The 259,433-nt window shown below is 34.6% G+C and overlaps 2 protein-coding genes and 1 long non-coding RNA gene across 3 annotated transcripts; all 3 read left to right on the top strand.

Moving 5' to 3' along the window:
• The first annotated feature begins 42,870 nt into the window (after positions 1-42,870).
• LOC100931725 (collagen alpha-1(XXII) chain) lies at positions 42,871-189,855 on the top strand. The gene is given in 30 exon segments (XM_031947429.1): positions 42,871-42,893; positions 44,275-44,491; positions 44,493-44,510; positions 48,460-48,802; positions 48,805-49,019; positions 67,100-67,153; positions 67,920-67,973; positions 70,907-70,960; positions 77,466-77,519; positions 82,141-82,185; positions 83,445-83,507; positions 88,274-88,327; positions 90,425-90,475; positions 96,562-96,594; positions 104,132-104,185; positions 106,928-106,981; positions 111,764-111,817; positions 115,931-115,984; positions 120,576-120,629; positions 123,169-123,273; positions 125,098-125,142; positions 132,716-132,793; positions 147,881-147,916; positions 148,692-148,745; positions 154,008-154,052; positions 159,813-159,860; positions 166,037-166,150; positions 168,906-168,959; positions 189,674-189,727; positions 189,850-189,855. Coding segments are annotated over 30 exon segments (2,187 nt in total).
• Positions 189,856-213,092: 23,237 nt separating this feature from the next.
• Positions 213,093-233,775, top strand: LOC116420705. Its single transcript, XR_004231113.1, has 8 exons — positions 213,093-213,146; positions 215,637-215,690; positions 217,697-217,741; positions 220,133-220,186; positions 223,958-224,011; positions 225,957-226,010; positions 228,646-228,717; positions 233,739-233,775. It is a non-coding gene; the product is annotated as an uncharacterized LOC116420705 (long non-coding RNA).
• A 1,411-nt stretch (positions 233,776-235,186) lies between these two features.
• LOC116420704 (collagen alpha-1(XXII) chain-like) lies at positions 235,187-255,143 on the top strand. The gene is made up of 6 exons (XM_031947239.1): positions 235,187-235,227; positions 239,816-239,995; positions 243,587-243,653; positions 252,344-252,526; positions 253,568-253,645; positions 254,750-255,143. The coding sequence occupies exons 2-6, from the start codon at positions 239,912-239,914 to the stop codon at positions 254,935-254,937; spliced, it is 600 nt and encodes a 199-aa protein (XP_031803099.1). The 5' UTR covers positions 235,187-235,227; positions 239,816-239,911; the 3' UTR covers positions 254,938-255,143.
• The last annotated feature ends 4,290 nt before the right edge of the window (positions 255,144-259,433 follow it).

The raw sequence follows: 259,433 nt of genomic DNA, 5'->3' as shown, positions 1-259,433 counted from the left end.
AACAGTTAAGATGTGAACACAATGGCATAGCAGTTTCTGCCCTCAGAGTGTCTGTATTCTAATCTATCATGCCATTCCACTTATTAAAGACAGCATCTTGTAGTAAAAAAAAAAAACAAACAAACAACAAAAAAAAAAAAACATTGGATTTAAAATTAGAAAATTTGGGATTGAATTATTTCATCTCTGCTTGCTAGTTATATGATGTTATATAAGCCTCTTGTTTTTATTCTGTAAATTCCTTTAGATCTGGAATAGCTTGGTCCCCCAGAGGTGTCAAGAAGCTCTTTATCTATTTATCTTTGTAGAATCTCTTTACTTAGAGGACATCAAAGATGGAAAGGGTTTTTCATAGGGCATTCCTGTTTATCTGAATAGTACTTCACCACAGCACCACCATCACCACCAGGCTTTGATCCTAACAAAAACCATACATAGGAAGTAGGCAATGAGTTGCAATTCCCATTGTATAAATGAAGATGCTGAAAACTGAGGGCATAAGAGTATTGTCTAAGATTATCTACCAATCACAGTCATACCAACACTTGGATTGAATCAACATTTCTTCACTTATTCAAGGTTCTTTTCGTCATATCAAGATAGCTATAGGAAGAGAAAGATAAAAAAGAAGATAGGATTCTCCTTAACAGGTATCACTGAATAATGATACAAGGTTAGGTAGGGTATTTTTGATTTTTGTTTAAGCTATTTTCTTATTACTCCTACCCAGGATTAGTGTGACACCATTGGTAAATTACCTCCCAGACATTTGAGTCACTCAAGGACAAAACCATTTTCTCACTTATCCACAGATACTTTGGGAGGCACTTTTGGGTTGTTTTTATTTTACTGAGTGATCAGGTGACTCTACAGACATATTTTTAGATTTTTTCTTCAGGGAGGCTAAGTGCAGGTCAGTAAATCACTTCAGAGTTGTATAGCCTGGGATAAGAAATGGTGAATGAATTAAATGCTAAATAGTGTCCTGGGTGCTTTTGATCTAATCAGGCCTCTGGATGACTTTCCCTCCCTTATTCTCAGATAAGTTTATAAGACAAAAGGAATCCCCAATAAAGATCAACTAGATAAGGTCTTAAATAAGGAGGTAAAAAGAATTAATTAGTGATTTCTGGCTACATTTTTTAAAGAGTTACCAATCATTCATTTATAAAAGACTCTATTCATGGGTAAAAATGTCAGTGTGACTCAGGGAATCATAGACTTTAATAATAGCTAATAGTAATAGCTACCATTTACATAGTAGATGACATTATTATTTACATTATTTTATAAATGGTGAAACTGAGGCAAATGGAGGTTAAATGACTTAGAAGATATAACTATGAAATGTCTGTGAACATATTTGAAATCATTGATTTATATATTGAGTCACTTTGCTGACCTTAAAATATTTCAAACGCCTCATTTTTTATATAAGGAAATAAGAAACTGATGCCCAGGAATATAGAGTTGCCCAAGATAATAAATACACATAGTAAGTGACTTCAGATTTTCTGACTTTTTTCTACTATATTGTAGAACTTCTAGGTTCTTTTTTGCTTCTGTTTCCTAATGTTTATGTATAGTCTGAGCAAAGAGGGAGGGGCAGGAAGAGCTATCTGTACTTCCTCTTTGCCCTACTGATGCCTCCACCTAGAATAATCCCCCACCTCAACCTATTTCTTGGTTGCCTGGCCTTCAAAACTTATCTCAAGTGCTATTTCCATTAGGAAACCCAAGTGGTGCTTTCAATTAATGATGACCTTTGCTTCATCAAATTTTATTACATTCATATTTCCATCAAGCTCTTATAAGATCCTACCTTAAATCATATTTAATTTTTACAATGTCAAAATTGTAATTGAAGTTGTGTGAACTTTCTGATGACATTGGTTGTCACATATTTATGTTTTAATTTCCCAAAGATCCTGTCAAAGGAAGAACCACACTAAATGCTAATGAATTTTTTTTTTTTTTGAATAGATGAGTGAATGGAGCAAAGGGATCCTTTGATGTGACAATATGATCATAGGATTGACGCTGAAAAGACCCTCTAAGATCATATAGTCAAACCTAATCATTTTCTAGATGAGGAAACTGAAATTCAACAAAGTTAATTGACTTGCCTAAAGTCACATATAGATAGATATGTTTATTTTATCTTTATTTATAAACCCAAATTCCATTGACTGCAAATCAATCATGTTTACAATATTTAAAATAGGGAGTATTGTTTGTTAATTTGGAAATTTACATCCCTTCTTGTAACATTTGATAACTTTTTGTTGTTAGAATAGGTAATCTGACCAACTGATTCACTAGTATTATAAACACTCACTCTAAGAATAAATTAAAAACTAAAAAACCCAAAACAAAACAAAAACCAAAAACCACATTAAGCACTTACTATGTGCCAGATGCTCTATCCATCAGTGGGGATTCAAAAACAAACAATCAAAATAGCCTCAGGTCTCAAGGAGCTCACATTCTAATAGCAGAAGACTATGCATGAAAGGGAACTAGAAACGAAAAGTGGAATAGATTGCAGTGGGAGCATATGAGTATAATTTGGGAAATGAACCACAGGCTACAGATTTAACCAGTTAAAGGAAAAGGTGACCAATCAGAACTCAGGGTATCAGGGTTAGGAATCCTAGGTCCTATGGGAAGAAGGAAAGGCCAGAACAGATGGTTTGGGTTGGAGATGGCTGGGTAATGTATAGTGGGAAAGGGGCTAGGATAGCTAAGGTAAAAGCATACTGAACAGATAAGGTTCCAAAACTTATAATCTGAGAAACTCAGACCAATATTTTGACTTAAATATGGCTGAAATTGAAAATGTTCATTTATTTTTCTAGAATGTCTAATTGTTTAGTAGTTATAATAAAAGAAAGAAAAATAAATTCCATCTTTGGAATTGTGGGGGTGGAGGGCAGTGTTGCATTTCACTTCATGTCTTCTATCAGTTTCCTAAACTTTATCATCTATCTAGCTTCTCAGTTCTCCTATCCACATGCTAAATAAAAAGGGAAAAACAAGAATGATCACAGAAGGTATAAATGGGTGAAAGAAGAAGTGAACAAACATTAAACAGTTATTCTGTTCTGGATGCTGGGGATTCAAATACAAAAGGAGAGTGCATTTTATTAATGGTAGACAAATTATACATATATATGTATAATATATATTTGTGTGTGTGTATATATATATACATACATATATATTTGTATATATGTGTGTGTATATATATATATATGTATATATATAAAATATATTTGTATATATGTATATGTATATGAAGGTTTGTAAAGAACTGGTGACCAAGGAATGATATTTGGGGTGGGGAGTTGAAGAGAGGCTATTCCATCTTCATAAATGGACAAACAACAACAAAAACAGGTCAATAAAATATTATTTTCTTTTTTGGAAATTGTAATATTCTCTCTAAAATGTAGTGTTCTCTGTTGAGGTTTACTTGGGGTTTCTGGGAGCAGCCTTCATTTCAGTTCAGGAATCACCACATGAGTAGCCAGGGGTTAAAGTCCAAGTCCTTTATTGTCTCCTTCAAAGTCCCCTCTCCTTCACTTGAGACTTGGCTAGTTTTCTTAGATGCCTATCTCTCTCCTTGGTTCTGAGAGCTTGAGCTTCTGCCTCCTTCTCTGCCTCTGAATCCAAAGGTTTGTGCTTCAGCCTCCAGCCACCACAAAGGTGGACAATGGAATGAAGCTGTCTCAGCCTCTGAGAGCTGTTAGTGGAGAGCTTTTAGTGCACTTGTCCTTTCTGGCCCTGAGAGCTTCTTGCTTATATGCTGTACACTGAGTACACACCAATCATTATATCACTAGGAAACCATTATTTCTTGTAGGATTAAATCAATGCTAAACTAGATTGAACCATTTTCTCCTTAATTCCACTTAGTACCTTTTTTCAAGTTCTGGCCCATAACATCTCCTCGTAGGATTAAATCAATCATACTGAACCATGCTAAACTAGATAACTATTGTCTCTATCAATTCCACTGACTTAGTACCTTGTAAGAATCCTTTGTTTCAAGTTCAGAGTTCTGGCCCATAACAGAAAATAATAATAGTATTGATGGAATTTCTATTCTTAGAAGTGGAGATATATAGTACAGTATATAATGGGAACATGCATACATAACCAGATGTCTGAGAGAGTTAGGTGAATGGAATGTGAAATATGGTCTGTAACAGTTAGAGTTATTTAAGTGCTTGCATTTTCTCATTCAAGACTAGATTTAGAGTCTGTTACCATAGAATGGTCATTTTATGTTCTTAGTTTCTTTGTTTTTAGGATGAAGGCATTTAAGTAAATATCAATATAGATATAATAGATGCAATCATCTAAACCTATCTATAGTTGTGGTTTCTGCCATTGGATTAAAAACAAACAAACAAACACCCTTAAGAATGCTTGAAAATTCATACTTGAAAAACTAGGTACCTCTGCCACTCACAAAAGAGACAAAAATTAAATAGCCTCTATGATATCTGACTCTACCATCAAACCACTATTGTGATAATTACTGTTTTCATCTCTCTTTTCCCAAACACCATGGCTAAATGGACACATAGTTATGAAGATAAGTTTCAAATACAACAAATATTGATTGAAAGGAGCTCTAGTATAAGTGAAAATCACTGAGCTTCACAGTTAGAAATGACCTCAGAAGTAAATATCACATTGTAGAAAGAATACAGGACTTTGAATTAGGAAATATTTGATTCAATTTTGACACCATACATCTTACTCACTTGATGGGGAAAAAAAGTTTCAAACTCACTTGTTTGAAAACTATTGTGATTTAAAATGTTTTTTTTTTTTTTTTTTTCTGGGGATTTTTTTTGGGTGGGACACAAAGACTTCTCTAAACACAATGGGCAGAATCCTCCCCATCTGCTATCTGAAAATGTCCATTTTTCAGTACTGTCTGCTACATGACTATATAATGTGTGACTATGTGTGACTCAAGGAAAATTATGTAACCCTTCTGAAGCTCAATTTTCTGGCTTATAACGTAATAATAAAATATATAGCATCTATCTCATAGGGTAGTTGGGAGGCAAAAATGAAAAAATAAATGTAATGTGCCTTAACAACTTCAGAATGATATAAAAATATAAATTGTAATTATTTAGCTGGACACATACCTCTGTAGGAATTCCTTTTTATATTGTGACTCATAAGTGGTTATACAACATCTTCTTGAAGGCTTCCAGGAACAGCAAACTAACCAACTCAGGAAATCACTCATTCTACTACTCAAAAATCTGTGATTACAATAGTCTACTATTTGAAACCCGTTATGGGCTGGTTCCCACTTAATTCATCCATAATATTCATATTATTCCTTTTCATGCACCTAATGTTTCATCCAATCTGACCTTCTGGATGTTCTTTGAACTTAATATTCTATTATCTTTCATCTCTGTTCTGGAAGATACTCCCTATTCAAGGGAATACTTTCCCTTCTCTCTGAATACTTTCCTCCCTTTACCTTCAGGAAGTGACCTTCCTATATGAAGCTTTTCTTAATTTCTGAAGTTGTCTATGTTCTCTCCTTATCCGATTATTCTGTGTTCCTTCATAAATTTGTGCTACCCTTCCTCCAGCCATATGCTTAACAAAAACTCTTAGAGATACAGAAAGTTTTTGTTTTATCTTTATATCCTCAATGTCTACAGTTATTAAGTAGCCAAATTTAATAAATTTTTGTTGAATTAAACAACTCTACTTGTTAGAAAGATTGCCCCTCCCCCTTATATTGAGGAGACATTTTATCTCTGCAGTTGTTACTTTTTGTTTCCAGTCCTAGCCCTTAGCCCCAAGCAGATAAATTCCTTTTTTCATGTTCATGCTTCAAATCCTTGAAAGGCAGTCATGTTCCCCCTTCATCTTGACTTCTTTAGGTAGACAACCTCAATTTCTTTATCTAATCATTCTTTGTTCCTAGTCCTCTTTCCACTTATTATTCAGTGTTCTTCCTAAAATGAATCCATGATTGAACACAGTCCCCTAAAGATGGTCTAAAGTGCTTATAGTGACTCTACTTTTCCTTCATGGGATGGATATTCTGGCACTCTTCATACAACTTCATATTTATCTTTGATTCCATTAAGACATTTTGATCTTTTTTACATGAACAATTTTTACTCTGGGCATCTTGGATTCTGTAGTTGATTATTTGAACCCAAGAGCAGAACTTAACATTTATCCCTATTAAATTTCATTTTGTTAATGCTTGTTATTCAATTTTCTCTTTTACAATAGTACGGTATTTATTTCTCCACCCAGGACTGAAATATAGAAAATAATCATAAAAAGCATACATATTGACAATACATTTATCACTATATATCTCTATATAGATAAATAGAATGCATGCATATATATGTAAATACACACACACACACACACACACACACACACACACACATTTATTTATTTATTTTTCTATCATTATTTCTTATTATGTTTCCCAAAGGGTCTAATAGGTGTGAAGGCAAAGAGCATATATAGTGATAATATATATATATATGTGTGTGTATATATCTCTGTATAAATATAAATATATGTATTTTGTATATATAACTATTTATTTTTCTACTTTTTTCCTGTTTTGTTTCCTAAAGGGTCCAATGGGTCCTGAAGGCAAAGAGGGACTTCCTGGTTTGCAAGGACAGCGGGTAAGTTGAATATCTACTTTTAATTGGGCCTCCCTCCCTCTACTCCAACATGGTCCATATTATGGGTCTATTTTATGAAGATTCCTTTAAGAGAATGTGTTGATATTAATGCAGAATTGAAAATCATTGAATAAAAGCCCATGTGCTCTCTTGATTTCAAGAATCTTTATGGCTTTTTTTTTCTTTTCCTATTTTCATTAAGGAATTTAAAATATTGCCTAAGGAAAATATTATGAATCAGAAGTGTCATGATATAATGTGGTAACGTTATAGAATTCAGTCCCATCATTTTGTTGTTGCCAATTCACACACTAGGGATTTACTCTGCTATTTATAAACTGTGCAACCTTCAGCAAATTAAGTCTTACCAATCATTTAGCACTTAGCATACATTGCTTTCTATTCTATTTATCTTTTTTTATATATACAAACTTATATAATTATAGCATTTTCAAGATATAGGATACCTTAGAGACAATCATTTTATGGATGAGGGCATAAAAACTCAGAGTGAATAAGGGGTTTATCCGAAGACCCACAAGTTACTTGAGACCAAGGTCACTTAACTCCTAACCCAGAACTTGCCTTTCTACTTTGTTTATTTAAATAACTTCTGATACTTTGTACCTGACTCTGCTTGATGAAAAAAAAAAGTTCAAACTTAATAATTTCCATTTAATAAAAGTCTACCATAATTTGCTTATTTGTATCTGTAGTAGTAGTTAGAGTAGGACTTTACAAAAATATAAAAAATTATATATATTGGTAAATTCTTAATGTTGATGCTAATGGTGCCAGGTAAGGCAGAAATCTATATAAGCCATCCTAGTGTTTTTTTTATCTTAAGAGTGTTTAAGACTTCCTTTTCTTCATAAGTAGGAGTCAGTACTTTACTCACTCCTTTACTAAATCATGGAGAGTGACATACTTCCCAGAGAGAGTACAGAGCTGAGGCAAAGCCCCTGAGAAGGCCCTGACTGCCATCAATGTGTCACTTAATTCCCCTCTGCCTCAGTTTTTCTTTTGAGTCAATCAAATCAATGAAACCTCTTTTAAAACAGACAACAATAACTTCTGAAGAAAGGGAGGATATTTGCTAAAACATTTGTATCAAGAATTTTAAGTCTCTATTTTCCACCCAAACCAAAAGTCTCTTTAAAATTTTTTCTTCAGCTCCTAAGATGAAATATTTTATCTGGGTTAGACTGAATTGCATTTTACTTTGACCCATTAGTGAAATAGGTAAGTTGATATTGTCCTAGAGAAAAATGACATTGGTGACTATCATATCTGTTGAAACAAGCATTACGATTTCTTAAGGTTATGCAAAAAGGCAATTCAAGTAAAAATAAGTAAAACAAATAGTATGAATTGATAATGTACTGATAACGGAAATTTCCATTATTGGACCTGGGAGCTCTACATGAAGAAATTGTATGTGTTTCTATAAAACATTGACCAAATAATTACCATTTTCACCATCATTGTAATTAGCAGCAGGGCATTTGAAAAATTGTTAGTTACAAACCATTAAGTGTGTGTGTTATTAGGGGTGCTGGTCTACCCATGTTCAGAGAAGATATGTCATAGTTGACATAGTTTGATGAGGATTTTGGTTATAAGTACATCTGAAAAATGACAAATTCATGGATTCTAGGTTAAGATTCCCCAATCTACTCTAAATCTTATTTTAAATAGACTATTCCTCTGCAGCATCCTCAGCTGGTGGCTATCTAGCCTTAGCCAGACAATCACCAGTGGTAACTATTCATAGCCCATTCCACTGTTGACAGTTTTACTTGCTATTTCTGTTCCTTGTGCTAAAAATTCTTTCACATGTGGCAGAGACAGGTATCATATGCTAATAAGTTTAACTGAAAAAAGACCTGGAGACTCAAGTGGACTGCAAATTCCCTATCAGTCAGCAGTATGTTGTGGCAGTTAAGAAAGTAATATAATCCATAATAATGAGAAGTATAGGAAAAAGATAATAGTCTCACTATCCTAGTCAGACTACATCTGGACTATTGCATTTAGCTCTGTGTCTTGTAGTTTTGAAAGAAAATTGATTTATTTGGAGAGCATATGATCATAGATTCTTTGATATAGATTTGGGAGGGACTTTAGAGACCATCTTCCTCATGTTTGATGAAGAAATGACCTATTCACCACTATACAAGATGTTAAATGAAAAGTGCACAGGAGCATTCAAGTCCTCTGATATTGTCTCATTTTTTATTTTGTTTTGCTTTGTTTTGTTTTTGTACTGTGTACTTGTTCTCTGGAGTAAATTTTTTAAACTTCATTTTAAAAAACAATATTGCTGTAATTTCTTAGTAATGCCTAAATTTTAATAGAACCTACCCTTGCAATAGAAAAGCAGAGGTTGGCAAAACATACCAACCCATTAGTAGTTAGTATATCTTTATTTCATATCTCTCATTCTGTACCAATAATCTATTTCCAATCTGTCAAGGAATCTTTTGCTATCAGTCCACTTGTAATGCCTTGGACAGAATTCTGAGTTCTTTCCATGTTGCTTTCCTTTAAAATATTGTATAAATAGTTCTCTTTATTGTGTTTATTTAATTCAAAACACATCAGTTGGCTCAGATTTCATCTCCCTTTTCTTTTTGCTAGGAGATCATTGTAGAGACTTATTCAAACTAATTAGGGATGTTTTGAGGCATATCTCCTCCCTATACAAAAAAGAGAAGATGATTTGGATTTTTTTTCCTTTACCTCCCCATGGAGGTGAACAGACTGAAAATCATTTTACATGATCCATTCTTTTCTGACTGTGAGAAGAAGGAACTGAGCCTTAGTATTTTCCAGAGAATCTGAGGCTACTGTTTTATATTCTGTAGGAGTAGAGAATTGATATTTAAGAGGAAGAAACATAAGAGTTTTCACTGATGTCCTAAACTGCGAATACAAGTATGCATCTCCAAAGATATACTGAGGAGAGATCAAGGAAGATCTGTAATCATGACCTCATTTCTCTCTCTACATTATCTCCCCTGGTGATTCTAATCCATTCCTACAGTAAATACTAATCAATGCTCAGGATGAGCCAAGTGAACTGTTAAAAGAAAGAGATCATTTGTAGGATGTATGATTTGCAAATAGAAGAAGATCCTCAAAATTTTTCTCTTACCTTCTATCCTAGCAGAAGTTCCCTTTAGTTCTGAATCTGTAATCCTGTGATTACCAGGAAGGGGCCTGGACAAGTGATACCTTTGAAAGTCTAAATTGCATTTTTTGGCATGTGGAATAGGAAGTGTTTTGGTTTAGATATAGAAAGCCTGAGTTTGAGTCCCAGATTTAATATTTATTACTTTTTTTAACTTGGACAAATTACTTGTTGTCTTCATAATAGGTAGATAAATAAATTACATTTAAAATATAGGTAGCTTCTAAAGTCCTTTCCAGAATTAAATCTATAAACCCAAGATTAATAGCCTGAAATGGACATGACATTCTTATCATTAAGAATAATTTTAGTTACTTTTCTATTACTTTAAACTAGCAAAATGAGATGAGATGAAACCCTTTGCCTGAATATCCCACTTACTTTCCTCACCTCAAATTTTCCTAAATGGTTTGGCCTAATGGCCTTTTTGCCTTCATCAGTGGCTACTATTTATTTTATTTAAATGTATGTACCAGATTCTCCCCATTCCCAGCATAATTTGGACTCCTTGAGGAAAGGGACTATATATCTGTATGTGTGTGTATATGTGTGTGTGTATGTGTATATATATGTTTATGTATATATACATACTCACCTATATACAGTATGCATGTATTGGAGTATATGTATACATGCACACATTATACATACATGCATTGTATATACATATCAAGATATGTATAGTCATATATAAGTATATATAGATAAAATTTTCACAGATATATAATTGTGTATGCATATATGTGTGTGTGTGTTTATATGTACATATATATCCTCTTTATTAATGCTCTTTTTTAAATATACACACTTGTAATGCAGGCTCTTCCTTCAAGGAGCTTAGATTATATTGGTGTGTAGGAGAAAATGCACATAGAAAAAGGAAAGCAAAACTTAGTCCCTGATGAGGGCAAAGAAAGTATCAGATCAAGTTTTCTAGGGATACTTGAAAGGAGTAAACACTTTAAGCTGGGGATAAGGGAAGAACAAAAAGAGAATATAATAGGGGTGCTATTCTCCATTTAAGGCTGGAAATCATAGCTTTATAGATTTGAAATTTAAAAGTTCTTCAGAGAGCATTTAGATTCCAATCCAAGCTTTTGTCTATATATGAGGAAACAATTGAGACTCAGGAAGGAGAAAAAAGATTAATATACCCATGTTCACACAAGTAACAACTATTGAAGCTGGGACTCAAATCTGGTCCTCTCTAAACCCAAACCAAAACTTTTCATTACATATTACTTCTCCTTAAGCAAGAGATGCTTAATTAAATCATTCCCTCTCCATTATTCATTTAACTGCAATTATTTATTGCCCTTAATATTCATATGTATGCATGCATAGGTCTATAATGATGATGATGATAAATAGATAGATAACTTCCCCCCCCCCCAATAAAAATGTATGATGATAAAGAGTATACTCTGGCCACAATGATGAATAGTACATACTGAGTTCCACTTTTCTATCTGTATTCTTCCTCTGGTCTCTTTCTCATCTTTCAATGGAAGCATCCATGGTGTTGGGAGTCTGTTGTGATTATTTCAGTTTCTCCCTCCGTGATGATCAGTCCTCTAAGTAAGAGGACTTTCTTGGGATTATGAAATATAGTACCACCCTCACTTTCCTATCTTGGTTTTCTAAGAGCAGCGTCTTAGACTCTGAAACTACCTTACACTGGGAAGTTGCCTCAAAATAAGCCATAAATATCTTTCTAGAGAAAAGAGAGAGGCTCAATGGGGATACAATTTTTTTATGTTCCTTCTCACCACTATCCTACTCTTTGGAGAATGAGCTGCTTTTTTTTTTTCAATCTGCTTGTATTCTTTTTCCTTTGGTAAAGTTCTTTTCATATGAAAGGCAAATTCCCTAGTCCAATCAATCTGTCTTTATTTTCCCTTCTCCAAGACTCCTTGACTTTGTTCCATTGGGCCTCAAGAATCACATATAAAGTAGATACTGAAAAAATGTTGAAATGAATCACACATATAAATAGCACTTTGTAAATATAAAATGATTTAACCAATTCACATTATATGATACTTGAAGGTTTTAATATCTCATATTTCCTCATAATTTTAAGGTTTGCAAAGCACTTTTCTCACAACAAAAGTTTATTATTTTCATTTTTGGTACCTAGAAACAGTCTCAAATAGGTTAACTGATTTTCATGGTTATAAAACAATCAGGATTTAAGTCAAGTATTTAACTCTAAACCTAGTGTTCTTTCCATTTTAATGAACTTAATTATAAGGTAATAAAACCATAAAATCTCAGAATCTTATCCTACATTACACAAAGTGATTCCAGCATGTGATTATTTAGAAAAATCTTTCTAAAATCTCTGAGAGAAATGTATTCTATGTTCCTAAACTACTTTACATATAAGGAAACAGCCTTAATGGGAGGGAAAAAAATACTTATCCAAGATTGCAAAGTTGAGAATCCATAATCATGGCCCAAATATAGAATCTTGGACTCCTAAAATATTAAAATTAAAAGACAATTTTGAGGTCACGAAGGACAATCCATCCCTGAATAGGAATTACTTCTACGATATTATGTATAAGAGTTATAAAGCCCTATATGGGGGTACCTATTATGAAATTGTGTGTGAAAACCAAATAGCAGCATGTTATTAGTTAGTACTTTAAAAATGCCTATTTCTGTAATTCACATAATCTTCTTAGCTTATATTGCTACATTTAGAATTGGACCATTGCAAGCATTAATTTTCATAGTAGTTAATTGGGTGGAAAAAATACAGTTTATAGAAATTTGCCACACAGCTATTATCTGAAATTATAACAGAAAAAAACAGCATTAAACATTATTAATGCAAGAAGGCGTGAATATCAAAAACACTGCTTCCTTTTCATTTAGTTCAACTGTTTCATTTTCCAAAGGAGCCTAGAGTAGCTACATGGCTTAGCCAAGGTGAAAAAAGAGGATTATCAGAAATAAAACTGGAACCTTAGTGTCTTCTGCATCCAATTCCAGTGTCCTTTCTACAATATCATATTTATTTTCTAAATGAATACATCACCCTTATTAATCAATTTATAGCTCAAAAGATTGTATTCTGATAATTGGGGTTTGGGACTCATATGTTACTCCTGCAAGTAATTCCTTGCTATGGATAGTTCATGAACTTATCTATTGGCCTTGCTTTTAGAGCACATTACAGTAAATTGGGGCAATTGTTTATCCCTGAGATTTGCACAATTACACATCAATTCAAGGAAAAAATGGAACAGAAGGTGATAGTTGCTTCAACTCATAGTGGAAGGAGACATAGTTAAAGAACAATAAAAATCATGAGATCTGGTATTTTGAACAAGTTTGACATATTAGAAAGGACAGTAGATTTGGAGTTTGAATCCTAACTCTGACACTTTCTAGCTGTGCCTATAGATAAATAAAGAATTTCAGTTGGAAGGTATCACAAAAGACAAGTAATCCAATACACACCTATACAGAAGTGTCCTCTCTAGCACTGAGAATACATGTCATTCAGCAACTGCATAAGACTTTCAAAAATGGATTACTCAGTGCTTCCTGACTTAGCTTATGACATTTTTAGGTAGTTCTACTTGCCAAGAATTTTTTCTCTTGCCTATAACAAGTCCAAATCTTTCTTTCTTCAGTTTCTACTTATTGCTTCTAGTTCTAACTTCTTGGGCCATGAAAAACATATTTGTTACCTCCTCCACACAACAGGCCAAGATATTTGATCACAGTTCTGAAGTCTTCACTAACTCTTATCTCTGTGAGCTGTATATTCCCAATTTCTTCAACTAGTCATCTGATAGCGTGGTTATTGACATTCTCACTACTCTCATCATCTTCCTATAATGGATAAATCCTTGCTTGTCAATGTCCTTCCTAAAATATGATGTTTTGAATAAGACACGATAAAATATGTGTAGCCTGACCAAAGGCAAAAGATAGTGAAACTTTCTTTTCCTAATGCTGGAATCTTAATGCAAACATTCCATCAACTATTTTGGGTTTTTTGCCATTGACTCAAATTGAATGTGAAATTTATTAAAACTATGGAGTCTTTTTTAATAAAACATTGCATATTCACATTTCACTTAATTCCCTAATTGTGAAAAAATCTCAAGTAAAGGAATTTAACATTATTCCTACAGTCTTATATTCAACTTATCGTTCTAACCCTTCAAATAATTTTTGAATCCCCCTGACTCTGTCATCTAATGAATTTTATTACTCTCCCTGCCAGCTTCATGTCATCTGAAAATCTGACAAGTATTTCTGCTGTCTTTATTCAAGTCATTGAAAAAATGTAAAACAGCCCAGGCTAGGGATGAATTCCTAGAGAAACCTCTCTATGCTGACATTATTAATGCCTAAACTTTGAATTTGACCCTTCAATCAGCCAATTTCCCTCTAACTGTAATATCTCCTAGTTGATTACCATTCATTTTGTCCACAAGAAAATTATAAATAACCTTGTCCAAAGCTATGCTGAAATCCAGGAAGACTATGTCTAGACAATTTTTTGACTACTCTAGACATTCTTTCAAAAAGGAAATGGAATATATCTGTTAGGAACTTTTTTTGATGAAGCCATATTTGATCTTTGTGAGAAGATCAAAAAAAAAAAAAAAAACGGTTTGATAACTTGAGGAAACAGGAAAATATAATCCAAGATTTAGGGTTGTAAAGGAAGGTAGGGGCCATCTATTTCAAGTCCACCATTTTACAAGTACAGTGAAGGACAAAGAAGGTTAAGTAATTTTCCTAAGATCACACAGCTAGGAAATAATAGTGATGGGAATTAAAATAAAATCATCTGATTCCAAATCCAATGTTCTTTTCATGGTACCATTTTTTTTTTTTGATAATAAGTATCAGAGACAGAATCATGACATCAGGACTCACTCAATAAAACCTCAAGTACCATATTTTATACTATTTTTTCTAAACAAACCTCTGTTATCATACCATAGCTTGATTCTCATCTCCTCTACAGTTTTCAAATGTTATTTTGACATTTTTCTGCTTTACCAAAAAACCTATTTTCTAAATTTCCCATACTAGGAACTTTATTAACTCAATTTCATAATTTAATATATATTTTTGTGTAGTTTAGTTTTATATGCTAACTTTCCCTTGTTTCTTACCAAATATTGTGTTTTTTTTTTTTCTTGAAGAAAAGAACTTTGTCATATTTGTCTTTTAACTACTTAGTACCTAGCATTGTTGTGGGCATACAGGAGGAACTCAATAGATCTTTGCTAAATCAAAATTAACTAACAAAAAAAAAACACAAACAAACATAATTCCTAATATAGTACAGGAATAAGACTGATTCTACTGAATTATTTTAACTAACAAGGACAACAATAAGGGGTTTCTGTTTCCATTTTAAATATTCCAAATTTGGGAAGTGTTCTTAACTTCTCATCATTTAAAAGATATTTTCAGAGTTGTTGGTTGTTTCATTTAGTTTCCAAATATGAATAGCCTGTTTGAAATAAATGGAAAGTAGATTTCCTCTTCTCCAGTGTGATTTTGCAAAAAAAAAAAAAATTGGCTTAAAACTTGTGATTTCATAATTGGCTTTTCTACTGTTGCTGTTTATTTATAAAGCTCAAAATTGAGAAGGTTCTTTGGAAGAGAATTTTCTTATAGTGCAGCAGAAAGTAGTTTTAGGGTCATAGAAAGAGCATGGATTGTAAAGTAAGACTTGATTTGTTTGCTATGCTCATTTGGGTAAGTCACTTTCCCTAGCTAGATCTTAGTTCACTTATTTGTAACATATGAAACAGAGATTAAACATGATTATCTTGTGCTTCAACTTTAGAGCAGAAAGGTTCTTTCTAGGATTTTATGTTCTAATTATCTAGAAGTTTTTTTCTTCCAAAGATTCTTTCTAAGGTTCTGTGTTCCAAGGTTTTTTAATATTATTTCATCTCCCTTGTTGCATACAATCTGTAGGAAAAATCAAGAATAACTAAATTAATGGTTTATTCTCTGCCTTATCAAAGTTGCCCTAGTGGGGAAGATAACAATACATCACATAAATGTTGTTGTTTATTATGTATATATCTAGTTATGTCACAGGTATGCCCCCAAATATTTACTACTTCTAATTTGTCTCAGAATAAAATTCAATCTCTTGTGTGGCATTTAAAGCTTTCCATAATTTTTAACCATCTGCCTTCTGTTGTTCCTTTTTCTCTCCTCTGTGATATAGCTGAAATGTATAACTCTCTTCTGTGCAAAAGTGTCCTATTGTATAGCAAATATATTGTCTCCGTGTGTTTTTTTAGGTTTTTTTCCTATACGATCAGAGGCCTTATTCTTCCTCTTCCCATGTTGAATTCCCATTCATTCTTGAAGACTAATCAAATTGCTATTTGCTCTATGAAGTTTTTTTTTTTAAATGTATATCTACCAACAATAATGATTCCTCCTTTTCCAGATCTTTAGATAGCAGTTTGCTAATGTCTCTCAAATATTTCTACTATGCATATTATAATAATTTACTTATTAAACTTTAAGTTTCATGAGGGTAAAACTATTTAGTTTTCATTTAAATTTGTTATTTTATTTATATATCTGAACTTTAGCACAAAAAAAGAACATTTCCTTATACTCAGCAGGATTTCCATATCATTTAAAAAATATATTGAATAAATTCTACACATTACTTACAAGAATGTCCCACTTTTCTATGCTTCCTATTGAACTTTTTTTTCAGTTTTCTTGTATGTATTTCAAAGTATTTCAGTGTCCCCCTCTTTTTTGGGAGGATGACTATTGCCAACTCCTTCCTTGTCATCTCCTTAACTAATTAAAAAAAGAAAAATGTTTATAGCAATTAATAAAGCAAAATGAATCCTAAAGTCACCATTTCAAAAAAATGTATCTTTTTTTTTTTTTACCTTGAATCTGTCACCTCTCTGTTAGGAGATAGGTAGCATTAATTCAGTTCTGCATATATGTGCATATATACATGTATAAATACACATCTTTATATGCATAGTAAATATATGTTTGCAAATAATAAAATCACTGAATATTAGAGACCATCTAGCTCCAGATCTGAGCCAGAATGCCCTCTCTAATATGCATAACAAGTGGTTCTCTAATATTTGCTAGTTACCTCTAGTTACTTCAGTAAAATTATGACTTTCCTTTAATATCATTCTTAAATCTGCCTCTATGACATTTTTTCTTTTGTGCCTAATAGACTTAGAAAAATTGATCACGTGCATGTATATTGGTTTTTGTTTCCCCAAAAACTCAAAATTGCATGTTAGCAATCACTGTTCAAAAGGCTATTACTTGGTGGATGATGTAGTTTATTGCCTGTATTGCCCAAAGTTTGATACATTAGGAAGGCAGCCCCTTAGTCTCCTTTGCATTTCCTGGATATTGGATAGTCTTTCATTGTCTAAATGCCTCCTAGATCCTGATTTCTAGTAGTTGAGAGAAGTTGTATGGCAACCTAGTTTCTCTGCTTGTTTTATAAATCCATGTTTGGCTGATCAGTGTTTGGGGTCTTTCTATGTCTTCTTCTTCTCCTTCTCCAGATGGTAAAATGATCACTTGGATTGGTATCTAATGTTTGAATTATTCCACACAACAGCTTTGCAGTGTTACATGTCAGAACACCCCAGGTGTTTGGAAGGGATTGGGCTTAGCAATAACAGTTTGAATGATCTTGTCTGTCACTGAGAGGCTCTGAGAACAGGAAGTAGGGAGAGGGAACATATGGTGCATTTTAGAATCATTTATATAAGCCATCACTGAACATCAGAATCCATAGAGTTTGAAGAGAGACCTTTGAGGTCGTACTGCCCATCTTCACTTCAGCATGGATTTTTTCTACAACAAGTGGCCATCTGGATTTTGCCTTGCTACCCATAGGGATGGGGGAAACCACTGACCTCTGAGGTAATCCATTCCTTCATTGGCTGTCTCTTATTATTAGGAAGTTCATATATCTGGGGCATCATGGCTTCTGATCACCAGAGTTCCATAACATCCAGCGTAGGTACCCTGAAGAGAATAGTAAATTTAAAGGTTATTGTCAAGGTCTCATTTTCCCTTGATTTTGAAACATAGAATCATCACTTCATAAAACTTAAGTGTTCTTCAGTCACTTACATCATGACAAACTCCATGAGAATCTCCTCAGATATACTCTCTATATGAATATAGAGACACAAAGAAAACCACACAAGGTAACCAGTATCCCAAGAGTTATATTGCTGTCCAACCCAGAATTCTCAGATGATTCTCCTCCATTATTAAGTGACTCAGTGATCAGTATAAGTGCTACTTTAGGACTCACATACTAAAGCTACGTTCTGAAGCTACGACTAGATTTGTTTTTGACAGAGTAACTATCAAAGTAGATAGTAGAGTAACTATATTGCTGGTGGCAGAGAGACAGAGTCTCGCAAGTGAGTTTGATGTTACTATTGTCTTCCTGTCCTGAAGATTAACTGACCCATCTTCCTGCTTGTGGGAACATAGGATCATACATTTAGAACCAAAAGTTACATTGGAGACCATCTAATCCATCCCCTTCATTTTATAGATAATGGTATTGCTGTCTATGTAGTTTAATAGAATAAGTAGAGGAAGTGTAATTTGAACCCAGTTGAAGACATAAACTAATCTCATGGGATGAAAATGGAGTTAGCTCTGGAACAGATATTAGAGATCATTGAAGACAATCTTATCATTTAATAGATAGTGAAACAGGAACATAGAGGATTACTGATTTATTAGGAATCGCACAGTAGCAAGCACCTGTGGCAGATTTTGAACCTAGGACTTCTTGTTTTTAAGTATAGTGTGACATGCAGTATTCCATACTCCTTCTTTAAAAATTACATTATCTTACTAAGAAACATAGATACAAGAGCTTTGGAAATGACACTGAATTCATTATCTATTTAAAAAAAATTTTAAACAAGTTTTATGTAAAAACAAGATTCATATTTAGATGGACAATCTTTAAATATTTTACTTTTTATATGGCAATACACATTTTATTTGGTTTTTGTTAAGGTTAGCATAAAAATTTAAAAAGAAATAATGTATACCACTGTTTAATTTGTAGGAATCATCATAAAATATAAAGCATGAAATAACAAAAAAAAACAAAAAAAAATTACATTATCTCTTCTGGTTTTAAGCTGAAAGTTGATATTTGTTAACTTCAACTCTATTGGTGTTAGTTCTGCCATCTGGGGAGCTGAAGAGAATAAGGCTATTTCAGATAAAGCTCTACTTAAAGTGACTATGACCCCAGTAACATTTCTTTCTTGAAAGCAAATCACCCTCAGTTCCTTCAGTTATCATTTTAAACCCATATGCCATTTTCTTTTCTTCTTTTGTCAATACCCAACAGTTTACCCATGACCTTCTTTAGGTGTACCACCAAAACTTGGGCAAAGAACTCCAGATGTGATCCAACTAGGGCTAAGTTACAAAAGGAGCATTATATTCCACATTTTAGATACCATATAGCTTAAGATTTATATTTTTGGTTACTGAATTACATAGTTCAAATGATTTGATCATGTCTTTCACTAATCTCTAATGGCATTTTAACTCAAACTGCTTTCTGTCCTCATCTTTTTCATCCTGTACTAGTTCAATTAATTTTTTGAATCAAGGTATAAGACTTTACATTTAAAATTACTAACTTTATTCTCATTGTATTTGGGCTTATTGCTCTAATCTATAGTAATAAAATTTAATTTTGTTTTGTTTTGTTTTGTTTTATTGGATTCCACTTCTGTCATCTAATATATGATGAGTCTTTCTGCCAGCCTAGTATCATATGAAAATTTACTAAGCATATCTTCAGTGGATTCATTATTTTAACCTAATGTGATACTAAAACTGGCTATGTAAATTCAATAAAAATGAATTATTAAGTGTCTACTGTATGAAAGACACATGTCCTAGCTTTAAGAGTATATGAAAAATAGTTCTTGTGCTCAAGGCTTACAGAAAAAAGAATTTTATGCTTTACTCTGGTGAGAGAGATGATAAAGGAATGCTGCGCCTGGGAATCAGGAAATTTAAGAATCCAAGACTGTGTTCCAAGTCCTGCTTCAGATACTTTCTAATTATGTAACCCTGGGTAAATGACTAGATCTATCTGAGGCTCAGTTTCTTTATCTTTAAGCAGGGAAAATAATAGCATCTTTCTCACAGAATTATTAGCATCAAATGTGATAATAGATGTTTGGAGATTTTTGGAAACCTTAAGACATGCATAAATGCTAGTTATTAATAATAATTATGATGATTATTAAAATTGATTTGCAAATACATCTTGATTTCAGGAGTGAGAGAGTATAACTAGAATGATAAGGAAATGTCTCCTGTAAGAGAGAGTACAGAAGCTGATATGTTAAAAAAGCTAGGGATGGTAAAAGGTGAAGATGAGGGAAAGGTGTCTTTTAGCTATAAATCTAAAATGACAGAATACTGAATTTAGAAAATGACCAGTAGTTCCACATTCTTGAAATGTAGGCTGAAGCCATAACATAGTGAAGAATTTGTATTTTATACTGGGCAAAACAGGAAGCAATTGTAAGTCTGGTTGTACTGGGAGGTTCACTCACTCTATCACACTGTCTCCTTGATGAAGGGCTGCTGTGGGTGTCTCTTGTGTAGCAAAAACTGATATTTCCAAGGGTTTTTGAGTGACTTTTTCAACTGCTTTGGATAAAGCCAATTCAACTTCTCTCAAAGCCTCTTGACCTTCTTTTGTAAGCTGGCGTGGTGAGCTTAAAGCACTGTCTTACCTTAAAATGCCATATAGAGGTTGCAATTGATACGCTAACACTTGACACATCCATTGGATATATCTTATTATTTGTTAGAAATCATTTAAGGTGTTTAGCTTCTCTGTTCTTAAAGAAAGCTTTTGTACTATAAGCACCTTAGGATATACTTCATATCCTAAATATTGAAAAGGAGCATGTCTTTGAATTTTTTTCTGCAGCGATATGAAGTTTGTAGTTTCTTAGTGTTTCTATGGTCTTTTGTAAACATGCTTCTAACATTTCTTTCTCAGGTGCACACCCCAAAATATCATCCATATAATGTAACAATATTACTTTTGGAAATGCTTTTCTTACTGGAGTAAGAGCAGCAGCAACATACATTTGGCACATAGTAGTGTGGTATTCTTCTTTTTCTATAATATAGTCGTTCTCTGGGAGCAGGTTTCTTGGGGAGGTTTTCTGAAGGCAGCCTTAGTTTCAGTTCAGAGTAATAATCACTCCAAATACAGCCAGCTGATAAAATCCATAAGTTTATTTCTTATCTCTTTCCTTGGTTCCGAGAGCTCTCGTTGCTAATCTTTTGCCTCTGCCCTCTTCAGCCTCCAGCCAGCACAAAGGTGGAAGACTGAATGAATCTGATTCTGCCTCCAAGAGTGGGCTTGTAGACTTCTATATCTCCCAGAGTGCTCCTGTGTCTGTCCTAGAGTGCTCTCTGGCCCTGAGAGCTTCTTGCTTATATGCTGTTCACTGAGTATAGACCAATCATTATATCACTGGGAAACCATTATTTGTTGAAGGATTAAATCAATGCTAAACTAGATTTAAACATTGTCTCCTCAATTCCACTTAGTACCTTGTTTCAAGTTCTGGCCCATAACATCTCCTTGTAGGATTAAATCAATCATACTGAACCATGCTAAATTAGATAACTATTGTCTCTATCACTTCCACTGACTAATCAGTTACATAGGCCTGAGTTTCCTCATTAAAGACAAGTCTCTGACTTTTGTTTTTTTAATTGTGTTTCCTACTTTAAAATTTATTTCCTGTATATATTACTATGGCTCTTTTAATATCACTGTTGGTTATTACTGCCAACTTAAATTTCTGATGTATTTAGACACATGGCTATCATTCTCTTCAAATGGAATTATCCTCTAACTTGGAAAGTTTTGCAATTGCTTTAAAGCTATTATAGATCTTTCCTTCCATAATAATAGTAAAAATGTTATGTAAAATTGCCAGGACTTCTTAAAAGGTGGGATTCACTGAAATCCCACTGGATATTTCTAAGGCTTCTCATAAAATTAATTTTTTCATTCATTTCCCTTCTGACATTTTAATTTTAATCCTGCTCTAGCCAAATGCAGTATACCTCCTCCTTACCTTCTATTGTGGGTCATGTTAGTGTCTTGGGTGCTCACTGGAATATTCACTGCAGGCTGAGATGGTTTTAGTAATGCTAAGTTGTTGGCTAGTTTCCCAATTGGAATGTATTCTATCAACAGTTCCATTGACCTTGAGGCAAAATACTTCATCTCTTTTATTAATATCTCAGTAAGCTTCTTCAGGAGGGAGTTACTTTTCCAGAAGATAAGTGAATTCATCTGTTTAGAATTACCTAGCAGGGGAATAGATGGTGCATTCATTTTCTTTCTTGATCAATCTCAGCTATTTAATTAGTCAAAATCTAGAAGGGGGAATAAAATTTTGTCAAGTTTAGAGTGAAGGATATGACTGACTTTTATAAGTCTCCTTGACTCAATTTATCACACTGATTTTGCTTATAAAGCTACTTTGGACAAAACAGATATTTAATAAATTAAAATTTAGTTGAATTATATCATATTGTATTAAATTTAAGTGGGCATATATAAGTTAGGACCCAAAGAAATGTTGAAAAGCACTCAGACAAGTTTAGGGAAAGAAATCAAAATAATGCACTTTATAGATCAAATTAATGAACTAGTGATCTAGAAAAGAAAATGTGCATGGGGATAAGAGAGTAGTAGAGAAGAGGTGGACTTGATTTTTAGTTTAAATATAAAGGGTCTTCCCCATGAAAAAGTAGATTAATTCCATGTAACTTCAAAGGAAAGAACTGGAAGAAACCAAGGAGATCTGTTGGTTCAACATTTAGAAGAAAAAAAATCTTCTTAAAATTGAAAATTTTAGAAAGGAATAAATTGGTCATAGAGGTAATGATTTTGGTTTTGTGAGCCATGGTAAAGCAAAAATTAGAGGATCAACTGCTGGGGATGGTTTAGCAAGGATTTATTGTTAAGAATAAGAGTCATTTCTCAATTGAAAAATAGTCAAAGAATATGAACAGATATTCTTCATAGAAAAAAATGTAAATTATCAATAGCTATATGAAAAAATGTTTTAAATAATTAGGAAAATGCAAATTTAAAGAACTCTGAAGTACCACTTCATAGCCATTAAATTGGCTAAGGTGACAAGAATGGAAAATGACAAATGCTGGAGGTTATGTGAAAAAACAGGCACTTTAATATACTATTAGTGGAACTATGATCTAGTCCAACTATTCATGTTTGGAAATATGCCAAAAAGGCTATTAAACTGTGCACACCCTTTAACTCAGCAATATTGTTACCAGTGTTATGCCTCAAGATCAAATAATGAGGAAAAGGACTCATATGTACCCAAATAAACCAATTATTTTTGTAGTAGCAAAAACTGGATTCTGAGTGGAAATGTCCACTTGGACATTGGAGAGTAGATAAAAAAGCTATGGGATACTATTATGATCTAGTGCTGTCATGTTCTAAGCAAAAACTGTATGATCTGATATAATGTGAAGTAAACAGAACCAGGGAAAATGTATATAATAATGATATTGTAAGAATAATCAACTCTGAAAGACTTAGTAACTCTGATCAACAAAATGGCCATCATAATTCCAAAGAATCCATGATGAAACACACTATGTAATTCCAGATAGATAAGTAAGGTACTCATAGTCTAGTCAAAAGCATTTTCTCTCCTCATTTCCTTCCCTCTGTCCTTTTTTCTTTCCTCCTTCCTTCCCTTTCTTCATCCCAACTTTCCTTCTTTCCTTACTTTCTTATGTGAAACCTTGGGTTCACTCTACAATCCAGTCAAACTCACCTTTTTTGTACCTGGATACTCAGCACATACCCCAATGCCTTAACACTTGATTTCTCATATCTGATACTTTACTTCTAGCTTAATGCCTTTGTGCAGCCTATTATTCAATATTAATTAATGATTGTTTATTTTAAAATGATCAATTAGCCAAAATACCACCCTACAAGGTTATTTCCATTATGAGATCTTCCATGTATAGGTCAACGTTAAACAAGAGTCCTTAAAAGCTATAACAGAGATAATCTTGTTGGATGACTCTAACCTTTAATATTAAGTGAATATAATATTATAAATATATGATGTGTGGTACTCCAAATTGTTTCTCACTGACATAGAAGAGATTCCAGAAAAACTTCCCAAATTTAAAAGTATTCTCTTTACATGATGATATCCTTTCAATTCTCCTATTATTAAGTAAAATTATGCTAATTGCATCAATACCAATAACATTGTAGTGCCTCCTAATTACTATATTATCACAAAGAATTTGACCTAATTATTCATTGGGGGAGGAGAGGAGGAGAAAATGAAGAATGTTCGTTATCTCTTAGTTGGTTTATAAGGCAGTAGGCAGATACTAAAAGTGGATAATGAGATGACTCCAGAGACAAATGACATGGAAAGAATTATATTACCTTTGGGAAATTACATTTTTTGTTTCTTTTTTGTTGTTGTTTTTTACCCAGAGTTTCTCTGTGAAACACAGAAGCTCTTCTTTTCAATATAATCCAGGTATTCTTTTATGACTATGAGCAATGTAATACTATAATACATAAAAAATTGAACTGAGACTCACCGAAAAGGAAGTAGACAATTATGTGGTAGATACAAGTAGGCTGTGATACATTTTAAACAAAATATTAAAAGGAGAAGTGATATAAATAATGTTATCACCAATTGAGCCTAAATATAACACAGTCCAGTACTATGGTAAAAATAAAGTCCACAACTTTACTACTAGCCTCACAATATCCAGAAAATTGAGGAAGGCCCCAACTGTGTTTATTAGGCATCTTCAATTTTGGGAGGAAAATCTTCAATTTTTTGCAAGAGCAAGCATGGATAGCTAAGATCTGGTATAGGTACATCCAGATTCCTTCTAATAGAAGGAATAATCACATTGATAAGATATCCATTTTTATGTGAGACTACAAAAGTATTCCTAAAAATTAAATACATCTACAAGCAAAATATATTAACTCCCAAGGCAGTGTAATTTTTTTTAAAGATCCAACAGGCAGAGACAAGATATTGGAGTAAAGGGCAGAATTTGCCCCACCTCTCCCTCACATTGTTTCAAATTTCTTTAAATAATGACTGTAAACCAATTTTAGAGTGTCAGAACATCCAGGAAGATAGAGTAGAACATTTTCCAGTTGAAGGCAACTTAGAAGTTTAGCATAAAGGGTTTTTTGATACCAGGGAGGCAGTCTGGCATACAGTACTGGTGCAGGCCAAACCAGCACAGATCCAGCCCCAGCCTCAACCTGGGCCTGACCTCTGAATCAGCAGCAGTACTGGTGACTTGTAGATCTCTCAGCACAGACACACCAAAGTGTATTTAGAAAGTATAGAATTAATCTAGGTTGAGAATTCTCATTCAACAAGCATGGTCTTGAAGAGAGTGGGTACAAGGTCATTACTGCTCAGAACCTTGTTTTAAACAAGATATAAGAAAAGAGGAAGCATAGCATAAAAGTAATGCACAATTAATAAACACAGTGATCACCAAGACAATATAAGAAACAGACAACATACAACATGCATCATCACCACTACAAGGAAGCACCCACATCTTGAAGTCCTTAGCTGGGAAAACCTGGTTCATAGCAATTCAGAGTCTCAAATGGGAGGCCACTACTGAGTCTGTATCTCAAAGAAATTATAAAGAAGAGAAAAGGCCCCACGTGTGTAAAAATGTTTGTAGCAGTACTTTTTGTAGTTGCAAAGAATTGGAAAATGAGTACATGCTCATCAATTGGGAATAGCTGAATAAGCTCTGGTATATAAAGGTAATGGAATATTATGGTATGTAAAGGTAATGGAATATTATTGTTCTATAAAAATGATGAACAAGGTGATTTTTAAAAGGCATGTAAAAATTTACATGAACTGATGCTGAGGAATACATTATATATAACAACAGCAAGAATGTGCAGTGATCAACTATGAATAACTTGGTTCTTCTTAGTGATTCAGTGATTCAAGGTAATCCCAATTGACTTTCAATAGAAAATATCATCTACATACAGAAAAGAATTGTGGAGACTGAATGTAAATCAATACATGCTATTTTTACTTTTCAATTTTTTCTCTCATGTTTTTCTTCTTTGTTCTGATTTTTCTCTCCCAACATGATTTATAAAGCAATATATATTAAAAATGAATTAATAAAAAAGGAGAAAAAACAATTTGAGGGCACAAAAGAGTAGCTGTGCTCAGATTCTAAGGATCTCTGAAAACAATTGGACAAAACCTTTGAAGCTTGGGACAATGCATCCTCCACTCTGGAAAGAGAGTGATTGAAAAATCAAATGATTGAAAAAGTTAAAAGCTGAGTAATAGGCTAGGAAAATGAGCAGACAAGAAAAAAAGTTTCTGACCATAGAAATTTACTATAGTGATAAGGAAGAATAAAACATTCATTCAGAAGATGATAGCAAAATCAAAGCTTCTATATCCAAAGCCTCCAAGAAAAATAAGAATTGTGCTCAGACCATGGATTTTGAAAATCAAGTAAGAGAGATAGAGGAAAAATTAGGAAAAGACCTGGTGCAAAAGAAAATACAAATGAGTATTTGTATAATACTAATGAGTGGGTGAATGAGTAGAAGAATGCCTTAAAAGCAAAATTGGTCATTTGAGAAAAGAGGTACAAAACCTCACTGAGAAAAGTAAGTCTTTAAAAATTAGAATTGAGCAAAGGGAAACTAATGATTTTGTGAGAAATCAAGACACAATAAAACAAAACCAAAACAATGAAAAAATGTGAAATGTTTCAATTGGAAAAACTACTGACCTAAAAAATAGGTTCAGGAGAGATCATTTAAAAATTATTGCTCTACCTGTAAGTCATGATCAAAAAGAGCTGGACATACTCTTTCAAGAAATTATCAATGGAAACTACTGATATTCTACAATCAGAGAGTAAAATAAAATTGAAAGAACCCACCAATCACCTCCTGAAAGAGATCCAAAAAATAAAACTTCCAGCAATATTATATTCAAATTCTAGAACTTCCAGATCAAAGATAAAATATTGCAAGCATCCAGAAAAAAACAATTCAAATATAGTGGAGCGATAGTCAGTATAGCACAAGATTTAGCAGATACATTAAAGGACTGGAGGGCTTGGAATAGAATATTCTGGAGAGCAATGGGGATAGGATCACATATCCAGCCAAAACTGAGTATAATTCTTCAGAGGAAAAGATGGATATTCAATGAAATAGAATATTCAAATATTCATAATGAAAAGACCAGAACTGATCAGAAAATTTTGTTTTCAAATATAAAATTCATTATATTCATATGTTTATATTCCTACATGGGAGAATGATACTTGTAACTTATTAGAACTTTCTCATTATGTCATTTTCAATGAGTAAATGAATATATATGAAGGACACAGGTGTGAATTGAAAATGGAGGGATAATATATTTTTTAAAGGGAAGAGACAGGAATGTATTGGGAGAAAGGGAAAGGGACAAGTGGAATGGTTTTAATTATTTGCTGTAAAAAAGAGGGAAGAAAAAAGCTTTTACAGTAGAGGTGAAGAAGAAGAGGAGAGGCTGAGTGAGTAAACTTTATTCTCATCAGAACTGACTTAGAGGAAATAACATATACCGTCAAGATAAATATAGAAATCTAACTTACTCTGCAGGAAAATAGTAGAGTAATGAAACATGAGAAGGGGAGAGACTGATAAGAAAGAGGAATTATGGGGAAGGGTTTTATTTTATATTATTTTAAGGATGAGTAGGGTGAAAGAAGAGAGGGAATAGAATAAATTAGTGGGCAATAGTAAAAAGAATTTTGAAGCAAGTTTCCCTAAGACCTTATTTCTCAAACATAGAGGGAACTACATCAAATTTATTTTTTAAAAAATAAGATCTATGCCCTAATTAATAAATGATCAAAAGTTATTCATGCATATCTTTGACCTGGCAATTTCACTATTTAGGCATGAAAACCAAAAGAGATTTTGAAAGGGGGGGAGAGGAAAAGGATCTATATGTACAAAAATATTTGTAATTGATACCTTCTCAGGGAAAAGATTTAGAAAGTGAGAGCATGTCCATCAATTGGGAAATGATTGAATAAATTGTAGTGTATGACTGCCGAGGAATGTTGTTGTTCTATGGGAAATGAACAGAATGTTTTCTGGGGGAAAAAGTCTGGAAAGTACTTCATGAACTCGAGTAAAGTCAAGTGTACAATACACAAAGTAATAGCAATGTTCTAGAATGACAAGCTATAAATGATTTTGCTATTCTCAACAGTATTCACAACTACCCTGAAGGACTTATGATTAAAAAAAAATGCTATCCATACCCAGAATACAAATGGAATAATTAATTCTCTCCCCTTCCCCTTTCCACTCTCCCTCCCCCCTCTTCTCCTTTTCCCCTTTTCCCTTCTCTCCCTCTCTCTCCCCTTCTTTCTCTTAACTTTACTTTTTGAAGTTTTTTTTTAATTTGTGTAGGAAATCTATCGTTTTTTCCATGACTTTTATGAAGATGTATTGCATAACTTCATATAGGACTTCTTAATGGGAACTGGGAATGGCAATAAGGGAGAGAATCTGGAACTCAAAAGTTCTTAAAAATGGAAAAAAAATTCAGTGTAGCTGGGAAAATATTAAATAAAAAAGATTTAAAGAAATAAAAAAAAAGATGTAGAGATGCTCCAAAATCTAGTCTATGAGAATAATGTAACTCTATAAGAATGAAAGCAAATAATCAAAAGGAATAAAAAAAAGTTCTACAAAATTATATAAATACCTAGAAGAAAAGAAGCAAGAGGTTCCTAAAAATGAATAAAGTTGTTGAAGAAAATGATTATAAGGGGAATGAATAACTTATAATATAAAGCAGCAATCACAAAAATGGATTTCCTGAAAATACAATAGGTCAAACAGAAATGATTCTGTGAAACGGCAAAGAATATGAGAACAAAAAAATGTTGAAAAATAGTAGAAAAAATGATTTCTAATATCAAAAATAATGGTGTAAGGGGAGTGTATTGGAGAAGGAAAAATTAAAGAAACAATTAAAGAATCATTGGACTCCATGAAAACAATCAGGGGAAAAATAAGCCTAGGCAATACGTTTCACAAAATTATAAATGAAAACTTTCCAAATCTAGTAGAACTGGGGGCAAAATTTAAAAAAGTGAAAATCCATAAATTATGTCCAATAACTCCAAAATAAAAGTTAATTATCATTCTCAAAATCAAAAGCTTTCTTTTTACATTATTTTTTATTTTTAAAGCTTTTTATTTTCAAAACATATCCATGGATAATTTTTCAACATTAACCCTTGCAAAGCCTTGTGTTTCAGATTTTTCCTTCCTTCCCCCCATGCCCTCCCCTAGATGGCATGCAATCCGATATGTTATACATGTTAAAATATATTTTAAATTCAATATGTGTAAACACATTTGTACAATTTTCTTGCTGCACAAGAAAAATCAGATCAAAAAGGAAAGTGAATGAGTAAGAAAACAAAATGTAAGTGAACAATAATAAAAAGAGTGAGAATGTGATGTTGTGATTCACATTCAATTTCCACAGTCCTCTCTTTGAGTGTAGATAGCTCTTTTCGCCACAAGATCATTGGAACTAGAATCAGTCATCTCATTGTTGGAAAGAGTCCATTCATCAGAATTTATTTTATAATATTAATGTTGCCATGATCTCCTGGTCCTGCTCATTTCACTTAGCATCAGTTCATGTAAGTCTCTTCAGGCTTCTCTGAAATCATCCTGCCAATCGTTTCTTATAGAACAATAATATTCCATAACATAACCATACATCATAAGTTATTCATCCATTCTCCGATTAATAGGTATTCACTAAGTTTCCAGTTTCTTGCCACTACAAAAAGGGCTACCACAAACAGTTTTGCACAGGTAGGTTCCTTTCCTTCCTTTAAGATCTCTTTTGAATTTAAGTCCAAGAGAAACAGTGCTGGGTCAAAGGATATGCACAGTTGGTAACTTTTGGGGCATAGTTCCAAATTGCTCTCCAGAATGGCTGGATCTGTTTACAGTTCCACCAACAATATATTAGTGTCCCAGTTTTCCCACATCCCCTCCAACATTTGTCATTATCTTTTCCTGTCATTTTAGCCAGTCTGATAGGTGTGTAGTAAAATCAAAAGCTTTCATAAGAAATCAAAAATACAGCAATCATGCAAAAGGAATTCAAGTACTAAGGAGCCATATTCAGGATCCCATAAATCCTGTCACTTTGTAATATGAATAACAGTTGCTTGGAATATAATATTTTAAAAGTTAAAAGATAAAAATATAGAACAAAACTGAATTATATTATCCTGGGGAATAAATGGATCTTTAATTGAGATAGAAGATTTTCAAGCATTTCTTTTGAAAAGACCAGAGCTGAAGAAGAACTGATCTTTGAAATGCAATCACAAAGTTCAAAAGCAATATAGAAAGATACATTTAGGAAGAGTACCAGGAAGGGAATGCATTGTGCTAACATTCTAAAAAGGAAGAAAAAAATAAATACCAATACAGAACTTTAATTCTGAAAATAGTAATAAAAGCATCAAAGCACAAAAATAGAAGACCTACTGGTAGATAGGTTCTGTTTTAAGGGTTTTAGAGGGTTAAAGAAATAGGCTGGAAAGGAGGAATTTGGGGATTAATTCTTCAAATAGTTGGGGTTGTGAGAAGAAACGTATATAAACATAAAAAGGGAGATTGAAAATAGCCTGAAATAAAATTCATTTTTATTTGAAACAATTAAAAGGGGTTCGAATACCCATACACATACTATATATAAAACTTCTTTAGAAGTATATCAAATTAATCACCATCTAGGTCTCTAGAAGATTTTTTATTTATTTTGCTTCAGTAAGTCTATTTGTTACAAATATTCATTGGGAGGGTCTGTGATATAAAGGAGATTAGCAAAAATGATGCAAAAATGAGAGGTTTTAAATGTTTTAAAATACACAGAAGATAGAAAGTTATGACCAAGAACAAAAAAGCAGGATAAAATTTTAAGTGTCATTTGGAATTGATTATATATCAATTACTTTCATAATAAATTACTTCCAGAGTAAGTGATATCAAATAGAAATATTAAATCGATAGGTTCATACAGAATCCCATTAATGTATGTGGAAATATCCTTTGGGCAGGGGGCTTAAGTTCAGAATGAAAAAAAAAATCAACTTTTTATATAAAAAAAGCTACATCGTTCTTGTTATCAAAGATCTTGTTCTTTAATGTAGAAAGATAATTTGATTGAATGAAAATAACCTTCATTTTGGAGTGTAAAGACTAAGGTATGTAGACTAGAAATTTTACAGATTTCTGCAGATTTTACAAACCATACACACCTCTATTGTTTTATAGAAATAGTAAAGTTTGCATCACCTGTACAAACATATATGGTTTAAGGGCAATTTAATGATTCAATCCTGGTGTAGGAAAAGACCTCTTCCTTAACTTTTGGTGTCAAACTTGTAGAGACCATTAAACCATGCATAAGGACCCTTGAGTACTGCATATTCACTTACAAACACAAAACTGATTTTCATGTTTCCTATGTTCATTGCATTTTATAAATTTTGTTAAATATTTCCCAATTACATTTTTATCTGGTTCCAAAGTATTTCAATGTAACTCACCTTGTATCTCACACATCTGCCCTAAATCACTCACAGGGAAGAGGAAGACAAGTTCTGACCGCTTCTATAGGTGGGAGGAAACAGAAAGGATGGAGTAATTAGCAGGCAACTCTGCATTATACAACAGTCCTATTAGTGTTAAAAATTCAACCCCTTGATCTTCAATATTCCCCTCTACAAAACGAGGAGTTAGAACAAGATGATTTCTAAAGCTCTTCCCAGCTCTAATTCTTATGATCATCTATATGTTGCCACAGAAATATTCTAAAAATGCAAATCATTGTGGCTTAAACAGCCAAGATTATGTGATTTCCAGTCCTGAATTCTTTTATTTACTCTCAGACCCTCTGTTATTTTATAAATTGTCTCCCCAACTTGGCTGCCCCCAAGAAGATTTGTGAGTTCTTGAAAGTCTGTGGACACATATCTTATTACTTCTGCCCTTTCTTCACATTGTCATTGTAATATGGGGTTAGAGCTATAGGGAACCCTCTGATAATGGTGAGACGGTGCAATTCTTCATGATGGTAGTAATAGGAGCAGCATTATGCATGCAAAGTACATTTTGTGTGTGTGTGTGTGTGTGTATTATAGTCACTTTTGAGGAAAGAAATGGACACATTCCTTCTCCAGTTCAACCAAAGTTTCTTTGATTATATATGTGGGTTATAACCAGAGAGCAATAATTTTGTCTTTTATTGCTTGAAAACAATTGCACACCCTCAACAAAGACAAATCAATAAAAAAAACTGTTAAATCATAAGGATATTGTCAAGAAACCCATATTCTTTTATGGATTTGTGTGCAAGCTGACACTGATATTTTATGAAGCATGTCATAGTTTGTTGGACAGTGCTTAAAGGTACAATTTCTAATGCAGTCAAGGATGTCTTCTCTCTCTAGATTTTCTTTGGATCATTTGCAATATCATTGTGTTTGTATTTCTTCTAACAAAACTTCCTGCATCAGTTGTACCTTAAAATGAACAATAGAAATTTGGCTTCTTAATATATCTATGTATAAGTGTGTATATATAATATATATATATATAGAGAGAGAGAGAGAGATACATACATATATTTACACACACATATATATCTTCACTTGAATATGTATATACATGTCTATGTATTGTTTTATTTACTATTTAAAAGTTAATATACAGCATTTTGTAGTTTATAATGCATTTTGGTCCTTTTAGTCTTAGAAAATTAATAGGGCAGATAAGGAAACCAAGGTCCAGAAAAGTAAAATAGATCAACCAAAGATATATGTGCCAAGTAACAAGGCTAATTCAAACAAAGTTTGAATGAATCAGATAATTAAAGGAGGAACAAATGAAAGAGAAGCTATTCATTAAATACTACATGACAGATACTGTACCAAACACTGGGATTACAAATACAAAAAAAGCAAGTCTGTATTTGCCATTAAGGAACTTAATATTCTATTGGGGGAAAAACTATATAGAAGAGTTTTAACCAGAAAGGGATATTCTGTTATAAGAAACAATAGCTATATATGCAAATAACATTCATTCACATGAAATATGTACACATATAATATTTCTATATTTTCATATATTTATATATATATAATTTCTACATATAGCTATTTATATAATGGTAATATATAAAATACTAGTCATATATATAATATATACATATAAAAATGTATATGTGTATACACATATATACACACACATGAAATACTTTATATATATGATCTCATTTGATCTTCAAAGCAATTCCGTCTTTGCTGTTATTATTATCCTCATTTTACAGATAAGGAAATTGAAACAAAGATGAAGTTGCTTCCCCAAGGGGTCACACAGCTAACAAGTATCTGAGAAAGAATTAGAATTTAGGCATTACTGACTCCAGCTCCATCATTCTATGGGGCATCAAATTAAAAATGTCTAATAACCAGATATAATTCTGGAAAATGGGGGAGAAATTGAGACTGGATAAGTAGATCTACGAGTTATAATCAGTATAGACATTATAATTGAAAACATGCTAGCTGATTTGATTACCAAGAGGAATACTAAGAGAGGAAAGTGAAGAGCACCATAGGACAGAAAATCACTTTCCCTTTTTAAATAAATATATTATAATAGTGTGAAATAGTAGAAAGTAATAAGCAGTGTGCAGTAGATAGTGAATTCCTGTTGGAGTTAGATCTGGGTTCAATTCTACCCTCAAAAGACAGAGAAACAGAAAAAGATCGATAGATAGATAGACGCAAAGAAACAGAGATTTGTGACCTTAAACAAGTCCCTTAACTTCTGATTGTCCCAGGGAAATGCATTTCAAACCCCATATGAAGCAAAACAGGTCCCTATGTGCATTGATATAAGGAGATTCCTTCCTGGGAATTTCCTATAATTCCTATAATATTCCCAATCAAGTCACAGATTCTTCCTGTGTCTGAATGCCAGCTCTAACATTTATTTGCTGTGAAGCCTCAGAAAAGTCATTTCATCTCTGGAAGTCGAGGTTTTCCTAGCTTTGAAACTGAGGTGTTGAATTATTGTCTCTTTCAAAAATAAGGAAATGGTGTTCCCTCCTTATTCTGATTGAATCTAGTAACATCTGGAAAGTTGAATTATTTCTAGACTCTGAATCTAAGGGAAGGTGTTCTTAAGCTAGAAAATATTCTAAGGTCAATCATCCAAACAGTAAAGTGCTTTGAGTTCATACCATGTAAATATTGATTGAAGGAACTAAGAATATTCAATCCTAGAGAATTAAAAATAATATGAAATTGTTTCAAAACTTTTCAAAGATTTTACCTGGGAGATTAATTTAAACTTGGGAGAGCAGAAATAGCAGCAATAAATGGAATAGGTAATGAGACAAATTTAAGTGTGATTGAAAAGAAAAAAAAATGTATCTAAAACTGAACTGCTTCAGAAAGGAACTGATTCTCCTTCTCTAACAATATAAGGCATTAGGGACCAAACAACTTAAGGCCTGTAAAAGTAAGAGAATATTGCTCTGCTGTAATATATAAAAATGGATTCTAAGAAACCTGGAATACTCACACAAACTGATGAAGAGTGAGATGAGGAAAATTAGTATAATAATTTGTAAAATGGCAGCTGTTTTATAAAATAAAACAACTTTCAAAGGTTTAAAAATTCTTAATAGTACAAAAAATAATTATGACTCCAAAAGATGGATAATGAAGCATGTCCCCTACTTCTTCAAAATATTGAAGCTTATTTAGCAAATTAGACAAAATTAGAATCTAAGATTGTTATGTCCAAAGACTCTATACTTTTGCAATAAAAAAAAATCAATCAATGATTATTCTTAAGTCTCTTTTATGTACCAGGCATTGGGCAAGGAATTTGAGAACTGCCCGTTGCCAGATGGTTATTCCCAGACAGGAATGGATTAGTAATTGGGTGACTGGGAATAGCCTTCTGGGAAAGGGTAGAGCTTGAATTGTATTGTAAAGCATTGTGGTCAAATTCAAATAAAAATAGGCCACTAAACATACATAAAAATCTCCTTGACCACATATTTTACCTTTTTTCTCTCTCCACTCCCACCCCGAGATTGCTTCCATTGGATAGAAATATGTGTGCATATTTATGTGTTGTATACACACATATTATAGACATACATGGAATTAAAATAGGCAAGGAGAAAACAAAAATATCACTCTTTGCAGATGACATAATGATATATTTAGAGAATCCCAGAGAATCAACTAACAAACTATTTCAACTAACAATTGAAACAATGAGTAGCTTTAGCAAAATTTCAGACATAAAACAAACCCACGTAATATATCATTTCTATGTATTACCAACAAAATCCACCATGAAGAGATAGAAAGAAAAAAATCTCATGGTAAATGACTGTAGTAAGCTAATGTTTGACAACCCCCCCAAATCTAAGTTTTAGGGAGACAAGAACTTGCAGTTTAACAAAAATTTCTGGGAAAACAAGTATATGATTGGTGTGTGGGGGTTCCTTTTTAATGAGATAATTGGGGTTAGGTGACTTGTCCAGTGTCACACAATGGTTGTATCTGAGGCTGAGTTTAAATTCAAGTTCTCCTGAATTCAGAGCCAGTGCTCTATCCATTACACTTCAGGTATACGATTGTGATCCTATTTTTTTTTTTTTTTTTTTGCTACAAGCAATGATAAATAGGATGGTTTCAGGAAGGAAAAAAAAACCAGGAAGACTTATATGAATTGTTACAAAATGAAGTGAGTGGAATCAAGAAGTCATTGTATACAGTAACAGCAATATCGTAATGATAATCAGCTTTGAAAGTCTTTAATAGTAGCTGATTACTATGATCAATAAAATGATTCCAGACAGTTCTGAAGGATTTATGATGAAAAAATACTATACATATCCAGAGAAACAACTGATGGACTCTGAATGCAGATTAAAGATACCATATCAATATGTGTGTGTGTATATAATCATACAAATAATATAATTTCTCATCTTTGCAATAAGTGGAAAAAGATTTGAAGAGCAAGACAATTTGACTCAAATTTTTTAAAAATGAATTTTAAAAACATATAACAATTTTTTTCCCAAAAAGGAAGACACAAAACAATCCGTTTTGAACTTAAGTAACAGGGGTACACTGTGTCACTGAGCAGGGTGATTTTTTTTTTCATGGTTATGAGTAATGCTTAGATTAGAATGCTTAGATTTGAATTCCCTTGAGGAGACAAGAATCACATCAAAGGCTGCCTAAATCAATCTATTCTCTGTCTGTTTTGTAATTCCCATGTGTTCTTTGTGCAGGGAAAGAAAGGTGAAGCTGGCATACCTGGAATTAATGGATTACCAGGACCTCCTGTAAGTGAAACAACTGATTTTTTCTCCCTTGTCATACTTTACTTAAAAAGAAAAAAATAAATAAATAACTTGCTATTTCTTCTGGCAAATGAAGAATTACACATGGCAAATCACTTTGTTAGAGCAAAAAAAGAGCAGTTGCAGAATTTAGTACCATTATTGGTGCCAACTGGTCTTTTTATTTTGAGAATGCCTGTGGTCAGCTAAGAAAATGAAGGCTAGCCTAGGTTTCTGGGACTTCATTTCCTAATCAGGCTTTTCTACTGCAATAACCTGCAGAGCTCATTTTATGGAGAAGAAAGAGCAAAGAATCCAAATTGGACCTCTTTGGTGTTAGAATAGCTAAGCTCTAAATAACTATGGTTGAAAGCAGATGTTCAAGACTTTGTCCTGCAGAAAAAAATTGAGAAGGCATTTTCATTTCTTAAGGTATTTTAGAGGAACAAACAAGCTCAAAAACAACTTGACTAAAATGATTAGCTTAAATAAAAAGCTATAGGATAGATGTCTTCCTTTCTCTAATGATTATCTCAAGGGGACTTCCCATCCTTCTTTACCCCCTTTCATTTCATTCACAAATTTGTTAAGGTATCCTAGATTTTTTTTTATCTGGTCATCTAGAGAACTGAATTTAAGACATTTTTATGTCATTTTCCTTGAGTGTTGAGATGCAAGTTATGACTTAAGCACTCACCATATGATTATATTTCCATGTGTTTTATATGTCATTCACAGGGTTGTATTGTAAACTGCTACATGCTTTAAAGGAAGTATATATTAAGGGACCATGCAATAATGAAGATTGCATTGTAATGTCAGTGGCAAGATGTCCTTTGACAACTTTTCCTGAGACCTCCCCTACTCCCTCAGGCAAACTCAGATTAGCAGCAGCAGTGGCAGAAGCCTGCCTTCATTAGGAATAAGAATTTTTTGAGACATTTTGTCTATTATGAATTGAAGCAGTGTGTCATATTTTAAAAATAGTGGAGAGGAGAAAAGATATCTTGGTTTACTTTCAATTTGGCCATGAAGTCATTTTGCAACCAGGGAAAACTCACACCAAATCTTTAAGTCTTATTTCATGTCAAAAATATGAAAGTGCTGGATTAGTTGATAAGAACTTAGAAATTTAAAATTGAAAGATCTCTCAATGTTTATATGATAGATCTTATTAAACCTTATACTATTAGAAAAAGAAGAAAGGACATAAGCCAATTTTGTTTGAAAAAACAGTCATTTCAAGACTTTGATGTTTTTGAATGCCTTTCCTTTTTTTGTTTTTGTTTCTGTTTTTTGTCTTTTGTTTTGTTTTGTTTTGTATAAATTCCCTATGAGAGATTTATAAGCTGGTTTTGATAGCATAACAGTAGCTACTCTGGCCCGAATCACTAAAGGCCAGGTGGGTTACTATCACCATTTGTGGGGCCATCCACCACTTTTAAGTGGATTTGCAGGTATCTAGTTTCTTCAATTGGCACACAGCCCCGCCAAATGCATTCTCCTCATTTCAAGAGTCTCATATGCCCCAGTTCTATTTAACTCCTCAATAGTCAGATTATCTGTAACTTTTACAAAAGGATATTTACTTTAAAGGTATAACAAAACAAAAATACAAACATCTTTCCCCAATGCAACAGTCTCTGGGGAAGGGAGATGGATTAGTTGAATAGTGTAGTCCCACCAAGTTCAAAGTCCACAGTGCAGAGAATTGGTGTGGTGAAGATGAGCTTAATATTCATGTCCTAGTACCTAGTCTCCTTAGGGCTTCCCAACTAGAGCAGCAACCTGCCTCCAAGGAAGCCTGGAATCCTGCCTCTATGGTCATCATGTCTCCAGCTCTAAACTCAAGGTATATCACTGGGCTTAGAACCAAAAAGGCAAAACAAAACAGATCACAAAGCCCAGGCTGTTTCTCAAATCATAGGGATTATAAAGGAAAGAAAAGCAGTGAAGAACTCAGTTTTCTGAAGCTTGTTCTGTGGGTGAACAGAACCTCCTCTCTGTCACCCACCCTGCAATGCTGCTGGAAGAAAGTGAGACTGTCTCTCTGGTTCTTAATTTAAAAACCATAGCCTAATTTAAAAACCAGCCCTGAAGTCAGGAGGACCTAAGTTCAAATCTGGCCTCAGACACTCTTCCTTTGTGACTCTGGGCAAGTCACTTAAGCCCAATTGCCTCAGCCAAAATAAATAAATAAAAACATGACCTGTTATTCATGTTAAAGACATTAGCATTCAAGGAAAGCCACTGCTCCTACCCACATATTAGGAGAACACAGAATGTCTTCAGTAGATCCCTGGCATCTCCCATGTGGATGCTTCCATCTTAGGTGATCAACCATTACTGGAGAAAGCTCCTTGAGGATTAAGACACAGAGAAAACCCTAAAGAAATCTTGTCAGGAATGAATCAATGTCTCCCTGTCATTGACATATGTGACTTTGATAGGTCTTTCTAAACCATACCCTCTTGCCCACATTTTATCAGTCTCAAAAATTAGAAGGTCTTGAATAAAGTGTTAGCTTATATTTTGATTTTTTGGTGTTTTCTGTCTTATACTAATTGCTGTAAACTCTCTAAAATGTATGCATGTCTCTCAGGTTAAGATATAAACTCAGTTTCTGTACTTTAGCTTATACATGATTCTCAATCCAGAGCCTATAGCAGCCCTTGGATTCAATGCAGACATATAGTGTAGCATGATTTTAGTAAAATGTAAATTTGGTGAATTATATTTGTGCTATGTTAGAGGCAGCTCTTGGTAGAAAAATTTGAAGAGGCAAAAATTGAATGTTGACATCTGCTATTATTATGACCCATTTGGACTATGCCTCAGAGTCCTGGATCCCTTCCAGACTTCCTTCGTCTGTCACCTCCTAAAAGGGAGCTATTAAAGACTTATTCAGGACCTGACCCTCTCCACTAGTAATAGTCTCCTCCCTAGCAATTACTTGGTAATGTGTATAAGTTTTTAAAAATTTGCTGATCTGCATTCATGATATTTCCCTTCAATAGAATTCAAAAGGTATTTTATTTCTATCTTTATATTACATATACAGCAGTATCTGACACACAGTAGGTACTTTGTAAATGTATCTTGAATTTTGAATGAATAAAGTAATAAACGGCAGCTAGCTGGCACGATGGATAGGGCTTGAAGTCAGAAAGTTCTGAATTAAAAACTGACTTCAGACACTTACTAACTGTGTGACCCTAATCAATTCATTTGACTCTTTTTAACCTTAGTTTCTTCCTATGTAAAATAAGCTAGAGGGGGTGGAGGGAGGGAGCAGAAAAATCGGAACAGAAGTGAGTGCAAGGAATAATGTTGTAAAAAATTACCCTGGCATGGGTTCTGTCAATAAAAATTTATTAAATAAAATAAAATAAAATAAGCTAGAGAGGGAAGTGACAAACCACTTAAGTATCTTTGCCAAGAAAACTCCCTGGTCAGACATGACTGAAATCCCTGAAGGACAACATAAAAAGGAATGGATGAATGAAAACAGCCCAGAGAACGTAAAATAAAACATCACAGGGAGTAAAATAATGTTCTAGAAAGAGCCATAAAGATCTAGGTTCAAGACACAATTTTGTTGTATTGGCTTTGGAAAACCAAGTTTTCTTTCAGAATCTTGTTTTTCCATCAGTTAAGTGAGATTTTTGGAATAGGGTTTTCCTTTTATCTCTAGCAATCTATGAGTCTATGAGTCAATGGATATGAGAGATTTGCCTTTGAGTCCTTGTCTTGTCATTGATTTCCTATATCACCCACAACAAGTAACTTACCTTCTCTGAGACTGCTCTGCCTTATCCACAGAAATGAGGCTTCTGTCTTACAGCCTCAAGAAAGGAGAAAAGAATCGATAATATTTTGAGAGCTGCGCTAACTCTAAGATCTCTGAGTCTCATGTTTGTAGCTTATTCCCCTTCTACCTTTCTTTGCCTTATTTCATCACTGAACTGCATGGCTTATCAGCTTCTCAAGTACTCAAGCTTGTATAAGAGTTCTTATCCAAAGGGAAAATCTTTAAGTATATTCCAGAAAGTTTGGCTTTACAACCTAACTACATTAAGATGTCCTTTTGAGTGATAGATGCATTATGCACCCAATTTTCAGAGCATTTTTTTGCACACATTCCTATGGCTCTGAATATTATTTGGAATTGGAGGTTTCAAATTGTCCATAATTCAAGTTGTATTTTCTTTTCTATTTTATGATTCACACTTACAGTGACATTTTGATGTTAATGATGAAGAACAAGCTGATTTCTCCTTAGTCTTTATTTCTTGGATTCTGGCAAACAAGGCTGGCAAATCATTTTTGCAGTCACAGTGAGGAAGCATGGCAGAGCAGAAGGAGCCCCAGCCCTGAGATCAGAAGACCTGGGTTTGATCCTATCTCAGCCCATTATCCTCCTTGTAATTGTGAAGTCACTTGGGAAATTCATGCATCAGGTACAGATGAAGCTAGGTGATCCCAAAAATATCAACTCTCTCTAGGCATTCCATGTTTCTAATCTCCCTGAGCTTCAATTTCCTTCTCTGTTACATGGAAATAGTTGTTTCTTTATTGTTTTTCTCAAAGGGTAAAACATTTTTTCCAGCCCTAAAGTAATAAAGCACTTTTATTATTAAAATTTTAAACTACAGGACATCTTTAAGTCATGTCATTTAATAAGATTTAGAATATTTTTATTGTTGCATATAGTAGGACATATACTACTTATATTTACAATAAGAATCTCATAGGGAATTTGAATGAAAAGCAAATCAAAATATTAGTAGATTATGTAAATGTGCTGTTCAAGAGACGTAATTTCTCTGTAATTTAATCATTTTATTAAAAAGGTTAGTATGATTATTAATAAAAGAGGGCAGAGGCCTCCTTAAAAGCCAGACACTGCATGATTCACAGTTTATATGCCCTTGCAAGAGCAGGTGTTCCCGAGGGTGGCAATCAACGCTTTTTGGTTAAAAATTAATGAGAAAATGAATAATAAGAGGCTTGTTCTAATGAGGATCTTGGAGCTGGTGACTTGGATCACCCAAGTCTTGGTTAAAGGGAATCTTAAAGGTTAAATGGGAATTCCAATCCTTATAATATGATCTGTGAATTATTTTCAAAAAAAAAATCTCCTCTGCTTATTTATTAGAATCAATTCCATTAAAGCAAGGAGAACAATATCTCTTGTCTGCTGTCTCCATCTCCCTTTTCTTTCTTAAGTGTAGTCACTTAGGACAGTTTTTATAAATTGAATTGATATTCCTCAGTAGTGTCACTGGCAAACTATTTCAAAATATTATGAATTTAAATAGGTCTTGTCACCTCCTAAGACCTCTATTTCCACTGCTGTAAAAGGTGAGGTCTATGTAAAGCTAGTATATAAGTCTATACAGTACATAAATTATCTTCATATGCTAGTATTATGGGATCCTTAATCTAATGATGAACATCATGAGGAGACAATCCCCACTGGTGTAACAATGTCATAATATATGGAACAAATAGCTCTTGCTGCTGTGTTCTAAGAAAAGAGGCATTCTCAATTGACAAACAAATACATGAGTTATAAACATTATTTTGAAAAGGAAACATTTATAAGAAGCATCCAGAATATAATTACTTATGCTAATATATGCTAGTCTTCATAAAACTTTGAAAAAGATCCTCTATTCATCCCTTGACTCCAATGATGCTTCTTGTTGTTAATAATCACTGCTGTTCATCAATAGACATTAGATCAATTAGTTTTTGTCATTCTTAGCTATGTTTAGATTAGTTGGTTAATTTAGCATTACTATTGGTAATTAACTTTGTTAGCTATTAAGAATTCTTGGTGATTCAATTAATTTAGTCATCATTGTTTACTAATAATAAATCAACTAATTCATTATTTTCCATTCTTCATTAAGATCTCAGAATGCTAAAATGTGAAGGTAACAGCCCCCATTTTTTACTTCAGTAGAAACTGAAATCTTGGTAAGATACAACACTTGTGAAAATTCATAATGTTTTGAAATAGGTTATCAGTGGTACTACTGAGACATAGTCAATTTGCAAAACCTTCTTAAGGGACTACTCTGTTCCAATTACTGTACAGTGCATTAGAAATTAAAAAAAGGAAATAAAGGTAAAAGAAAATAATGTAATTTTCTCCCTACCTTCAAGTACTTTATATTCTATAACAGAGAGGGAAAATATATGTATTGACAATTAAACATATATGCAAAATAGAGAGAAAGTTATTTCTGTTTGGTGGATATTAGTAACTGGAGCAATCAGGACAGACTTCAGTAGGTACCTTCTGACCTGGGTCATGATGACAGCCAGGTATTCTATGAGGTATGATAACTGACTTTAGCAAAGGCTCTGAGTCAGGAGGCAGAATTTTGTATAAAGGGAAAGTCAGCAAGCTACTATGGTAACATATAAAGTATGTGAAAATAATCATTCACAATAAGTCTGGAAAGGTATACACGAATCAGACTGCTGAGGGTAATACTTGTGCAGCATAGAATCTATAACATGTAATAGAAACATCTCTACACTCAGAGTGAAACCCAAAACACTGGACCAAGTAACTTTACACTGATGAGCTTTGATCTTAACCAGATCTATTTAACTTTTTGATGCCTCCATGTCCTGTTCTGTAAAATGGATACTTCCCAGTTTATTTGTGAGTGATACTTGACTTGATTATAATATATCTGGATTTTAGGGGAGCATTTGCTAACATCTTCTATGGTATGCTCCTGGTTAACAGGGAGACATATGTGCTAGATGAATGAACAGTTAAGCAGATTTAGAACTGGTGAATTGGAAGTAAATAAAATATCCCTTAACCAGACAGAAATCAGCTTTCCCAGCTAGAGAAAAACTTACCAATTAGGCTGAGAAATTTGATGAATTCCTGTTCATTTTGGTTTGGTCAGAAAGTTCTTATTGTTCTTTATAGTTGAGAAAACTGAAACACACTATTAATAAATTATCTTATGCTGAATTTGAACTCAATTATTCCTGGGTCTACTTATTGCATCACCTAGCTGGTAGAATATAATTGTTTCCAAATATTAGAATGTCTGTTATGTATAAGAGCAATGAACTTACTTTATTTGGTTCCTGAGAATAAAACTAGAACTACTGGAAGAAATCATAGACAAGAAGATTTAGCTTTATTTATGAAATGAACTTTCTAATGAATAGAACTCTTACAAATATGAAAGGGCTTCCTTGAACATGGAATTTTCAAATAAAAGTTGGATGACTGCATGCTGAAGAAGATCCAGAGGGAACAGTTTGTTAAATTTTAGATTGAGGTGGCTGTGTCCTCAGAGTTCATTACTAGATTAAAATGAGAAGGAAAAAATAGTAAGATACAATTTTAGCCATATAATTGCTATTGGCATAAAGGAGGAGGAGGAACATTGTGTGGATCACACATCTACTATAGGGGAAAAACCAAAAACCAAACCAAACCAAAACAAACAAACCAAAAAAAAAAAAAAAAAAAAAAACTTGGTCTTTCAGGAGCCAGAACAAGCCCATCACAGATGGAAGAGACCGTCTCAGATATTGGTAAATGATGAAAACATATTGAAAACTGAATTTCAAAAGTTCAAGTGAGTCTATTGATAAGAGAGAATGAGCAGACTACAGATATCAGTACAACAGAAGAAACCCCATTCATATAAAGAGATTATACTTGACAAGCCCTACCATTAAGAGAAACTGATTTGTTAATGAATTCCAGTAGTGGTTCCTTGAACAAGGAAGATGCCACAAACAATGCTGTTACCACAAAATCCATGTCTGAAGAAGAGAAAATCTTGTCAAAAATCCAAGAGGAAAACCAAAAACTAGAAAAATTAAAAGCGTCTAGGGAAGAATACCTCCCAATATCACTAGCCGTATTTCATATCCAAGGATCTTCAAAGGAAGACAAAAGATTATTTTAGAGAAGTATTATGGGCCAGAACTCTGAACTTGAAACAAGGATTGTTACAAGGTATTAAGTCAGTGGAATTAATAAAGACAAAGGTTATTTAGATTAACATGGTGCTTAACAGTTCTCTAGTTCAGTACATGTACTTAGTACTTAATATAGTTCTACAAGATTCACACCTATGATAATATAATTATAAGAGAGCATATAAGCGCCAACAAACTCAGCCACAGTCAGAGCTAGAGAAGACAAGAGGCTGGAGGCAGGAGAGAGATTCATTCCATCTTCATCAGCCTTGTGGTGTCAGGCCTGTCCTACTTAGCTTCTCCCCTGAAACCAAGACTCCAGAAGGCCTCTAAGAAAGCTAGCCTGGGCCCCAGGCAAGGAAACTAGATTGTAAAGGAGAAAATAAAGACTTTTGGACTTTATACCTACCTATTCTTGTGGTGATTACTCATCTGAAACTAAGGCTGCTCAAATACCTCCAGAAAACCAAACAAGAACATTACATTTTGGTGCCCAATGTGGGGCTAAGGACCAACCTCTGTGACCCTGAAATTAGGGGGGGGTACAAAAGCAGACAAGAAGGAAACTTTGTCAAGAACTAAAGTAGTATTTCAGCTAAAATGGGGCAAATGTTTAGAAAGGAGCCTTTTTCACCTCAAGGAAAATGTGTCGAAAGTTTAGTTAAACTCATAAAAAATGAAGGTTTGATTGTAGCTTGGATGCAGATTATTGAACTCTTCAAAATATTAAAATACACATCTCCTTGGTTCTCTAAGGAAAAAAAAATAGATCCAGATGAGTGGAAATTAGGAGAGCAACTATGTGAATATTACAATGATAATGGTCCTAATTTGATTCCTAAAGAAATATTTTATACATATAACTTAATACAACTCACTTTAACAAATTATATAAGTATTAGAATAAGGATAAAAAAGAAAGAGCAGCAGGGGGAGGATACTGATAAACTAGGTGAAAAGGATGAAGAATTAGACAAGAAGGGAATTAAGTACAATTCTGATGAAATTAAGGAGTGTGGTGCTTCACAACAGGCACCATTAGGGCATTCCCTATCCCCTGACATACCCCCTTAATTAACCCTTCATGGGTGGAGAGAGAAGGAGGAAAGGGAGGGGTAGTGACACAATAGGGCATTCCCTATCCCCTGACATACCCCCCCTTAATTAACCCTTCATGGGTGGACAGAGAAGGAGGAAAGGGAGGGGCAGTGACACAATCAGCACCACTTATGAAGCAGCCTATGACAACATTACAAAAAGCACTAGTTAAAGCCAAAAAAGTGGGACAGGATATATCTGATTTGATAAATGCATATCTTGTTACTGAAGTTTGACTCTTTAAGTTAACAAAGAAGATACATTCCTTTTGATAACAAATTATTAAAGATTTAAAAAAGGATTGCACTCTTTATGGGGCTATATCATCTTATGTTAAGATGGTATTAGAGAATTTGGCTTATGAAATTTTAACCCCTAGTGATTGGAAATCTATAGCAAGGACATGTTTAGAACCTGGACAAAACTTGTTGTGGCTTTCAGAGTATAATGAACTACGTGGGATACAAGCTCAACGCAATATGCAAACTGGAGTTAATATACAAGTCACCTTTGACCAACTAGCATGTAATGGTCAGTATGCAGACACTTCAGTACAGATTTATTACCCTTTGATATAGTATATGAGCAAATTGCTGCTGCTATCAAAGCACAGGGCTCCCCTCCTAGGACAAAATAGAGGGGAACCTTTCACAAAAATAGAGCAAGTTCCAGATGAACATTTTGCTGATTTTGGGGGACACCAGCATTCAGCTGTCACAAGAACTATTGGAGAAAATGCAGCTACAGGAATTATGATAAAACAACTTGTTAGAGAAAATGCTAATGAGGTTTGTAGAAGATTTATATGGGGACTATACAAGGATGCTTCTTTAGAGGAGACCATAAGGTACTGTGCCATAGTGAGCACAAATGCCTTTTATATCCAGGCTATCATGCAAAACATGGGAAGACAGGGTCCTTCTTGGCAAGGGACTTGCAGAGAGACTTGTCAGTGCTTTCAGTGTGGTAAAGTAGGGCATCTGAAAGCTCAATGTAGGCATAAGAAAAGAGTGAGAAGACAGGGTTAGAGAACAAGACCCAAACCCCATGTTCAAAATGCAACAAGGGCTTCCACTGGGCCTCAGAATGTAGATTGACCCAGGGAAATGAGAGGTGGCACCTAGCTCCAAGACTTCAAACAAAAGACAGGTGGGGCATGATGGCAGCCAAGGTTAAACCCAGAGAGTCTTTAGAAGTTCAGGACCCTGATATGATTAATCAGCAGAGAAGCAATCAAATGGGAGAAAGGGATTACAATTGGGGAGAATACAGGCTTTTTAATCCGACAGAAGGGCAGAGTTCAGTGTGAGCAGCTCCAATATAATTGCCAGGTGATGAGGAGAGATCTAGAAAGTGGTGAATGGAAGGGACCAGATAGGTTAATTGCTTGTTTCTCTACAGATGGAAAAGGAATCAGATGGGTGCCAATGAGCCATATCTGCCTTGTTCATCAGAGAGAGACAGAAAAAGAGAAAAACCTCAAAACAAAGGAAAAGACCTAAGAAACATCTAACACTGAAAGAGCATGGCTGATAATGAGACTGTTGCAGAACTTCAAAACCCACAGGAACCATCAGATTCCTTGAGATGAAAAATTGTTTATAAGACTGTTGCAGGACTTCCAAACAGCAGGAATCATTGAATTCCCTGAGACATGATAAGACTGATACAGGACTTCAAAATCTGCAGGAATCATAAGATTCCCTGATACATGATGAGACTATTGCAGGACTTCAAAACTTGCAGGAATCATTGGCTTCTCTGACACATGAAGTAATGGACAATAGATTGGTTTTGGATTATTTCCAGGATTTATGGACATGTATAATTCCTCATGTTGATTCATGTTGTTTGTTATGCAATACTTCCCATGTTGATGGATTTATGTATACCTGTTTTAATTGAGACCCTTCAGAAACCTGCTAATCTGGTTTGTTTCCCCGTTTTTCTTTGGTGTTTTCATCTCCCTTCCTGAGGCATCAGGGAAGGCATAGTCACCTACTTTTTTGGTGTTTTCAACCCTTTTTTGAGCAATCAGGAAAGGTGTGATCACCTCTTTTGGGGGAGTTCTCACCTGCTTGAAAAGTCAGGGAGGGTGTGACCCCCTTATGTTCTAAAACAAAAGAAAGTGGGAGATGTTATAGGCCAGAACTCTGAAACAAGGATTCTTACAAAGTGCTAACTCAGTGGAATTGATAATACAATGGTTATCTAGTTTAGCATGGTGATTAATAGTTCTCTAGTTCAATACATGTACTTAGTACTTAATATAATTCTACAAGATTCATACCTATGATAATGTAATTATAAGAAAGCACATAAGCTGAGACAAACTCAGCCAAAGTCAAAGCCAGAGAAGACAAAAGACTGGAGGTGGGAGCTCAAGCTCTCGGAGCCAAAGAGAGCCAGATTCATTCACTTCATCTCACAGCATCATAGCTGGCCTGGCCTCCGGCACTTCCCCCACTGAGACCAAGGCCTGTCAGAGCCAGAGACAGACTTAGAAGGGCCAGACACAGATTCGGAAGGGACCCAGAGACACATTCATTCCATCATCCACTTTTGTGGTGGCTGGAGGCTGAAGCACAAGCCCTCAGACTCAGAGAGATTCATTCCATCTTCATCAGTCTCTTGGTGGCAGGCCTGTCCTCCTGCTCCCCCCACTAAAATCTAGACCCCAGAAGGCCTCTAAGAAAGCTAGCCTGGGCCCCAGGCAAGGAAACTAGATTGTGAAGGAGATAATAAAGGATTTGGACTTTAACACCTGGATACTCTTGTGGTGATTAATCTGTTGAAAGGATAGTCCCAAGACCTCCAGAAAACCAACAAGAATACTACAGAGAAGACTGAAAAAGACAAAGACTGTTTCACATCACTATGTTCACTGATAAGCAACCTCCAATGATAGGTATATAAGAATGCTATGGACAATATCAGAAGTGCCAAGAAAACTCTTGTACCAGCTCTGTGACTTACCAAAGCAAGTTCTGAGCATCAGAAGAATTATCATAAGGCACCATTTGAGCTGTGGATTAAGTGGAGTAGAAGCCAGTCTGAAAATGAAGATGATGATATTCAGCTCCTGGAAATCCAGATGCTGGGCATGTCCTGTAACATCGTCTTGAAATTAAAATCAGCCTTCATGGACCTGATGCCTAAAGTCCAAGGTCTCCCAACCAACTTACAAGTAAGATCCAACAGGCTTGTTATGATATGCAGGAACTTCATAACACCTTTTCCTTAAGTAATAAGTTTGAAGATCTAGACAAGTATCATCTGACCCAGAGCCAACTGAGGTTTACTCAAGCCCAGGGAAGTATAGAAGAATTGTTTTATTTCTGAGAAAATGGTATTCCTTCTGGTTGGCGCTTAGGACCACTATCTCTCAATATCTCTTACCAGGTAATAATATTGCCTAAAGAAAGAACATCTTGAGTTGTGTTAGGGACCCAGGATGATACTTCCAGATTCCTGGCAAGTAGTCTTGTGCTAGTTTATAATTAATAAATATACTTTATGGATATGCAAATAAAGTTGCATTGAAAAAAATAGAATTTAGATCGGACTAGATGTCTTCTAAGGTTATTTGAAATGATGAGATGCCATGAGTTTCTCAAGATTAAATGATTTACAGTACATAGACCACTTTGAAAACTTTATAGTAATCAATAAATGTCACAAAACTTCTATCAGCTGCTTCCTTTCATGTGCTTGCCACCTGTCTTTAAGTGCTTTTAAAAGGTATATGTAGTGGGAACTATACAAATTTATTAGTCTCAAAGTTAGCTTCATTAAAATATCCCAGCCTTGACCATTGTGAATAAACAGGCGTTCTCTCTTCTCTGCTACTGTGGACACCAGGGAGGAATCCTTTAGATCCAAAACAATGATGACTCATCTCCCTTTGAAATCCTCAGCAGGAACTTGCCATCATCTCTCAACTTTGAAACTGGTGCTTTCTTTTATTTTTTCCCTTTCTATCTGAGCTCCCCTTCCATGGATCTGACATTGCATTTCATTGAGGCACATTCTGTACTTTTCCTGTGCTTATAGATGAGATACTTCATCTTTGATCCCCCCAAAGATTATTGGGGGAGAACATTCCCATCCTCAAGGCTTTGAAATAGTGGGTCAGGGCTAAATGGGCTTCATAAATGGACTATTTCCAACTCTAGAGAGATTCACTTTACCTATCATTCAAGGGAATTGCTATATTCCCTCCAAGTCCAGAGAAAAGATAAATTTGAACAGATCTGTGTAAGCATCCCTTCATAACTAGCTAGCACTCCTCTTATCTTTTCTTTGTTCAGAGTTTTATAAAGGAAATTTTGTAAAACCATCAGTTGAGGAGTATTTGAAAAGGATTTACTATAAGATAGCATAGGTAAAATATAGAAATTTGTTGATGCAGTGGGTTTGACAACTAGGTCTGACATTTACTGGCATGACACTCACTTCACCTATTGAAGCTCCAGGTAACTTTCTAAGACTGTAAGTTACAGATCAGTAACAGATGAATACAGGTAGAATGAAATGCTAGACCCAAATGCTATTGTAAAGGTGGCAAAAATGTACTAGGCACTGTTATACTTTGTGGAGACCTACATACTAAATCTACTCTGGTACTAACTTTTTTGAGTAAATATTGGTAAGTCTCTTCTTGGTTATGTTTCTTTTGCTCCAAAATGATGAGAATGGCTAAGATTTACTTCCTGAGATCCCTTCCAACTCTAAAGTTCCATGTTTATGAGTAGTTAAGCAATGCTAACTCTGGGCTAACTCAGGTGCATTTAAAAGGCAAAGCTAGGATTATCTTTTGCCTCAAATTCAAGAAGGATGTATGTGTGGGATGTATGTGTGTGCATGTTACATATGTATATGTATATATATATATATATATATATATATACTCATACATATACACAATCACCTAAATGTATTTATGTGCATATATATTTATGTACACGTGTGTATGCCCTACTACATACCATCTCTCCTCTGTATTCCTTATATGTTGCATTTCCTCTATTTCGGTTGTCCAAGCATGAGATAAGTACCTTTACCAGGATGATGGTAGTAGGAGAAGGGAACATGTGTGAAAAATGTTACAAAGGTAAAACCAATAGGTGTTGGTTTGGATGGGATAAGGAGGATGGGAGTGAGTAAGTATGAAGGGTCAAGGATAGTCTCAGAATATAAGAGGTGGAAGAGTCCTTGGAGTTTGTAGGATCTAATTTCTTCTCTATCCAGGTGGGAACACTGAGGTTCAGAGAAGTGATAAATAGTTTCATAGATTTAGACTGAGGAAGGGGCTTTAGAGACCATTGTGTCTAACTTCCTCATAATGAGGGACAAATGTATCTGTGTTTCAGCCATCTCATCGAGTAACTTGAGTGAATTAGTATTTGAATCAGGATTTGGATCCAGGTCTTTCTGAAGAAAGACCATTGTAGTATCCACCAAAGGGCAGGCAGCTAATTAGTGGCAAGCATGTTACTATAATATAACTTAATTGACTATTTCTCTTTCCATTTTCCTTCCTTTGGATTACATAGTTAGATAAACTAAATCCCTTCCAGCCTCCAGTTCTATCAGGCTGTTCAGCAAATAGATAAAAATAGGCTTAGAGACTATGTTTGGTCAGTTCCACTAGAAACTGCCAAAAAAAAGTTCAGATTACCAGCATCTGAAAAGGTCAGACTATCCCAGAGTTTCCTAGAACCATTAATAGCCTCAGTCTCCAACCCACATGCTGTAGTGGGTGAGTAATGTGATGTCTGATCACAGGAGTATGTTTTCCCACCTACACATCTTGTCTAATCATTCTCCTTATCACAGTCTCCCTTCCCCCAAGGCAAAGACAAGTCTGTTGACTCTAGCATCTGCTCCTTGAAGTTAGAGAGTAGAGTGCCTTCCTACTTTTGGTCTAGTATGGTACATTTCGGTGGGGAATGAGGATGGGAGATTTCCTAATCTGAGATTTCATTAGAGTAGGTATCTCCCAGTAGGGAAGCTGAGAACTCCCTCCACTGATAATAAATGGCAAGTAGTCTGCAACAGACAGTCTTTATTTAGACTGAACTATTGAGAGTTTTAAGTGGCTTGCCTGTGATCACATAGACAGTTTGTGACAAAAGCAAAACTGGAATCCAGGTTTTCCTAATTTCAATGCAGAACTTCTATTCACTATATTGCATTTCTTTTTCAATAGTATAATGCAAAACTGAATACTCCAACTAAGGGTCTAATGCAGGGGTCCTCAGACTTTTTGAATAAGGGGCCAGTTCACTGTCCCTCAGACTGTTGGAGGGCCGGACTATAATAAAAACAAAAACCTTTAAATAAAGAAACTTCATAGCCCTGGGTGAAGGGGATAATCATCCTCAGCTGCCGCATTTGGCCGGCGGCCACAGTTTGAGGACCCCTGGATGTATAAACCTCTCTGTTAGGCCCTCTGGATAGCCAATGGAATGGCACCCTTTTGAGTTTCATGGCCTTGTTACTTCTTCAGCTGTTGTGTGGAGTGGTAACTAGAACACTAGAACTAGAGTCCTGACAAACTCAGGAAAACCCAGATTTAAAACCTACCCTTTACATTTACTAATTTTGTGACATTGAACAAGTTATTTTTCTCATAATACGTAAAATGAAGAAATTGGACTAGATAATCTCTAGGGTTCCTTGTGGTTCTAAAATCTATGATCATCTTATTTATAATCTATCAACTTGTGAAGTTATCTTATGGAGATAAATGTTGTATAATAAGTACTATTTCCCTGCTTTCTCCCAAGCTTGGTTCTTCATAAATGTCCTTGTGCATCCCTGACCTTCCCTAGTGACTTCTTTCATTTTGTTCCATGACATAGACTTTTCCAAGAATACAAAGATTACTCCCATCCTTTGCCAAGTTTTAGCTTCTCTATACCTTGTGCCTTCTGTATCTTGCTCTCTCCTCATTGCTTTGAGAAATAAATTTACACTTATAAATAAACTTACAAAGTTGGTCATGGGTACTAGAGGATGATCTCTGTGATCTTGGGCAACTCACTTGGCCTCTCAAGGTCTCAGTTTCCTCATCTGTAAAATGAAAAGGTTTTTACTTGATGAGTCTAAGGCACCCAAGTCCAAAAGTCTATGTGATTCTCTTTCCAAATGACAAGGCACCATATATTTAGAACTGGAGGAGAACCTTATTCATCTTCTACTTCAAAGCTCTCATTTTGCTGATGAAGAAATTGAGGACAAAGATGGTCATGTAACTTGCCCTAAATCTCAAAGTCAGTAAATGTCATAGGTGGATTTTGAACTCACATCTTTTGACTTCAAAACCAATACTATTCTCGCAATGATGCCTTTCTTTTTTTCCACTTGAACTGGAATCTTCTAGTGTGATTGCATTGACCTAAGGAAGGAAATCTACAATAAATTTCATTCCTCATGATAGATCCATGGGGAAGACAGAATCTCAAGACAAAGCTATCATCTACCAATTTTAGGGAATACTTTAAAACTGCTTTTACATTGAATTTAGCCCTCTAAACAAACCTACCAAGGAGACTGAGTGGGGATTATTATTCCTTTTTGTAGGTAAGATTGAAGGCTAGACTTGTCAAAGAATTAGGACTCTAGTCTCCTAGTAAGGAACAGATCAGGGGTCTGATCTCCTCTTTCTTATCCCACTGCCCACATCTCTTTCAATTCACTCTTGTCATATAAGCAGCTTCCTACTCAACTTTCAATAAAACCCTCTGATTCCTCTATCGGTGCCCAGTTTAGCTGGGAATATAACAAAGAAAATTATCCTGTGTGGCATAGATTCCTGTAGTACTGATGGTCCCTTTCCCAGAAAAAAGTCCAGAACACATGCTTTCTTTAGTGGTGAGGTACACAATAAATTACAACAAATAAATATTGACTTTCAGTAAATCTCAGTGATAGAATGAAGGAAGGAAAGCAAAGCTGTACGCTTTGCAGAGCTTGGAATAGAAACAAGGAACCAAAAAGCACATTAGATGGGAAAGTCAATCACTCAGTTCTTTTCCCTGAATATGATATAATCCAATAGTCTAGAACTGAGTCTAAATTAGAATTCAGAGATTGTAATTCTAAATCCTAAAGAGATAAAGGATTTTAGAGTTTACAGAGGAAGATAGTGAGACAAATGTCAAAGGATGAATTAATTCCTTTTAAATAGAATATCTATGTAACATCCTAAATTTCTGTCTCCCCCACCCGTCTTTTTTATTAAATTTATTATTTTTAAATCTATTATTTGTGGTTTGTCTCCCCCCATTAGAATATAAACTTCTCAAGGGCAGGGGCTGTCTTTCTTTTTCCATTGTTTTTATGTCCGCCCTGCTTGACATACAATATGTGCTTAAAAAATTCCTTCCTCCTTCCCTTTCTCCCTTCTTTTCCCCCTCTCCCCTCTCTCTCCCTCCCTCCCTCCCTTTCTCCCTTCCTCCCTTCCTTCCTCTCTCCCTTCCTCCCTTCCTTCCTTCTCCCTTCTTCCCTTCCCTTCCACCCTTCCTTCCTTCCTTCCTTCCTTCCTTCCTTCCTTCCTTCCTTCCTTCCTTCCTTCCTTCCTATTATACTGAGCCCAAGTCCATGAATTGGTTGTGAACTTCTGTTCTGGGTGAGATAAAACTATTCTTAAAATTAGATAGTAAATAGATGAATAAATAGGTAAATAGGTGGATAGATAGATAGAAAAATATGAATGAATAAATAGTTGAGTGAATGAATATGTTTATTCTATATTGTGGTAGCTAGGACAAAATGGACTCTAGTAGTAGTCTAACCAAGATTGGGTACAATGAAACGAGGACCTCTTTCTTTATGGAAGTTATGCTTTTCTTAATGGATTTCTTTATGATATAATATATATTTTATATTACAAATATATGTAAAATATTATATATTATAATATGTTATGTATATATAGATATTCTATTATACATATATAATATGATATCTATATATTTCATATGCATATTCTACTTATATATGTTTTCTTTTTTAACTCAAAAAGATGGAGTGAGGGAAAATATTGCCATTACCTCCTTCCACTTAAAGCTTTGTCCAGCCTTCATCCCTTCATTCTCCTGCACTTTCAAATCATTCCTCTCCATTAACTCTTTCCCATGTATTTACAAATATCCTCAGGTCTTAAAAGCCTTCCTAGATTCTTCTATTGCTTCTTTCACAGCAGAACTTTTAAAAAGTTACCTTCTCTTACAGCCTCCCCTTCTTCACTACCCATTTTCTACCCATAGGATTTAGAAATCGAAAGGACTCTAGAGATGATTTAAGGCATTTAACAGATGAAGAAAATAAGACTTACAATAGTTGAACTACTCAGCTAAGGTTCTACCATTGGTGAGTAGCAGACAGGTTTCTAATCTGAGCCTTCTGCCTTCTAATCCAGAGGTTTTTCCGCTGTAACACAAAAAGTAAGAAACTTACCTTCTGTCCAAAAAGAACTAAGCCTTTCACCTCCTGATACTCTTTTATGCCAGACCCACTGTGTGAATGAACCCTCCATGGGCTGCTTACGATGAAAGCTTTCAGCCTCAAGATAAAAGACTCTTCATCTCCTTGTTATTTTGTGTGGAAAGTGGGGGGGGGTCATGATCTCCATGAAATCAGAAATATTATGAACTGAGACCCTCTCAGGACTTATTTTCTACTTCTATAAAATTGACTTTCCATTTATAAGAAGGCTTACAAAATATGTCAGACTGAGACATTTTACTTTATTACTTGAAACATATTTATTTTTCATCTAATTGATATGAAATTTTAGATACATGGATGGAAGGATGAGGGTAGAAAAGGAAATCATACATGATCATCAATATTGGACTTTAGATATCAAATGTCTTCATGAGGCAAAGATGATGACTTGCACCATTGATGTCACCATTCTATTTATAGTCTCCATTTTATCAGCAATCTTCTTAACTTTGTCTTGAAGAATTGAATATAAGATTCTAAACATTATCTGTCTAGGACCTAATAGAGCAGACTTCTTATCTCCATACTCCATACTCATACACCATGCTTCAATTATTTCTTATTGCCTCTCCATAACTTCTTTGCAACCTGCTTGCAATCACATCACTAATCACAGTTTTATCTGCCTTATAGGGATATTTGATTTCTTTTTTATGATTTGAGACTGGGGAGAAATTCCTCCTACAATCTCTGACTAAATCAAACTCTTTTTAAATTTATTTTTAATAATAGCTTTTTATTTTCAAAATGCATGCAAAGATAATTTTCAACATTCATCCTTGAAAAATCTTATATTCCAAATTTTTCTCTCTCCCTTCTCCTCCTTACTTCAGATAGCAAATATTATAATTTAGGTCAAATGTGCAATTTTTCTAAAAAATATTTCTACATTTATCATGCTGGACAAGAAAAATCAGATCAAAAAGGAAAAAAAGGGGGAAAAAAGCAAACAACAATAAAAAAGGTGAAAATACTATGTTGTTTCCAATATTCTGTCCCTATAGTCCTCTTCCTAGATACAGATAGCCTTTCTATTACACGTCTATTGGAATTGGTCTCAAGTTCCTTCTTAATATTAATATCACCTGTCTAAAACTTGCTACAAGGGATGGAATATTTACCTAAAATCCTTAAACATTCCTTAAATAAGAACCCAGAGGAAGAATCTCAACTGCCTTGACTCCTTGGGGACATTTAAATCATCCTTCTCAATTAGCCTATTGTGAATTCTCTGAATGTAGTTTAATCTGAAATCTTCTTTTTACCTTTTATGGCCTAAAAGGAATATAGAAGAGTACAATATGTAAATGAATTATTTCTCTGTCACTCTGATGTAATTTTGCCTTGTCAGAATCTTCATAATGATTTAAATTTTCTCTGAGATATAAGCCTTTGCTTGGGAATAATAATAAAACCTAGATTTTTTTACTTTCTGATTTCTACATACAGATATGTATTTGGCAATAGTTGTCTACAATATGAACTAAAAGTGAGGATATTTTTTTCATAACATGTTTGCTGTGTGACTTGAAAGTGGTCATGTGTCTGCTCTGGTTTCAAATTGCATCTTTAAAGTAAGAATGATGTACCATGTCTTAGAATCATAAAATGGCAGTAGTAGAAGAAAACATAAATTATTGTAATCCATTAAATTAATATGATCTATTGATTAATTTAGGGTATCTTTGGGCTATCTATCTATAGGTATGGAACAGAGATGAAGAGACCAGGAAGGATTATCTGGTATGACATGGTTTTCTAGTTCATTAGGAACTGGAATCAGAGTCCACATCTCCAGGTTGTTAGTTGATTTCTAGTTTGGCTGCAGCCTTAAGTCAGGAGCTAGGAGAATTTGGCCCCATTCCTGGCATTATAGCTAGTTCACTTGAAAAACTCACTTTTCCCTTCTTGTTCTTCATGTGAAATGGAGGGGCTGTACATAATAAGATCCGAGTTCTTTTTTAGCTCCACTATTCTGTGTTTTATTTGCAACATTCCATGTCTGTAGTCCCTTTTGCCTCTATCATTCCATATTTGTTTTTTAAGATCTTTCCAGTTAGTCTTCATTCTATGATTTCTGTCTATGCCCTTTGCAGCTTTCATGTACTAGGATTCAAAGTGTTTGACTATACTAAACATTTCCTCACTGCTGCAGACTTGCTGCCAGTGGGGAATTTAGACAGAGAATCCAGTAAATAATAATCAGTTACTCAGAGAGAGCAGGGGGAGGAGAATGGTAGAAAAATACACCAGTAGCCTAAGGGCTGAAGAGGCTGAATGTATTCCGTTCAGTCTAATGGGCATTACCCTGTCCCTGCTGGATTCCTGCTACATCAATACCAGGACATACTGCCTCCCCTAAAACCATGATTATCCTAGCCTTTTTCACTGTTTGCTGATCTTTCCTACTACATCATGGGTCCTAAATGTCAGGGAGAGGCCAGGCTCCTGCCTCCCTTTGTAGCTTGCTGGGCACTTGTGCATTTCTTTCCTTCCACATCTGCTGCTGATGGTGGGAGAGCAACAGATTCTATTAAGGGAGGGTCCTGAGAGTCTTTTCACCTTGTTTTTCAAGGAATTCTTCTTTTCCCTAGAGGCAAAGTCAATAGCAAAGTCAAATTCTACCTTCTGTTTCTTGCTTACTGGAAATATTCTCCTCCCCCTCTTTCCTGGACCTTTTTTGAAAGTTGTTTTCAAATCTTTGTCTTTTTCCTATTGCTCCTTACAAACCTCTATTATTATCATTGCATGCATTCATTATATATAATTATATTATTATTGTTATCGAACTAAAGCATTACAATTATTGAGCTTACCTTGTTCGAGCCCCTGTGGGGGATACAGAGTAGTTTTGTAGAAATAGCTCATGATAATAAAAAAAAATGTTTCTATATCACTTTACAGTTTACAAAGTTCTTTCATTTGAGTGCTTCAGGCAGGGACAGCAGGTACTATTGTCTCCATTTTACAAGTGAAGAAAATCAGACTCGGGATAAGTAACCCATTAATGCTAGAGTTGATCCTTCAGACCAAACTTTTTTGGCTCCTGAATACAGTATTTTTTTTTACTAAGGTAGACAATTTATCAATAAATCTATCAATAATCATTTATCAAGCACTTACTATATGCCAGGAACCAAAATAAATACTAGAAAGACAAAGGAAAAATGAAACAGTTCCTGCCTTCAAGAAGATTTCCTTCTATTGGGTGGACAACATTCACATAGGATTATATGTCAAATGTTTTCAAAATCATTAGGAGCTGGTGGAATCCAAAAAGAGTTTCACATAAATGTTGATACTTGAGCCAAGCTTTTAAAGGAAACCCAGGATTCTAAGAGGTGAGGGAGGGTTGGATGGAAGTGCATTTTAGGCATAGAAACTAATTTAAAGACACAGAACTGTGGTGAACTATTGTGTGGAAGGCTTAAGGCCATTTTGGCTGGGTGAGAGAATGGGGCAAAGGGAATCATAGCTAATAAGTCTGGAAGGGCCCGAAAGAGCAAGTTTATATTTGATCCCAAAGGCCATATGAAGCCAAAGGAGTTTATTGAGCAGTATAGGAATGTAATCAACCTGAACTTTTGGATATAAGGAAAATAGTGTTGAGATTAGGAAAGGGACTCTCAAAAGTTTGGAGTCACAGACCAATGGTGTGAGATGTCTCAAAAGAATTTGCAGGTTTTAATCCATTTCCTGGTCAAGGGGCAAAGTTTATTGTAATTGTAATGCCAATTGAACTGGACTAAGTTCCAAAAGAATTTAGCCAAGTGCTAAGAGAGAGGAGACACCTTTATCCAGCTTTTTATCATTGACATGTTAATTCTGTGGCACAGAGTTGGGACAGAGGAAATTGGTTTTCACTGACCAACAGATTATCACAATTGTCTCAGAAGTTTGGTCTGTGGGACTAATCTGAGGTCAGAAGCTATCTCACAGTCAGCAATGAATTGAGGAGTGGTCTATTCAGAATAAGACATTGTTGTTCTTAGATTGAATGTGGGAAGTCCCTGAGGCAAACTCTAAAGCCAGAAAATTTAGGATTACTGACTTATTTTTAGAACAGAAGCCCCACCCCAAGATCAGGGGACCTCAAAATCATTGTCATTACCTAGAAACTATATTCCATCAATAGGACCGGGAAAAGACTAGAGAACAAATAGATCATTTTATCCTCAGTAACTTTGAGAAATAGGTACTATTATTATCCTCATTTGACAATGGGGAAACTGATGCAGAAAGTTGGTTAAGTGATTTGTCCACAGTCATATAGTTAATATATGTCTGATGCTAACCTTAGGCCTTCTTGATTCCAGAGTCACACATTCTGAGTTTGAGGTGCTTAAGGGACATCTGATAAGAAATGTTCTCTTGGCAGCTCATAATACCATTAGAATTTTTTTTAGTATTTGCTGTACGACTTTTTTGAGACTTAGTTTCCTATTCTAAAAAACATGAAGATTTGACTTAGTGATAGTTAAAATCCCTTTCAGATATAAATCTATGATTCTGTTATGACTTCTGACCCTCAGTTTGCTACTCTGTAAATATGGACTTGGAAGTAGATTTCTTAAGTCCTTTCTAGCTATAGCATTTATTTTCAAGCATTTCACATTCCAAGATCCCTGCCAGCTCTGACATTCAGTGATTCTATCTGGGAGAACAGTTGTTACTAATCCTGGTTCACAATTACATTTGTCATTGTGAATTTGCAGTTAAGTGATAGAGCCATCATACTGTGGTATAGACAGTGACAGGCTATATGTGCTGGGCTTGGATCCAGGATTTCCAAAACTGAGACCAGACTGTGAAGAATTAAGTTGGTGTAATAGTCCAGAGCAGGCAGTGGTCCTGTATCAGAAATGAGCTGAACTTATAGTCTGTACAGAGAGTGAGGATCAGGACAAGAAGTAGGTCAGGTTAGGCTATGGTGTCTCATACTTATAGGCCCTGTAGAGGAGAAAGCCAAAGCTCATGGATCACCTGAGTTCCCAAGTTCTGAACTGCAGAATGGCCAAAGCCAGTTCAATGTTGGTCCTAAATCCTATACCAATATGGTGCACCTGGGGAATGGAGAGCCATCTGACTGTCCAAGGAGGGGCAAGTGAGCCCAGGTCAGAATTGGAACAGGTTAAAACTTCCATGTCAGTCAGTAGTATGGTTGGGTGGTGAGTGGAGATGTAATTTTAGCTTAGGATGAAATTAGGTAACCTAGTTTCTTGTTCTCCCACAAAAATAAATTGATTAACGGTCATGTTCGATAGACAAGAATACAATACAATTTTGAAGACTAGAGCATCTGTACGGGCCAATAGTTAAAGTCAGCAATCTGGAAGAAGGAAATCTACAGAAGCCAGAAAAAGGAAGGGGCAGTTATAAGAAGATGGTGTCAAGACTTGAGTAATTAAGGAAACCATTTGGCTAATTCCTAGAAATTTTGTGAGTCTGTGAAAGCAGAAATCACTCAATAAGCATGAGAACTGCAGGTGAATAAAAATGACGGCAGTGTATCATTCATTTAATCAACAAGTATACACCATGTAAGGCAACTAGGTGGTAAAATGTTTAGAGCTGAGTCTGAAGTCAGGAAGTTCTTCCTGAGATCTTCTTGAGTTTAAATCTAGCCTCACATACTTGGAAAATTTTAACCCTATTTGCTTCAGTTCCTCATCTGTAAAGTGAACTGAAGAAGGAAATGGCAAATCCATCAGTATCTTTTGGCCAGAAAATCCCAATGAAGTCACAAAGAATAAGTCATCTGAAATAACTGAATGACAACCACAAACATTAAATGCCTATTATGTGCCAGACACTCTGCTAAGCACTGGCAATTCAGACACAAAAAATGGAAATGGTCCTGTCTTCAAGGAGTTGACAGTCTATAGGGGAAAATAATATATATACACATAACTACCTAAGTGATACTGACCAGTTTTGCCTGGGTGGGTATTAGGTAGGACAAAAGCAATAGTGTGGGTTATAACTGGCCAGAGCTAAGTCTTGAAGGAAGTTAGGGATTTGGGGAGGGAGAAGTGAGAAAGGTCCATATTCCTGGCATGGAGATCAGCCCATGAAAAACCACAGAAGCAAGAGATGGATCTTTTCTTCAGAGAACAGGAAGAAATTTAGATAAGCTGAATTGTAGAGGACAGGAAGGAAAGGGAAGAAATGTTAAAATAGGTCTGGAATTATAGGCATAGAATCCAGAAGTTTGCATTTTATCCCAGAAGGAATAGGGAGCCATTGGAGCTTTTTGGGTAGAGGAGTGACATGGGAAGACAAACTGCCAGTTTACAATTCAATAAGGAGGATAGTTTAGAAAGCATCCAGGCCACCTGTATAGGACAGGTGAGGGTTAATCACCAAAATAGTCCAGCAGCCATTCACTTCACTGATATGGAGATGGCAATAACAATCCACATTTATATAAACTTGAAGGTATGCTCAGTGCTTTCCTTACTATATAAGAGACAGCCTGGTGTAGTGGATAGTGTTGTTGCTGTTTCATTGTTCTGTAATTATGACCGACTCTTCATGACTCCATTCTTGGCAAAGATACAGGAGTTGTTTGCTATTTCCTTTTCCAGCTCATTTTACAGAGGACAAAATTGAAGTCCCAGGATCACATAGCTAGTAAGTATTTGAACTCAAGATGAATCTTCCTGAATTCAAGCTTAGCAGTCTTTATCCCACACCTCCTGGATACTCAAATAGATAGTAAGTCATCCTCAAAGTTAGGAAAACCTGGGTTAAAATCTGTCCTCTGACATACATATTTGTGTGAGCTTGGGCAAAGTGTATATCTTTTAAGTCTAAGATTATAAAAGCTGAGTAGATGCTGACCTGCATTGATAGGGTTTCTTCTCTGGAAGTTCAACATATTAATGAAATCATAGTTTTTATCTCCATCTGTTCCTGACAATAACCTGGTAAAATAGGTAGCTTTGCTACTATATTCTCCATTTTACAGAGGAGGGAACTGAGGTCCAAAGAAACAGACATTTTCCAAAGGTCACACATTCATTAAAAGTCTCAGGTATGATTAGAACTCAGGTCTCCTGTCCCCAAATCAATCAGAACAGGGGTGCTAGGAAGAGAATGTAAATACAAGAGTCAGGAAGCAGCCAGAAATGGAATGTAGAAGGAATAGAGTAAGTCTGGTTTTCAGACCAAAGAGAGAAAAATCACACAATTTGAACAGTAAAACACCAACAAGTCCTACCCACACAAAAACCCTGAATGGGGAAAGAGACTAAAATCTAAGGATTATTGAAGCAATTAGGGTGTTATTCCCTGGTCCAGATACCTCTCAGAGTTAACATCATAGTGGTCTTCAAGTATTTGCATAGCTACCAGAGGAGAAGAGATTAAATTTATTGCAATTGATTTCAGAAAATAGTACCAGGACCACTGAGAGAAAGGTATGGGGAAACAAATTCCAGTTCATTTTATAACTCAGTGTAGATGGAATATTGGTCCTGGAGTCAGGAAGAATTATGTGACCTTCAGCAAGTAATTTAACTAGTCACCACTTCTTAGCTCTAAATGGAGAAAATAATAGCACCATTCTCTCAGAATTGCTGCGAGGATAAAATTGAGATAATGTTTGTAAAGAGTATTTTAAATCTTAAAGCACTGTATAATTGCTACCTATAGCACCCATATTTCCCAATTTATCCCTTTCCTCTTGCCTCCCCAGAATAAAGAAAAGAAGAAAAAAATAAACTGTAATTCAGCAAAAAGCAATCAACATGAACAAAGTCTGACATTATTCACAATATTCCACAATCATAATTCCCCACATCTCCTAAAGAAATCCTTCTCTTTAGTACAAACCCTGCTTGTTATAATTTTATAGCAATCTGTTTTAATTGTCCAGCAGGTAGGGCTTGGTGAGTGAAGAGAAAGTAGTGCTTGAAGCTTGAAGCTTGAACTTCAGCTTGAAGAGAAAGACCTACTGAGTTGAGAAGCCCATGAATTCATCCATAGCAAAGACATAGAAATGGGTGATGGAAATTTGTGTTTTGGAAATAGCAATGAGTCCAGTTTGTCTGGAGCATAGTATTTTTATATGTATTTGTGTGTGTGTGTGTGTGTGTGTGTGTGTGTGTGTGTGTATTGGAGGGGTGTGAAGGGGTGATATTCATGAACTTGGCAAGATAGAGTGAGGGTAGATTGTAAAGGGCCATAAAAACTGAATAGAGGATGAGTATATATGTGATTCTGGAGTTCATATAATTCTTGCCATGCTTCTGTTTTTATCTTCATCATTTTTACAGCACAGCAATATGCATGTAAATGTAAGTTCATGCACCACAATTTGTTTAGCTATTCACAAATTAATAGGAATCTATTTTATTTCCAGTTCTTTGCTTTCACAAAAAGGAGCTGCTATAAATATTTTAGTGTTTATTACAGAGCCTTTGTTTTTAATCCCTGACCTCCTTGGAGTTCTGCCTAGGAGCAGGATCTTAGGGTCAAATAGTATGGACATTGTCACTTTTTTTCATAATTCCAAATTACTTTCAAGAAGAGTTGAAACAATTTATATTTTTGCACCTGTCTTTCCACATTCACTCACAAAATGATTGTTGTCATCTTTTGTCATCCTTATAATTTATTGGCCATGAGACAGAGTTGTTTAAATTCAAATTTTTCATTATTAGTGATTTGCAGCATTCTTTCATATGGGTGATTATATTTTGCAATTCTCCTTTTGAGAACCGTTGTTCCAGGACTTTAACTGTTGTATATTTCTTTTTTGTTGCTAATATATTTTGCAGATCTAGGTGTTTTTTTTTTCTCTCTTTTGAAGATAGATATTTTCTAGCAGACCCAGCAACAGCAGAATTACCACCTAAAATACTGAGTTCTATCACATCACTAAGGCCACATTCAAGGAGAGGCTTGTCAGGAATATTACTGAATTGATATCTGTATAGGTATAGGGTGGACTACATGTTTATTAAGGACATTCCAACTCTTCTTTAATTGTTTGACTTCAGAAATAAATAAACCCAGTGGAGAAGGCTGCAACTTTAAAGGGCCCACAACAGATTCTTTTAAGTTGAATTTATATCTGTCACATTTGCCTTTTCTCATTAAGGTGCAAAATCTCTTAGCTATGGATTCTGCACAATGGGCCAGAGAGGAATCAGAGAAAAAAGGCAGTTCTTGACAATACCTGTGCTCATTTTTTCAAGGAACATTCAGTACTTCTCTGCTGCATTTGGGCTCAATTATACTTGTGCATTTTTAAGAATTAAATGGGCAGCCAGAGAAATGGGAAACTATTCTCACTGAACTATTCTTTTTGTGTGGATGTTTACTGCCCTCTTGTGGTCACGTTTTCCTCTTTCTCTTCTACCATTAAAAACATTTATATTCCAAAAGATGTGATAATATGGGAGATAAGGTGATTGAGCCCCTGCCCCAAGCCTTTAAAAAATACTTTTGATATTAGGCATGTAGAAGTTTCTTTCCAATAGTCTTTTCCTCATGTGACACTTTAGTTTTATTATCAGCTCTCTAGAACTTTGTTTCAACAACATGATGATGTTAGATAATTCAGCCTTCTCGTTTTATAGATAAGGAAACTGAGGTCTAGGCAGGAAAAATGATGAGAGAGAGATACAGGGAGGGAGACAGGGAGAGAGAAGGAGAGACAGACACAGAGGGAGAGAGGGATAGACACAGAGGGAGACAGGGAGAGAGAGGGAGAGACAGAGAAGGAGACAGGGAGAGAGAGGGAGAGACAGAGACACAGAGGGAGACAGAGATACAGAGGGAGACAGGGAGAGAGAGGGAGAGACTGAGACACAGAGGGAGACAGGGAGAGAGAGGGAGAGACAGAGACACAGAGTGAAGCAGGGAGAGAGAAAGGGAGAGACAGAGATACAGAGGGAGACAGGGAAGGAGAAAGACAGAGATACAGAGAGAAAAACACAAAGGGAAAGGGAGAAATAAAAAGAGACAGAGACAAACACAGAGAGAGACAGACAGAGAGGGAGGGAGGAGAGATTATTATATATCTATCTCTAGAAACCTCAGGGGTCATCTAATTCAGCAATCTTAATTTAGAGTTGAGAAAAGTAAGACTCCCAGAAGCTGAGTGCATTGACTAGGGTTACACGGCTAATAAGTGGCAAAGCTAATATTTGAACCATGTTCCTTTGACTTTAAAAACTGAATCTTTTTCTCTATATCACATCTGATCTAGCAACTCACATTCAATTAGTTCTCTTAATGTTTAAATACTTAGATGTGCATGCACATACACACACACACACAAATATGTTTAGTTAAATTCTGAGCAGAGGTAGTAAAAGGGAGCCATTTTGAATAGAGGAAGTTGGTATAATTCTTCTTGAAGGTTTTTATGAAAGAGTCTATTGCTTCCTGAAGGGAAATTGGGAAATATAATTGAAATAATTAGTATAGTTCTTTAATGTATCAAAAACATGTTACTCCTGAATGGAAGGCTATGAAATCAACTATGAAGAGAGACTGCCTAAGTGAGAAATTGAAATATTTCTTAAAGGATCATCTATTTAGCAGAAAAGGTTTGAGGATTAATTAAGTAGAGATGAGACCTCAAATGAGGTTATAAATTAGAGGGTTTTTTGTTTTCTTTTTCTTTTTTTCTTTTTGCTGATGAAATCACTTATTTTTGTGTTATTCAGCACACCTAGAATAGGAACTAAAATTAAATGAATAAAGGAGTGTACCCAGGGATAAGTCTTAATAGGATAGAACTAATGGAAAGTGAGGAGCAAAAGGTATATTGGATAGGTGCTACTGGTATATTAAAGTAGCAAATGTAGAGTCAAGATGATTTATAATGGCAAGTGTTGCACAGTATATCAAGAAATGGAGGTGAGCACTAGGTTTACCATTAGTGAGTGAGAATGGGAAAACTGGACTTTGAACAAAGTGGTTGTAGCCTAGAATGGAGTCTCAGAATTCTAGGCCTTAGAAGAAGTACAGTTCCAAGAAATGGACTAAGTCTGAAGCATAGCAGTAATAGGGCAAAGAAAGATGTCTTTAGAGATGTGAAAAATTAAAAAGAAAATTTGTGCTCAAGCTATTAATCAACCAACTAATACTTATTGGCACATATTATGCAATGGAAAATATACTAGGTACTCATAATACAAAAAAAAGCAAAATAATCCCTGATCTCAGTGAGCTTATATTTTATAAAGGAAAATATCATGTACATGTACAAATAAGCATATATAAACTATATACATAATTTTTAAAATGATTTAATTAGGGAGATACTAGTGGTTGATATTGTCACCAATGAATAGTGTAGAACTAGTGATAATGGGATGAGGGTGAAAAGAGAGAGTCTGTGAGCTTTACTAATACTACTAAAAAATAGCCCACAGGTTGGAAGATCCAAATTGAAATATCTATTAGAAGATTATAGATCTGGAGATTTCTTCCTTCCATCCCTCCTTCCTTCCTTTTTTCCTTTCTTCCCTCTTTCTTTCACTCCCCTCTTCCTTCCTTCTCTATTCCTTCCTTCCTTTCTTCTTTCCTTCCTTCCTTCCTTCCCTCTTTACTTACTTCCTTCCCTCCCCCTTCCTTCTTTCCTTTCTTCCTTTCTTTCCTTCCCTCCTTCCTTCCTTCTTTTTTCTTTTTTTCTCACTTTTTCTTTTATTCTTTATTGAACAGCATCTTACGAAGGCTATTTACTAAAATATTAGAGGATTATAACTGCCTTAGTATAAAGGGGTTTCATAATGGTGAAACTAGAAATCTGTATATGTTCCAAATAAGTATCATTATGATTGTATTATAGAGAACATTCCTATTCATATGCAACTTGAGATGGATTTCCTCTCCAATGCCTTTAAACCAAAGCTGATAGCAAGTTTTGATGTGCAGGGAAATTTCTTCCCCTCCCTTATTCTCCACCATTTTTGATGTATCAGCCCGTTTTTCTGTTTTCCTTACAGGGCTCTCAAGGATCTCCTGGTGTCCCAGGACCACCTGGGCCAGTTGGCCCCCCAGTAAGATTGACTTTGTTTTATTTCCAATCACATTTTTGTGTTGGGAGGAATATGAAAAATATGAAGCATAATTTAATCTGTTTAGAAATATATTAGTGTTCACCATCAGTTATTTTAAATGGAAAAACCATGTAAGAAAGATATTTTCATCCCCTTTCTGAGAACCTGCTACTTTAATCAAATGATGTGAGGCAATCAACTACCCCTATATATACTATTGTCAGGACTAGTATAAGTTCCCATATATGGTGAAGTGAATTTGTGCTAAATTGCTTGAGACCTAATATGTTTGTTTGCCTTTCAGGTCTATCCATTTACAAGGCCTTTTTTGTTTGTGAAAAAGAAAAGAAACATTATGTGAAAAATGACTTGTAGAGATCATGAATAAAGTTATTATTACAAATGATAAGAATGGGCTGAGTCAAAAGGTTCTCCCCTCATTAGACGTTTTAAGGGAGACCTCAGATAAATAATATTTTGTAGAGGAAGTTCTTTTTCAGGAATAAATTGACCTAGATACTTTCTGAGTATACTCCATACTTTTTGAAACTAGAATTTTGTAGATTCATGAACTGTCCTGTGAAAGATGTCAGGAAAAATAGTCCTCTTCTCTATGAAAAAAAATAATTAAATTCTGAGAAACTTTCTAAGCTCTAGATCATATAAAAAGAATTCAAATTGTGTGATGGGCTAGTCATGGATCTTTTCTATCTTCTTGGCAAAAATGCTGGACTAACAGTTTTTTTCTATGGGTTTCCTCACCTAGGGCCTCCCTGGAGAGATTGGCTTCTCTGGAAAACCTGGTCAACCTGGCCAACCAGTAAGTACTCTTCCATATACTTATGAAGTTGATCATTTTTAAGCCAAGCTTAGACCTTTAATTTTAACCTAATTAGATTTCTTATTCTCAGATTAGGTCTCACATTCTAACCTATCATTTCTATAGACATTTATAGATATTTATGTCTATCATGCACTAGCTGTTTTTGGAAATGTTAAGCTATATTTAGGTTATGACCTTAATACCATGTTTGCTATTCCTTTCAGTTTTGGGTCATTTGCAAGTCACAGCTTTGTTATTTTTTAGCCTCTCTACAACATCTGGGACTGTTTACCACACTCTCCTGCTACATATTATCTTTTCTCTAGGTTTTCTTTCTAGTTCTTCTCCTATTTTACTATTCACTCCTCCATAGTCTTCATTGCTGTCCTTTCATCTATTTATTGCTTTCTAATTATATTTTAAGGCTGTATGACAGCCCGTCTCTATTCTCTCTTCTTTCTGTATTCAATCCACTCTTTCAATTTGGATCTCTTCATTGGACACTGATTTAATGATAATTTCCATGTATATAACTCTAATGTATATTTGTCAAACTCAAGTCATTCAACTGAGTTCCAGATCTGCAATCTCCTGATAGATACTTCAGTTTTGATACACTTTATTCATTTCAAAGTCAACATATGGAAAGTAGAATTCATTATATTTTCTTCCAAATCACCTATCTTTTTTTTTTACTTTCCTATTTCTATAGAGAGCACAGCCATCCTTTTTTATCTATGTTTCCAACCTCAAGATCATCTTCCGTTCTTCATTCTCACTCACTCCACATATTCAAGAATATTCAGTATCTTACTTCCTCAATATCTCTCATGAGATCTCCCTTCATTACTCACACAGTCAATAATTCAAATCCTTTCCATTCTCAACTATACTATTCTAATAACTTCCTTAGTAGTCTCCCTGCCTCGAGTTTTTTCCCTTTCAAATTTATCCTCCACACAACTACCAAAATGATTTTAATGAAGTGAATGTCTGACCATGTAACTCCATTAATCACTGAAATTCCTTTGCTTCCTATTGCCTCTAAGTTAAAATATAAACTTCCCCATTTTTAAATTTAAAATCCTTCTCCATCTAACTTCAGCTGACTTTTCAACTTTCATTGCACATTATTCTCACTTGATAATGTAACCAAATTGACTTTCTTGCTGTTCCTCATTCATGACATGCCATCTATCTCTGTATATTTGCCCCCTTGCCTGAAATGTACTCCATCCTTATCCCCACCCTCCCTGCCTTGTTTCCTCTATGATTCCATTCAAGTAGTACTTCCTTAATTACTTTCTACCCTCAGCTGTCAGCCCATCCTTACAAGGCTACTTTTTATTAAACATACACATACACACACACACACACACACACACATACACACACACACATATATATATTTATATGTGTACATATGTAAATTTGATACCTATATACATTTTATAAATGTGTGTACATATATAAACATATATGTGTATATTATATTTTACCTTTCTCAATTGAATATCACCTTATTGAAGACAAGAACTGTTTTGTTTTTGTCTTTGTAGATATAGAATCTGGCATATTAGTAGGTACTTCATAAATGCTTGTTGATTGACCTGAAAATTTATAAGTTTGTCCTTAAAAGTAGTTTTGTCCTTTCTTTAACCATTCACTTGTTTACAATATATATTTTAAAATATTTATTATCATTCTTAGAATCAAACCTAAATGCTATTTCCTTTTAGGTGTTAATATTGCTCACATTCTTATAAGACAATGACACTTTTATATTACGCCTGTGTTAGTTGTTCTTGATTCTTTCTTCTATCTATATCTTTTAAAATTCTGTCTTGTTTCAGTAATTTCTTGTATATCCACAATCATCTCTTTGGAAAGATCCTCCTTTTATTCTTCCTTTGGATCCTTAATGATTTTGTCATCAAAATTTTAATCATGAGAAAATTTCATCTTTCTTTCCATGTGAATTTTACCTCTTTCTTTGTAGAATATTGGACTACTTAGTCTTTTTATTATTTCACTGAAATTTGATTTCTCAGGAGCTGCTGCTCTGCACTTCTTAAAAAGAGAACTCTTATAATTATATGATCAGTTGAACTCTCCCATTTTCCATGAGTTCTTGCCAAATTTATGAGCTCTTTCTCATAGTCATCATTTTTTATTTCCTTCAGACTAGGTAGTCTAGAGTGTACTATTCCAATAATTTTGCTGCTTCATTGCTCATCAGCCTAATATTATTCTTTCGACTTTCCACATTTTAACTTGTGTATTTTTCCCATAGAAATATTATACTATGATATCTCATTTTTCTAACTTTTTGTCTTTTGAATAAAGACATTTATCCCATTTTCCATTTTCCTATTGTCAGTCTGATCATAACCCACAACCAATCACAAATTATCTATATAAATGGGTCCATTGTACTTCCTTGTCTTAAGATCTTTTATCAGCCTCTGTGTGTATTTATAGACATCTAAGTCAATTAGCAATTATGTTGGCTTTTATTTTCTTGAAAGTTCTCTCCTATGAATTATTAGTCTTTTCCATCAATAAGTTATAGGACCTTACATTCATAATCTTCATTATATCATTCCTATTCCTTCATAAGAAACTTCCTCATTATCAGAAGTGAAATTTATACTCACATTTTCCTGCCACCAAGTATGGTACTATTATGTCACTTCTATACCACTTGCTATATATAGTCTATTTTTGTTTTGATGAATGACACATAATGTGGAACTGATGGTCTCTGAGTTAGGCTTTAGAAGAAGAGGATTTCAAAAAGCAGAGGTTTATGAAGAAATTAATTAATCCCAGACAATAAGGACTTCACAGTATCTAAGTACAAAGCAACTTTCTAGACTGAAATTACTTGAATATTCATATTTCTAACCCACTGTTCTTTTGGTAAATAGGGTTCCCCTGGTAAAGATGGGACAAATGGACTTCCTGGATTGCAAGGACCTAAGGTTGGTTATCAGATAAATAAATTTAAATCTGGGGATGCAAGTTGAAATTCCAAAAAAGGGCTACTATCATCATTATTCATTACCAAATAAATTTGTCATCAGAAAACTGTGATGATAAGGGTGATCTTAAGGTTAGCTTGTAGTTTTTTACACTTTTCATTTGATTAAAGGATTGAGTCTATCAGGATTATACTCAGAAAGAAAGAGGAATTAGTTTATGTACATTGCCAACATCAGTTTTTCCAACTGTTCATGGGGATGGGGAGGTCAGAGTAGGGAATGGAGTTTGGAAAAGGTGGCTTTGGTTTTGGCCATGGAAGCTGAGCTAATCTGATTCTTAATTAAACATCCAGCAGCATATCACTGCTTTACTCTGATAATGCTATCAGTAGCACTATCACTAATATACATATACACTAATATATATATATATATATATATATATATACACTAATATACATGTATATTTTATGTATATACTTGAACATGCATAAATGTATATATGCAATTTCTGCTAATAGAATTACTATTATTAATCATGCATTACCACTATTATTTTCTTCCTCTTTTTCCTCTCTTTTTTTCCTATTATATGATTTCACTGGTACAAAGGTGTTTTACTACTATTCATTAGTAACTGATATTTTAGAGCTTTAAATATAGCATTAAAAATAATTTGCTTGCAACTAACTTGAAAAAAGATTTCTTTGAATTTAGTCAAGCTGGTTCTTCAAGAAGAGACATACACAAATATGATCCTTCCACGATTTTAGTACACAATCATTATGCTTAGCATAGCACCTAGCATACAGTCAGTATTTAATAAATGTTTTGGTGGATTTGCAGCCCATCAAATTAATTTTCTGAAGACTAGCCTCTAGTAATAAAACTTAATGTTTGAGAAAGGTAATTCATTTGAGATCATAATAACAATAAATATTTGAACTATTTCCAATGCCACGAGGAAAATATCTGTTCTTTATAATTTAAAGCATGAATTAAAAAGTTCACTTAATATATAGTTTAAATTTAAGACTATAATTACTGATTAGGTCATAGAGAAACTATTCTTTATAGAGTATAGGCCTTACGGATAAAAAACTTTTCTGATAGATACTTAGGATATGCAAAAAATATATGGTCATGATATATTCAAAATTAGTCGGCCACTGTCATAGGGCAGTTTGTTTCATTTCCAGAGATAATAGAAAGGTCATTTAATGTGTTAGTCAGTTCAATTTGGGGATCCAACGCAAGGATTCAATTTGTTTTTTGGATCACCTTGCTTCTAATCTAGAACAAAGAAAAGCAAAACAGAGGGATTCAATGGCAGTGACAATTTAGACTGAAATGGAAGCTTACTTTAAAATGCCATTATTCATAAAGAAAAGAAAACTATGGCAATCCCTCTCTCTGCTACCATATCATCTTAGTAGCACCTGCCAAAAATTGTATAAGTACCAAGTATTATCTACATGCCATAATCAAAAACATTGGACTACTATTACACTGCTATTTTCTTCTTTATTTCTCCTTCTCTTGTGTCTCCTTCCATTCTTTCTCATACTTTTCTCTCCTTTATTCTCTCCTTCTTTCCTCATCTTATGTTGTGGTTTAGGGTTATGTTCTTAATTATAGACTTCTTCTGATGCTTCAATGTAATGTGGAGCTGATCTGGATTGTTTGCAGGTGACTCAAAAGTCAGACAGATCTTGAGAAGCTAGACAAGTTTCATTTAAAGATCCAGTCACAGATTGTATTTCTACCAGCAAAGCCCTATTTGGAGAGATTTATCACTAGAGGGTCAATTGTCCAGGAAAAATTAGAGGGAGGGCCACAATTCTTCTAAAATATTATCTTTTATAGATGGAGAAAAATGGGTGGGAATATACTGACACTGATGAAATTAGAGGTGTTCGAAATCCTTAAGGGTGATTGTATAAGGTGGTGTGATGAAGTGGGGTGATATTGGTCAAAAAGACTTCAATTATTGTGTCTATACAGTAAACCTTTCACATTTATCAGTTCATTTAGTTTTCCCACCAACCTGTGAAGTAATTGGTAATGGTATTATTAGGCCCAAATTATAGATAGTAGAACTGAATACTCAGAAGGATCACTCATTCAGGGTCAAGTGATAGAGTCAATCTTTGAACCCAGGCCATCTTTCTCTTCATAAAGAACCCTTAAGCAGTAGATGCATGTGTTATTGTTATTACCATCTGGGACTCTTTACAGGTTGGAAAAAGTCAGAGCTAGATAAAAGAAAATAATAAAAGATTTCCCCAGGACTATAAACATTTCACACCCCTGAGCTGGTTTGTGTAAGAATCAATTTTCCCAATAGCTTTTTTTAAACAATGTTTAGCACATCAAGGGAGAGGAGTGAGTGAGGAGAATGTTTTATGCTTCAGGAGGCTTGGGTAACTCTTGCTTTTCCAGATAGAGACAGAATAACAAATTCAATGTAATGGCTCCTAACATTGTCAGCTCAGAGACCACACAAATGCTACTCCCCTCTAATTCCTGCTTTACTCAGCCTCATAGCAATGTATCATTGTGTTTCCTATTGGTATTGTAAACATTAATGTTGATGAAAAGACAAAGTCATATTTCTGTAGTGTCTTTAAGGTTTGTGTAATTTTTTTTTCTAATTCTACCCTATGAGGTAAATCATGCAAGTAATATCACCCTCATTTGACAGATAAGGAAACTGAGTCTCAGAGGTGAAGCGATTTGGCCATAATCTTATAGCTAGTAATTTAGGGTACACACATCCCCATCAGGTAAGATTTCCCTTCATATAAATGTTCTTTATCTTTAGAGAGTAATAGACTTCTTCATCAATTTGACCTATAAGCTCCATCTCAGAATGTTATTAATGCATAAAATAAAATACAAAGTATTATAAAGGAAACCATTTATATTGAAATAGTTTTTCAATATAGTAAAAGCTCATGTATCTACAGTTAATAATCTGTGAGTTAATATTTCCTTAGTAATGAATCCTTTTTGCCTGCCTTTCTCAGAGTAATCTCCTCTTCTGGAAGAGTATAGAAAAGAATGGAGCCTTCTCATTAGGGTGTGGGGGGAAGAAGGCAAGTGAGGAAGGAGAGAATCTGAAACATAAAGTTTTAAAAAATAAATAAAATATTAAATAACTGAGGAAATTAATAAAAAAGAAATGGCATTGGATTTAGAGTGAAGACAGATTCAAATTCTGGTTTTGCCATTTATTGCCCATGTGATATTGAGAAACTCCCTTTCTTTCTTTGAGCCTCAGTTTCCTCATTTGTAAAGTGAAGAGAATGGTACTTTTTTTTTTTGCCTATGTCACAGCTTTTAATGAGAAGAAAATAAAAGTGAATGAGTTTGAGAAACTAAAAAGCACTATACATCCTTGTGTCCTAAAGTGTTGATAATTATTAGTCTTAGATATTTTTTATTACAAAGAGTTGAATGAATAAAAGAGCGTTGTTTCAGTATTTACTTTGTGCTAAGCACTGCGGCAAGCAGTAAGCAAACAGGCCAGTCCCCTATTTAAAAAAAAGCTCACATTCTGTTAGGGAAATGCAGAGCATATAAACTGAGGCACTAACTTCCTTTTGAATTTTATTATATGATTGTTAAGACTTTTTTTGGTCTGCTGGTGAACTTGAGGACCTTCAGTGTTACTTTAGGCAAATGACTCAGTCTGACAATGGATGCTTAATGAACATGCAAAACATTTAATAAATATCTACTATATGTAATAAATTTCCATTAGTTATAAGAATTCATATACTTTTCACCCTCAAGGAACTTAAACTCTAATACAGGAAATAATGTATTACATCTGTTTGAGGTGCCACAATTGCATGCAGTATGAGAATGGTTACAAATTATTCTGCTACTGCTTTGAGGCTTTGAATTACTATGTGTTTTGCTCCACTTTGTATCACTGGGATGAATTACATAAGAGTGGGATTCCATTTTTCATTTGGTTAAATCAAGTCAGCAAGGACTAATTATATGCCAAATACTGTTAAATTATATTTTTACATATTACATTATATTATTAATCTATTATTATATATTATATTATATTATAAAAATAATGTGCTTAGCACTCACAATTACCAATGATCACTTTTTTAAAAATATTATTTACTCATTTTTAATATACATTACTTGATGATCCATATTGAGAGAGAAAAATCACAACAAAAGATAAAAACCTCAGAGAAAGGGAGAGGAAAAAAAACAGAAAAAAGAAGTAAACTTATTATGTATTGATTTACATTCAGTCTCCATAATTCTTTTTCTGGATGCATATAGCATTTTCTATTCAGAGTTTATTGAGATTGCCTTGGATCACTGAACCACTGAGAAGAAACTAATGTTCATTGTTTATCATTGTACCTTCTTGCTGTTATTGTATACAATGCTGTAGTCCTGGTTCCACTTGTTTCGCTCAGCATCAGTTCATGTAAATCTTTCCAGGCCTTTCTAAAGTCAGCTTGTTCATCATTTTTATAAAACAATAATATTCCATTACCTTCACATACTACAACTTGTTCAGGAATTCCCCAATTGATGGACATCCACTCTTTTTCCAATTCTTTGCAACCACAAAAAGAGCTGCTCCAAACATTTTTATATATGTGGGTCCTTTTCTCTTCTTTATTATTTCCTTTGAATATAGACCTGGTAGTAACACTGGTAGGTCAAAAGGTATGCACAGTTTTGTAGTCCTTTGGACATAGTTCCAAATTGCTCTCCAAAGTGGTTGTATCATTTCACAACTCCACCAACAATGCATTAATATCCCAATTTTCCCACATCCCCTCCAACATTTCTTATCTTTTCCTGTCATGTTAGCCAATCTGAGAGGTGTGAGATAGTATCTCAGTATTGTTTTATTTTGCATTTCTTTAATCAACAGTGAGTTAGAGCAGTTTTTCATAGGACTATACATGGCTTTAATTTCTAAATTGGAAAATTTTCTGTTCATATCATTTGACCATTTATCAATTGGGGAAAAACTTGTATTTTTAAAAATGTTTCATAGTTCTTTATATATTTTAGAAATGAGACCTTTATCAGAAATACTGGCTGTAAATTTCTTTCCTAGCTTTGTACTTCCCTTTTAATACTATTTTTGGTTAGTTTTGTTTATGCAAAACCTTTTTAATTTAATATAATCAAAGTTGTCCATTTTGCATTTCATAATGTTCACAAGTTTTTCTTTGGTCACAAATTCCTCCCTTCTCCAAAGATCTGAAAGGTAAATTATCCTTTACTCTCTGCTTTGCTTATGGTATCACTTTTTATGCCCAAATCATGCATCCATTTTCACCTTATTTTGTTTGGTATGGGGTGTGCCAAGGTCTATGCTGACTTTCTGACATTATTTTCCACTGTTCCCAGAAATTTTTGTGAAATAGTGAGTTATTATCCCAGAAACTAGCATTTGAGGGTTTATCAAACATTAGATTATTATAAGCATTGGTTAATATGTTGTGTGTATCTAATCTATTCCACTGATGCAACACTCTATTTCTTAGCCAGTATCAAATAGTTTTGACCAATACTTCTTAACTACTATTCCCTTGATCTATTGCTAATTGATTTATTTGTGCTAATTAATGCTATTTTTGTATACAAATTTTATGTGTACATTCCTTATCAAATTGTTTAAGTTTAGCATCACTGTGTTTCAAGACATTCTAGGCATCTTCTAATTTTTGGAATTTCTTTAAGCAACATTCTCTCTTTCTCTCTCTCTCTCTTTCTCTCTCTTTCTCTCCCTCCCTCCCTCCCTCAAAACATCAATAATCTCTAGAACAGTTTGTAACCATTCTAATGGTGTGTAATATTATGGTTCCCTAGAAAGACATGATGTCTAATCTTTTGTATTAAAGTGTAATTTCCTTGAGGTCAAGAAATATATGAATTCCCAGCACTGAACTTAAAGTCCTTCTTGTACCTAGTGGTATGTGATATTTTTTTTAACATTTATTGAATAACTATCCATTGATAGAGCTCAGTCAGTTGAGAACCATTTATTAAGATTTAATTATGTGTCAGTTATTTTGGGGAAACAAAGATACAGAAAAATCATTTTTCGCAAGTTCACAATATAATGGAAGAGACAACATGACACAAACATGACACATAATATGACAAAGAGTATTAGAATTAGAATCTGGAGGTAGAGTCCTTGGATCTTATTCCTGATACTTACATCTCTAGTATTTTTCTCATTCAGTTGGCATGAAGATCAAATTGTACCCAAAGTACTTTGAAAACCTGAAAGCAGCTTATGACTGTTAATTGTTGTATATTTTTGATTTTTCTTTTGAGCATAGCAGATTCTAAATTCTTAATAAATGGTTGGTGAATTGAATTGCATACCATAACAATATCACATGAAATTCAGTCTTATCAAATGACAAATGACATTCTGTACAGAGGTAATAGAATTCTGGCTCATTCTGCTAATTACATTTTGTGTTCCTTACAGGGAGAGCCAGGAGAAAGAGGAGAATATGGTTTACCTGGAAATCCTGGACCTAGGGTATGAAATTTCTCTCCCTTTATTTATCTTTTCTGTCAGTTACATCTGTCCCTCCATTAGTTGACTGTAATTTTTCTCTGGCTAGCAAAGCAAATCAAAGATTTAGCTTCTGACATCATTCTGTCTCCTGTCTTATTATTTTCCAGCTGCTACAGGTAGACTAGCCTTGTTTCATCAAGACTTTGAGGGATTTCTTTGGTATGAGTGAAAGGAAAGTGTCTTGTCTGTGTGTAAGTGTATACATAAAAAGGTAGTTCTGGAACAAGGGAGGATAAAGAATCAGACACATGAATGCTACCCACTGCCTCCTTACATATTTTCTCTCATTATTAATCAATCAATAAACATTTATTAAGCTCTTATTATATGTGAGGTATTGTGCCAAGTGCCAGAGGTACAAAAAACCAGAGGATAATCCCTGCCCTCAAGGAAATAATATTTGAGGCAATAATTAATAATAATAATAATAATAATTTTACAATTTAATGGAGGTAGTGGGTAAAATGGTGTACAGAAAACTGGATCTAGAGCCGGGAAGACCTGAGTTCAAATTTGACTTCTGACACTTACTTGCTGTGTTTCCCTGGCAAACTTTTGTTTGCCTCAATTTCCTCAACCATAAAATGGAGATCACTGTAGTTTACAGTGAGATTATGTTTTTATTATGAGATACATGTTTGTAAAAGACTTAATCAAGTTTTGAGCACATGGTAGAGATTATATAAATGATTATTGCTCTTTCCCTCCTCCTCGATTATGATCCTCAGAGTATATCAGTAAATTCAAGGCTGCATCTTGAATTCAGTAAAATTGAAAGATTAAGTATGATAGAAAGGAATAAACATTAGTTGGGAAGTTAGAAGACAGTCATAGGCAAGTAATTTTCTTTCTCTGGGCTTTCATTTTATTCCTTTTTAAACCAAAGGAATTGATCTAGCTGATCTCAAAGTGCATCTACAATTAGATTCTAAATAGTGTGAATAATTAATTTCCTGAAATGGTTGTATGTATTCAAATTCATAGTATTTGAACTTAGAATTATGTAAAATATGGTCATTGGTTCCAGACGAATGGAAATATACAGTATAAATTCACGAGCAATTTGGGGGTTTAATTATTCCAATTATATAGGATGTGACTACAATCTATATTGTTCAGTAGTTTTTCAGTTGTGTCCAACTCTTTATGACTCCATTTAGGGATTTCTTGGCTAAGATATTGGAGTGCTTTGACCTTTTTTCTCTAGTTCATTTTACAGAAGCAAACAGGGTTAAGTGACTTGCCCTGGTTCACATAGCTAGTCAGTGTGTGAGACCAGATTTGAACTCAGAAACTCCTGGAGTCTTTTTCAGTCCAGGATTAGAACTCCATCCACTGAACCAACTAGTTCTCCTTTGACAGTCTAATTCCTAAGTTAAAAGCAAATATCTACTTTTTCAGAAACTATTAGTGGCCACCCATCTTTTGCTTAAACTCCTCCAGAGAGGGAGAACCTACAATCTTCAAAAACATAACCTTATGCTACTTTTGAAGAGCATTGGTAGGCAAAGAGGTAGTTGAAATTAATTCTTCCACATTAATCATAAACTGTACGAAGGTTATGTCAAAAATGTAATCTTTGAATGAGTACTTCCAAACATCCATGATCTAGGATGTCATCCAGCTGGTTGTCCCTTCCAGCATCATGGAATGAAACCTGGTTTCTTGACAAGAGGAATAGTTTTTGTGAATTGCTGGGGCCAAGAAAATTTCAGCATTTAGCAAGACCAATGTCACTTTATGCTTCAGATAGGCCTCTGTCAGTAGGCCCGAACTTTTTTAAATTTAATTTTTTGACTCCCCATACAATTGTTCATGTTCATTATTTATCATTGTTTTTATTTTACAAAGGAAGATTTCAAGAGGGATATCTAAAAATGACTGTGATATAAAAACCAAAAGGAATGAATTAGACTTCAGAGAAGAGAAAAAAATGCATTTGTTTTTAACTTTAAAAGATATTACATATACAGGAGATCCAAAAGTTATAGGCAAGTTCTAAGTCCTTAAAATGGGGACATTCATTAGACAGTTGACAATAGTAATGACAATATTGTTAAGTATTGTTTTTATTATAATTTTATATAACATTTCAATATTTTTCCTTGTTAATATCATGATGATAATCATTTATCCTGTCCTTCCCACGCATCAATATTGGAAATTTTTTTCAATATACAGTTAAACAAGGTCCATCTAAGAGAAGAAATAAAATAATTCTAGGATAAGAAACAAATTAATTATGATTTAATGGAAACTCACCTTTCTAGTAAGCTGGATTAAGTCTAAGAATCATAGGAATGGTCATTTAGTCTGGTCTTTATCAGAAATATGAATTCCTAATAAGTACTTATCCTAGTCTCTACTTAAAGAGTAAAAAGGATCTCCTTATTTTCATAGGCTAGCCATTCCATCCTCATTGTCCGACTTCTTTCACATCAGGGGTGAAATTTCATTGGTATGAACATCACCTCCAACACTCTAATTTGGAACTCTTCCATGTAGAAGGCCTTCATGACTTGATGTGGCTTACCATTACCTGGTGGTCAATTCTCTGACCTCTCCTAAATTAGGTAGCCTTATGTTTTGGGGACTAATTTCTAGTGATTCTCCTCAAAGGCTTTCTCCTTTGTAAAAATCTGCCAAAACTTGTGTATTTTGGTCTTACTTGCTTGAGTGTTAACCTGAAGCCACCATGAGGATTTGGAAAGCAACTCACAGATTGCTTGGAACAATGTTTAAAGCATAAAAGTAAAAGGTGGCAGGATAGTAGCAGGAGCTGCTTTCCCTGTAGTGATTCCCTAGGAGCCTGGGTAATATGCAGAAACCATCTGTTCTTTAGGCACCATTTTGCAGTCAGGGGCTCTGATGGCAACATATATTTATACAAAATCAGACATACTTAGAAATTGACTGGATTTCTTCAGTTCCTTTTCCCCCTCCTTCTCTTGATTGTCACAAAGAAGTAAAATATTTCAAAAGGAAGCTTTTTTTGTAAACTATATGATAGATTTCAAATATTGTTTTTGCCTTCAGTAACACATCTATGAAAAGCTGCTTTAGGCTAATGGTTAGAATGCTGGGATTTGTGTCAGATCTTCTGACTCTTACTATCTATGTAATCACAGGTAACTCATTTACCTTTTGGGTATCTGAGCCAACTTTCTTCCTAAGCCATAGTTGGTTTATGACCCTAGTTGGTAGGAAGAATTCCCACAGACAACACAATTAGTGATCATGGAATCATAAATTTAGAGTTAGCAAGGATAGTAGGGGTCATCTAGCCGTTTCATTTACAAATGAAAAAATTAAAACCTAATGGAATAAAGTGATTTGTCTAAAGTTACACTGGTAAGGCAGTAGAACTACGGTTTGAACCCAGGTCCCTTGACTACAAATGCATTCCTCTCTGCTATTACACACTGTTGGATATTTTTACAAAACACCTGCGATTCGATTTTTTGAAAATATAAAATATAATTTTTATGATCCAACTAGCCTACATTATTTCTTGGAAATATCTGTTGGATATTTCACAAGGAATTCCATGAAATGACATCATTTACTCCCTATTTTCTAGGTTAAGAAGTTACATAAATTTTTTCCTCAATTGAAAATTAGGACTAGATAGATTTCATTACAGAAAATTTTTGACTTAAAAAAAAAAAACTTAAAATGTTTTTCCTCCCCATTCTTTTTGTGGGGGAAGATAGGAATAAAAATAAGTTATATTTATGAATCATAAATTTTACTTTTGACAAAAGTATAGAATTCCCTAATGTCCCTAGCTGCCTGTGATCAATTTTCAAATTTTGCTAATGTGATTTCTTAAAATCATTTATGTTTTGGGAAGACTACACTGTAGACTGGAAATTTTTGAAGCTCAACATTCCCTGGAATACCAAATTAAAAGTCATTGCGGAGGCAAAACTAAGTTCTGGACAGGCAGTATGATATATTGTATAGAATGATGAATTTGAAAAAAATAATGCATCTGATACTCTCTAGTTATGGGATCATAGGCCAATCGTTTAGTTTCTTTAAGCCTGTTTTCTCACCTATAAAATGATAATTTTAATATTTGCAGTATTATACTTAAAATTATATACATGTATACATATATATATGCTATATATGTGAATAGGTTTATATATATATATATATATATATATATATATATAAAATAGTATAAAATGAATAATAAATAATATATAACATTAAACACAGTATAGAATACATTTTAACAAAATTATGTTACAATTATATAATCGACAAATTACACAGTATAATGAAATAATATAAAATATATAATAAATAAAATAATAATGAATTATCTCTATTGATCATTGAGGTTATGAGGCACAAAGAAGTGCAATGTATATAAAGCACTTTGAGAACTTTAAGTCACTTTATAAATGTTATTATTCTTAGATATTTTGGTTTTGAGACTTGCAAGCCCTGAAAATTTCTTGAATAGAAACTTAGAGGGTATTGGTTACTTGGATAACAATTAAATGAGGTTCTACAATTGTACTTATATGAAAAGTTGGGTAATTGAGATTTTATACCATTCTGTTTTCAGGGTGAAGTTGGGGAGCAAGGTCTAGTGGGCATGCCTGGTGAGAAGGTGAGTAGATGAAATCAATATTAACCTCACTCGGTTAGTTCATTTCATTCCCCATTGTTATCTCTACTTTTACCCTATCTGCAGTTAAAACCATATATCTCATGTTAGCTGAACAATGGTGTGTTTTTGGTAGTTTAGTGTTCTAGCCCAGGCTTCCTTCTGGAGAAACATGTTCCCAGCTTTAGAAATATAGAGAAATGTGAGCACTTAATAGTATAAGGATTTGATATAACCTTTCATCACTCACTGAAACTCATGGAAGTTTGGTCTCACTTCCTCTTCTGAGCCCATTTCGATCTCTGTCATTCCTTCTGGGAACCTAGATAAATTCAAATGTATTCTCTAAGAACATGAAGAGCCCACATCATTCTTTCTTTTCTTCATGACCTGTTTTCTATCAATTTAATGATCATTTTCTTTTTTGATCTCTGAGTGTTTAAAACCCACCCCCCATATTAAGAAGTACTGAATCACCTTCTTCTTTTTATTGCTTTGGTCCAAGTATTTCTTCTCTTATTCTTTTTTTTTCCTTTTTGTCACTTTTAGCTCATTTCTAAATTAAATTTATTCTTTAGTTGTCTTTGAGATGAAATCTTCCTGCAGATCTTTAGTTTTCAACCAATTAGTGTGTCCAATTATTTTGTTGATATATTTCCTCCAAGAAAAACAGTTACTTTGAATCACTCAATCTCAGTTTCATCATCTATAAAATGAAGATAATAGTTCCTTCACAAAATTATTCTGAAAATTCACTTGGAAAATACAGTAATAGAAATTCTTTATGAACTTTAAAGTGCTAGTCCAACAAAAAGTCCATCATAAAACAGTTTTAGTGAAATGTGGAAAACATGTAAGACAGCTAGGTGGTTCCAGTGGATAAAGTGCCAGATCCGGAGTCAAGAAGACTCCTCTTCTGGGTTCAAATTTGGTTTCATGTACTTACTGGCTGTGTAATCACAGGCAAGTCACTTAATCCTATTTCTCCATTTCCTCATCTATAAAATTAGCTGATGGAAAAAATGGCTAATTTTGCCAAGAAAACCTCAAATGGGGTTGCAAAGAGTCAAAAAAACAACTTAACAAAAACAACAGAAAATATAGATCATTTGTTTGAATTCATTACATAGTCTCCTTATACTTCTTTCCCCTTCAATGACTAAGTAATAATGTAGACTCAATGAATAGCTGTTGAATGGTGTGGAAATTTGGAGCCTTTTATGAATCCCCCAACTCCATAATATTGTGTTGTGTTTTACCAGGGAGAAATGGGGCTTCCAGGATCCCCAGGACTTCAAGGACTAAGAGGAGAAAAGGGAGATGAGGTAAGTACCTTCAGAGAAGAATAGTTTATTTGTCCTGAAAGTCACTTCAACTGAGGAAGGATAGATATTATTCTAGAGCTTCATTCCAAGAAAATCATTATGTTGTTCAAGGGAAATTTATCATGCCAAGGGGGTCAACATTTGAGTATTTAATGATATTATCCTTGTAGTAATAGAAGGGAGAATTATAAAATGAAATCAGAAAAATGTCATTTGCAAGGTACCTCAGAAGTCATCAAGGCTAATCTTTACCTGAAGCATGAATAATCTCTTTAGTATTCTGGGAAAATGGCTCATCCATTTGTTTTCCTTGAAAATTTCAAAGGCATCAAAGGATCTAGGCGGTACAGTCCTGAGAGTGCTTCATCTGAAGTCAAGCAGATTCAAATTCAAATACTGCCTCAGACACTTTCAGACTGTGTGACCTTGGTCAAATTATTTAATGTGCCTATTCTTTACTTTACTTTTCTCATAGTAAAAGGAGCATAATAATATCATCCATCTTTGCAGGGTTGTTTTAAGGGTCAAGAGATATATTTGGGATATGTGTGTGTGTGTACATACATAGACGCATACATGTTCTTTCTCTATATGTGTACATGTACATATGCAATATAAAGGCATGTATAACATATTAATATATGTATATATACCCTAACTCTAACATATATATATATCTAACATATACATGCATACCTAATATATATATATATATATATATATATACACACACACCTCTCTATATAACTATATATACCTACCTACATATATACACATCTAATATATGTTTATATACATATAAACACACAAACACATATACATATATGGACCCACATATATATATGTATACATATGCATATGTGTGTATATGCATACATATAGTACTTTATCAACATTTAAAACGCTTTTTATCATTAATATTAATATTCATCATTACTATCATTATTCATAGATGGGGAATTTACTAAACTTAAAGACAATTCATTCTATCTGGGGGCAATTCTAATTATTGGGCATTTTTTTTCACATATTGAGCTAAAATCTACTTCTTTATAATACAACTCTTTTACTATTTCTAAGTTTCTTCCCTGAGACCAGATTGAAAAGTTTAATTCTGCTTTAAAATGACAACTTGAGAATTATGCTACTTAAAAACCATCTATCATACTCTGACCCATTCAAGTCTTATGTTCTCCAGGCTAAATATTCTCCATTCCTTTAATGATTAATATTTGTCATATTTTAAGTTCTGTGGCTAGTCTGGTCACCTTCCTCTGCACATAGCTCAGCTTGCCTTTTCATGATAAAAATCATACATCCCCAATACTGATATTGATTCCTGAAGACTGGCCAAAGACCCATGATCATGATTAACCTTTCTGCCCTGTCAACCTGGACCTACTGCCAATCCAAAACTGGATCAAAGGAGCTATATTTGTTTATTTTTCTTTATTTTCATTCTAAACATGAAATTAAAGCATTCATATGATGATTTCTTGCTCCTCTTACATTCTCTTCATTATATTCTGTTCCTATTCCTCATAGTCTGACCATCCATTTTCATTCATTTTCTTTCTTTCTGTCTCTATGTTTATCTCTATCTCTCTTTATCTCGATCTCTCCGTCTTTCTTACTTAACTCATTGCATTGGGCAATCACTAACATAGCCACCACATCATAAAACCAAGACCATCATCTAAAAGAAATATTGGTACTTTCTGTAGAGCCATAGATAACATTAATGATTCTGAACAGCTATGCAGATGTTACCTCTTCCCTAAATGGCTATGTGAACATCTGGTGTACTCAAATATAAAACTGGTGAGATTTTATATTGATATGGTAACCAAAACCCTAATCTAGGAATTCAGTTGAAAAGAAAAAAAGAAAATCTTCCTGTGGCCAGCATGTCACATTTAAGAAATCTGTTGTATAAGGTCCTTTGTGAGAGACAAAGTAATATTATTGAAAGCCAGATCTTGGAGTAAAGAGATGATATTTCTAGTCTGGCTTTGCCACTAACTCACTAGGTGACTTTGGGTAGGTAATTTAACCCCGGTGCCATCCATTTTTCTTCTTGGTAAACTAAAGGAGTTGAACTAGATGAAAACAAAGGTCAACTTTAGCTGTGGGATTCAGTGATTCCCACATTGAACTCATAGTTTGTGAACTCAAAGACTTGTAAGACATCTGTTTCAGGAGTATTAGAGTAATGTCTACAGACATTGCCTGTCTCTAGTTAAGGTTTATTGTTGCTCTGACTGTATTTGCTGTCAGTTGACAAAAATCAAACTTTATTTCTTCATGGTTTTCCTAGGTAAAGAACAACAATACCACTCACTTGCTGTTTATAACAATCCTCAATGAGAAATAATAAAACAGTGTCTGTTTATCCATCCTGTTATAATTGTAGTATTTCCTGCAGGCTAGTCAGAAGGAAAATGAATCTTTCTAATTGCAGTTTGAAACAAGTTTACCATTTTTCATTATGGGGAGAGGAAATGCATAATATACATAAAGAGTAAATTGTTTGCAGTGTTGTTGTCATTTGTGAAAAGAATTCTGGGATTGAAGTTCAGTTGAAATGGGTTTTCAGAGTGGTTTTGACACTGAGTAGCATGCGGTCCTGGGCAATCCCTTGGTTTCCTTAACCTCAGTTTTTTTTTTTTTTTTCCTTAACCTCAGTTTTTTTTATCTGTAAAATTAACATAACAACCACTGCATTGTCTAAGTCTTTATAAGGAAAGCCTCTATAAACTTTAAATTCTTTTAGAAATGTAAACTTGTGTAAGCCTTCTTGTTCCAAAATCTCTCTGCATGTTCTAGCATATTTAAATCCCAGCATAATCTGACTCAATCCTAATTTATGTTACTTGTACCATTATTGCCCTCAAAAACTCCTGTGTCTCATTCAAACCAAATCTTTCCCACATTCATCATTCCTTTTTCCATCTCTGTGACTTTTCAGTTTGAGATACTCTGCATCTTGGAAACCTTCCTCAGTACCCTTAATTATTGATATTCTTTTCTCCTCCAAATCTAGTTTTGTGTTTACTGATCTTTGTAGCATGAGGTATCTTTTCAGGAGATTGTAAGGTTAGGTGCTGTTTTATCTTTATGATTGCATCTTCATTGCTTTGCTCATAACTGACACCACAAATGTGTTGCATTTGTTGATTGACAGGTTTTTTTTTTCCTTTAGCCCATATTTCTGGACTTATTTTAGATATAATAATATACTCAAATATTCTTTGGTTTACCTAAACTGGCTTTCTTGCTCTTCAGAGCAGCTAGATGATAGCAATGGTTACAAACTTGGAGTCGGAAAGACTCAAGTCTGTCCTGAAACACTTATATCTGTATGACCCTGTACAAGTCTTTTAACCTGTCCCATGCTCGGTTTCCTCTTTAAGGAGGTCAGCAGACTCAATGGTTTTTAAAATCTCTTCTAGCTCTTAATCTGTTATCCAATGAAATCATTAATCTTCTAAAGTATAATAAACATGTTAAAATCTTTCTACAGTATGTTTCACATTTCTCTGTCTTTTTAAATGGCACTCACTCAAAGTCAATTCGACTTTTCTTGACTTCACATCTTCATCTGGAACATCAGCTATTGTGCAATATTGCAAAGTGTTGATACCTTCAAGGCCTACTGAAGTAAAGAAGATTTAATGGCCCCACATGACTATATTTTTTGTTTGTGTGTGTGTGTATGTGTGTCTGTGTGTGTTAGCTTTTTTCTTCCTTTTTTTCCTCCCTTGATTTCATTCATTTTTTTTTCTTGATTGTATCTTGGTTGATATAGTCATTATTTTATAGTGGAAAGAGAGCTGAATTTTTGGCAGCTGAGGACCAGATTTTCTTCCGTCCTGACTCTCTTGCTTATATTCCCTTTACTTTGATTATGGCAAATCATTTAATCTTTATTGGTGTCTTTTTCCTCATTGGAAACTAGCAAGTTGGACTAATATACTTTTCAACTCAAAATCCTATAATTCTGCTTTGTTTATTTCTTACTATAATTTATCTCGGAGACTATGACTGATGTCTGTCATTTCCTCTGGACCCAGGAACCAGATTACAAGTCGGTTGGAACTATGTATAAAATTTGAGCAAATCATTTAAGTGAGGGTCTGCATGATTCTGGCAATAGACCATAGGCTTTAGCAGTATATTTTTGTGATGGCTATTTTCTCTGGTCAGACGTTCTTCTTACTTTCTCCTTGGAAATTGGCAGTAATCCTGGATAGATGGAGTTTCTGGTAAATTGATCTCCAGATAAAGAAAGTGTTATCTTATTTAAAATTGTAAACAAAAAATGTTAGAAGTTAGGAGATTTAGCTCTCATTATTCTGTCTGTCTAGTTCTGTGAACTTGGGTAAATTACTTTCCTTCCCTGTTTTCCATATTCTTTTTCATGGCTTCATAATATTTAGAACTGTAAAATAATCTTGTTCATTTACCTTATTTTGTAAATAAGAAGATTTGAATCCAGGAGAGATTCACTAACCCTTACCTCAGATGACAGAAACCGCACCACAATTAGAACTCTAGTATTTTTTGTTTCATCATCTCCCATTTTATACAAAGAAATGTCATTGCTTACACTTCCTCCTTAATTAAATCAAATGAGATAAGGTTTTGACTAGAAACTACATAGAAGACAAGGCAGAAGTCTCGTAAAAGATAATACATTCCGGCATACATATTACTTTCCTATGTAGCAATGGTATTTATTATTTTTTGTTGTTGTTGTATATTAGGGTGAAAAAGGTGGCCTGGGACTCCCTGGACTGAAAGGTGATAGAGGTAACAAGGTAAGACCCTTTTTTATGTTTTGTTTTGTTATTGTCAGAAACTTTGGAAAACATGAAATTATAGATACCAGTAGGACATTAGAGCTGACAGTCTGAAAGAAAAGGAGATGAATGGACTTTCTTTTGTTTCTATTATCATGATTTTAAAAGAAAATGCTTATTCAAGGATTCTAATATGGATGAATTTTTTTCTATTAGAAAATTTCTACCATATTGATGGTATAAGTAAACTTTGTAATAGACTTTGCTAACCTCTTTGGTTAATTTTCGTTTACTCCTCTCTATTCATTCCCTAGTACTTAATTCAGTCTTCATTACTAATCAATACCTAGGCTTAATTTTTAGATGTATTTGCAACTGATTGAATGATTCTTCTTCTTTGACTATTCTTTTTATTCCTCTTTTTCCTTTCTCAAACATTCTTATTCTCTACCACTTTCTTTTTTTTCTTCACCTTTGTTTCTCCTCCTCTTTTTCTTACTGTATTTTTCATATTCTCTCAGTCATTTCGTCATCTTTTTCTTTTTTGTACCCCATTTCTGTCTTCTTTTGCTTTCCTTTCCCTTTTCATTTTTCTGCATTTCTCTCCATCTCTTTGCTGTTATCTTCTTTTTGTTTTTATCATGTCACTTTCTTCCTACCTGTTTCTTTTCTCTATCCACTTCAGGTCTCTTTCTGCTTTTCTGACTCTCTTGCCTTTCATCCTCTTCCTTTTCTTCACCCAATTCCTACCTCTCTTTTTTCTCCTATCCCCTCCCATCCAATTTTCTTCCTTCTTTACAGAGGATGGCCCTTTGGAAAGAATGTGGCCTAAAAATAGAAGTATAGGAATGGGGACTTTCACAAAGCATGTTATAGAATACTTCTTGCTCATGGATTTTTCAGAAATATCATTTGAAATAGAAAACTCATTTCTAGCACTCAAAAGCTTAGGATAATAACCCCTCTTTTATTGCTTCCCTCCAGCTGTTGGTACCTGCAGCAAAATTCTAAAATTCAATGTTAACTAAAGCAAGGTGCAACCCTTTGGGAATAATGGGCACAGAGATTTCTCACTGCTCAGAATCTACTACTAAAATAAAATTTGTAAACCTTGCCTAGCCCATCATATTACATTTACTCATTAGAGTTAACCATCTTTTCAATGACAAATGTTATAACCATGGTTTGTAACTTATTCATAACAACTAAATTCGTGTTCCATGTATACATGAAATGCCATTTGTCCGTAGGACCAACAGAAACTCATAATCATCCTTTAAGAAAAATTCCTATTAACAGAATCTTAGTACAAGCCCTCATTATTAGTCATCAGTTCTATTACATATTTCCCATTAGAAATAATCTATATTTCCATTCTAACCATTCCAATTAATCTTTCTCCTTCTTTATTAAGTAGAAATCCAGTCATTTAGTAAAAGCCCTTTACCCTTTGGTCTAATATTTAAAATATAAGTGGGTATCACCCTGTCTTTTCAGTGTTCTTTCACATTATCCTTTATAAACCTTATGTCCCAGCTAAACCAGCTTCACTCAACAACATTTATTACGTATTTCATGCCTGGAACTATGCTAAGTTTCAAGGATAGAGAGAAAAGAAAACACATAGTACTTCAAGTGAAGGAGTTCATGCTTTCAGTTATTACTCCCTCTCACTTCCTGTTGCCCCTTGCATTATGCTATCAAGTCTACATGCTCTTCTATTCACATTTATCCCTATTCTGAATATACATACATTCCCTTTCTCCTTTGACTTATTGAATTCCTTACCTTTATTTACATTCATCTTGAAAGAAGCCTTCTCCACAAAGCCTTTCCAGATTTCCCTTCTGGTATTGGGTTTCCTTCTTTAGACCTTCCATAACACTTTTCCTCCCAAATTTTCTAATACATTTGCCATGTACTAACATGAATTACAGTTATTGCCATGTGTGAATGTCTTGTCCCACAACTAGAATAGAAGCTCTCTAAAAGCCGTAGAAATGCCTTCCATAAATCTTCTGATTGTTCTAACAAGAATACTTTTCTCTGTCCATATTAAATAGTTAATAAAAGGTTTGCTCTGTAAATGATGGCTTCATTCTCTTTCTTCTTCAGGGTGAAGCTGGTCCTCCTGGGCCCCCTGGTCCTCCTGGCTTTCCTGGAACAGTAAGTTATGTGATACCAAATGCTTTCCTCTTCTCTAATCCTTTCTATCCTTTATTGTATATGCCATATGGTCTCTCACTTAATTTCCCCTCTAATATACTTATCAAGTAATATTTTGAATTAGTCACATTCCCTTATGTCTTAATCTAGACACATTTTCCCCATAACAGGTTTCTACATTTGAGTCTTATCTCTCCACTCACATTATAAATTCCTAAAACATGGCATATGATGTATAAAATATGATATGTACCAACAGAATACTGCTTATTGCACTATTCTGTGCATATACTAGATACTTGCTTAATAAAGAATTATTTTCTCATATTATCATAGAACATTTAAAATGAAAAGGGACCATAGAACACAGAATGTTAGAAAGCAGCATACAACAGTGAAAAGGAAAAAAAAAACATGTTGTATTTGGAGTCAAAGACCTGCTTTTAGATTCCAACTTTGTCATTTAGTACTTATATGACTTAAGAGAAGTTTGCTTAATTTTTCTAAGCCTTAATTTCCTTATCTTCAAAAGAAGAGGTTGGACTAGATTGTCTCTATGGTCCCTTCCAGCTTCGAATTTATGATTCTATGCTACTGTTCCAGGGCATTAGGACATTAGTGATTATATGGTCTTATGCCTTCATTTTCCAAAAGAGTAAAATTAAGATCAGGGGAAACAGTGACATTACAAGTCACACAGTGAATTAGTTATTTTCTCATTGTCTTGTTTATGCTAGAATTTTTTGATAGAGTATAAAATGTAAAGGATTAAAATCATCAAATCCCAACTATTTACTTTAAAGATAAGGAAAATTCATCTTTAAAAAGTTGGTAATTGTCCAAAGTCAAACAATCAAACAGTTAAATCAACAAGTATTCATGAAGTACCTGATATGTTTCAGAGACCACTCTGAGTGCTGGTTATCCAAAGAAAAAACAAATAAATCTATGCCCTAAGAAGCTTACATTCTAATAGGAGAGACAATGGATATCAGAATAGGTACAAGATGAATCCAAAATAGATGGAAGGCAATTTAAGACATGCCTGTAATAAGTATTAAAGCTCAAACTTGGTTTCTCCCATTTTAAATCCTGTTGATCTCTACTATGCTATGCTATGTTGTTTCTAAGCAAGGAATACCTTGTCTATATCCTCTCATCATTTGGAAAGCTTCTTGGCTGTTCATGAGGATTCTAGTTTTTTCAATATTTAGTCAGGCCCAACCATGCAGGGCAATACCAAGTTCGCACAATTAGGGAATGTCTGTCATTACATAAAAGATGCCTTCAAGGAATAGTAAACCTTCTGTTACTGGTGCTTGAATTCTCCTTGTTCAAAATAACCATTTATTTAAGGAGATACATCTTGTCTACTTTATACCCAGGAAGCAGTATAATTCAGTGGAAAGACCATTGGAATAAGAGTAATGGTTTGCATTGTAGAATTTAACTAGAAAGAAGAAAAATCTTTTATGACCACCAGAACTGTCCAGTCAGAGAATGCATTGCCTTTATAAGCAATGAGCTTCCCTTCACCAGAGAACCACTAGTAGAGACTGAAAGACCAGAGGCAGTGGTTGTCTCCAAGAACAGAGCACTAGGCGTGGGGTCAGGAACTTAAATCTGTCCTCAGCTGCTTACCAAGTATATGATTCAGGGCAAGTCACTTAATCAGCCTGTCTCAATTTACACAACAACAAAATGGAGATAATAGTATCACTCTCAGCGTTCTTGTGGGGATCAAATGAGATAATATTTGCAAAAGCAATTAGCACAGTGTCTGGCACATTATAGGATCATTTAACAAATGTTTATTTCCTTCTCCCTTGTTGGTCATGTTATAGATCAAGTTCCTATTCAGAAATCCCTTCCAACTATGGAATCCTATCAGTCTATGAAAGCATGTTATAACTGGATTCTGGCTCAGAATCTTGCTGTACAGCTCTTGGCAAAGTAGCCTAATCATCCTGCTCCAGCTTCCCTACCTTTGATATATTGCACTAATAACAGAATTTAGCTCTCCCACAAGACGTCTGGAAGGATTACTTAGCAAATGTTAGTTAAGTTGCATTATTATAAATGGCCATACAACTGAGAAAATGGTGTCTTTTGGGAATGTGTTAACAGACTGTAATTGAGCATTGCCAGGACTGAGAAAAATGAAGAGCAAAAAATATTGACTGCATTTTACAATGAAAAGAGTGCACAGGACCCAAGTTCAAATCCTAACTCTGCTTTTTTACTGCTTATAATTCTTCTTTGGAAAAGTAATTTAATCTCACTGGACCCCAGTTTCCTAGTGTTCAAAATAAAGATATTGGTCCAATATCTTTTTGAATTACTCTAAATTCTACATCTTGCCATACATGGAAGAAAGGAAAGGGAGGAAGGAAAGAAGAAAAAGTATAGGAAGGAAAGAAGAAACACAATAGAGGAAAAATGGAAGAAAAAAGGAAAAGAAAGAAGGGAAAGAAATGGAATAAAAAAGGGGGAGGGGAAAGCTAATCTTTAGAATATCTAAAAGATCAGATCCAGGAATTGCTCTATCTTTTCCTTTGACCCCAAGCTTTAATATTTACTAGTTGTGAGATTTGGAATATTGTTTACCTTTCTGAGGCTTATTTTACTTTTCTATAAAATAGAGGTTTTAATTTGTGTCCCATTTCTTTCACAGTGTTATTTCCAAGTTCAAATAGTAAAAAAATCAAAGTCCTTATAAATTTTATATAGTGCTCTATTAATACTAACTATTTTTCTTATTCTGCTACTTTGATGATAGTTATTTTATTGACATAGGTATTCTTTCCATCAGTGAAGTTCACAGTTTTTCCATGACTTCTCCTGTGAGAGTCTTGAATATATCTTTCCATTTTAGATTGAAAATCAACCCAACTCACTATTGGATTCCCTTGAATTTTTTTTTCTACCAATGTAACATTAAACTGTCAGTTTATTAATTCCTTCTCCTTTCCTTTTTTTACTTTTTCCTTCTTTTTATTTAGTTTCATTAAAAGAAAAGTAATATGTAGAATTAGGGGAATATTTTTTCTACTCAGCTTTATTATAGTCAAATCACATTTAGATGTTTTATTTTGTTTTTCACTCCTGTACTTCATTATAAAAAGGACATTGATAAGGTGGAGTACCCAGAAGAGAAAAGGAAGGAGGCTGAAAAATCTGCAGCATTATGATATATGAGATAAATGAAAGGAAACAGGAGTGTCTAACTTGAGAAGAGATGATGAACCAGGGGCATGATCATAGTCTCACAGTATGTAAAAGTTTAATATGTAGAAGAGAAATACACTGTTTGATCTCATAGGTCAGAGCAAAGTACAAGTAGATTGGCAGAGTTTTCAATATGATATAAAGAAAAAAAAATTGAACCAACAATTAAAACAATATCCATAGTGCAATGATATGTCTTGCAATATACTATAGTATATTCCTTCCCGTTGTCAGTCTTTGAACCAAGGCTAGGTTATTAATGTTGGAGAGGAGATGATAAGGTCTTTTACAACTCTAGATTTTTTAGTTAAAAGACTCTTTCTACTTTTTTCCCTCTTCTTCTCTTTCCTTCTTTTTCTCCCCTCCCCCCATCTTCCTTATCCTTCTGTCTTTTCTTTTCTATAACCCCTTTCTAGTTCCTTCTTCTTTTTCTTATTTTCTTTTCTTTCTCATCCTTCTCTTTTTCCTCATTTCCCTTGTTTGTCTTCCTTCCATTTCTTTTTCTCCTCTTTCACTTCTTTTTTCTTTCGCATCCTCCTTTTTTTCTTTCTTCTTCATCACTTTCTTCTTCTTCCCTTTACCCTTCCTATTCTTTTTTATACATCATTTTAGTTCACTAAATCTAAAGAATAATTGTCTACCTAAAGGGAATAATTATTTTTTTCATCATATTTCAGATGCCAAGGAGAGACAAGATCTCAATATCTGCTTTTACTCCCAAACCTGCTATCTATACCATTTACTCTTTGACATTCCCACAGGTGTTGGTTTATATACTTTTCAAAGGAGAACAAATACACTGATTGCTATGTGTTGATTTTTTATAATTATTTTAATGAAGGAAAATACAAATAAAGAAAAGTAATTCACAAACATTGAATCAAGTGTTTTACTTATAATAGTTCTGGTTTAGGGAAAGCCATTTTATTACCCCTTATTTAAAGATGAGGAAAGAGGTTTTGAGGTTTGAGATGACGTGTCCATAATCTCACATGATAGCAAATGACTCAGGCTATATTTGAATACAGGTTTAGGTGGTATAGTAGTGTAGGACCTGAAATCAAGAAGACTTTTAGTTCAAATATTGCCTCAGACATTCATTTGCTTTGTCATTCTAGATGAGTCACTTAAGCTATCTGCCTCAATTTCCTAATCTATAATACAGAGACAGTGATAGAAACTCCTCAGAATTGTTATAAAGATTACATGAGGTAATATTTGTAGATTGCTTTACAAACCTGAAAGTACTCATTATAAAACACTTAGCATAATATCTGGCATATATTAAGTGCTATATAAATACCAGTTTTTTTATATTTCTTATTCTTATTATTATTATTACTATTATTTTAGGGTTTTTTCCACTGTACCAGACCGAGACTTTGGAATCTGAGATTTGAGATTTGTCTCTTTAGGTGCTAATGTCCTAAGAATAGTTGTTTTTACACCTCAACAATCAGAATAGGTGTTAGAAATAGTGTTTGCAAGTAAGCTGTTTCATGGTATAGTAACAATATAATGAGAAGAGCTGCTGTTTGACTAGCTTTTTGCAGCTTACCCAGCACTTTACATCCATTATCTCATTTGGTCCTCACATCCCCTTGAGGTAGATAATTTTTCATTGAGCATTTCTTTATTCTTTGATGTATCTGCAGTCGTAGATATGGGGATTCTCCTTAGCACTCAGTGCTATTTCATATAGCTTCTGAACGTTTCAGCCAGTATGACTATAAAATACATTCTACTCTTATCATTTGTGAAAATCTTATAATTTTTCATAGTCATAGCAAAGATATCCTCTCTACATGCATCAATTTTTTCTCACAAACCTTTTGTATTGGTGAAAAAAATAGATATATGGATCAATAGCCCTTCATATTGCTTGATTGGGGAGAGCATGGAAAAGAGGGATAGTTATAATGTCTATGAATTTTTATCACACATAAATGTCTCCCTTCTTGCAAATTATCTTGATATTTTGGCCATTTGGTAGCTTCTAATTTCTCTGACCCACATCTGTCTAATTGATGTAAATATCTGTTATACAATCATTATTTCTCTTGTTTTTTGAATGAGAAAAAAATGAATTACAAAGAGATTAAATAAATTGGTCAAGTTCACACATTGAGAACAATAAAATGGGGACAAACTGACTCTAAAACTAAGGCAATTTATTCCTTTCTATATCATCTTTACCTCTCTGGATTTGGAATTATAATTTAGGGTCAAAATTCTAAAAACAATTCTTAAACACTAGTAATTCTTTCCATGTCTATTAAATTAATTAGAATCAAAGTACTTTCATTCATTAAACCACAATTTATTATGGGCTATGTATGTGCAGACCCCTGTACTGAGATGTAGAGGAGCAACACAGCTTAGATAAGACACAACTGTAAGCAGTAGAATATAATTGGAAGAGCCATCAGAAGACCATATATTAATTCTTGTAACTGATATTAGATAGATAGATATAGAAAGAGGGAGTGAAATACATACATATATAAATCTCTATATATAGATATTTGTATATATATATATATATATATATATATATAGCCATTTATCTATATCCATTTATTTATATTTTCATATATATATTTTCATGTCTGTATGCATCTTCAAGAAATATTGTATATGCATACATTTATACACATATAAAAGTTTGTATGCATGATGTTTATGTGTATACACATATACATGCATCTTCTACTAGAAATTCCTCCCTCTCCCTTTCCTTTGACCTTCAGTTTCCTTCTCTGGGAAGTTGTTTCTAAGAATTGTAGAATCAAATATTAAAAATGATTAAGTGATTTTTATTAAAATTATTTCTATTTCTTTCTTGGTTTCTATTTCAGATTTCACATTTCACTCCGCATCCTCACATGCCTGTAAGTAAAATATATTGATTTATAGTTAATACCCTGACAAGCCTAGAATGACACAATTCTTTTCTACTGGGCTTTAGGAAGATGACCTTAGATTGAACCTCACTTGGGGATCCATTTTCTTAGCTAAATTCAGGCATTTGGAAGGTAGAGGAAGATATGATTTGGTATTACCTGGAAAATGAGAGTTCTTTGATAAGATACAAAAGATGATTGTAGAGAGATTAACATGCAGTAGCATCTATAAAGAGGACCTTTTGCCAAAGTGGCAGTGGCAATTTGAAATGACTTTGGAAAGAGAACCAAAACAAAAGAGAGAAGGAGGAGAGGAAGAGAAAGTGAGTTTTCTCTGGTAGAATAAAAGAGTAAACTTTTGACCCTATTACTAATCCTAGAAGTACCAGCAAAATTATATTATAGGATTCAATTTTGAAAAAATCTTAGATATTAATTTAAAATTGGTGATAAATAAAAAAGGAAAAATAGATGTGTGTAGTGAGGCATAAACCTAAGCTTAGGAGGGTATTTTTCTTTTTACAAATATATTTATATTTAATATACATTGCTTTATGAATAATGGTGGGAGAGAAAAATCAGAGCCAAAGGGAAAAACCATGGGATAGAAAAAAAAAAAAAACAGAAAAAAGAAGTGAACATAGCAGATGTTGATTTATATTCACTCACCATAGTTCTTTTTATGGATGCAGATGTCATTTTTCTGTCCAAAGTCTAATGGTATTGAATTGGATTCCTGAACACTTAAGAAGAATCAAGTTTTCCATAATTGATCATCACACATTCTTGATATTATTCCATAAAATGTATTACTGGTTCTGCTTGTTTTGCTCAGCATCAGTTCGTGTAAATCATTCCAGGCCTTTATAAAATCAGCTTGTTCGTCATTTTTATACAAAAATATTATTCCATTACCTTCATATACCATAAGATATTCAGCCATTCCCCAATTGATGGGCATCTACTCATTTTCCAATTCTTTGGTACCACAAAAAGATCTGCTACAAACATTTTTGCATATGTGGATCCTTTTCTCTTTTTTTTGATTTCCTTGGGATATAGATTCAGTAGTGATGCTGCTGGGTCAAAGAGTATGCACAATTTGATAGCCTTTCTACAAGGTAAATCAAATGAGAAGGAAAAGAAATGTCTCCAGATTAAAATTCTGAAGATCCCCCCAAAAAATAAATTCTGAAGACCCCAAAAATTTTTTTGAGGAAGAAACATTGGTTTATATGGAAATAATGATATGAATGCAGAGGACCTTATCAACAAATATATTGTAAAAATATTCAGGAGAATGAAACTAGCGTGGTTGAAAAAAAATGATGGCACAATATCTGAAAATTGTATCAGGAATACTATAGAGCAGGATGAACAGAGTTGGCTAAGAAGGCTAAAAATAAAGCAAGATGATGTTTTCTGAGGGTTTTTGTTCTGTTTTTGTGAGACAATTGGACTTAAATAATTTGCCCTGGGTCACACAACTAGTAAGTGTTAAGTGTCTGAGGCTGGATTTAAACTTAGGTTCTCCTAACTTTGAGGTAGGTACCACTGCACCATCTAGCTGCCTCCAAGCTGATGATTTTAAATTTCAAAATATCAGAAAAGAGAGGACTTCTCCCAAGTTAGACAAGGGAGTGATAAAAATACCTGACTTTTTAAAGTTTGGGAAGGACTTCATATGTCTCAATTCATTTGCGATTCTATAATCCTGGTCAGTAGGTGCTATAAGGGGGGAGCCTCATCTTATATAAAAAGAAATAGACTCCACAAGGTTAATGATATGCCTAAGTCATGCAGCTAATCATTGTAACAGGTAAAATTTGAACACAGGTCTTCTTAACATTGAGCCCCTCACTTTCTCCATTATGACTTGTCCAGAAAACAGCTCCTCAGTTATTTTGCTTGTTTGTTTGCGTGTTTTGTTTTGTTTTGTTCCTACCACATAGACAGTTTTTTGAACAAGAAAGAACCAAACCAAATAGCCATTAACAGGGGGTTGAAATGCAACATATACAGTGACATAATGAGTATGCCCCTAACTATCCTTCATATGTTGGTACCAATCCCAGATGAACTGCATCCCAACCTAGTAAAAGAATTGACAGATGCTACTGAGGAACCAATGTTGGTGATATTGTGAAAGACTGTGGCTAATCAATATCCTATTAGATGGAGAAAGGGAGTCTCTTGATTTACCCCACTCCTCCCAAAAAAGAAAATGGAATACAGAACACAAACTGTAGATCAATGAGTTTGACTATAATTTATAGAAAAAATATAGGATGGTCTGTAAAACCTGTAAGAGAAAAGGATGCTGTGATCACTAAGTCATGTCAGACCAGCCTCATTTAGTTTTTTTGTTTTTTTTGACAAGGTTTATAAACTGAAAATGAAGGGGAATGCTGTAGGTCTAAATTACCTATTTAATGAAAACATTTATTAGTATTTTGTGAGAAAAACAGAGAAAGAATTGATCTAGACAATTAAAGTTTAGATAGATAAATACATAGATAGATAGATATTTTGTTGTTGGTTGTTTTTCAGTCATGTCTGACTTTACATAATCCCATTTAAATTTTCTTAGTAAAGACACCAGTGGCTTTCCATTTCTTTCTCCAAATCATTTTACAGATGAAAAAACTGAAGGAAATGGGATTAAATGACTTGCCCAGGGTTATATAGCTAGTATCTGAGGGCAGATTTGAATGCAGAAAGGGGAGTCATTTTGATCCCAAGTCCAGCATTCTATCCATCTCACTACCTGCCCAGATAAATAAAGAAGCCCAGCTAGAATATACCTTAGAAATTGTCATTCAACTTTATTTTAAAACTCTTTACAAGGGGGGAGTAGACCTCCTCCTAAGGCAACCAAGATACTTCTTGGATAATGCTTTTAATAGTAGCATTTATCATAATAGCATAGTAGCATTTATCATTACTATATACCAGACATTATGGGAGGCATTGGAAGTACAAAACAAAAAAAGAATTACATCTCCCTTAAAATAGATTACATTCTTATTAGGTTAAAGAGTACATTCATAAATATCCATATACAAAATAAATGCAAAGGAAGTTTTTTTTTTTTTGGGGGGGGGGGTTGGTTTTTTACATTTTTTCCAGATGACTGACCTAGAAACAATGGGTAGAAATCATAAAAAGGACAAATTGAGACTTTATTTAGGGGTAAGCTCCCTAAGAATTAGAAATATTTAATAGTAGAATGAGCTAAGTCAGTGAATGGTGAGTTACCCATTGCTGAAGATATTCAGACAAAGGATAGGCTACCATCATTTGTTAGTTCCTTTTGTTACAGGTAAGGTTGGAACAGGTAGTCTCTGATTACAGTTTGGATCCTGGAATTTTAAAAGGATTTTAAAGACTGAGGAAAGTATGTCTATGAAATGGTTGGAAATGGAAAGGGGAAAAAGCATTTCCTGATTATCTTTTCTCAAGGAAATCAAATTATTCCCCATCTTTTCAATAAGGTATGTAAACTAAACCATTTTTAATGTTCCTCTTTGTGCTAGGAGGTTACAGTTCTATGAAATATTTCAAAAGGCCACATAATGTAAAGTTTTTAGTCCTAACCTGGCTTTGTGATCTTTAGCAAATTATTTAATTTCGCTGAAGTTATCTTGTTTTAGCATTCTGAGATCCAACCTCTCTTTTGTTCTTTGCTGGAACAAAATTCAAGATATCAAATGATATAGTGAAAAGGGTAATACACTTGTGTTAAGAGAGTCCTAAGTTCAAATCCTTTTTATGAAAACTATTGGGGGTAAAGACAAATAACTTAATTTTCTTCCTCCAGAATCAGTTTTCCTATGAGTTAAGTGGGGGTAATAATACCTATACATATCTTAGACAGTTGTTATGAGGTTCAGATAATAATGCATTTAAAGTGCTTTGTAGCACTTCAGAAGAAAGCTCCTTAAAGATAGAAATGGAGTTGCTTTTTTTTATTTATTGCTCCAACATTTAGTACTATGTATGGATCAGAGTCAATGTTTAATGAGTGATTTTTCATTTACAAGTTGTTAGAGATAAAAGGACACTTAAAATTAGATTAAAATATTTATCATTTATATCAATTACTTTTAAGATTTACAAAGCACTTTAAACACATTATTATCTGATAGTATTTAAAATATACTTCATGTATTTGTGTCTACATGAGTACCATTAGAAATGTCACCAAAGGTAAAGGATGTTATGGTGCTCCACTTTTCAGATTGACCTTGGTATAGAGGTCAAGCCCATTATTGAAGGACATTTGTGGATCCTATCACATCTGACACTTGTTTTGGTTGGGTCCATCCTTCGTTTAAGTGGAATGGGCTTTTCCCTGGGAATATGATGGGCTTTGCCTCTGCCTGTATATTAAAATCTCTTTGCAATAAAATAAGAAAAAAGAGTGCCTATAAAAAAGATTCATTGCAGAATTCCAAGCTGCATTCCCTGAAGCAGCCTTGGTTGCCAAAGCAACATGTGTTTGTATTTATGGTTTTCTAAAGTATTATTCTGTTTGACTTCATTAATGTTCTTCTTCAGTGTGCATTTTCTGAGTCCCTGTGGATCAAGAGGAGGTGGGGATTGCTGAAGGATTTAGAGGGATTTTAAGTCTACAGCATAATTAAGAAAAGTCATAATCAGGGAGGAGACAGAATATCTCTGCCCCAGGCTCCAGACTTTGCAAATTACTGCATTGCTAAAATGCTGGCACATACCACAAGATGGCAATAGTAGCTGTTGGTTTGCATGGGACCTCGATCCCTAGCCTAAAGATAGGGTAAGAAATAAAATTAACCTCAGAGAGCACTTAGTCCAATTAGCAACTCACCTTTATCAGACACTTTTGTAACTCTAGGGGCTTCAGATTTCTCATTTTCTGGTCAATGATAGATTATAAATGACCGGTAAGGTCCTTGGAAGCTCTGGATATCTGTGGTTCTGTTTAACATTTGAAGGTTGTCCAAAAGTTTTCCTCAGAGGAGTCTTGAGGAACAGGGAGTACAGGGGTCAGTATCATATTTTATAGAGTAGGAAACTGAGGTTCAGAGAAATAAAGTGAGGGACTATAAATACATATAAATAAAGTGAGTCTACCCAACTACTACTAATAATAAATTTTTATGCTGCTTTTTAGAGTATGCTTAAAATACTTTCCCCTCAAAAACCCTGTGTGATAGACAATTCAAAGGCAAGCATTGTTATCCCCATCAAAATGTGAAGAAATGAAGGCATTGAAAAATTAAATAAATTTCCTGTATTCGTAGAAAAACCCCAGAATTTGAGAGTTAGAAAGAAACTTAGCAGCCATTTAGTCCAATACATACTAGACAAGAATACTGTCTATTCCTAGATATTATATCTCTGATTAGTGATTGAATACCTCCTTTTCCAAACTTCCATCATCCAAAACCCATCACCCCTTGAAGTAGATCATTCTATCTTTGGACAATGCTAGTTTTAGGGGGACATTTTTGTTGTTTTTCCTTGGCATCAAATTTAAATTCACTGCTACATCTTCCACATTTCACTACTGATTATTCCCTGTAGAATTAATGAATCCTTCTTTCATATGACACGCCTTCTAATTCTCTATTACTATTAGCATGTTTTCTCCTCAATCTTCTCTATTCCAGGATAAATATTTCTTTTTTTTTAATTTAATTTTATTTTTTTAATAATTATAACTTTTTATTGACAGAACCCATGCCAGGGTAATTTTTTACAACATTATCCCTTGCACTCACTTCTGTTCCGATTTTTCCCTTCCCTTCCTCCACTCCCTCCCCCAAATGGCAAACAGTTCTATACATGTTAAATATGTCACAGTATCAGGATAAATATTTCTAATTATTTCAAATGATCCTCCTCATCACTAGGCCATCCCCATTCACAAATCATTCCATAGCCACCACCAAGCAAGAGTAACCCAATCCTTCCCTCTAGAAAACTATCTTCCTCAGTCTCAATCTACGCATCTTGCCACACTACAGTTGTGGTTAATATGAAATACAGTTTTCAGTGGAGAGCTCCAGGGATCTGGACTTGGCTCTGTTATATTTACTGTTGTTATTAATGACTTGGATAAAACAATAGATGGTATGAAGATCAAAAGTACAGATGAAACAAATGACACAAATCTGGGAAGAATCGCTAAGTTATTAAATTATAAAATAAGGATGCAAAAAGATCATAACAGGCTAGGGTGCTTGACTGAATCTAAGATGAAATTCAATGGGATAAATATAAATCTTTCATTTAGGCAAAATATATCTATATGTCTATATCTAATACATACACATACACAAACACATATGTGTGTATATATTAACTTCACTAGGCAAGTTAGGGGAAGCATGATAATGGGGCAGCAGTTCTGATCTGAGTTTTTAGTGAACCATTTGTATGATATGGCCATCAAAAACCTACTGGGATCTTGGACTGCATTAAGAGGGGCGTAGGTTCTATGTATAGAGAGGTGATAATGTGGTTGTAATCAGCCCTTATCAGACTTCACCTGGAGTACTATGATTAGTCCTGTTACTATGGTATAAGAAAGATGTTGATAAGCTAGTGAGTCATCAGAGGAGCTCAATCAAAATGATAAAGTGTTTGGAGTTCTTGTCATAAGAATAAATTGAAGAAGGGCTTCTAAGTGGTATGTACCCTGCAATCCACACATATTCTTTTTCCCAAAGCCAAAGGTTTTAACCATGTAGACATTCTCTCCACTCCAATTTGCCAAAGTATCTGTTGAGCTTTCCACCTGAATGTCTCACCTGCTTATTTTCTCTCTGCTATCTATTATTTGCGTAATCTAAGACAAGTAACAATTTCTCTTTCAAATAAAATTTTTAAAAATAGAGAAAGAGCTTCCCCTAATGACTTAGCATTCCTTCCAGGTCTAAACCCATCATCTTGTGATTTCAGTGAAAAAAGTGGTAATCATCTCTTCATCTGTGTGTAAAATGCTTTAGTTTCTTTTTTTTTATATAATAGATTTTTATTTTTCAAAATACATGCAAAGATAGACAACATCCATCCCTGAAAAACCCTGTTATCCATTTTTTTCTCCTTCCCTGCCCACTTTCCCTTCCCTCAGATAGCAAGTAATTCAGTATAGGTTAAATGTGTGCAATTCTTTCAATATCATACTATACAAGAAAAATCAGATCAAAGGGGGGAAATGAGAAAGGAAAAAAAAAAGTCAAGTGAATAAACAACAACAAAGGTGCAAATTCTAAGCTGTGGTCCACATTCAGTCTCACAGCCTCTCTGGATGCTCTCTGGCTCTCTCCATCACAGGTCCACTGGAATTGCCTTGAATCATCTCATGTTGAGAAAATATGATTTACTTTCAAAAGTACTTTCACTCATTAGATAATTTTTATGGTTCTTTCTACATATCAATCTCTATGAGACTATGAAACTAAGGCTCCTCCAACTTTAATGTTTTATGTGCTATGACATTGTCACCAATGACCTACCTTTGATTGTCTCTTACCAGGGGGAAGCTGGGCAGAAAGGCGAGAAAGGAGATCCAGGCATCAATGGGGAACCTGTGAGTATTACAACCTTTTAGTGCATTGTCAAATGGAGATGTGCTAGCTACCAGCGGTCACGGTGTTGATGGCTATCCATGTTGAAGGATCACACCTACTGTAGGCATGTATATGGAGTGACAATGCAATTCCCTCAAGGATATGAATTGTGCTGGTTGAGTAGTTGAATTAAATGAGATTGCTGACATCATTGGAATTCTGGATTTCCGTATAGATGGATTATTTTTGCTAGACCCCACCGCCCTACCTGCCTACTTTATCATAATGATATGAACAGAGGTGAGAAACAGGTGGTGCAATGTCAATATGAGCATTTCGGGGTTATTTTGTTTTGTTTTTATAAGCTGTGGTTTCTCTAAATAAGAGGTGTAAGCCTCTAATCATCTGTGTCAGAGCCCTGAAATCTCTATCAGCGTCATCCCTGAGGAAATAGAAAACACAAGTGTTCTCAGGGATGCTATTAATGATGAATTTGTGACCCAGGAGAAGCCAAAGCATTTAGTATACTCTCAGCCTAAGATTTCAGGCAACCTAAGGAAAAGGCTTATATATAAGACTTTCCTAAAGACAGAAAAACCACAGAGGAATACAGACATACAAAAGGGCTCTATCCAGAGCCCTATTTGTCTTCTACAAGGAGATCCCTCCTATTTCTCAAACTTTCCTTGCTTTCCCTGCATACAACTCTGTCTTTATAGTATAAAGGGACAGCTTGAATAGCATCCCACAAGCCTACATTCTTCCTGCTTTTATCTTTTATACACAATCAAAATAGAATGCAGATGGTACCTTTAATAGCACTATTTCTAGCAGTTACTCCTTTTTCTTAATAGTATTTTATTTTTCAAAATACACGGGAAGATAGTTTTTAGCATTTATCTTTACAAAAGCTTGTGTTCCAATTTTTTCTCCCTTTCTCTCCTTCTCCCTTTTCCCTAAGGCAGCAAACAAGACAATATAGATTAAACATGTGCAAATCTTCTAAACATATTTCCATATTCATCATCCTACACAAGAAAAAAATCAGATCAGAAAAGAAAAAACCACAAGGAAGAAAGAAAAAACACAAGTAAACAACAATAACAAAAAATGGTGAAAATACTGCTATAGTTGCTCTTACCACTTAACTTCCTGATTATAGTTTGATAGCATGGCCTCTGTAACAGTATGAAGGCCTCCAAAGTTCAAGATAGAATATTTTAATTTTGATAGAAAAAGGTACCTCATCAGTTCCTATTATTTCAAAAGTCACTAACTACTTAAATCAGGGATGGGAAATGTCCAGTTTGGGGGCCATCTATAAGACTCAAGAAATCATTTGTTAAAGCCACTACAGGTGATGATGAGCTGAAAGTGAGGTACAACAACCTCCCATGGCTTTAGTTCTATAAATTGATAATTTTGTAAGGCCCTTGAATGATGTTATAAATATCCAAATGGCCCTTTGTGGAAAAAAAGCTTCCCCTTCCTCGCCTTAGGTAGTGGAATCAATGGTGAATCTCAACCATATAGTTTAATTGTTTCACATGGACCAAGATCAGTCATTCAAAAATCACTCAAATTTTGAGATTTTTCATTATTTCTGTAGATTGAAATCAATATGCATCAAATAATATATTCTGCCTGCAAAAAGGAAAAAATAGCTAATGAGATCTTAGAGTGCATAAAGCATAATTAACACAAATGAAGTAATGTTCCTACTCTACCATGGACAGATAACTTCCTAAGAGATGTGCGTGTATGTGTATGTATTTGTATTTGTCTGGGTATATGTATATGTGTGTGTTCAGAGGTGAAAGGGGCCTAAAAAGTCATTCAATTCAGTTTATTTTCTTTTCAATATTTTTAACAACTAGCTATCTAGTTTCCAGTTGGTTACCTTCAATGATGGATAATTCACTGTCTCCTGAGTCAGCCTATTCCATTTTTTGAGTAGAATTTTATTAACAGAATATTTGAGCAGAATAATTATTCAGAACTTTTAATTTCAACTGAACCAAAATTTTGTCTCCTGTGATTTCTAGAGGGGCAGTTCCGTGATGCAATGGGAAATCTTGGGTCTGTACCTCAGACACTAGGTGAATGATCTAGAAAAGTAAAGTGACCCTGCCCAAGTCACTTAGCCTAAGTCTGCCTCAGTTTCTTCAGATGTGAAAATGAGGATAAAAATGACATTCATTTGATTAGTAACAAGATAATGTTTGTAAGGCACAAATATATTTATACTTAATGCATACTTGTTAATCTCTTTCTACTCACTGGTCCTACTTCTTTTTTATAGGGCCAAACAAAGCAAAATTAACCTTCTTCCACTTGATTTTAAAAGAGAAATGGACAAGTTAGAACACCTTCAAAGGAGAGTGAATAGGACCTGGGTTAGTTGAGTGAAAATATAGTTAGGACCATGCCTCCCATCTTTAAATCTGAAAAAAAACTCTCATGGAGAAAAAGGATTAGAGTGCTTTTACTTGACCATTGAATGACCAATCCAGGTGGGCTGAAATTAATAGCACAATTGATTCAACTCAGTCTAAGTAACAATCTCTCAACAATGAGAGCTGTCCAAATGGGAAGTTAATTGTCTCATAATATAGTGAGCCCTCCCTCACTGGATGTTATCAAGCTGAGATTGGAGTTTCATTTGTCAGGATTTCTTCTTTTGGGGGGGTAAGGGTTGACCTAGATGAATTTTGAGATTTTCTAATTATTTGATGATTATATGATCATTTGATTGATTTTAGGGACCACGTGGTTTTCCAGGTGAAGTAGGACCAAAGGGACCTCCAGGACCCCCGGTAAGTGAAATCCTTACTCTCTATCTTCAGTTGATCATGGCTTTCCAGTAGAAAGTAACAAATATTCTGCTTGTCTTCTAGGTCCATTCACAGTGCCAATTTGTATGTCTGATATTTGTATATCTTATAAACATTAACAGATTCTTGTGAAGATCGTGTCTTTTTAAATCGACAGGAGTCAGGAATTTAGGTTAGGGGAAAACCGTCAGTCTTTATTCTCAGTAAAGAAGGATCAGAGTTGGAAGAGAATCGGCGATAGCAATGTGTGCAGCTGAGTCAAGGAGCTAGCTCGACCAGCAGCCACACAACCAGCAGCTCGGAGTCTTGAACCCAGGCCCAATCTCCCCCAGCTTCTCTTCCTCTCTCTCTCTCTGCCTCCACCCACCAAAATCGTCATTTCCTATACAACACATCAGGACTTGCACGGAGAGTGGGCAGGGACCATTCTTTATCCAATCATGTATATTAATAGAGTATAGCCCAATTACTATCTAGCCTCACGTACTTGGGACCTCAGTGCATCAGTTCAAACCTCAGCCCATTACAGATTCTGAGATACATCCCTTTACCTGGGAACCAACCAGAAATCTGTCAAACTCATGAAGCAGTTGGAGTATATCAGGGAGTATACTGGAGCCAACTTGAACCATCTTTTGAGCTCTTATTGTCAATTTTTTAGTAAAAGCATTTTCATTTAGAAATTCAGGAAACCCTATAGGACTAGGCTTGATTTGTTTTGCTGATTGTCCAGGCTTAAGAAAATGAAAGAGAAAATATTAATAATGCAGATAAAACTTAAAATATATCATGTAAACTTTTTTTTTTTCCTGAATAGCCAGTTGTTAATGACCCTCAGTGTAATAGAAAGAACAGCGAATTAGGGCCCGAGGGCCTGATTTCCAATAGAAGCTTGGTCTATGTGAACTCAGTCTGGTCATTCAACTCTTTTGGACCTCAGTAAAATGAGGAGGTTGGGTTGAATGATTTTAAAAAATTTAATATTTTTCACAATTACATGAAAAAACAATTTTAACTTTATTTTTTTTCAAATTTTGAGTTCCAAATTCTCTTCTCTTCCCTCCCCCACATTGAGAACATAAGCAATTTGATAAAAATTATACATGTGTAGTCATGAAAAACACTTAATGTTGAATGATTTTTTAAAAGTACCTTCTTGCTCTAAAATACAACATTCTGCCACTAATACTGTTGCATGTACTTGAGCTAGTCTTTGGACCTCAGTTTCCTCATCTGAAAAAGTTAAACTACATGATCATGAAAATTTCCCCCAGTCCTAACATTTAGAAATTCTATACAGTATTTCAATAGTTCATGAGACATAAGGGAAATCTGGGTTCAGCTCAGTTGCCGGCTTTATGAACAAGGACAAGTCTCTTTATTGCTCTTCACCTCTCAGCTTCCTCACCTGTAAAACACCTGCAGCACCTCCTCTACAGGGATGTTGTGAGGTTCAAATAAATGTAAAGTGCTTTACATGCCTTCGAATATGATAAAAATGTAAGTTGTTCATAAGTGATTTATACTTTAAAAAGTGATTATACTTAAAAGAAAACTTTTCATATACCTTATAAATAACTAGAATCTATGTGGTTAGTACTTGATGTCATGGTTTTTAATATGAGAACAATGAAATATCCAGTTTATATGATTAACTTTCAAATGTTATCCTCCCACTACCAATGGTGTACGTTCCTAATTATGTATTGCTTACATTGGTATTAAATTAGTTTCCGTTTCCTGAATAATGAGTTAGAAAGGTGACCCAGATGTGTACTAGGTAAAAGGATGGAATGAGAAATTTGCTGCTGATGGTTCACAGCAGATAGCCCACACATTGATAATTGAGAGTTGACTAAAATTCTCATTCAGTTTCTTCAATGGGATTAAGTAGAATGGAACTGAAGGACATAAATGGATAAAATATCACACTTTGTGAACTTAATAACTATCATTAGGTATAACTCACTCAGCTTGCTTCTATAACCATTAAGCATAAACAATTAATATGCTTCACATGCTGGTATTCACAGCAAGGTCTTCTGAGTGGGGTTTAATTGACTAAGCATAAGGCAACAGTTTTAGCATTATAAATTTTGCCCTTTATAACATTTCCAAAAGAAATTACATTTTTAAAAATATAGTCATACATACACCCCAATTTGATGAATAATTCATATTTTCTTTGGTCACATGGAAGACCCACATAGATTTTTTTTTCCTAGTGAAAACATTGACCCCAATTGGTCTCTGGGAAATCAATAGAACATTAGAAAGAGGAAGGAATCTTAGAATGTTGAAACTGAAGGGAATTTTAAAACACAGAATTTTAGAAAATAGAATCATAGGATTTAGGGCTGGAAGAGAACGTTACAGGTGAAATAATCCTTCATGAATCTCATTTTGTGAAGCATTAGGAAGCTGAGCTCAATTGTCTTGTTCAAAATTACCCAAGTAGTGACAGAACCAGAATTCTGAATGATATTATAGATTCTTAATCTAGCACCCAAATTTTTATAATGTGTTGTTTGCCTAAGAGCTACTTTTTGGATAATTTTAAAGCAAACAGGCATTTGTATATAAATTTGTCTTGTGATCTAAGCTGTCATAAGAAGTAGGACTCCTATTAAATGAGATCTGTGTCATATACTTCAGTCATCTCATTTATGAAATCTTAGGTAAATTATTTGCTTTTATCTGGGTTTGAGTTTCATCAGTTTTAAAACTGGTACTAGACAAGATAAAATGATCCCTAAGGTGTTCTATGTCCTAACATTCTGTGTCATAAAATCTTTTTAGCTTATCAAAGCTTATCAAACTATCAAATTTATGCTTTAGGCAGGCTAGGATTACAGTGGATAAAATACTTTCTCAGGAAGACATGAATTTAAATTCTGTCTTAGACATTTACTAACAGTGTGATCCTAGGAAAATCATTTAGTTTCTTTCTGCTTCATTTTGCTCAACTGTAAAATGGAGATGATAAAGAAAAGCACATACTTCTCAAGGTTGTTGTGAGGATCAAGTGAGAATATATTTGGCTAAGATGACAGGAAAAGACAATGATGAATGCTGAAAGGGAATGTGGGAAAACTGGGACCCTGATACATTGTTGGTAGAACTATGAACGGATCCAGCCAGTCTAGAGAGTAATTAGAAACTATGCTCAAAAAGTTATCAAACTGTGCATACCCTTTGATCCAGCAGTGTTACTACTGGGCTTATATCCCAAAGAGATCATAAAGAAGGGAAAGGGACCCACATGTGTAGAAATGTTTGTGGCAGCCCTCTCTGTAGTGGGCAGAAACTGGAAACTGAGTGGATGCCCAACAGTTGGAGAATGGCTGAATAAATTGTGGTATATGAATGTTATGGAATATTATTGTTCAGTAAGAAATGACCAGCAGGATGATTTCAGAGAGTCCTGGAGAGACTTACATGAACTGATGCAAAGTGAAATGAGCAGGACCAGGAGATCATTATACAAGACAACAAGATTATAGGATGATCAATTCTGATGGACGTGGCTCTTCTCAACATTGAAATGATTCAAACCAGTTCCACTTGTGCAGTGATGAAGAGAGCCATCTACACTCAAAGAGAGAACTATGGGAACAGAGGGTGGAACACAATATAGGATTTTCTCTCTCTCTTTCTCTCTCTCTCTCTCTCTCTCTCTCTCTCTCTCTCTCTCTCTCTCTCTCTCTCTCTCGTTGTTATTTGCTTGCATTCTGGGGTTTTTTTCTCAGTTTTTCTTTTTCTTCCTTCTTGGTCTGATTTTCCTTGCACAACCAGATAACTGTATAAATATGTATACATATATTAGATCTAACATGTATTTCAACATATTTAACATATATTGGATTACCTTCCAGATGGGGGAGAGGATAGGGGAAAATTTGCAACAAAAGGTTATTCAAGGGTCAATGTTGGAAAAATTACCCATGCATATGCTTTGTAAATAAAAAGTTTTAATAAAAAATGAGAATATATTAATTAAAATATATTTAGCACAATATCAAGTACAGGGTAAATGCTATCTTCTTCCCTTTCTTCTTAAGGCCCCATTCAGCTTAAATATTCTGTGGTAAAAGATGGACACTTAGGTAAAATTCCAGGATTCAAATCCAAATTCTGTAAGCACAGCATATTAAGTAAGAATTAGTTATAAAAAATTGGGATGATCAAACATGCAGCTATCCCAGGGTAGAGTGGCATCACTAATCAATTAGTTGGTTATATGGCAATTAGCTAGGAAGTAGAGTAAATGAAATGACTGACATACCCACAAAAATATATAATCTGCAAGTTCACAAATAACAGTCATTTAGTTAGGAAGGTTGCTTCTCAAGACAGAAACCAATTTTGCATCAGAACTTTTCATTATGTAGTGGAAAGAACCCCATTCTAGGAGTCAAGAACTCAGGGTTCTAGATAGAACCAGCTTTATCATTTTGGTCAAGTCAGTTAGCCTTCTCTTGGCTTCCTCATTTAAATTCTGACATCCCTGATATGCTAACATTTTGTGTTATGTATTCCATCAGGTTATATTCCCTAGCTTAAGTATATCCTCTTGGAGTCCATTTCAGTTCTAGCATTCTATGAATTTAAGCTTTACTCTGATGCTTTCCCTTCCCCCATCATATCACTTTGGCTTTTCATCACCTCCTTTGAATTGATTAGAACAGCCCCCTGCCTGGAACTCCAGATGTTGGGCTGAGTTCAGCAGTTTCTAATTTGTTTCTGCCCCTTGTTTCCATCCAGGGTGCTCAAGGCCCAGAAGGAGCCCGAGGGGGACCTGGAGCAGCTGGAAACACTGTGAGTAATTGCCTCTCTGATGTTTCTCCTTAACAGGGCACACAGCTGAAGGGATGCGCCAGCAGCTGCATTGCAGATTTTGGTTCTTGGGCTAATTCTGTAGAGGAGGATCAGTAAACAAAGTTACATATTGAATTGCTTAAAATGAGCAGAAATCAAATGTGAAGTTGCCCTTAAGTGCTCAGACCGATCATTCATTATAGACCTATACATTCAATATTTAAAGGAGTTTACCACAGTGGTTTATTTCATCACAGATTCACTCTCACTTGCTACTCTCCTTTCTAGTCTAGGCAGAATATGTCCTGACTCCTCCCTTCTTTAACTGCCATATTATTTTCTTATCTGAAAGTAAAGATAGTCAATACCAGTAAAGACTTAAAAAGCAAATAAACAAACAAAAAAACCTCAGTTGGCCACTTTCTTGAACTGTTGGTTGATTGAAGATGTATGATGTAAAAGTAGAATACAGGTAAGCATCTTTCTATCAGCTGCTTCAGCCCAGCAGGAGCCAAGTGGTATAAATGCACAAAGCAGATGCCCAATAAATCAATCTGAAATACTCAGTAAGCTAATTGTTATGGAAGAAGAGAAAAGACTGGAATTCTTTTTCTTTAGAGGTTGTTCTCTCGCTGATAGATTGATTAAAATAATATTATCAGCCTTTCAGGATGATTCTTAACAACTATCAATGGAAGAGGTTTGACTAAACAATACTTCCTATAAAAAAAGATTTGAGGGTTTTGGTGAACTATAGTCTCCTGAAGAATCAATAATCCAATGGAAGTCAGAAAACTAATGAGATCTACAGAGACATATTAAATAAAATATTTAATATTAATTTTATTTAATATTTTAATAATGTAATATTAATATTAAATATTAAATTAAAATTTCAGAATGAGCCAAGTGTTAGAAAAAGTGTATACTACTCTATCTAGATTTTCTTTGGGGTGTAAGGTTCATTTCTGAGTACTAGGTAGTTGGATAACAAATAAACTGGAGCATGCCCAGAAAAGGACAAGCACAATGGAGATGGATCTGAATACCAAGTTTTAGAAGAAATTGTCAAAGCAACTGGGGATGCTTATCCTTGGGGTGGGGAGGTAAGGAGTAGGAAGGATGTGAATTCGGTTTAAATATTTGAAGGACAGTCATGTGGTAGAAGGAATGGATTTATTCCTCTCATCCTGGAGGCCAGACCTAAGAACAGTAGGTAGAATTCAGAAGCAGATATGGGTTACATATATGAACACAATGGCAACACCACCTTCTCAAAACAAAACAAACTTTTTAAAATTAACAGAACAATGCAAAAATGGAAGAAGGATCATCCTTGGAAGATAGCAATTTTTTCTTCCTTAAAGGACAAGAAGTTGAGGTTGAATTCCTATTTAAATTCAGATTTGACTAGATAATTCCTCAGATCTTTTGTGACCAGGAGATCATATAATTCTTTGACCCCAGTCCTTTATTTTTAACCACATTCAAAGGTAAAGAAAAAGATGAGTCACTGGGTAAGGCATATGATTATTGTCTGGGTCAATTGTCAGCTCATAGTATTTGAAAGGAGTAGCAGGAGATTGTTAAATAAAAGACTTGTCAGTACAAGGAAAGTCAAAACATACTATAGATAAACTAAAATTTTAAGAGAAAGGGGGAAATCTATTAGGCTAGTAAAGAGTCAGTTCCCCAGCATGGCAATAAGCTCAAAATAATTAAATAATATTTTATTTTGCTCACAGAATTTAAAGATGTTATTATTTTGAAAACTTTTTTGGTTATTTTTTCAGTTGGTAAAGGTTGCATCTATAAAACCCATGGACCAGGATCCAAGATTCTGGCCCTCCAAATTACAGAATTTCAGATTACAAGAGACCACCAAAAATATCTAGTTCATTCTCCCTTGACAGAGAGGAAAACTGGAGATCAGTGAAGTATTAACTCTTAACTAGGGCAGACCAGCAGAACTATCAGAGTTTGAATCAGATCCTGTGACTAGAATTAGTGTTTGTTTTTTTTCCCCCATATACCATGCTGCTTTCTTGGGAAATACAGCAGACATTTACAACACTGGAGGAAGGGGACTGAGTCATCAATCGCTTCACAGCAGAATTCTTTGTAAAAGGATAAAAATGTGATTCATTGCTCAGAGCACCATGCTGTAAAGCCCTTTAGTAGACTGAGGGTGTCAGTGTTGGCAGCACATCTGGTTCAGGGAGATGAACTTGAAACACACCCTCCAGAGCAAACCAACTAGGACTTTGGTATTGCTCCCACTAGATGATATAACTTTATGACCTTGAACAATGTTATTCCTCTCACTGGATCTTAGTGTTTTCATCTGTGAAATGAAGAGAGCTGGATGATGTAACCTATAAGGTCCCTACCAACTCTGAATTTTATGGTCTTGTAAAACTACTTCAGTGCTACTGAATTTCCCCAAGTGCCTGGGCCCTACTTGGCTATGTAGTTAATATGTTGGTCTAAGATCCCTAAAGGAACCCTGGCCTCAGATTCCCTACCTGTCTCCAGTGCTCCTTGAATTGATATCTAGTAGAAAAACATATACAAATACACTATACTCTTCCATATTCCTCAAGACTAGTAGTTAAATGACATGAAATTAAAAAGGAAATGTAAATACTCATCTTTTCTATATCAAAATTATTTCCAAATATTCTGCCTTCTCCACCTAGCAAACCATCATCCTTTGTGACAAAAATATTTAAAGAAAGGGGGGGAAAGGCATTTCAGCAAAAGAAATGAAGATATCAGCTCAACAGAACAGTGTAGGTAATGTTTCTCAACTAGAGCAAGGAAGGGAGGAGGTTCATTTCTCATCACATTTCTGGGGCTAATCTTCGTCATCATAATTCTCAGTGCTCAGTTTTATTTTATTTTTTCTCTCTGCTTACATTATTGTCAATGTGTCTTTTGTTTTATGTGCTCTGCTTCCTTCAGTTTACAGTAGAAAGCATAGAGAGTCCTAAGATAGAATGTTATATGCATTATCAGAATACACTCAATGTATTGGTTATTTTTGCTTAATTGTTTTTCCTTGTCTCAAGGAAGAGTCTAATTTAGAGGGGTGTGAGAGTTCTCTGCCTTCCCCAGAAATGACTGTGATGTAAAGGGAAAAGTCAGTAAGACATATTAAGGAATGATGAAAGAAAAAAAAAAAGAAAAATAAGGAAGAATGGAGGAAGGGAGGGAGGGAAAGAAAGAAAGAAAGGGGAAAAAGAAGCAAGAAAGGAAGGAAATAAGGAGGGAAGGAAGGAGAGAAGGATGGAAAAAAGGAAGGGAGAAAGGGAGGGAGGGAGGAAGAAAGGGAGGAAGGGAAGAAGGATGGAGGGAGGCAGACATATCCATTGCCCTAACCTTGGTAAATGTTTTTAATCATTATGTTATTTAGTATCCCTTCCTTGTGTTCCTCTCCCTGACTCATGTAATGCACTCCATTGTCAGCCTTTGACTCAGATTTTCAATTGCATTACCAACAGGAAGCCATTTGTTTAACAGGCGACACCATTGCTGAGAGTGGGGCAGATTCTTTGGAACCAGCATAGAAAGGTGTCTTGTGTTGGTTTTGACAGTTACCAATACTAGTAATAATGAACCAACAAAATATCAGTTCTAAGGGACATGACTGCCTCTGGGTGCATCAGTTTTTTGTATGGCTACATAGAGACAGGCTCAAATATTTTTTTTTACTCTAGATTCTTTCTACTAACCTCATGCTTCCAGGCTAACTGGGCTGCTCTGCTCCTGTGAAGTGCCTGTGCCTCAGAGTGACAAGCTGGTCTATAATCAAGGTGTTATCTAAGCAGTGTATAAGCAGCTTATGGTGAAAGAGCTGCAGCTTTTGTGGTTGACTTTCTTGGCTATCTCCTAAAAATCATCTCAGTGAAAACTGTTCTTAGAGTCGGGACAGGACATGAAAAGCAGACGCATGGATTAGCTATGATGGAAATACATTCACTTGGCTGTGAGTGCTAGGAAAAAAAAAAAAGACAGTGTTACTCTGAGTAGAGAATTTCTCTAAAATGGAAATATGTCAGTGCCAAAGAGGAGTTAGCTGTATCTGAATCTCTTTTCTTTTTGTTTCAACAGGGAGCTCCTGGACCAATCGGTCCCCCTGGTGCCCGTGGTCTCCCAGGAAATGTGGTACGTAATCAAAGTGAAGAGAGAGGAAATTGGTGAGAAGCATAATTGTTCCTTTCCGCTATTATGTTGTTTCTCAAAGTGATCAGGGGAAAAGGAAAAGAACTTCTGTGTTCTCAAGTATTTATACCAATTTTATTTGTGATAGTAAAGAACTGGAAATTGATAGATGCCCATCAATTGGAGAATGTTGAAACAAGTTGTGGGATATGATTAGGATGGAATACTAGTGTGCTATTAGGAATGATCAGAGGATTGATTTTAGAAGAATATGGAAAGATTTGCATGAAATGAAGAGTAAAATGAGCAGAACCAAGAAAATGTTGTAAACAATAACAGCAATATTATTTGAAGAACGCTGTGAACTGTTCTGAATTGATGCAGAGGCCAAAATGTCATAATGGTGAACCAAAGGAAGGCAATGGCTAGAGGAGGAACTTAATAAATATGCCCTTATTTGAATTATTTATGATTGCATATAGAGAGGTAATGTCATATAGTAGACAGAAAGCTGACTTTAGAATCAAGAAGTCCTGGGTTTAACTCCAGCCTTTGATATATATTGAAAGTATAGTCGTGGCAAGTCACTCATTCCCTATATTAATGAATTTACAGTTCTAAATATCTACCTCATCTTTACAAATAAATAATAATAATGATAACCATTTACCTTCAGAAAAATGCCTAAAGTCATTATATCCTCCTTCTAAGTCACCCTTCTAAAAAAATGGCACACCATTTCTCTAACCTGAAGATAGTGTACCTTAATAAAAAGAAAGCTGATTTAAGCAGTGTATAAGTCTTAACAATGGTTAGTTCTATAGCATCATTAGTCACTTAACATCTTTAAGATTCTTGTTTCTAAAACTGTGAAAACAACAGTTGCCCCTACCAGCTTTACAGGGTTGATATGAAAATGTATATGGAATGCTTTGAAAATTATAATATTCTATTCAAATGGTAAGTAGTTTACAAATTTGTTATTCACATATATGTCCTTCAATTTACTGGTTCTCCCTCCACTGACAATGGAGATTGTGACATATCTCAGTCTTAGTAACTCATCTTCTTGAGTTGCACTGATAAAAAAAAAATAAAAAAATAATAAAGAGGTTCCCAAACCTCTCGCTGTGACTCTTTCCACACTGAGCTAGGTTGGTTAGTAGATAAACAAACAATTGCCCAGTTTGATAGGACCAGCTAGATGTGATGTTAAAATATAGCATTTATAAACCCAGAACCAACTCTAAAGTATTTTGAGCCCCCAGAGTAAGAGTTTGGAAAATAAAGTCACTCAGCCTCCACTTAAACAACTCTGGCAGTGAGGAGTTATTTGCCCTGATTGATTCATGTGAATTATACAGACTTAATCCCATGAAAGATGAAAGCTTGTCTCTAATTGGGCTCTAATTGGTGCAGTAGAAAAAACACAGACCTTGGAGTCAGAAATTTCAATCAGTTTCTAACAAGGTCATTGATCTAAAGCTGCAAGAGACACAAGGGGCCATCTGGTACAATCTCTTCTTTTTAGAGATGAGGAAACTAAAACTCAGAAAACTTAGATGAGTTTCTCAACGTCACACAGATCACTGAGAGATGGAGGGTCAGAACCCAGATCTGTTGACTCAAGTCTTTCCTATGTGCTTCCCATTACTGGTGTTGGTGGTGGGAGAATTGGTAGGAGTGGTAGAGATGATATTGGTGATTCTACAATTAAGAGCATTATATTTTGGATCAATTATCCTGGTTTATAAAGTGAATTCTTGTATCAGGTTAGGGTTTTCCATAGATAACCTTTAGGTCATTTCTCCAAGCTTTAATATTTCATAATTTCCTAGAAAGAATACTTTCCTTCTTCTTCTTCAACTTTTACTTTTATTCAGAATTTCAAGATTCCCAAAGTATAAAGAAAATTTTCAGGCAAGTAAACTTGTAATTACCTAACTTTTAAATCTATCTGGATAGGATAGAAGAGAAAAAGAATAAAAAGTTTAATTAAATATTTCCAGTAGAAAGCATCCAAATCTCTGATTTCAATCCTTACCTCTTCTGTTCTTTTTCACAGACTCAGGCAGACTTATTCTGGTCCCTAAGGGCCTTTTCAGCTCTTATAGCTTAGGACTGCTTTACTAAGGTGGCATTTTCCCCCTCTACTTGAAGCCCATTAAGATAAACTTTAATGAGTTAGAATTCACAGTGAAGAGTTAGCATAATACAATCATTATGGAAACAACTAAAAATCTTTTACTTTTCTCTAAAGGCTCTGCTGTAGGGCCTTGCTGAAAAACCTCAAATCCCTGTTGAGTCTTTACTCTTCCCAGGGAAAAATTGCAATCTGAATTAATCCAATCACTCTTCAGTCTTCACCCTTGACAGTCACTTAGCCTCTGAGCCAATGTTGTTTTCACACTCTAATCTTTAATCCTGCAGTCTCAAAGTACTGCTGTTCTCTAGCTCTACTCAGTTAGAATCTTCTTTTCTTCTTTTTATTGGTCATTTCTTGTGGAAAGAGTAGAGGTCTTAGAGTCAGAAAACTTGGGTTGAGTTTGGGTTTCACCCCTTTTGTCACCCAATGGAAAAAGTACTAGGCTTTGGCTCAGAAGACTGAGTTTAAATGTTCCTTTGCCTCTTATTGTGTGACATTAAACAATCGTCTCAGGGACTTTATTTCATTCCTGTGAGATGGGGAGGCTGTGTTAAGGAGATGTTTAAACAAACTTCTAGCCCTAAAATCGGAGGATGTTCTTATTATTTACAATGGTGATTCAGATTCATGCAATGTTTAGAACTTAGAAAATACATATTTTTTTAAATAGTTACTTGGGGCATGGAGAGGTAAGGGACTTTTCCTAGGTCTTCTAGTCGTATATGTCAGATTTTTTACTTTAATTGATGTCCTCCTCGCTCCAGAGTAAACTATATGCCTTATGTCATGTTACTTCTGGTAGCAGTATTAATTGAAATAATCTTTTGAGAGCCTACCTTGAAGATAAGAACGTATAGGTTGCTCCAGGTAACTCTCTAAGACTGAGTTGTAGAGAAGGTGCTGACCTGTGTTGGTAGAGTATTTTTTTTTTAACCTGCGAGTTTTTTATACTGATAATATCACAAGTCCAGTCCCTTTCCCCTTTAAAGTGCTTTACATATGGCTGACCTGAGATTTGGGACGTCTTATGGATGCTTACTCAGGACAACCTCCAAAGGCCTCGCAATATATATAAATCAGGAGATATTTGGGTAGCTCTGCATTTCTGACTAAGACCCATAAATATAGGCTTAAGGTTAAGGTTTTCCATGAGTTCCTACCTGTCACTTACAGTATCCCTTCTGGCAGTTATAGGCCAATAAAAACAGACACTTGAGTCATCAATAAAGAAGCCTGGCTCTCAAGCCCTACACTGAAACAATGACAAAGTCCTTTATCTTTTAGGGAAGAGAACATTGGCAAGATGTTCTTCTAATCTTCACTGTGACCCTCCATCCAACTCAGGCTCTCTATTCAGTGCTTATTCCTAATTTCTCTTTCTTCTTCTCCCTGCCCAAAATTACTTTTCCCTCATAATGATTTTGCACTGTGATGCCAGTTCTCAAAGACGATAAATTACAGAGAACTTATTGATTTTTATTGGTAGTTGGAATATCTTTATCAGAAGTTTCTGGCATCTATGAAATCACAGCTTTAGAGGGAATGGTTAGGTTCTTATGATAACTTTTCAAGATATATAACTGAAAATATTATCATTCCTGTTTTGCTTATATGAAAATTGTAAGCAAAATGGCATTGTTACTTATCTATTTGACTATTTAACATAAGAAATCATATTTGAACCCAAGTCTCCTTGACTGGTTCATTGGTTTTCTTGAATTATCTAATTCAATATAATCTTAAAAGAAATAAATGGTAATATTTCTCTTCTTATGATAGAATTCATTTTCTATAAGGCATTATAATTTTCTGTTGATGAATCTAGCCAAAAGTTAATGTAGCCCATAAATTATTGTATCTTCCAAAGCATGTCTATCTTTTACTAAGTATTTTTTTATCTCATAACTCACTTGATCCTCAAGATTTTCATGTAACTAAGTCTTAATTTCCAAGTGAGGAATTTAGAGAAGCAGTGTCTGATGAAAAGAGTCACTCACTGAGATACCTATCCACATATGACTTTTCAGAGGTTAGTTATGTGGCCCTTGAGAAAGATACAAAGGGAGAAGTGCTAGCAAATGTTATATTGATGCTGCCATCAAAAAAGAATGTGTTATTCTTGGAAAAGCCATATAAAAAGAGATGAGGGTGCTTTGATAAACTAGATTTAGGATTCAAAGCAATAAATAAATTAGGTAGTAACATTTGAAAAGAAAATATGATGCTATTTGTTGATGACATTTTTCATCACCAATCCATCCCCTTCCTTGGTCACTAACTTTGGCCCAATTTTTCTACAACTCTAATATGGAAAGATGACAGAGTCATCAAAGCATAATGATGGGCTAGGAAGAATTTGTTTTATGTCTTTGGTTGTCACGTCTAAGCAATAGTCTTGAGTATTTTTAAAATACAAATTTATGCAAACATAATTTATCCTTTCTTTAGGGAATCCCTGGAGTCATGGGACCACCAGGAAAAACTGGTGAGAGAGGAGAAAAGGTAAGAATTGTAATCTATTTATTTGACCATGATCACTTATTTGCTCCAAGTCTCATTGTTTTCTTCCATCAAATTAAAATGTTAGATGACATAAAATCTAATGTCCTTTTGTGTTGTAACATTCTATGTTTTATGTTCTAACATTTAAATTCTAAGATCTTTTCCAGTGCTAATATTCCAAGAACGTCTCATAAATTTGCACACAAGTATTTGCAGTACTTCACAGAACACATTCAAATATGCTTAAACCCTTGATCACAGAATTCAAGGACTTGAAGGATCGTTTGCAGAGGCAACTATATATATATATATATATATATATATATATATATATATATATATATATATATATTTACAAATACAGTATTTCAAACATATGAGAATAAGAGAAAGTGCAATGAGGAAGATTCTATATGCATTCATACTAATTTCAAAGTTTAGCAGCTTTTATACCATGGCACCAAACTACCAGTCTAAGATTTTCTCTCTTCACTTCCTTGCGTGTATTCTACATTGTAGCCAAATTTTGTGACTCATTCTTTTCTGTTTGTCTTACATCACCTTGTCTATGCTCTTTTCTTAGCCTGATCTAACCTCTTTATCATATTTTTATTCATTTATTTTTAAATTATCTATTTTTATTGGTAGCATTTATATTTATATCACACTGATTTTCAAGCATATTTCTCCTTTTGCTTGTTACCCTATGAATCATTTCTCATAAAAATGATTTCCAAAGAAAAAGTGAAAAAAAAAATCAGTTCATTAAAGCTAACCAACATATCAACTGCCTCACCATAGATTTGAAATCTCACCCATCTTTCAAGGTCAAACTCAAATTCTCTGGAGCTGTTCCCTTCATCATTCCCCAAAATGAATGTGCTTTTAAAATGTTCAGTGATTTGAACAGGGCTTATCAAGTTAAATTATTCATTGTCTTTGCTCTTAATTAAGAAGCTCATCATCTAATAGACAAGAAAAAATATGTGCACAAGTTCAACTTAATTTAGTTCAACAAACAATTATTAAGGTGTGTGCTAGACTTTAGTCTAGTACCTTAGCCACTTAAGTACACATAAATATGATGTTAATTTAAAGTACTTTAGATTTTAAGCTCTTTAGGGCAGAGGCAGATCTATGATTTCCTCACATTTCTTACCTAGCACAAGTCCTAGGTAGACAGAAAATGTTTGTGGGATGAATAATTGGTGCAAAGTACTTTATTGTTTCACAAATATAGGGTTACTTCTAGAACTAAGCACAGAGTTTTATACAAATGTTTGAAAAGTATTGGTTTAATTTCATATCTGGATACAAAATCAATATCACATAAATTTTAGGACCATAGCCACAGCTGAGGACACTGGCAGGAATAGTTCCTAGGAGTTTTATTTTTCCTATCTCCATTTGACTTTTATGTTGATAAGGAATCTATTTGTATCCATTGATAGTTTTTTGAATTCTTCCTGATTTCAAAAGATTTTTTTGTTAAAAAATGACATATCTAATGGGGAGAGTAATTTTTAAAAAATAAAATCTTTATCAGCACTATATATACTTTACATAAATAATGTAAAATCCTTTATTTAGGTTCAAAAAATCAATTACAAATGTACATAAAGGGAAAAACCTCACTTAATTTGATGATGATCAATGTGCCAAAAATCTAGGTCTATTGACTAAGATTAGATATGAGTCTAAAGTGTGACATGGCTACCAGAACAAAAAAAAAAAAAAACACCAAAAAAGTAAATGAAACTGAAGTCTTCATTAAAAGAAGGAGAGCATAAAAAATAAGAGATGATATCCTCTTGTTCTCCTACTTCCTATTTAGACCCCATCATGCATGTTGAGTTCTGGAAATCATATTTTCGGAGAAACCTAGGCAAGCTGAAGTGTGACTTAGGAAGAAAAGAGTTCATGTGAAAATGTAAATTATAACATTTGAAGGAATTGGGGCTATTCCATCTAGAAAAAGGAACACATTATAGTGATGTTTAAATATTTTAGTGTCAGTGGTCAGATCAATTTGATTCTGTGTGGCTATAAGATTTAAGATAAGACATTGAGAAGTAGATTTTACTTCTAAAACAAAGTTATAATTAGGGATGCTACTCTTTGAGAGTATCCTTTGGAAGAAAATAAGCTGTATTTCTGGCAGTGTTCAAGCAGAGTAGGTTGGCCACTTGTTAAGGAAGTTCAAAATAAAAGTTGGGTCTAGATGACTGTAAAGGTCTATTCCATTTAATCCTTTAATTCACTGTTATCAGATAAGATAACTACCTTGATATAAAAACAAAATCAATCTTTAAAAATTGGTCATTATGGCATGATATCTTTAAACAGATATTAGTTGACCACTCTTCCAATATATTCTAAAGTGAACTTATGTTTTAAGTAGTGGTTAGATTACATATATCTGTGATCCCTTACCAAACTAAGATTCTGGGTTCTACAAACCAATATCTTGGTAATACATAATTGCATACTTATTCTGAAAATTATTTTAAATTTATAATTATGTTTTTGCTATCTACAGGGAGAACCTGGTGAGGAAGGAAAAACAGGACCACTTGGTCCCAGAGGTGATCCTGGCCCTCCTGGAGAACCTGGGCCACCTGGGAAAGGGAAGGAAGGAGAGCCAGTAAGTGGAATTTCAAATGGCTTCTGTGTCACAGGGAGCTATGTGAAATAATCATAAGGATTTGGTGGAAGTAATTAGCTAGTCTCCTAATTTGCTCTTTGGTGCACATGATTGAGTTACACGTCACATTCAATCTCACAAGGATGACTGGAATTAAGCTTTTGTTTTGATTTTTGTAAGGGAGAGATAAGGAGGAAGGTGAAAGAAATACTACTTCCATTTAAATAAGTAATTAACCATTTCCTACAAAAAGCCCACATCAATGGAATAGCAAAGATAGGTAGCATCTAATTCTTCAACCTCATTTACAAAAATACTTCAATAAAAGTAACATTACGAAGGAATAGGAGAGTGACTGACCTTATTTCAGGAGAATGGAAGGTCCTAAGGGATAGAAATCATAGAACAATATCATTAGAGAAACAGGTACACTCCCACAGGATGGCTCATTGATCAAGTTGATGGAAATGGAGGGGCAAAAGAAGGAAGTGGGCAGGGATGAGAATGGCAATGTCTCTATGGCAGCTTCTTCCTAAAGGGAAATATCTATGGAAGAATAACTTATGGAAAAGTAACAGGAAGACTACTATATATGTATCTCATGATGAAAAAGCAAAAGACAAAAAAAGAAAAACATGGAAGTAGAATAAGGAAATCAAAATATGGAAGTGGTGACAGGAGGTCAGATCAAGGTATCTAATCAGGGAAATCTAAGCAATAGCAAATAAGGATCAGAGTAAAGAAACTAAATGGGAGGAGACTATCAAAACTAGGTATCAACTTGAGTATTTGCAGTGGATGTGACCAAATTTTCATTTTGTTTCATTATCTTTATTTATTCTCATATGCAGTTGTTGTCCCATTTGCTATTACCTTTACAGTCTTTTGTACTTGCCAACAGTGTGATCCGGGCAATAGGCATTTGACCTTTTTTTCTATTTTCTACAGTTATTTCTTACTAGTTCATTAAAAATATGGATATTTGCTTTCAAAAAGACCAAAGTATCGGCACTTCGTTAAGTGTAAACTCTGTGTTTTCATGCTCAGGGCTCTCTCTTACTCAGAATCAATCATTGATTTGACTTCTTTTTCATTTTGCTCAGTCCAATTCCAGTCCAATACTTCATGGCACCCTAAAATATGTCACATTCTCAAATTTGTATGTTTTGTACACTCTTTACACCTCCTAGAATATCCTGCCACTCTCAGTATTTCTAAATACAAATGAGCCTTCAGTTTTCAGTTTAAGGCCCAACTCTTCTCAAGAATCTGCCTCAACAAGATGAACCATATTATATCCCATTTACCATGTTTCTATGCTTTTTTGTCTGCCCTAGATGGTTTACATAATTAAAATATGTCAGAGCCTAAGAAAGTTAGCCCAATATGTCAACAAACATTTACTAAATACTTAGTATTTCCAAGTACTGTGTTTGAGGAGACATCACATTCATACAAACAGACAGACATATATATGTAGGCAATATATTTATACAGACATAAACCATATCAATATTATATATATGTATATGTGTGTAAATACAATATATATGACATATATATGTATATATACATATACACATATACATATACATATATATATATATATATATATATATATATATGAAAGGGAGGGAGAGACACACATAAACAGAAAGAGACAGAGAGAGCCAATCTCTGGCCTCAAAGAGCTCACATTTTAATAAGGAAGACAACATATGAATAATAATGTACATTCAAGACTTATGCAGTGTAAGTGGAACATATTTTTAGAGGAAGGTGCTCATAACCTTATTCCTTCCTGTGTTTTTTTTTTTTTCCTAGGGACGTCCTGGTGTGCCTGGATTACCGGGGCCTCAAGGACACAAGGTAAGCCATTATTATTCTGCAAAGCAATAAACAGGCATAGAATATATCTTACTTATGTGAAAGTCTAAACATTTTAGGTCATACCAATTTCTTTCCATGAAAGGCCACCTTTTCAGGAAAAGCCGGATACTATTTTTCTTGCAATACATGAAACATGCATTTTTTAAAAAACAAAATAAAATTTTTACTGGTCTCAGCAATTCTTTCAACAAAAAGGCCTAGCATTTCATGATTTGCCAAGTAATCTTCAAGAGTTGCCTGAAGAAAATAAGAAATCTTTATCTGATTGATACTTATATTATTCAGCAAGGGAATGTATATAAATGGGAACACACAAGACATATGTAGAATAAGTAGAAGTAACTGCTAAAGGAGAAGGCACTCCAAGGCAATCATAATAAACTTTGGATAGAAAACCCCGTCTGCATCTGAAAAAGAAATATGGAGACTGAATGTAAATCACGCATGATATGTTCACTTCTTTTTTCTGTATTTTTTCCTTTTTGTTCTGATTTTTCTCTCCCAACATGATTGATGAAAAATTAAATTAAATTTTTTAAAAGGAAAATGCCCTAGCAGCAACAAGAACCAGGAAAAATTCTTACACAAGGTAGAGCCTGAATTGAGTCTTTACGAAAATAAGTGATTCTGTAAATGGAATTTTAAAAAGTGTGTATTGCAAGTATGCAAATAGACATGAAAAGACATGGAGAGAAGAGATAGAGATGCCATCTCACTCTCTGTACTTGATCTAATCATTGAACAATGGATCCAAGCTCCTACTGGCTACATGACTGAAGTGCTTCCAACTTGTTGGGATCTTCCATAGCTCATATAGAAGATATGTCAGAAAAAAGAAATAGATTTGGAGTGAGAATGTGTGGGTTAAAATCCTAGCTCTACCTATTACTTCCTAGATGATAGAGATAAAGGACAAAAATTAGACTTGTGTATTCCTTAATAGAAGGACCTCCCAGATGAAGAAAATCTTTCTATTAATTCAGGATCCTTTTTCTGAAACTTAAGAGTCTTAGAGTATTATTTTAGATCAGTGGAGTCAATCACAAATATGTGGCTGCCTATTGACTTAGAAAACTACAAATTATCATTTTAAAATTTGTATTTCATTTCTATTCATTTTGTTAAAAATTTCCCAATTGTATTTTAATCTGATTTGGACTGAATTCTAGAGTTTTTCTGGTGTCTGATGATATGATTCCAGTGAAAGTTGAAGTTCAACTAACACAAGTGGTGTTAGTTGAAGGTAGGCCTTGAATCCAGGTCTTTTGACTCTAGACATTATACAACACTGCCTTTTATCATCTCTGTGGATTTCTGAGAATGGGTCTCAGTTTCCTCCTCAACATCTTAAGTTTTTTAATATTCTGAAGTGCATCTAGAGGAACCAGAATGGTGAAGAGTAAGTTGAATGTATTAGGGAGCAGGAAAAGGATTTTGTTGGTTGGCTTCTATGTGTATGGTCCCCTCTCAAAGATCCTTTGATATCATAATAGAGGGCAGGGTTACCTCATATAATAAAAAGATATCAAGGAAGAATATAGTGGACTCATGTATTGGCAAACTGATGTGTATGGGTGTTGTCTTCCAACAATTAATTTAAGAAGAAATAACCTTCAACTATCTCCTTAGGATGCAATATTATCTAGAATCTGAATGTCTTATGTCCCTACATCTTGTTTTTGTTTCATTTATGGTAAAATCCTCCCCAAATCCCTAGAGCCTTAATAGAGAGTAAATAAATACATGCACTTTACTATCTCCATCCCACAAAGGGCCAAAGGTTTCTCTGAAATTACTCCTAGTCCCGAAATAATTTTTCTATTGTTCTCTGGTAGTCTAATGGAAAAAAATTGAATTGGCTATCAGGAGGTCTGAATTCTAGGCCCTATTTTATTTCTTTCCAACTAATCTTGAATAATTCAGTGAGCTGCTCTGATCCTTCATTTCCCTATCTGTAAAATGGGTATTGAAACTTCCTTTCCCCTTCACAAAAGAGTTATGAGAATACATGCATCCAAAGTCTTGGAATGTGGAAAATTCTATATAAAGAAACCCCATTGCTGTTAATGGAAAGAGGACCCCAATGATCACATCAATTAAGAACACTGACTCCCATCCTAGTCCCACATATGATAGCTCATATGCAAACAAGTTACACAGACCCTAATAGGGTAGCTACCAGATTCAGAATCATGATGTAATGTTTTAAGGGAATCCTGCTATAGTGGAAAGAGAAATAAATTTTTTTTCAAGAAACCTTGGTTTCTAGTCCTGTTTCTACATCTAACAAGATATGTGACTTTAGGGAACTCATTTTTCCTTCTCTGAGATTCAGTTAAATTCTCTGTAAAATGAGGAATTAGAGGAATCTCAGATCATTTTCTAACTCTAATATTCCACATTCTCTGTTCTGTAATACTTTGCACTCTAACTTTTCTTCCAGTTCTTATGTTCAGTGTTCTGTGCCCAAAACACCCTATTTATGAGCTCTGGGAATTTTCTCTGGCTGTTCCCCAAGCCTGGAATGTTCTCCTTAATTTATTTCCATCTTCTGGTTTCCTTCAAATCCCAACTAAAACCCAATGTTATATAAGAAGCCTTTTCCAATACCCCTTAATGCTAGTGCCTTTCTTCTGTTGATAATTCTACTTTATTCTATGTCATAGATCATACATAGCAGACTGTGAACTCATTAAGAGTAGCAACTACCTTTTGCCTTTTTTTTTGTATCCTTAGCACTTAGCAAAGTGGCTAACAATAGTAGGTACTTAATAAATGTTTGTTGCCTAACTATTCTGGTATTATATGTTTCCAAGTCACTAACATTATTTGTTTCTAATGTTTTAATGTCCCATGAATTGAGATCTTTTCCAGCTCTAACATTTTATGATGCTGTGAGAGTGTGATTTGGAACTAATTGTTATCGCTCACATACTGGTACTAGGAAGAGAGGCAGGTGATATGGGGTAGAAGAAGTGTCTCTAAAGAATAAGCAGCAGACCGGAGGAAATTATATCCCTTATCATGTATCAATGTCATCAAATTTTAGAATCAAACCTGAGTTGTTTTTTTGTTTTTTTTTTACTTATTGCTTCATTGGTGTGTCCAGATCGATTAACCGTCGAAGCCTATAAAAGGCTTGTTTTTACTTCATTTGTAGTAAAATTTCTCCCTAATTCCCCAGAACCTTAACAGAGAGTAAATATATTGCATTTTTACTATCTCTGTTACACAAGCACTCACCCTTTTATTTCTTAACCTTATATTATAACTTCCACTGAAATAGCATCTAAACTATTTGTTGGGTATTGGAAAATAAGGGCTATTAAATTGGGGATTTGTTTCCTTTGGACAGGATCAGAATTTCAATGAGCCATAACACATAAAAATGGACAAAAGTCCAGCCAATTTGATGAAGAGAGCAGTTGAGACCTGGACTCCAGGGAATGTCCAGGAAGCTCTTTCCCTTGTCTTATTAGTGTGGGAATAATTGCTTTAAAATCTGATCTCTCCAGGGTGAATTGCTTTTAGGCGGAGATACAGAATTCATTATCATAGAATATTAGAATTATAAAATAACTTACAGCTATTCTAGTCCACCCCTGGATTCCTCATTTAATAGAAAAATTTAGGACTATAGATTTAGAACTAGAAGTGATATTAGAAGCCAGTTAGTTAAACCTCCTCATTTTACAACTAGGGAAATTAAGGCACAGAAAGATTAAGTAACTTTCCATGGATCACATAACTGGCAATTGTCAAAAGACAGGATTTGAATTCAGATCTTCCTGATTCCAGTAGTCCAGTGCCCTTTATGGTATGTCATATGCTTCCTTTCTTAGAAAACTTATACCAGAGGATACAGTTGGTTAAGTTGCAAAGTGAAGATAAAATCAAAGTTTTCTGAAACCCGATCTATTGTCCTACATTTTATTATCCCAAACATTTCACAGAATCTTAGAATTAGAGAATCATAAATTATAGAAGTTAAGAATAATAGCTTTCTTCTGTTGATTAATTCTCTGTATGTACCAAAAGATTGAACCAGCACAGAATAGTGGGAAGGGCCATTTTCCAAGCATATGCTAATAGAGGATTGTCCAATCGGTAATTAGCCTTAAGTGCTCGGTTGTCAGACCTCAGTGCATCAACTCAGAGTTTCAGCCCTTTACAGAGGTGTTTTCCAGCTCTTCACATTTTATGATGCTGTGAGAGTGTGATTTAGAACAAATTGTTGTTGCTCACATACTAGTAGTAGGAAGAGAGGCATGTGATATGGAGCTCTCCAAATGTTAGAGCTGAAAGTAACTTTGAACTAAGTGATATAACCTCCTATATCATATAAGAATTATTTTGGTTAAAAAAGAAGTACCAAAATGACAAACTTTCCCTTCTTATTATATGCTCTTATAGTTTGAATTGGGACTATAAGGGACCTTAAAGGGTATCTAGCATGACATTTTACAAATAGGGAAACTGGGGCACAGAATGTTACATGTGAGAAAACTGAGGCAGATCAAAATTAAATGACTTGCCTGTGATCATGAAGTTAGTGTCAAAGGTAGAATTTGAACTCATGTCTTTCTGATTATAAGTTCTATACATCAATCATTATACCATGCTCTATTTCTTATTTTCCAGAGAAATTTCACATCCATGATCTTGAATTTACTTAGGATATAATGAAACTAATCCTGAATTTGTTATCCAAAATATGTTATCCTAAACCTGTGAGAAGTGACTATGATTTTCATTAAACTTCTCTGGACCTTAGTTTCTTTATCTGTAAAAAGAAAAAAAAAATGAAGAGTATAGTTCACTACATGATCTCTTTGAGCCCTTTAAATAAGAAATTTTATGATTTTAAGGAAACTATTAAACAGGATGAAGCAGGTCAACAGACCTTAGTTTGGAAGATAAGGGAAACTAAGGTTAAGTAACTTTTATATAATTCCTAATGTCTGTTATTGCTATACAAACAACATTTATAGACTCTAACTCTTTCAGTTTTGTGAAATATACTGCAACTGTTCTCTTTTGAGCCCCCCAACTTTTGAGATAGGCCTTTCAGGTTATAGTATTACCATTTTCTAAATGAGACTCAAGGAATTTGAATGATTTGCTTATGGTCACATTGATGGTAACAGAGGCAGGAATTTGACCCCATGTTTTCCTGACTTTTCTCCCATAGTTAGTGTTAAAGCTTAATGCTCCCATATCTTCTAAATCCTTGCCTTTCACTCACATGGCCTCCTATGTATTTTATTATCTTCTGGTCATGCAAAAATTGGTACATTCACATACTGTTTGCATGTAAATATATTTCTAATGGCCTGTGAAACTTTCTCTAAAATATATGAAAACAAGCAGAAGAATAAGTGAAATGTACTATTAAAAAGTAAAGAAACAAATTCCCAAATAGCAATCACTATGACCTCTGAGTGATGCTAAATTCATTTTTCCATTTTTGAGTAGTTATATTTTTCTCTGGATCCTTCCTTGTTATTGTGTCCCCTTATTCTTATTTATCTATTAGGATAAAAAATTGGTTACAGAAAAATTGGAAATACTGGTAAGAGGGAGAGGTTTGGAAATGTAAACAACAAATTCAGTTTGAAATAATGTGGGATGATAGGATGCAAATGTCTAACAGCTAGTTGGAGACATGAGACTGCTATTCAGCTGAGAAATTAAGGATATATATATATATATATATATAATTTTGAGCATCACTTCCATGCAGGTAATAATTGAAAACATGGGATTGGTTAAAATTGCTAAGAGAGAAAGGATAGAGAAATATGAGAACATGTCAGAGCGAAACCCATATTGATAGAAAAAGAAGAGGAATTGGGGAAAAAAAATAAAACTGAAAAGTGGTCATATACATAGATGACCAATAGAGAATGCATTGTCACCAGAATATAATACAGGAGATGATATTGAGAATGGTGGCTAACAATGTTAGTTGGTGTGCAAACATAAATATTAAGACTAGAAAATGCCATTGGTTTTGATAATTAAGAGGTCATTGGTTACCTTAGAAGGAGGTATTTTTACAGAGTGGTAGTCTCTGAAACCAAATTTCAAGGCCATTCATTAGAGATTGAGGAGTCTGAGTGATAAAGATATAAAGACATTCAGTTGAGATTGAATTATGCGATATTGCTTCTTCAAACATTCATATATCTTAAGCAGAAGTCATGCTATTTTTATATAAAGGGTTAAGGAGTATGGGAAATTATGTTGTTGTCTTCTACTCTGGTCAAATGGGAATCTTCAATATTGTGTTCAATTTTAGGTGCTACTTTGAGAAGGGACTTAGATGTGGAACTATACCTCTACGATGGTCACTAAGGCCCTTAAAAACATATTCATTGGAATCAATAAGAAGAACTAGAGTCTTTTTTTTTTCTATTAAAGCTTTTTATTCACAAAGCATATGCATGGGTAATTTTTCCCAACATTGACCCCTACATACCTCAAATTTTCCCCTTCTTCCCTCATCTCCTCTCCGACTTGGCAGGCAGTCCAATACATGCCAAATATGCTGAAATACATGCCAGATCCAATATGTATATACATAGTCATACTACCATTCGGTTGTGCAAGAAAAATCAGATCAATAAGGTAGAAAAAGAAAAACTGAGAAAAAAGAAACAAAATGCAAGCAAATAATAAGAGAGAGAGTGAGAATATTATGCTGGGTTCCAATCTCGGTTCCCATGGTGAAGAACCAGAGTCTAAAGAGAAGCTTTCTGTGGGGAAGGAAGAAAAACAGAAGAATTCCAAATTTTGAAACACCATCATATGGAAGAACCAAACGTATTCTATGTAGCTAAAGACTACGGAGATAAGTTCAATGATTAGACGATATGGGAAAGTAAATTTGGATTTAGTATAAGGAAAAATGTACTAAAATTAAGGTCATCCAAGAATGAAATGGGCTTTCTTCAGATATAAAGAATTCATCATTAATAGAGATCTTTAGAGATGACTATTCGTCAAGTTTTTATGAGCTGGACTCATGCACTGGGTAAGAGTTATTTTAAATGACTTCTGTGGTACAAATCTGCATTAAGGGAGTAGGAATCAAGACTTACAGTAAAATAATCATCAGAATTTGTAGTTTACTCAAGTTTCAATTTTTTTATAGGTGTGAACCTAGGAGATCAAATAGAGAAGTATGATCAGTATAAGAGTATGGTTAAATTGGGGACATATAATTCGAATTGGGTGTATGGTTTGGTTGACAGGCATGATCTAGCTGAAACAAAATCAAAATCTGTGCAAAACAGGGAGCTAAGAAAGTGGTCATTTTGACAGTGTTGATAGAATTTTCAAAGGAACATTGACAAGATACATCTTGTTGGGTGACAGGTGAGTAGGATCATGAAGTGACTAAAATCCAAATCCTTTCTTGTGATATTTGAATTGAGATAAAATAAATATGATCTTGGCTACCAAAAGTTATGGATGAATTTGTTGGATAAGAAACTATTTTTAGTGACTAAAGTATTTATCTTATAAATTTGTTCTTCCTTTGATCTAGGGGGACCGAGGTGCTCCAGGCTTGCCTGGCCAACCTGGAAGTAGAGGAGGCCCAGGAATTGGAATAGCAGGTCCTCCAGTAAGTAGTCAAACGCATTTCTCTCTGCATGACACTGTGATGTGTTTCTTGACTCCCTGGGGAGTCAATATAATATCATTACATTCCAATGCCTGGGTTCTTAAAAGTTTCATAAATGTTCTTTTTTATAGGAAGATTGGTGATAAGTGCTAGTCACAAGACTAAGAGGTACATTTAGTGACAACTGTGACCACCTTTGACTTCTTCCCTTGCTCTTTGTCCTTTTGGAAAAAATAGGCTGTCACATTGGTTTGTCAATTATTTGCTCAGCTAAGGGGGTGTAATATATTCTTTGGTCACCAGATGGTGTTCCAACTCTCTGTGAATACCTCCTTTCTCCACCCTCTCCCCAATTCCTCATTTCTCTAGGACTCTTGGCTGATAGTGACTGATCACCACCAGATTCAAAGGAAATCTAGAAGATATGGTCTCAAATGTGCTCAAAATTTCCAAAACATCAAAATGTCTCTGTCAAATCCCCATTTCTCATGGTATGGATTAACCCTCTCAAACATAGCATATATACTGCAATTTTATATACTCCAAATGTCACTTTAATGACTATATAACAATCAGATGGCATAAACATCCAACTAAGCAATAGAACATTGCTTCAAATATTCTCAATAATTTTGAAACTTGGATTTTTTTCTTTTTCTCCTTTAATCCCACTCAGTTTGTAAACAACAAACAACAGCAACAACAACCAAAAAAAAAAAAAATGGAGAGGATTGAGAGGAAAGATATTAGGAAGGTTTAAAAGTATACATAGACTGACTCCTCAGTATGTACTCTAAAAAAGCAGGATGAATGAGAATTCTATTTGATCCCATAAATATCAATTCCATTAAGTTATGAGTTCTTTGAGGATAGGGACTGCCTTTTATCTTGTTTTATATGCCTAGAGTTTAGAATAAGACATAACAAATGATGAAGGTGGTGGTAGTGATCAATGATTTTATTCATGATTGAATCTCTATGACCCCATTTGATTTTCTTGGCAAAGATACTGGTTTGCCATTTCCTTCTCTAGCTCATTTCATAGATTAGGAAACTGAGGTAAACAAGATTAAGTGTCTTACTCAGAGTCACACAGCTACTGAATGTTTAAGGCCACATTTGAACTCAGGAAGATGAGCTTTACTGACTAGTATTCTATCCACTGCATCACCTAGCTACCCCAAACTGTAGATACTCAAATGTTTATTGACTGTGTATTGATTGACTACTAATTTCAGTCTATCCAATCAGCACCCCATTGTTAGGTAGATCCATTCTCTGTTTCCTTGGGCTCCCCACATTCTGCTCCCATCTGGTCTGAACACCATATCCATTTGTGGTCTGCCTCACCTCCATGAACAGATTTTTCAAAGAGGTCTCAGTCTGTCCTTTGCTTTCCCCTAATTACAGCTGCTCAATCAGCAATCAGCAGACCAGTGCTCTATTCTTGGCCACACACCAGGAAAAGTTTGGAGTCCCTGGCAGCTTCTTCCTGCTACTTCTTACAAAATTTCTGAATAGAAGTCTCTCCCAAGGACAAAAGAAATCAGAAAACTGAAAACTCTGGGAAATAAATCCCTTTTCTGTTTATATAGTCTCTTTGGATCCCTCTTTTACCTTGTTTTCCCAAGATGTTTTGAACTACTGGATTACATTTAAAATGGAGATTGGCTTGTTAGTGATACACCACGGTTATTAGAGCTGACACAAAAGCCTATGTTAATATAAATGTTTAGAGGGAAAGGAAAAAAAAAAGTTAACGAAGCTGTTCTTCAAATGAAAGCATTCAAACACACTGAAAAGGAAGCAGTTACTTGTCTTCCAAAGTATCACTGTGTATACTCTATGTTGTTGTCAGATGAAGGATCATTTATTAAAGATTAGAGAAAAAAGAGATTCTGTAAAGTGTTAGTTCTGCCCAAAGAAGTGATACTGAGGTAGCTGAGTGTTGACTAGTCGACAGTTACAGAGAAATCTGTTTTATTCCTGTGGCATATATCTGAGACTAGACAGAAATTCTTAAGTCTTGTCAAAACAGATGACTCTCACCCATTTTCTGATGATCCACATTGATAGAAATAATACTGTCAGAAAAAATCTAAAGTGTATGAAGTTTTGGTCAAGACTTTAGTAACACAAATGGTATTTTCACATAACTGCTCTTCAACAAATCAAGGGATTCAGAAGAGACAGACAGATTTAGGAAGGAAACACTTTCTTAAGAAGATGGTGTCAGAGAATAGAATTTGGTTTTCTGGGCCATGGTTTACAATATAGTTTTTTTGGCCAGAGATGTAATGCATCCAGTTTTAATGCTAGTAAGTCTTTGCCTGGAATCTTGCTAATCTAATCAAAGGAGCTTTAAACCAAGAAGAAACTAGCAGAAAGAAAAGTGACTATGTGATTATACTAAGCAAGAAATCATGCCACAATTTAGAAAGAAAAAAATAGCAATTCCTGTAGCCAGAATTTTATAGGAGGAAAAGACTAATACCCAATTAAAAAAATAAAAACCTCACAGATTCAAGTGCTTGAATATAAATGTATAAAATATGGTAGCAAACAAGGTGAACTAAAGATTTTAAAACAAAGAAGTCAAATTGAACTCATAAGGATCATTATGACTTGTTACCATAAGGTCCATGACTAGAATAAAGTTTTTGAAGGGCAAGTATCATCCAAAATGAACAACATAGGAATAAAAGGATGATGCAGCATTGACTGTGAACACATTATATTCATGACTCAAAGGAGTCTCTTTTGATGGAAAACATTTAGTGAAGCTCAATGGATACAAAGAAAAGGAATAAAATGTGTTATTACCTGAGTATATCATGGATGACTTGCAAGGAAAGAAGAAAGAGTCTGGGAAAGAAATCACAAGTGTAGGACAGTGCCATGATCTAACAATGATGGAGAATTTCAGCTATCAAGGTATCTACTAGAGCTCTCTGCCAAATGCAAAGCATTTATTAATTTCTTAACTTGCCTTAATGATAATATCATACTTTAAAAGGTAAAAGAATTCAAAAGGAGAAATTCAATTTTGGATTGGATTTTCATGAGACTGAGGAACTAACTGACTTTTGGAGTGGAAAAGATGGGAACATTGAAGTGAAGTGACAATTTCATCTTCATATTTGTACCAGAGAATGGGAGTAAAACTATGTATTATCTGGCATATACCTTGGTTTCCAGAAATATATATATATATATATATATTTGAAATCATTCAGAGAAAGAATAATTAAAATCCTGTGGAAAGAAATTCTCAGAGAAGTCAGTTCAGAAAGCATGAAAAAGATATAATGAATGAAATTTTGAAGACACAAAAAGAAATAATTCAATAAAGGAGAAATGGGAGTTGTCTATTAAATCAGTTTAACAAAACCTCTCTTGCAATTTTTGTGGAAAACAAGACATGGACAGATGATAGTAAAATTAAGCAGATTTAGAACTTAATTAATTTGTCTGATTGAATGACCTGACATAAACAGTGATCATTAATAATTTCTTATTAAATTAGAAGGAGGTCTCTAATGGAATGTCTCAGGAATCTGTGTTTGACCTAATCCTGCAAAACATTTTTTTATCAGTGCCTTGAATTAAGGCATAGATTAAAAGCTCTACAAATTTGAAGATATCAAAAAGTTTGAAGGAATCATTCTGCTTGGCAAATTCAGGATTCAGATATGAAGATAGTATATAACATTGATCAAATATGATATAATAAACTTTATTAGATATTGATGTCTTATACTTGAATTCAAATGATCAACTTCATAAGCACAAGGTAAGTGAAACATGGCTAGTCAGCAGTTAGTCTGAAAAGCTCACTAAGTCAACAGTGTGCTATGCCCAGCTAAAAATGCTAATAGGATCTTGGTTTGAATCTGAAAAGGTAGTTTCTAAGTCTACAGAAAACATCACCTCTTGATTTTGTAGAATACAGAAATCCACATTCTGTTCTTGGTAGGCTACCCAAGACAAGTATTTTAGTGTTTTTTAAGTAGCAGTTAGATTAAATAGCATCTAAGGTTCCTTCCAATCCTGAAATCCTATATTCTAATACTCAGTGAATATTTCTGCCTTGTCTCTAGTTCAATTTGTTGATCACTCATAGTTTGTTATGTTGTAGTTATACATATAAGACCATGAGTGTTATTCTTGCCCTTTGCCAGTCCTGAACACTGTCTCCCAAGAATGATTAATCTGCTCCAATTTTTTTTATTTGTATTTTATATTCTGATTTTGGATAAGGCTTGTGGATATATGTAAATAGTTTTTCTTTCCCCTTCTATATCCGTAAGTGGCTATGGAAATATATTATTTGATATTTGAGAGAAATAGGATGTTCCAGGCAACCAATTATACTGATCAGTGGATATACCATAGCTATTATTCATGGATCAATGATTTTTCAAGCATTAGAATACAAAGGAAATAAATTTTATGTTATAAAGTAATATGTTACTTTGTAACAGTAAATAAAGCATTAGGCTTGGAACAGAAATTCATGAATTCAAATCTGGCTTCAGATAGTTACTATCTGAGTGACCCTGGGTAAGTCATTTAACCCTGTTTGCCTGAGTTCCTGATCTGTAAAATGAAGAAGAGAATCAAATAGAAAATCACTCCTGTATCTTTGCCAAGAAGACCTCAAGTGTAGTCAGGGAGAATTGGACACAAACTGGGAAAAAATGAGTGAACAGTAACAAAAGCATTCAATGATTCACAAACCACTTGAACATTATTCTTCAAAATTTGTCAAAATCTTCTCATACATTGTTTTGTTTTTCCTCACAATGACCTTGAGAAATAATACTATCTCCTATCTTCATTTCTGTAGATAAGAAACACAGAGTCTTTCGAGAAGAGAAAAGATTTAGCTAAGATTACACAGCTAATAATTTAAATAGCAGAACTGGGACTCAAAACCTCATCTGCTGTGTCCATGTCTAGGACTCTTTATCCTCTATTGTGTTGCCAGATACTGTGCTGAATAAGATGTTCCCAAATCCATTGTTATTCAATAACTATTAATTAAACAGATCCAATAACTATTAATTAAACAGATTGACACAAAATGTAGTGCTTCAAGAAATACAAATGAACTTTGCCCTCAATGCTGTGATTCTTGTTAGTTATATGTGTTGCTTCATATGATTTGTCATTCATTCTTTTATTATTTCTCTTATCTACTAAAAATCAATCTGGGAGGGGAGGACCTTCAGAGTTTCTGGCCAAAACAAAAACAATTACTCTTCACATTCACTTTGAGTCAATCAGCACCCAAACATTGATCAACTGGAGCTTGGCCTGAGAACTATTATTGATCAATCAATGAGAACCACAGTGATTTGGATTTAAAGCATGGTCTTTAAGAAAGAAATCCAGCCAGAAAACTGTAAGATATCCAAAAAATTACATTTCTTTGGACGGAGGTAAGGGTAAGGGTATGATACCCTATGTTGAGAGAAGGAAGAGTGGGAAAGAAAAGAGGCAAAGAGACAGAGAAAAAGATAAAGACAGAGACAGAAATGGAAAGAGACAGAGACCAAGAGAGACAGAGACACAGAAACATCACACACACACACAGAGACAGAGAGAAAGAGAAAAGGGAGGGGGGTAGCTTCGTTGCCAACTGACCTATTCTAATTTGATCCCTCGTAGGGCAGCTCTATTCATAGAAATTGTTGTTTTTCTTTATTTTCAAAGAGGACCATGACATTCTTTGCTTCAATTCTTACCTCGCCTTATTTGCTGAATGGACATTGCCTCAGTCAAACTGAGACCTATTAAATACCTTAGCTTAAAAATACCAAGGTCTTCCCCCGTTATCAGGTTTATCTCCAGTCATCCTGCTGGATATCCTGTCACAGGATGTAGATGACTCTGGAGTAAAAAAAATAAGGCAAATGAATTTGCATAGCCCACTCTCACTAAAATCCACTTTTCTTGCATATCATGGCATCATCTTCCTGATGTCATGATCTATTTTGAGAAAAAAAAGGGCAATCAACAAGAACAGCATCATTCCTTATAGTTATTATATAGAGTACCTCATGCAAAACATTGGAACAGGTGTGATGCAGAGATAAATGAAATTTATTACCTGTCCCCAGAGAGCAATATAGCAATAAGATCTCAAATTTAAACCAAGTCAATAAAACATTTATTAAATGAATATTGCTTTCATAAATTAACTTCTAACACTGACCTCCTGAGTTTATTAATAAAGAGAGAGAAATAACAGAAATAACTAAAACTCAAAATGGAATATAGATAAGCATTAAAAAAGGTTCAAACAAAGCAAAATGTAAGTGTGAGGCAGAAAACATAAATTCTGACCTGGGGATCACTGAAGGTTCCATGGAATGGATGTTATTTGAGCTGAGACTTCTACTCATGCATTTAAATTAGTCTATCTAGAATTACATAGGTGTGTATGTATATACACAGAGATAATAACATATGTGCATATAATTATATAGTGATAATAAAACTTACATATATGTAAATATAACTGTATAGAAAGATACAATATATGTTTATTTTAAATGTAATTATAATGATAACATACATATATGGATTTATACATATATTACTACATACCTATAGAAAGAGAGAGAGAAAAGAAAAGAGAAGAAGAAACTACAAAGAAAGTACAGCTAGAGATAGTGAGTCACCTGTTAGCAGAGGTATCAAAGCAACAGCCATATGCTAATTTATTCGTGTGTTGTATAGATGATTAATGCACTGGTTAGGAGTCTAGAATAAGTGACCTGTGAAGTTCTTTCCAATTCTAAGATTCACTGGACTGTTTTTAGGTTGCCTTTAGTAAAGATGATTCCTGAACACCTTGTGCTGAAATCCAGCCAGGTTAGTGAAAAAATAACAAGTTTTGACATAAGAAGACCCAGTGGGTTCAAGTTCTGATTCTGACACTAGCTTTGGGAACTTGACCAATTTATTTAATTTTAATTTATTTTAAATTAATTTTATTTTTAATCTATGGAATAAAATAAACATTTCCCATAATTAATTCACTTAGATTTTATTCAGTCAGAAAACATTTATTAGATGCCTACTAAGTCACAGAGTTATTTATGTTGTGGAGAAAATCAAAATCACAACAGTCATTTCTCTCAGAAAATTTTCTTCCTATCAAGAAGAAGCAATATGTTCAATCATAAGTAAATATAAAATATATGAAAAATGTTTTCCAGAAAAGATGTCACTAAAAATTGGTGTTTAAGAGTAGTCCTTGAACCTGCATGTTCTACCTGTAGAATAGGTAAGATAATAATTATCCTACCTAAGGCACACAGTATTATGAGGAAAGTACTTTGTGAGCCTTGAAGCCAGTGGACAGATGAGCTGTTATACACAAGCAGCAGATAACATTTAGATATAATAGTCCCTGGGCAGAGTGGATTGAGAAAAGAGACCAAAAGAATGAAGTGTTTGTCATCAGCAAGTTTTATGGTGGCCAGCAGAGAGCAGCAGCATCCCGGCTGGGCAGGCAGCAGTAGGGCTGATTTGTGTGATGGATGATGTTAAAAATGCAGGCAGAGGTAGTCAGGAAGATAGTATGGATGCTAGGAATACGGACGGGGGCGGGGCGAATGATAGGGCTCGCTTAGTGTTTCAGTACCAGGAATGGCTACTCAGCTTAGGACCAATGAAATCTCAAGAACTTGGAGACATTTAGTATGGGAAAAGAAAGACCGAGAAGAGATGGTGTTTTGATATACTGCCACATAGAAGAAAGGTTAGGATGTTTTTATTCTTCCTTAATCCCTAAGGGAAGAACTAGAAACAGTCCATGAAACTGAAGGTATTAATTTTAGCTCAATAAAAGGGGGAAAATCATGACAGTAAGAATTGATTTTGGAATTAATTGGTTTCCTTATTACCAGAAGCTACTAAGCAGGTGACCCATCTTCAGGGATGTTAAGATAAAGATGCCTCTTCAGATATGCAGGGAACTAGGTGAACTCTGATATCACTTCCTAATCTATGTTTCTGTGATTCAAACCTTAAATGATTCAAACGCAGTCAGAAAATGTAAGGGTTGAGTCAGAAAATCAATAAGAAGCTAAAAACAGGAAGTCACTCATTTATCCAAGACAAATCATCTGCTGACCACTTGGTGTGTTTTGGATCTTTTAATTATCAGGAAGGATCATCCTATCCCAGTTGGTTCATTGAGAGTCCTGTGCATATCAGTCATGGTATTCAATAGATAAATAAGCATTTACTTAATGACCAGTTACTGTGCTGATCACCGGAAGTAAAGAGGCAAAAGTGAACAAGACAACTGTCTTCAAGGAGCTTATATTCTCTAGAAAACACATGGTGGTTGTTTGTCCTTCCTACTCAAAGACAATCATGACTTCAGGGAGGTGATGCCATAACATGCAAGTGAATTGAATTTAAGTGAGGTAGGTCATGGACCATAAAAAGTTTATATAAAAATAAAATCCCCATGGTGAAGTACTATCAACTGGAGAAATCAGGAAAGGATTTAGAGGGTAGCACTGAGCACTGGAAGGAACTGAAAATTCTGAGTACTAACAAAGACAAAAACTACATTTTGGTAAATATTTTAAGTTTACAAAATGTTTTAGCTTAGGCATAATTACTATCCCTATTTTTACAGATGAGACAAGCAAGTTTCAAAGAGATAAAGTGCCCAAATCTACTGCAAATCTACTGGGCTGAGTGCTTATTGATTTTAAGTCTGCCATCTTTTATGGTAGAAACCATTAGATTTGGAATCAAGAGATCTGATTTAGAGTCCCAGCTCTTTCATTCAATGCATGTGAAAACTTGGATGATTCCATACTTTCTCTTGGCTTCAACAATAATGGGCTTTGAACTCTCTTAGCACTAAATACTGTGTATCTAAGTGTCTTTCTAAAGGTTATACCAAGGGAACTAGGGTCTGAACTTGGGTTTCCTGACTTAGGACTTTTTTTTCTCCTCTGGTGTGTCAAGAACCCTCTTGATGAAGCCCATAGGGTCCCTTTTCAGAATAATGTTTTACTTTTAAATTTTGAAGGAAGCACTGAATTTCTTTCTTTTTTGCTGCACAATAAAATTTTTTTATTATAACTGTTTGTTGACAGAACAAATGTCTGGGTTATTTTTTACAACATTATCCCTTGCACTCACTTTTGTTCCGATTTTTCCCTTCCCTCCCTCCACCCCCTCCCCTAGATGGCAGGCAGTCTTATACATGTTAAATATAGTATATCCTAGATACAATATATGTGGAAGCACTGCATTTCAATGACTGATAAATGAAGATAGAATGATGGTTTTTTCCCATCCAAGTTCCTGGATGCCCTAAAATCTATCCCTGATCCTTGCGGCCCCCAGGTTAACTTACTATACACATAACTGTATCCTTTACTGTTGTGCCATACAGTTTTTTTCCCATTTTGGCATGTGAAATAAAATACTATGCTAGGGTTATCTGTGGGTCCACCCAACATAAAGAATTAACCATACCTCCTAGTAAAAATACTACCATAAATCACTTTTGAAACACTCCTCTCAAAGAGAGACCAGCTAAAAAACAATTTGCCAGGTCCATCCCAGAGGTTGTAAATTTAGTTTTGTATATTTTCACTGCTCAGACTTACTAAACTTTAACTTGGGCTTTAGTTATCAAATTTCCACATGTCCTTTCTCTGGCTGCTGGCCTAGGCCTCTATGTCCCAGGAATTTAGGGAACAAAAAAGTTCAAAGGTGAGATGAGGTGAGAGCTGGGGAAGGAGAGGAAAAAAAGGAAAGGGGAGAGTGCAAAGGCACTTTGGTTTAAGAGTTTTAAACTCTGGAATTGGAGGCATTAGGCTCCAAAGAATCTCTGACACATATTGTCTGGGTCTCAATGGGCAAATCACTTAAATTCTCAGTACCCTCAGGCAACTCCATAAGATTCTAAGTTGCTGAGAAATTGTTAAAGGAGTTTGCTCACCAGGGGCAATACCTGTGAAATCATAGGCTCTATCCTATCCTACCCCAGTCTCATTTTCCTCATCTTTAAAGTAAGAATTATTGATACTTATACCACTTATGCTCCAAGTTTCTTTTTTTTTTTTTTTGAGAAAAAGTTCCTTTTAAATTACAAAATTCTATGAAAATATGAATTATTATTATAAAAAGAAACATTTTTCAGGCAACTTCTGAATTAATGCTTTTGGGATATCCAGTACATCTTCTCTCAGAAGATACTGGTTTGAAGGCACTCAATTGCAACTTACTCTAGAATTCTCCAAGTGACTTCTAGCAGACACTGGTGGACTTTGTTTTGGGGAAGGAAGTCAGATTGCTTTTATTCTGTCTGACAACCCCTGCCCCATTACAACTGAGACAATAGGAGCTGTCAAGGCAATTGTTTAGTTTCTTGATTTCCATTTAAAAGTCATTTAAAAATATCTTTTAATTTCAGTGCTGCCTCTAATCTTACTGTCTGATCCTTTAGTGCTTCAGAATAATCTTGCCAAAAGTATAGAAACATTACAGTCCCACTCCACTATACCACAAAATCAACTTAAATTCTTCCCATTCCTAATGGTAATTCACATTTGTAATGTGCTTAAAGAGCAGATTCACAGACATCTCAATTAATCCTTACAATTCAAGGAGAAAACTAGTGAGATTATAGTCCTCCCTATTAATCACTTGATTCCCTTCCATCAAATGAAAGCTCCTTGAGATCAGGGATTGCTTTTTTCAGGGGTATTTCTAGCACCTACCATAACATAATGCCAGCTTAAGAGCACAAATCTTAAGCAAGGTATATTGAATTGAATTGCAGAATATCTTGGTCAGAATCACTAGGTTAATTAGAAACTCAACAAGTGTTTGGAATCCAAAGCTGGTTTTCTTCTAAAAGGTCATATATTTAAATCTGAATGGGATTTCAGAAGTGATTTTTTCAAGATCATGCCTTTAATAATTGATAGGAGAGAGATCTGAATTCAGGTTCTACTTATTCTAAATCCACTTCTCTCCACACTCTTGGATACCTACTTCAACATTTCTTCAGTGGATCACTTGTATGATTCTTCTCTTTAACACTGGCAACCATAGTTGCTCAGTGCTTTCCACCCTGGTTAATCTTCTACCTAATTCAACAAACATTTAGTAAGTATATATTATACATAAGGTTCATACTGCTCCAGAGATAAGGAAGGCATGGCCCTTGAACTCACAGACTTTACAGAATAGTAAAGGAGACTAGGCATAAATTCAAATGATTATAATGCAATAGAATGTCATCAATATTCCCTCTAAGATTCTTTCTTTCCCTCAATCCTATTATGTGATGACTATATATTATTTTCTGATTCTTCCTAGTCAGTTTCATTGAATGATTGATTATTAATAAGTCACTTCACGTCTAAGCCTCAATTTCCTCAAGTATAAAATGCGGATAATAATCACAATAGTATATATAAAAACTATAGTATTTAACTCATAAAGTTATTTTGAATTTAAGGGATGGGGTTGATTGAACCAATCAATCACTCCTACTCCAATTGAAGTATCTCCTTTTTGAACATTTACTGTGTGACACTGGGCAGGTAACTTAATTTCTACTTGTGTCAGGTTCCTCATTTGCAAAATAGATAAAAGCAATAGTATTTCACAATGTTATTGTAAAGATAAAATGAAATAATATTTGAAAAATGCTTCCGAGACTTTAAAGATTATATAAATTATAATTATTAAATAATGAGATACTATAACCTGATAACTTTGTAAAGTGAGAACATATCTATTGCAACATTTAAAAGATTTTGAAGTAAATGTGCATAACTTAGTTTATCAAGTAGAAAAGGAATAGATGTTTCTAGACACTGGAGGAAATGAAATGATACTATAAAAGACATGTATTGAGGTTGAATGAGAAAACTCAGTCATATATGATGAGACTTTCCATAAAATAAGAAGCCAATTAACTCATTAATCAATCAGTTTATTAAGCACCTATTATATGCCAAATATGCTGGGAATACAAAAACAAAAAGGAGAAAAATGTTCCCTGTTCTTGAGGAATTTACAGTCTGATGGGGGAGATTACATGCAAACAAATGTATACAAAATGAGCATTATACAAGATAAGAAGGGAATAATTAAAAGAGGGAAGGCACAGAAAGTAGGAGGTGTTGGGGAAGTATTCCTGTAGAAAGTAGGATTTTTGTTGGAACTTAAAGGAACACAGATAAGTTAGTAATTGGAGTTGAGGGGAATAGCACTAGGTTGGATCCCAACATTTTAGAGGTGAGTCAAGAGAAGGGAGTTCTAGTCAAGACACTGAGAGGTACTTGCTTGCTCATGGGGGAGAATAAGAGGCTTGAAATCCTCCCTCTCTTCCCCCGTCCAAACTGCCAGACTGGAGGAAGATCTTTCACACTTTGAAACGGCTAAAAAATGTGGGCTTCTCATCAGTGTTCCTTAGCAGCATATCCAGGAATAACAGTAACTGGCAGCATTCTCTATCTACATAAAAAGCCAAGGACAAAGTAGACACACTCGGGAAAGACAACTACAGAGTTTTTACCAGGAACCCAGGAGAACGCTACCCCTACTTAAGGAAAACATAAGGACCCCATAAGAGGGAGAGGGGATGGTAAAGTACTCTCAGCCAAAGGTCTTCAAGAAGCTGTGAATTACCTATTTTGTAACTTCCTATGTTCTGAGGTTGAGCCCATTTTCCACTGGGCTCTGGTATTTTTTAGAGAATGAGCCCCTGCTTGTGGGTAGGGCTAGAATGTTCTGTAAAAGAAGTTATATCCCTTGGGAAAAACCTGATTCTAAAAGCCAATTAAGTCTATTTTGTTCATTGATATTAACTGGTAATCTTTGGAGAACTACCAATTGGGAACTTTTGAGCTATAGAATTATAGAAAAAGACCTCCCCCAAAGATTTTACAATACCAAGGGCAAATATGGGGCTACCCTGCAAAGACCTGGTTTTTCAATAAGAATAAGAATTGGGACAGTAGATTCAAAGTCTCGACTATGCAGGATCAAATTTAATCAGTCTAATCAGTTAAAGTTACTTTCTATCACTTTGTGAATACTTTATATTTACTTTACTCAGGATCACATACTGGTAGGATGTTTGCTAACTAATAGTGAAGATGTTTGCTTTTTGTCTTTGTGCACATAATATCTAGAGCAGGGGTCCTCAAACTTTTTAAATAGGGGGCCAGTTCACTGTAGATGTTTGCTTTTTGTCTTTGTGCACATAATATCTAGAGCAGGGGTCCTCAAACTTTTTAAATAGGGGGCCAGTTCACTGTCCCTCAGACTGTTGGAGGGCCAGACTATAGTAAAAACAAAAACTTTGGTTTGTCAGCCTTTAAATAAAGAAACCTCATAGCCCTGGGTAAGGGGGATAATTGTCCTCAGCTGCCGCATCTGGCCCGTGAGCCATAGTTTGAGGACCCCTGATAGAGCAATATCAACATATAATGAAAGAAATAGGTTTGTATTTTTATTAATATAGGAAATGCCAGGTATGGAAAATCCCTTTACTTATGGAAAATCCTTCTCTGCAATTTTTAACCTTAGAGAGTTGTGTTTAAGCGCCTTATTCAAGGTCACACAGCTAGTATGTTTCAGACTTTACTGGATAATTCAGAAATTCCTGATGTCAAGGTCAGCTTTCTGTATACTATGTTTAATCAAGGTTGAATTAAATTTTGATAATTATGCAATGAATTCATTAGAGGCAAAGTACTTCAGAAACTCAACTCTGGGTCACAATTTCACATGGCGGAGGTCTCATAACTGAAAGTGGGTTCACAAAATTATAATTTATTACCAGCAAATGTTTTATTTGTATACCTATCATAAAACAACATGGAAGAATTTGTAAATATTTGGGCAAAAATGGGTCACAACTGGTTAAAGTTTGCCCTGTTTTAGAGGACAGAAACTTGGCCTTTGTGAGTCAGGAAAACCTATTTTCTAGTCCTAATTTTGACACATAGCTTTTCGAATATTGGTAAATCACTTAAATTGTTAATGTCCCCTTGACAGTCCCATAAAATTATTTTTAACTATCTTTTGAATTATCAACAAGCTGCTAATCTTCATTAATAGAGTTTCTACTGAAAATTCCTTACAAACACTGAATCATAGGTCTGAGTAAAAATCAATTATGTAAGGCACTTGACAAACCATGACACTCTCTATAAATATTATTCATTGTTATTATTTCTATCATTACTACTCCTGGGGAATATCAAGACATTCAACTGAAGAAAATTCCAATAGAATTTACTAAGCCACATTGACTTGGTTGTTGTATTATGTTTCTCTCCCACTTGATTATTCAGCTTATCCAAAGACTGTCAAATACAGTCTCACATTAGCTCAAAGTCTTTCATCCTAATGAATTCATATGATTCCAATGTAAACAACTGGATATTCTTTATTCAAATAATCCACTACTCTGTCCCAAATTTTTGCTTCCTCTTGGGAAAGATCCCATTGCCAGCATAATCTCAAGGATGATGTCAATGATATCATTTATATTCTAGTTTCACTGGAGTGCATTAAAGCATGAAATTCTTGCTCACTCAAAGCATTGCCTTTCAATTACAAGGCCTCCCACCACACAGAGCTGAAGAGCTTCTCAGCTAGTACATACATCCCCCAGTATGTTGTCTTCCTTTGCTCTCTCCTACCCCCCAACCTTGGCTGTCTAGCTGCTAATCTCCATCTCTGATGAAATTGAATACCTTGTCTCTAGTTGAATATTGACCCTCATTTTTTTTCCCATTTGTCTTTTTTATTAATTATAGCTTTTTATTGACAAAACATATGCATGGGTAATTTTTCTTTCTTTTTTTTCTTTTTTTTTAAATATTTATACTGTTTTATTGACAGAACCCATGCCTGGGTAATTTTTTACATTATCCCTTGCACTCACTTCTGGTCTGTCTTTTTCCCCTCCCTTCCTCCCTTTACCCCCTCCCCAAGATGGCAAGCATCCTATACATGTTAAATAGGTATTGACCCTAATTTCAAGGAATATCTCATTCTGTTTGTCTCTAGGGTTCCACTGGACCACCAGGAGAAAAAGGACCACCAGTAAGTACATTGTGCCTGTGTAGTGCTAGATTTCTATAGGAAATAATTAGGTTACTTGGTTGAGTATTCTTTCCATCAGCGTAGATTGAAAACCATATAGTCCTCATTTTAAATGATCTTTCCTAAGTTTTCCATTAATCCTTCACAAGGATCCTTTCAATGTGCCAGAGACTATATTATGATTATTTTAGTATTTTAAGAGATATTGTTGAAAGTTGAGATTTTTGAATGTTTCCTTGGGTACCAAGACAATATTAAAAGAGGACAACTATATCTGTATAAGAGTGTATGTGCATGTGGGCATTTGTGTATATATATAGACATATATATATATATATATATATATATATAAATGTATATATGTATATATATATATACATGTATATGTGATAATTGCTAGTATTGAGTTTGAAATCAAAGGAATATTGGTAATTCATTTATGAGGTTGAGTTTGGGAAAAGAGTAAATTGAATTCAGTTAGTACAAGGCTAATGGCCAGAGTAAGAACTGAAGTAAGGATAGATTGAAGATAACAGTGAGAACAAATCATAGGTTTAAAGACGTCTGAAATACAGAGATGAAATGATGGAAGATTGTGATCTGATAAAATAAGATTAATACAAAACAGCTTATGTTTTAGATTCCACTGACTGATAACAGATTTATATTCATATTATAAAAACCTCATGTGTCCATGAATATGTGTGTGTAATTATGCATATATATGTATTCTCTAATATTTTGAGGGGTATTTTTTTGGTTTTCTTTTATTCAGGGTTCTCGAGGGTTACCCGGATTCCCAGGTCCACAAGGTCCAGCTGGACAAGATGTAAGTTAATAGAAATTATGAAATTTATGATCATGAATTTATAAAGTATTAAATCTTCAAGAGACCAAATTGACATCATCTCATCTAGTCTTTAATTAAATAAATTGCAGCTAAGAGAGCAGAAGTGACTTCTAAGGCCAGACAGTGAGCTAGCTCCAGAAATAAGATTCAAGCTGAAATTTCCTTACTTCCTGGGCAATGCTTTATCTTACCACACCATTAGTTTAAGGTATTGATACCCCTAATAAGTTCATTATGAAATCAATCAATTAGTCAATAAGCAGCTATTAAGGACTTACTATGGGCCATTATTCTAGGTTCTGGGGAAAGAAAGTAAAAAATGAAATTATGCCTGTCTTCAGATAGGTTATCATCTAATAGGGAAGACAAACATGTAAATGCATAGAAATATACAAAACAGATACAAGTAACCTTTTTTTTTATAGAGACTATACTAACAAGTGAGTGATGAGAGGTAAGAATCAAGAAAGGTCTCATGCAGAAGGGGACATATGAGTTGCATATTCAAAGAAACAAGGAATTCTACCCTCAATAATATCCTAGATGAGTATAATCTAGCTTCCTCCTAAAGTCTTCTTGTAATAAAAAAAACTGAATATCTTCTGGAAAGATCCATTTTCCCAAATTCAGCCTTATATTTTTCCTTAGAAAAAAATTAAAGCTCCTAAAGATCTTTATATATCATCTAGATCCATTTCCTACTTTAGAGAAAGGGAAACTGAGGTCCAGAGAAATCAGTGTGGCTCTGTAGAAAGAGCACTGGATTTGGAGTCATAAGGTCAGGCTTGAAGGAATGTGGAAGGGAAGTCCTCTTTATTTGATGAAATGAGAAACTGAAAAACCAAGAGAGAGAACCTGACTTACCTAAGGTCACACAGATTCTTAAGTGAATCATTCAGGTCCTATCCTGTGGCTCCTTTAATTGGGTTTTCAGTGTAAGGGCAGAATTTGGAGACTACCTCATTGATTGCTGCCTGACTCTCAGAGATTTTATTTTGGAGGACTCAACTTTCATTTTCCTTCCAGCTTTTCTGTAAGTCATTAAAAATTATAAAATTGTTAAAAATTGAAAGACACTTTTATCATCCACTCAATCTCCTGATTTTTAAAAGGATTGAGCAAGGTCTTCCAAAGTGAATGTAATTAGCAGTCATTTCTATTTTGGCCAGAAATGTTGATGGTCTTCCCCTCCCAGATTTATTTATTTGTTTGTTTGTTTGTTTATTTATTTTTACTAAGTGGAAGTGGTCATCTTTGCTTCAAGACCTTTGTCTTTTACCTAGTTTTATTACTGAATGGGTGTTGTTTCAGTCAAACTGAAACCTCATGAAAATCTTAGCTTAAAAAGGCCAAGGTCTCCCACTGATCCAGAGCTATCTCCAGTCATCCTGATCTGTATCTTGCCACTGGATCCAGATGGCTCTAGAGGGGAAAATGAAGCAGGTGGTCTTTCATAGCCCTCCCTCACTTAAATCCACTTTGCTCGCATGTCATAGCATCACCTCTATGATGTTTATAAAATTTATAAAATGAGGATAATGGAAACACTTTGTTCCTAGGGGTATTGCAACCATAAGATGAGTTAATACTTTTAATGTGCATTGCTAGATGCCTGGATGAGAGCAGTCATTATATAAATGTTTGTTGATGCTGTTCTTAACAATTCTGGTAACCCTTGTCTTAACAAACCACAATTTCTCAATTCCTCTCCAGTACTGTGGTGCTCAGAAGTGACCACAATTCTAATGGTTATCTTGCTAGGACAGATTAGAGGAGGACTATTACCTCCTGTTTCCTGAAAACTCTGCTACTCTTAATTCCTGCAAAACATGCATTTCTGAGACTATGAGTTACTGTTATTGAATCATGCTTACATTATAGTCCTCAAAAATGCTTATGTTCTTCTCAACACAAAACTGTTATCTAACTGAATTTCTATCTATTTAAATCTTATTTTGGGGGCTGCTAGTTAGCCCTGAAGTCAGGAGGACCTGAGTTCAAATTTGGCCTCAGATACTTAACACTTGACCTTGGGCAAGTCACTTAACCCCAATTACCCCACTCCTCCCACCCAAAAAATATATGTGTGTGTATATAATGTGTGTGTATATATATATATATATATATATATATATATATATATATATAATTTATTATTAGTTTAATGGAGAACTTTACATGTTGCTCTACTAAATTTTATATTCTTAAGTTTAACCTATTATTCTATATTTTGAGATCCTAGGAATCTTTACAATCATTTAATGTGTTAGCTATTACTCTGCGTGGTTCCCATTAAAAATGCCTATTTATTTCTCCAGCACATTTCCTAATTAATGATATGTATCAAGCCTAGTCCAGGAAAAGATACAATAAATAAATGCCCTTGGATGACTTACTGTCTACCAAGACATCCGTCTTAATCTCTTAATGGCTCTAAATTTTAGAAAAATTATCCTTTGACAAAATCTATCATCTTGTAACTTCATCCGTTGGTGCTAGTTTTGCCCTTCAGTGCTAAACAAGTTAAATCTCCTATATGAAATCTTTTCAAATATCTGGATACAGTATTCATCTTCCTATCACACATACTTAGCCTTCTTTTATTAAGGGTAAAAATCTTTAGTTCTATTTATCAATCTTTCTATGACATATTCTCCAGTCTTGTTACTGCCTTGTTTACTCTCTAAATCAAGGCTTTACAATAATACAATTTAATAAAATATGTAGCAAATATTAGATTCCACTGTACTTATTTTTTAATTAAAAAATAAAATCTTCTGATTTTACATAAAAAACTCCACCTTACCTGCTTTTTTTCCAATAAAGTATCTCTCATGCATAATGTAAAAATTATATAATTTTTCTTGCAATATATAACAGAGGTAATTATGTCTGATAACATTCTAATCATTACTATCAAGCAAGATATAAAACAGGCAGTCATGTTCAAAAGCTATTCATCACTATCATGGAGGAGATCCAGCATACAATCCAAGTGTGAAAGGTAATCACTCTACATGGTAAGCTTTCCAGGTACCCATTTTTGCAGATGTCATTGTTCTGATTGGATCATGCATCAGGAGACTGCAAACTCTCCTAAATGAGATCCAGTATCCTTCAACAGAGTTTGATCTTACTGGATAGCTAAGAAACAGGAAAAAAAAAAAAAACAAGTAAACAAAGAATGTGTATTGTCCGGGCCATGGTATATAGATGGATGAATGACTCCTAGAACTGACAGATAGATAGATTATATATTACATATATAATATATAGACATACACACATGTGTATATATACACACATGTATGGGTATAGTATGACTACTATAATCTGCAAAGAAATGAAATTTGAGGATGACCCAAAGGACATTGAAGAATTAGCTACATAATTGATGTCATCATGCTGTAAAACATTAAAAACAAAGAATTATGAAGAATAAATGATTTAAAGCATTTTATTTAAGAAATCTGGGCTGGACCTGCATTTTTGATTTCCTTCACAGGCTAATTGTACAATATTTCAGAGTCTGATTCTTTTTGTACAGCAAAATAACGGTTTGGTCATGTCTACTTATTGTGTATCTAATTTATATTTTAATATATTTAACATCTACTGGTCATCCTGCCATCTGGGGGAGGGGGTGGGTGGAAGGAGGGGAAAAATTGGAACAAGAGTGTGGGCTGGCTATAGACACACACACACACACACACATACACACACACACACACACACACACATATATATACATATACTATAGATATCAAGGAAAAGGTAGGGGGATACCCTAGTACACTTCATGATCTCAAGAGAAATTAAGGAAGTACTCCAAATATATGGCAGACCCTCATTGGGATTTTATAAAAGATAAAGGGCAACAGTTATTTCACTGGAATGGGGAAACTCCCAGATGAGGATATTCCTATCAATACCAATAAGAATCTTCTCTGTATATATCTTAGTCTTAGAGAGTTGCCTTGAGCAATTGTGAAGTTAAATAACTTGATTAAGGTCAAATAGTTCATATCCTAGGTTGAACTTAAATCTGTTTTTGAGATCAGCTTTGCAGACTTTTCTTCCATAATACCATAATGTCTCTCATTCCACTAGAGATTTCCATCAAATCTGATATTAGTACAGAAATGAGTACTCTTTGGGTCCAGTCGTTCAACTATTTTCAAATACCTTTATGTGTACTTTGACCCAGCCTACTTCTGTCTTATTCAGAGATATCACAAAAGAAACTTTATTAAATTCTTTGTCAAAATCTCAGTAAATTCTTCTCCATCTTCCAATGACTCATTTGAGCTTAAAGCTGACTGGGCTCCTGATGGCTATACCAGTAGTAAAAATCTCTGGCAGATTCTAGCCAGTAGTAAAGTAATTAGTTAACTAATTGTGAAGGTTCTTAAGAGAATTACCTAAGAAAGACATTGGGGACTTGTATTTTCATACTCCAGAGAAGAATTGAATGAACGTGAATTGACCTAAAAATAATTCTTTCTCATATTCCAGAACTTCACATCCATCCCCCTTAACAACTATCACACAGACATTTCTTTAATGTCAAGGTGATATACATATTTATAAGGGACTTCAGAGTCTTTTAATCCAACTCCCAGGTAACGCATGAATCCTGTCTAACCTACACCTGAAAAGTTCCAGTGAGACAAAGAGCTCACCTCATCATGTGACAGTTAATTTCATGTTTAGATAGCTTTATATTTTGTGTAAGTTTGCTGTCATGTTTAGGAGAAATCTATTATCCTTTAATTTGTTGAGTATTGTTCCTAGGAGTCAGATGAACTATATTTCTGATTCCTTTATGCATACTTATTCTGCACCAGACACTTAAAACATAAAAAATAACATATAAACAGGTAAATTTATATTAATAACAAATATCCATAAACAAATCACTGGGCCTTACATGAGGTAAAAGAATTAGTTCTACTTTATAGATGATGAAAAAGAGATTCAGAGTGCTGAAATGATTTGCCACAGATCAGACATGTGATATGAGTTAATGCTAAGACCTACAATCAGGTTTTCTGAGTGCACTTGTCACTATTGCTCATCAATGAAGATCCCATACTTTCTATAAATCACCTTCATTAGAGTCGTGGTGTGTGTGTGGGGGGGGGGGAAGGAAGTGTCAAAACACAAGAATAGTCTGTCTGTAATCAGTATAACAAGATCTTTTTTCATCTTTTTTTTTTTTTTTTTTTTTTTTTTTGGTAGGGTCTACCCGGAAATCCAGGAGAAAGAGGTGCACCAGGAAAACCAGTAAGTTGTCTTAGTCTTCTGAATTCTTTTTAAAGCCCCAACTGGTCTTGTTCTTTTTTTTTCCATTTATGTTGATACCATCAAAAAACCCAGCGAGTTTCACATGAGAATTTATTATGACCTTAATACTCACAATAAGGTTAGCCTAAGATCTGAACTTTTGCTTATGACTATCTATAACCATTCACCCATCATCATTACTGTCATCACCATTATCATATTTATCATCATCTTTCACATTTCCATAAGTTTTCCAAGCACTTTCCTCACAATAGATCTCAGAAAGGCAGAACAAAAATTTCCCCCATTTCATATGTGAGAAAATAGGCTTGTAAAGGCATTGTCTGTTTATATAACTATTTAAATGGTAAAACTTAAGTTTCAAACTTAGGTCTCTTAACTTCAGAGCTTCATCCTCATTTCATTATACCATTCTGTATTTCTTTATTTTTCTTTTTCATTATTATTGTCATTTTCTTTACCACTCTGCATTTCTGATAGAACATTGGCCCAGTGATCATTTCCTAGGTCTTTTCTCTTTAATCTTGTACTATCTACTGGCTCTCTATTACATAAAAACATGCTTAGATCTACCCTATCTTAAAAACCAACAGCAACAAAATATTTCATTTAATCTTTCTTCCCCTACAAATGTTGTCTTTTTTGTAGACTTTTCTACAAATCTTTTCAACTGCAAAATCCTAGAATAGATTGCCTTTTTTTCTTGCTCTTTCTCTTTACTATCTACATATTCAAAAATCTTTACAATCTGGTTCTTGATCTCACTAATTTACCAAAATCTACCTCCTTTTCCCATCAAACCTTGTTCTTTGTAAGGTTAAAAATAAACTGACTTGTTAAATAATATTTCCCTTCAATTTTCATCTCTTTAAATGCTTTACTGTTTTTTTGACTTCTTCCTCATGGACTTTCTTTTCTCCCTTATTTTCTGTGATTCTTCTCTCTTGTTTGTCCTACTAACTTTCAAGCACTCCTCTTTCTTTGCTGCATCAGAGTCTATCTCCTGCCCTCTTAGCCTAAAGGCCTATATCCCACAGGCCTTGTTTTTTTCTCTTTACATTTTCTCCATTGGTGATCTCTTCTGCTTCTAAGAGTTCAAGTACTATCTATACAAAGATGACTCCTAAAGCTATATAAATAGTCCTCATCTCTTCCCTGAATGCTATCATGCTTTATCAACTGTCTACTGGACTTCTCTTAGGAGACCACTTAAACATCTCAGATTCAATATTTCTAAAGAAAGATCATCATCTTTAACCTTAAAATAACCTATCCTCCAAACTTCCCTATTTTTATTGAGAGCTCCATCATCTTTACAGTCTCTTAGATTCATAATTTCAAAGTCATACTTAACTCTCCTATAGCCATGATATTCCCCCATGTCTCTTTTATTGCTTAAACCATACTGGCTCTATCTCAGTGACATCTCTCCCAACCATTTCTTACTTTCCACTTTTAGATCATCATCCTTTTTCAGACCCTCATGGCCACTTATCTGGGGATAGAATAATTATCTACTCAGTCTCTTTGTGTCCATCACCTCCTTTCCAATCCATCCAGAAAAATTATCAAAATATTGTTCTTAAGGCCCAAATCTGACCATGTTGCTCCATGTCTCAGGATCTTTAAATATTTCAGTTTTGTCTACAGGATAGTTTCCTCAAGTTGGCATTTAAAATCCTTTACATGTTTATTTTAACCTTCAATTAAACACTTTCTACAATGATTTATTGGGGTACAATGGAGTCAGGAAAACCTGATTTGAAATCCTACCTCAGACATATACTAGCTGTATGAAACTATGATTCTATGCAGTGACTTAATCTCGGTTTGTCTCAGTTTCTCCATTTGTAAAATAAGAGAAAAAATAGCACCTACCTCCCAGAGTTGTTTTGAGGACCAACGAGATACTTGTAAAGTACTGCGCTCACATAATAAGCAGTATATGAATTTTATTGAAATATGGAGATTATACCAGATTTTGTAAGGTCATTTTAATTAAGCACAAATTCTGTTGGGTCCTAGGAAGTTGTATGGTTTTGAGTAATAACTTAGCAGAGTGCATATTTTTTGTGAACCATAGTTAATCTTGGTGGAACTCATTGTTAGAATATTAATAACCACAGGATAAATTGTATTTAAAAGCTTTTTTAAAAATTTAAACTCAAGAAGGTTGTCTATTAATGTATAGAAGTGATTGTGATCTGAAGAGAATGGCTATATCCATGAAGTCATAGACCTTTTAGAAATATTAAAGCATAAAATATTTGAAAACATTAAGGATTTTAATGTATCTTTTCTTATTCAAATTTTGGATGATTCATTATATTTTTTTAAACAACTGCTACCAGTCTTTATCTAGAGTACTTAGTTTCTTTTATTTCAAGTTATCCTCCCTATCATTGACCATTCTCATATGATTATCCTTTATCTCATTAGTCCATCACAACAGGGATTTAACATTTTCAAAAAGAACTTATGGCTTTCCCTAGGCAAACTGAAATTAGGTGCTAAGGAACAAATCCCTGCTTTTATGAATTTTACTATTTTCAATTTCCTAATTTATTTTATTCTACTTTCTAAGTCCCTAAAAATGAATTCTTCATGATATATAGTGATTTTATTTTTTAACCTAATTATATTTTGTTGGACTAAAAGAGGAATCTCTTGGCCAAAAGCAGGCATATCTGGCTGTGTCAGAGCCAAGTGGTGTTTGATGTCAATAAAGACCAGAGTCCTACAAAGTAGATGTTAAGGACAAAGTTAGTATAGAGAAGGAAACCTTCCCCTCAAAGATTAGTCTTGTACTCTGACTGAAGGACTACATAAATGAATGAATGAAGAAACAAATTTAAATGTCCTTTGAAATAACCATTCCACATAGACTTTTTTTCTGCATCCATCCTAGTCCTCACATCTTTCATTGAATAGGATAGCTCTTGTGGAAAATGAATCAAACATCATTACCAAAATCAGCACCAATTACTGAACAATTGTTATCTTTCTTTCAAACTGGACCATTTCTTTCTCTTTGATTTACATGAAACCCCACTTGCTTATTGTTGCTTGAAATGTCTTTTTATTTTTATTATTTTTGATAAAAATAGGCTTTTATTTTATAATAATAGCTTTTTATTTTAAAAATATATGCAAAAATAGTTTTCAACATTCTGCCTTTAAAAACATTGTGTTCCAAATTTTTTCTCCCTCCCTTCTATCCACTTCTTCTCCTAGACAGCAAGCAATCCAATATATGTTAAACATGTACAATTCTTCCACACACTTTTCCATAATTATTATGCTACATAAGAAAATCAGATCAAAATAAGAGAAACAATGAGAAAGAAAACAAAAATCAAGCAAACAACAACAAAAAAGGTGAAAATACCATGTTGTGGTCCACACTCAATCCCCACAGACCTCTCTCTAGGTCAGATGGCTCTCTCCATCACAAGCCTATTGAAAATGGACTAAAACATCATTGTTGAAAAGAACCACATCTGTCAGAAAAGTTCATTGCATAATCTTGTTGCTGTGTACAATGTTCTCTTGGTTCTACTCACTTCACTTAGCATCAGTTCATGTAAGTCTCTCCAGGTTTTTCTAAAATCATCCTGCTGATCATTTCTTACAGAACAATAATATTCCATAACATTCATATACCACAATTTATTCAGCCATTCTCCAGTTGATGGGCATCCTCTCAGTTTCCAGTTCCTTGCCACTACAAAGAGGGTTGCTACAAATATTTTTGCACATGTAGGTCCTTTTCCCTTTTTTATGATCTCTTTGGGATATACACTCAATAGAGACACTGCCATTTCAAAGAGAATGCACAGTTTGATAGTCCTTTGGCATAAAAATAGACTTTTATTACTGACAGCAGAAGATACAAATCACTAGCTTGCCTTTTACTGTATATACTCCTTACCCTGGAAACAACTACACCACAATTTTTTTTATCATTTCTTCAGAAACTAAAACTATTGGCAAGGTACTATAGTTTTAGGATTAATTCATTCTTTTGTGAATAGTTTTTCATTTGCATTTCTCTATTCCTTGATATTTGTATATCATGATATATATATATATATATATTCATCAAGTGGTACTATTATTTTTTCAATTTTTTTCTTCTTTTTTATTTGATAATAGATTTTTATTTTCAAAATACATGCAAAAATGTTTTTCAACATTCACCCTTGCAAAACCTTGTGTTTCAAATTTTTCTTCTTCCCTCCCTTTACCCCCGGTTCCCATAGGCAGCAAGCAATCCAATATAAGTTAAATATGTGCAATTCTTCTATACTTATTAAAATTCCTTTAAACAAGAGAAAGCCATAGAAGAAGAGATACTTTGATGAGTTTGTGATGTCATCAGTCAGTACTCCCTCTACTGAGACAGGAATATAACCCCTCCATGCTTTGTATCTTTTCTAATACTAGCCCATGTCTCTCCATAAATCCTCAGATATAGAAGATTTTTATAGAGCACCTGAAAAATAAAAAGGCTTAAAATGAAAAGCCTCTTGGGAGAGATTACAGTGCTTCTATATTTATCCTAAGAGTAGTATGACAAATATCAGTTTAGTATACTCAAAAGAGCATGAGATTGAAGATCACATAATTTCAGATTTAAAAGAAATTTAGGTGATCATTTAGTCCAACTTACATTTGAAAGAAAAACAAAAAAAATTCTTTATAACATACGTTTTCAAATGATCATCAAGCATTTTCTCAGGTCATCCAATGAAGGGGAATAAATCATCTCCCAAGGCAAACTCATTATGCTACTATATATATATATATATATATATATATATATATATATAGTTCTAATTATTAGAAAGTTTTCCCCAACATCAATCTTAATTTTTCTCTTTTGTCTTAAATCTACCAATGTAAGTCAACAATAACAAGTCTAATCTTTCATCCCCAAGAAAACTCTTTAAATATTTCATTCCCTGCGCCCCTCCACTTATCAATACCATCCTCCATCAAGACTGCTCTTAAAATGGAATCTACAAATTCATGCCCACTTAATAAATTCCAAATTTTAGGAAAATTATTAAATATCTCTGAAACTCAGGCCCTAATCTATGAAATGAAAACTTGACATGACCAATGAACTTACCTCAGTTCTAGGTCCTATGAAAACAGGTCATTTTGATCTTTTATGAAAGATTGACAATTAGGATAGCCTACGTGTAGAGCACTGAACTTAGGCTTAGGAAGACCTGGGTCAAAGCCTGCCTCAGAAAGTTGCTAACTACATAACCCTAGATAAATTACTTAATCTCTCAAGTAACTGTTTTCTCATCTATAAGATGGGACCAATACCTCCTCACAATAATCTCACAAACTTGTTTTGAGGATGAAATAAGATAAGATGATGTAAAACACTTTGCAAACTGTAAAGCATGTAAAAATGTTAGCTCTTATTTTTAGGAGGTCATGATGGAGGAAATGATAATAGTCTTATGAAAGTAGACAGAACAGATAGTTGTATAGAGAAAAACTTGGGGATTAAGGTCCTGCTGGCCTCCTCTTCTGCTCAGTTTCAGCCTTGCCTATAATCATTCATTTTTAGCTTGGTAATTCATGTCTTTTGTGTTCTCTGACCAGTGTTTCCCATACTTTGCACAACCTTATATCTGCTCCCTTCCCCACTTTTTTGGTAAAAACTATTGGCTTCTTGTGTCCTATTTTTATCCTAATTTTAGTTCTTTATTTTGGCAGGGTCCCTCTCCTCTTCTGTCTCCAGAGGATCTAAATCTCTTAGTGAAGGTAAGAGCCTTTTTTGATTTCCTCAGTTTAATTGATGAAAATTTAATAAAAGTTGATGTTTATTATTTGTGCATGGTAAGTGCTAGTAAAGATACTTAGTTTAGATGAGACAGTTCCTGTCCTCATGGAGTTTATAGTCTTGAAAGAGATATATTATTTACATGTAAATAATAATAATATGAAGGAACAAATATATTGGGGACTGCAAAAATAAAGTATTGTGCAATTTCCATGGTAGAAAAAAGATTATTATTAAGGCTTTTTTGGAAGTGGCATTTATGTTGGATTTCAAAGGATAAGTAGGAATTCAAGGGGCAGCAAAGGTGATGGGGAACATTCTCATTTTAAAGTACTGCTTCATTCAGCCACAGAGAACAGTTCAATTTGATTAGAGGATGGAAGACTATGGAAAAGAGAAGTTTGAAAAGTGATGTGATTCCAGATTGTGGAAGGCCATTGATGTTAGAGAATTTTGAAATTAGTTCAGTAGGACATAAGGAACCATGGACTGATTTTGAGCAGAAGAATGACATGAAGATCTAAACATAAAAATTAATCTGATGTCAGTATGAAAGATAGATTTCAGGAGAGGAGAATACTGAGAAAGGAAGATGTAAAAGGAGTCTTGCATCAAGGAAATAAGCTTAAATGAGAATAGGAATAGGAATATTGCAAAAGAATTACAGAGGAAAGGTAAAAGTAAATATTGTAGAAAGTGTACTCCTTGATATAAATTATATCAAATGGGATTTTCTGTATTCATACATTACATTATACACATTCATAAATATTATATGTATGCATAAATTACATTCAATATACATACATATATTTGCAAACCTTAAAGGTTTATATAAATGCTAGCTGCTACAACTGTTGAAATCATTACTAAATGTGGTTAATAGGATAAGTATAATACTCCAAATGGGATCTGATTGCTGAAGATTATAGGAGAATGTCACTCTCTTTGCCCTTAGTAATTAATTTTTATGTTTTGATCAATATCATACTTATTCTAAGACATGAGAATAATTCCACATTCTTAGTCTATGGCCACATGTGGATTGTTACATAACATACATTTATGACATATGTAGATTTTCATGTTTTTACCTTAATTTGGGCAAGCCATGTAATAAATGCAATTCTTACCATATGCTCTCCTGAAAGACCATTTCTTTTTTTTAATATTCTTTCATTTTTTCAAATACATTTAAAGATAGTTTTCAGCATTCATTTTTGTAAAATTTGTGTTCTCCCTTACCTCTCTTCTTGCCAAGACAGCAAGAAATCTGATAAATCTGCAATCTCTAAAGACCATTTCTGCTGATGTCCAAAAGAAAGCCTTTGGGTAACATTTGGAAATGCCTCATGAATACTAAAAAAAAACACACATTCTAATTTTTAGTCTTCCTATACATCAGTCTCCTGATAGATAATTATCTATTTTGTGAGGAAATATGTCTCAGCACAAGCTTTATTCATTTTTATTGGCAAGTTTGAGTTTTTTTCACCTTTTCATACATGGCAAGAAATCATTAAGAATTGATTCAATCTGTAATTTATTAGCTGTTTTTATTAGCACTAAACAGTTCTCATTATGTGGTCTATTTAAAGATGAAAAATTTAGAGTTAAAGAATCATGAAATTTTCAAATTAGAAGTGATTTCAGTGCCCATCTAGTTCATCCCTTGTCTCCAAAAAAAAGTGGCCATTCAGCCTCTATTTGAAAATCTTACATCTAGAAAACATACTCTACCACCAAAACAACTGATTCCACTATTTTATACCTTTAATTTTTAGGAATCAAGGTGATATTCTTTTGTTTTCTTTTCCTGAAATCAAGTATAAATTTTCTTCTTTGTTACTTCCACCCATTGTTCCTAGGACATTGTTTCTGAGGTCAGACAGAAAGTCTTGAAAAGCCTTTTCCGCCTGGCAGCTTTTCAAGTCCTTGAATACAGCCATCATGTTCACAACCCCTCAATTTTCTGTTTTCCATGATAAACATCACCAAAATCCTTCAGCCCATTTCTAGATACCATAAATATGTTTTCTTCAGTTCAGAATTCTACTTGCCTTCCTGTGGATGTTCTCCATTTTATCGATATCCTTTCTAAACTGTGGTATCTTATATTGGTCTACCAGTTAAGAAACACTGTCAAGGAAGGAAATTATTCTCAAATGTTTTTTTCTTTTCAAAATATTTCCTTTTGTTAAATTTTCACAATAATATGCAAATAATCTCCCACTCTTCCCCTTTCGTACTCTTAAGAGGAAATATGATATTTATTATACATATGAAGCCATGCAAAGTATATTTCCATGCTAACTACTATATAAAAGAAAACATATCAAAAAACCTAGAAAAGTAAAGTTTTTTTTTTTTTTTAATGCTTCAATTTGTGCTCTTTATGGAGATAGATAGCATTTTTCATCATGGATCCTTTAAATCGCATGCTCTTTTCTTAATTAAATTAAGCCATCTTATGTGTTTTCTGACTATTTCCTTAATAATAATATTTTAGATATCTGATAGTTTTTTAAAATCAAACTCATTGCTTTGTAATTTATAGGTTGCATTCTCTTGCCTTTTGGGAGAAGGGGGAATTAGCTGCAGTTGTATAACCAATGTATAACTAATAATGTAATAGCTGCAAAAGATGTTATACAGGTAGAAATATCAAAGTTTGTGGCAATGATGGAATAAATGGAAAAGGGAGAATGAAAATTTAAGAATATAGATGTTGCTAACCTGGAGAATTGTAAGCATGGTAGTACCCTTAATAGAAATAGGAACATTCTGAAGATGGATTTTTTTTAATAATGAATTTGCTTTCTTCATGATGAGATTCAGATACCTATAAATCATCTTTTTGAAATGTTCAATAATTGAATTTTCTAATCTGATTGAAATTAGATCTCGGGAAAGAGACTGGGACTAAATATATAGAAGTGGCGATCATTTTCATAGATGACTGAGTTAACAAGGAAAAATGTATTGAGAGAGAAGCAAATTCTAAAGACAAATCCTGGGGTTATGCACAGAGTTAGGAGGTGTGAGTCTGATGATGATCTAGAAAATGAGATTAAGAAAGAATGGTCAGAGCAGTAGGAGAACCAAGAGTGACTAGTGCATGGAAATTGAGAAGACAAAGTATTATAGGGAATAGGATGGTTTGCATTCTCAAATGCTGCAAAAAAGGTGAAGAAAGGAATGAGGACTGAGAAAAATTCATTAGATTTAGCACCCAGGAGACTGTTGGTATCATTGGAGAGAGAGGATTCAATTAAGTGAGCTTAAAAAGGTTTAAAATGGTTAAAAATAAATGAAAGGAGAGAAAACAAATAGAAATGGTTTTTCTACAAGTTTGGCTATGACTGGAAGGAGAAGTGGTAAAATTTGAGAGAACTGCAGAGTCTAAGGAAGCTTTAAAATGTTATTACAGGTGGAGGAGATTTGAGTATTGAGATTTGAGGAGATTTTTAAATAGCAGAGAAGGAACCAATAGCTAAGGAGATATTAAATATTGGAGAGAAAGAAAGGATTATTGAAGGAGCAAATTTCTGGGGCAGACAGAAATTAATGGTATAAAGGGTGGTTATAGAGGTATAAAATGGGAGAGATTGATGTCTAGAGTAATTTCAGATAAAAAGAAGAGAAAGAAAGGGAGTTTATGGTGATTCTCTTTATTTTCTTAGTAAAATATGAACCAAGATCCTTAATTGAGAAGATGCAGTAAAAGGGTCTATGTAGAAATTTTGAGGAGAAAAGATACTTGGAACACTCTCTAGGATAATATAATAGTGAATCGATTAAGGAGGAGTAAAAGGATCGCCAGCGAGGACCCAAACTGAATTTTAATAACAGTAGGTTCAGTCAAGCCAGTTACTCACTTAAAAGTTATCTTCCACTTTTCTCAAGAGCATCTAACTAGGAACAGAAGAAGAAGCTGGTGATAGAATAATGTAGATTTAGGATTTAGCAAAACAAAGTAGCAGAAGATTGAAAAAGAATAGTGTGAAGTAGTTACCTCTAAGGTAGAGATTAGAAAGGCAGGAAAGTAAAATCTGAGCAGAACTGATGGCCTGAAGAAAAATGTATGGAGGTAAAGGAATTAGAAGTCATTATAAAGATGAAAAATAAGTATAAGAATGGTGGAGTACAGGAAAAGAGGGTAAGTCCCTGGTAAGTAACAGAGAGATACATGTGTGTAAACTCCCCTATGTGTAACAAGTGAAGAGAGAAGTTGATTATATTATATAAAAAGATTAAGAAATTGAAAGATTTAAGAAAGAACATCAACATACATATTTGAAGAAAAAGTTTTGAAGAGGAAAAATCATATTGACATCCAGCTACAAATGACACAGGGATAGAAAACGGCCACCATGGTCTTGATTGGGTGTTAAATTTGAAAAAAACAACCTGAAAGAAGTTGATGAGTGATGGGCAAGGGAGAGTCTGGAAGTGGGCATGAGTAGCAAGGAGCATTTCAATTCTCAATGTCTCAGGAAGTCTGGAAGCAATTGCATCTGGTTGAAACTCAGAAAATGGAAGAATCATAAGAGTGGAAGGTTAAAAATAAATGGAAGTTTATTAAAAGCTAAACAGAAATTCTGGAGGGTCCAATGGAAGTGTCAAGAAGAATTGTAGATGGATATAGGAGAATGTACAGTTCAGGAAAAAATGGGGAAAAGAATGGGAAATTGGGATTGGGAAGGAAGTTAATTTGTATTTAGGCAAATGATAATTAAGAGACACAGATATTGTTGATAACTGAAAAGAGCAGTTTCAGTTGAGTCTTGAGCTCAACAGTATCTGAGTAGGAAGAGAAGATGATCATGAAGGTAAAGAATCTAATTTGGGGGTTTAGCAGAGCATAAATGATGGAGGAGCAGAAGTTTGAAGAAGACAGGAAAGTGTAAAGTTGATCTGATTACTTATAAGTTTGAGACTAGTGAGGCAGGAAAGTGAAAGCTGAGAAGGAGTGATAACCTGAAGAAGTACTTGGAGATAAAAGAATTGGAAGTCATTATCAAGATGAAAAATAGGTGTAAAAATGATGGAGTATAGGAAGATACCATTATTCCTAGTGCTGCTTTCTTCAGTTAAAAAGAACATATCTAATCCCTTTTCTTATGTGTACTTAAAGGTAGTTATTAAGTTACATAATTTAAGGGTAAAACAAATTGTAGATGATGTTGCATGTACACCCAAGAAACTTACAATTTAAATAGTACAGATAGTGAATGTATGTGCCAGGGTCTTACTGTCTCTTGGCAGCTCAAAAGAATAAAGAATGGGGTCAGAAGCTGACAGCTTCTGACCCCATTCTTTATTCTTCTAATACAAATTGCCCATAACACAAATTCTCAACCAATCTTGGTCAAGTTAATAGCATGGATTGCCTGGCCTAAAAGGCTTCCCTGGAGTCTCACAGGGGACCAAAAACAGATCAAGGAAAGCCATCCAGGAACAACAGCCTACCACAACCACAAAACTTCCTCATGACCTTATATAGTCCTCTAGTCTTTCTTCCTTTCTAGATACTCAGCTCTACTATGTCAATATAATCAGTCTTTGATAAACTGATAAACCCACCCAAAATGTCTTCCTTTTCATAACAGTGCTAAGTATATGTGTATGTTTATAAATACATGTGTTTGTTGTTTTATTTTTGAACAAATCTCACAATTTCTTTCTCTCCACTATTCAAGATTTATAATTTATCAACAATTTATTGCCATAGAAACTTATCTGTAGATATGAAGAGGTTTAATATAATACACCTAATATGTATGAGAGTCAAGTTGTAGACCCAGGTTTTCTTAATTCCAATGCTTCTTGAGAAAGTACAAAATTAGAACTTAATCAACATCATTCCTTTCTCAATCACTTGCAGAGGAGGGAAGTATGAAGAGACATACCTTAACAAAGCTTGCACTATAGTTTTAAGGAGGAAATGTGTTTTTTTTTTCATTGTTTATGATATTTATTTTTATTTTAGCATGCTACTAAATTATAAGCCCCATGAGAAAGAAGACTTTTTAAAAAATTAATCCTTGTATTTTATCCAGTATTCAGGACAGGCCTTACAAAGTAGAATAGACATAAATAAATAGTCGTGGACCAAATAAGTTTTAACAATGATTGTGATGTCTCTTCTTTTTAGGATGTTTGCAATGACTGTCCACCTGGTCCTCCAGGACTTCCTGGGCTTCCAGGATTGAAGGGAGATAAGGGCCTTCAGGGAAAACCAGGAAGAGATGGTGCAGACGGGAAAAAGGTAAAAAAAAAAAAAAAAAATATATATATATATATATATATATATATATAGAAAATAATGGGGCAAAAATAGAGGCAAGATAATGCAATAGAGGTGCAATTCAGTCAAAAGTTTTCAACATTCCCCTCCAAACAACTATAAAATAATTTGACAAATCAAATTTTGCCATAATATAGCCAACAAAAGTTCAAAGTGAGACATTTTCCCAATCCAAGACAACTAAGGAGGGAAGCAGGAGAGGTCTGTAACAACAGAATCAGAACCAGCATGGAGTATATATGGTGACAAACACCAGCAGTGGGCCTTAAAAGTGGCTGCAGAAGCAACAGTCATAGCAGCCTCAGGAGCTCTCAGCCCAGGTGATAAGGGGATTGAAAGACTGGTCAGAAAGGGATTCTAAAAGACCAGAAACCACATTGGGTGTAGGACCAGGCACTATTTGGCATCCTCATTGCCCATACACAATTCTGGGTCACCAGTTCCATGGCAGAGGAGAGTATTGGAACTTGTGGCTCTAGGGGAGCAGGGAATCTGATTACAATTCAAGGTCATGGAAGAGCACTATGCTTGTGGCTGCAGTGGAGCAAGAATCTTTCCTGGGAAAATATCAGGGTACCTATCAGAAAAATAATAATGGCATCTCTCCTGAGGTAACACTACCTTAGAAGCACTGAAAACTTACAGACCTCCACAATTAGTTCTGAAACAACAGTATGAAAAATCCTGAAGTTTAGGATAACACTTCCTCATCTCCAACCCCAAGGGAACAGCACCCCACTTTAACATAAATAAGCTGGAAAGACGAACAAACAAGCAAACATGAATCTGACCACAAAAGTCTTCTGTAGTATGGAAAGAGTCAATGAGACTCTTTAACTATCGCATGATTGAAGGAATTGGGGATGTTTAGTTAAGTAGGATGTGATTGTCACTGTTATAAGGAAGATGTCAGATGAATTTTGCTTAGTCCCAGAAATCAGAACTTCAAAAAATAGACAGAAGTTTTAGAGAAGCAGATTTAAGCTTGATGCAAAGAAACTTATGTCCAACCTTCTAATTAGCAGAATCCAAAGTAGAATGAAAGGGCTGTCTTTGACCATAGTGGCTTGTCTCTCACTGGAGCACTCCTGAAAACTAGATGAATATGAATTAGGGATAATGTAAAGGCATTCATCTCAGGTTGGGGTGGAACTAGATGGCTTGAAAGTCCCTTTCTGCTCTTGAGATTTTGTGATTTTATAAAACTTCAGTTTGGTAGAAACAAAACATAATGCATTAAAAAGCATAAATATCCTAAAATCCTTTTAATGTTTTATTTTTCAAATACATATAAAAAAATTTCAACATTCCTTTAATTTTTTTTAAATTTAATTTAATTTTAATTTATTTGATTTAAAATTTTTATATTCCCAATTCTCTCCTTCCTTCTCACTCTTTACCCCTCATGGTTGAAAGCAAGCAATTTGATATAGTTTATAGATGTGTACTTATGCAAAATATATTTTCATATTCATCATGTTGTGAAAGAAAAATTAAAAAATAAAAACATGAAAAAATAAAGAAATTGAAAAATAGTATGCTTTAGTCTGTATTCAGACCCCAGCAATTCTTTCTCTGGAGGTAGATGTAATAAGTCCTTTAGGTTTGCATTGGATAATTTTCGCTGAGAATAACTAAAGTATTTGGGTTTGATTCTCTTACCATATTGCTGTTACTGTGTTCAGTGTTCTGGTTCTGCTCACTTCACTTTGCATCAGTTCACTAAGTCATTCCAGGATTTATTGAAAGTACATGCTCATCATTTCTTATAGCATAATAATATTACAACACAGTCATCTACTACAACCTGTTCAGCCATTTTCCTGAATTTCTAATTCTTTGCCACAATAAAAAGAACTGCTATAAATATTTTACATATATAGTCATATATGTATACATGGAGACAGCCGGACAAACAGAGAGACAGAGACAGAAACAGAGACAGAGACAGAAAGGAATAGAAATAGATCCTTTTTCTTTTTTTTTTAATGTCTTGGAATACAGAGCTAGTGATGATTAATGGGTCAAAAAATGCACAGATTTTTAGCTTTTTGGAAATAGTTCCAAATTATATCCCACAAAGATTGGATCACTTCATAATTCTACCAACAACTCATTAATATCTCAGTTTCCCCCAAAACTGAGAGGAACAATGTTCCAATGTATAAAAAATTATACAAATTTTAGGATATTTATTTTTTAGGATTTTAGGATATTTATGCTTTTTAATGCATTATGTTTTGATTCTACCAAAATGAAGTTTTATAAAATCACAAAATCTCAAGAGCAGAAAGGGACTTTCAAGCCATCTAGTTCCACTCCAACCTAAAATGAATGCCTTTACATTATCCCTAATTCATATACTTCCTAGCCTTTGTCATTTTCCTTTGCTGTCATATAAACCAATCTGATAGGTGTGAAGTAGTGTGGAAAGGAACTAACTATATAGGAGTCTACTATATTCCATTTAAGACCAGAATCATCCTTATAATTTTCTATTCAAGTAGTTATCCAACCTCTGTTCAAGTTTTGCCATCTGACTATGTATATGTACTCTCAATTGTCACATTCTAACTTTTTTTTTTCCTGGCTTCTTGGAGTTCCAGGAATTCAGATAGATGTTCAGTAAATACTAATATATAGTGATGATTAGTCAGTGATGCTAGGCAGTAGCCCATTAATTCATTTTTGTCTATTTGCTTTTTCTGCATCACAGGGAGATGCTGGACTCAAAGGCCTCCCAGGACCTCCTGGATTAACTGGACCAAAGGTTAGTCATGTTCAATAAATGTTACTCAATTTGGTTAATTTTAGATTATGGAGAAGAAAAACATAATTATTCAAATTACATGAGTGTTTGTAATAGTAGCTAACACCTGCTGAGCTTTCTTCACAATAATACTCAAAGATAGGCAATAATAGTATTATTTGTCTCCATTTTACAGGTAAGGAAACTAAGTCTTATAGCAAAGAATTGAGTCATTAGTTCATAGTAAACACCTCTTAGAGTCATAACCAAGATTCAAATCTACAAATCAATATCAGTTCCATCCCTACAATAAAGTGGGAGCACTGAAAACAATTTTCATACTTTTGAATTTATAATCTGATCATAGCAAAGCATATTCAGATTTTCTTATCTTGGTTATGAACACCATGCCTCTCAATACAGCCAAGATCACATTGGTTTTATTTTTGTGTTTTAATTTTCTCTGAAATCTAAAATCCCATTAATTTCCTTCCTTTTTTCCTTTCTTACTTTCTCCTGTATTTAATCAATCATGTATTTGTTTGTTTAATGTCATTTGGGAAGATAATCAAAAAAGTCAAATGAATATCCGAAGTATATAAGCAGTTTTTGTATGTTATTCTTTCTTTCTGCAGTCATTAGCAATTAGAAGATTAGACTAGGTAAAAGTTTTTTGTTTTTTGTTTTTTTCTTTGAATGCAGTAATTGAAACTGATCATCTCCTGAGATTCCTATTCTTGGTTACTATTCCATTCTCCTGTGTTGAAACAAAAAAATTATACAAATAAGGAGTTTTTCTCCCATGTTTCAACTGTTTTCTATATTAGCCTGCCTTCAGGTAAAGACTGATATCTTGGGGATCCTCTTCCATCTTTGTCCCTTTAAAATTCTATTTCTGGGTCACCTTGGCATTTTTAGTTCTCTAATTTGTCAAGAAAACCTCTGTTCTTTCAGTCCCAAGGCTCACAATCTCAGATGTCAGTTTAGAATCCTACCTATTCCTCATCACTCACATCCATTCTATCTCTAAATTCTATTCGTATTTGTCCTCATCATTCAATTTAATTCAACAGATCTTAAAGCATCTAACTTTATGCTAAGTGTGCCAAGTACAGTGTGTAGTCCTAAGTACAAGGTGTGCTCACTGCTGTGTGCAATCCTAAATAGCTTACCTACATGGTTTTAAAAGGAAAAAAAAGTCTTCTTCAATCCCTTGAGTTTACATAATAATAGGTAGCAGCTGTAAAGCTCTTTAAATATATATTCATAACAAGCCTATCAAGTAGATATTAGAGGTGTTACTTCCATCTGATAGAAGAGAACACTAAGATTAAGCAAGTTTAAGTGACCTGTCCAAGGCCATACGCCCAGTAATTGTTTGGGATTCAAACCAAGGACTCTCTGGACTCCAGCCAGATTAAGAATTTTTCCTGTTACTTTAGGACTGGGATGGACAAAGTACAGCTGAGGGCTGCCCATAGATCTATGAGCTAAGAATTGTTTTGACATAAAATTTTATTGTATTTTAAAATATCTTCTCCTCCCCCCCAAAAAAAAGAACAACAAAAGAAAACAAAAACCCTTATTCTTAGTTCCCTGAGGGCCTTACAAAAACTGGTAACAGTTTGCCTTTGACTCTGGGATCATAATTTGCTATCAACTAGATCAACTAGGGTGTTCCTCTTGCCCAGTCTACTGCCAGTATTCATTCAGGTCCTCATTATCCCCTATTTGGACTGTTATAATATTCCTATTGCAGGTCCAGCCTTCAGTCCTCCCTCCAAAAATCTCTCTTTCACATTTTATCTGCCTTACAGATCTCTGAAGAGATCACTCCTTTGCTCAAAAACTTGTAAGGACTGTCCATTATCATCTCATTAAAACTCATATTCCTTAGTTTAGCATCCAACAAACTAGTCCGAAATTATCTTTCTAGGTTTAGCTTCCACCTCCTTTATTCTGTGTTTTTGTCAAATTGGTCTATTCTGGACCCAACCAACCCAAGCTCTCCCACCTCAGGATCTTTGTCCACATTATCCTCTTCCATCCTGTATCACCATCACTATATCTTATTTATCTTCAGTGCTCACTTCAAATGTTACCATTTCTGTAAAGTCTTTCTTTATTTCTCTCCATTTGGTTTTACTCATGAGTCACCACAAATGTTTTTACTTTAGCTAGTTTCCTTGAAGCCAACTGATTCCAAGCAAGCCATTTAATGAAATAGCCTAATGAGGAAAGTAGTGATAGGATGTGTCCCAAATAAAAGGGAATGTGTTCTTCCGTATATAAATATACCATTAATAATAAGAGTAGATACACATAAGAAACATTTAGAGAAGTAGAGAAGGGAGCATGTTTCAAAATCATATGTGGCCAGGGGATACATGTAAGGTAGTCCATTAAACAATATATTTGGATAGGGCACATTTCGAAGGGGGCAATTCATGTGTATAAATCTGAAAAGCCATTGATGTGTTCTTGTAATATCCTCGTGCGGTCTTGCTAGACCTGCTCATTACTAATCTGGTTTCCCATTGAGCCACTTAATAATAACTAATTATAGCTAACATTTTATATAATTCCTTATTACAATAATTATTTCATTTTAACCCTGGGGTCCACTTGGTTCTTTCATCTTCAGCCTTAAGGAGTTTATTTTGGACAGTTATAAATTTGGTTATAATTGTTCCAAGTCCTTAGGAAAATTCTCAACATTTAGGCAAAACTTGGGCTTTCTATCTATGACTTGTATTTATATCCATATCTAATTCTAACCTGATCTCTTTGAGATTGAGGCAAATTTTACTTTCCTGGAAATGTTTGTAGTATAAAACGGTAGATTAAATTATAGTGCCTGTGGATACATAGCCACTAGAAGGAGAAGTTATGAAAGGAATTGACCTTTTCTTGGGATTTGTTTCATCTTGGGTCTTTTGCTCTGGAATGCCTGTAGAGCTGATGGTTCTCTTTGATATCTCCCTTCTTTGTCAGTTCTTCCTTTGCTCCCAAAAAACATTCAGGAAATGCCGTGCTGCTCTAACCCTTGAGTCTGGACCGTCAGAATCCCTGATGGTTCTGAGATTGTTTGCTTAGTACATGACCCAGTCTTTCCCATGATGGCTTTGATTGATTTAAGGAGGTATGTGGATCTTTATGCTTTATGCTTAATTCTGGGTATGTAGTAGAAATTAAGTTCTGGTTATTCAATAGAAGTTAAGGTGTCAAAGCTAAAATAACAGTGTTTTAACTTTACCCTTACATTTATGTAGCATTTTAATGTTTGCAAACTGATTTGCAAATATTATTTCATTTTATCCGCACAACTATCCCTGTTTTAAAGATGAGGCAGACAGGGTTTATGTGATTCACTTAAGGTCATTCCGCTAATAAGTATCTGAGGCTTTGCTTGAACTCAGATTTTCTAACCCCAAGCCCAATACTGTATCCCCCATGCTATGTAGTTGCCTTAACATATCCCATAATGTCTTTGTTTCTCTATACTTTTTTGGGGGGGGCTTCTCTTCTTTTTCTGTCTTCCTTCCCTTCTTTCTCACAACTCTTTTCTCTTTCTCCTTTTTTTTTTTCTCTCTTACTTGCCCTCTTTCTCCCATTATCTTTATCACATTAGGAAAGTCACTTATAATCCATGGGCCTCTGTTTTTTTCATCTAGAAAAGTAAGAGGTTGTTCCCAGCAGCCTCTAATGCCCCTTTCAACTCATGATTTACTAACCTATGCTACTTGTAGTAGAAGTCTTTTAGCCTAGATCCCAGGACTTAAGATTCTTTATTTCAATGATTAAAGGAGATCCTTTCACCCACACAATTATTGAATTAGGAAAAACACCTCAGATGTGTAGTTCCAAAAGTCTTAATTCTATGTGGCTTTTCTCTCCTTAAGGAGAGAGAAGTCTGTCAAGTACCAGCATCTTGCCCTCCATGTGAAAAACTTCTGGAACATAAAAAGGTAGGCAGCGAACAAGAGCTCTCAGGTATTCACTTAATGCATCTTTGAACCTACTTCTTTTGGCTAATAGGATCAATGTCTCTCTTTCAAACCTATATCCTCTTAGAAGGTCCCCTTTAACTACTAGCAGTGACTGATTTAAAATTTGCCTCCCCCTCAAATTATTTTAGAAGCTTACTTTCAAAAAACACAAAGGGCTGACTTCAATGAAAGGCACTAGGCTGTTCCTCAGCCTCCCAAAATTCTTTGTATCTCTTCTGCAAAAGACTCCAGGCTGAGCACAAAAGCTAAGCTAAACAGGCAAGCTACTACTACAACTAATAATAATAGCATTTATATAGTCCTTATTATGTGCCTGGTACTATGCCACGCACTTTACAGTTATTCAATTACTATCACCTTTGGTCCTCACAACAAACCTAGGAGATAGAGTCCAATATTATCCCCATTTTATAAATGAGGAAACAGAGATAAAATACTGATTAATGAATTGCCTAATATCACACATCTTGTAGGTACCTGTGCTTGGTCTTTCTGATTCCAAGCTTGATGCTTTATCCCTCGTTCTACCTGGTGGCTCCTTATCTTTTTCTTGACTCTCTTTTTGCCTTGATAATGTATATTATCAAAGAGTCTCCTGGCCATTGGACTGCCATTTATTATATTTGTGTACATGCAAATGAATTCCTATTAGATTGCTGGCTAAGTAAAGTCAAGTCAGCAAGCATTTATTAAGCACTTACAATATGGCAAGTACCATACTGAGTGTTGTTGTTGAGTCAATTCAGCCTTGTCCAACTCTTTCTAGAGGTTTTCTGGACAAAGATAGTGGAGTAGTTTGTCATTTCTTTCTCTAGCTCATTTTAAAAATGAGGAACTGAGATAAACAGGGTAAAGTGACTATCACTGTAAGAGCTAGAGATACAAAGAAACATCAAAGCATCCCTTTCCTTGAAGATTTAATGTTCCCATGGAGGAAACAACTATGAACATGCAAGAAGGTACATTGAAGGTCATCTTAGAGGGAAGGCTAAGATGAAAGAGAAATCAGAAAGGTGAGATTTTTAGCTGAGACTCAAAGGGAGCCACAGAAATAAGGAGATGGAGATAAGAAGAGAAAGGATTCCAGACTTGAAGGACAGCCAGGAAAAAAGGCATGGACAGTGTGAGGAACAAAAAGAAAGCTGCTGTCTCTGGATCAGAGAGCACATGTGGAGAAGTAACATTTAAGAGAACTGGAAAGGTTGGAGCAGGCAAGTTAAAAGGACTCTAAAAGTCAAACAGAAGATTTTATATTCCAATCATGAAGTAATAAGAAGTCACTGAAGTTTGTTTGAGTAGGGGGATGACTTGTACCTTAGAAAAATAACTTGTATCTGAATGAAAGATGGACTGGAGTGGGAAGAGACCAACCATCAGGCATTGTATTAATCCACCTGTGAGATGATGAGGGAAGTGCCAGAGGGCAGAAGATACATATATGTGTGTGTATGTATATGTTTATATATATATATATATATATATATATATATATATATATATATATATATATATATATATATGTGTGTGTTTGTGTGTGTGTTTATATATGCATGTGTTATATATTTGTCTGTGTGTATATGTTGTGTATGTTTATATATGTGTGTTATATATGTTTGTGAATGTATGTATATGTTTATATATGTGGATGTATGTTTATATGGATGTGTATGTTTAAATATATGTATATGTGTGTATATATGAGAGTGAGAAAAGAGAAAAAAGAGAGAGAGCGAGAGGAGAGAGTAAAGAAAATGAGAGGGAAGAAAGTGGAAAGAAAAAAGAGAGAGTGAAGAGAGGAGAAAGAAAGAAGAGAGTAATGAGAAAGAAAAAAAGCTGAGAGAAGAGAAATAAAAGAGAGAGAAGAGCAAGAAGACAGAGAGTGAGAAGAGAGAGATGAGAGTGAGAGAGGAGAAAAAGAAAAGAGAAAGAGGGAGTGGAGAGAAGAAAGTGTGAAGAGAGAGAGATAAAAAAAAGAAGAGAGAAAAGAGAAAAAAGAAAGGAGAGAATGAGAGAGAAGAGAGTGAAGAGAAGAAAAGAGAAAAGATATGTTGGAAAGATAGAATTGACAGGGGTTGGCGTGAAGATCAGCCTAGGTCTAATTTGTTTTTTAATCTTTCCCATTGCTTAGAATACTATAACAATAAATTGTTATACGATCTTAGACTGCTAGATCGGAAAAGTCTCTTGGAGCATAGTAATCACTTATTAAGCATTTGTTAAATGAATTTATGAATGTTTAAATATTAAAAAAACAACTTCCCTCCAGAAGCATGATTGCATGAACAAATTTCTGCATCATTTTTGGGGTATATGTAATTTATCACCCGTCCAATTCTTGTGAAATCCTGAGAATCACAAGAGTGTTTATGCTTGTGATTCACCCCCTGGGAACTCTCTTTACCACAATCTATCTCCCCTACTTAGCAGCTCATATCTCATATCTCTGAGCCCTTTGGAGGTTAATGTTGTTGCCCATTAGATAACTGCCTCCCAGGGCTTTCAAACAATATAAAATACTGACTTTAAGATTTAAAGGATTTGGAGATAGCTGCCTTGGTAATTGTGGTCCATGTCAAGTAGGAGGAAGAAGCAAGATCCTAATCAGAATGATGACCAGGAGGGCTTGTAACTTTCCAGAATTGGAAACGAAAACTGTTTTCTAGATTGAACATAACCAATTCCTGTCTTTTAGAAGCTCAGGCATCATATTTTTCACTCTCCCATCATACTACCCCTAAGAAAGTCAAACAGTTCGGATGAAGGATAAGTTTTATTCTTAAACAGCATATTAGAGATTGTTGGATAGTAAAAACAAATTTGGAACCTAGAAGGTAAGATGAGGGAAAAGAGAATTTTAGAATAGGAAAAGGACTTTGCAACATGCCTCACTGAATGTTGGATCTGGCAACGATAGAGGAGAGAATCAGAAAAAAATAATATCAAATGTTTAAATAGGGAAAGAACTTTACAATACAGAATGTTAGAACTAAAAGGGGCTTTAAAGTATTGAAGAATAAGATGTAATTATTCCTGCATTTGACAGCCCTCCAAATACATGAAGAGCACTGTTATAGTGCAGTAAATCTTTCCTTCCCCAGGTAAAACATGCCCACCTCCTGCAACCATGCCTTTTATAATATAGTTTCAAAACTCTTCCCCATTTAGTTATTTCACAAGTTCCAGTTTGTTACTTCCCTTCCTGTGTTGACTGCATATTTTAAAATCAGCCAGAGTCAGGAATTCAGATTAAGGGAAAAATCTTTGATCTTTATTCTTTGTGGAGCTGAAGAGGGATGGTGATAGCAATGTGAGCAGCTGCAGCAAGAAGCCAGCCAGCAGTCTCTCTCTGCCTCTCTTCCTGCCCCTCTGCCTTCATCCACCAAAATCATCCCTACATCATTTCCTATACAACACATCAGGACTTGCACAAAGAGTGGGCGGGGGCCACTCAAGCCTCAGCCCATTACATCTCCCGCTTTCTTTTGTTTTAGAAGACAGGTAGTCATGCCATCCCTGACTCCTCAGGGAGGTCAGAACCCCCAAGGGGAGGTGATCACACCCTCCATGACTTCTTGGGAAAGGAGGTGAAAGCACCGAAAAGGAGGTGATCACAACCCCCCTGACTTCTCAGGAAGGGAGGTGAAAATGTCCTTCCCAGAAATGGACATAGAATTCCAGGTGTGGTCTAAGAAAATGAGAATTTTGTTTTCCTCCCCCTTTTAGTGCTTACTGCTCTCTGAATGCTCTTTAACCAGGACCACACCAGGAAAACTAAACAAAACAGGAATGGTGGTCTGGGGGAAGAAAAGTGGAAAAGGAGCAAGAATTTATAAGCACCACTATGTGCCAGGCACTACGCTAAGCAATTTACAAATGTTACCTTATTTTATCTTCTTAACTAATAATCACATCTTACCCAGAGAAGAAAAGACAGGACAACATAAAGAATTTGAAGGACATATAAAAGAGCAATGATATATTTTAATCTATTTTATAAAGTCCCTATCAATTCTAATCTGGGAGATATAGGTGCTATTATTAAACTCATTTTACAGATGAGGAAACAGAGGCTAACAGAGGTTGAGTGACTTGGCCAATCAGACAACTAGTCACCCTGGCCTTCTTAATTCTGAGTCCAGCTCTGTATCCACAGAGCCACCTAAATGCCTCGTGAAGGTACAGGCTGTACCTCACTAAATATGTGATATGTGAGAGATATGTGATGATCCTAAGGTTGCCCTTCTAAGTATCAGGAACAATTATGTCACAGGGTTAGAAAAATCCAAAGGAAGCCAGTAATAACCACTTACATTTCTTTCATTTTAAAGGTTGCTAAATACTTTCCCCTATAGCAGGCCTGCTAAATAAGTAATGCCGGCATTATCTTCATTATTTAACTGAATAAACTGACACATAGAGAATTTGATTGATCTGAACAGTAGCAGCTAAATGTAGAGCCAGAAGCTGAATCCAGATTATCTGACTCCAATACTATGTTTATTACTCTAACAGTATGTTTGACTTAAAGTTCTGGCTGCACCCCAAACTGAAAATATACATTAGCACTTGAAAATGCCTATCTTAAGTTCTGAAGATGGTCAGGAAATTTTATTTTTGAATGAAAGATAATCCTTGTTGTTCAGTCATTTCAGTTACATTCTATATTTCATGACCTCATTTGGTTTTTGGGGTTTTTTTTTTTGGCAAAGATATCAGAGTGATGTCATTTCCTCCTCTAACTAATATTTTCATGTGAGGAAACTGAGGTAAATAGAGTTAAGGGACTTTTCTAGGATCACCCAGCCAGATTTGAATATCTGTCTTTCTGACTCTGACACTATCCACTGCACCATCAACTTAACCTAATGGGTAAAGCCTTTATACACAAAGGAGAAAGTTTTCTGGGTAAAAAAAAAATAGCATATATGGGAAGCTTGACAGTGAGAGTGAGTTATCTCAGGGGAATGATTTAAACACCAAATATAGCTGAGATATGGGCCTTTCTCTTCCTTTCATGGTAGTCATAGAACAAGGAAGATTTCTACTGATGTGAAATTAAGGTTGAAACCCATTTTTTCTCATTTAGCAATAAAGTTGAGTACAAAAAGCAATTCAGAGAACAAAAACTCAATGATTTCTCTTTGAAAAAAATTGTCCTAAATCGCTTATATTGCTGTAAGATCACGTCATTTCATGGAGATTTCAGGAGGTGCACATAATTGGGACCTGTTCTTGTGTATTTCTAAACAATAGAAATGATTGCAGAAAGAAAGAGGTGGAGAGAATGGGGATTTTTTACTAATTGTATCATGTTTTTTTTCCCTTTTTTTGTAGCCCACTTACTTCTTTTTTCATCTCAACAAAAGCTTTTATATTACAACTCCAATAAGAAGCCATTTTGTAAGCTGTACAGAACACTGGGATTTTGACTTGAAATCTCAAAATCTCAGAGGTCATCTATCCCAGTTGCTAGAGCAATGCCTCATGGAACATGGGTTTTTAGGATTTGGTGCTATCTGGGGCCTTAGAATTTTTATCTGACTAATTTCACAGAATAAGAAACAGACCTAGAATGATTATATCCCCACACAGTACCACAAAGTACAGCGATGAAGCCAGGTCCTTGAACTCCAAATTTAGAATTCTCCTACATGGTATAATTTTCCTTCATACCATATTACATGTTTTATCAATGATCATCCCACATCTGATACCTGCAACCTGTGTGACTTTGGGAAATCATTTTATCTTTTCAGACCTTCCTGTCTTTATCTCTACAAGATCATTAGATGGTCAGTGACAATCTTGTCAAATTTTAATATAATATCTGTTTAAATACCTTTAATTATAAGGAACTCCATTCTTTAGAAGACAGACTATGCAATTTTTAAAAAGCTCTTCTTTATGAGCATTTTAAAGTGCCTAACCATGAGTCAGGCTCTAACAATACAGAACAAAGTTCTTTATTTTCAGGAGAAATCTGCTTCTTAAAAACAGTCACAACAACAGCGATAGCAATATTAATAATAATTTACACTTATATATAACCTTACTTTAAGGTTATACTTTATTCAAAGTGACACTGAGGTAGGTAAATAATTGATTATTCTGGTTCTCTCAGAAGCTACACAAAGTAAATCTAATAACTTTTTCATGTAACAGATCTTCAGATAGTAAAAGATGGGAAACATTCTATACTAAGCCATTTTTTTCCTTTGAATTAATGTACACCTATTTCCTTTAACCATTTCTTATATGAATCAGTACTTCCTGGCCATATCCTAGCTTATCATTACCCTCTTCAAAATGTGAGCTGGAAGAAATATTAGAAATCTTTTAGTCTAAAAACATCTTCCAAATGAGAAAACTGAGATTCAGTAAAATCAAGTGAGTTGATCAAGTTCAAAAAATAAATTAAGGATGAGCCTAGTTTTTTTTTAACCTATGACTCTGTAATCTTTGGGCCATGTATATTTTATTTTTTAGATTTTTTTTTTAACTTTCAGAAGGCCCAGATTTCTAAATGTATATAACTTTATTCTATTCCTTTTTGTTTTGGTATAGCCTCTGCACAGGGCCTTCTTTTTACTAATAAGACACTTTGACTGAACATATGTCCAGAGTCTAAATTAGTATGATGGCTTGCCAATGACACAGTTCCCTATATGCTTCCATTCACAGAAAGGATCATGCTGATTTCCTTGAAAATGTTTTTATTTATTATTCTGAACTTAACAAAAAAGAGTATTTCCTTATATATAGGAGTGCACCCAAAAATAGTTCTATATGAAACCATCTCCTTTTCAGTAAATTTTTAAAAAGTATTTACAAAATTCTATATAATTATTTTAAAGCTTGTCCTGTTTGTGGCTCCTACTGAACTATCTTCTGTTCTTTTTTTTCTGCATTTTAAAACATATTATTATAGCCCTCTTTCTTAAAAAATCTCTATTGCTCTCCTCTCCCCCATTAAAAAGAGAGAGACAAAGGCAAAAACATAAACAAGAAAAGAAATTCTAGCAAATAAATAAAAATTTTAAAAAAGTGAATACAAAGAGTGACCATATTAAAATGTGTCTCTTTCTTCACCTTGCATGCAGGAAGTCTTTGAGAAGCTTACTTAATTCTAGTGCATTTTCTCTCTTAATTAGTTCCTATAAATCTTGTATATAACTTCTTTGTACATATTTTTTTTCTTGCTATCTCCATTAGATTGAGTTCTTTTAAGGGAGGGACTACCTTTCACCTCTCTTTCCTCCCAGTATTTAGCACAATGCCTGGAACATAATGGGTGCTTAATTATTAATTCTTGACTTAATTTTCACTTGACTATATCCATCATCTCTTTGTCTGGAAGTGAATATCATGTTTCATCAAAGGTCATGAGGAAATGGTTGGTCCTTGTGTGAATCAGAGTTCTTAAATCTTTCATTGTTGTTTATCTATACAATGTTGCTGTCTCTGCTTATATTGTTCTCCAATTCTGCACATTTTGCTTTTTACCTATTTATATTATGAAATTCTTTGAAATAATTCCTTCTGTAATTTTTTATTACAATAATATCCCATCATATTAATATAAAATAATATTTATGTAAAATTAAATTAATATAATAGCTATGTATGTTTCAAATCCCATAATATTTATTATTTAATAATATTTAACTTGGAAATTACAATGCATATGAAATAGCTTCCTGCAAGGATCATTTCAGGAGCCACTTATTATAGAATTTCTTACTCATTCTTCATGCTATTAGCTTCTCTTCCTCTGTTAATCATAGATGATAGATATATATGGATATAGATGTAGAATGTAAATGTGTGTGTATATATATATGTATATATATATATATATACACATATATCACTATATATATATATGTGTGTATGTGCTTACATATATATGTATAATTTCCACCCAATTACATGTAAAAATATTAACAATATATATATATTTTTTTAATTTTGAGTTCCTAATTCTCTTCCTTCCTTCCCTACACTTCTCATTGAGAAGGCAAGATATTTGACACAGGCTACACAGGTATAGTCATGGAAAACACATATCCAATTAAGTCATACTGATGAAAGAAAATTCAGATAAAAGAAAAAGAAAGTAAAGAAAAAATATCTTAATCTGATTCAAATCCTACCAGTTCTTTCTCTGGAAATGGATAGCACAATTCCTTCAGAATTGTCTTAAATCATTGTATTGCTGAAAATAACTAAGTTGTTCATAATTGATCATCATATAATATTGTTATGATGGTGTATAATGTTCTGGTTCCATTCATCTCACTTTGTATCAGTTCATGTAAATCTTTCCAGGCTTTTCTGAGAACTTTCTGTTTGTCATTCCTTAATTCCTGCACAATCATATTCAACAACTTGTTCAACCCATTTCCCAATTGATGGACGTTCCCTCAATTTCCAATTCTCTACCATCGCTAAAAGACCTTCTGTCAATATTTTTGTATATATGGGTCCTTTCCCTTTTTTTCCCTCTTTGAGATGCAGATATAGTAGTGGTATTTCATGGTCAAATAATATGCATGGTTTTATAGCCCCAAAATGCTCTCCAGAATGATTGAATCATTATACAACTTCACCAAAAGTACATTAGTATTTTAATTTTCTTACATTCTCTCTAACATTTGTCATTTTGTCTTTTCTGTCATGTTAGCTAATTTGATAGCTGTGTAGTAGTAGTACAGAGATGTTTTAATGTGCATTTCTCTGATCAGTAATGATTTAGAGCATGTTTATGTGACTATAGATATCTTTGATTACTTTGAAAGCTTCCTATTCATATCCTTTCATCATTTATCAATTGAGGCAGAGCTTTTATTTCTATATATGCTTGAGAAATGAACTCTTTTATCAGAAAAACATTTTTTACAGTAATGATTATCAACTGTATATTTCCCTTTATTTTATTTCCCCCTCACATTCATCTTTTATGTTTCTGTCTCTGTCTGTCTGTCTGTCTCTCTCTCTCTCTTTCATCCTGTCCATTCTTAGAAGCGTTTTGTTTTTGGCTTTTACCTCCAAACTGTCCTCCCTTCAATTAGTGCCCCTCTTCTCTTATCCCTTTTACCTCTTACTTTTCTGTATATTTCTATACCCCACCAATTTTAAAGAAAATAAGGAAAGTTCATTTGCCCTTCTATTTTCTTTCCCCATCCCCCTCACTTTAAAATCTTGTTAGGACCTCTTTTATGGCACATAATTTATTTCATTCTACTTCTTCCTTTCTCCTTATCCCAGTGAATTTTTCTCATGTCTTATTTTTATTTTTTTAGATAACTATATCATTGTATTGAACTCACACCTGTGCTTTCTGTTTATGTATATTCCTTCTAACTGCCCTAATATGATAAAATGTTTAGTAGCTATAAGAATCATTTTCTCATGTAGGAAAGTAAAAAGTTTAACTGTATTGAATCTTGTGATTTATCTTTCCTGTTTCCCCCTTTATACTTCTCTGAGTCTTGAATTTGAAAGTCAAATTTTCTATTCATCAGGAATACTTGAGAGTCCTTTATTTCACTGAATGTACAGTTTTCTCCTGAAGAATCATTCTTCAGGATAAATCCTTCATATTTAGTTGTAGAGGGCCTGAACTTTGGACAAGTATACTTGAAACAAGGTGTTAACTCAGTGGAATTGATGAGATGATGGTTCTCTAGTTCACATATATACTTAGTACTTAGCATGGTGATGTAATGGTTCTCACATAATCAGTATGCTGTAATGATGTAATTAAGATAAGGTATATAAGAGCTGAGAAGGATTGGAAGAGAGACATTTTATCTTTGACTATCCTCCTAGTGGCTCAGGAAAATGGGAAGCAGAGCCCAGCTCCAGGGCCTCAGTGGGCATCAGAATGTAGACTGACTCAGAGAAACAGGAAGTGAGGACCCAGATTCAGGGCTCCAGGCAAAAAATGCTTGGAGCATGATGGCAGCCAATGTTATTACCCAGAGAGTGTTTAGAAGTTCAGTACTCAGACCTAATCAATCAGCCAAGAAGCAATCTTATGGGAGAAAGGGATTACAATTGGGGTGCATGCAGCTAAGACTCTCCCCTGGAGAGGTGAAATCTGTCCCTCTCCAGCCTATGGATCGCTTGCCTCCAGGCACAGTAGGCTTGACCATTTCCCCTCCTGAGAGCACTTACAAAACAGTGTCCACCCACACACTGATGTGGGAAACTGGGGAATGTGTAGATAATATCCCAGTCACTAATACAGGTAGACAATGTGTGACTTATCAACCAGGAGAAGTAGTAGCATCAGATTTACTGATACAGACTCCTAATAAGCAGTCTGGTGATAGTCACCCAGATTCTGGCTCCAAGCAACAAAATCCAGGAATATACTGGACAGCAGCTGTGACAGCTGATTGACCTATGCTCACTATCTATATAAATGGCATACCATTAGAAAGACTGATAGACACAAGTGCAGATCGTATAGTCATTAGAGGTGCCAACTGACCCAGTCACTAACCAAAGATTAAGGCAGACACCTACATGTCTGGTGTAGGAGGATCAATAGCGGCTAAAGTTAGTGCTGCCCCTATGAGATGGACTTTTGAAAGTGAATTAGGAGCTTTTATTCCTTTTATAGTTGAAAAAGTCCCCATAAATCTGTGGAGAAGACACATCTTACAACAGTTAGTATTACAAATGAGTTCTTTGGCTTTTTAGGCAGGGCTGCTGTTGAAGGCCTACCAACACTCTCACCTGCTCCTATCCAATGGAAAACTGATACACCAGTGTGGATAGAACAGTGGCCCTTAACAAGTGAAAAAGTTCAGACCCTCTACATTTAGTTTTGCTGGATAGGGGATTCTTGGTTGTAATCCTAGCTCTTTTACCCTCCTAAATACATCATATTCCAATCCCAACAATTTAGGAATGCAGAATCTGTCTTAAAAAAATCTTTTCATTATTCTGATTGTGGTTTTATAGTATATGAATTGTTTCTTTTTGACAACTTGCAGTATTTCCTTCTTATGGAATTTGGCTACAATATTCTTGAGAGTTTTCTTTTTGGCATCTCTTACTGGAGGTTATCAGTGATTTCTTTGGATTCTATTTTATTTTCTGATTCAAAAATATTAGGTCAATTTTTCTTGATAATTTCTTGAATGATGATGTCTAGAGTTTTATTTTATCATGACTTTCAGGTAGTCCAATAATTTTAAATTACCTCTTTTGTCTGTTTTCTAGGTCAGTTGTTTTTTTACCAATGAGATATTTCATTTTCTTTTATTTTTATTCTTTTGATTTTGTTTAATTATTTCTTTTTTGTAAGATTGTATTTTTTTAATTCATTCCATTTGCTTCCATTTTATGTGAGAGTTCATCCCATTCACATTAACAATTATGATTACCAGCTCTGTATTTCCCTTCATCCTGTTTTCTCCCCTGTATATACTTTTGTTTCTCTCTTTCCACCCTATCCTTAGTGTTGTGTTTTTTTTTTACCCACCCTACTCATTACCTTATCTCCTATCAACCCTACCCCCTTTATTTAGTTTTTTTTCAAACCACTCCATCCACCACCTTATCTTCTATCAATGCTTCCCCTCTTCTCTTACCTTTTTTTCCTTAACGTTTCTGTCCTCACTTCAATCCTGACCCTCCCTTTTCTTTTCTCTTTCTTCTCCTACTTCTTTATGCAATTAAATAAATTTCTATATCCAACTGAATGATTAAATTATTCCCTCAGAGCCAAAACTGAAGAGATCAAGCTTTAAACAATGCTCATCCCCCTCCCTTTCCCCCCTGGATTATAATAAATACTTTGAGCCTCTTAGTGCTAATTATACCTTTCCTTTCCTCTTTCTTCCATTACAGATCTTTTCCCACTCCTTAATGGCTTTTCTTTGATGACATCACATCAGAGTCCATTCACAACCACATATTCAGTCCATGTGATGCTCGTCTTTGTCTGCCTCATTATCAGATACATTTCTCAAGAGATACAGATGTTGTTTTCCCATATAAGGATATAAACAGTTTAACCTTTAAATAGATATATTTTCCCTGTTTACCTTTCTATGGTTCTCTTGAGTTCTGTTTTTGAAGATTAAAATCTCTGTTTAGTTCTTGTTTTTAGATTAGACATTATTGAAAGTTTCTTAATTCATTGAAGCTTCATCTCCTTTCCTGAAACATGATGCTGAATCTTACTGGGTAGTTAATTCTTGGTTGTAACCCCAGATCCTTTGCCTTCCAGTATATGGTATTCCAAGTCCTCCAATCCTTTATTGTAGAAGCTGCCAGAAACTGGGTAATCCTGATACTTGCTCCTTCGTATTTGAATTGTTTTTATCTGGCTTACAGTATTTTTTCCTTGAGATTATAGTTTTGGAGTTTCACAACATTGTTCCTTAGGGTTTTCCTTGTGAGATTTCTTTCCATAGGTGATTGATGAATTCTTTCAATGAATATTTCCCCCTCTGTTCCTAGAATATTGGGGCAGTTTTCCTTAATGACCTCTTATAGAATGCTGTCCAGGCTGTTTTCTTCATCATGGCCTTGAGGTAGGCCAATAATTTTAAATTGTCTCTTCTGGATCTATTTTCTAAGTTGGCTATTTTACCAATGAAGTATTTCACTTTTTTCCCATTTTTTTCATTCTTTTTAGTTTGTTTGACTAATTCTGGCTGTCTCACAAAGTCATTAACTTCCATTTACTCTGTTTTACATTTTAATGTGTATTTTTTTTCAGCTATCTTTATTATCTTTTTCCATTTTATTTATTCTACTGTTTAAGGAATTGTTTTCTTCAGATAATATTTTTCCTTACTTTTCCAAGCTGTTGACTCTCTCATGTATACTTCTCATTTCTTTTCTCATTTTTTTCTTCTATCTCTCTTATTTACCTTTTGAAGTCTTTTACAAATATTTTCAGGAAGCCTTTTTGGGCTTGAGACTAGTTTTATCTCACTCTGAGATTTCTTCCATGAACATTCTGTCCTCTGAGTTTGTGTTTTGGTCTGCCCTATTATCATAGTAGCTTTCTACGGTCAAGGTTCTTTTCCTTTTCTTGGTCATTTTCTTTCCTTTTTTATGGTATTTCCTCTTTTTTTTTACTTTTTAAGGTGGAGTTCTCTTTCTGGGGTAAAGGTGTTGTTGTCTCCAGCTTCCTGTGCAGCTCTGAGCCTTGGCTTTGAGCACATGGACCCTCGTGTTTGTAGGGGGCAGCTTTGCCTGTTCTGTTCAGGAAACAGTTGATTTCCTACAGTTTGCCTTCTGAACTGGGACTAGAAGTTTTCCCACTGATTTGCTTCTCTACTGAGCCAGGGCTGAGGATCTGATTTGCTGTGATAAGACCGTCTCACCAGCTTTCCCAGAGTCTATCTGAGCCAGTGACATTGGCCTTTATTAAAGTTTTGTTTTAGTGTCTTGAGCTGGAGAGTGTTGTAATTTCTTCGGAATCTATTCAGAAGTTTGATTTCATGTGGTTTTTGAGGGAAATTCTGTTTAATTGTTTTCTTGATGTCTTATAAGATCATTAGCTTCCACTTGTTTGTCTAATTTTTTAGGAATTGTTTCCTTTTCCATTAGGCCAATATTGCTTTTTAAAGGAGATCTTTTCTTCAGTGGATTTTTGTATCTCTTTCTCCATTGTTTCAATTTTACTCTTTAAGGAGTTCTCTTTAGAGAATTTTTGTTTTTATTTTTTCTGCTTTTCAAAGCATTTGTTGCTTCATTGGATTTTTGTGCCTTTTAACTATTTGCCCTATTCTAAGTTTTTTAGGTGTTATTTCAATATATTTTTTGTGCCTTCTTTTCCAAGTTGTGACTCTTTTTCATGATGGTCTTGCATTACTCTCACTTTTCTTCCCAACATTTCCTCCATTTCTCTTAATTGATATTTTTTTATTATAGCTTTTTATTTACAAGATATATGCATGGGTAATTTTTCAGCACTGACCCTTGCAAAACCTTCTGTTTCAACTTTTCCCCTTCTTCCCTCTACTCCTTCCTCTAGATGGTAGGTAGTCAAATACATGTTTAATATGTTAAAGTATATTTTAAACACAATATATGTATACATATTCATATAGTTATTTTGCTGTACAAGAAAAATCAGACTTAGAAATAAGGTAAAATAACCTGAGAAGGAAATCAAAAATGAAAGCAGACAAAAACAGAAAGAGTGGAAATGCTATGTTGTGGTTTACACTCATTTCCCAGTGTTCTTTCTCTGGGTGTAGCTGCTTCTCTTCATTATTGAACAAATGGAACTGATTTGGTTCATCTCATTGTTGAAGAGGGCCATGTTCATCAGAATTGATCATTATATAGTATTGTTGTTGAAATGTATAATGATCTCCTGGTTCTGCTCATTTCACTCAGCATCAGTTCATATAAGTCTCTCCAGGTCTTTCTGAAATCATTCTGCTGGTCATTTCTTACAGAACAATAATATTCCATAACATTCATATACCACAATTTATTCAGCCATTCTCCCACTGATGGGCATCCATTCAATTTCCAGTGGTTCTGGCCACTACAAAAAGGGCTGTTACAAACATTTTTGCATATGTGGGTCCCTTTCCCTTCTTTAGTATCTCTTTGGGATATAAGCCCAGTAGTAACACTGCTGGATCAAAGTAACAATTTGATAACTTTTTGAGCATAGTTCCAAATTGCTCTCTAGAATGGCTGGACACATTCACAATTCCACCAACAATGTATCAGTGTCCCAATTTTCCCCGCATCCCCTCCAACATTCAGTATTATCTTTTCCTGTCATCCTAGCCAATCTGAGAGGTGTGTAGTGGGATCTTAGAGTTGTCTTAATTTGCATTTCTCTGATTAATAATTATTCGGACCATCTTTTCATATGGCTAGAAAGAGTTTCAATTTCTTCATCTGAAAATTTTCTGTTCATATCCTTTCACCATTTATCAATTGAAGAATGGCTTGATTTCTTATAAATGAGTCAATTCTCTACATGTTTTAGAAATGAGGCCTTTATCAGAACCTTTGACTGTAAAAATGTTTTTCCCAGTTCATTGCTTCCTTTCTAATCTTGGCTGTATTATTTTGTTTGTACCAAAAACTTTTAAATTTGATATAATCAAAATTTTCTATTTTGTGATCAGTAATGAACTCTGGTTCTTCTTTGATCACAAATTCCTTCATCTTCCACAGGTCTGAGAGGTAAATTATCCTTTGTTCTTCTAATTTATTTATAATCTCATTCTTCATGCCTAGGTCACAAACCCATTTTCACCTTATCTTGGTTGTATGGTGTTAAGTGTCTTAACTGATTTTTAAAATGCTTTTTTGTGCTCTTCTGTAACCTACAGTCAACTAATTTTTTTTTGAGGCTTTGAATGTAAGAATTTTTACTTTGTTGTCTTCAACCCTGTTTGTGTTTTAATCTTCCCTGTCACCATAGATACATTCTAGTCAAAATACTTTTTCTTCTACTTTCTTATTTTTCAGTCTATTTATTGATTTCAAACTCTTTGTGAAGTGGGGCTCTCCTTCCAGGATGGAGGATGTATTGTCCCAAGCTTCTGGGTTTTTATCCAGTTGTTTTCAAAAATGTTTCCAGTGATCTGTAAGTTTTCAGTTCCTCCAAGATGGTATGATCTAAGAAAAGATCTCTCCTACCCTGATCTGGTCTTTGAACAACCTTTTTTTTCAGTAATTCTGCCCCGGAACGCTTATGAGTATTCCATCTCCAGTGAGACTCAAGCTCACTTGTGCTAGTGCTCCTTCTCCCCCTGGGACTGAGAGCCAGATTTGAGTACAGGACATGCAACAGAGTCATGCCTCTGGTGCCAGCAAAGAGACCTCTAAAAATTGCCTTTTGATCAATTGTCCAATTCCCTTACCATCTGTGGGCTGAAAGATCTGGAAACTACCCCTGCCTTCACTGATTCACTTTCTCCTACCACCACTACCCAGGCTATGGCAAGGCCTTTGCTGGGGCTTGGTCCACAGTGGACCACCCTATGCCAGATGGCCCTACTCTCTCGCTCTGGTACCACAGACCTTTCTTGTGAACCTTCTAAGTAGTCCTGGGATAGAAAATTGTTTCACTCCATCTTTTTATGTTTTGCCTTTTTTGGCAGGTCCTGACATTGTAGAAATTGTTTAAAGTCATTGTTGGAAGGGATTTAGAGAGATTTGGGAAAGAGCTCAGTTGAGTCCCTACCCTTACTCTGCCTCCCCCCTGCAAATTGTATTACATTTTTCATTTGTTCAAATTTTGTATACTGTAAGTTACTATGGGTTACAAGCTATTTTGTTTATTTTGTTTTATCTTTTATGATCCTAGTTTCTGGCTCCTGGAATGTACTTATTAGTATTTATTAAAATTAGTCCACTTAAATCTTGGACCCCCACAAATTTTCTATCCAAAATTAATTTTTTTCCCAAAGATTTTTGTTTCAGTTTTGATTGGTGTGTGTCTTGGTTTTAGTAAAGAAAAATGAATATTTAATGGGTGTTTATTGAAATAAGTTAACTTGAATATTAGACAACATACACACATAAAAATGGTGTTCATGTATGGGGTTTATAAATTGTTTTCAGAGTGTTTTGTTGTTTAGGTTTTGATTTTGGTTTAAGTTGGTGTATCCTTTTGGTGAGGAGAAGGGGTTGGGGGACTTTGGCAAGTTAGTAACCTCTGTATTATAAAGTAGTGCTAGTAAAAAAAAATAATAATGGTTTTCTATTTTCCCTCAGGGCACTAAAGGAGAACCAGGAGCAGATGGTGAGATTGGACAAAAAGGTGAACAGGTAATAACCTCTTTCCTTCCTAATTCCCCATTCATTCTCAGAAATCACTAGCATTACTGTCCTCATCCACAAAGTTACTTTCCTAATTTCCTTCTTAAATGATAACTTCCTTTGGATCTTAGGAATAAAATGACTTTTTAATCATTTCTCAGCTTCTGTGTCTCTTCTCCTTTCTACTATTTGTCTAATTATTTCCAAAGATACTCCAAAAAAGTATCTTTCCCTACAAGGAACTTCCTTTCCAATTCCATTGGATTTGCTGGCTTATTCTGCCCTCTGAAAGATCCCCACTTGGATCTAGTTCTCTATTAGTTCAATTCAATTCCACAAGCTATAAATATGACTCATCAAACAATTTTCTTTGTCACAAATGAAATATTTCCTTTCCATTGTTTGCTCATGATGTCAAATTCTGAGTCATTCGTATTATTATCTGCCTATCAATAATTCACATTGTACAGCTCCTCTCATGCATATATGTGTCGTGTGTGTGCATATGTACACACACACATATATATACATGGATACATCTATATATACATATATAGACAAACTTATTTTTTCTACACACACACACATATATACATCATATTCTTTATTTGTCCATCAATAATATTTTATTAGTCTGCTCCATCATAAAATGAAGGTGATCCTGTGCTCCTTAACATAGCTTCTGGGAAGTTTTTCTATACTGGAAAGACTCAATATACAGCCAAGTCTGTCACAGGACTAAGAAAGCTAAATTTGGAAACTTATCACCAAAATTTAGCTTATCCTCTTACCAATTAATAGGTATGTAGGGGTGTTATCTATTTGAGTAAAATCAGAGATTTTATGCAACATTGAAGTAATTCTCATTCATAGAATCATAGATGCTAAAAAATTAGAATCAACTTTAAAAGGCAACTAATCCAATTTTATTGCTAGAAACACTATTTTTTAAAGGATTTGTGTTTTCATTCATGTGATTTATTTTCTTCCTGTACCAAAAAGTCCTCATAATTTAGTTTTAATACATAGCTTTTGTATAAAGCTTTATAAACTATGGATCACAGTATAACTGAATGGTGGGTCACAAAATTAGGATTTTATTATCAAGAATGCTTGATTTGTATACTTGTTTTATATACCTATATACTCCTTGTTGTGTAAAAATTTTTCTATTATTTATTTATTTTATTAATTAAACTTTTTATTTTTCAAAACACATGTGTGGACAATTCTCTAATTTAAAATTTGCTCTTTCAAAACCTTGTGTTCTAATTTTCCCCTTTCCCCCACTCTCTCCCCTAGATTGGACAAGTAGTCCATTACATGTTAAACATGGTAGCAATATATGTTAAATATTTTATAAAACTTTCTCTGCAAAAAGGGGTTATGAATAAAAAAGATTTAAGAAGCCCTGGTTTAGTAGATAATTTAATGAACTGTGATTGCCAATAAATTTATCACCTGTTTGCTAAAATTTTGGTTACAAATCAGTCCTTAGAATTCATAGTAGATAGTTCTTACATCTGTTTGATATAAGATATATGATGATATCTGCATGACTTCTGAAGAGTATTGTGATTTTAAGAGTCTATACACTATGTGAAAGAATAAGTTAATGAATATGGGGGGGAATTCTTAAGATTTCTACTTTTCTCTTCTACCCCCACACCCAGGGTCATCCTGGAGTTCCTGGTTTCATGGGACCAGCTGGGGACCCAGGGCCACCTGTAAGTAGCATTTGTTTGTTGGATTTATACTCATTACTTTATATCATATTAATATCTGCCCTTCTCTTTCCAATCTCTGATGTGACGTTCAAGATCTTCACTTGGCCTTGTCTCTAGTTGATTCGCTGGACAATCTGCATTGGTTGGAGCCGGGTTAAGGAGAATTGATTGAAAAGAAATGGAGGAAAAGTAATGCAGGAACCTTAAAGTGAAATTGAAAAAAAGGATCACATTTGATTAGCTTAGGGATAGAGATTTCTTTGGATATTTCATAGGATTATGAACGGGAATGTATCACAGAGATTCATAGATCTAGGACTAGAAAGAACCTCAGAAATAGTCTTTTCCAAACTCCTCATTTTACAGATGGGGTAATTGAAGCTCAGGAATGTTATATGACATATCTGAAGTGACACTGATTATAAATGTCTGACATAGAGAATAAATGAGATCTTCTCATTGCAAGGTGAATGTTAATCTAGTGTCTTGATTCTTAAAATAAGGGAACTAATACTTAGAGAAAAGTGTCTAGACCAAAATCACAGCCTGGCATTTAGTGGCAGAGTTGTGACTTGGAACTTCTAAATCTAGTGTTTTTAATAACTTTTAAGTCCTTCAACAATCATAATATCCCACTATGTACAAGAGGATGCAGACACTGGCCAACTCTAAATTAAATCAACATTTTTTTATTTCAGTGAGAATTAGAGTGAGATAGGATTTCTCCTTCCCTTCCTCCTTTTTTTCCTTCTCTTCTTTCTCATTCTCCTCCAATCCCACCCCCATCACATTACCACCAGAGATTCTTAACCTGGAGTCCCTGGCTTTCAAGAAATTCATGAACTTGGATGATTCTAATTACAACTTATCATTTCCTTCAATTATTTAGAAATATTGTTTTAAGAAGGAATAAATAAACTTCCACCATATTTCTAAAGGGGTTGATGGTACAAACAAATATAATTAAGAACCTCTGTGATGACAAATCACTGCCAGGCAACCTAGGCTTATCAAATCTAAGTACTGGAAGGGGCTATTTAAAGATCATTCAGTCTGACCCTCATCCCTCATCATGTTCAGAATAATCTAGTCACATTTCCTCAAAATGAGAAGCAGCATTAATCAGATTATTCAGAGTCAGAATACCCAGGTTATAATTCCAGTTTTACCATCCACTCACTGGACACATATGACAGAATCATATGCCATCAGAGCTAGAAGAGAACTTAGCAATCACCTCAACCAATTCTCGTATTACAGAGAAGGTTAGTGGGAGACAGAGGAGGAAAGGGATTTTTCCTCAATCTGGTAAGTAGCACATCTGCAATTGAGATGCAAAACTCAGTATTCTGACTTCATCTTCATTATCAGAGTGACTCATATCTATACATTTTTGACCCTAGCCTAGACACTTGGCTTCTTGGGAATTTATTTTCCTCATCTATAATATGAGGTTAAGATGAGATAAGATCACCTTAGATCACCTTCACCTTAAAATCTCTGTTTAGCACAGTGCCTATTATATAGTGAATGATTAATAAATACTTATTTACCTCGACTTTTACCTCTTTCTGACCCTTGTTTTTGTGTGTTGGTTTGTTTGATCTGAAAAATGGGGGTATTGATGCTTATACAGCCTGGGTTACAGAACTGTTGTAAGGAAAGTGCTCTGTAAACTGTAAAATGTTCTAGAAATGTGGGCTATTTATAGTTTGCTTATTAGATTGTGGTAGAGATCAAATGAGATCATCCTTGGAAAACAATATCATACTTCTTAAAGCACTATTCAAATGTATAGAAAAATTACTATCTATTCCCATCAGATGCTTCTGAATGAGCGCCCCTTCCATGTGTCAAAATTTTTGACCTTGAAATAAGCATTAAACTGCTTCAGCTTACAGCCACATTCTAATTTGCTTCTTCAGCCCTTGCGTGCTAGCCCTCTTGTCTTCTATAGATCACTTGTGTTCTTCCTCTGTGAATTACACCTCATTTATTTCAAATGATTCATGGTATTCATCAATTGTAGCCATAGCAACAAAGAACATAGTACATCATCAGTACCTCCAGCCTTTCTCCATTCATTCCCAGATTACATTTCCCTAAGGTTCTTTATGGATCCCCAAAGGTCTAAGAAATGGTACCTGTCCTAGCAATGCTCATTTCTCAGTGTAATCCCATATTCACATATTTTCTGTACTTGGGAGTCACATTCCCAAACCTTCTTTCAGGATGGCAGAAGAATTAGCTACTCGAGTTAGAGAAGAGAGAAGTACCATCCCATGGGTTAAATGGTAGAGAAGAAAGGGAATAATGAACTTGTGTTCAACTCCTGGCTCATTAATTGGCCCTTATAAATTTCACAATCTACTCCAATCCTGTTTCTACCCAAAAACCCTTTTAATGTCTACTTCTTAGGGTAGATGTGAGTATAAAACTTTGTAAATTCTGAATTGCTGAATAAAGATGAACTATCCTTGTTATATTTATGTCATTATCCTTTATTAATTAGATTGGAAACAGAGTGTTAGCCAGAAAAAGCCACAAGGTCAATGGTCAATCATACAGTGGGAGAATCAGTACCAGATCCAGAAGAGAAATCAAATCCTTCTATCTAGAAACTGATCAAACTCATTATGTTTTAGAACTAGAGAGCATCCCAGAGATCATTTGATCCAATCCCCTCCTTTTAAGAGTGAGGAATATAAAAGTCAGAAATGTCAAGGGCCCGGTTTAGGGTCACATGTAAGGTAGAAACAGAGTCTAGATTAGAATATCACTTAATTCAGAATTGTAATGTGTTGAATTGAATTGTATTTTGAACCTACAAAGTATGAGATCCAGTGTGTGGTGCTGGGAATATGCAAAGAATCTGTAATTTCATCAGTTGTTGAGATACTCAGAAAGAGAATTCTTTTCTCCACTATAAACTGCAACTTTTCTATTTAAGGAGGAGAACTTAACATAGATTTTCCTCTTCATTTTCTACCAATTATACTGCTTTTGCATTTTTCTGGAACTCTCCCACATGACCTCACACAGGGTCCTTCTCCTGCCAGTATTCCTTTTCAGCTTCCTTTCATGTGTTATCTTCCCCAGTAGATGGTAAACATTTAGCATAATGCCTGGCACATAGTAGGTGCTTAATAAAATTTTATTGATTTTCCTTTAATAGCTCACAGATTTAGAACAGAAAAGTACATTAGAGGACATTGAGTCTGAATCCCCCATTTTACAGATAAGAAAATTGAAAACTGATCTTCCCCAGTAGATGGTAAACATTTAGCATAATGCCTGGCACATAGTAGGTGCTTAATAAAATTTTATTGATTTTTCATTTAATAGCTCACAGATTTACAGCAGAAATATACACTAGAGGACTTTGAGTCTGAATCCCCCATTTTACAAATAAGAAAACTGAAAACTGATCTTCCCCAGTAGATGGTAAATATTTAACATAATGCCGCACATAGTAGGTGCTTAATAAAATTTTATTGATTTTCATTTAATAGCTCGCAAATTTAGAGCAGAAAAGTACATTAGAGGACATTGAGTCTGAATCCCCCATTTTATAGATAAGAAAACTGAAAACTGAAGAAGTTAAATAAATTGCCCCAATATAATATGGCAGCTTGGTGTTGCCATAGAGAGAGTACCAGCTCTGGGATCAGGAAGGCTTGAGTTAATATGCAACCTCAGATGCTTTTTAACTGTGTGACAATCTGTATACCTCAGTTTCCTCATCTTTAAAGTGAGGATAATAATAGTACCCATGTCCCATAGTTGTTGTGATTATTAAATGAAATAATATCTGTAAAATACTCTGTTTAAACCTTAAAGTGTGATATAAATATTAGCTATTACTTTCATTTTTGAAATATCAATATAACTTATTATTAGAATTAGCAATATAATACTACTAATAAAAAGAAAACAATTACAGTTCACATTATATTTATAGCACATAAAAGATTTGTTCTTTTAATGTACTGCTCACAGTCCTATCAAGTGATCAGGTCAGACCATGGATTATGATGTCCATTTTATAGATGAGGAAACTGAGCTTTGAAGAGATTGTATCAATCACTATGAATAGAAGTTTTTACTCAATGTCAGCCAGTAAGCCATGAAGCTGAAACATAAATCTACTTATTTTTACTTCCTCTGCAAAGCAATTTCGAAGCAACACTTTTGCAGACAGTGGGCTCAGTGTTTATCAAGAACATACCAGGCACAATTACTGTCAAGAATTTTCCTAGGCTCATTGCCCAGGTCACTGATATAGATGACATTCAACTGGACATATTCTAACTCCATGTACATTGCTTATTCTATGAAAATCCACACAATGGACATCATGCAGACTGTAAATTATATAAGACTTAAAAATTATTTAATACATAAAAACATTTTTTGAAGTTAGAATAAGACTTGGACTAGGAGAAAAGTTCAGGTTTTTCCATTCATTAGGCATATCACCTTGGACAAGTTAAGACATGACATTTCTGAGCCACAGTTTCCCCATATTCACGGTAAAGAGGTTGAAGTAGGTGCTTGCTTTTCAAATTTTATTCTAAATGAACGAGTCAGGACTATGAATTCAGCAAACATTTATTAAGCACTTAGTATATGCAAAGGACTATGCTGGATACAAGAGTGCAAAGACAAAAATGAAATCATCCCATAAGCATTCTGTACATATAATTATGGCTTGATTTCATTCATCATCCCTCTATTTTCTAAAACACAGAAGACAATGTTCAAAACACTAGTTCCCTTAGCTCCCCTTATTTCTCTTATTTCTGCTTATTTCTCTTAATGCCCTTCCTTATACCTACCCCCCAATCATTAGACCTAAAGGAATCAGGTTTTTTTCTATAAAAAAGAGTTGGAGGCAGAGGGATGCATGACAGTAGGCTCTGACAAAGGGACTCTGATAAAGGTTTCTGGCAGCCCTAAATTCTACAGACCAAAAAATGTGCCCTACCCGTCAGACTTCTGCCTCTCTCTTGCAATTAAAGACCATGTGTCCTTGAGCAAATCTGACTCATGCCTGAATGATTTTTCTTTGTCTTTCACTCCATGATACCATAGCCACTCACCAGCTTTGTTCCTGTGGATCTGGCCTGATAGATAGACATTTTCTCCATTGCTATTTGTTCTCTGGGAATGAAAACCAGGATCTTCATTGTCTGTTGAATATTCAAGAGCTGGACAGTTGGCTTATTTATTTATTTGTTTGTTTTTAGGGAGTCTGACTTCCTGCATAGTTTTGAGTAATCACTCACTTTTATGAAATACATATCATTTAGCACAAATGGACCCTAATTTCCTCATCCATAAAATAAATGTAGAAGTAGTTGCACTATGGAACTCACAGAATTGTGAGGATTACATAAGACAGTATATGTCAAGGTGCTTTGTAAACTGTATAATGTGTGGTACAGTGGTGGTAGGGGAGACACTTGCTCTAAAAGCAGAGGACTTTTTACTGTTTCATTGACCAGGAGTAAGTCATTTATCACCCCTGGGTCTCAGTTTCCTCAGCTCTAAGGAGGGAGTTAGTAGGCCACGTATTACCCTAAAAGCCCTCTAAATTCCTTTATGATCCTACCTTTCTATTAATTTAAAGCTTTAAGAATTTGTAATTTTATTTTTGTGGGCATTTTTCTCTACCTGTTCTGATCTCTGCATTCCCCTGTCAGTAATTTAATGAGTTGCTGTGGCCAAGAAATCCATCACCTCATTGCCAGCTCCTAATCCTGAAACTCCTGTTAGCTAGCCTGGTCTTCTCATGATGGGCATATTGCCAAGCTCTATTCAAAGCCTTCTCAGCCCTGCCTGCGCTTGAGTTGTGCTTCATCTGCATCTCATCCACACCATCAGGGACAGCAAAGCTGCTATAATTGTATTGTTCTATTGACTGCATACTCATCATTGTTTTTGGAACAGAACCTGCTTCCACTCAGCTATTCTTTTCAGCTTTATTCTATATAGCAGCCTAAAGCTGCTAGAGAGAAGAGTGGATGTGTTTGGACTTCCAGGTTCAGAATCTGATCTTCAGCATGCACCTGGGGGGGGGGGGTGACTTAGTATACCATGTTTGTCCCAGTGCTGTGATGGTTCTACAGCTGCTTTGATTAAGCATATCAGGAAGGCTGTGACAGGAGCTCTTCCTATGTTATCTGTGCTGTTTTGTTTGTTTCCTTAGGGAATAGTTGGTGCCTCTGGACCTGCCGGCCCGCCAGGAAGCCCAGGAGTAACAGTAAGTCTTCCTCTACAGAGCCTTCTTTAATCTGAAGGACAATTCTGTTGAATAAATCACTAAATTCTGTCCATTCTGGCTCAATAACATCTCTCCCTTCTATCACCTCCACCCACGACTGCTGCCATAACCCCAGCTCAATTTCCTCTAATCAGAACTAATAGAATGCCCTTGGTGTTCCTCTGATTCTTCCCTCATTCCACAATTCATAACCTATACAGTCTCTCTAATATACAATTCTGATGATATCCCTTCTTTACTCCAAAACTTTCCTGTAAACCATGAGTTTATACTGATCCTGATATTCAAAGCCTCCTATAATCTAGCTCTAATTTACCTTTCTGACTAGGGTCAAGGAAGAGATCTTTGTTTTATTCAATTTATGCAGTATAATAGGAAGCAATATTGATTTGATTTCAAAGATTTGGTTGAGGATCCTCAAATCTGGCTCTTCTGCTTAAAACCTGGGCAATCTCTCTGGTCCCCAGTTCCTTTATCTGTAAAGTGAGTGAATAGTTATAATTCCCAGTAAACTTCTAAGCCTGTAAATTGCAAATAAGTTGCCAAATCCAGAACTAGTAAGAATTCCTCACTGGGAACTTCTTAAACTGATGAAATCACAGGTCCATATATTTTTAAAAGTATAGCTTGTAAAGATGATGGTCCTGTTGTTTTCTACCTTAATTAGACCACATTGACAGGGAGATATTTAGATGCAGAGCATATATTTTAAGAAAGACACTCATAAGCTAGAGAGTGCCAAAAGGAGGATCACCAGAATACTAAGGAAAATGAATCCTCTACCCCGGAGAGTAATTAAAGGAATAGAGAGACTTACTGTGGAGAAGAGAGCTGACATTATACCTACATTCAGATACCTGAAGGACTGTCAGATAGAAGATGAATTAGATTTGAGTTTCATATCTCAAGAAGGCATAATGGAGGAACAATGGATTGGAATTGTAGTGAAGCAGATCAAAGTGATAGAAACAAACAAACAAAAAGTCTAACATTCAATGCTGTCCAATGCAATGGATTACCTAAAAAGTAAATGGATTTCTCAAAAATGGTGGTCTTCAAGTACAGTTAGATGATAAATTTTTAAGGATTCTGTCTTTATAAGAAATTCTTAATCCAGATGTGATTTGTCCTGGTTCCACAAGCCCCTCCTTCCTCCCTCCATCTCCCAGTACCACCTCAGAGATACTGTAATTTTATTATGGACCTTTTCTTAGAGATTTTTTGGCTATAATGTTCTCACTTCTGTCACTGTCAATCAACATTTATTAAGACTCTATTGTATGTTATGCAGTGGGCTAAGCAATTGGGAATATTAGGAGCTCTGAGAAGCTTATACTTTAAAGAAGGAGACAATATATAAACAACTATATAAAATATGTTATATGCAGGAAAATTTGGATATTGTCTCAGCAGAATTGAGGGATTGGGAAAGGCCTCTTGGCCTTTTAGCTGAGGTTTTCAGTAAACTAGGGAAGTCTGAAGGTAGAGATGAGGAGGTAGAGAATTCTATGCATACAGGACAACCAGTAAAAAATTGTTTAGTCTGAAAATGGGATGTCTCCTTAAAGGAATAGCAATGAGACCATTGTCACTGATGGAGAGACTACAAGAAAACTAGCAAGGTAGGAGGTGGTTAGGTTGTGAAGAGCTTTGACTGCCAAACAGAGGATTTTGTATTTGATCCTGGAATTTATTGAATATGATGCTGACATGATCAGATGTGCACTTTAGAAAGATTAATTTGAAAACTAAGTGGAAGATGGACTTCGGTAGGGAGAGACTTGAGTCACAGAAGCCAAGGAGCAGGATATTACATTAATCTACTCTGACAGGAGTAGCATAAGTTCTGGACCAAATACATTTCCAGGCATTTTTCTTAAAGAGTCCTGTGCTACAGCAAACTATGGCCTTAATGGGATGAACCCCTTTCTCTCTAGAAAGTGCATAGAAATGGGAACTAATGCAGCTATATCTCTGGCCTTTTACAGGGTAAAGATGGTCCTCCTGGTCCCCAAGGTCCACCTGGATTACCTGGAATTCCTGTAAGTAGCATGTGGTTATTTATTCCTTTTACATCATTCAGAATTTAGCACTAAAATGGGATATTGGAGCAAATAAGGTTCAGAGTGACAGTGGGAGGAGAAAGGATAATTTACCATGGGAAGCTTGCATTATACTCGATCATTATTACTATTGGAGATTTTACATCACTTGTCTGAAACTCTTTAAGATTTACAAAGAACCTTCTTCACAATCGTCCTATGACTTGGAGAGTGTCAATGTTGTCATTTCCAATTTTCAAGTGAAAAAATTGAAATCTAGAGAGTATGAAATGATCTATCTAGCATCTCACAGATAATCAATATTGGACATGGGACCAAAGCACAGGACTTCTATCCTTCTGTTTATTGCTTAGTAAATCTTAAATTTCATTTTTACTTTAAGGAATCCATAGATTCATAGATATGGGATGTATGAATACTCTCATCAGTGATTTAAATTGAAACTTAACCCACTTCTCATCTTGTAACTATTATCCTTGTCTCCCACCAAATCCTCTATTTAGAGGTCCACCCAATATCCTAAGGGGTTCCCTTCTATATCTCTTGGTATTGCATGATTATAATTATAATATATTGGCTTTTAATTAGTTATCTCTCACTCTAAGTGTAGGACTGGTCTTATTCCTTTTCTATTTATCTCTCTAATGGTATCCTTTACCCTGCCTTCCAGCACAATTCTTCACTGATAATATGTTGCAACCTATTCATTCCTCTCTATTGTCTTTAGTTCTTCAGAGACTGTGGTTTTCTATGACCCATAGCTATAAAGACTTACCAGAAGAATAAGACATTTTAAAATATCGTTCATTAAATTTACTTTCCCAAATCTCCAAAGATAATTCAATATCATCTTCCTATTCTATTCGGTTTTTGTTCCTGTTTTTTCTTCTAAAAATATGGAATGATGTCTATACTGATCAACTAGCTCTGTAGGTTGCCCATTTATTCTTAATGTGAGGTTAAAACAAATCTACACCTATTTAAATATCATTTGATTCCTTTTAAATCCTCTGTATTTTTGTGTGTATGAATTTAAAAGTGTTATGCTCAGAAGGACATCCTCATCTTGGTATAGTTAATTAAGCTTATCATTATCTTTCTAAAAACAGAATTTTGTTAGTTGTGATTCTGTACACTGTTTCATTTTTTTCTGGCTTGTTCTACTCATAGGAAATTCAGAATGAAATAAATACAACTATTTCCCCCCCCCCCCATTTCAATACTATTTTATTTTTCCCTCATTACTTACATACATTTTAAAAATTAGCATTAATTTTACATATAATGTTACCATTTATTAAAGAAGAAAGCAAATTTGCATACTAAGGAGTTGGATTTACTTGCTTATTTTTACATAAAAAATTAAATCTTGGCAGAATAATGCTGCAGGATACACAGTATTCAAAAACTAATATTTTATTTTTCAAAATACATGTAAAGATAGTTTTCTACATTCACTTTATGTTCCAATTTTTTTCTCCCTTCCTCCTGTACCTTCCTCTTCCCCAAAAGAGCATACAATCTGATTTGTTAAACATGTGGAATCATTTTAAACATACTTCAGTATTTGCATTTTGTGCAAAAAAATCTGACCGAAAGAGAAAAAAAAGCCATGATAGAGAAAAAACAAATAAACAAAGATGAAAATACAATGTTTCAATCTATATCCAGTCTTCATATTTCTCTTTATGGATGCAGATGACATTTTCCATCCCAAGTCTGTTGGAATTGTCTTGGATCACTACATTACTGAGAAGAGTCAAGACAATCACAGTTGAACATAACATAATCTTATTTTATACAATGTTCTCTTGGTTCTGCTCATTTAACTTAGCATCAGTTCATGCAAGTCTTTCCAGGTTTTTTTTTTTTTTTTTTACTGAAATCAGGCTGCTCATCATTTCTTACAGAACAATAATATTCCATTACATTCATATACAATAACTTATTCAGCATTTCCCAGTTATGGGAAAGACAACTCAATTTCAGAGATGTCTTAATTTGTATTTCTCTAATCAATAGTGATTCAGAGTATTTTTTCATATGACTATAAATGGATTTAATTTCTCCATATAAAAATTGTTATTTCATATCCTTTGGCCGTTTATCAATTGATTAATGGCTTGTATTCTTATAAATTTGACTCATTTTTTTTTAGAAATAAGGCCTTTATTAGAAATACTAACTATAAAAATTGTTTTCCAGCTTTCTGTTTCTCATCTAATCTTGGCTGCATTGGTTTTGTTTGTGCAAAACCTTTTTAATTTAATGAAATGAAAATTATCCATTGCATTATTTCATAATATTCCCTTTGGCCATAAATTTCTCTCTTCTCCACAGATCTGAGAGTAAGGCTACTTCTTGCTCTCCTAAATTGCTTATAGTATCACTCTTTATGTCTAAATCCTGAACCCATTTGATGACTTCTTATCTTGATATAAGGTGTGAGATGTTGGTCAATAGCTAGTTTTTGACCATACTAGTTTTCAATGTTCTCAGTAATTTTTGTTAGAAAGTGAGTTCATATCCAAGAAGTTGGAATCTTTGGGTTTATCATGCAGTAGATTACTATCATCTTGAATATTTGTTTCTTGTGTGAATTAAATATTGTGTCTTGTGGACCTAATCTATTCCACTGATCTACTACTCTATTTCTTAGCCAAACCCACATGACTTTGATAACTACCTCTGTATAATACAGTTTTAGGTCGTGTACAATTGCATAAAATCAATTTTCTTGATGAACAAGGTGGTACAAAATGGTTCTCACACTTATATGCCCACAGCTTAAGTTACAAAATAGCTGCACAGTAGAGGGACCAGATGTGCCTGGAAATTAGGTTTTCAGGCCTTCTCTGCCTTTCTGTCAACACATCATGGTGAGAAGCATTCTTACTTTATGCCTAATCACTCTTAAGCCCCCAAATGAGAGTGTTGGCAAAGAGGTGACAACGGGGAGTTGTTATCCCTTCATCTGATGTCTCATTAACTCAGTCAAAAAATATCTTTTCAAGGCCTAGCTTAACTATTCCCTTTTGTGAGAAGCCTGTCCTGATCTTTTCAGGCAAACACAATTTCATTCTCCACTGAGTAAGCATAGTACTTTGTGTTCTCTTAATTTTCCTTTAGCATTCTACCTTGTAATGGAACACATACTGTATTATGTACATTGTGTGCATACTTTGTTTTCTCTACTATTCAAAAATTCTTTGAGACAAGAGTCATATTCTATTCAATTTTAAATGTTCATCATGCTAGATAGAGTTCACTATACCTAGTGGGTGCTTAGTAATGATTAATTAATTTAAAAAACCTATTTGGAACACATTTTATTCTATTCCCCTTGCCAGCATACTTATTTTTGTATGTATCTAATCCCCTTAAGTTACAGCTTAAGCTCCATGAGAGCATTAACAGGATTGTTTTTCAGTTTATTTTCCTGGGCACTAAAAAAAGGACCCAGAATATCACTGGTACATAATAGATGCTCATTAAGTTCATTTGACATAGTGTTTAGATCTATGAGGTGTACACAAAATAAAAATATAGTCCCTGCCCTCCAGGAGTTTATAGGGCATCCATAAAGAGTATTTAAACATATGAAGATTAATGAGTAAAAAAATAATGAACTGGAAAATATCTCTTGGGCAGTATATAAAGTATAGAAAGATCAATTAAGTAATATGAGTCATAAGTAACATGATAAGAGGGACAGAAAAAATTCCTATGGGCTTGGAAAGACTTATAGGAGGGGAAGGATTTCTTTCCTTGAACTTTGAATAATATTTGGATCAATGAAAAAGAGTGGAAAGAGATGTCTAGGTAAGAGCAATGTACAGGAGTAGAATGTATATGTAATATATGTCCAGTGGAGAGGGACAGATAGTAAAAGACCAGGGTAGATGATAGAATTATTTCTGATTAGTAGCTATGCCATTTATAATCTATGTCACTCTGGACAAATAACTTTCTGTTTCTCATCCTCAGTTGGCTATCTATAAAATAAGAAAATGTTATTGCATAATTTCTAACTTCCCTTCTAGATGTAACATACAATAGAGAGAAGACTACAAATGTTAGAAAATTATGATGGTTCTCCAATGCTAGACTAGGGAGAAAGAAATTTTACTCTGAAAGCAATTGAATGTGTATATATGAAGGATAGATTTTCCTAATGTTGGGTCTTTGATTTTACATATCAATAAGGGACATTTATATACAAAGATTTAAAGATATTTTAAAATATTCTTCATATATTTTGTTTTTATATTCATCTGTCAAGAAAGTTATTTTCTAATAAAATTCTCTCCCTGCCTCACTCAGGCACCCCCTAAATCAAATAATTTAAAAGAAAAAGAAAAAAGCTATTATTGCATTACTTATTCCATATCATTCAATTATTCAGTTATTCGATATTATTCAATAATTATGAAATTATTCCATATCCATAGTCTTCTACCTCTAAAAAAAGTACATTCTTATATCCCTTCTTTGGGACCAAGACTGGTCATTTATATACAAACTTGCATTAAAATCTGTTGCTGTTATTCTCAATAAATTACTTTAGTCATTGTGTATATTTTTTCTGGTTCTTCTTATTTGCCTCTGTATCAATTCATGTAAGTCTATCCCTGCCTTGGTATATATTTATCATGTGTTTATTGTTTCTTATATCACAGTAATGTACCATTACATAAATGCACCATACTTTGTTTAGCCATTTCAAAGTCTTCAAGAATCTACGTTTTGCCAGTTCTTGTTACTACAGAAAAAAAAATGAAGAAATATTTTTGTCATCTTTAATTTCCTTGGATTATATGCTTACCAGTGAGATTTGGGGACCAAAAAATCATATTTTAGTTACACACATAGCATCATTACAAATGAGAGGAGAAGGAGGAAGAAGAGAAGCAAGAAGAAGAAAAAAAGATAAAGAAGAAGGAGAAAGGGGAGGACAAAAAGAAAGAGAAGAAGGCAAAGTAAAAAGAAGAAGAAGAAATTGTAGTATATGAATGTAATAGCACACCTATCAGATTGCCTAAAATGATTAAAGGGAAATGATTGAAGGGGATTGGAGGGGTTGGAATTGTGAACTTATCAATCATTTTAGAAAACAATATGGAATTATGCCCAAAGAATTATTAAATTGCTTATAACTTATGATCCAACAATAACTCTACTAGGTCTATTTCCAAAGATGATTATAGAAAAAGAAAAATAAGTGTTATAAAGGAAAATGGAAATGTTCTAGAATATTTATAGCAGCTCTCTTTGTGGTGACAAAGAACTAGAAATTTTAGAGAAGCCCATCAATTGAAGGATTGCTGAATGCGTCGTGGTATGTGACTGATGCAATACTATTGTGCGAAACTATGAATTTAATGACCTTAGAAAAACACGAGAAGACTTGTAAGACATAATAAAGAGCAAAATGAGCAAAACCAAGAGAATATTGTATACAGTAGCAGCAGTATTGTTTCAAGAATAGCCTTGAACAATTAAGTTATTTTGACTATTATAAATATCCAAATTAGCTATAAAGGGCATATGAAGAAAGATGCTATCTGTATCCAAAGAAAGAACTGATAAATGGAAGTATGTATAGAATAATTATATGTATGTGTATATGTACACACATACACCTATGTGTGTATGTTTCTAACAGTAGCCATCTCTGGGGAGGAGGGGAGAGAAGGAAAAAAAGAAATTTACATGATAACTATTATATAAAATTTAAAAGAAATAGTAAATTCTACATTTGCAGTTTCTTGTGCAATCATTTGTTCTGTTGTACTATGTTATAGAAATGCTTATTTTATTCCATAAATTAAAAAAATAAAAAAATAAAGGGAAGAGAGCAGAGGAAAGGTGTTAGAATACACAGGAGCCACTTGACAGTGGCTGCTGGAGATCCAACCCAGAATGAATCTCTTCTTGTGAGAAAATGATACAAGGAGACTGAGAGGCCGTTGCTATTCTCTAACCTCTCTCCTGAGATCTCATTGTGTTGTCTGACCTCTCTCCTCTTCCCTCTGCCTCCAATTTATCTCATTCCCAGTCTGCAACACCTGTGCCAGTAAAGGCTGCCCTACAACTCCTTCAGACATTATGATCCACAGCTGTGGGGGCTCTCAGAGAACTGATCTGTCCCTTAACAGAAAGGAGAGGAAAGGAGGGAAGAAAAGAAGAAACAAGAGTAGGGGAAAACTGACTAGAACAGAATCTTGGGTTTTTTTCTGAGCATTCAGATAGGATAGCAGCAAGTCGAGAGTGAGGAAGACAAGTTCAAAACAGCTCTTCGACTCCTGCTAGTTATGTGACCCTGGGCTACTAACTTAACTTTCTTTGCCTCAATATTCTCATCTATAAAATTGAGGTAACACTAGCATCTGTCTCCCAGGATTGTTACGAGGCTCAAAGGACCTGGCACATAAAAGCTATGACATTTAAAAAGGTTCACAAGACATAGTCTCTATATAATTTAATCATTTTTAATAATTTTTTAATTTTTTAATTTTATTTATTTATTTAATTTATTTATATTTAATTTTATTATTATTAATTATTTAATTAATTTTTTTAATTTAATTAATTAATTAATAATAATTTAATAATTTTATTTATTTAATTAATAATAATTTAATAATTTTTAATAATGCCAGTAGATTATTAATAAAAGGATAGTCATTTGGCAATCTCTCTTAGACCAAAGACTCCTATTAGCAGTGGAGTTACAGTGCAAGAGAAGATGTTCCTGAAGGGTACCTACTCAACTCTGATTGCTTAATCGTAAGAAATGGGTTATATTAGAATAGAGACATTCAAATCTTGATCAAAGAGACATCAACTTCCATATCATCTGTGTTGGTAATAAAGAGAATCAACATTTCCCCAACCTGTCTGAGCAAATACATTGAGCAATAATATACCCATTAACCTAAACTTAGAATTTCTTATACATCTAATTAGATTGATTTCTGTATGAGGAAGTAGAAAAGGAGAAAAAATGTTGGTCCTAGAAATAGAATAATTAGTTATTAAATATAATAGAAATATTCATTTCTCACACAGCCCTCTATAATAATAGTAGTAATAGAAATTATATGATATTTTGATAATACATTAAAGAAGATGTAGAAAGGTCAATCAGACAATGAGAAGAATAAGCAGAAGAATATTTATGAAAACCAAGGAAGAGTGTATCATGGAGGAAGAAATGGTCAGCAATGTCAAATATTACAGGTCAAGAGAGGTCGAGAGGTCAGAGACCATTTCAATTTGATATTTAATTTGAATTGGAAGAAAAAAGGTCAGTCCAACAGGATGTCTTCTTGGGAGGAGTTGAGACATGAATGAAAAATGAGGAAATAAAGGCAATGGGTATAAATGTTTTGTTTTGTTTTGTTTAGTTTTGTTTTTCCTGGGCTGTTGTTGGCTTTGGAAGGGAGGAGCAAACTAAGAGTCAGGAGTATTCTGGTAAATATTTAATAATAGACTTTACAAATAGCATTAAATTTAGCACTTTCTTAAATCTAGAAAACAAAACAATAAATCAAATTCTGACTTGTAGCATTTGATGATTCATGAGGTGGAAATGTTTACATTGAAAATTTTACCAAATGGTTCTGTAAATTGGTTAAAACTTGACTCTAACACAGCCCTATTTTTAATGGACCGCAGGATCAAGTGAAAGTTGTTGAAGGATTGAGGAGATCAAGGCATATCCATAGATTTCATGGAAGGAGGCAGTAGATAAAGAGATTAAAAAAGTAAAGTTCAGATTAAATCACAGCTTTTGCATATTCATGTACTTTGTTTCATAACTTTTCCATATGACTTTTTAAAAATTTTTATTATAGCTTTTTATTGACAAAACATATGCATGGGTAATTTTTCAACAATGATCCTTGCAAAAACTTCTGTTCCAACTTTTCCCCTCCTTTCCTCCACTCCCTCCCCTAGATGGCAGGTTGTCCCATACATGTTAAATATGTTAAAATATATGTTAAATACAATATATGTATAAATATTTATATAGTTATCTTGCTACACAAGAAAAATCAGATTTAGAAAGAAGGTAAAACTAACCTGAGAAGTGCAAACAAACAACAACAGAAAGAGTGGAAATGCTATGTTGTGGTCCATACTCATTTCCCAGAGTTCTTTCCCTGGGTGTAGCAGGTTCTGTTCATTACTGATCAGTTGGAACTAATTTGGATCTTTTCATTGTTGAAGAGGGCCACATCCATCAGAATTGATCCTCATATAGTATTGTTGTTGAAGTATATAATGATCTCCTGGTTCTGCTCATTTCACTTAGCATGAGTTCATGAAAGTCTCTCTAAGCCTCTCTGTATTCATCCTGCTGGTCATTTCTTACAGAACAATAATATTCCATAACATTCATAAACCACAATTTATTCAGCCATTCTCCAATTGATGGGCATCCATTCAATTTCCAGTTTATTGCCACTACAAAAAGGGCCTCCACAAACATTTTGCACAAATGGGTCCCTTTATCTTTTTTAATATCTCTTGAGATATGCCAGATAATATGTATCGCACCCACCCACCTCCCAAAAAGGAAAACAAATTCTGTCCTGAGGATTAACCCTGAAATTCTCTTCTTCATTTAATTTTAAGTTTCATGAGACTAAGGACTTTGTCTTATTCATATTTAAAATTAATCCAACAACTCACATAATATTTTGCCCTCTAAATAAGTGTTTGATGAATGAGTAACCATATTCTATGACAAATGTAGATCCTCAGGTACAAATCTATGAGAACTTTGTTAAGCACAACCCAATTCTGCCTTCCTCATAACCCACTTAGCTTTTATTCCCTACATGATGTTCAGGGGTCAAAGGCATCCATAGATTGCAATGTGACTGTTTCTCTAAGTGTTTCACACTGACTTTGATGGGAAACCTGTGTTCACCCCTGCTGAAGAAATGCTTGTGTTGTTTTATTTTTTTTTTAAATTGCACCATTCTTCAAGCTTCCCTTGACTTATTACTTATCCAGCCCCTTTCTTTTTGCTTTCATGCATTCAGGAAATGTTTCAGAAAGTAAACATTTTAATTGAAAAGAAAATCAATAATAGTTCCACCAAAGACATCCTGTGTTTACCAGTGTGCTGAGGGGCATTAAGTTCCTACATATCTGCAGAGATATCTTAAAACTATACTACAGAAGTCTTGTTGGCAAATTAACGTGAATTTCCAGTAGTAGTTTTTATCTATCAGCACCAAGAGTTAATTTTTTTTATTGCTATCTTTTGTTTTTATGTTGCCTATTTTGCCAGAAAATCCTTTCCATGTCCCTACCTCATTCCAGAGAGCTTTCATTATCGCAAAGAATAAAAATTTGACAAGGGAAAAAAAATTCTGGGAAAATAACTATTATCTAAGCCTAGTATATGAAAAAGAAGTCTTATTTAAATGAATTTAATTAAGAAAAGATTACTTAACTGTTAAATATCCTTTTCAAGATGCAGACTCTTTCCCCAAATTCACAGCACTGTTTAATATGCCAGTATGTCTTACAACAAAATCCTTCCAGGTTCTGGGAATCCTTCTGATGCTCCATCCACTCTGGCTACCATACTTCCTTTGGTAGTCCTGTGAGCAGATAACTATTATAAATTTAAAACAAGATGTCATGGTTAGATGTACTTTCCTGAACAATTTAAAATGTCCAAAGATTTGAATTGGTCTAAAGTCAGTGAGTTAACCAACAAACTATGGATATTCCACCTGGTGCTAAATCCTGAAAAAACAAAAGCAAGATGAAATAATCCTTGTTTTCAAGGAGCTGACTTTCTAAAAGGATAACAGCAATTACAAAGATAAGCCTACACAGAATAAGAAAAAAAAAAAGAATAATTACCAGATACTTGAATAAAAATATGATAACATTGGAATGGTCTGAGGAAGGGTTCTTTATCTTGAAGAATGAAGAAAAGGATACAGTGGGAGAAAAAAAGCAGGGAGTACATGCCAATGCATGACCCCAAACACAGAAGGTGGGTGAAGAAGGAAGAAACTGATATTAGAAGATTCCTCAGTTATCCACTTCTGGATCTTCTAGTTGTAAGACTATAGTTTAGTTTCCTCATCTGTAAAATGGGGATGATAATTGAATTATCTCACAGGGTTATGGTGAGGATCAAATGAGTCTGCCTATGTAAAATAATTTGTCCAACTTAATGTACAATCTAAATGCTATCTATATATTAACTAGTGTTCTCTTGGTCATTTTGTTATAAAGGATAATTTTTTTAATCTTGTTATTTCTTACCTTTGCTGAATCCTGTCATTCCTTGAAAATATTAACTGAGCCCAGATCCTGCAATATTGAGATAATGCACCAATGAACAACTGATTTTGCATTCAGAAGATTTGGTTTGAATCCTGGCTTGGCTACTTGCTAAGTTTGTGATCTTGAATATGTCACTGCACGTCTGATAAACAGAGATAATAACAATACCTGAACTATCTGTACCACCCTTTCCTATATTGTGAGAGGCAACTTAGTAACATATATCAAAAGAACTTTGTATGCTGCAAAAGCACAATATTATGATATATCATTTAAATATACCTGTAAAATCAAATTTAATTGGCTATTTGTAGGCGGTGATGGCTATTTAAAAATTGAATCTCATATTAAACAAACTAATGATTATAATTTGAAAGCTAAAGATTGACCCTAATCAGGAATCTTTTTAATTTATTTCCCGTGTCTCCTAATTCTCCTTAAGTTTGATTTATAAATGTAACCACATCATGTTCTATCCCAATTTATTCATAAATGAGGCTAGACTGTACCCCATCCTTCTGAACATTAGTTGGATATCAGGCAAATCATGGAATCACATCTGAAATTCTAGTATGCATGTAAATAAACATGGCACATGGATCAGGGCGAGGATTAAAGGGTAGGGGTAGAAAAGAAAGAAACATCTTTTTGACTTCCTCTTTATTGTGTTTTTCTTTTAAATTTTTAAAAATTTATTTATTTTTAATATCCTGTTTTAAAATTTGAGTTCCAGATTCTTGCCCTCCCACTCCTCCCTAATCCAGTAAAAAGACAAATAAAGTGACATTCATTATATATGCAAAATCATGCAAAATATTTTCTTATTAGCCATATGCCAATAAAGGAGCAAAAAAATCAATAAATCATTATTTTTATTCATTTTTAAGTTTGCACTTAGCACTCATCAGTTCTCTCTCTGAAGGTAGATAAACATTATTATTATTATTATTATGAATCCTTTATCATTGTGTTGAATCACTGTATGGATTATAGTAGCCAATTATTTCACAGTTAATTACCAATCCAACATTGTGGTTATTGTGCACAATGAACTCTCAGTTCCTCTCTCTTGACTTTGTATGACATCAGTTCATAATGATTTTGCCATTTTTTTGTTTATTTATTTTGCTTTGTGTTTTTTTTCCTAAAAGCATCTGCCTTGTCATTTCTTATAGCATAATAATTCTGAATCCCAATCCTATGCTATCATTTGTTACAATTTTTCCCAACAGATGGAATAGCCCTTAATTTTCAATATTTTGCCATCACAAAAAGAGCTCTTTTAAATAATTTTGTACATATAGGCCCTTTTCCTTTTTCTTTGGTCTCTTTACGTATTGATGGGTCAAAGTCCTCTGAGTATAGGTTCAGATTGCATTCTAGATTAATTGCGTTAGTTCACTATTTCACCAACAGTTCATCTATCTATCTATCTATATATATATATATATATATATATATATATATATATATATATATGAATATACCTATTTTCTCTTATGCCCTTCAGCATTCGTCTTTTCTGATAAGTGTGAGTTATCTTGGAGTTATATTAATTTCTCTAATCAATAGTGATTTAGAGCATTTTTTCATATAACTATAAGTAGCTTTGATTTTTTTCTTCTTTTTCTGAAAACCACGTGTTTATATCCTTTGATCATTATCAATTGGGAAATGGCTATTTACTTATATTTGATTCTTTGTTATCAATCAATCATTTCAGTCATGTCTGACTTGTCATGACCCCATTTGAAGTTTTCCCTGCTAAAATACTGGAATGCTTTGCCATTTCTTCTACCCCTCATTTTACAGATGAAGAACCCATGCACTAAGGTTAAGTGACTTGCCCAGGGCTAAGTGTCTGAGGTCATACTTGAACTCATGAAGATGAGTCTTCCTAATTCTAAGCCCAGTGCTCTCTCTGCTTTACTACATAATTTCTCAAATTTGACTCAGTTATCTTTGAGAAAGGAGGTTTTTATCAGAGAAATTTGTGTAAAATATTTTGGCATGTGGTACTTTTTAGCAAAATGTAATTTCCTTGATTATTTCTTTCAATTAGATCTGGTTTTGCTTTTCCTTTGTCTGAGATCATGATTAGCACCTTTAGCCTCTTCACTTCAACTGAAGCATAACAGACTGCTCTAGCTCTTTATTTCAACCCTACACATGTCTTTCTGTCCTACGTGTGTCTCTTGTACATAATATAACTATTGGATTTTGTTTTCCAATCCATTCCCCTCTCTTCTTCCATTCTATTGATTAGATAATTCATATTTACTTATGACCACTTAATTGTAGGTTTCCCTCCAATCCATTTTCTGCTGATTATCTCTATCACTCTCATACTTTTATCCTGCCCCTTCTCAAAAATCTGTCTTACTTTAGACCACTGCCTCCCTCAATCCATTTTCCCCTTTATTTCCCTCCTCCTCCAGATATCTCAAACTTCCCCTTCCCATATTTCCCTTTGGGATAAAATATATTTTGGTACATCACTGAATGTGTGTGTATAGTCTTCTTTTTTTGAACCAATTCCAATAAGAGTGACGTTCAAGTATTGGATGCCAACCATTTTTCTTTTTACTATCAAAGTTCTTCCTTGCATGTGTCCTTTATTGTGGAACAATATCCCAATTCTACCTCTCCTTTCCCCCTTCCCTCTTTTTTTTATTTTTAAAATAACTCAGAGCATCATATGATACATAGAGTAGTAAGGTTTAAGAAATACCTTACATAAATTCTCTCATTTCATTCTTAAAACAACCTTCTGAGATAGGTGCTATTATTATCCCCATTTTACAGATTTATAAGATATTCTGATAATTCTTCTGTAGAAGAATTCTAGTCTACAGCTGGAAAGTATCTGAGATATCATTTGAAGCTCTTTTCAAATTTAAGTCTTTATCCACTATGCCATTCTTCCCTTCTCTTTTTTTCTTTGAGATATTAACCTCTTTATTTTTCATGTCCAGGGTGAAGAAGGGAAAGAAGGGAAAGATGGAAAGCCGGGCCCTCCTGGAAAACCAGTAAGTGACTATTTAAGTATAAATCGTGTGCTTGGTTGTTGAGAATTTTGTGGAAGAGATCCAAGACAGAGGTTTAGTTGGGTATAATTTAGCTGGGTATTACCCTCAGCTGGAGGTTCAAGGGAAGAAGACAATATAGAGTTGAATTGAATTGCCACTAAGTCAAGAGGAGAACAGAGTAATTAATGTAGGGGAGACTGTCTTTGGAGAGAATTGAGCGATCAGTTCTCTAAAGGTCACAGTGTAGACAAATAGAGTTTTATAAAGATAAGTAGAGGAAGAAGTAAAAAGTCAATAGATCATGGTTGGATGAGAAGATTTCAGAATTCTCAAATGTAGAAATGGATGCTCTACTTTTGGGTGGTGGCAAGTTCAAGGATATGACAATCTTTGAATATGTCTTGACTTGGGATAGAAGAGTAGGGTAAGGGAATGAGTAGATGGAAGCGCTAAGTGAGTGGGTGAGGGTGTTTGAGGAACAGTCAATATGTAGATATTAATCCTCTGGTATGAGTGTAGCAGTTGAGGAACAGGGAAACATTGTGAACCAGGCATCACGTAGTGAGTATTTGAGGCTGGTTTTGGATTCAGGTTTTCTGACTTTAGGCCCAGAACTCTATCCAGTTTACCAGTTTTAGGGAAAAACTGAAGCTCAGAAAGGTAGAACAACTTGCCTATGGCTGAACCAGGACTAGAAAAATAGAATCTTTGTGTCCAAGATGAAAAGAATCTCAGTGATCATCAAGTCCCTCATTCTACAGATCAGGAAACTAAGCCCCCCAAATATATTTTTTAAAATACATATATTTTTCCAAACTACTTTGACAGTAATTATTAAAAACATCCTTGTGTAGAAGAAATAATAGAAGAAAATGGTATTTGAAGGTGAGTTTTTTCCCCTACCTATTCATGGCTCTGCCTGATTGTATTTAGAACATTTTATTAAGTATACACTATGTGCAGTTTTGTACTGTATGGTACGGAGGGATATAAAGGTAAATCCCTCATGTCTTCTGAATTCATTGAGCTTACAGCCTGTTAAGAAATATAGGAAACATAAAGGAATATTTGTAGCTAGAAATAGCATGAGACAAGAAAACAAATTGTTGTATTATTATAAAGCTAGAAGAGAGCATAGAGGTCATATAGATCCTGAGCAATGAATAAAAGAGTAGCTTGATGGCTCCATAGTGCATAGAGTGCAGGGCCTGGAGTCAGAAGGACTCATGATCCTGAATTCAAGTCTAGATTGAGACACTTCCGAGCTGTGTGACCCTGAGCAAATCACTTCAGTGCCTCAGTTTACTCATCTGTAAAATGAGCTGGAGAAGGAAATGACAAACCATTCCAGTATCTTTGCCAAGAAAACCCCAAATAGAATTCTCTCTTGCTCTCTCTTTCTTTTTAACTTAATTTTTATAAAGATTTTTTAAATTATTTGAGCGGGAGATTTATGTTTTCTTTCACAGATTAACTTTTATAGAAATTTTTTGCATAACTTCACATGTGGTTTCTTAATTGTGGATGTGGTAATGGAGAGAACCTAGAATTCAAAAATGTTAAAAACAAATGTTAAAAAATTGTTTTGAACATAACTGAGGGAAATATTAAATAAATACAATTTTAAAAAAGAAAACCCCAAATGGGTTATGTTAAGTCAGATATAACTAAAACAAATCTGTTAGGTGGCTGCATTATTGGAATTCAAACTGCATATTTCCATTGGGCTGGAACCAATTACCATATTTTGAATAATTATAACTTCTAATAGTGAAAACTCAAATATATTCAATCACTTCATGAGGTTCATTTTTCACACTAATCAGAACTTAGAAGGGAAAGATGACTTCTGACTAAAGGGATCAGGGAAGGTTTTATTGAACAGGTTTTGAATTGGAAAATGAAAGATGGATAATATTCCAGCAGGCAGCAAAAGGAATAGAGGGCATTACAAATTGAAGAACAAGGTGAGACACACGGAAGGCAAGCATAAGATGTATACAAGGTACAGGAGCTGGCTCACTGTTATAGTTAGTAAATATGGGACAGTAATAGAGGAAAGAGCTTCACTTTGATCAAAAACTACATGGTAAGTACATACTGTATACAGAATACTAGATCAGACAGCTGAAATGTAAAATTAGCCAATTCAGATCTTCAAGAGGCTTATAATATAATGACATGGAAATACAACATAGAATATAGACAACCAATAAGTTAGACTATGATTAAGTGCTATTTTAAAGATTGACCATAGAGGAAAAGGGAATTAATAGAGCAAACAATCATTTCTGACAGAGGTGATAAGAGGTTTCCAGAGAATTGGGCCTACAAAGAAGAAAATTTTAGTACACAATTGCACGGTGATGCTATTATTGATAGCATTATTGATTATTGAGAGGGATGGTTAATCCAGTTCCACAGAAGCAAAGAATTTATAAATACTATGGTATGAATTCCTTTCTCTCCTTTTTCACTCTGTCCCTTTAGGGTCCTCCAGGAGAACCAGGCCTTCAAGGACAAGATGGTGCCAGAGGACTTCCTGTAAGTATCAAAATATCTGATAAATCATATTTGACAAGTTAAGTAGCATGAATACACATTGGCACTTAATGAAAAAAATAAGCTTTATTCTCTGAATGACAGGTTGGAAATTAGATATGGAGAAATATTTTGAAGAATACCATGCAGTTTACAGGAACAGAGAGAGGGATGTAGAGAATTCTGTCTCTCATTCTAAGCACATGTAGAATGTGACATCATATTTATCTTAGTAATAGCCATGTCTATTTATGCATAATAGAATGAATGGTTTCGACTGGAACATGCAATTCCATAGCTTCAGGGATACAGCCAAGGTTTGGGAAATGAGAACAGAGACTCAGAGACAGAAGATGCTTGTAATAAATGATTTGTCAGGGCTAGAGCTTATAGTCATAGAGTCAAGGTCATATAATCTTTGAAATTTAGGTGTGAAATAGATCTCAAAAACAGTCTAATCCAATCACCCTTGACAGGTGAGAAAACCCTAAAGCAGTAAATGGATTCACCCACAGTCATGTCGCTAGTTAAACATTTAGATGGTGCAATGGATAGAGCATCGAACTTTAAATCAGGAAGAATTGGCTTTAAATCTTATCTTAGAAACTTATTAGCTATGTGACAATGCTCAAATCATTTAACACCTGTGAATGTAGCATTTTAAAATGGGAATAATCGTTGTACCTATATCACAGTATTATTGTAATTATTGTATTTTGTATTGTAATTATTGATAATTATGATATATTTGTATTGCATTTATTTTATAATGATTGATGATGATGATGATGGTGATATGTAACATTTATAAAGTATCTTAGACATTGTACTTAGTGCTTTGAAATGATTGTCTTGTTTTATCCTCACAGCAATATAGTCATGTAGGTACTACTATTATTACCATTATACAGCCCAGGAAACAGAGATAAATTGAGGTTGAGTGAGGGTCGCATAGCTAGTAAGGATCTGAGTCAGATTTGAACTCAGGGCTTCCTAACCTCAAGCCTTGTACTGTATCCACTTATATCACCTAGCTATATAAGTATTTATTGTTTTTGTTCAGCTGTTTCCAAGGTGTCCTTACTCTTTGTGAAACTATTTGGAGTTTTCTTGGCAATGATACTGAAGTAGTTTTGCCTTTTCCCCTTCTCCAACTCATTTTACAGATAAGGAAGCTGAGGCAAATAGGGTTAAGTGGCTAACCCAGGGTCACACAGCTAGTAAGTGTCTGAGAAACTTGGGATTTGAACTCAGGAAGATGAATCTTTTCAATGATAGCTGCTATTGTGTTGTCATTATTATTATTATCCAGTGGCCAAAGAGCTATTGAAGGAATGACAGGAGAGAAATCCTAGGATAGACCTAGAGTCAGAAACAACATACTCCAATCACTTCTCTTGAAATCCTTATTTTATTTTACATCCTGATAATCGAATGAGATGGGATCTGATCACTGTTGCTTAATTTTTTTCGAGTCAGCTTCTTTTAAAACAAAACCTTTCACATTCTATTCTTAGAATGCTGGATCTAGTAGGAGTCTAAAAGCAAAATAGAAAATGATTTGGGCTATTTCAATTGTGCAGATGCTTATCCTGCATTCTCCTATGCCAAAAAGATTTTCTGGTGTGTGTGTGTGTGTGTGTGTGTGTGTGTGTGTGTGTGTGTGTGTGTGTATACTGCTCTTAGAGAGGCTATTGAGACCTCCACCATAACTATAAAGATATAGGATAGAGATGTATATTGCCCCACGATGTCTTTGTTCTAAGAGATTGATCCTTTGCTTTGAAAGGTTCTATCACTAACTACCAGGAGAAGAGAAAGGACTAGATTAGTACAGGAGGAGACAGTATGGTGGACTGATTTGGAATGACTAAAATAATTGGACTCTGTCAAGGTTAAGATATGAATGTAAATGGCCATGTTATATCATGGGACCCACATATATAATATGAGAATTTGTCCCCCTCAAGAATTTTTTTTTCCTAAAAAATTTATTATTTTTCTTCTAGGGATTTAAGGGACACACAGGAGACTCTGGTCCACCTGGCCCTAGGGTAAGTTGATTACTTGATATTAGAAACAAAAATGAACAGGCTCTTGTAAAGTCCCTTAACTTCAGTCGTTCTGATTCTGGATTCTGGGTACAACTACACCCAATTACATCAGATTATTTAAAACCAATCCTAATTCCTCTTGACAATTAAGTGTCTTGTTATCCAAGAAAGTGACAATGGGGTTTCCAATATAATGAGTTTCATAAAATGTTTTCTCTATCTGGTTTTTCTAGATGTCTTATTTCAGAAGATAGAATTGCATATGAGAATGAATGCAGAACAAATAAAATCTTTATCAGTAGCATCAAGTAACTACTACAAATGTCTGGCACAGGAATAGGCATATAGTATGTGCTCAATAACTATGATTTATTTACTGAATGAAAAGCTACTCATTGAGAAACACCACATTGTTTTATTCAACAACATTACTATCACCATTAATGTTAAGTAATTTGACTAAGTTCGTATAAAACACTAGCTATATATATTCAACAAGAATGTTCTAAGTACTAACTATATCTCAAGTACTATGGGGACACTACAACTAAAACAAAAGTCACTATCACCAAGGAGAATGTATTCACATGATAACCATGTGCTTTTATGAATATAAAGACTATTCCAAAGAGCAGTTCTTAAGCTTTTATTTTTTCTCTCAATTGTATTTTCCCTCAAATACATGTAAAGATAATTCCAACATTCATTTTTGTAAGACTTTGTGGAGGGAGTATCATGTGCATGAAGCAGTGGCTAGACCTTTCTGGTCAAGTCATGAAATGTGTGGAAGGGAGTAATATGGAAGAAATCTAGAAAGGATGAAAGTCTAGGTTGGAAAAGATTTAAATGACAAACAAAACAGTTAAGATTTGATCTTTTTGAAGTCTTATTTAATTATACTGGAAACTAAATGAATGTCGATTAATTAAGCAATGACTCAATAAATTGTTATTGGAATGTGATGGAATACTATTGTGCTATAAGAAATGAGAAAGTAAATGATTTAAAAGAAATATTGAAAGAGTTATATGAACTGGCATAGACTGAAATAAGCAGAATTAGAAGCACAATTAATACTAAAACATCAATATAATAAAAAAATGAACAATTTTAAAGACTTAAAAAATGAAATAATGATGGAATGTGCAGGACCAGGAGAACAACACCATAAAGACAGACAATTTTGAAAGCTGCAATTACTATGATCAATACAATGACCATCCGTGATTCCAAAAGATCAATAACGAAACATATTACTCACTTCTGAGAAATATATATTTTTGCATATAGTCAAAGAGGGAATTTGTTTTGCTTGATTATATATATGTGTGTGTGTGTAGCTGTTGAAAAAAAGATTTCTTTTTTGCTCTTTGGGCTGAGAGAAAAGAAAATTAATTTGTATTATTTAAGAATGTAAAGTAGAGAAACTTGGAGATGCTATATATGTAGAATGTCACATGTACTTTCAGAATAATAACAAACAGAAACAACAATAACCTGTTTTTCAGTTGAAGTTGAAGAAAACAGAATTTAAGTGACTTGCTCAGGTTCATAGTTAATGAGTGTTTGAGCCTAGATTTGAATTCTGTTTTCCTACCCCCAACTCTAGCACAGTAGTCAATGCAATACCTAGCTGCCCTAATAATATTTAAATGTTTATAATGTAAAACCAAAACACATTAATAAAACTTCTTTTTTCCTTTTGTGCCACGTCCACAGTACTTAAAATTGTTAGCAATGCTGTGAAGCAACTTTTGAGAAAACAACAATTTCCAGTTGATTGGGAACTGATGCTCAGAGATGATATGTGATTTGTTCAGGGTAATAGAATCATTACTATCATAGATTTTGAGCTATGAAAGTTGAGGTACACAGGGGTTGTATCCAAATTTCCATTGAGTTGGAGATTGTTGGAGGACAGGGGCATGATACGAAGCCAGACTTTTTTTTCCCCCTAAGTACTAATGTAATCTTTTTGGAAAATGCAACATCTCTCTTGGGTTTAATAAGGAGATTAAAGACGTTCTCATGCTGAGGCAAAGTTCTGATTGGCCTGGCAGTAGAACTTGAAGAGTTCACTGATTGTTGACTTAGAAATGCCATGCAGTAAAGGATTGGCCATAGACAAAAATGTCAGGTGGATATGGGCCAGGATAGAGTTTTGACTTGGGGCAGAATCTATCGTAATTATTTCATGTAGAAAAATATAGTAAACACACACATGAAAACACATTCATTCTTAAAAATATCCAGGCTTATCAAGAGCATGCTCTTTACTTACATCCCTCAATTTCTTTTCCCAGCTAACTCCACAGGAGCACCTTCCATAAGGACACAGATTCCCCCCATCTCTTGTTTTAATTGGGATCTTCTTGTTTTCTTCTTTTACAGGGTGAGCCAGGAACACCAGGCCCTGCAGGGAGGGAAGGGTCACCAGGGAAAGATGTAAGTCCATTGTCTATCTGTTGTGGGTAGGATGGAAGAAAGACATTTCATTTCAGGATTTCACATGGTTATCCCAGATACAACAGCCAAGGGTACAAAGATTGTGTTTCAGGACAAATCATTATAGTTTCTCAGAATACATTTCAAGGACCATCAGACACAGTTGGAAACTGTTGATGGTCCAAGCTCTGTGATGAAGATAAAGCATGGGCCTGAAAAGCCAGGGAATGATTTCCTGGACTAGGTATTTACATTTAAAGAAGGCATTTACATGGAATGATGAACACTTTGATTATTTCATATTTTGAATGTTTAAAGATTTTTAACCTTTCCAGTGTGCTAATTCCCAACTCTCTCCTCCCTTTCTTGTTTTATATTATAATTGCATATGTATTGTTAATTTTTCCTTTTGTTTTGTGATTTTTTCATAGTTAAATAATCATCAAGATAGCTAGGAGCCTCTCTACATTTAGCAGAAACCAAGCCTACAATGCACTAATTTCTTTGACTTTTTTAAATTCAAGAAAAATCCTATATTTAAGATAATCTTTTTTGATCTTAATTAATATTAATCCTTTCCTTTTTTATTATCTTCAAATTATATTGTACAAAACTTGTTTATATCTGGTTATATAAATGTTTGCTGACTAAATGACTGCAGGGCACTATGCTAATTGATCTGACATACAAAGAAAGACAAAAACATCATTCCTGCCCTAAAAAGCTAATATTTTCATGTTTGTAACTACATACAAAAAATTGCAAATACAAGATATATAAAGTGAAAATGACATGTATTCCTAGATGGAAGGCAATAGCAATTGGGTTTGTGGGAGAATATCAGGAAAGGCTGTTTGGATCTGGGATGAATATTAAAGAAAGCCAGAAAAGGTAAATAGGTAGAGGTAGAAAAGAAAAAACCTACCAGCATGCAGGATAACCCATGCAAATGCATGGAGTTGGGAGATGGAGGGACTGCTGGGAAGGACAGCAAGAAGGCCAGTGACATTGGATCTTGAAACAGGTGGTTGGGAGCAAAATGTAGGAAGGCTAAAAAGGAAAAAAGAGACCAATATGTGAAGACCTTTCAAAGCCAAATGAGAATTTCATATTCAATCCAGTAAATAAATTTAACTATGCTCAAGTTTGAGAACAGTTTGTTGCTAGGGCCACACTTTTTGCAGACTTCCAAACAGTATTCCTGTGAGAGACATAGCATAAGTGTTAATGCACATAGTTCATATATGAGGAAAATGAGGGCCAAAGTCTTTAATTGACTGGCCCATCCTCATACTACTAAATGGTTCTATAAATCAGAATACGTCCCAGATTTACTGATTTCTTCATAAATTCTCTTTCTGCTACACCATTGTCTCAGGAGAAAAAAAAAAAGAGTACTCAGACTTAAGAGTCAAGTTACAATGAAACAAGAATTTTTTTAAATGAATGAATAAGAATAAAAACAAATTCTAGACATTATTTAGGGGTGGAAAGGACTTTAAAGGTTATCAAGTCTAACTCTTCTCAATTCTTCTCTTTGGAAACTGACACGCAAAGAGATTAGATGACATACCTGGAAACAGGAAGCTAGTAAGTGCTAGAAATGAAAATTTCAGACCCAAATTCTTAGTGAGTGGAGGAAGGCCTTCTAAGTTTCTTGCAAGAAGCAGGTGCCATACTCCTTTGAGGGGGCACAAATGCAATTTACAAAAGCCAGAACCAGCAATTATATTTCATAATCTCTTCAAAATTTAAATTGGAGACTTTTCCAAAATCTAGTAATTTATGAAGCTCCTATTACATGCATTCCCCTCCTCTTGCCACATCATCATATGTTCAAAAATGGTGGATATCTCCTCAATAAAAGAGAAAAAAAAGTAATATGCATTTGGCTCATTAAGCATGCCCAATTAAAATTTTGGCTTGCCTGGGGCATAAACCCAGGTCATTTGCATTCAACCAGTACCAGTAGTTATTTCTTTTGACTTAAGACATTCTTTAATTTTCTTCAGCAAGGATGTACTGACCCTATAACTTATATTTTATTTTTTTCTACCATGGCAATGTAAAGGGAGGGTATGAATTTTTCAACTGGAGAAATAAAATTTTACAATTTTACTTCTCATGCAAGTGTCTAAGATGAAATTCAAATGCAGGATTTTCTGACTCCATTTTACCAGCTTGCCTGTAGAATATATCTTTTGGTCACTACAAAAAGACAGATATCCTAAATTATTAAAATTTTCTAAGATTTAGAGTAGAAATTTTAGTTCTTAAACATTATATAATCTAATCCGATTATTTCCTAGAAATGAGAAATTGAGACCCTGAGGGTGATTTTTGTAGGATCATACAGTTTGCAAGCAATGATCCTTGACCTCTGATTCCAAATTTGGTGGGTTTTTTTATTTTAATTTATTTAGTTTTTTGTTTTGGTTTGTTTTTTTCCTGAGGCTATTGGGTTTAAGTGACTTTGCTCAGGGTCACATAGCTAGGAAGTGTTAAGTGTCTGAGATCAAATTTGAACTCAGGTCCTCCTGACTTTTCAGGGCTGATGTACTATCCACTGTACCACCTAGCTGCCTGCCCCTAAATTTGCTGGTTTTTTGAAGCATGAGACAAATAAAATATAAACCAATGAAATGCAATCATTAAAGTCTTAAAGTTGATGGGAAACTTAGAAATCATCTAGTCTACCGTGGGGTGGAGGGAAATAGATTTCAGCAGTATAAAACAAACAAACAACTTTCCAGCAATCCAAACTATCCAACAATATGCATGACTAAGGGCAGTGAACTCTCCAACACCAAATATGTCTCTTGAACAATGGTATAGTAGAAGGAACACTGAATTTCCCATTAGAAGACCTGGCTCTCCAGGAGATCATTATATACTTCAACAACAATACTTAATGATGACCAATTCTGATGGACCTGGCCATCCTCATCAGTGAGATGAACCAAATCAGTTCCAATGGATCAGTATTGAACTGAACCAGCTACACCCAGCAAAAGAACTCTGGGAGATGACTAAAAACCATTACATTGAATTCCCAATCCCTATATTTTTGCCCACCTGCATTTTGATTTCCTTCACAAGCTAATTGTACAATATTTCAGAGTCCGATTCATTTTATACAGCAAAATAACGGTTTGGTCATGTATACTTATTGTGTATCTAATTTATATTTTAATATATTTAACATCTACTGGTCATCCTGCCATCTGGGGGAGGGGGTGGGGGGAAGGAGGGGAAAAATTGGAACAAAAGGTTTGGCAATTGTCAATGCTGTAAAATTATCCATGCATATGACTTGTAAATAAAAAGCAATTTAAAAACAAAAGAAGAAGAAGAAAACTTGGCTCTGGTCTGGTTCTGCCACTTATCACCTTTAAGACTATAAGCAAGTCACTGTATTTTCTTAGATCTCACTTTCCTCATCTATAAAAGAAGGAGGCTCAGGCAAATAACCCCCAAAGTCCTTTAAATCTTATGACCTTTTGTTTGCTAATAATCATTATCATCATTTTTCTTCTTGTTTATTAAACATTTTAACATTTGTGTTCAATAATTTGGGTTTCACTTTAGGCCTTCTTCCTGTTTCTCATTAGAATTTGTTCTTTTTTTTCCAACTGTGGGCCTGGAGGACAATATTTTCTTTCAAGGATGTTATAGGTTCTCTTGCCCATGTCTTACTCTGTTATATGCCCTTATCCCTCCTGAGATTAATCTCTGCATTAATAATAGGATGACTTGTTTTCTTTTTTCTAGGGTGACACTGGACCCATAGGGCCCCCGGGTACTCGAGGACTTAGAGGAGCACCGGTGAGTTATCTTTTGGCAACTTTTTCAATTTGTTGGGAATATTATCCCAAAGCAGATGTAAGAGATTAATGAATAAAATAATTTGTTTATCTAGAGAGCTTATCTCACAAAACTCTTTAGTGTAGGGAGTATAAATATAATAATCTCCAACTTATAGATGGAGAAACAAACTGAGACCCTCAAAATAAAAATAGCTTAACTGATGTCATTCAGGTTAAAAAGTACCAAAGCTAGAGCTTCCAAGTAAGTCCTCTGAATTCACATATATCCCTTTTTCTGTGGTACCACATATTCTCTCCATATGAAGTGTGTTCTCCCTTCTCTTTTCCACCATTGCTTTCATTGATGAAAAATCAAGTTAAGATGAAGATTATTAATAGGTTAGAAAGGAGAAATATCAAAGTGTAACCGGAGAGACACATGTGCAAGAAAGTAGCCCTCCAGGTATGCTTAGTTGTTGGTAGAAGATTTAGGGGCTAATATATATATATAAATGTATTTAAATGTTAGCTCCCTTTTTGGCCCTGTTCGGTAGAGTCACTTCCTTTTCTTTTATCAGCTTCCTCCATGGGTTACTACCCAAATTTTAGCATATCTGAACTATCCAAAGTGTAGGCAAAAAGTAACCAGACTCTGGGGATGGCCCTGCTTACAAGGTTCAGGTCTGATCTGAGAGCACATTATCTAAATCACATTCTAAAAGCTTTGGAAGACTCAGAATAAAGGATGAGTTCAGGTTGACTTTATTTTATTTAGGGGTAAAGGGAGATCAGGATCTCTGATTTCATCAATATAGGGAATTCAAGGAGGAACTTATTACCAATGCAATTCAGTAACTGTTCTACAAGTTACAGTCTTAAAAAGTTAACTGAGGTACTAAAAGATTAAGGGACTTACCCAGCATCATAAAGCTAGGTAGTAGGTGTCAAAATTAGGATTGAAGCTTAAATCATCTTGATTGTGAGACTAGTCCGTTATCCCTTATGCCAACAGTTCCCAAAGGTTTTTAGGTCCTTGTATCTCCTGACTCTTAGTAAACCTTCTTGAACCCTCATTTAAAATGAAAGGAAAGGGTCAGCTAGTGGCACAATGGATAGAGTACCAGCCCTGAAATCTGGAGGACCCGAGTTCAAATATGGTCTCAGACACTTCCTACCTGTGGGACCCTGGGCAAGTCACAACTCCAATTGCCAAAGGAAGGAAGGAATGGAGGGAAGGAGGGAGGAAAGGAGGAAGGGAGGAAAGAGAGAGGGGAAATGGGGGAAGGAGGGGGGAGGAGGGAAGGGAAGGAGAGAATGGGGAAAGGAAGGAAGAGAGGGAAACAGGGAGGGGGAGTTTACCAGGCAGTCATTAAACATTAAGCACTTACTGTGTGCCAGACAGAATCTAAAGGATAACCAGGTAGCACAATGGATAGATTACCAGATCTGGAGGCAGGAAGATTCATCTTTTTGAATTCAAATCCAGCCTCAGACACTTCCTAGCTGTGTGACTCTGATAAGTCACTTAATCTTGTTTGCCTCAGTATCCTTATCTGTAAAATGGAGAAGGAAATGCCTGCAAAGAAAACCTCAAATGGGGTCATAGAATTGGGACCAACTTAAACTTTTTAACTATATGTTCTAGAACCGTGTGCTGGTGATACAAAGAAAAGTAAGAGGTTATCACTGCTCTTGAGGAGGATAAAGGATATTGTACATAAGAAATAAAATACATTCATTAATTTCAATGAGATAATATTGTGATGTATAGTCTAAATGGATCTGTAGATGAGAAATAAAATAAAGATAAACATTAACTTTAATGGGGCAATATAGTAATTTACTAAATATTTCCTTTATCCCTTATTTTTCATAAAAGAAGGAAGAAAACAGGATGGGAGGGATTTGTTGCACAGTAGTAAAATAGAGTGGTTGCATTCTTCCCTATAATTTTCCCCTTGTAGGGTAAAAATGGATCACCCGGCTCTCCCGGAGACCCTGGCCAACCAGGTAACCCAGTAAGTACCGGTCAAATGCCAAATAAATGAAGAAATAAGTAACTTGCCAAATCCCAGGCAGCTACAGCCCATACCTTTTGGTTCTCCACTTCACCTGAAATAATCTAGAACCCCTTCAACTCTATATAGAGTAACTCCACAGGTTGCTGCTGGAAGAAGGGGAGGACTCAGTTCCTTTTTCCACCAGAACATCAGTTTTATCTCATGCAACCCCAGAAAAGGGCACATTGTTCCATTGCTGAGGGAACCAGAAGGGGATAATTGGACTGATTGCACATTACCTCAGGCAGAAGGAGTAATGAGTCTGTCTATCATCTCAAGATATATTTATGGGCACTGCAAGCAGGCAGCCTCCCAGTGGGGAGCAGAACAAATGGGAATCATCAGATGATGGAGGAAAAGTAGAAAGACTTGGTGTTCAGCCACTGGCAATAGAGAGAAATGCCAGGAAAAGAAGTCTACTGAAGGCTTCTGGGAATGGTCAGTACACAGCAAATCATAAATAGCTTTCCAAAGAGACTTTAGAAGTAGCAATGTAACCATTACTGTGGATAAAATTGCTAATGTATCTCAGACTGCAGAACATAGTCCATTCCCAGCTTCCACCATTAGATTTTCTAATTGAATTAAGAATGTTAATACTGGTGTGTGTGTGTGTGTGTGTGTGTGTGTGTGTGTGTGTGTGTGTGTGTGTGTGTAAATACACATCTACACAGATAGTTTCTTTTTTTTAAACAAAAATACCATTGAATCAAATTCAAAAAGTCTTTTCGAACCTCAGAACTAGAAGCAATCTCAAAGGCCTTGTAATCTACTTCCTACCTAAACAAGAATCCTCCTTTTAGAATTACTGCATTCCGTGATTTGATGATCCCCAAGTGGTTAGCCAGAAGATATCTACCTAAATGAGTATATTCCACTCATGCTGTCATTTTTCAAAGAATTTCTAAACCCTTATTTATTTGTTTGTTTATTTAAAAAAAAGACTCTTTAAGCCAAGAATAACTGAGGAAAATCAGCTTCTTTTATTTACAGTCATACATCATTTTTCCTCGTAAATTTATTTTAATACACGTTATTTTATGAATCATGTTGGAAGAGAAAAATCAGAGCAAAAGGAGAAAACCATAGGAGAGATTAAAAAAATAGAAAAAAGAAGTAGACAGAGCATGTGTTGATTTACATTTAGTTTACTTAGTTTGTTTTTTTTTTTATTCATACAGATGGCATTTTCTGTCCAAAGTCTATCAGGATTGTTTTGGATCACTAAACCACTGAAAAGAATTGTCTTTCATAGTTGATCATCACATATTATTGCTGTTATTGTGTGCAATATATTCCTGGTTCTGCTTGTTTCATTCAACATCAGTTCATGTAAATCTTTCCAGGCCTTTCTAAAATCAGCTTGTTCATCACTTTTTATAGAACAATAATATTCCATTATCTTCATATTCCACAACTTGTTCAGCCATTCCCCAACTGATGGGCATCTACTCATTTTCTAATTCTTTGCCAGCACAAAAAGGGCTGCCACAAATATTTTTGCCCATGTAGGTCCTTTTTCCTCATTTATGAATTCCTTGAGATACAGACTCAGTAGTGACTCTACTGGGCCAAAGGATATGCACAGTTTGATAGGCCTTTGGGCATAGGTCCAGATTGCTCTCCAGAGTGGTTGGATTATTTCACAACTCCACCAACAATGTATTAATGTCCCCATTTTCCCACATTCCCTCCAACATTTATCATTATTTTTTCCTGTCATCTTAGCCAATCCGAGAGGGGTGAGGCGGTATCTCAGAACTGTTCAATAGTGATTTAGAGCATTTTTTCATATGACTATAGATGGCTTTAATTTGGTCATCTGAAAATTATCTGTTTATATGCTTTGACCATTTATCAATTGGGTAATGACTTGGTCATACATTACTTTAATCTAAAATGCTATTTCCTGCCTTTCCCCATCCCACCACCCTGAATCCATCAGGGTTGTTTTGTCTCTGGATGACTTCTGGTTTTTTCTCAAAGTTAAATCCATCCTGTTAAAAATAATTTATTATTTTTTTTTTTGCAGATTTTCTCCATATTTTAGCACTTTGTTGTTCTATTTCTATTTCCAACTCAAATGTCCTCAAGATAATTTTGATTATTTGGGTTTCTTACTAATCTTTTTTCTTTTAATTGATTTTTCCTTCCACTGCTTCTCATCATTTTATAATGTGATGGTCCCTATAATAATATATCTATCTACTTCATAATATTTTAGAAATATACTTGGATTCTAAATTAAAAGAAAAATCTATCCTGAAAAGATGCAGAATTGTAAAGAAGTAATGAACTTACTATGTATTATAATTATCTATAATCAGGTAAGTTTAAGTCCAGCCCTACTAGGCTGTGAATTACATGAAAGCAGGGACTATATTTTGGGCAAATACATATGTCCTTGACACACAGCCAAATACTCTGCATACAGCAAGGACTTGTCTATTAAATTCAATTTCATTATGTCCTCCGTCTTCATCTTACTGTATACTGAGTGCCTTTGTTACTCATAGCAGAACAAGCATGAAGGAAGAGATTATGACTAGGACTGATCTGGATTGTTGTTGCACATGTCTGTTTGTATTTGTAGGGGCAGAAAGGAAACAAAGGTGATAATGGCAGCCCAGGTCTTCCAGGATTCCAAGGACCTCGGGGACCTCCGGTAAGCAGAGAACTCCCTGGTAGCAATCTGAGCTTTTAAGCCCTGGTTAGGAAGCTTCCTGGATTGGATATCAACTTTAAAGGCTTCATTTTCCACCCAAGCTGCATTTTTCATTAGATCATCCCAAGATTCACACAGTATCTTCTTTTCAGGTAGAATTAAATAAGTACTTGTTCAAAGGGAATAAATCTTTGAGATAGAAAGTAACCTTAAGAGATCATTGAGGCAAACCTCCTCATTTTATAGATGAATTAATTGAAAATAGAAAATTATGTATTTTGCTCAAGTTTCAGAAAATCAAAGTAACTGTGGTCATTTGCGGGGAGGCTTAAGAGGGGGAAAAGTCAGATATTCCAAAAATTAATCTATATTTCTAGACTTTGGTGTAAGGAAATTCAGAATTATTTATCACACTCCTATCCTCATTTCTGCTACTCTGAAACTGAGTCTAAAATGGTTTGAGCATTCACCTATTTCTTCTTTTGGGGGACTTAAACTTTTGAGGGTAACCAACAACCCTCAAACCCATTGATGAGTTGAGGAAATGTCTACCCCAAGTTTATGAAGACTTCTTTTGACAGAATGTATTGCTAAGAACATTTATTCCAAAAATTACAAAAGTTACTGAAACAGGTGCTGTGGAGCACATAAAATATGGTTAGACACCAAAGAAACCAAGATTACCTAGTGTATCTCTGGCCCTTGCCAGTCCTGAATTGTCTTCTCACTGAACTTTGATGACTCAAGAAGGAAGAGTGAGAGTTGACTTTGGGTGACTATTTCACTTAAATCCAATTCATGAGCAAGTCAAGACATCACCTCATGATGTCATTGATCCTCTCCTAAATCAAAGGACAAAACAACAACAATCTACCTCACAAGTTGTGGAGGAAGCACTTTTAAACCTTGAAAAGGTTTCATAAATGTGAACTACTATTATTGTCATTATCATTAACCTGAAGGAGAAGACAAATGGCTTTTGTGATTGAATCTAAGCTTCAGTTTGCAAAGCAGGACATGTCCTGAATTTTTGAGCACAGCACACAAGAGCATCTCCTTAATTTGTATGTGTGCCCACACATTTGTGATACTATTAGTAAGATCTACTCTTCTATGAGAATAAACAACAGCACTGACTTCTGAGGATCAAATGAGATAAAAATTGCAAAATGCTTAGCATATTGCTTGATTCATAGTTAGTGCTATATAAATGTTGTTCACTCATGTCTGACCCTTTATGACCCCATTTGGTGTTTTCTTTGCAAAGATATTGGAATGTTTTGCCATTTATTTCTTCAGTTCATTTTACATATGAAGAAACTGAGATGGACAAGGTTAAGTGACTTGTTCAGAGTCACACAGCAAAAAAGTATATGAGACCAGGTTTAAACTCAGGCAGATGAATCTTCCTGACTCCACATCTGGAGCTTTATCCACTGTACTACCTATCTGCCCAATATAAATGTCAGCTATTATTAATATTATCCTTAATTCCATAACTTAGTGAACCTCAATATTATCACTAGTAATTTCCTGGGTAAGTCATTTAACTTTCAGGGCCTATATTTTCTTTTTTTTTAACATGTTTTTTTTTATTTATTTAATAGCCTTTTATTTACAGGTTATATGCATGGGTAACTTTACAGCATTAACAATTGCCAAACCTCTTGTTCCAATTTTTCACCTCTTATCCCCCCACTCCCCCAGATGGCAGGATGACCAGAGATGTTAAATATGTTAAAATATAAATTAGATACACAATAAGTATACATGACCAAACTGTTATTTTGCTGTACAAAAAGAATCAGACTCTGAAATATTGTACAATTAGCTTGTGAAGGAAATCAAAAATGCAGGTGGGCAAAAATATAGGGATTGGGAATTCAATGTAATGGTTTTTAGTCATCACCCAGAGTTCTTTCTCTGGGCATAGCTGGTTCAGTTCATTACTGCACCATTGGAAATGATTTGATCTCATTGCTGAGGATGGCCAGGTCCATCAGAACTGGTCATCATATAGTATTGTTGTTGAAATATATAATGATCTCCTGGTCCTGCTCATTTCGCTCAGCATCAGTTCATGTAAGTCTCTCCAGGCCTTTCTGAAATCATCCTGTTGGTCATTTCTTACAGAATAATAATATTCCATAATATTCATATACCACAATTTATTCAACCATTCTCCAACTGATGGGATCCACTCAGTTTCCAATTTCTAGCCACTACAAAGAGGGCTGAGGGCCTATATTTTCTAAATCTGTCTAATCAAAGTGTTGGCATTCTAGAGCTCCTTCCAGTTCTAACATTCTACATACTTTGCTTTTCATATTTAATATTTTGTTTCAGCATTTTGTGTTCTGTTATTTTCCAGTTTTAATATTATGGATTGTGTTTGTTTGAAAACTCCATGTTTCTTATTCTAACAATCTACATTATAAGATATTTCTCAGTTTTAAAATACTATGTTCTTCGATTTTTTTTTTAAATTCTAAAATATTGTATTTTAAAGTATTTTCTAGTTCTGATATTCTGTGTTCTTTATTTGTTCTAATACTGTTCTATATTCTAACACTCAGTCATCTAAGGTTACTTTGCAGTTCTAACATCTTATGTTATCTATTCTCATATTTCATGCTATGTATTCTTTCTTTTTGTGTTCTAAAGCATCTTCCAGTTCTAACATTCTGGGGTTTTTGTTTATTTGAGTTTTCTATGTTCTTTGTTCTAACAGCCTGTGTTCTAAAGTCCCAGCCCAGTCTGTTTTGATAATCTATATTCCCTTCTAATGTTAAGGATCAAAAATGTGTTTCTATATTCTCTAGTCAGGATTTTGGGGAATCACTAAACAATGTCACCTCAGTTACTGATAATCTCACGAAATGCAAAGGGAGTGGAACAATAACTTCTAAAGTCCATTGTACTATTTGCTCTTTATTATTAGAAAGCCACTAGATTATAGTGAAAGAACAAAGCTTAGTCTGCTCTGAGCTGACTCAAAAGAGGTATCAATGTTTGTGCTTTCTTAATTAGCTAGTGTTGCAATCCTGAGTTTAAAACAACAACAACAACAACAACCAAAAAAAAAAAAAAAAAGAAGAAGAAGAAAAGAAAAACTGAACTCAAATATCCTTCCCCTCTCTGACTTCATTATTAAGGTCTGGAAAATGAAGGATCAGAACTAGCCAGCCCCAGTCTCTAAGGCCATTTCCTCATTGATCTCATAAATGTTTCTTGAATAAACATTCAAGGATTTTAGCAATCCTTTCATATATTGAATGGAGTAAAATGGAAGGAAGAAAGCAAGAGGGAAATAGAGTGTGCCCATTGGTAGCTAATCAGGAAAATCTAGTCTAATAACCTTTATCAAAGGCAACGAATCACTTGTTCTCAAACAAGCTCAGTGTTTGCATAACCTGGGTGTGCAAAGGGAATTGCCATGGAAAGAAAACGTGTTTGTCTGGATGAATAAATTACTTCCCAAACACCCATCTCCCTTCTTCTAAATACAGCACTACTTATCATGTTACAATTTAGCCCTTTATTATATTTTAATTATTTGATACCCAAATGGGTTTGTGTATTTTTCATCTCTGTTGCTCCTTGAGGGCAGAGATGATCTTCCAAAGCCTGGCATAGTAAATAGAACCCTGAACTTGGGACACGGAGAAGATCAGGCTTCTAATCTGACATGAGTCACTGCTTTGAAAAATGTTGGAAAAATCACTTGTCATCTCTAGGCTTAAGTTTCTTTACCTCTGAAATGAAATAATATTATAAATAATATATGTGATTTAATCTATAATGCATAAATATAAATGATAAAATAATACATATTTTTAAAGGGGGAGGGATTAGACTAGATCACCATTTCTAAAACCTTTTATTCTTAGGACCCTTTTATAGTCTAAAAAATGATTAGCTTTTGTTTATCTAAGCTATATCTTTTAATATTGATGCTATTAAAACTTAAAACTAATCATTTAAAATGTATTAATGAATTTTTCAATTCTAAAAATAAATCAATTATGTGTTAACATATTTTATGAAAATAATTATATTTTCCAAAACAAAGTAACAGTAGCATTGTTTTACATATTTTTTTTAATTTTCTATTATTTATGGCTTAATAGAAGCCATTATTATCTTTGCTCCTTTATTTAATTGTTGTGATATACAGATATGTAATCAAGCAAATAACATCTTGGTATTATTATGAAAATAGTTTTGACCTCACAGATCCTTTAAAAGGGTTATCAGAGAACTCCATAGACTTTTGAAGAACTACTGGATGATGCCTTTGAAACAAGAAATTTTATGACACCAGACACTTTTTAAAATTTATTTTTATTTTACACCAGACTTTTAACCTCCTATACAAAACACATAACAGTAGAAAGAGCATCAGACTGGAGTCAGTAGAGTACTAAATTTGAATCTCACATCTAACATTTATTAGATGTGTGACTTTAGATGTCATCTAATCTCTCTTGGACTTCAGATTCCTTATTTGTAAAATGGAAATAGTAATGTTAACTATACCTACTGAAGAGGATCATTATGAAGAGAGCTAGAAAATTACTATTATTACTCATGAAGAAGATAAAACACTTATTGCCTAGCTAAACAGGAGTGTTAGAAGATCAAGTTGAAATCATATTTATATAAGGACTTTCTAGACTGTTCAGCATCTCTATAAAAATGTAAGAAATTTTTTTTTTCTGGATTTCTTCATCCCTCCCTTTCTCAGTTCCCTTAAACTTACAGGAATTTGCAAATGGGAATATAGATTACATTACCTTAGAATATAATCACTTATGGGAAAAGACTTCCTCTTTTGTACTTGTATCCCCAGCACCCAGAAAGGAGCCTGACACAAAGTAGTTGCTTAATAAACATTTGTTGATTGTTTGTGATAGCCAGTGATATTTAAAATATATTTGTCACTTAGAGGATTGGCTAGTTGGTTACCATTGACATACCATGCATTTCTCAACTCTTTCATAATTGTTAATGTTTCACAGGGAGAACAAGGAGAAAAAGGCATTCCAGGAAAAGAGGCAAGTACTGAGCATGTTTTAATCCTTTTATTGATCAAATGACAAAGTAGATTTGAAAGGACTTTGTATACTATAAAATATTTTGTTAACTGTATAGCCAGACAAGTTTTAAGGATCAGGATTTTTTATGCAATATCTCACTCTTCTAAAGCAAAGCAGAGAGTTCTGGGAAAGCACCCAAGTTAATGGCATCCGATCCACCAGTTATATCAAAATTTTATTATTGTTCAAATTCATCTTATAAATTCATATCTTTCTATTACGAGTTAGGTGTTCTTGAAAACAAATCAGGTATTGTATTTTTAGATATGAGATTTTTTATAGGCAATACACATCTTTTTCAATAACAATAGTTTGGTTTTTAATTGCCCTTCTGATAATAATGATTTCACATTTTCATTATCTCAAGGCCATTTCTCAGGGTGAGTTTCGTAATTAAGAGTGGTGGCTGAAGAGCAATATTTCTAGTAATCTTGGTAATTGCAGTTTTTTTGGCAAACTCTGGCAGATCTGATTCAATTGTCATGTTTGTTTTGTTTTTGTTATTGTTTTTGTTTTTCAGCACAGCTGGCAAAGAGCTTACACTGGAAATAGAAATGTCAGCTCTTTTTTCTCATACTCTCATCATTAATATTCTCATTAATTCCCAATTATTGTTTGTTGTTTTGTATAGAGCTGTTTAATCCACTTGTCCATTTTATGAGGACTAGTTTGATGAAAAATAGGAATTTATAAAGTCACTTATTTCAACCATCGGACATGTCAGTACAGTGAAATTGAACCAATCAGTGAGAATGCCACTGTAAACAGGGGAACACCTGTTCTTCCCTCAGGATATTGCATGCATATCATATATGGCCATCTAACATATGGCCTGAAATGATGCAACTACTGCCAGTGTATATACTAAATATTGAAAAGCCTTAATATGTTTTAGTTAAAATAAATTGAAAGACTTATCATACTTTCTTTACATACCTCAATGGATTGCCTTCTTCACAAATACCCTATTTTGGGGGGATTATTATCTTAGAACATCTTTCCTGAGCTTAGAGGTCTTTAATCTATCAATAAATGGAAATAACAGTGTATGCTTTGACTATTTCGTGGGATGTTGCGAACATTGAATGAATGAATTTATTTAAAGTGAATGAATGAATTTATGTAAAACACTCTAAAACACTATATAAATAGTTACTATTATTATTGATGGGATTTTAAGTTTTTCAGGTAACTTATTTATTCTTTCAAAAGGAGAACAAAGACTGTAAGATAGGATCATCTTTCTAGTCATTCTCCTCAGGCATTGGGTCCAGAGCCTCTTCCCTAATTTTCATTTTGTATAATCTTATTTGCTTCTGGCTCCCTGGTTCCTGTTTCTATACTTATCATTGTTGTCTCTCCACAGGGTGCCTCAGGAAAACCAGGAGAACAAGGTGTAAAAGGAGAAAGGGTATGTAAGAGAAATTCTGTTTCTCCTAAGCTGAAATCAGAAGATCTAAATTTCAGAACTACATCTGCCTCATAGTAGCTTTGCAATCCTAAACAAATGAGATCACCTTTCTAAGCCTCATTTTCTCATCGGTAAAATTGGCATAACAGTTTTTGCTCTACCTAATTCTTAACATCATTATGAACAAAGTGTTTTGTGAACCACAAAGCCTTTCATAAATGTCAATTATTATAATTGCATAGATCACACACATATGTGTATATCCTTATAGCTTATCCCAGGCTAGAGAATAACTCTGATCAGCAAAGGAAAAAAAAAATAATTTATATTTTTTCAAGGGGTACATAAATCTTCATGGGTTTTTTCTCTTGGTTAGTAATTAAGAAAGAAATAGTTAAAATTATAAACATAAATGTGATTGATGGCAAAGAGAGGTAATGCACTGAAGTTGAATGAATGATGGACTGAGAAAGCTACATGTCCCAGTGAATTGAGTCTAGAATCAAAAAGACCCGAGTTCACCTCCAGCCTCAGACACTCACTAGCTCTGTGTTCCTGGGCAAGTCACTTTACTTCTTTCTTCCTCAGTTTCCTCAACTGTAAAACAGAGATAATAATGGCACCTTCCTCCCAAGAGTTGTTATGAAGATCAAGTGAAATAATATTAGTAAAGAATTCAGTGCCTTATAGTAGGTGTTTAATAAATACTATTTTCTTCCTTCTTTCCTTTATCCTCCCCCTTGTCTCCTTCCTTCCCTTTCTCCTTTATGTAAAGCTTAATATATTCACTTTAGTTAAAAAAGTAAATAAAAAGACTTATCAGTTTTATCCTTCATCCTCTTCCCTTTTCCCCTCCTTTCTCCTTCCCTTCCTCTCTCTCCTCCTTAGCTCCTCACTTCCTCCTACTTTCTTTTCTTCTTCCCTCTCTTCCTTTCTCTCTCCCCCTTCCTTTCTTCTTTCCTTCCTGCCTCCCTTTTCTCCTTTCTTCCTTATTTCCATTCATTTTTTTCTTTCTTTTCTGTAAATCAGGGCAACTTGGTCCTACTACTTGTTCTCCCATTGATTTGCTATCTGATCTTGGTTGACTCACATTTCTAATCTGGGAATCTTGTTCCTCATTGAATATTCTGTATTCTAAGCTACCTTCCAGCCCTAATATCCAACATCTTATCATACCTTCCCTATCAAATTTTCTAATCTAAATTTGTCTATTTTCATTTGAAAAAGTTTCAGACATGAAAACATGCCTGGCATGGCATTTGCCCAGTGCTGGGTTTGTCATCGGATGTGAAAAGGGAACAGATTTTTCCATAATGAATGTTGGCAGCACCAGGATTTAATAAGATTTTCTTTACATTTGCCTGAAAAGGAGATGGGAGGGGGGAAGGGAATCATTTCTGCAACAAAGTTGTGTGTGCATGTGTGTGTGTGTGTGTGTGTGTGTGTGTGTGTTTTAACACCCATGAAAGCTGCTTCTCCTCACAGTGAAAATATATATATCCAGTCTGCCTTGAAACCCCCACATGTGTTGCTTGTTACACAACCACTCTGAATGGCAGCCTCCAGTTCCCCTTGTTGTCATGGCCCCCGCATGGGGATGTATCTCAGCTTCCTTTGCAAGTTCTAAGAGTGACGTGGCAGCTTTTTCCACTGTGTCAAGAGGAAGCAGAAAGATTGGGTCTCCCTATGGAAATTCCTGTATCACTTATTAGCCGCAGCCAAATGATACAACCAAGTTTGGAGACAGAGCTTGAATACTTTTCAGGGTAGGGGTCACTTAAAGAGTCTGGGGAAGAGAACACAATAGGTTCCTGTAGAGAAAACCTTTAATTTGGAGTCACAGTCCCAAGATTGAAATCCTTTATTATGATCTGTGTGACTTGGGCAAGTCAGTTAGTCTCTCTGAGCCTCAGCTTCCTCATTTGTAAAATGAGGGAGATGAATAGCTTGTAGTTTCCTTCCAACTTTTATCTATAATCCTATATTTTAAAAAGTGCATAAACACCATTTTCTAATGTCTAAAGCCTGGCATATAGAACAAGGAGTTAGATTTATTCTGTGTGCCTCAAAATAGTAAAAAACTAGAAAGTTAGAGGGATAGAAATTACTGTTCAATATGAGAAATTCTTTGTAATTAAGACCATCCAGCAATGCATGCAGAGGTGGTGACCTTCCTGTAACTAGAAATGTTCTAACAGTCTGGGATTGTTGGTGAGTCAGAAAGATTCTTATTATTTGTGGGGCTTGGACTAGAAAAGTTCCCTTCAGACTAAAATTTTCTGATTCTAGGAAGTCCTTGCTATAGGAACAATGTGATATTATGAAAAAAAGCAGTAATCTGGGAGCCAAAGAATCAGTTAGAGTCAAAAGACCTGGTGTCTCATTCCAGCTCTACAACTTATCGGCTGTGTGATTTTAGAAAAGCCAGTGCCTTCAAACTTGTAAGTTTCTAAGTCTATAAAATAAGTATGATGAGCACTGACCTTTCCATATAACAGAGATATATTGGGAATTCATTGAAATAAACTGCTTTATAAGAAATCATGCCCATGTAAAAGATCACTAACCATTAGAAATTATTACTTAATATTGGAAACATTTATCTTCCAGTAGCCATCATCTGGCTTTGAGGCCCATAGTGTAAAGAGGCACTCCTCCTGGGAATGTTGCTTTTTTTATTTGTTTATTTTTTTGTGTGTGTGTGTGTGTTTTTTGGGGGGGTTGGGGAGTGGAGAGGAGGCCATCAGGATTAAGTGACTTGCCCAGGATCACACAGTTTGTCTGAGGCCAGATTTGAATTCAAGTCCTTCTGATTCCAGAATAGGTGCTCTCTCTCCACTATGCTATCTAGCTGACCCAGGATGAAAGGCAAGAGGGAAAATCTTCAAATCCACTTGAGTATCTGAGACATATATACATGTATGGGAAAAAATAAGCTGTAGTAACTTGAGCACTGCATCCATAGTCAGAAAACCTATATTTTAATATTGACCATTCTACTAACTACTTTTATGATTTTGGTTGAATCACTTTTTTGACTTCATTCTTCTTATCTGTAAAACGAGCAGTTTAACCAGTTGATAGCAAACATTTATTCCAGCTTTAAATAACATGAACATTCTTGGTTCATGGATTCTATAAAGAATATAGCTCTCTAGTTTGTTAAACCATGGGGGAGACATCAGACAGTGGCAACATTTGGAAGAAAGGAGAAAAGAGGCAAGTGTTAAGTCCCTGTATGACTTTAAGGGTTGCGTTTCATTGATCTTGAAGTCAAGGATCAAAGATTGCTTGTAAAGTGGGGACAGGAAGCAAGGAAGGGTCGATGAGATTATTCTAGGTTCTAGTATCTCTCACTTGATGTTGTAACAATCTTTGACACATTTTCCTCTGAAGCACATTTTTCTCTTTTGGCAAATGAATAATTTGAATCACAGTATGACTAAGATTCTTTATGTCTTTAACATTCTGTGTTCTAAGGTCCTTTCTGTTTCCATATTCTATATTCCAATATTCACATACTCTATATTCCAAAATTCTATGGTCTAAAAACCCTTTCAATTCTAACATTTATATTTTAAGGATCTTGATAATAATAACACTTACATCCCAAGATTGATGTGAAGATAAAATGAAAAGTGCTTTGTAAAACTTAAAGAATTTTATAAATGCTAGTTATTGCTGTGGTTGTTTTTATTATTGTTCTGGAAGGAAAGAATAATGGGTTCCATGCTATATAATGAGACTTCATGTGTTCCTAGGACATTTGTTCTGTGTGACTTGCAAGGAGGCAAAATAGATATCTGTAAGCAAATTCTTCTCCCAACCTTCTCCAAGTGAGACTTTCATTCCTACCAGGAGGAGATAGGGGTTTCCCCAGAGAAAGGGGATCTCAGGTTAGAAATATATCTTTCTGTATATATATATATATATATATATATATATATATATATATATGAGAGAAATACAAAGATTATTGTTATTTCTTTTTCCTCCTTAGGAAAATTGAGGAAATGATACTTGTTTAGTAAGGGTCTAAGATCAAGTTTGAATTCAAGATTTGAGCTTTCCTAATTCTAGGCCTAAAACTCTATCCACTCTCTCCACACAGCTGCTCATAATTCTTCATATCAACATTCTATGTTGTAATGGGTCTTCCAGGTCTAACATTCTCTGCTTTACATCCTACTTCTGTTCTATCTTTTACATTTCCAGTGGTTTCAGGACACTTTTAGGTCTAACATTCTTTGTTTCATCTTTTAGGCTTCTATTTCTCTCTAATATTCTCTATTTCACCATCCTGTGTTCTAAGTTCCAATATTCTGGTGAAAGTTAAACAGTCATATTTATCACTAAGAATAAAAAATCAATTTGATATCAAGAGCCAGCCACAGCTGGCTCTAACTAATGGACTATGTTAAAATAAATATTGCATTTTCAGTGGCCTCTCAAGCTATGAAGAACCTTGGAACTGGGGTGGGGAGGGGCATGCCTTCTAGACTCTGGACATTATCAACATATCATGGTTCTGGCTGAGTGTACTATGTACTATATATTTTTATATTTATGTGCTATCTCCTTTGTCTAGGGAGACCCTGGAGTCAAAGGGGAAAAGGGTGCCCAAGGACAGAAAGGCCATCCTGGAGAACCAGGACTACCAGGTCACAAAGGCCACACAGGACTAATGGGTCCTCATGGACCTCCAGGAGAAAGTGGACCTGCTGGACCTCCTGGACCACCAGGACAGCCAGGATTTCCTGGAGCAAGGGTAAGAGTGCTAGGAAATCAGCCCTTGATGAAGGGTACTACTCAGGCTCAGATTTTATTCATTTTTAACAGCTTTCTTGACAGCTCAGAAAAACTATTACATTCTTAGAGTTACCTTTGTTGTTAGTGGAAGGAGAAAGGTAGTATAGTGGACAGAGCACTAGATTTGGAATCAGGAGAATGGTGTTTGAATCCCAGCTCTGTTACTTTATACCTGAATGGCTTTGGTCAAATCAATTTGTGCCCTCAATTCTGTTTTGTCACATATCAAATGAGGGGAATTTTAAGAAGATCTTAAAATGATCTCTTGCAATTAAACCGATGATCATTATTGTGTTAAAGAGATATCGTGTTACTCAGTCAACCAGTTAGTACCCAGTAATATGGTAGGCCCTGCACACACATAAATGAAAAACTTCTCATAGTCAGTGAATTTCTATTTTATTATCTGGTGGGGGAGATAGTATATGCTTATATAAATGTAAAGGAAATAAGGTCATTTTAGGGAAGTGATAAGTCACTAATTGTTGGAAGAATCAGGAAAACCTTCTAGGAGGTAAACTTTGAGCTGAACTTTGGAAGAAAGTAAGGATTTTAAGATTTTAAGAAGTGGAGATGAGGGGGAAATGCCCTGTGGCCACAGAAGCAGGAAATGCAGCACCATGTGTAAAGACAGAAGTCCAGTTTGAAAGATTGTAGCGTTTAGAAAAGAGACAAATGTGTGATCAAAGTAGGCTGGAGCCAGATTGTGAAGGACTTTATATGTCTAATAGAATAGTGGTTTATAGTAGCAGTAGTGATAATAATAAATAATAATCATAATAAAGATAGCGTTTAATTCTTAAGGTTTACAAACTGCTTTACACAAACAATTTAATCTGGCCTTTTGTTTCTGTGACTTAGTAGTACTTTCTGAGCATCTCAAGTGTAAGAGGTCCATGGTATATGATATTTGATTTAAAAAATCCACACATATAGTCTACTAGATTCTGCATTACATCAAGAGCACACGGAATCACTCAGTTATGGATAGTCACTCTGTCCTGTTCTTTGGTAGAGATTGCTAGACCTGGAATCTTAAAAAAAACAGATCTTTACTAGCTTTGTGACCTTGGATAAGTCATTTTTACCTTTATTGGCCTTAGTTCCCCATCTATATAATGGAAATACAGTAAAGAAGGAAATGGTGAAATGGCAAACCACCCCAGTATTTTTGCCATAAAAAACTCATAAAGTCCATGGTCTACTTAGACATGACTGAACAATAACAAAATGTGATAACATTTGTAAGGAGCTTTGCAAACTTAAAAAATATATATGTATATAAATGGAAGCATTATTATCAGATACAATCTATTAGTCCTAATGCAGGTTTGGATTCTGGTTAACTATTTTACTTTGGGCAAAGGTAAAAGCTGTTTTCCTACTTTAGTTCTTTGCATCCCATTTTCCTTATTTATTAAATGAAGTTGGATCTCCAAGGTTCCCCGTGCTAGCTTTAATGTTCTGGGAGGTCCAGCAGCAATGGGATTGTTAGGGCATGGAAATGCCAGGCTCCAGGAATAATCCTGAGGTGAAGGCAGTAGAATCATTGCCTTTCCAAACCGCCTTATAATAAGTGCTTAGCAGTCCCTTATCTTGTCTTGTATCCCATCAGTGATCACAGTGTATCTGCTGAGAAGGCAAACAACTGGCCTCTTGATTGACAAACAAAATCTCAGGAGCCAGATTATAGAGGCAGGGAGCTGTCCTCGGCAGGGACATTCTGTGCAGAGAACTGGACTGGGACCACAGCATGGTTATTTTATAGACGGTGGTAACACTCTTTCTTCCCCCTCCAAAAAGAAAATAAGCTCCCAGAGCAACATCCTACAAATAATTGCACTTTCAAGGCTTATCATTTTGTTACAGACAACACAGACAGGGCAAAATGGGTCATCCAGTTGAGAAAGCACCTAATATTGGAAAGAAAGACAAAAAGACAGGCTGGCTGGAGCTCCAGCCTATTTTTTTTTGTTTGTTTGTTCTGAGGAGAAAGATTGAAATCAAGTAAGTAGGTAACTGGCAAGTAACTAAAACCCCAAGAGTGAGACCAGGAGAAGGCCCAGAGCTTACCTTCATATCCATCCAAGGGTCTTAGTATTTAATAGCTCTTAGTTGACTGGCTGGTTAATTTTTCTTTATATATCAGCGCTACTTGGCAAAAAAGACAGTGGTATCCTAGGCTCTAATACCTCCCTCTTCCATTTATTCATTGTGGAACCTTATCATTTCTCCTCACTAGACCTCAATTTGTTTATCTGTCATATGGGAACATTTCTTCCCCTGATTATGTCACTTGTTAATAGACTCAAATGAAAGAGTGAGGATGCAAAATGGTGAAGTACTATATTCATGTAAGTTTGTAGGTTATAATGATCAGTAGTAGCAGCAGCAATAGTAATAGCAGTTGTATATTCTAGATTAAAAGTTACAAAAGGACAGGGATCCTGCTTCAGGAAAACCTGCATTCAATTCTGGTCATAGTTATTTACTGGCTGTATGACTATGGGCAAAGCATTTAATCTCTGTCTGCCTCAGTTTCCTCATCTGTAAAATGAAGGAAATCATAGCATCTACTTCTTAGAGTCATTGCAAAGATCAAGTAGTATAGTATTTGTTAAGTGCTTTGCAAACCTTAAAACCTTCTATAAATGCTAGTTATCATCATTATTGTCCCCCTCAAGCTCTTAGCATAGTACCTCAGTTCCTAAAAGAAAAAAAAAGTTATGTTTAATGAACCTCTATTCAAGTTCTCTCCTGCTCTCACCATCTTAGAATTCTGTTTTCATTAAATGAAATTCAGCAAAGCTTTTCTGAACCTCAGCTGCTTGCCCAGCTGCGTTATAATCTGCTTTTCCGAGAGACTCTGAGGGTCTTCTCCTCCCAGATCCGTTCTTCGTACTCAAACTCCATTCATACATACTCTAACTGAGATTTGTTGAAGACCTCAAATTAAAAATGCCAAGTTCTCCCATTTCATCCAGGACCATCTCCAGTCTTCCTGATTCATATCAGGCCATTGGACCCCAATGGCTCCAGAGGAAAAAATGAGGCAGATGACTTTGTCTGGCCCTCCCTCACTTAAACCCAGTTCCCTTGCATGTCATGGCGTCCCTTTCCTGATATCATGGTCCTCTTTGAGAATGAAGGACACATAAAAATAATGTAAACAGCAGTTCTGTCTATAGCCTGTTTCTGCTTCTTTCTACCTTTGTGACCCCAGACAATTCATTTAGACCCTCCAACCCTCCTTATTTTTCTGTAAAATGAGTCCTGCAGGACTAGGTAACCTTTGAAATCCCCCAGCTCTCAGCAGGTGAGGCTGCAAATTTAGTAGAGATACCTTAGTATTTGAGCCTCGAAGTGCCCTCCTTTTTTTTAATATGAAAGTACACACATTATGGGGTTGGAGCATAGAATGATGTAATAGATACAAGAATGCTGCTAGAATACAATGTTTAGTACTTACTGGTTTCTGCGGACTTCCAGTATATGGTTCTCATTTGTTAATCTTCCTTCAGTTAATAATTCCAAATTCCTTCTTTTCTAGGGAGATTCACCATCATTGGATACCCTTCGAAGGCTTATCCAAGAAGAGTTAGGAAAGCAACTTGAAAGTAAGTGCACGTGGTCCAGTATCACCCTGTTTTAGGAAGTAAGCAAAATGGTGGATGGAGTATCAGTAGACTAGAGTTTCAGTCTGAATATTAACTCTACCATACACTTGAGAAAGATCTTTCTAGGTTTCAGTTTCTTTATCTATAAAATAGAATGTTATATTAATTTATTCAAGAAATATTTATAATGCACCTACTATGTACCAGCCACAGTGCTAGGTACTAGAACACAAAGACAAATACAACACTCAAAGAATTTGCATTCTAAGGGAGATAAGAGATAATGCATATCCTATAAAGTAAATTTTTAAAATAATAAATTTGGTACAAAGTAAATTGTGACTGGGCTAGCACTTAAAGAGATCCAGATAGGATATTAGGAGGATATTCATGGTGAATGAGGATGAAATAAAAGTATCCAAACAGAAGGCAGAATGAAGGAATGGAATACATAGGTTAAGGTAGAATCAAACATAGGGGCCAGTTATACAAAGGCATGAGATGAGAGATCTAAGTAACTATTTGCTTAAGTGGCACAAGAGTAATCAAAATCAAAAAGAAACAAATCCCTGTGAACCACAGAAGGTAGAAAAACCACAAATTAAGATTATTTATGTAGTAATTTATTTTTATTTACTTTGTTTCCCAATTACATTTTATTCTGGCTAGGGCCATATTCAGGAGGAAGTATAACAATGTGCAGTAATTTTAGAATGAGAGATTTCAGTCAGACAGTGAAAGGCTTTAAATGTCCAACAGAAAAGTTTGCATTTTATCCACGAAATAAGAAGGAACTTCTCCATCGTAAGAGTGATATGTCAGATCTATTTTTTTTAGGAATATCACTTTGGTAATTGTATAAAGAATGGATTAGAGGAGGGATAGAGTAGAGGTGGAGAGTTTAATCTGAGGCTCTTGAAATAATATACTAGAGAGGTAATGAAGCTCTATAATAGGTGAAAGTCACATAAGTGAAAGAAATAGATTGAAATGTCAATGTGGAAGGATTCATGTTCCTTGGCAACTGATTGGTTATGAAAGATATTCAGTTTTCAGATGGAGTTTCAGAATGATGAGTTGAGAATGACTCTGAGGTTGTGAGCCCAGGTAACTCAAAAGATAGTAGAGCACTTAATAGAAAAAGTGACATTAAGAAGAGGAAAAAGGGGGGGTGATAAATCCTGTTTTAGACATTTTTTACTTTTTTATGATAACTTTTTATTTTTCCAAATACATGCAAAGATAATTTTTAACATTCATCTTTGGAAAACCTTGTGTTCCAAATTTTGTCTCCCTCTTTCCTCCTCTCTTCTTCCCCAAGATAGCAATCAGTTTGATATAGGTTAAATATGTACAATTCTTCTAAACGTATTTCCATATGTTTCTTGCTGCACAAGAAAAATCATATCTAATGGGGAAAAAAGAGGAAAAGAAAAAAAGCAAGCAAACAAAAAGTTGAAAATACCATGCTTTGGTCAACATTCAGTCTCTATCGTTCTCTCTCTGGAAATGAATGACACTTTCCATCCAAAGTCTATTTGAATTGCTTTGAATCACCTCATTGTTGAAAAGAGCCATGGAAATTTTGGACATTGTGAGTTTGAGATGTCTATAAGACATCCAGATGGAGGTATCCAATAAGAAGGTGGTAATGAAGCATTGGATCTCATCAGAGAGAGAAATATAGACCTGGGAATCAATACATAGTGATGGTAATTTAACCCATGAGTTATGAAAAGAACTCTGAGAAAAAAGTAAAAGCATATAAGAAGAAAAGAAAATAACCCGGGAAAGAACATTGGAGTTTATTTGCCATTATAAAATGGCATATAGATGATGGTCCAAGAATGGCCAGATAGCTAGGATGGAGAACCAAGAGCAGTGTTATGAAAAAATCAGGAGAAATTATTGAGGAGAAGAAGATGGCCAAAAGTGTGAAATACTGCAGAGAAATAAAGATAGTTCAAGTTCTCTTAGAGTTCTAATATCCCTTATTCTATCTTAAAACTTTCCAACCCTACATAGAGCAGATGAGTAATGAAAAAGTAGAAACTTGCGAGTAATATTGAAGGAAGTTAGATTTCATTTTCTTCTTTTTTCTTTTGGTATTTTTTTTTTCATTCTATTGACAATACAGATTAGAAGGAACTATAGTAAATCAAGAGGGGAATATTTTTGGCCTTGTTCACCTGAGACTTATTGGTCCAGTAACAACCTTCCAGAATTCCAACTGTTCTATAAATTCATAAATGATGAATTGGAGCAAAGAAGGTTTGATTGGCTCTTCAGTAAACTTCATTTTGCCATCTCTGAGTTTCTCTAGATCATTTAGGGAAAATTGAAAATGACTATAAGTTTCACATATAATGTCCAAATGTCTAAGTGTGAAGTTTAATCTTTTCTCTATGGATAAGTACATCATACAAGCATTTTTCAAATTATGAAAAATTCTGTAGTGTTTTAAATAGAGCATCTGTGAGGTCATCATCATAAAAATAAAACATCAAATGCTATTTTGATAGTAGCATGAGCATAAAAATCATAAATTTATTTTTCACACTAACTGAAAGGAACTTGAGGATCAATACACAAGTCATCTTTTAGCCAATTCCATTCTTCAGACTTAACTCCTGTTGTAGTCAGGTTCTTGCTTAGGGAACTATTCCATTTTCTCATAGCCAGGAGATCTTCACCTTTATTCGTGCAGTACACAGTCTTAGTAGCCATTGCTGTGAGGATGCTGGGCATGTCAGTATTGGTTCCATTTCAAACAGTGCAGTTTTTGAACAGGTCCTGTAATGGAACAAGATGTAGTCATTTAGAAGGAAAATCCCTTGCTACCTCTATTGGCCATTATCATCCAGAGGGGTAGACAAGGTGTCCTCTATTTTAAACACACTGTGATGGAAATTTCCTTGCTCTTATTCATTGAAATGTTCTGTTCCCTGGATTAGAATTTTATGATGAATCTTATTTCTTGATGCCTCTTTTGTTTTCTCTTGTCAGAGAAAACTCATGGTCTAATTCTCACTACCAAGTCACTATCATTATCCAGTAGAGCTTCTTTTCTCATACAATCATGCATTTGAATTTTATTCTTATTCCGAAAATCTGCACCATTGCTATTCTTGCCATAGGACTCCTGGATACTTTGCATCATGTACAGCATTTTCTCTTTGAATGTCTTTTTGTTTTTATTCTTGGTTTTAATCCCTGTCCAAGAATCTTTGTTCCACAAAAGTCTGAATTCTGACAGAGAAGTAAGTTGGCCAACAGCATTCAGTTGCACCATGTTTTTGTTTGAGGTGTTTAGATGTTCATCAGATAACGGGGTCACTTTTAATGTAATTTCTTCCATAGCTTCCTCCTCTTCTGGGTCCACCATCATGCAGTGTTGCTCTTAATTCACATCTGGTTGCTGAAGTGAGGCTGAGTCCAAGTGGATCCTGGTTCCAGTCCACCACTTGAGGGAAGCCTAAGTTATTTCCTTCCCCATTGGGAAGGCATTTGTGGCCACCTTGAGTTAGACTTGTTCCACTGAACAGCAGCCTATTATAAATTATTGGAGAAGGGCCAAAAGAAGGTAGCAGTTATAGTTTTGGTCAGGAACAAACATGTTTTGGTTATTTCAAAAAGCCATAACCAGATACAAGAGTAGGATAATAGACATTGATATGAATGAGGACCTAGAAATACAAAGTTACTCCTGGATGTTATATTATCTGTTTCCTTAGTGTAAGAGCATTAGCTAATCATTAAAGCTTATATTTTTCAGGTCAGGTAGGAAAAAAACAACAACAATGGTATGCCCCTACCAATTCCAAACAAGAAAAAAGGAATCATGAGCAAGAGGCCAGACAAGCCACAATTGTAAAAATAATTGTAATAGACCTATTGCCTCTTTATTAGGACAACTAAATTCTGCCACTAGCTAGCCTCAGGTACATTATTTCCTCCCTCTAAGCCTCAGCACCCTAATCTGTACAATGAGATCCCTTCTAGTTTGAATATTCTATTTTTCTAAAGTCCCTTCAATTTCTAGTGGTCTGTTGTCATAATATTTCTTCTGGCTCTGACATTCTATGATTTATCTTGTAACATTCTGCAATATTTTCAGTTCTAGAATTCCATGTTCTAAAGTTGCTCTTAACCATAATACTTAACATTCCTACATTCTAACTTCCACGGTCCCTTTTAGAGATAACACTCAGAAATTCTGTTGGAACTAGTGACACTCAAGGACACTTGAACACTTCAGTGGCTGGAATCATGTGGCCATCTGCAAAAGGTCCTCCAGATACTTTCTCTATCTGTGGCCTCCTGGAAAAGTACAGAGAGTTATGTCCAAAGGATTCTGCCATGCAGCTCATGCTCCTGCCCTCTCTTTGTGGCCAAAAACACTCTTAAGTAATAGTCTGTAATTCTTCCTTTGGCAGTGCAAGAGGAAAAGTCTATAAATACCTTCAAGGTACAGATGTAGATAAAAGAGGGAATTTATTCAGTGTCCAAATACAGGGGGTACAAAGAACATTGCATTTGGACTGAAAAGGAGATTGACCTAGATAACAGCCTAGTTAGAATGAGATAGTGGGGTATAATGGGAAGATGCTCACCTTGAGGTAGAAGATCTGAGTTTAAATCCAGGTTTTTAACCTTAAAGACTATATGAACTTAGACAAGGCAGTTCTCCTTTAAGTAAATGAAGGGTTGGGTGAGCTCTGAGTTCCCTTCTAACTGCCACAATTCCTGAGTCTAAAATGCATAAATATTGGATTAGTCCCAGGATTAGAGAGGTAAAGAGTGAAACTTTCCCTCTTAAGGCTTGCTTTGCTATTTGGTTGCTGATATCATAATATAAAGAAAGAAGGAACAGATTAGATTATAGAACTGCTGACACCATAACGTTGGGAAAAGGCAGCTAAGTAGGACAATAGATAGAATGTTGAACATGGAATCAGAAACATCCAAATTCCAATCTTGATGTAGATACTTGTTGGCTGTGTGGTCCTGAGAAAGTCCCTTGTCTCCCGTAAGCCTCAGTTTTCTCATCTTTTCAAATGAGGATGAATGGGGCTAATAGCATCACCTGCCTCACAGTGTTTTTGTGACAATAAAATAAGATAATATAGAGTAATTTGCAAATCTTTAAGAATATATCAATGATACTTGTAATTAGGAGGCATTGAAGTTGCCTCATAATTGTGAATACAGGACTATTGGCCTGGGAGTCAGTAAAACCTAGTTTTCCCTCACTTACTAGCTATGTGACCCTGCCTCAGTTTCCATACCTGTTAAAAAAAAAAAAAGATAAAACCACCATTATTTTGTGAAGGTATAGCAACTTAGGAACTAACATATAAGGAAAGGGTGGCAAATTTGGATATGAATGCAACAAAGCTTATCTGAGGTAGGTGTGGTAAGGTTTGGGACCCTGAAAATAAGGATTGTGTCTTATGTTCTCAGAGTCTAAAAGGACAGGTTGTCTTGAGGTAGTAGGTACTGGGAACAGTAAACCCTTGGCAAAATGTTCACACAGTATCAAGACTTTTTATTACAGCCTGGGACCAGACTATCCCTATGATTTGAAATTCTGACTTTGATAATGCTCAGGTCAGAAGAAAAATCAATTCTGTTGAATTCAGTCCAACAACAAACACAGTTAAATACTATCTATCAGCAAAGAATGAACCAGAGAGGACCAGAGAACCTTGGAGCAAAGCAGGTCTTGGTTCAAGCTTGGTTCAAGCATTGCCCCTGAATTACTGTGTAATATGATGGTGGGTAAATAGCTTACCACCCTCACCCTACTTTCACTCTAAGACTAAATTGCAAAACCAGTCTATATCAGTGAAGAGAGTTTCTACCTTGGGAACTCCTAACAAAAATAACAAAAATCTATAAGTCCCTGTGTTCTCTGAAATCATCTTCCCTTCTTCAATATAAAGTTAGTAATACTTTTTCTACCAAGCTCACAGAATAATTGTGAAGATCATTTAAAGGCTTCTATATGCAGGGCCTTGTACAAATTGCTAGGTATGCAAAGATTTTTTTAAAAAGCCATGTTCCCTGTCCTAAACAAGCATATAATCTAATAGGTATAATGAAGTGTATAGATGTACAAAAATCTATAATAAAAGTATAACAAGGGGAGTAGGTCAAACAGGGCAATATGAGAAATTAGAAGAGGTCACTTTCACTTGGAAGGATCAAGCTAGCCTTCCAGAGGAGATGGTACCTAAGCTGGGTCTTTTTATTTTATTTTATTTTTAAGCTGGCTCTTGAAGAAAGGAAAAGATAGTCAGTAGGAGGAAATTTTATGTGGAGATCTGGATGAAAGGAACAGTTCTGGGAATGAAAGACATCTTGCCAAGGTATGATGAGTCCAGAAAGGACAGAATAAATTATAGCTAGCAATTCAGTTTGGTTGGAAAGTGGAATATATGAAGGAGGTAGTTGTATGAGATGATGTCAGAAAGATAGATTAGAAATAAACAGTGGAAAACTTTGAATTCAAGGCAAAGGAATTTAGTAGAATCAGTCAAATATTTTGAGAAAGGATGTATATGATATGTTAGATATTCAATTTTGAATATTCGAAATAACTTTCTACTTTTGTGATCGTGGATAAATTATATAATCTTCAATCCTCATTTATAGCATGGAGCTAATTATATATGTTTTTAGGAAAGTATTTTGTAAACTCTAAAAGACTAATGAAATGTGAGGTATTAACTTTGAGGAAAGGAAATGTCATGATGAAAGTATTTATGTACACTTCTTTATTTTCTGCAACTATCATCAGTTTGTTTGTTTTCCCCATAAATAACCCAATTAGAGATGACTCAAAAGTTCAACTTAAAAATACAATGTAGGAAAGACATGTTTTATGTTAGACAAGAATCTATGTGGGGGAAAGAAAGGGGACTGGGTTTTAGTGCATGGCAAGCTCAATATGAGTTAACAGAAAGAACAAAAAATAACACTGAAACTGCAAAGTCACAGAATCATGGAATTTCAGTATTTCAAGGAACCAACAAATCCAAGTGACACACAGAAAGAATCTGCTGTTAATAACCTATCCAAGTCATCATTCAGCCTCAACTTGAAGATTTCCAATTAAAAGAAATGCACCATCTCAATAGGCAGACCATTCCATTTGGGAAGAGGCTTAGAGTTCAGAAAAACAAAATAGAGAGTCCTTTGGTCAGACCATACCTGGAGTCTTGCATTTGGTTGTTGATGCCCTATTTTGTAAAGAATATTAACAAAATGGAGAAGCAAAGCAAATACAAGAAATCAGCCTCAATGATGAGAGCACTGGAGAAAATGACTTTACAAGATCCATCAAAGGTGTCTAGAACTGCATGCCTAGAGAAAAGAAGACTGTGAGAAAACTGATTATTTTTCTCTTGTCTTAACCATTTACTATTGGGAAGATCCAGGATTTTTTCCCTTCCTATTTCCTCATTCTCTAATATTCTCCTCAGTCTTGTTCAGACCCAACTGGGAAAGTTTGAATCTAATCAAAAAGTAAAGAAATTCTAATTTGAGTGAATTGGTGGATTATGACCTAGTGTGTTTAATCAGACAATACTGTGTAGAAGTGGATTTACTCTTTTGTCTAGACTGCCCAAAACAGAAGGTATTCTAATATAGATGAATCTCTTTTGTACAAGACTGAGTGATCAGAGTTAATTTCCTAGATCTTCATTAGAATTATCCCACTTCTTATTATATTATTCATTCTCATTACTTGTCAACTACTCAGAATTAATTTCCACCCTCAAGAATACTTATTCTTTCAAGTCTAAGCATAGAGCAGGTTCTATGAGGAGTTTTTGGCATTCTAGAGTGCCATTTTATTAATTATCCATTAATAGTAACTAATAAAATTATTAATTACTCAGAAACTATTTCTCTTGAACTTTTTATATGTCTCACCTGAGATAGCAAATATGATCATGGATTTGAAGGATTTGAAAGTCTTTCACACAAAAGAGAAATTAAATCTATTCTGCTTGGCTTTAAAGGGCTGAAATAAAAAGTTTCAGAGCAGCAGAGTAAGACTACTTCCCTGTCAGTAAGTGCTATTCAAAAGTGAAATGTTTTGCCTCATAAGGTAGTATTTCCTCTCAGTGGAAATCTTCTTTCCCCGTCTTGGTTAGACAATTCCCTACCAAAGATCTTGTAGAAGGGACTCTCATCTAGGTGTGACTCAGACCAGATGACCCCCAATTTCCTTCCTAATAGAGGTTCTGGGATGATGTAATTCTAACCAACATGCTAGAACAGAATTTATTAAATTTATACATGTCGTAATACTCTTTGACAGTCTGCCAAAGCTTAATACTACAACTTTTTTGTCACCTAAATTCATAATTGAAGGAAATGCTAATTTTCAGTAAGAAGTGGGTGAAAATGAATGTGTAATCTTTTTTTCTATTCAAGTTCACAGATTCCCTGAAATCAAGCCATAAACCTCCAAGGGGTCTGTACCACTGGTTCATGGATAGCTATCAGAATGTCTTTTACTGTTTACTCTTGCCAGATAGATTTGTAGCACCATATAAGTGTTAGTGATGATGAATATCAGATTCTGAGCATCTCAGTAATGTATCTTTTCTACTTTTATGTAGTTAAAGTCCTACTGTATCACTCTCCAATCTCTCTCTCTTTTTTCTTATCCATAGCCAAACTAGCATACCTCTTGGCCCAGATGCCACCAGCACATGTCAGAGCAACTCAGGGCCGACCGGGCCCCCCTGGACCTCCTGGAAAAGATGGCCTTCCTGGAAGAGTAGGTCCTATGGGGGAGCCAGGGCGGCCTGGACAAGTGGGCTTAGAAGGGCCATCAGGTCCTATGGGACCCAAAGGTGAGTAAAACTGGAATATCCAGGAGAATTCCAGAAGAGACTTGTTTATTTAATTTGGAATTGTCAGGAGGATGGGAATTTGAATAAGAAAGATATCCCAGCAGAGACTATTCATAACTTCCCATCCATCACTAAATGAACAGTTAGATTATACACAGCATATTATATAATTTACAGAAGAAGATTGTATTCCATAGACTTGTATACACATTCCAGTTCCAATGCTAATTCACGATATGAAAGTATTAAATGAGTTGCTTAACCTTTCTGAAATCCTAGTGCCTCATCTGTAAAGTGGTAATGATAATAATGTGTTCCTATTGTTATAAAGAAAACACTTTGTAAGCTCTTAATGTGTTATACAGATATGAGTTGTCATTCCAGTCATTTTGTTGCTGTTAACTTTTGTCTTTCTAGAAGAAATAGAATTGTAAAAGAATTATAAAACCATTTTTTTCTGTTATGGATTCCTTGTCAGTCCAGTGAAATACATGGACCCTTTCTCGAAAATGTAGGATTGCAAATGAAACCAATTATATTGAAATACAGTTATCAAAATATTTTTTAAAAGTTCACATACCCTGGATTAGGTGATCTTTTTCAACTTTTAAGTATTTCATGTTACATACTCTATTTTCTATAATTCTATGTTTTAAGTTCTCTTCCATTTCTGTACATGATGGGTTTCATTCCAACATTCTATATTCCAAAGTTCCTACCAGTTCTAACATTCTGTACTCTATGTTCTAAAATACTTTATTTTAAGGTCTCATCTAGCTCTAACAACATTACAATTTCTAAGGTTTCTTCCAACTTTAACATTTTGTAATTCTAAATTGGTTCTTTTCATTTGTGTCACTGAGTACTTTACCCTTATTGGTTTTTGAATATAATTTAGTTATTGGCAGGGATTTCTTATTCACAGTTTGATACAAAGAACTTTAATACACTATGGAATCATAGCTACAACAAAGTTAAATTAAATGTGGGAATAATAAAACATATAAACAATTTATCCACTTTATGTGTTTTTCTTCCTAGGTGAACGGGGTGCAAAGGGTGATCAAGGAGTGCCTGGAGTTGGCCAGCGAGGAGAAATAGGACCTCCTGGAATACCAGGTAGGTTTGCTATTCAGACTCTTATAGATGAAGATGAGAAGCTACCATGGAGAAAAGAGCTAGAATACTCACAGTACTTTTGCAATAGCATGAGCAAAATGGGACAGTATTGTGAGGATCAATTCTGGTGAATTCAGACTTCTACTTGCCAAAACTCCTTATCCTTTTTTTCTCTTAAAATGTTTGAATTTTGCAGCCCTTTAATAAAATAATGGTAATAGAGTAAGGACTGAGTTAGGAATAAAAAAAAATTGGGTTCTTCTGCTATTTGACCTTGAGTCTCTTTTTCCTACTTTGTCAATTAAAAGTTGGTCTAGTTGATGTCAAAGGTCTCTTCCAACTTCAGAATTCCATATTCTGTGTTTTGTTTCCTCTTCATCTTCTGTACTTTTATAGATTCTAAATTCATTCTACCTATAGCATTTTGTGATCTGTGTTCTAAAGATCTCTGTTCCAAGGCTTGTTATTGTTATTATTATATATTCTTTATTCTGCTCTTATCTATTTTAAGGCTTGCCCCATCCCATTCTGACAGTGTGTTCTAACACTCTCTATTTGCTAAGAACTTTCTTTCCAGTTCTAAGAGTAAAATTAATTATTAAGAATCATTTATCCCTATTTGCTACTTGAGAACATGATATGTTTGTTTTGAGTATAAATATCCTGGGCTCAGGACTAGATATGTTTTAAAAATGAATGAAGCCGAATGTAGTTAGGCATTTCATGTGTATATATGTATGTCTATATATTTTGAGTAAATCCCTGTTTTGAGCTTTCTTTTAAAATGTTTACTTCTTTCCCCTGAAAATAGAATACTTAAACTATTTCAGGGAGCCTCTGATTCAATCTTATTGGGTTCTAATTAATTGAAGTTTCTCTTTAAGTTGCTTAAAAACCAGGTGAGTCTGGCAAAGAGTTGGTAATATATCTACCAATAAAATCTCATGCTCTGAATATTGCAGTTTAATCAAGATCAATCTTTCTGATTGGTTGAATAAAAATGAGATCCTGCTATAAGAATAGGAATTATTTTTACTTTCTTCTTTGAAGAAGACTTAACCAATCTATTGTTGATATTGATGTTGTTGTTTTTCTCTGGACTAGGTCAGCCTGGGGAGCCTGGCTACGGGAAAGATGGCATTCCTGGGAACCCTGGTCCTCAGGGAGAAACCGGACAAGCTGGCCTCCCTGGCCCTCCAGGGCCTCCTGGCCCCAGTGGACAATGTGATCCCTCTCAGTGTGCCTACTTTGCGAGTCTTGCAGCCCGACCTAGCAATGTGAAAGGACCCTAGAGGGTACCTAGGAAGCCAAGGAAACTTGAAGAGGATTTTCTGAAACTTGAACTTTGAACTGAAGAGGAAACCAGGGGTTCATAGATCTCCTGGGCCATGATGTCACTTTTTATTTGTTGTGGGAGGCTTTCTGAATGATTAAAACCAACAGATACTGCCGGTCGGTCAGATTATTATTATTATTATTATTGTGATAATTAATATTTTATCATTAATTATTATGATGATTATTTTATATCCTTTATACAAGATGGGAAGGTTTTATTTTCTCCTCTCTAATGTCACATGGTATCCCCCCCCCAATTTGTGTCTTTGTTTTATTCAGATCATTAATCTGATGTTTGCTTACCATTTTTAAGAAAATGTTCTTTCAATTTTCTCATCCAGAGAGGACAGAATAAGGAGCAATAGAGAAAGTTTGCAGAGAAGCAGACTGAAAGAAAACTTTCCTAACAATTAGATCTGACCACAAGTGAAATGGGCTATTTTGGGAGGTAATGGATCCCTATCACTGGAAAACTTCAAAGTGAGCGTGGATGGGCATATGTCCAGGAGAGGCTATGTGGTGTAATGGAAAAGGCACTGAACTTACAGTTAGAGAGTATGGGTTCAAATCCCTGCTCTACTAATAGCTTATAACCCATGTGATCTTGGTTGAACAAAGTCATTTTACTTTGGACCTTGAGTGTACATGTTTATAAATTGAAAGGGTATGACTAGATAATCTCTCAAATGCCTTCCAGCTTCAAATCCTATGACATAAAGGGATCTCTTACTCAGGTAAAGTTGGACTGGCTGACCTCTCAGGTTTCTGATTCTTTTATTTTTGGTGCTAGAAATCCAGAGGAAGGAATTTAAAGGAAATTGTTGTCCAGTCAGCTAATAGTCTTCATAGACCCCCAATTGTCAAACTTTACAAAAACCATCATTGATGAAAGAAGAAAGAGGGGGGAGAGGAACAGATTATTTTGCTAGGAAAAGAAGTGAACAAATTGTTGGAAATATGCTATCCTTTTCTAATGAACTTCTGGCATCCAAAGGATAAAATAGCTCTCCAGGGCACACAAACTACACTATATCTGACTTATGTTCCCAAATAATAGATACTTTTTAATCACCAGAAGGAGCTTTCTAAGCTTTCATGGAAGTGACCAAGGATATGAAATACAAATGGAAGGAGTTGGGTATAAAGGATTGAGATTTTATTTTTTTCCCCGAATAACCCTTTATTTCCTGTAGGCTTTCATTATAAATTCACCTTTTAGAAGCTGAATTTATATGCCAATCTTTGCCTCTATAATTTCTGCAACAGGTTGGGGTGGGGGTGGAGGGAATAGATATGTGACTGAACCCAGAGAATAATAATGATGAAAAAGATAATTACATAGTGTTTTAAGATTTGCAAAGATTGTGTTAATTCATATCATTAACTTCTCATGGCTCAGTATTTCCAACTCCTTAATAGGAAAGGAAAAAAAGAAGGAAGGAAGGAAGGAAAGGAGGGAGGGAGGGAGGAAGGAAGGAAAGAAGGAAGGAAGAACGAAGAAAGGAAGGAAGGAAGGAAGGAAGGAAGGAAGGAAGGAAGGAAGGAAGGAAGGAAGGAAGGAAGGAAGGAAGGAAGGAAGGATTTTTTAAAATGCTTACTATTTGCCAGATACTAGGCTAAGCCCTTTATAAATATTATCACATTTAAACCCCAAATAACCTAGGGAGGAAGGTGCTATCATTGTCCCTGATTGCAAAATGGAGACTAGACAGAGTTTACTTTATTTGAAGAGGTTTATTAGTAAATGTTTGAAACTAGATTAAAAACCTGGTCTTCCTGACTTCAGACCCAGAATTGCATCTGTTTGTAATATACCAGAGTTATAACTCTGTCTCTGCTAGTTTACCTGTCTGGACCCTAAACACATCCTCTCTAGGTCTCAGTTTCCTCTTTTGTAAAAAGAGATTGAATTGGATGATCTCCAAAGTCCTTTGTATCTCTAAATCCTGTGCTTTCAGAGCCTGTATTTGCTATGCCCTTGAGGAAAAATACACTTTTTTTAGACATGGAAAAGCTATTCAGATGCAAATTGTTGTGGAGCCTCAGAGGGCTAATACTGAAGTAAGACAAATCAATCATTCGCTTCACTAACACACTGGGTCTTGGAGCACAGACAGCTGCAGCAGCCCCAGTGAGCTACCTGTGGTCTCAAAGAATTTCTGTTCTTTTCAGCCATCGGTTATTGACTTAAGCAATGGGAGCAGTGCCTTTCGAGAGAGTGGCAAATTCCTTCTGCCCACATATTTTTAATGCCTGCTATGATCAGGGCCCTGAGCTCAGCTCCACAGTAGGAGATACATAGATGAATAAGACACAGATTCTGCTTTTTAAGGAACACAGAGGAGAGAAAAGATAAGAACATAATTATAATACAGACATAAAATAAAAAGTATTTGGAGAGATTTAAGGGGGGGAGCACAACACTGCCAGAAGTTAAGGGCTCTAACCTGTGACTTTTAAACCATCTTCAAAGTCTATTGAGGACTTAGTTGTTCATTCTTTGAAAAGACACAGAGAAAGAGTTCTTTTTAACTGTTTGTCAAGGGATATTTTCCTGGAGAGGCTGACTGACCACTAGCCAAAGATGATGCAGAGTAATCTTGTTCCTTTAGTGATCTGATTAGATAACCTTGTGGCCACAAGTCTAGAATAACAATATCCAGAATTCTTCTATACTTTTAAGGATCTGAGATTTCTTCTATGTGCATCTTTCACCCCTGCAGATCACAGCTCCTGGAGACTTTAGGAGGAGACTTAATGAGTTCTTCTAGCCAAGAATATTCAAACCCCAGTGCCAGTTCACTCTGCTGATGAGACTTTCTGCACTTGATTGGGCTGGACAGTGTTTATACTGTCCATGTATTTATACACCAGTGATATAACCTTTGAGAGCCCTTTCCAACACCTACCAGCCCCATAGTAAGACATCTGGGGAGGAAATTATTAGAGAAATAAATAATAAAAAGTAATCACAATACTAATAATACCAACTTCTTAGTATACAATGATTTAGGTTTTCCACAGATTTTTCATATCCATTATCTTCTGTTATCCTTTCAAGCTACCTATCTCGGACACTGCAAAACTAGAACAGATCTCAGTTCCCTCATTTGTAAAATGGATATAATCACTTTTATACTTCTTATTTCATTGAGTAATTATAGGAAAAGCACTTTGTAAATCTTAAAGTGCAATATTAATATGTTTTGTTGCTATTTTTCCTGTTATTCTTGTGATATGTTAAATTGCAATTACATTGATTTGCGGTCTAGTTCCATTTTAGACATCTAAGGTCCAGCAGATTTGCAATTGCTACAAAACTCTGCCATCAACTTAACTGGAATTCTAAACAAAAGGTATTATGATGCAAAAGAATGATCCTGCAGACTTATACCTTCAGTAGTCCAATTCTGCAAACTTTCCTTATGCTCTGTTTTGGTCAGGCCCCAACTTTAGACTATTGGTACCCAGATGGATTTAATGCCCTTAAGGAACTTGCTGTCAGAGAAATCTAAGAATATCTCTAATACAAAGCAGAGCATCTTGAGTTTGTGAGAGGTATAAACCTAGTGCCTTGGGATTCAAAGAACTTGGACCACCAATGCCTAGTAGGGAAACTTGCATGTAGTAGGTGCTTAATAAATGCTTATCGAATTCCTTTGGGTGACCATTTTCAGTGGCAGAAATCCAGAAGATTTCATGAAGTGCTGAGCACAATGTCTAGCACATAACAGGCTCTTAACAAGTCTTTATTGACAGGCTGGCTAGAAGAGGTTGTTTGAGTTGGGCTTTATTTTACACATTTGAGTAGTACAAAGTGCCTTGGGCTTCGAGTCTGACCCTTCATTAAAGGACATTAAAGTCCAACATTTCCTCTTACTAGCATTGTGGATAAATTCACATTATCTGTAATTCAAAGCATTTCCTCACATATGTCTTGCTCTATTTTGATTCCCATTTTTCAGCTGAAGAAACTGACTCGGGAGAAGCCTAGCTCATATTTAATAAATGTAAAAGCATGGATAAAATGTTAACGATCAAAGAGACCTTTGAATATAGCACATTAGAACCCAAAGGAACCTTAGCACATAGGATGTAGGGATGGAAAGGACCTTAGAACTAAGGATGCCAGAACAGGAAGGGATTGTCTAAAAGCAAATGTTAAAACTAGAAGAAACATGAAAACATAGAATAAAAGAACTGGAGAAGAGTTTATTCTGACTCCTTTATTCAATAGAAAGGGAAACTGAGGCACAGGTTGAGGGCTAGTGTCAGAGGCATGAATAGAATCCAGATTTTATGACTTCCAGGGCTAGTGCCTTTTCCATTGTTCCATATCTGCTACTCAGCTAAGTTTTGAAATAGGAAAGAACTTTGCTCTGAATATAAGAATGTTAGAATAATGATCAGAATAAAGATGTTATGGCCTCCTGAGACTGGCTTTCACTTT

Source organism: Sarcophilus harrisii, chromosome 1, assembly GCF_902635505.1.
Source record: "Sarcophilus harrisii chromosome 1, mSarHar1.11, whole genome shotgun sequence".
In the NCBI taxonomy this organism is placed as follows: Eukaryota; Metazoa; Chordata; class Mammalia; order Dasyuromorphia; family Dasyuridae; genus Sarcophilus; species Sarcophilus harrisii.
The sequence above is the reverse complement of the archived record's forward strand: the minus strand, read 5'-3'. Positions and strand labels throughout refer to the sequence as shown.

Excerpts from the sequence above, each read along its gene's own strand:
- LOC116420704 (XM_031947239.1), top strand. The coding sequence starts at position 239,912 with ATGGGTCCTCATGGACCTCCAGGAGAAAGTGGACCTGCTGGACCTCCT. Across the intron at positions 252,527-253,567 it reads AGGTCCTATGGGACCCAAAG|GTGAACGGGGTGCAAAGGGT; the intron begins GTGAGTAAAACT and ends TTTTCTTCCTAG. Across the intron at positions 253,646-254,749 it reads AGGACCTCCTGGAATACCAG|GTCAGCCTGGGGAGCCTGGC; the intron begins GTAGGTTTGCTA and ends TCTCTGGACTAG.